At 43.4% G+C, this 257,877-nt stretch overlaps 4 protein-coding genes and 1 pseudogene across 7 annotated transcripts; 4 read left to right on the top strand and 1 right to left on the bottom strand.

Moving 5' to 3' along the window:
• The first annotated feature begins 12,411 nt into the window (after window positions 1-12,411).
• Window positions 12,412-14,721, top strand: LOC139557162 (zinc-binding protein A33-like). Its single transcript, XM_071371597.1, has one exon. It carries the CDS (start codon window positions 12,708-12,710, stop codon window positions 14,136-14,138), a length of 1,431 nt encoding a protein of 476 aa, XP_071227698.1. The 5' UTR covers window positions 12,412-12,707; the 3' UTR covers window positions 14,139-14,721.
• A 9,758-nt stretch (window positions 14,722-24,479) lies between these two features.
• mtor (mechanistic target of rapamycin kinase) lies at window positions 24,480-159,316 on the top strand. Of its 2 annotated transcripts, none has more exons than XM_071371596.1 (58): window positions 24,480-24,608; window positions 25,258-25,399; window positions 25,600-25,708; window positions 25,881-26,113; window positions 26,458-26,658; window positions 26,823-26,957; window positions 27,265-27,540; window positions 28,001-28,109; window positions 28,508-28,691; window positions 28,912-29,040; window positions 29,295-29,539; window positions 30,082-30,297; window positions 30,889-31,094; window positions 31,834-31,956; window positions 32,257-32,340; window positions 34,459-34,551; window positions 34,834-34,968; window positions 35,225-35,354; window positions 39,671-39,921; window positions 40,378-40,464; window positions 42,214-42,381; window positions 44,027-44,139; window positions 44,563-44,725; window positions 45,230-45,322; window positions 46,164-46,307; window positions 46,769-46,911; window positions 47,362-47,524; window positions 47,797-47,942; window positions 95,058-95,133; window positions 100,833-100,972; window positions 107,013-107,113; window positions 108,693-108,808; window positions 118,032-118,109; window positions 118,659-118,766; window positions 130,537-130,662; window positions 132,008-132,139; window positions 133,044-133,159; window positions 137,092-137,209; window positions 137,705-137,902; window positions 138,177-138,277; window positions 139,037-139,133; window positions 139,373-139,471; window positions 139,593-139,715; window positions 141,160-141,342; window positions 141,640-141,774; window positions 142,607-142,781; window positions 151,993-152,128; window positions 152,283-152,430; window positions 152,761-152,883; window positions 153,205-153,287; window positions 153,625-153,697; window positions 154,964-155,038; window positions 155,279-155,414; window positions 155,542-155,607; window positions 155,708-155,788; window positions 157,018-157,098; window positions 157,191-157,296; window positions 157,739-159,316. In XM_071371596.1, exons 2-58 carry the CDS (start codon window positions 25,271-25,273, stop codon window positions 157,752-157,754), a joined length of 7,554 nt encoding a protein of 2,517 aa, XP_071227697.1. In that variant the 5' UTR covers window positions 24,480-24,608; window positions 25,258-25,270; the 3' UTR covers window positions 157,755-159,316. The 2 variants fall into 2 exon arrangements, with proteins under 2 accessions (XP_071227697.1, XP_071227696.1); XM_071371595.1 differs by having other exon boundaries at window positions 28,487-28,691.
• LOC139557161 (intelectin-like) lies at window positions 37,987-39,309 on the top strand (annotated as a pseudogene).
• LOC139557159 (angiopoietin-related protein 7-like) lies at window positions 52,021-56,058 on the bottom strand. Its single transcript, XM_071371594.1, has 5 exons — window positions 55,467-56,058; window positions 53,962-54,062; window positions 53,480-53,674; window positions 52,915-53,110; window positions 52,021-52,780 (listed from the first exon to the last, which is right to left on the bottom strand). Exons 1-5 carry the CDS (start codon window positions 55,828-55,830, stop codon window positions 52,611-52,613), a joined length of 1,026 nt encoding a protein of 341 aa, XP_071227695.1. The 5' UTR covers window positions 55,831-56,058; the 3' UTR covers window positions 52,021-52,610.
• A 39,126-nt stretch (window positions 159,317-198,442) lies between the features above and the next one.
• Window positions 198,443-240,282, top strand: tafa5l (TAFA chemokine like family member 5, like). Of its 3 annotated transcripts, none has more exons than XM_071371593.1 (5): window positions 198,462-199,138; window positions 209,755-209,904; window positions 216,378-216,505; window positions 235,018-235,060; window positions 238,082-240,282. In XM_071371593.1, exons 1-4 carry the CDS (start codon window positions 199,036-199,038, stop codon window positions 235,039-235,041), a joined length of 405 nt encoding a protein of 134 aa, XP_071227694.1. In that variant the 5' UTR covers window positions 198,462-199,035; the 3' UTR covers window positions 235,042-235,060; window positions 238,082-240,282. The 3 variants fall into 3 exon arrangements, with proteins under 3 accessions (XP_071227691.1, XP_071227694.1, XP_071227692.1); XM_071371591.1 differs by having other exon boundaries at window positions 198,465-199,138; window positions 235,018-235,064; XM_071371590.1 differs by lacking the exons at window positions 235,018-235,060; window positions 238,082-240,282 and adding an exon at window positions 230,616-230,759 and having other exon boundaries at window positions 198,443-199,138.
• Window positions 240,283-257,877: the final 17,595 nt, after the last annotated feature.

The raw sequence follows: 257,877 nt of genomic DNA, 5'->3' as shown, positions 1-257,877 counted from the left end.
CTCGGACACAGCCAGCTTCAATACCGGGCCAATACCTGCCAGTCTGCAAGCGCGATATCAACCCAGAGCATATAGGACTGCTTTTTCTCTACCACATCACCGGATTCCTGACGCAAGCTCTGGACAATTATACCGTATCATCACAGCTAGCTAGCTGCAACCGAGTGGCTACTACTGGCTAACACCTCTGTCCCGAAGCAAGCACCAGTTAGCCTTGAGCTAGCCTCGAGCTAGGCCCATCTGCCGGCTAGCTGAAGAGGTCTACCAGCGAATTCTTGGGCTACAATACCAGCTACAAGCTAATTTAGCCATTTTTTTGCCGCTGCTAGTAGCTTTCACCTTCTGCACAGACACCAGCCCTGTTATTAGCCTGGATATTACTCACCAATTTACCAGCATCGGACTGTCTCTCGACAACAACGCCGGATTCCTGCCGTAATCCCTGAGCCACTACTTCTGATCCTCACAGCTAGCTTGTAGCTAGCGCAGCTAGCGCCACTGCCACGAAGCTAGCAAACAGTTAGCAAACACAATTCTACAATTCACAACCTCTCTTTCGCCATCGCCATCTGGCTTGGATTCTCTGTCGACACGACCACGTCTGAGCAGACCCCCTCCGTCTGAGCAGACCACCCCCCGGGCTACTAACTTTAAACGCTGCGTGCTAGCTTAGTGGAGGCCTCCCTGCTCCATCTACGGCTGCCCCCTGGACACTATGATCACTTGGCTACATAGCTGATGCATGCTTGACTGTCGATTAATTCACGGTACTCCATTCTGTTTATTTGTGTTTTATCTGTCGGCTCTGTGCTTTAACTCAGGATCTGTGTGTAGTTAATCCGACCCTCTCTGCCTAGTCGTCGCCATTTTTACCTGTTGTTGCTGTGTTAGACTAGCACCCTGTTATTGCTGCTGTTATCTTACCTGTTGTTTTAGCTAGCTCTCCCAATCAAGACCTGCAATCACTTTATGCCTTATTGTATGTCTCTCTCAAATATCAATATGCCTTGCATACTGTTGTTCAGGCTAGTTATCATTATCATTGTTTTGGTTTGCAATGGACCCTGTAGTTCCACTCTCCGTACCTCTGATACCTCCTTGGTCCCACCCCCCACACATGCGGTGACCTCACCCATTGAGACCTGCATGTCCAGAGATACAACCTCTCTTATCATCACCCAGTGCCTGGGCTTGCCTCCGCTGTACCCACGCCCCACCATACCCCTGTCTGCACATTATGCCCAGAATCTATTCTACCACGCCCATAAATCTGCTCCTTTTATTCTTTGTCCCCAACGCTCTAGGCGACCAGTTTTGATAGCCTTTAGCCGCACCCTCATCCTACTACTCCTCTGTTCCTCGGGTGATGTGGAGGTAAACCCAGGCCCTGCATGTCCCCAGTCACCCTCATTTGTTGACTTCTGTGATCGAAAAAGCCTTGGCCTCATGCATGTCAACATCAGAAGCCTCCTCCCTAAGTTTGCCTTACTCACCGCTTTAGCACACTCTGCCAACCCTGATGTCCTTGCCGTGTCCGAATCCTGGCTTAGGAAGGCCACCAAAAATTCTGAGATTTCCATACCCAACTATAACACTTTCCGTCAAGATAGAACTGCCAAAGGGGGAGGAGTTGCAATCTACTGCAGAGATAGCCTGCAAAGTTCTGTCATACTTTCCAGATCTATGCCCAAACAGTTCGAACTTCTAATTTTAAAAATTAATCTCTCCAGAAATAAGTCTCTCACTGTTGCCGCCTGCTACCGACCCCCCTCAGCTCCCAGCTGTGCCCTGGACACCATCTGTGAATTGATCGCTCCCCATCTAGCTTCAGAGTTTGTTCTGTTAGGTGACCTAAACTGGGATATGCTTAACACCCCGGCAGTCCTACAATCCAAGCTTGATGCCCTCAATCTCACACAAATCATCAAGGAACCCACCAGGTACAACCCTAAATCCGTAAACATGGGCACCCTAATAGACATTATCCTGACCAACCTGCCCTCCAAATACACCTCTGCTGTCTTCAATCAAGATCTCAGCGATCACTGCCTCATTGCCTGTATCCGCCACGGGTCCGCGGTCAAACGACCACCCCTCATCACTGTCAAACGCTCCCTAAAACACTTCTGCGAGCAGGCCTTTCTAATCGACCTGGCCCGGGTACCCTGGAAGGATATTGACCTCATCCCGTCAGTTGAGGATGCCTGGTCATTCTTTAAATGTTACTTCCTCACCATATTAGACAAGCATGCTCCGTTCAAAAAATGCAGAACCAAGAACAGATATAGCCCTTGGTTCACTCCAGACCTGACTGCCCTCGACCAGCACAAAAACATCCTGTGGCGAACTGCAATAGCATCGAAGAGCCCCCGCGATATGCAACTGTTCAGGGAAGTCAGGAACCAATACACACAGTCAGTCAGGAAAGCAAAGGCCAGCTTTTTCAAGCAGAAATTTGCATCCTGTAGCTCTAACTCCAAAAAGTTCTGGGATACTGTAAAGTCCATGGAGAACAAGAGCACCTCCTCCCAGCTGCCCACTGCACTGAGGCTAGGTAACACGGTCACCATCGATAAATCCGTGATAATCGAAGACTTCAACAAGCATTTCTCAATGGCTGGCCATGCCTTCCTCCTGGCGACTCCAACCTTGGCCAACAGCCCCGCCCCCCCCGCTGCTACTCGCCCAAGCCTCCCCAGCTTCTCCTTTACCCAAATCCAGATAGCAGATGTTCTGAAAGAGCTGGAAAACCTTGACCCATACAAATCAGCTGGGCTTGACAATCTGGACCCCCTATTTCTGAAACTGTCCGCCGCCATTGTCGCACCCCCTATCACCAGCCTGTTCAACCTCTCCTTCGTATCATCTGAGATCCCCAAGGATTGGAAAGCTGCCGCGGTCATCCCCCTCTTCAAAGGGGGAGACACCCTGGACCCAAACTGTTACAGACCTATATCCATCCTGCCCTGCCTATCTAAGGTCTTCGAAAGCCAAGTCAACAAACAGATCACTGACCATCTCGAATCCCACCGTACCTTCTCCGCTGTGCAATCCGGTTTCCGAGCCGGTCATGGGTGCACCTCAGCCACGCTCAAGGTACTAAACGATATCATAACCGCCATCGATAAAAGACATTACTGTGCAGCCGTCTTCATCGACCTGGCCAAGGCTTTCGACTCTGTCAATCACCATATTCTTATCGGCAGACTCAGTAGCCTCGGTTTTTCTAATGACTGCCTTGCCTGGTTCACCAACTACTTTGCAGACAGAGTTCAGTGTGTCAAATCGGAGGGCATGTTGTCCGGTCCTCTGGCAGTCTCTATGGGGGTACCACAGGGTTCAATTCTCGGGCTGACTCTTTTCTCTGTATACATCAATGATGTTGCTCTTGCTGCGGGCGATTCCCTGATCCACCTCTACGCAGACGACACCATTCTATATACTTCCGGCCCTTCCTTGGACACTGTGCTATCTAACCTCCAAACGAGCTTCAATGCCATACAACACTCCTTCCGTGGCCTCCAACTGCTCTTAAACGCTAGTAAAACCAAATGCATGCTTTTCAACCGTTCGCTGCCTGCACCCGCACGCCCGACTAGCATCACCACCCTGGACGGTTCCGACCTAGAATATGTGGACATCTATAAGTACCTAGGTGTCTGGCTAGACTGCAAACTCTCCTTCCAGACTCATATCAAACATCTCCAATCCAAAATCAAAGCAAGAATCGGCTTTCTATTCCGCATTAAAGCCTCCTTCACTCACGTCGCCAAACTTACCCTAGTAAAACTGACTATCCTACCGATCCTCGACTTCGGCGATGTCATCTACAAAATAGCTTCCAATACTCTACTCAGCAAACTGGATGCAGTTTATCACAGTGCCATTCGTTTTGTTACTAAAGCACCTTATACGACCCACCACTGCGACCTGTATGCCCTAGTCGGCTGGCCCTCGCTACATGTTCGTCGTCAGACCCACTGGCTCCAGGTCATCTACAAGGCTATGCTAGGTAAAGTGCCGCCTTATCTCAGTTCACTGGTCACGATGGCTACACCCACCCGCAACACGCGCTCCAGCAGGTGTATCTCACTGATCATCCCTAAAGCCAAAACCTCATTTGGACGCCTTTCCTTCCAGTTCTCTGCTGCCTGCGACTGGAACGAATTGCAAAAATCTCTGAAGTTGGAGACTTTTATCTCCCTCAACAACTTTAAAAATCTGCTATCCGAGCAGCTAACCGATCGCTGCAGCTGTACATAGTCCATCTGTAAACTACCCACCCAATTTACCTACCTCATCCCCCATACTGCTTTTATTTATTTACTTTTCTGCTCTTTTGCACACCAGTATCTCTTCTTGCACATGATCATCTGATGATTTATCACTCCAGTGTTAATCTGCTAAATTGTAATTATTCGATTTATTGCCTACCTCATGCCTTTTGCACACATTGTATATAGATTCTCTTTTTTTCTACCATGTTATTGACTTGTTTATTGTTTACTCCATGTGTAACTCTGTGTTGTCTGTTCACACTGCTATGCTTTATCTTGGCCAGGTCGCAGTTGCAAATGAGAACTTGTATTCAAATAGCCTACCTGGTTAAATAAAGGTGAAATAAAAATAAAATAAATAAAAATATCAATAGATTAAAGGTATACTGTGCAACTTTCATAAGGTCTATCTGCATTGTCAGAAGAGATATCTATTTAGGCAATCCTAAACTGCTGGTCTAATCAGTCCTGGCCCTGGGGCTCTGCCATACTGTTGGTTGTCACTCTGGCCTTGACCTGACGCACCTGAAACCAATAATAAATGTTTCACTAAGATCCTAAAGCTGAGTGGGTTGTGTTGGGTTTGGGCGCTGCAGGGCCGTGGACCTCTAGGGACAGGACTGGTTGACCCAGTTATATTGTGTGCAAGTAAAAATAGCTCTACCGTACTATTAGTCCTATGCTATGAATTATATGTATGATGTACTGTTTCTGTGTGTTAATGTGGAGGTGTATGTGTGTCTATTTAACTTTTGTTTTCCAAACCTTTCCCTTGAGACATAAAACAAAATCTGGGAATGAAGTTGTGTTGGGGAGAAAGTTGAGTTATTGACAAGACTGGTGGGGGTCGGGCATGCAGGCGGCTCGGGTTGGCTGGGCGGTCTGGCTGAAATTTGATTTATAGGATGTCTTGATAAAGACCATCAAAAGTCTTTGTACTTTATTTATAAGAGTTGTTAATTTGTCAGGCTATTGGTCAAAGGTGCAACACAAAATTGATTATTGAATTATCTTTGATATAGTTCAGTCTTATCAATCACTTAAACATATTTAATAAGGATCTCTTATCTAGATCGATGACTGTGGGGACAACCAAAGAACCCTTTTAGCCAAGTGATGTCCCCCCCACCTCTAAAACCACTTCTAAACTTCACAGGATCAGTCACCATCACCACAATCTCCTTCACCATCACTTTTTCGGCCTCTTCCTAAACCAGGCACCAAACCTCCACCTAGTCCACAGACTAGTGGGGAACAAAACCCACCTCTTCCAAGGCCACGCCTGGCTTCAAAACCTCCTCAGCCTCTGCAGACCAATGGGGTCCAAACTCAAACCCCACCTCTACCTTCACCTCCCAGCAAGGTTACAAACCATCCTCAGCGTCTGCTGACCAGCCATGGGGTCCAAACCCAAGTCCCACCTCAGCATTCGCTGCCTGGCCAGGTTCTCAACCAACCTCAGCCTTCGCTGACCATCAGTGGGGTCTGCACTCAAGCCCCACCTCAGCCAGCGCCGCCTAACCAGGTTCCAAACCAGCCTCCACTGACCGCCAATGGGGTTTACACTCAAGGCCCACCTCAGCCGGTGCTTCCAAGCAAGGTTCTGAACTCACTTCAGCCTCCAATGATAACCAGTGGAGTCCAGATTGGTGACCTACCCTAGCCTTTCCTGCCTAGCTAGGTTCCAAACCCACCTGAACCTTCTGGGCAACGCCAACCAGAAGGACCTCTGGGTGCCCAGACTGGCCCTGGCTCTTAGCCTTCAACTCAGCAACTGGCAGGGGTGGAGCATCCTGACCCCTTTCTCTCACTATTGCTACCACAGCAAGACAATGGGGCCAACAGGAAGAAGCTCCTTGTTGCCTCCGCTCATAGTGTACCCAGACCTAAGATGCCTTACTTCGAAAGTGGCCATAGACAGCCTCCTAGGTAACCATGGTCACCTTTTGGAGAAGTACAAGTTTTAAGTGCTCCTGGATCATCTGAAACTGCCAAATGCACAGAAATTGGCCATTCACCTCAGCGCGCAATGCCCTGAATGCCAAGTATGTACAGCCCCGTCTGCTCGTGCAGAGTGAAATTGGCAACATCCTCAGTGTGCCACACAGCCTTCCAAGAATTCGCTCTCTCCATCCAATCCTTGATAGGCATGCTGCAGACACGCCAGTTACAGCTCTCCTTCTGGTAAGCAGCAACAATTGAACCAGAACAAGCCTAAGTTGAAAGTATATTGTCCTTACTGTGAAGGGTAAGAACATTTCCTTGGCTCAGGTCCTGAGTTCAAGCAGCTCTCGGGGGAAAAGGTCAGGGATTGGATCTCATTTAAAAGCCGCTGCTGGAGGTGTACTCCCCAAAGGAATTTAGCCTAAAAAAGCCATGCAACACCTGCAAGGAGTTACACCTCACTGTGCTACATTTTATTTTGTAATTTAGCAGATGCTCTTATCCAGCGTCATACCGGAAGACCACACTAGTGTCCTTATGGTGAGCATTGACAAAGCAGAGACCGTCATGATGAGGAGGTCTTTGTTGGTACTCTTATAGCTGAGATTCAGGAGCTAACCAACATGAAGGACTGGAGGTATGTTGACTGCCGAAACAACCCTGTAGACGACATCACTTGAGAGACAACTCTTGCAGAACTTGCCCAACCGCAGAGATGGAGTTCGCGGCCTGCCTTATTGAGTCACACAGAAGACCAATGGCCAACCTGGCCATCAACCCCCATGCTGGAAGGAGCAACAGAAGAGCTGAAGAAGGTTACCTTCTGCTTCAATGTTGCAGTAGGTCCCAGCATCACACGTCCTGATACCTCCCAATTCCAGACATGGCAGGAGCTCCTTAAAGCCACAGAAAAATCACTTCACTGGGCGGCTGGCACCAAGGCTGAAACCTTTCTCCTACAGCAGGTCCAGGCAGTCTTTCCCAGAAGAGCTGAATGCCCTCAAATCAGGGAAACCCACATCCAAACAGAGTTGACCTCTCGCTTTCTCACCTGAGTTTGACCCGGTTCTCTGGGGTGGGAGGACGGCTCTCCCTGGTTCAGAACGGATCTTAAGAGAGGTCAGAAGGAAATTCTGGGTGCTGAGAGATCGTGCAGCCATCCTCAAACAACAGCAAGCCTGTCACCAGTGCCGTATATGGCGATTTCCAGGATGGAGAAACGGTGGGGTGTTATCTTCAAATATATGACCATCCACTGTGCCCATCACGACCTGCTGGAGAGCATCGACACTGATGCTTTTTTGATGGCCTTCTGCTGGTTTATTTCCTAACTTGGGACGAATCACTAATTATTGGCAGACAGAGGCACAAACTTCAGAGGAGGTGCCCTCCAATAGAAACTGGTGGATCACCATTTTACCTTTCAGTTCCACCCCCTACCTTCGGGGGTGTGTGGGAGAAGGGAACCCGGTCTGTAAAGGTGGCACTGCAGGTGGCACTTGGCGACCAGACAGTGACGGAAACTGGACAATCATCTAATACTGCAGTGGATCTGGTGTGCCCTGGCTGGTCATACTAAGACTTCACCAACAGAAAATAGAGATTCCAAGAAGCATTTGAAGGCAGCATTTGACTGCCGCCGATGACTATATTACACACATTGTGATGTTCGTTTTTTTATGGTGTACCATAGATCATTTATTAGTGGTACCATTGTGTTCTGTAATTTAAATTGGAGCTTTGTAAGTTATTTGCCCAGTATTACGAGATGGCTGTCTTTCTACATTGATACATTGAGGTGGAGGGCATTCTGAATGCTAAGCCTTTGGGCTACTTGACGATTGATGTTGCTGACCCGGACCCAGTCACTTCCAAGTTGCTTTAAATGGGGCAGTGTGACAGCTCTCTGCTTCAAGCTATCTACGCTGACAGTGGTCTCGTCGGTCAACGGTACTGGCACCATAGCCAAATTCTGACCGACCACTTCTGGGCCAACTTCATCCGGCATTACCTTGCGAGCCTACAAAAGCTTCAGAAGTGGCAGAAGGAGTCCAAAGTACTGGATGTTGGCCAGGTACTCATGCTCCTTGATTCCCCAGTTGCCTCGTGCCTCATTGCCCATCGGTCGGGTCACCAAGGTCATCGCAGGGTCAGATGGACGGATCCGGACTGCTGATGTGCAGGTTGGCGGTGATCGAACTTACCTCAGACCGGTGGCCTGTCTGATTCCGTTTCCTGAGGTCTAGAATGACCCAGATTAAACCAGGCTGCTTGGAGAACCTTGAGGAGTAGGAGCAAAACCATCAGAGACTGCTTTTGGAGGTGGCTGGCTCTCATTTTTATCACACTTTTTAGTTAAATGTCCCTTTAAATTGCACTTTTTTGTTAACTGTCCTCTTAATTGCACTATTTGGTTAACGGAGTTTAGGCATTAATCCAGTGGTGAAAAAAGTACCCATACTTAAGTGAAGATACAGTGCATTCGGAAAGTATTCAGACCCCTTGACTTTTCTCACATTTTGTTACGTTACAGACTCATTCTAAAATGTATTAAATTGTTTTTGAAAAACAGGTTTTTAGAAATGTTTGCAAATGTAAAAAAAAAAAAAAACTGAAATAACACATTTACATAAGTATTCAGACCCTTTACTCAGTACTTTGTTGAAGCACCTTTGGCAGCGATTACAGCCTTGAGTCTTATTGGCTATGATGCTACAAGCTTGGCACACCTGTATTTGGGGAGTTTCTCCCATTCTTCTCTGCAGATCCTCTCAAGCTCTGTCAGGTTGGATGGGGAGCGTTGCTGCACAGCTATTGTCAGGTCTCTCCAAAGCTGTTCGATCGGGTTCAAGTCATTCAGAGACTTGTCCCGAAGCGACTCCTGTGTTGTTTTGGCTGTGTGCTTAGGTTCGTTGTCCTGTTGGAAGGTGAACCTTCGCCCCAGTCCAAGGTCCTGAGCGCTCTGGAGTAGGCTTTCATCAAGGATCTCTCTGTACTTTGCTCCGTTCATCTTTCCCTCGGTCTTGACTAGTCTCCCAGGCCTTCCCGCTGAAAAACATCCCCGCAGTATGATGCTGCCACCACCATGCTTTACCGTAGGGATGGTGCCAGGTTTGCTCCAGACGTGACTCTTGGCATTCAGGCCAAAGAGTTCAATCTTGGTTTCATCAGCCAAGAGAATCTTCTTTCTGAGAGTCCTTTAGGTGCATTTTGGCAAACTCCAAGCGGGCTGTCATGTGTATTTTACTGAGGAGCAGCTTCCGTCTGGCCACTTTACCATAAAGGCCTGATTGGTGGAGTGCTATAGAGATGGTTGTTCCCCGGGCCTCCCAAGTGGCGCAGTGGTCTAAGGCACTGCGTCGAGCGCCAGAGGTGGGAAGAAGGAGTAGATGTGACACATGCCACTTGAGATTTTGGGTTCGAGTCCAGGCTCTGCCGCAGCCGGTCGCACCTGGGAGACCCATGGGGCGGCGCACAATTGGTCCTGCCTTGTCCGGGTTAGGGTAGGGTTTGGCCGGCAGGGATGTCCTTGTCCCATCGCGCACTAGCGACTCCTGTGGCGGGTTGGGCGCAGTGCGCGCTGACACGGACGCCAGGTGTACGGTGTTTCCTCCGACACATTGGTGCGGCTGGCTTCCGGGTTAAGTGGGCATTGTGTCAAGAAGCAGTGCGGCTTGGTTGGGTTGTGTTTCGGAGGACGCACGGTTCTCGACCTTCGCCTCTCCCGAGTTGTAGTTGCAGCAATGAGACAAGACTGTAACTACCAATTGGATACCACGAAATTGGGGAGATTTTTTTAATTTTTTTATTAAAAAGAGATGGTTGTCCCTCTGGAAGGTTCTCCTATCTCCACAGAGGAACTCTGGAGCTCTGTCAGAGTGACCATTGGTTTCTTGGCCACCTCCCTGACCAAGGCCCTTCTCCCCCGATTGCTCAATTTGGCCGGGCGGCCAGCTCTAGGAAGAGTCTTGGTGGTTCCAAACTTCTTCCATTTAGGAATGATGGAGGCCACTGTGTTCTTGGGGACCTTCAATGCTGCAGACATTTTTTGGTACCCTTCCTCAGATCTGTGCCTCGACACAATCGTATCTAGGAGCTCCATGGACAATTCCTTTGACCTCATGGCTTGGTTTCTGCTCTGACATGTACTGTCAACTGTGAGACCTTATATAGACAGGTGTGTGCCTTTCCAAATCATGTCCAATCAATTGAATTTACCACAGGTGGACTCCAATCTGTAACGAAGACGGAGGGAGTTAGGAAGTAGTTGCAGTCGGTGAGTTTAATACGAACAAACATAGAGTGAATACACAAACAACAGTACCGTCTAAACTTGAACACAGAAACAATACTGCCTGATGGGTGATAACAAAGGAGTGCTAGATAAAGGGGAGTAATAGGTGTGCATAATGATATTTGCCAGGTGTGCATGATGATGGTTGCCAAGTGTGTTTAATGATGGGTTGCCAGGACCGGTGGTTAGTAGACCGGCAACGTCGAGCGCCAGAGGTGGGAAGAAGGAGTAGATGTGACACAATCAAGTTGTAGAAACATCTCAAGGAAGATCAATGGAAACCGGATGCACCTGAGCTCAATATTGAGTCTCATAGCAAAGGGTCTGAATACTTATGTAAGTAAGGTATTCATTTAAAAAAAAAAATTATACATTTGAAAAATGTTCTTAAAATGTTTTCGCTTTGTCATTTTGGGGTATTGTGTGTAGATTGATGAGTGGAAAAATTTATTTAATCCATTTTAGAATGAGTCTGTAACGTAACAAAACGTGGAAAAAGTCAAGTGGTCTGAATACTTTCCGAATGCACTGCACCTTAATAGAAATTTACTCAAGTAAAAGTCACCTTGTAAAAAAAAGTAAGTAGGGGCTCCCGAGTGGCGCAGCGGTCTAAGGCACTGCATCTCAGTGCTAGAGGCGTCACTACAGATGCTGGTTCAATTCCAGGCTGTATCACAAGTGATTGGGAGCCCCATAGGGCGGCGCACCATTGGCCCAGCGTCATCTGGGTTAGGGTTTGGCTGGGGTAGGCCCTCATTGTAAATAGGAATTTGTTCTTAACTGACTTTCATAGTTAAATAAAGGTTAAATAAAATAAACTAAAATGTTAAAGTCTAAAAGTATTTGGTTTTAAATATACTTAAGTTTCAAAAGTCAATTTAATTGCAAAAATATCAAAAGTATAAAAAAAAGTATCTAAAGTAAAAGTAGAAATAATTTCAAATTACTTCTATTAGGCAATCCAAACAACACACTTTTTAATTAACGGATATTCAAGGGCACACTCCAACACTCAGACGTAATTTACATATGAAGTATTTGTGTTTAGTGAATCCGCCACATCAGAGGCAGTAGGGATGACCAGGGATGTTCTCTTGATAAATATGTGAATTTAACCATTTTCTTGTCCTGTTAAACATTGAAAATGTAACGAGTACTTTTAGGTGTCAGGTAAAATGTATGGAGTAAAAAGTACATTATTTTCTTTAGGAATGTAGTGGAATAAAAGTAAAAGTTGTCAAAAATATAAATACTAAAGTAAAGTACAGATACCCCCAAAAATGACTTAAGTAGTAATTTAAAGTAGTTTTACTTAAATACTTTACCACACTGGATTAATTTGATTGGTTATTAAGGTAAGAGTGCATGTTTGGGATAGGGTTAAAACATTAAAAAAACTTGACGGTTAATGTTAGGCATTAATTCCGACTGATTAAGATAAGGGTTAAGGTTGGGGTTAAAACAGAAAAAATAAAAAGCAGTGGGCTAATAGGCATTCACGTTGCCCCTAGCGGACAGAATTGAAGGCATCTCCTGAAGCCCTGGGGACCTGGACAATCATCTAATACTGCAGTGGATCTGGTGTGCCCTGGCTGGTCATACTAAGACTTCACCAACAGAAAATAGAGATTCCAAGAAGCATTTGAAGGCAGCATTTGACTGCCGCCGATGACTATATTACACACATTGTGATGTTCGTTTTTTTATGGTGTACCATAGATCATTTATTAGTGGTACCATTGTGTTCTGTAATTTAAATTGGAGCTTTGTAAGTTATTTGCCCAGTATTACGAGATGGCTGTCTTTCTACATTGATAGTAATACAACTTTGAAGACAAACACACACACACACACACCTTGCATGTGACCTAGCAGCGCTCCACCCACATCTTACTAGTTAAACAGGAAGAAGTAGAATAACACAGCAGCACAGTAGCATGCAGCTATTCAGCGATACTCTCAGCGTTCATTGTTTACTGATTTGATTTATTTGCATTATCTATGGACTTTGTTCATTGGAATCGTTGGAAATAATCAACATTCAAACAACCATCGAAGACAAAGAGACAGCATAATCAAAACTGTGGTCTACTGACCTCGCTGCTGTAATTTTTCAAAAGTGAAAGTAAGCCTCGTGAAAGTAAACCTTAATTCCAGAAGCCATTACAAAAGAGAGACAGTGGTGGTGAAAAATGGCAACTAAACCTTCTCTACCAGAGGAGGATCTCTGCTGTCCTGTGTGTTGTAATATTTTCAGGGATCCAGTTTTCCTGCCGTGTACTCACAGCATCTGCAAAGCCTGTCTTCAGGAATTCTGGAAACAGAAGGGATCTCGGGAATGTCCAATGTGCCGGGAAAGATTGGCAATGGAAAACCCCCCATGTAACCTGGTTTTAAAGAACCTGTGTGAGGCCTTCTTACAGGAGCAAAGTCAGAGAGATTCAACAAGGTCAGAGGTGCTCTGCAGTCGGCACAGTGAGAAACTCAAACTATTCTGTCTGGATGATAAGCAGCCCATCTGTGTGGTGTGTCGGGATTCAAAAATACATAAAAAGCATGACTGTATCCCCACGGATGAAGCTGCACTGGATTATAAGGAGGAAGTTAAGATTTCACTGAAACCCTTAAAGGAGACGCTGGAGGACTATAAGGAAATTAAACTGATCTGTGATCAAACAGCAGAGCACATTAAGAGCCAGGCAGAGCACACAGAGAAGCAAATTAAGAAGGAGTTTAAGAAGCTTCACCAGTTTCTACAAGATGAAGAGGAGGCCAGGATTGCTGCACTGAGGAAGGAAGAGAAGCAGAAGAGTCAGATGATGAAGACGAAGATTGAAGAGATGACCAGAGAGATCTCTTCACTTTTAGACACAATCAGAGACATAGAGAAGGAGCTGGGAGGTGAAGACATCTCATTCCTGCAGAACTACAATGCCACAGTGAAAAGAGCCCAGTACACACTGCCAAATCCACAGAGGGTTTCAGGATCACTGATCCATGTGGCAAAGCACCTGGGAAACCTGCAGTTCAGAGTCTGGGAGAAGATGCAGGGGATAGTTAAATACACTAATTTGATTCTGGACCCCAACACTGCCCATCCACATCTCATCCTGTCTGAGGATCTGACTAGTATGATATACTGTGATGAGCCACAGCAGCTTCCTGACAACCTAGAGAGATTTGATGAATGCTTTGTGGTCCTGGGCTCTGAGGGCGTTAGCTCAGGGACAAATAGCTGGGACATTGATGTTGGAGGAAATAAAGCCTGGGTCCTGGGTGTGGCCCCAGACTCTGTCCAGAGGGAGGGCGAGTTCGGCTTCAGACATAGAACCTTGGGTGTGTGGTGTATTGATGAGAAATATTATACACATTCCTTATCAGAGGCACTTACTCCATCCACTCCATTCAAAGTGAGTAAGCCCCAGAAAATCAGAATGCAGCTGGACTGGGAAAAAGGACAGCTCTCATTTGTTGACCCAGTCAATAACACGCAACTTCATAAATTCATGCATACTTTCAAAGATAGAGTCTTTCCATACATCTCTAGCAAACACCCTCTTAGGATTTCTTTGTCAGGGGATTCCGCCTCTGTCCAAATCAGGTACAAACATGCTGTAAACTAGTCAGTAACACTCACTGATTTCCTTCAGTGCAAGATTCTCACAGAGGGAGAGCACAGACTGTGATGGCGTGAACAGGACCTTCCTCCATCAACAATACTCCTGCTGTAACTCTCACCTGTCGAACAACATGCTGTTTAGAACTATGTCCATTTGTATAACAGCATGTAAATACATGTTATGTTGCATTGCTTATTACTGTTATCAGTGGGGATTTCCATTTCCTGTGTGTTATAGAGCAGGATTCTTAAAGTGTTCTGTTCTGAGGCCCCGTTCCAAGGCCCCCAAAATGTGTGCTCAATATTCATTCTTGATGCTGACAATATGAAATTGAACAATGTTTTAGGCCTAATTCCTGTAAAACACTGTTTAACAGTTTGTTCGTGTGAGATGTTTTGCCTTTTCTATTGTTTTTTGTTGTTGTTATTTTCATTTTTCATTTTATATTTGCTTTTTCAGGAACCCCTGGGATGCATCAAACAGACACATGACATTGTGACTGTGACACATTGCTGAAGCCTTCTGTAATGTATTCTTAGTACTGTAATACCTATAGCATACTGGCATTAATATTTCCTTCATTGTTTTTTCTTTGAGTATTTCAGAATAATTCTTTATTCTGTCCATTCAATTAGTTTAATCCTGATTTTTGTGTTCCAATAACCAGTCCCACAGTAATGTCCAATTATTTTCTTGGGCAATGTCGACCCTTGGTGGTTAGAGTAGACTACTACGACTGAGACTGATCATAAAAAATGTTTTGATAAGCTTTATTGGTGACCATTTGTGATGGTCCGCAGTTTATTTCATAGAGTGCTCCGTAAGCTACCCCCTAGTGGGCAGAGCTAGGCATGTTGCACTAGGACACATTTTAGTTAGGTGAAAAGCCTCTCATTTTACAATGGGTCCGCGTGGTTCAGTGTAGCCTAGTTATGCTAATATATTTGAGACCAGTGTATTACAGTTAATTTCGTCTTTGACTTAATAAGTCAAACGTATTTGAATAGATAACAGGGAAACAACAATGAGTCCCAGACAGTTCGCAATAGAACATACCAGATGAGGGCATCGTTTACTACCTAAATTATTGGGATCATCAGGGGCCTGTTGCACAAAACTAGGATAAGGGATTAAGCCAGGATATCTTGGTGATCCTGGCTCAATTGATCCGTAATCCGGTTGCACTAAAGATGGATAGGGGGCAGGAGGATATGTTATGGTATAAATTACCATGGAGATTTATTCTGTGGAGCTAGCCTGCTCCAGACCAGGCTAAATTCCAGGATCTATTTAATCTCATCCCTAATGTCAGTCAGCAGTCACCACAAATGGAAACCAATAGTTATTTCACTGCTCACTATACATTGTTATCACATATAACTAGACCCACTGTTTCCAGGATTGGTTTCACCTGGCTTAATGAATCCGTGTCTGCTCATCCTGGCTTGGTCTTTGTGCAACCAATTAAGCCTGGACGCACATGTTTTGGCTTCATTGAGCTCAGCTGAGTCATTTATCCCGGATGTCTTAATTCTACTTTTGTGCAACAGGCCCCTGGTTATCACCAGTGTTTGGAATGCAGTGAGCTCATTGGCAAAACAGACCATGATCATTACGCAGATGCACCTTGTGCTGGGGACAATGAAAGGTCACTCTAAAATGTGCAGTTTTGTAACAGAACACAATGCCACAGATGTCTCAAGTTTTGAGGGAGCGTGCAATTGGCAAGCTGACTGCACAAATGTCCACAGTCATGTGAAATCCATAGATTAGGGCCTAGTGAATTTATTTTTTTACTGATTTCCTTATATGAACTGTAACTCGGTAAAATCGTTGAAATTTTTGCATGTTGCGTTTATATTTTTGTTCAGTATAATTAAATTGTGTTATGTTTGAAAAGATGGGTCTGGCTGAGAATAGAACATTCAGTTTTCTGCCTGAGTGTGGCGCTGTTTACTGCAATTGTCTAGATTATCTTGTGACCAGAACAAAACTACTTATTTTATTAAATTAGAGATTTAAATGAATTGTGTTTCTTTAAATAGAGGGCCTGGCTGACATGGACTGTTTCCTCACCTTATTCTCCTTGTGGTTATCCATGATTGTTGGTTATTTACCAGGGAACAAGAAGTGAAAACGAAACAAGGACTGAAGCGATAGACTCCTTATTTTCCTCAACTACAGATTGAAATAAATGGTGTGTCTTTGAAAAGAAAACACATCAAGGGGAAAGGATCCACAGACACAGAGGCTGAATATCTTTCTGCGCATATCTTTATTAACAATGCTGGCTGCCATGGTTAACGCAAACGCAATACATTGAATGCTTACTGAATTGACTCCGAAAAGTAACATAAGTAGGCCTACAGTATCACAGTGAGGTCAAACAGGTGTGTGTTAGTCCGATTATCCAGTGCATGTGGTGTACAATGGTTTTAGCCATGCTCTCACTCACCCTCCCCTTCTGGAGGGCCTGAGGCTCTTGGACCACAACTGAGAACAACCTGGTGTAACGCTTGTCTGAAGAAGAGGACCAAAGCGCAGCGTGGTACATGTTCATGCTTCTTTATTAAAACTGAACACCAAACAAAACAACAAAAGAACAACGAACGTCACGTCTTGAAGGCTACACAGAGCTAACAAAAACCAACATCCCACAACCTAAGGTGGCAAAACAGGCTGCCTAAGTATGATTCCCAATCAGAGACAACGATAGACAGCTGTCCCTGATTGAGAACCATACCCGGCCAAAACATAGAAACAAAAATCATAGAAATAAAGAACATAGAATGCCCACCCAAATCACACCCTGACCAAATCAAATAGAGACATAAAAAGGCTCTCTAAGGTCAGGGCGTGACACCTGGCCTGACACCTGGACGTGCTTGGCCCAATCCTACCTGGCCCGCCTCTACCTGCTACCTGCCTGTTGCTGCCTCCACTGGTTATTTCTCCCTCTCAAGTCACTGACTTCCCACACACCCAGAAACTTGGATTCCATTACTTTTCGTCCAACATCTTTATGAAAACTAGTCTGACCATAGGGTCTTGAAGTGTTAGTACTTTGTTTATATTCGTTATGGATATTGTCTGAATCTGCTGGCCATTAATACTGGTATTGCTCTTTCCTTATTGAAATGGTGAATAAAGGAAGACTATGCTTTTATTTTCAATTAGGACACAATGAAGACATTGTTAGATTGAATGTATGCCTTTATACGGTCTGTATCTCTGTATCCCAGCAAGTCAAATAAAGATTTGTGCCAACTGGAAGTGTGACTTCTTTCCCCATTGATTTCCTAAGGCGGAGGTATTTAGTCAGTCATTCCATACCAAGGCTAGATGAGGCGAAATAGGAAGCCGATTCTAGATTTCATTTTGGATTGGAGATGCTTGATGTGAGTCTGGAAGGAGAGTATACAGTCTAACCAGACACCTAGGTATTTGTAGTTGTTAACATATTCTAAGTCAGAACCGTCCAGAGTAGTGATGCTGGACGGGCGGGCAGGTGCGTGCAGCGATCGGTTGAAGAGCATGCATTTAGTTTTACTTGCATTTAAGAGCAGTTGGAGGCCACGGAAGGAGAGTTGTATGGCATTGAAGCTTGTCTGGAGGTTAGTTAACACAGTGTCCAAAGAAGGGCCAGAAGTATACAGAATGGTGTCGTCTGCGTAGAGGTGGATCAGAGAATCACAAGCAGCAAGAGCATCATTGATGTATACAGAGAAGAGAGTCGGCCCGAGAATTGAACCCTGTGGCACCCCCATAGAGACTGCCAGAAGTCCGGACAACAGGCCCTCCGATTTGACACACTGAACTCTATCAGAGAAGTAGTTGGTGAACCAGGCGAGGTAATCATTTGAGAAACCAAGGCTGTTGAGTCTGCCGATAAGAATGTGGTGATTGACAGAGTCGAAAGCCTTGGCCAGGTCGATGAATACAGCTGCACAGTATTGTCTCGTATCAATGGCGGTTATGATATTGTTTAGAACCTTGAGCGTGGCCGAGGTGCACCCATGACCAGCTCTGAAACCAGATTGCATAGCGGAGAAGGTACGGTGGGATTCGAAATGGTCGGTAATCTGTTTGTTAACTTGGCTTTCGAAGACCTTAGAAAGGCAGGGTAGGATAGATATAGGTATGTAGCAGTTTGGGTCTAGAGTGTCTCCCCTTCGAAGAGGGGGATGACCGCGGCTGCTTTCCAATCTTTGGGAATCTCAGACGATACGAAAGAGAGGTTGAACAGGATAGTAATAGGGGTTGCAACAATTTCGGCAGATTATTTTAGAAAGAAAGGGTCCAGATTGTCTAGCCCGGCTGATTTGTAGGGGCCCAGATTTCAGAACATCAGCTATCTGGATTTGGGTGAAGGAGAAATGGGGGAGGCTTGGGCGAGTTGCTGTGAGGGGTGCAGGGCTGTTGAACGGGGTAGGGGTAGCCAGGTGGAAAGCATGGCCAGGCGTAGAAAAATTCTTATTGCAATTCTCAATTATAGTGGATTTATCGGTGGTGACAGTGTTTCCTAGCCTCAGTGCAGTGGGCAGCTAGGAGGAGGTGCTCTTATTCTCCATGGACTTTATAGTGTCCCAGAACTTTTTTGAGTTTGTGCTACAGGATGCAAATTTCTGCTTGAAAAAGCTAGCCTTTCCTAACTGCCTGTGTATATTGGTTTCTAACTTCCCTGAAAAGTTGCATATCATGGGGGCTATTCGATGCTAATGCGGAACGCCACAGGATGCTTTTGTGCTGGTCAAGGGCAATCAGGTCTGGAGAGAACCATGGGCTATATCTGTTCCTGGTTCTACATTTTTTGAATGGGGCATGCTTATTTAAGATGGTGAGGAAGGCCCTTTTGAAAAATAACCAGGCATCCTCTACTGACGGGATGAGGTCAATATCCTTCCAGGATACACGGGCCAGGTTGATTAGAAAGGCCTGCTCGCTGAAGTGTTTTAGGGAGCGTTTGACAGTGATGAGGGGTGGTCGTTTGACCGCAGACCTATTACGGATGCAGGCAATGAGGCAGTGATCGCTGAGATCTTGGTTGAAAACAGCAGAGGTGTTGGTTAGGAGGGCAAGTTGGTTAGGATGACATCTATGAGGGTGCCCGTGTTTACGGCTTTGGGGTTGTACCTGGTAGGTTCATTGATAATTTGTGTGAGATTGAGGGCATCAAGCTTAGATTGTAGAATGTCCAGGGTGTTAAGCATGTCCCAGTTTAGGTCACCTAGCAGCAGGAGCTCTGAAGATAGATGGGGGGCAATCAGTTCACATATGGTGTCCAGAGCACAGCTGGGGGCAAAGGGTGGTCTATAGCAAGCGGCAACAGAGAGACTTGTTTCTGGAAAGGTGGATTTTTAAAAGTAGAATCTCAAATTGTTTAGGTACAAACCTGGATAGTAAGACAGAACTCTGCAGGCTATCTCTGCAGTTGATTGCAACACCGCCCCCTTTGGCAGTTCTATCTTGTCAGGAAATGTTATAGTTAGGGATGGAAATTTCAGTTTTTTTTGTGGTCTTCCGAAGCCAGGATTCAGACACGGCTAGGACATCCGGGTTGCAGAGTGTGCTAAAGCAGTGAATAAAACAAACTTTGGGAGGAGGCTTCTAATGTTAACATGCATGAAACCAAGGCTTTTACGATTACAGAAGTCAACAAATGAGAGCACCTAGGGAATAGGACTGGAGCTAGGCACTGCATGGCCTGGATTAACCTCTACATCACCAGAGGAACAGAGGAGGAGTAGGATAAGGGTACGCCTAAAGGCTGTAAGAACTGGTTGTCTAGTACGTCCGGAACAGAGAGTAAAAGGAGCAGGTTTCTGGGTGCGATAGAATAGATTCATGGCATAATGTACAGACAAAGGTATAGTTGGATGTGAATACCGTGGAGGTAGGCCTAGGCATTGAGTGATGATGAGAGAGATATTGTCTCTAGAGACATCATTTAAACCAGGTGATGTCATCACATGTGTGGGAGGTGGAACTAAAGGGTTGGCTAAGGCATATTGAACAGGGCTCGAGGCTCTACAGTGAAATAAGACAATAATCACTAACCAGAACAGCAATGGACAAGGCATAGTGACATTAATGCAACCGCTGTGTCAGATTAAAAGCACACCATGCAATAATCTGAGACGGCGCTCAAATATAATAATAATATTTCTCCGCCATGTTGGAGTCAACAGAAATACGAAATTACATCATAAATATTCCCTTACCTTTGAATATCTTCATCAGAATGCAATGCCAGGAATCCTAGTTCCACAATAAATCATTTTTTTTGTTCGACGTCCATTACTTATGTCATATTAGCAACTTTATCTAGCATGTGTAGTACACGTGTCCAAACACTGGCGCATTGAAGGCAAACGTCGGATGAAATCTTCAAAAAGTTATATTACTAGTCTAATAAACTTGTCGAAATTAGTAGAGAATCAATCGTTAGGATGTTGTTATCATATATATCCAATAACGTCCCAACCGGAGCATTTCTTCATGTCTATATAACTCATGGCAAACATGGACATCACATGCCTAGCGTGCGTGGCCAGGAACTGGCAATCTGCCAGACCAGTCACTCCAATAGCTCCCATCTGGCCCCACTTCACACTAGAGGCTTCATTCCACGTTCTACCGACTATTGACATCTAGTGGAAGGCGTATGAAGTGCATACAGATCCATAAATGACAGAGATTTGAATAGGCGATGACTTTCCCATCGATCCATTTCAGATTTTTCACTTCCTGTTTGGAAGTTTGCCTGCCAAATGAGTTCTGTTATACTCACAGACATAATTCAAACGGTTTTGGAAACTTCAGAGTGTTTTCTATCCAATAGTAATAATACTATGCATATATTATAATCTGGGACAGAGTAGGAGGCCGTTCAATTTGGGCACCAATTCATCCAAAAGTGAAAATGCTGCCCCCTATCCCAAAGAAGTTAAGGAGAGGCATGCGTTGCCGATTGATCATAAGGGTCCAGTGAGTAGTGAGGCTGGTTGGAGACATGGCGATTCAGACATCTAGCAGGCCGGGGCTAGCAAGCTAGCAGAATGGCCTCAGAAGGACATTGCGAAGGGGGAAGTCTGTTTATAGCCTCCTCGTACGTTTACGTCGGTAGACCAGTCGTGATGGATTAGTAGGGTTCCGTGTGGTAAAGGGGATAGGTATTGTAGCCCAGGAGTGGCTGATGGAACTCTTCAGCTAGCCGGGAGATGGGCCTAGCATGGGCTAGCTCCAGGCTAGTTGGTGCTTGCTTCGGGACAGAGATGTTAGCCAGGAGTAGACACTCGGATTGCAGCTAGCTAGCTAAGATGATCCAGGTGAAAAGGTTTAGAGCTTGCGGTGGGAGTCCGGTGATTTGGAGAGAAAATAGGTCCGGTATGCTCTGGTTTGAATCGCTTTGTGCAAACTGGAGAGAGTTTTCCGAGCTAAAGGTTAGTTGATGACCGCTAGCAGTGGTTAGCTGACTACTAGCTAGTAGCTAGTAAGCTCGCTAGCTTCTGTTGGGGTTCCGATTCAGGAGTAAAGAAAATACTTTAGAAAAAAGCAGATACACAAAGGCTAGGTGAGGCAGGAGGCAGGTTACATGATAGAATTTTGAAGTTGAGGTTTAGAAAAAATATAAAAAAGATTTGCGAAGAAAAAAGATATAAAAGATATATACATGGGACACGACAAAGACGAGGACAAAGACGTCTGACTGCTACGCCATCTTGGAAACATGTGCCTTGTCCATGTTCAGTCTCACCTTGATTGATGACAGGAATACATGCAATTATATTTCATATTACAAATACATTTCTTACATATCTCTTGGAGGGCCAGAAAATAAATTAACAGTGGACAATCATTTTTACCTGGTCAAAAATCTCCACATCATGTTGTTGTGTGCTAGCTAGCTAACATTAATAAAACTGTCTGGCTAGCTGACTAGGCAGGCTGAGGTATATAAGTACAGCTTAAATTAAATTATTTATTCCTATTTAACAATATTTACTTATATAAAGACAAAACATGGTAAAGAACGTGTTCTCTTTCCAGTCTTTTCGGTCCTCTGAAGCAGCAGGTAGCAGCAGGTAATTCTGAGGTAATTATTTTGCGTTGACTGAGCGAGCGTTTATGCGGTGAAATAGAACTAGAACTGCCTTCATCCTCCTTCTTTCGCGAACGCTACAAGGTAAAATTGAGCCAAATAACCCACATAGCAACAGACACTTTGGTTCATTGTGAAATCTGGTCAGAATGTTGCAAGTTCTAGCAACAGCCCTAGAAACAGAAGCTAGAACTCATCGAATCCCATTGTGATGAAGAGGAGGACACTATTTGGCCAGGATACACTATTTGGCATAACAGGCCCCCTGGTAAAAACAGTCAGAGGACACCGGTACATCTCGGGAATAGTAGATTATGCCACCCGATATCCCGAGGCCATTCCCCTAAGGACGGCAATGTGCAAGGTTATCGCCCGGGAGTAGTTCCACCTCTTCAGCTGGGTGGGCATCCCGAACGAGATCCTGACCGACCAAGGTACCGAGTTCATGTCCCGACTAATGAAAGATTTGTGTGCTCTCCTACAGATAAAGCAGATCCGGACCTCCGTCTTTCATCCGCAGACCGATGGGCTCATCGAACAGTTCAATAACACGCTCAAACAAATTCTGCGGAAGGTCATCGAGCGGGATGGGAAGAACTGGGACCAGCTACTGCCCCACCTAATGTTCTCGATCCGAGAAGTGCCACAAGGCTCCACTGGGTTTTTCCCCTTTGAAATCCTCTACGGGAGGAGACCACGCGGCCTACTGGATCTCGCCAAGGAGGTGTGGGAAGTCCAGCAGCGTGGTGGAACACGTAGAGACGATGAGGGAGTGGATGACAGCAATATGGCTAGTGGTAAGGGAACATATGAAGAAGGCCCAGCCAAGGTCTACAATTGGGGTACCTAGTCCCGATAGTTCCATGTGAGTGACAAGGTGCTGGTTTTAATCACAACCGCAGAAAGTAAGTTCCTGGCAACATGGCATGGGCCGTACGAGGTGACAGAGAGGCTGGGACCCGTAAATTACCGCGGACGGCAGCCGAGGAGACGGAAACCCCAAAATATTTACCATGTGAACCTATTGAAGAGGTGGCATGTGAGGACAGCCTTGGCCATGTTGTGATCAAACCTGGGACGTTGATGGGACCAGTGGTGGTCCCGAGCAATGAGGGCCTCGGACCGGCCCAGAAGTAAGCACTCTGGGAGCTCATCGATCGGAAACACCGGCGAGTTTTCGATGAGGCCGTGAAGCAGGAGGTGGAGGCTATGCTGAGGATGGAAGTCATCGAGGAGTCCCACAGTGCATGGTGCAGCCCCATCATGTAGTTTCCCAAACCGGATGGTAGTCTGCGTTTCTGCAATGATTCCGGGGGGTGAACGTCATCAGTTTGTTCGACGCCTACCTCATGCCGAGGATGGACGAGCTCATCGACCGGTTGGGAAAGGCCCGGTACATCAGCACCCTGGACCTGACCAAAGGATATTGGCAGGTACCCTTGGCAGCCTCCTCTCGGGAGAAGACTGCATTCTTGACACTGGACGGCTTATACCAATACCGGGTCCTCCCGTTCGGTCTCCATGGAGTCGTGCCCAAGGCCCAGCGCCTGATGGACCGAGTCCTCTGACCCCACCAACAGTAAGCAGCAGTCTATTTGGATGACATCATCATCCACAGCCAAGGTTGGGAAGAGCAGCTGATGCGCCTCCAGGCAGTGCTGGACGTGCTCAGGCAAGCCTGGTTGACAGGGAATGCCAGGGGGAGACTCCTCGAGGCCTGGTGACAGACTACATCACGCGGCGGTGGCTCCCTCTGCTGGACGTGACAGGTCTCGACGGGTCCTCCGGCCAGGACTAATTGGGGCTGATTTTGGCTGCTGAGTAATCAAGGGGGTGATTGCTCACTGGCCGTATGGGCCCATAAAGCTGCCAGGAGGGCAGCACACGGGAGGGTTGGAGGTAATGAGAGGTTGCTACCAGATAGACGTCCTCACGGTCTTCTAGAACTGAGGGGCTTGGTGTTCTACCCCAGAGGAGACAGCGTTCCTTGAAGCCCAGAAGAAGTCTCCTGGAGGAAACATGTTTATTTTCTTTTGTTTTAAATAAACACCCTTGAAACAGAGGTATCACACTTGTCTGAGCTGTGTAAACGTCTAGATCAAACCCCCTGGACTGCCACACAACATATATATATTTATACTTTGCTAAACAGGTGGGGCTGAATGACGGGTCGCCAAAACATACATATATTTATGTGGGTAGACCTACAACTGATCTTACAGTAGTCAATCGATTTGCCTCGGGCTGGAACGCACCCAAACACATTTCTGCGCAAAGGCTTCGCAAGTTGATGTTGGTGAAGAATTTATCTATCCAAAACAGACCCTCTGTTGACGGAAAACTAGCCAGCAGTTAGCCAGCAAGCTAGCTAGGTAAGCAATTATTTGTTTTGCTTGTGCTATACATAACATAGTCAAAACACCAAAATAAAAGCGCAAGTAAGATAGCTATGTGTAATGTTTGATGTGCTCTCATTCGTGCTGTCCTTCCACTTCAACCGGGCGCGTTAGCTTAGCATGCCTTTTCTAGCAGCTAGCTAGCTACTGTACAGTAGCTAACTTGCTAGCTAACGACATTTGTCCAGCTTGCAAAGCTATTGAATTGTCAATTGAATTCAAATACTTAGCAGTTTGGTATGTTGCAAATATTTTCAATAAATTACCTAGCCAAATAGTAGCTAACGTTTGCATTTTGAGCTAACGTTAACGGTAGGTAACGTTAGCTAGTTAACTTTAGTAGTAGCTGTTTAGCTAGCTACCCAAATGAAACCTTGCAAATGGAACCAACTTGACACGCTTTAGTTAGCGTGGTAGATGTCTAGCTCTGGCCTAGTTATCTAGACAGTAGCCAACTAAACTAAACTCTGCGATTTACGATGAGGTTGGGCGGCGATCGTATATCGTGGAATTGATTTTAATCGGCAAATTAGACCGTAAACTGACAATTGCAAGCTGCATGGTGGGTTATATAGACGACATCTGTTTGTGTATCTAGCTTGCTAAATTATTCTGCTATCTACAGGTCTGGTTCCCCAATGGTTATCATGTCTGGCACAGCCACTGTGCTGCAACAATTTGTCAGTGGCCTGAAGAGTCGAAATGAAGACACAAGAGCAAAATCTGCGAAAGATCTCCAGCACTATGTGACGACAGAGCTCAGAGAGGTACTACTAGCTAGCTACAGTCTGTACTGTAGCTGTAACACTTGCATTATAATACAACACTTTTACCAACTCTCCTTATTTAACTACACATTCTCTGGAATGTTTCCTACAACATTGTCATGAGCTATTACATGCAGTCAGTGGGGTTTATCCAGTATGGTTTTGTCTGATTGTGATGTGTACTTGCATTCTGTCCTAAGTTGAGCCAAGATGAAGCCACTACATTCTACGATGAATTGAATCATCACATTTTTGAGCTGGTTTCCAGCTCTGATGTGAATGAGAAAAAAGGAGGGATTCTTGCTATAGGTAAGTCAGATGATTTGCCTCAATGATGACACAACTTGGCACAAATGAATTGCAAGGTCTAAGACACTCAATAAAGTTTTGTTCAATTTGTTGGGAGTTTACATTACTACTCCTGTCTACACACAAGTGAAGCTGACACAATCCATGTCACTGACTCGTTTATTTGCTTCAGTGAGTCTGATTGGAGTAGAAGGAGGCAATGCCACCCGAATCAGCCGCTTCGCCAACTACCTCCGCAACCTGCTGCCCTCCAGTGACTCGGTGGTCATGGAGATGGCCTCCAAGGCCATGGGCCACCTGTCTATGGCAGGTGACACCTTCACCGCAGAGTATGTGGAGTTTGAGGTGAAGAGGGCACTGGAGTGGCTGGGCGCCGACAGGAACGAGGGCAGACGCCATGCTGCGGTTAGTGTGACACACACAGCTAGCCTGCTGTTTGTTTTGTCAACCACTATAGGATAAAACTGCAGGTGGTTGCATTTTCTGCCAATGTGGGCTAAAGCACTTATCAGGACAAGCCCACAGCCCTGCTCTGCTTTAGGGGCTGACTTAGTGGTTTCTAGCTAAACTACACTTTTCACCATCCCTAATAACTATTCATGATGGTGAAAGGGGTAGTAATAACACTGTTAGTACAGTTTTTTTTGTTGCTTTCCTTTCGGTAAAAAGCTTTTAATTTCATATGTAAACCAGCACAAGATGAGGACTATGAGTTTGAAAATGTCCCCTTTTATATTCTTACTTTACAGGTTCTTGTCCTAAGGGAGTTGGCCGTCAGCGCACCCACCTTTTTCTTCCAGCAAGTCCAGCCCTTTTTCGACAACATCTTCTATGCGGTTTGGGACCAGAAGCAGGCCATCCGCGAAGGGGCCGTGGCAGCTCTCAGGGCCTGCCTCATCCTCACTACCCAACGAGAGACCAAGGAGATGCAGAAACCACAGTGGTACAAAGTAGGTCCCTCGCAATCAATATCTAATTCGTTTAGCATTTTCTAAAACCTACGTCACTCACACACAATCAAAATTTGATTGATCATGAGCCATCATTTTAACATATTTCAACCAGTTGCAATGAAAGCGCTCACTATTTGTTTTATGTGTGTCCGTCACCACAGCAAACCTTTGACGAGGCTGAGAAAGGCTTCGATGAGACCTTGTCCAAAGAGAAGGGTATGAACCGTGACGATAGGGTCCATGGCGCCCTCCTCATCCTCAACGAACTGGTCCGCATCAGCAGCATGGAAGGAGAGGTCAGCCCCTCCCTGAACCATAAAGCACCACCACTACAGGTCACAGAGGACCACAACTTTGTCCAGTGCTTCCCATGGCCAAAAGAATGTGCAACTCATAGGCCCTAACCCTTTGGTCACAGAAGTGGATGGGTGTAAGTAATATGGTGATGGATTCACTCCATCGGGCTCAAGAGAGCTTCTGCCATGTTGCTAATACCTATCCAGTTTATTCAGATCTGCAAACTCTGAACAAACACTACCTAGGGGAAGCATAGGTCCTATGTATTGCTTTCAGACTGAATCTCAACGTCTTCTTCCTTGGCAGCGCATGCGGGAGGAGATGGAGGAGATCACCCAGCAGCAGCTGGTCCACGACAAGTACTGCAAGGAGCTGATGGGCTTCGGCACCAAGCCACGTCACATCACCCCCTTCACCAGCTTTCAGTCAGTGCAGCCGCAGCAGTCCAATGCCCTGCTGGGTCTCCTGGGCTACAGCACACCCCAGGGCTTCCTCAGCTTCGGGGCCACGCCGGTGCCCGCCAAGAGCTCCCTGGTGGAGAGCCGCTACTGTCGCGAGCTCATGGAGGAGTGCTTTGACCAGGTGCCATTATTTTGTTGTACTTGCTAGTGGAGGGTTGAAAACCCACTTTGAGGGTTGAGTCCTGACTTGAAATAAGGGTGTGAGGCATAATGGTTCTCAACCTGAGGTCTGTGAAGGGGAACTAGTCACTTGGATGTTGCTGACTGTTCCCTCAGATAGTTGTCGGACTCTGACATTTATTTAGTCAGTGTTCAAGTGTTTGCTTCAATATTCTGTAAGTGGTGAAGAACCATAGCTTGCCAGATGTTGATACAAAAAATAAACACTGGTGTAGCGCGTACTTTCATATGCCCGATGCTGCGTTTACACAGGAAACCCAATTATGGGCAAAAGATCTGATCTGATAGGTCAAAAGTCAAATTAGTGGCAAAAAAATCAGAATTGGGCTGCCTGTGTGACTGCAGCATGAGGTTTGAGTTGTGTCGGATGTAACGACAGCTGCTGTGTGTGTCTTCCTCAGGTGTGCCGCTGGGTGCTGAAGTACAGGACCAGTAAGAACCCTCTGATCCAGATGACCATTCTCAACCTTCTGCCGCGCCTCGCCGCTTTCCAGCCACACACCTTTACAGGTCAGAAAGGAGTCTCACATGCAATATCCCTACTAGATATTGATCCAATCGTTTTTCAATCACTTGATTTTCAAACTAGATTAGTAAGGCTAACAATGTTGAAATGAATCAATTTACCTGTATGAAAAATGTTGAGAGTTGCAAGGATGAATTCTGTTCTTAAGTCATGTTTCCTAATTTAGAAAAAGTATTGGTGTCCGCTCCAGTTAAAAATAGACTTTAATAGTTTGAAAGAAAGTTATGTTCATTCTTTAAAAAATAAATATTATGCCATTCACTGGTTTTATACCATTTGATAATTTTTTTTGACGATCTCAAGTGCTGTGTGTGGATGTTTGTAATTTCTCTCGATTCTAACTTTTCTCGACTTTGACCAGTTGAAGTTTGCCCCCTCCCAGACCAGTACCTGGCCGACACCATGGGCTACCTGCTTGGCTGTCTGAAGAAGGAGAAGGAGCGCACGGCGGCCTTCCAAGCCCTGGGGCTGCTGGTGGTGGCGGTACGCGCTGAGATCCAGCCCTACCTCACCAAGATCCTGGAGATCATCAAGGCTGCGCTGCCCCCCAAGGACTTCGCTCACAAGTAAATTACATTTACTTTATACAAGTGACTTTGTTTCTGAAGTGATGCTCATACTCAATGCACTGAAATGTCCCCCTGAAATCAGTGTTATAGTTTAGTTGATTCATACTTGAAAAATAGTTAAAGTTTGAAATTCACCATGTAAATATAATACTGATCAATATATTATATGTCCTGAACTTAATTTTTCTAACACGTGTGTCGATGTGTGTGTGTGTAGGAGACAGAAGACCATGCAGGTGGATGCCACAGTGTTCACCTGTATCAGTATGTTGTCCAGAGCCATGGGCCCCAGCATCCAGCAAGACATCAAGGAGCTGCTGGAGCCCATGCTGGCCGTGGGACTCAGGTAGGGTTTATGACAACACCTCTCATTCCTATCCATTGTTCCCCATGCTTTGTGTAGGCAGGACTGGCCTCCGTATCCCAAATATCCATCCAAAAGATGAAAGTGTCGCTGCCCGACAGATGCCAGGCAGATGTGGATGTGTGGTATTGAGGCCCCTTTTTGTGTATGCTTTGGATGTGTGTCTGCCTATGCGTGAGCACTTCATGGTATGACGAAATGGCTCCATAACAATCCACCATTGTCTCCTCCTGTAGCCCGGCCCTGACGGCGGTGCTGTACGACCTGAGTCGTCAGATCCCCCAGCTAAAGAAAGACATCCAGGACGGCCTGCTGAAGATGCTCTCCCTGGTGCTCATGCACAAGCCCTTACGCCACCCGGGCATGCCCAAGGGCCTGGCGCAACAGCTGGCATCGCCCAGCCTCACCAACATCCCCGAGGCCAGCGACGTGGGCAGCATCACCCTGGCACTCAGGACACTGGGCAGCTTTGAATTTGAAGGTGAGACGCTTTACGGCCACTACTTAGAAAAATGCATGTTGAATGTTAAAAGCTATTCTCTCTGTGCAATGTTAATCTAGCATTGGCTTGAAGTGGCTCCACAAGTGAATGTATGTTCAGGATCGAATTGTCCAATAATCAGTGAGTTTAACCGGAGGTTTGAAACATAACATTTTCCCTTTTGATGTCATTGGGCCAAGTGAGCAGCAACACTGAACGTCTCCCTCCTGAGTACAAGTACTGCCTGTGGTCAACTTGTCGCTGTAAGTTAGCTCGCTAGGCTAGCTAGCAAAGTTAGCTTACCTGGCTAGTTGGTTCAGCATATGCCGCTGAATTAGCTATCAAGCCATCGTTTCCCCTTCTGCAAATAAAATGTGTAGGTGTGGAGGCTGCAGCTAGCTACAATGCCACGTTCGCAAACAACGTCATCAGTGACAGCTGCTGTGCATTAGCGACCTCCCTCCGTTTACCACTCTGCTTTCTTCCATTTGGTGCCTCATGAATTAGACCCTGACTTTCTCACCTCTCCTTGCTGTCCACAGGCCACTCGCTGACCCAGTTTGTGCGCCACTGCGCCGACCACTTCCTCAACAGCGAGCACAAGGAGATCCGCATGGAGGCGGCGCGCACCTGCTCCCGCCTGCTGACGCCCTCCATCCATCTGATCAGCGGCCATGGCCATGTGGTCAGCCAGACGGCCGTGCAGGTGGTGGCCGACGTGCTCAGCAAGCTGCTGGTAGTCGGCATCACAGATCCAGGTTAGTATTTTGTCACTTTATTTAGACCGCTCGAAAGGAGTTATGATACAGAGAAAGGAAAACAGCATGAGTCTCACCCTCTCTCTCTCTCTCTCTCTCTCTCTACACCTACCTACCTCTCTCTCTCTCTCTCTCTCTCTCTCTCTCTCTCTACACCTACCTACCTCTCTCTCTCTCTCTCTCTCTCTCTCTCTCTAAACCTACCTAACTCTCTCTCTCTCTCTCTCTCTACACCTACCTCTCTCTCTCTCTCTCTCTCTCTCTCTCTCTACACCTACCTCTCTCTCTCTCTCTCTCTCTCTCTCTCTCTCTCTACACCTACCTCTCTCTCTCTCTCTCTCTCTCTCTCTCTACACCTACCTCTCTCTCTCTCTCTCTCTCTCTCTCTCTCTCTACACCTACCTCTCTCTCTCTCTCTCTCTCTCTCTCTCTCTCTACCTCCTCTCTCTCTCTCTCTCTCTCTCTCTCTCTCTCTCTCTCTACCTCTCTCTCTCTCTACACCTACCTCTCTCTCTCTCTCTCTCTCTCTCTCTCTCTCTCTCTACACCTACCTCTCTCTCTCTCTCTCTACACCTACCTCCCCCGTCTCAGACCCAGATATCCGGTACTGTGTGCTGGCCTCTCTGGACGAGCGCTTCGACGCCCACCTGGCGCAGGCGGAGAACCTGCAAGCTCTGTTCGTGGCGCTGAATGATGAGGTGTTTGAGATCAGGGAACTGGCCATCTGCACCATCGGACGCCTCAGCAGCATGAACCCTGCCTTCGTCATGCCCTTCCTGCGCAAGATGCTCATCCAGGTAACACGAGCAGTAGACTTGTCTTATTTGAGTAATTTTACCCATTTACCAGATAAGTTGAATGAGAACAGAATCTAATTTACAGAAATTACTTATTTTACCTGTAGGTTATTTTGTGTATTTCTGTGCAAGATGTATTGAAAGACAACAAAAGGCACTTCAGAAAACCCCACATAGGTTGTTATTAAAGGGGATACTTGGCAATGACTGGAAGTCTATGGGTATCTGCTACAATGTTAGACTTCCAGTCATTGTGCTAACGCTAGTTAGCATTGTCTAGCGACACTACCTCTAACTTCCTTCATACTGGACAGAGAGATAAGAGATAAAACATGGAATCCCCAAGTTCACCTGACTCTGGGGAAGTAGAAAAGGGCCGCATTGCCAAAATTCTGAACTATCCCTTCAAATAATCTGTTTTCATCTGTTGTTGATATACTGTAGCTCTGTGTGTTTTACCCAAGATGCTAATGATTCCTGAGTTAGTGTAAGTGGTGGACCTTCCCTTTCAATAACACAGCAAAAAATGGTAGCCAAGTTAATGTTTCACGATGTAGCTTGAATTACAAATGTCAGACTATGGTGAGCTATGCTGAACTATGGTGGCGTTTTTCTACCTTTTTAAAGGGCTTTTTGTCTTTAAATGGGATGTTTTATTAGTTCATTCAAGTTAAACCCATCTATCGCCTTCATCAGAATGGCTGCTAAACTATGGTGTGTGTGTTTCTGCTGGTTCCAGATTCTGACTGAGCTGGAGCACAGTGGCGTGGGCAGGAACAAGGAGCAGAGTGCCCGCATGCTGGGTCACCTGGTTTCCAACGCCCCCCGCCTCATACGCCCATACATGGAGCCCATCCTAAAGGTACCTACCATAATTGGTACTGCCCCATATGTTAACTACCCAGTAACATCTTTGTAACGTGTTACAACATATTTGTGACAACTATGTAACATATTTGTTTTGCTCACTGAAAGTAAGATGCTGTATATATAGATTCCATCCAACAGGTACTGCCTTTAGCCAACCTGTAACATCTAAAGAACGTTTTCCTCATTCAAATCAACGTACTTTTAAATGAACCATTTATTAGTATTAGAAATGTTGAAATAATTCAAATTATTCAATTGACTGTTGGCTCTAAGCTCATTTTCTCTGTTTCAGGCCCTGATCCTGAAGCTTAAAGACCCAGACCCCAACCCTGGAGTGGTCATCAGTGTCCTGGCCACTATTGGAGAGTTGGCTCAGGTAAGGAGTCCTTTTTTAACCCTGACAGTGAATGCTAGTGACGTTCAGTGTATAGATTTTCAATATTTAGTGTATTCTACTCTGTTCTATTCTATGTGCCCTGTATGCCTTTGTGTCTGCACTATGTACCTGTGTCTACCGATGGTGGCCAACTTAACTTTCTCCTGTGGGAATCAACCATGTATTTCCCATTCATATCAGTAGTGTTCACTGTGCCTGCTCACTCTCTCTGCTCAGGTGAACTGCTGGACTCCCCAGAAGGTTGAGGAAGTGAGAGTTGTTAGGGGCCGGCTGGCCCTGCAGCGCAGAGGGAGTGCAGGAGATGCCAGAGTAGGGTTGATGACAGTTTGTGCTGAGGCAGTGCCAGGACAGGTAGAGACCATCAGGTTCCCCCAAAGAGACAGTCTGAGGAAAAAGACTGAACAGGATTGTGTGAATTCTCAATATGTCAGGGTCGTGTTCAGTAGTGCACACCATTGCAAAATGTATTGAAACAGAAAAGAAAACCAAGTGTGTCTAATTGGACAAATTCAGATCAATTATGTATATAAACCCTGGGTGACTGACAGGGGGCGCTTTATTGAAGCCACCGCACAGCCTTCTTGGCACTCCTCCATTGTAAAACAATATTTTGGAAGCTATATAAATGTGTTTATTAATGTCGACATTGTTTTTTCACATGTTTATTATATTACAGTCACCTTAATGCATGCTTTTAAATTATACTGAACAAAAATATAAATGCAACATGCAACAATTTCATTGATTTTACTGAGTTACAGTTCATATGAGGAAATCAGGCAATTGAAATAAATAAATGAGGCTATAATCTATGGATTTCACATGACTGAGAATACAGATATGCATCTGTTGGTCACAGATATCTTAAAGGAAATGGGCCTCACAATGGGCCTCAAGATCTCATCACGGTATTTTTGTGCATTCAAATTGCCATCGATGATAAAATGCAATTGTGTTCGTTGTCCATAGTTTATGCCTGCCCATAACAACCCCACCATCATCATGGGGCACTCTGTTCACAACGTTACATCAGCAAACTGCTCGCCCACACACAGCCGTGGTCTGCGGCTGTGAGGCCACTTTAACGTCCTGCCAAATTCTCCAAAACGACAATGGCGCCGGCTTATGGTAGAGAAATTAACATTACATTCTCTGGCAACATCTCTGGTGGACATTCCTACAGTCAACATGCCAATTGCATGCTCCCTCAACTTGAGACATCTGTGGCATTGTGTTGTGTGACAAAACTGTACCTTTTTTAGAATGGGCCTTTTATTGCCCCCCAGCACAAGATGCACCTATGTAGTGATCATGCTGTTTAGTCAGCTTCTTGATATGTCACACCTGTCAGGTGGATGGATTATCATGGCAAAGGAGAAATGCTCACTAATAGGGATGTAAACACATTTGTACTCAATTTTAGCGAAATAAGGTTCTGGGATCTTTTATTCCGGCTGATGAAACATGGGACCAAAACATTTCATGTTGCCTTTATATTTTTGTTCGGTGTATATTATGTGAGCTAAACATACACATATTTTCTTTAGAGAGTACATACTAATCATACTGTCCCCACTACAACAAAAAATACTTAAATACATGTAATTTTGTCCTTGAAACATTTATTTTAAATACTGTAGAGTTCTATTCATTCCTATGGAGGACTGCTCCTACTGGGGAGTGCCAATATGGCCTACCGGTAGCTTCAAAGCCTCTCAATGGCCAATACATAGCATCAGCAATCCAGGGTTTATATACATCATTGGTTCAGATGGTGCCTCCCCGTTTCAAAATGTTTTCTCCCTACTGAACACAACCCATGACCAGGCTACAACAGTTGTAAACATCCAAGAGTACTGTGTATAAAATGTATTACATAAGGAATATGCAAGGGATTTGTGAATTTTGAATATTACAGGCTGAGTGGATCAAAACTGAAATACGAGACTGAATACAGTAATTTGTGAATCTGATAGGTGAAGTGAAATGCAGGGTTACTGAAGATTAGACATACAAGGATGGCTGGGAGACGTAACAGTAGGCCTCTTTGCACCAGAGAGGCGAGTTCTGATTGGTTGTTGTCACACGGCCCTCTAGGTGAGCGGGCTGGAGATGAGGAAGTGGATGGACGAGCTCTTCCCCATCATCATGGACATGCTCCAGGACTCCTCCTCATTGGCCAAGAGACAGGTACATATGCACGATTTTATAGGTACAACTTTGGGAGGTGACAGGCTTGTTCAACAATTGTGACACATAGTTTATCTTTTTTATTCTCATGATATCTTCAATTGCAAGCCTTTCCCCCAAGCATATCTGGTCATGTGTTAATATTAAATTTTCCTGATTTTTAAAAGGATGATTTTTTATTTTCCATACGATCCATGTCTTTATACATGTTACGGGACTATTTGGGATCAGATTTTTTGTGATTTGATGATGTTGTTGTAGTAACACCTTATTTTCCACCAGGTGGCGCTGTGGACTTTGGGCCAGCAGGTTGCTAGCACTGGATACGTGGTGGAGCCCTACCGCAAGTACCCCTCTCTTCTGGAGGTGCTGCTCAACTTTCTCAAGACAGAGCAGAACCAGGGGATCAGAAGAGAGGTACCAGTCATTATCCATTTGGGCTTTTCCCCCTCACAGTTTTATCGTTGCAATGAATCACATCTCAGAATTGCACTTCTTGTTAAGAATTATATGGAGTTACGCTTTATGAGGTTGGCTTTTCCAAAACCTCCAGCCCTGTTGTAAGTGCTGTGTCAACTTTTCTCCCCCGCCTCACGTTTCACTGTTCTGTCGCATGTTCTGTCTGTTGACATACACGATATGTTCCATTTAATTCTGTTGCTTTGTCTGCCAGGCTATCCGTGTGCTGGGCTTGCTGGGAGCCCTGGACCCCTACAAGCACAAGGTGAACATTGGCATGATCGACCAGTCACGAGACGCTTCTGCCGTCAGCCTCTCCGAATCCAAGTCCAGCCAGGACTCTGGTGAGCACCCACTGCCATCTTCAACATCTCTCTCTCTTTCACACACATACACACATACATACATACATACATACATACATTCATGGTTTTATCCAGCCCCAAAATAGGACGTTTTGATTGAGTTGACCAGGTAGAATGTGCAGCTCGCACCAGTGCGAACATGAAATACATTTACTCGCACGGCCAAGTTAACGGCCAAGTTAAATGGGTCGCAAATTGAGACTAAATTTGACTGAGACTAAATCCCAGTCTGGAGCCCTGCTCATCAACATTGACCCACATATTAGGCCCTAAGGCTTGGAGTCCACCAGGCATCAGCCTACAACAACAGACTTTACCATAAATCCCATAAATCCTGATGTATACGACTTTGTAATGATTTTAGAGGAATTTGGCAGATTTTTATATGACCCGCGCTGGCGAGAACAATGCCTTGACGTCATTTGGGTCACAGGAGTAGGCTACACTGTCCACTGGAGATTACGAGTGAAATTCTGTACGTTTGTACGTTATATCCATGCCATAAATCACAAATATTTCGCATGAATGCAGGTAGGGATTCGATTCCGTGTCTTAGACTGGGCCCCCGAGGCATATTCATGCTTTGACAGAGTTCTCAAAGATAGTTCCATGTCAATGTCACATTACGTCATTGAGCTCACACAAGGCTTCACATCTGATAATACAATGTGCAGTCTCCTGTGGCGCTATCTTTTTAGTCAGTTCAGAGAAAAACAGCTTGCAAAAATGACAGAAGTAATCACATTCAAATCCAACATTCAGCAACTTTTAAACAACTTTGTCATATGTGAATCAATTTACCAGAAGCATTGTAAGAAGAAAAAAAATAATGTCAATAAGGAGCTATGTGTCACTAACACACAGATGCGCTGTGACTGTGCTCTGTGAAAGGTAAAAGCTTTAGCAGTTTGGCCTGCTTAAGTGGCTCAGTCTGGAATTGAAGCTATCTCTCTCCAATGTAGGATATGGTTAAAGCCAAGGTCAGTGTCTGGAGCAGCTATAGGGCGTGTTCCACAGCTAAGGCGAGGCAACGCAATAACCAACGGTTGCGTGCCACGCCATCGACTGACAAATTGCTGCAACATTTAATGTGGTTAGCTGATACTTAAAATACCTATCCAGGCGTTGTAAGATCTGTCAAGCGTCAGCAACTTCTAAGTTCTGGCATGCAGCTATAGTCTTTGGCAGCTGGCTGCTGCTGTGTACTGGGGTCCTGCATTTCCTGCTTAAGTGCTAGAAAGTAATTGGCTATGTCTGGGGTCTGTAACTTGTGGTTCCGGAGCCGCATGTGGCACCTTAGCTGTCCCTTTGTGGCTCCAGTGGTTGGCTAGGTGCTCCAGACCTCTCTTGAGCACAACCACAACCCAGTGAATACAAGTCAGGCTAAGGGAGTTGGGCACCGGGGGCTCAAGAATGATAAAGGTATAATGTAGTAGCATGCTCAGGGTGAGATCTGATACAATGCTCCAGTCCCAACAGTACTCTGCACCCTCTGACGCACTGTAACAAACAAACCTAGATCTGTTTTGTTCGGGGGTGAAAGTTGCTGATGTAATTGGCGCCAAGTCTCCATTGTTCTCTTCATGTTGTCTTGGGCCTAGTAAAGGCCCGATGTACTGCGCGTGAGGTGATAGAGAAGCTGTCCTGTCCAAAGGAACACAGGCGTTCTGCCCAGGTGCTCGCCTATTGTGTCTGGCTCTAGACTAGAGCGTAAAGGGAGGGAAAAGGTATTAAGAAGTGTGGTACTTGCGTTAAGGGCTGAAACTCGACTCCTATGCTAGGCCAATGAAACGTTGAATATCAGATATATCGGTCTCCCTGACTCGACCATACAACCAAATCCTGCTCACGGCAGCAGACAGGGTTGGCCTTGGTCACCTAGGGTCTTGAGACCGTGATGCAAGAATCCTCGGCTTGGGAGGATACTTCAGTATTTTGGCAATGAACCCTTTATCTACTTCCCCGGAGTCAGAAGAACTCGTGGATACCATTTTTATGTCTCTTCGTGCAGTTTGAAGGAAGTTGCTAACTATCGTTAGCACAATGCCTGGAAGTCTATGGTAACTGCTAGCATGGTAGTATATACCATAGACTTCCAGTCATTGCCTAACGCTAGTTGGAATTGGCTCGCAAAACTACCTCTAACTTCCTTTTATACTGAATGCAGAGACATAAAAATGAGTTCAGACTCTGGGGAGGTAGATAAAGGGTTCATTGCTAGATGTCCGAATAAACCTTTTTAACATTATATGCATTATGAAATAGGACCTTGAAATGATTTTAGAACTTTTTCATTTAAATTTCATTGCCAAATATTGAGAACATTCAATTGTCCAACAACATAGAATACAGCAGTTATAATAAGAGCCCCATGATGGTAGTGACTGTCCTTTATTACGTGCTTATCGCCACGTTTTGTTTGTTGATAACTTGTGTTGCAACATTTTCGGGAACTTACAACCGGGTTTTCTTTTAAACCTGCAGATTTTGGGAAAGTTGCCGGAGTTTAGCAACCCTATTGACAACTTAATGAAATATTAACTTTATTTGGATGTTGGGTTGGTCACAGTTGACAAAAGAGACGTGGGCCCTAAAGGGTATAAATATAAGCATTGCCATGGGTTGACAACATATCTTGTCTTGGACACAGACTGAATAGATACTTCACTGAGAACTCACCACAGAAGACATGAAGTATTTTGTTCTCCTGATAATGATCCATCTATTGTTGGTGCAACTGCCTCAATATGCAGCAGCTCCAGTTGTTGCCGCAACCGATTTAAGGCTGAGGAACAGGTCTAGTTACATTGCCAGAAGCTGTAAGGAAATAAGGGACTGATATATTCAACATGAAGATGGGCTGTACTACCTGACCACAACCTGCGGGACAGTCTACCAGACCTTCTGCGACATGACCACCGCTGGCGGCGGCTGGACACTTGTGGCGAGCGTGCACGAGAACAACATGTATGGGAAGTGCACAATGGGCGACCGTTGGTCCAGCCAGCAAGGCAGCAACCCTAACCATCCAGATGGAGATGGGAACTGGGCCAACAGGGCCACTTTTGGAACCGCAGAGGGTGCCACCTCAGACGACTTCAAGAATCCTGGGTATTATGACATTTTGGCAGAAGACATTTCGGTGTGGCACGTTCCCAACAACTCCCCTATGGAACACTGGAACCTAGCCGCCATCCTCCGTTACCACACAGAGAAACGCTTCCTCTCCATTCAAGGGGGAAATCTGCATCAACTCTTTAAGCTCTACCCACTGAGATATAATGTTGAGGCAAGTCGGAACACAGGACCTGTCATTCCAATTGTGTACGACTTTGGGGACAAAGAAACCACAAGAAAATTTTACGGACCCAACTCAAGAAACCAGTTTGAACCTGGCTTCATCACTTTCAGGCCAATAAATAATGAACAGGCGGCCATGGCTATCTGCTCTGGGGTCAAACCAACAGCTGGCGGCGACACTGAACATTACTGTATTGGTGGTGGTGGACATTTCCCTGAGGGAGCCCCTCGTCAGTGTGGCGACTTCCCATCCTTTGACTGGAATGGCTATGGGACCAACACAGAATGGAGTGCATCAAAGCAGATTACTGAAGCAGCTGTGTTACTCTTCTACCGTTAAAATTCTTCCTATTGATTATCAATGCATTATATTACCGCAATTTTTTTAAATCAAATGTATCCATTGTTATCAAATGTATGTAAAGATACATTTTGTTTATACTGTTTGTATATAATATACATATCAGAACGAGGGTTTTCATTTGTTTAATCTATAAATGCCTTATCCCTGTAGTAAGATGGAATACTTGTATCATAGTTTCCTTGTTATAAAGTAGAAAGAGTGATGAGTATTATAACTGTGTGAATATGAATGACTGAAATAAAGACTACTCTAAAGGAGAAATTGACAGCAGTTGGTGTTTCGTTATGTTTCAATATGCTTTGTCTTGTAGGCATGAAAGGCATGCCACAGTTTTGAGTTTGTTACATTTAATGTGCATTGTTCAGTGAACTGCAGTACATTGTCAAATCACAACACTTCCCTGTGTAACATCAATATTGCAATAAATATAACATGTCAAGAAACAAAAAAACTAGAAAAGGTGGCTTGTATTTTTCTAATATAATGTTTATTTAAGTGGCTACAAACAAATAAATACAGGCACTGTGCCTTCACAAAAGGATGGTTTGTTTCTCTCAGTGGCCTGAAAATAATAAAAAAAGTTTAAAAAATTGTCATGTGTGCTAGATATTTTTTTCTCTCTCCCTCTCAGCTGACTACAGTACCAGTGAGATGCTGGTGAACATGGGCAACCTCCCCCTGGACGAGTTCTACCCGGCGGTGGCCATCGTGACACTGATGCGCATCCTGCGTGACCCCTCACTCTCTAACCACCACACCATGGTGGTGCAGGCGGTCACCTTCATTTTCAAGTCCCTGGGCCTGAAGTGTGTCCAGTTCCTGCCGCAGGTCATGCCCACCTTCCTCAACGTCATCCGCGTGTGCGACGCTAGCATCCGAGAGGTAACTAGCTAGCTACTGCTAGCTGGGAACTATGTCGTGTTTCATGATTTCTCCTTGTTGATTGGCACTTGTGGCTGTTTTAATTGTTGTGTATTTCTTTGTTTTAGCTGAAATTCAGTACTACCGCTAGTTTTTTTGTGAAAGAATGGATTTTTAGAGGTAGCTGGGTAGAAGTCAGGGTAGCTGTAAAGTTAAAAAGAATGTGCCATACATGTAAAGGTAGAACCTTTCCACTCCAATGATTTTACCTGCTTTTTTACGAAGTCGTTTTGCGCCAACCCATTATTATTACAACCGTACGCTTTCCGCTCCATAAATGGGGGTTTGAAATCGGGAGTCGAGATGCACGTAACTAAAGCATTGACCCACAACCAGATAGTTTCCCAAGTGAAGCCTGACTGGTGAGCAATCAATGTGTTTTGCTTACACCTGCTATTTTCTCTCCCTCTCTTTCAGTTTCTCTTCCAGCAGATGGGGATGGTCGTGTGTTTTGTAAAAATCCACATCCGCCCCTACATGGATGACATCTTCACACTCATCAGAGTGAGTTGCCTCTTCAAAAACAAGGCCCCCTTTCATTCTCTCTTTTTCCACTCGCTCAGAAAACAGCTGCGAACTCTTAATTGTGTACATTTCTCTCTTGACTTTCCTCTTTGGCTCTAATGCGCAAGGGGAAATGTGACTTGAGCGTGACTCTCTTGGTGGCACGAAGCCTGTTTGTCCATCTAGAATAAAAGAGTTGCTCCATTAAAAGCCGTTTGATATGGAGAAGTTATTTTGTTTGTATAAAAGTTGTTTTCAGAAATGACTATTTGGTCGTTTTCTCACAGTATCTATTATACGTTCAGTATTGAAATATTTTATTAAACTGCTCCACTCTACAGTGTCATTCCTTCCCAATTAACTAAAAAATGGCACTAGCGCAAAGAAAAAAAGACCTGTGAGAAGTCCTACTGTGAAAGCAACTGTTAAAACCTTCTACGAGCCCATTCAATCTTGCCCGCAGGAGGTTTGAGTAGGTTATTTTTGTAGGGGGGTGATTTATTATTATAATTTTTTTTTTTTAAACACTCCAGGCCACTCTTGAACGCCTAAAACTAGAGACAAAATAGGTAGAAATTATAATGCACCTTTTTTATATTTTCAAATAACTGGTCCTTTTTCTCTGTTGAATTTAGAGAATCCAGATGTGGCCCTCGCGCCAAAAAGTTTGGCCACCGCTGGTCTAGCAGTACATACTCATTTAGCAAGGAACAACATATCAAATGTCCATTATTTACTGTAATCAAAATAACATTGTGAATCAGCAGTCAGTAACTTTTCCGGGAAGCTGAGCCATTGCACATTTTAGCTGTAGTTAATAAATGGTGAGTAAAACAAAGGGCTCTATTCATTGTAGTAACTGTCTACCTCATGCGTCCAGATGAGGGGCTGGAATAGCCATTCGGGACTTCAGGAGGTGAAATCACATCATCTGTTGTAGGAATAGCAGCACTAATGTAGGCTAGTTCCAGTCAGAGCAGGAAAGCGGGGGTTGGAACACTGGCCACTCACAAAATACCTCTAAGAGCTTTCATAGCTGAAGGCTATTGGCAATTCAATGTATTGCGTGACTACATTCCTTTACACCCCCATTATCTCCCAATCACCAGTGGCTGTGACAGATCTTAAGCCCTGTTTTTCATAGTGGTGGCGGAGTCATTCTGAGAAAGTGTGCCGAGCTGATTGACAGGAAATTGGCATCCCACCACTGGCACGTGAGGACGTCGCATTGCATAGAGAAGGAATCTCCTTCTAAATCTGGCGTTTCTTGATGGAAACACCATTTGACCCAGTTACCCCAGTCCCAGACCCTCATCTCTCCTAATGAATGGCAATGGGACCGCATGAGGTAGTGCTTGGTCGCTAGCACCTTGGCTGTACCCTCCGAAGCTCTTAAACCTGTACAAACCATAAAAAGCCCAAAACATAAGGACCTGGACTTGTGTGAATTCAGGTCAAGTCATTATTTAGGAAAAACACATTTCTCAATACGGAGATAATGTCCCTCCATGGCTTAAGGGCGGGATCCTAACTTGAGAACCGTCTCCCATTGGCGTCAATGAAGGATTTACGAGGAATTTGTAAATCAAGTCAGATTAATGGTTTACGTTTGAGATGTTCGTCATTTAGCAGATACTCTTGTCCAGAGCAAGTTACAATCAGTGCATTCAACTAAGGGAGGTATAACCACCACATATACATATCACAGTCGTTGCAAGTAACTACATGTGTATTATTCTCATTCCATAGGAGTACTGGACACCTAACAACCCCATGCAGAACACCATCATCCTGCTGATTGAGCAGATCGTGGTGGCCCTGGGCGGCGAGTTCAAGCTCTACCTGCCGCAGCTCATCCCACACATGCTGCGCGTCTTCATGCACGATATGAGCATGGGCCGCGGCGTCACCATCAAGGTAAAGTCGTGAGGATAATGTCATCTTTTTTTATAAGGACTGACTTCGACACACTTCTGGGGGTTTGTTTGTACACATTTTGGTCAGAGTTTGACCTTGTTCAAGAGAGTGTCAGCAGGCAGAACTGGTCAAAATTACTTATTGGACTGACGTAGACATGCAGAGGTAATTTTGAGTGCGGGAGTCACTTTTATTATTTTGGACTATGTAGTGTGTTTTTATATTCTCAACACCACATAGAGTAAATGTGCTGATGCACTGAATACCACATCAACACACATTGTAATTGTGCACCGTAAGTCATGGTTAGTCAAATATATAAGGACTTGAGGAACCATTACATAAATGAAATCATTTATCGGTTCTTTAAAATCATAATCTACTGCCACGACATGGCCCCCCTCAAAGTCCAGTTTACTTCCTCTTTCATGTACCATTTGTTTGTGGTTGCAATCAAAACTCACCCCATAACCCTTTTAGTCTAGCCTCTAGCCAAAGCATACTCACTACAACTACCCAGCCAACCAAGCATAATTGGTACTCTCTCTTATTTCACCGATTTTAGCTACGACACTGATATGGGTTTTCCTCAAACATTAAATCTTGGGGGTGAAAATAAACCACAGGGTGACCATCGCACTCTAACTAACCCACTACAGTTATTCAACCTCTCTCTCCGGTGTAGCGGGTGTCTTGTTTCTCTAAGGCAACGATGGGATATTAGATAACCAGAAGCACACAGCTAGCTGCAACCTCCTACAGTACGTCTGGATATGGTCTATAGAACCCGAGTTCTAGGTTATGTCTCAAATTCCCTATATAGTGCACTACTTTTGACCAGAGCCAATAGGGGGGGCTCAGGTCAAAAGTAGTGCACTATGTAAGGAATAGGGTGCCATTTGTAAGGCATCCCTGGTCTAGCCTCCATATGTATTACCAGAGGTTCACAGTAGAGCCAGGATGAATCAGGTTACCTTCCAGTCCAAGTAGAGAAAAGAAAACAACTCCATCATTAACAGGAGCTGTTCAGTCAAGCTCCCTACTTCCTGTAGTCTCGCCAAGGCAATGAAGAAGAGGGGGTCTTACAGTCAATGGCATAGACTATACGTCATCCACACCTGACACGTACACACACACACACACACAGACATTCCCGCTGCCCCCTTACATTCAGTAATCATGTACAGGAAAATTGGTTAGTTGCACAGAAAACATCCAGCCACTTTACTGTGCTGAAATCCATGGCTTGAGGGTCGTGTTGGAACCAGTGTGCTCTTATGAAGCAAGTAGGAGGGCCAGGAGTATCAAAGGACACTGTTCTGTAGCCTTGGCTCACAATGACTAAGAAGCCCTTTTGAAAGACATAGATGTTGGCATTGCAACTCACTTTTCATGAACAATACCATACACATTGCATATGTAAAATGCAAACATAACAATTTACTTTGCTTGTGGCGAAAGTTCCTCTGAACCTCTTGTCTTGTTATACTTTTTGACCATCCAACCAGGATGCATACTATCTGCTCCTCCAGTTGGTGGTATACCAGTCTCTCCCATTAGGTGTACCATCAGGGCTGTACCTTGTCCTTGATTTATTTCTTACATTGCCCGTTTTAACTCCGTATTGTCTATATTGTATCTTCAGCTCCTCAATGCCATTCAGCTGTTTGGTGCTAACCTGGACGACTACCTCCACCTGTTGCTGCCTCCCATCGTCAAGCTGTTTGATGCCCCGGACGTACCGCTACAGGCCCGCAAGTGAGTTCAACACACATCCAGTTGGTTATAGAGCACATGCACTGTGAAGTACATTTTGACAGTTTATGAATTGACTCACAGGTCACTGAGTCCCATGAGTATGTTCACTCCCATGTTAAATGTCCTTCCCCATCTCCTCCCAATTGGTAATATTATATTAATGCGACTGTACTGAAGAAACTGGGCCCACTTTCCGAAATACTAAGTGCCAGGGTCTTACGTTTATTGTCTGGGCGTCATGAAGGGAAAGTGTTCATAAATACTTAGGGGCTTGGGGCGGAGAGGGCTTGACAAGTGCCTCCATTTCTATTTCCTAGCATTTGGCGCGAGACGTCCCTTTCTCGCCAAACGCTCTCCCAGTGAGCTTTGGTAGCTGAGCTTATTTTCTAGGTGTTGTTTATCAGTGTTTCCTTCACCCCTCAGGGTTGCCTTGGAGACGCTAGACCGGCTGACGGAGTCCCTGGACTTCACGGACTATGCGTCGCGCATCATTCACCCCATAGTACGCGCGCTGGACAACACCCCCGAGCTACGCAGCACAGCCATGGACACGTTGTCGTCGCTCGTTTTCCAGCTGGGCAAGAAGGTACCTCATTATTAGTTACCGTATCCACAGGGCCCTCGTAGAACCGCTAACAGGAGCTGACACGCACACACACACACACACACACCCCAGGACCATACGTTTCTCTTCAAGTTTCTCTCCTGTACCTGCTGTGGTTTTTACTACTTCCTGCGGGTCGGTGATGTCATCACATGGTGCCGCAGTTGGGACCGTTACTGTTACTGTTTACGAGAGTTGGTGAGGTCACCCCCTTAGCCCCAACCAAACCTTAGAAACCCAACCAGACCACATGCAGGGAAGTCTGGCTCCGACTTGAAAAGCAACAGCTTTTGATCAAACCATCAAACCATGAGCAACGGAGGTCATATACAGATGGCATCGCCAGTCTGTCATTAGTGTTATGGCCAGAGGGGACGGATGTGAACAGATTAAATGCATAAACAACCACATAGCCGACACTCTTTTATTTACTCTCTCTCTCTCTCTCTCTCTCTCTCTATCTCTTTCTACTTTTCCCGGCTTCAGTACCAGATCTTTATCCCCATGGTGAACAAAGTGATGTTGAAGCACAGGATCAATCACCAGCGCTATGACGTACTCATCTGTCGGATTGTCAAGGTCAGTTTTTGGTATCTTTTATTTATTTATATATATATAATTAGAAATACCTTATTTACATAAGTATTCAGACCCTTTGCTATGAGACTTGAAATTGAGCTCAGGTGCATCCTGTTTCCATTGATCATCCTTGAGATGTTTCTACAACTTGATTGGAGTCCACCTGTGGCAAATTCAATTGCTTGGACATGATTTGGAAAGGCACACACCTGTCTAAATAAGTTCCCACAGTTGACAGTGCATGTCAGAGCAAAAACCAAGCCATGAGGTGGAAGGAATTGTCCGTAGTGCTCCGTGACAGGATTGTGTCGAGGCACAGATCTGGGGAAGGGTACCAACACATTTCTGCAGCATTGAAGGTCCCCAAGAACACAGTGGCCTCAATCATTCTTAAATGGAAGAAGTTTGGAACCACCAAGACTCTTCCTAGAGCTAAAAAAATCTAAATGATCAAATATTAAAAAAATACAAAATAAACTGTTTTTCCTTTGTCATTATGGGGGTATTGTGTGTAGATTGATAAACAATTTAATCAATTTTAAATCTGAGAATACCAGAAAACAATGATGCTATCGTGTGGTAATAGTCCTGACTCCAACCCGCTCACATTGTCAGCATGTGCCATGAAATGTGTTGAGAATAGCGAGGAGGCAGTCTTTGTGAGGAACACACGAAGGCACGTTTCAATTTGAATTCCGAGCAGACGGTGTAATAGAAGAAGAATCATCGAGGGACGTTGCTTGTCAACAGTGTGCTTCTCTTCAGGAAGGAAATGCAACTTGTGTGTGAGCTCACTGTTTGTGTGTGTGTTTGTGTGTCATGGTAACTGTGTTTATCTCAGGGGTACACTTTGGCGGAGGAGGAAGAGGATCCTTTAATCTTCCAGCATCGCCAGCTGCGCAGTAACCAGGGCGATGTCGGTAGCGGCCCGGCGGAGGCGGGGCCAATGAAGAAGCTCCACGTCAGCACCACAGCCCTGCAGAAGGTCAGGATAAATAAAATGGGGTTTTACTTCCTGCACTGTGCCTTGTCTTATTTCAAGTAATACATTTTGTTTTTGTCCTCAAACGGGAAGTTGTTTTGATTTTAGAGACTCCTTATTAAATCACTTCATGGTCCATTGATTGTGATTTTTCATACAAAGGGTCTCATGGTGGATATTTAAAATGTTTTTTCCTTTGACAGAGTTCTCTGTTTTCATCCAACACACTTCACCAGGCAATAAGTCGTGTCTTACTGATATAATCGGCAATTTTCCCTTTCTACAAGATGCCAATGCCCAACGATTTGAAGCACCTTTGCCTCGGCGCGTCTAATCATTCTTAAACATAGTGCCATACACTGACAAGTCTGATCTGCTAATGGAAACTTCTTCCCTCCCCAACTGTTGCCATATGAAGTGCATTAACGTGATGTGATTTCATTACATTTTTCTGGTGGCCACAGGCCTGGGGCGCCGCTCGGAAGGTGTCCAAGGACGACTGGCTGGAGTGGCTGAGACGGCTGAGCGTGGTCCTGCTGAAGGAGTCGTCGTCCCCTGCCCTGCGCTCGTGCTGGTCTCTGGCCCAAACCTACATTCCCCTCGCCAGGTATAGCTGTCCCCTTTCCTTCTCTCCATCCCACTTCAGAGCCACCACACTTCAGAGCACCAGGCAGTCACCCTGTTTTTCCCCCCACAGAGGTCCTTAGTAAACCACAGAGGTCCTCTTAAGTGTCAAGTTGCAGTTTAGTTTGAACCAAAAGACCCCTCTTTTCCACTCTTAAACCAGATTATGTTTTGTTTTGCTGCGATAACTTGGGCACACCTTGGTGTGGCATCCATGGGCAATTTTTTTCTTCTGATGCCTAACCAATATAATTATTATGATGGACTAATGAACTTATGGTCCTTCAAACACACAACAAGACAAACAGGAGGCCTATATCTTGCCCTGAAGACTTAAATGAATTATATACAAAAAATATATGTAGAGGTTGAGCATATCAGCATGTTAAGTTACTGTTGTTAAGCTGTTGCTAACTTTCCCATCCGTTGTCAGGGACCTGTTCAACGCAGCCTTCCTGTCATGCTGGTCTGAGCTGAGTGAGGATCAGCAGGATGAGCTGATCCGCAGCATCGAACTGGCCCTCACCTCCCAGGACATCGCCGAGGTCACCCAGACCCTGCTAAACCTGGCTGAGTTCATGGAGCACAGCGATAAGGTGGGTTCATACTCGGAGCAGAGGTCTTCAGCTCCAGTCCTGGAGAGAACTACTTGGTGTGCAGGCTTTCGTTCCAGCTCTGCAGTGACAGATCGGATTCAAATAATCCACTCATCACTATCCTCTGTCTGGGTATTTATTAGCTGAATCATGTGTGGGCTGGAATAAAGGCGTACCCACCCCATCGTTGGATAACGCTGGTTCAGAGCAGTGCCACGGCATCCATCCTTCCATCAATCCACCCGTCTAATGAATGTCCTCTGTCTTTTCAGGGTCCTCTGCCTCTGAGAGACGACAATGGCATTGTTCTGCTGGGTGAGAGGGCTGCCAAATGTCGTGCCTACGCCAAGGCCCTCCACTACAAAGAGCTGGAGTTTCAGAAGGGCGCCTCTCCTCTCATCCTAGAGTCCCTCATCAGGTAGGAACCTCATTAAGAGAACACATTCATCTACACAACCCATTTAGAACGGGGGAGTATTTGGTGGTTGCACACTACATTTCCTGTGCTTTCCAGACTTGGCTATGGCCAGCATCAATCGTTCAGACATTCTACAGGTAGCTACTGAGGCAGTACGGCTACTGTATGGTTCCCCTTGGGTTATATAACTCTTGCTTGTGTTGGGTCATTTCAACTTGGTGAAGCCTAACCAAAAAATAGCTTGAATGGAAGACCCAGTGCTTTTAGCCATTTTCTTTGGCTCCCTCATGTCAGTTTTGGTGGAATGCGTGTGATTGTACATGGCTGGAGAGGACAGATGCCAGATGTCCAGTAGTTAAAAGTAGCTGTCACTTGCCTTGATGACAAAGTGTAAACCGAGCGAGAGCGCGCCGGTTACGTAAGTACAATGTCCGTCTGGTACATTTTGTCCATTTTGTGGATGACCCTTGAAAATATGCGTTTGGAATTTGTCCCGCATGGAAAAGGTGAGTGGATCATTTCTGGATGGGCAGCTATTTTGAAAAGAAGGCTGCTACGATTGATGCTGTGGGATGTTTTGATTAGTGTGCCATGAATGGAACAACCGACCGTAGCTAATGCTTAAGCGCTTTTTTTCCGTTTCTTTGCTTTAGGCCTAGTCACTGTAGCATTGGCAGACTTAACTTTACCCAAATCGGAGTCCGTTTTGAGTTGGGACACAGTGGAACAGGTGTTCACCTCACTACAACTATTCTTAGCTTACTCTTCGCTAGTTCTTCCATTGACCTATTATTTGGGTTTTGTTTAGTGTATTTGTGAACCACAAAGCCTCACTAGAGACAAGGCCGACCTCTGATAAAGGGGTTGTTAAACATCCTTTAGTCAATGATTCTAACTTATTACACCAGTCAGATAATGGTTGATACATCCCCCATCCGATAGCTCTTTCATATCTCCTGTCATCTTTTCCATCCCACCTCTCACCCTTGTTTTTTACGCTGGTATTGTATAAAGAGAACTGTTTTCCAGCCATTTAATTGGACGTTTGCCTCCTTTCATCCATCGAGTGGTCTGGAATAGCGTTCTCTCAGGGGCCTGTTTTCAATTTCTCCCAGCCTTGATGAATGATGGGAGCCAGCAGCTCAGTGTTTTCAATCTCCCCATCTGGTTCTCACCTCTCCAGGATTTCCCATAAAATAACCTAGTATTTTGCCCATGAGACTCCTGTGCACCACGCAGCCCGTTCTATTCCATCACTTTGGTTGGTGTATATAGAAGTAAGAGATTTCTTGGGCCATTGCATGATATTCTTCAGTTAGGACGTTTGGAAGATTGTCTTCCATTTCTTTCCCTATCCCCAAATATACATTTGGCCTTTGCAGTGGATTTGCAAATAAATGTTTTACTTAATAAAGAGAGAAAGCTGTGTGTATCAGGGACTCAGTTGCTGGTGGGCCTAGTAATGCACCTTAATTTTGGCATTTGTAAGCCAAAAAGTCATCTCAAAACGTAGTCTAGTCAGACCATATGGGTCTTCATTTATTTAGCATTTAGGCATTTCAAATCTGTGGAAGGCATTTACAGAAGCGGAAATGCACAGTTTTCCATTATCCACGCCGTCCTAGGAATTGAAAGCGACTTTGATGATGCTCCACAGCCGTCCAGATGCAGGGGTATACAGTATGAATAAGGCATGAGGGACTTTGAGGCAGCAAAAATGATTTAGGAGCTGCGACCTGGGGTTAATCCATTAGACCACTGCGGTAGGTGAGCCTAGGGCCCTGTTCGAATACTTAAAATCCTTCTTTCATTTCTTCCTTCATTGCTTGAAGTAATTACCAATCTGAATGGAAACCATCCTTTCCCTTTGCTATTTAATCACGTCGGCTTAGGTATTAAGATAAGGATGTTTTCTTAGCCTTTTCTAAAAGGCCTGTTCTTTTTCCTTGTCGCTTTTGCTGTCTGGTAGCTGGACACGCCGCTCAACAAATTCATACAATTAGAGGATCAAAGCAATATAATTTTTATAGAAATCAGTCGATGTCAATGGGTTCTCACATGACGTGTCATTCAAATTCCCTGTCATTTTATAACATTTTGTGTTGAATTGAAATGTTTTCTCGTTTGAATTGAATGATTGGAGGCTGGACGGAGTCCCCCTGGTGCTGTTGCTAATATAAAGGCCTCTTAAAGAAAGGGCTGATTTCATTTACAGTTTGATCGTGAGACTGGTAGCACGATCGCTTATTGCAGTGGCTGGAACCGAGTGTCATTGCATCTGGCCCATCTGTTTATAACAAATACGCGGCCATAATGTTTCCAGTGGAAATGAAATTTCAAATAAAGTTTGGTATGCTCAGATGTAAGGGGCTGCAACCTCTTAAGCAGAAGCTATCCTGTCAGACTGTGAGATGGGTACCCATCCAGTGCTGCTCGTCCTAACTCATATGCGTTATTTTAATTTTGTACATTCCTCCGACCAGGTTTCTATAAAACATTTTTTAAATAACTTTGGGGTTTAAACCGTAGCCCAATGCTTATGAAATGGTTTTCAAAAGGAACAAATATGTAATGGGATGGACTCGCCTCCAACTCCTGTTCTTAACCACTGAATGAAGCATAGCAATATAGAACCTAACAGAACGTTGAGATAGAGGTGTGTTAGTTCTATTAGTGCCACTCTAATCATTTTAAAACAGATGCAGTTTTGAGATGTGCTTCCCTCATCACAAGATAAAAATGTAATAATATTATATAATATATTTTTTTAATGTTGTATTTGCCTTTTGAAACAAGCTCTCCCTGCCATATACATGACATTGCTAACTACCTTTGCTAACTGCCATTGCTAACTACCATTTAATGCTAGTAATCATATAAGTGAAGTGCAATGCTTGACATCCATCAATCTGAAATGCACTCTGAAATGTTGTGTAGAAGGTAAGAGCTCTTACTAAAATTGATGGTTTCCGGCCGTCTACTGGAATGTTTGATAGTTTTATGAATACGTAGTTTCTTCTCAGCTGCATCTGAAAGACTATAAAAAATGATTGTATATCTCCTTGACGGCATATTGATTTAGTCATTTCCTTAATTTGACTTTTAAGATACTGCATATTTTACAGCGCCAGCAAAAGGACCAATAGCCAACGTCTCCTTCAGTACGATATCTTGATATAAATAGCTGAGGCTTTGGCAGTACCCTTTTAAGAAAGTTGGGCTTCCCTGTAAATGAACTGTAAAAGTCCCCCGTCAGGCCCTACAGTGGACGGGTCGAAGAAATGAAGTCTCAGCCATTAGCACAGGGGCATTCCACATACACAACCAAAAGGTTACACCTGGCCATAGGATTCCTTGATTAATGAGGAATTCGACGGGAACCTCCCAGTTCTCCTTGGGAGCCCAAGCTCCCCTCCGCAGCTGCCAGTGGAAACCTTTTTGGACTGGTGCACCCACAAGCTCCTCATACATTAGCATGGCTCTGTCATTTTTCGTCTATCTTAAATTATCCTCAGAATTTGTCACCGTCCCTAAGCTCCCAATGACTTACTTTTAAGAATGTCGCTCATCCGCCAGTCTTTCTTGGGAAGGTGAGGAATGGAAGCACCCACACTTTATTTGGAATGTCCTCCATCCTGACCTTCGCTCCTCTTTGAAGAGACTACACAGGCAGCGCATCTTGCTGAAGGCATTCCACTATATACTCTTACCATTTCAGTATTTAGTTGAAAAGCCCTTTTTCTTTTATTTTTTATGTGGTATTAACTGGGCGGGCAGTCGTGGGAAACGTGTGTGTTTGTGTGTGGTCTTGTTTCCTGGAGTTTGGCTATGTGACCTTTGACCTGTGGCATGAATGTCAGTGTGACCTGAGAGTCAGAGATCAGTGGTGGCTGAAGGCAAAGGCTTGGTCATTGTTGGTCAGAGACATGAGGGTGATCAACTGTCTGCTTCTCGAACCTACTGTTGCTCTTTCTCCGAACCAGCTAACCATTGGGGACTTGTGATAATTTGATGATATTGAACTGAGACAGACGGCTAGATGAATAAACTACATTGACTACCATCAGCAACACACTTCTTTTTTTAAAAATACACATTTATTTTCTATCCCACAAAACAACACAATATAGAGCTGTACACGTTTTACAAAAGACACAATTCCCCAAAAATCTACATGTTAGTTTCTCTCACAATAAAATATGTCGGGTACTTCTGATGAAAGTACATTATGTGGTCGTTCCCGTTCCAGTAGCTCACAAAGGCCCATTGCAAAACACTTGATGGATCTTCATATATTTTTTTGCATTGTCATACCTGCCCAATACATGTAATCAACTTAACCACAGGCTAGTAGACAGCTTGAGTTAGGACTGATAAATATACCCTATTGCTTTGAGACAATTGATGGAGGGAAGCAACATTCAGTTACCCTTACAGAACAGTGGTAAAGAGGCTTTTGTAAAGCTTTTAAGAAAATAAAGTATTTCAACGATAAATACAAAACTAACTACAATTTACAATCAAACATGTTAAATGCGTTACGCATTCAACCCATAGAAATATTCCAGGCAATAACAAAGGTCAATGGGAAAGACTTTGGTTTCTCAGAGGCTTTGTTAAATCTATCGGCAAGCATGCACATCATCCAGGGTTTGAAGTTCGAAGCGTTTATGGTTGAAAATTCTGTGGCCGGATCTTCATCTCCACCCTCTTCAGGGAGTAGTTGGGCCCGTGCCAGCCGTACCAAGTGATTCCATCTGAGTTCTTGATGTGGTCGCCATAGCGATAGAACACGCCATTCAGGTTGGAGTCAGTGCAACAGTTGTACCAGTAACCACCTGTAGGGGAAAATAGTAATTGGAAAGAAATTGAAAGGTGTTCAAGAAATTGATTCCAATTAATTCTTACATGGAATCAATCTTAATCTATTCATCTAAATTGTGATTTAAAGCCGAGTTTAAGTATTTTGTACCTTTGCGTAGTGAAGCACAGTCGTCCACACATTTGTCGTTGTCCTTGCCCTTGGTGCTGAAGTTGGTGTTGTTGTGGTAGCGCAGAGAGTCCCCGGCGTTTCCACTATAGTTGGCGATGAAGAGTTTGTAGCTGTTCAACTCGTTTTTCACTGTGAAGTAGCTGTACTCTGCAAAGCGGGTCTGGCCTTCCCAGTCCTTCATTGGAGAACAGAAAACACAAATAGTACCTGATTAACATATTTGCTGCACAGCTTGTGGTAAAACTACGCAACTGACAATATTGAACTTTGTAATTAAAATAGTAATGTTATCACTTTTGGCGACGCAAGAGGTTTACCACTTGCCCATGAGTTTTCTTTTTACTGTGTTTTGGGTGGTCTGTCTTCAGTCTCCTGGCTCTGAAGAAAACCTCCCACTTGCTAACATCAGTTTCCCAGGAGTGGTGTGTGTCAGAACCATGGAAAGCTTTACCAAGTTGTTATCTATTTACTACTCTCAATGTCTGGGGCCTGGTCTAAGCGGCTAGCCTGTTTTGGGTTTCCCACCCTCAGCCGTCCTTTGTACCTCCATCTCTATCCTCAGTGTGCTGGGCTGCCTTGTCATACGGAAGACGTTGTCATTGCCCAGCCAGAAGTCTCCGCGGATGGTGCCAAAGCCGTTCTTGTACTGTTTCCAGTCGCGGTTGAAGGAGGTCAGGCCCACCTTGCGTCTCTGGATGATCGTCCATCCACCGCCATTGCTTTCCATGTCACAGAATACCTGAAACCAACAGCACAGGTTAAACATGTGGATCAGTTGGTAGAGAATGGCGTTTACAACGCCAGGGTTGTGGGTTCGATTCCCATGGGGGACCAGTACAAAAATGTATGTACACACAACTGTAAGTTGCTCTGCATAAGAGCGTCTGCTAAATGACTAAAATGTCAATGTAAACAACTTACCCCAACAAGTCTGTGAAAAGTCTACAGAGTAGTCTACAGAGACTACAATGTAGCAGGGATGTGTGAACCTAAAACTTGTTTGCAGTTACAGAGTTCATCACTTACGTTGATCTCAGGGGTATTCAGGAAGTCATCTGCAGGCAGTTTGTACTCCCCAGAGATCTTGTAGTTCTTGGTGTACAGGGATGCACAGTCGTAGACGGCATCTAGAAAATAAAGGTTATGTCATTAGAGATGGCCAATACCAGATGCCGTTTCATGGTGGATTTAAAAAATGCTAATTGACTGAATCATGGGAATGGATGTCTGGCAGAGAAGTCAAAGACTGAGATAAAAGGATATTATACACGGCATGGTTCAGTTTCTTTGCATAGTTCTCTCAATTGTTCATGTGATGGTATGGTGATACGGTTAGTGGTGCTCAGATCACTGGGGAGAAATGGATCCAATGCATCAAAAGGGGGCTAAAGTGTTTTCGAGGCTGGAGTAGAATCACTCTAATCTTTACTTTTCTTCCTGCTCTGCTTCCCCGTCTGCACAGTGTCTCTGTAATTTACAGAGTCTTTTACAACGCTTCTCTCTGTTTACCGTGCCTGAATCATAAAAGTAACACTGCTAAGACTGGCTAATAGGGTATGAAAAGAATACACTTCGACATGCCTGGTTAAATCTCCCCACAGTGATGAATGGTTTGGTTAAGTTCAGATGACTGATGGAAACAATTTGGCTTTGATGGAGGTGGTCTTTATTGACAGACTTCGTGCAGACAGGACACTACGAGTTGAAATTATGGCTTTTGGCTGCCATGAGACACCCAGACAGGCTTGCACACTATAATCTCCATTATCACCAATTGATGGCAGCTGTTTGGTGCCCAAGATTCAGAGCGCCCACAGCTAATTATAGTTTGTCCAAAAATATGTTTCTAGTGTCCTGTAAATTAAAATGTTTGTATTTTTGACAAACAACAACACCCTACATACCAATGTAGTAGAACACATTTTGTTTGGTTGTTTAATGGTTTTGAAACTAATAGTCGTCTCTCTTTAAGGGGTATTTTTATGTGGATCGTTTTCTGACTGCAGACTGACTGATGTCATAAAGAGGAGGGAAACATACCTTTAAGACAACCAAATTTCCTGTGTGTCTGACATTAGGTGTGTGCTATGAATATATATATATGGCAGTGTGTAATGTATGGCAGCCAGTGATATGATTTTCACACCTGTGGAGAGCATCTGGCAGAAGATGCTGAGCAGGCAAGTGCGATAGAGAGGGAGAAAGAGAAGTATCGTCTGGGTCTAAACTTAACTGGGTCTGCCATGTGGAGCTGGACAGATTCCACTCTGGCCATTTGTCACAGTCACTACTGTAGTACTGCATTCACCTACTCAAAGGCTATTATTTTCACCAGAAAACCTTTTTGTGTTTTATTCCTACTAATTATTCAATTTCAAACACTTTTTGATGCCTTCATTTACCCTCTTTTTTTCCACTGAAGTAATGAAAACACTACATTTTAAATTTACACTAAAGTAGTGTTTAATTTCTCTTTTCTTCTTTGTTGCTGTGGCGCAATTAACAAATTAAAGGGGCTGGTAAGTTCTTACCTGACGAGGTCTGAATGGCAGACTCGACGGCTTGTAGCTGCATGATCTCCACCCGGTTGTTGATCTCGGAATACTTGCTCTCGGCCTCTGTGACGCGGGCCTCCTGCTGCCGGTTCTGCTTGTCCAGCTCCATCATCTTCCGAACTACGTTCATCAAGTCTGCCTCCTGCTTGCGGTTCAGCTCCTCCAGGAGGCTGGTTATGTTGGCCACCTGTACCTTCAGGGAGCGCACCTCATCGCAGCACTGCGCCTTTGGAGGCTTGGGTGGCGCCAGCCTCTTCCTTGGGTTCTGCGCCCACGCTTCTGTCAGCACCAGCAGCAGGGTGACAGTTAGAGCCACCGTCCGCAATGACATCTTAACCATTTTCTATGTTTCAAAAATGAGATACTTGCACCTATGTACTCTTTTCTCTTGTCTTGCTCTGCTGGAATACAAGCTGTCCTGGTCCAGTCTGATTCTTTAGCGGTGCTGGAGGTCCTGAAGAGGCTCAGTGAACAGGATTGGTTGGAGTGAGTTAGGAATCAAAGTGCTGACTGGTTGAAGTGAAGCTCCCTTTAGCCAACTGTTTGCTCAGGCTCTCTGCTCCTCAGTAAAGCACTGCTGTGGCTGGTGCATCTTAAATATTTTTGACATGTGTGCCCTCCCCTTTGTGGTTGTGCTCACAGTCACTGACCCCCCTCCAACCCTCTTGGCGGAGGGCCTTCCCCACCCCTGTTTCTCCCCCCCTCCACCTCTCCATCTCTCTCTCGCTCACTCTTGTTGGTTCTGCTCTGTGTCTCGTTTCTTTGTCAGGTGTTGAAAGTTTATTTTTCGCCCTGTCTGAAAGAGCAAAGGGAGTGGCTTTGTATCCAATAGCCTTTCATTCCCTATGACTCATCTTCATACAGAGGCACACCTTGCTAATTACTTTTGATACTTGTATCAAGCTTTGTGATTTTACTGCTAAAAGTAATGATATGTGTGCAACGTATCTTTGGCTTGCCTTCACACCTGAAGGTAGTCCTTTTTAATTGTAGTTGTGTTTCAGCAAAAAACGCTGCCTCTTTACATGCCAAAGGAATGTAAGGTGCTAAGTACTCTTAATTGAGGGTTAAGCACACGTATGTTATTGATGCCACTGTGTGTGGTCCTGTCCCTTTTCTAGCACAGAGGAGTGACAATATGAGTTACAATAAGTCAACATGAGTGACAATAATTCAACCAGTTACTGTACATCGAGGGAACAAGCAAGCCACAAAAGAGCTGAAAGAATGCCAAACCTCCACTAGAAAGGACTTGGCTTTTATAGTTTTGTTTATTGTGTTTGGGATGTAAGTGTGCGTGCGTGCTGTGCTCCTCAGTTTGATGTCCTTGTGATCTAAGGCCCGACACTGAGAACCAAATAGTTTCCTCAATCAATATGTCTTCAGAACTATCTACAATGCATTCAGAAAGTATTGATACCCCTTGACTTATTTCACATTTTGTTGTGTTACAGCCTGTATTCAAAATGGATTAAATATATTTTTTTCTCACTCTTCTACATATAATACCCCATAATTACAGTGAAAACATGTTTTTAGAAATTTTGTGAAAATTAAATGCAGAAATATCTAATTTTACATAAGTATTCACACCCCTGAGTCAATACATGCTAGAATTTTTCGCATTGATTACAGCTGTGAATGTTTCTGGGTAAGTCTAATAACTTTCCACACCTGGATTGTGTGACATTTGCCCATTTTATTATTTTCAAAATTCTTAAGTTCTGTCAAGTTGGTTTTTGATCATTGCTAGACAACCATTTTCAAGTCTTGCTGTAGATTTAAGTCAACTGGAACTCAGACACTCAAACATTCACTGTCTTCTTGGTAAGCAACTCCAGTGTAGATTTGGCCTTCTGTTTTAGGTTATTGTCCTGCTGAAAGGTGAATTCATCTACTAGTGTCTGGTGGAAAGTAGACTGAACCAGGTTTTCTTCTAGGATTTTCCTGTGCTTTAAAAAAAACTTCCATCCTTCGCGATTACAAGCATACCCATAACACGACGCAGCCACCACTATGCTTCAAAATATGGAGCGTGGTACTCAGTAATGTGTTGTATTGGATTTGCCACTAACATAACACCTTGTATTCAGGACACAAAGTGAATTGCTTTGCCCCATTTTTTGCGTTATTACTTTAGTGCCTTTTTACAAACAGGATGCATTTTTGGAGAGAATGCCAAGAGTGTGTAAAGCTGTCATCAAGGCAAAGGGTGTTTACTTTGAAGAATCTCAAATATAAAATATATTTTGATTTGTATAACACTTTTGGTTACTACATGATTCCATGTGTGTTATTTCATAGTTTTGATGTCTTCACTATTCTTCTACAATGTAGAAAATAGTAAAAAATAAAGGAAAACAATTTAATGAGTAGGTGTTCTAAAAAATTGGATCGTGTGTGTATAGATATATATATAACATTTATTAAATATTTTACGACCATACTGTGAAGTAGGAACCAGTGTCAAAGGACTTAGATCCTGTAACCGGTCACATATGGCATCAAAATGTTGGCCACATGCTATACCTTGCCACCTCTTTCACAAGAAACATATTTCTGCTGTGAATAAAGGCTTAGAGGAATACAAATCACAACATTTTCCCCGTGTCATGCCCATTGAGTATATTTTTTTTGTGTAGCGTTTGGTTTAGTCATAGACGTGAGTCAGTCTTAAAGAAATAAGTGGATAATATGCTTTCCTAGATATTTTGTGTAGCGTTTGGTTTAGTCATAGACGTGAGTCAGTCTTAAAGAAATAAGTGGATAATATGCTTTCCTAGATATTCTCGATGCCTAAAAACAGTGTTGTGAATCATATTTCACTCTCAAGCAATATGTCCCTGAGGCCTTGCTATTCATTGGGCCTGGAATCTGTCAAATAGCACTAGTGCTGGAACTTCCAGCTGGACGCTAGTTCATACTGTTAGCACCATGTTGCTTTTCCCCCCAGATTCACTGTTTTCTCAAAATATTCTCTTGCTTCGCACCATGCGGCATGTGAAGAATGCAGAGCACCCATTGACATTAGAGGTGTTAAGACCAATAAACCTCCGCGAAGGCCCCCTATTTGTGTGGCTCCCATGGATAGCCCTTATAGTTTTCTATGCAATTTAAAAAAAAAACACATTAAGAGCTCGCCCTGCTGCTCCCAACACAATGGTTCTCTACTTTTGATAAGCATGTAGTGTTTTCCACAAGCACATGGAGTAGCCAGCCAGGACCCCTCGGCTCGGGTTATGCATTTGTTTTGCGTTTTAGTGGCCTCTGTCACATTCTAATGTCTTGATTCCATCCTTAATATGCAGCAAAATGATGACATACTTTATTGGGTTTACCTCCCAGATTGGAAAAATAAGTTGTGGTATTGTGTTTACAATTTAAATGACTGAACATGTATGAATTCAGTGTATTGCTAGTTTTTGGGGATATCGTCTAGACCTATAGGCCTATATGATCAGGACATTACACCGTTTTTTTTACATTTAACCTGTCTTCTCTTGAGAGTCAAGTATTTTACTGCAAGATATAAATTGCCAAAATTATGATTGTTCTTCAAATGATATATTTTATTAAAACAGGAAAATGAAGTAAATTGCCAAAATTATCTTAAATAAATTAAAGTTTACATTTAAAATCAAACAAATTGTGTGATGGCCACTCAGTTAAATTAGTGAAAGAATTTCAACAATTGCAACTCTCTTTGTGAATTGCAGTATGTCATTTATTTATAAACAACTTGTGTATCTATTGACCAACAGATTTCTTCCTAAATAATCTTGTCTGCTGACTTCCGCAGGCTTCAAACTACCTTTTTTAGAGGCATTTTCTCAGGTATCTGTAATACAGGTATGATTGAAGAATGAAGCTGGTGTTAAACATGGGCTTTGCTACACAGAAAGCAGCAGTTGTCTACTCCATTGTCAGACTTTGATTAAATCAGTAGACCTACAGTGCCTTCAGAGTATTCAGACTCCTTGACTTGTTCCACATTTTGTTAGGTTACTGCCTTATTATGAAATTGATTTAATAGTCGTCCCCCCCCCCCCCCCCTCAATCTACACACAATACCTCATAATGACAAAGCAAAAACATTCTTAGAAATATTTGCTAATTTATTAAACATAAGGAGCTGAAATATCACATTTGCATAGGTATTCAGATCCTTTACGCAGTACTTTGTTGAAGCTGTAATCGCTGCCAAAGGTACTTCGAGTCTTCTTGGGTATGGTGCTACAAGCTTGGCACACCTGTATTTGGTGGTTTCTCCCATTCTTCTCTGCAGATCCTCTCAAGCTCTGTCAGGTAGGATGGGAAGCGTTGCTGCACAGCAATTTTCTGGTCTCCAGAGATGTTCGATCGGGTTCAAGTAGTCAGGGCTCTGGCTCGGCCACTCAAGGACAATTCAGAGACTTGTCCTGTACCAGTATACAAATTAGGGAGCCAAATGAACGGCTCTCTAACTGATGTGTTTCGGTAGGCTACTGACAAGTCACTCATTTTAACATCAGTGTCTGGCAAGTCCTGATGGACTATATATCAAAAATACAAATGAGATCTTTAGTTTACTTATCCAGATGTGATACTATGGACATTTAGGAATGGGAAAGGGATGTAGGAGATTGACTTTATTCAGTCAGTTCGACACCTTTTATAAACTAGTTAAGCTTGCTGTTCATCAATCAAAGCACAGTTAGCCTATGCGCCATCACTTTGTGGCTTCATATGAAACCCGCAAAATAAATTAAATGAATGTGCTAGATACAATAAACTATGTGGATTTCGCCTCATCATTACCACATTATATGCGATGTACAAATTGATTCACATAGACGATGAAGGAGCATCGTGCTCTCTCCCTCCGTGTAAAGACATTTGACTGCAACCACAGCGTACACCACACACACACAGACAGACAGACAGGATCCGGGACAGACAGACAGGATCCGGGACAGACAGACAGGATCCGGGACAGACAGACAGGATCCGGGACAGACAGACAGGATCCGGGACAGACAGACAAGATCCATGACAGACAAGATCCGAGACAGACAAGATCCGGGACAGACAAGATCCGGGACAGACAGACAGACAGACAGACAGACAGACAAGATCCGGGACAGACAGACAGACAGGATCCGGGACAGACAGACAGACAAGATCCGGGACAGACAGACAGACAAGATCCGGGACAGACAGACAGACAAGATCCGGGACAGACAGACAGATAGACAGACAAGATCCGGGACAGACAGACAGATAGACAGACAAGATCCGGGACAGACAGACAGACAAGATCCGGGACAGACAGACAGACAGACGAGATCCGGGAGAGACAGAGAGAGGAGATCCGGGACAGACAGACAAGATCCGGGACAGACAGACAGACAGACAGAGAGAGGAGATCCGGGACAGACAGACAGAGGAGATCCGGGACAGACAACTGTCAAACCCGCAGTGTTTCCCTGTCAACGCTCACGGTAGAAGATGCATATTGTTCATTCTAGTGGGGGAGAGTTTGGCAGACTTTTTTTTCTGAATTTAAAAGTAGCATAGTTTATTCATATCGTTCATTCCAGCGGGAGAGGGCTTGGTGGACTTTTTTTTCTGACTTGCAAATTGTAAAGAAGTAGGCCAGTTAATTTAAGTGAAAAAAGTACTGTATAGCCGACGCTAGTGGAAAACACTGAGTTTGAGCTGATGGAATGAATTGTGCCAAGTGTTTCTCATCAGAAGTTGCTCACCGCCAGACATCTTCTTTCGAAAAACCCCTGTAAAGCGTTTGAAATCAAACTGTCCGGTGACCAGAGGGCCAAGCTGTCCGTCTCAGTCAAAGCACTCATGGGTTCAATTAGAGAGAGGGACGTAACGGGAGCCAACAAATTCCAGGGCTCCTCTCTGAGCTAAAATTATATAACATTTATTAAAGTAAAGTCTTCCACCTGATGTCAAGTACCTCCGCACAGATTACCCTTTTTTTTTCTTTTATTTTAGAACAAGTTGCTTGAATCAAATGTACAAATGCAAACCTTGTTTTATCCTTTTACTTTTATGACCATAGACCTACATTGATGTATTTAGAGCTATTCTGTACTGCTATCATGATGTGTATTAAGTAAAACATTCCATTTCAAACAAAGATACAGTGCCTTCAGAAAGTATTGACTTATTCTACTTTTTGTTACAGCCTGAATTCAAAATTCATTTACAAAAAAATCTCGCCCATCTACACACAATACCCCATAATGACAAAGTGAAAACATGTTTTTAGAAATGTTTGCAACGTTATAGAAAATGAAATACAGAAATATCTCCCGTAGGTATTCACAGCCCTGAGTCAATAATTTGTAGAAGCACCTTTGGCAGGGATTACAGCTGTGAGCCCTTCTGGGTAAATCTCTAAGAGCTTTCCACACCTGGATTGTGCAACATTTGCCCATTTTATTTTCAAAATTCTTCAAGCTCTGTCAAATTGGTTGTTGATCATTGCTAGACAACCATTTTCAGGTCTTGCCATAGACTTTCAAGCAGATTTAAGATAATGCTAACTTGGCCACTGAGGAACATTCATTGCCTTCTTGGTAAGCAACTCCAGTATAGATTTGGTCTTGTGTTTTAGGTTATTGTCCTGCTGAAATGTGAATTAATCTCCCAGTGTCTCCCACTATTTTGCTTGTGCTTAGCTCCATTCAGTTTCTTTTTTTATCCTGAAACTCCCCAGTTCATAGCGATTTACAAGCATACCCATAACATGATTCAGCCACCACTATGCTTGAAAATACAGGGAGTGGTACTTAGTCATGTTGTTGTATTGGATTTACCCCAAACATAACACTCTCTATTCAGGACGAAAAGTTAGTTGCTTTGCCACATTACTTTAGTGCTTTATTGCAAATGGGATGCATGTCTTGGAACATTTGTATTCAATACAAGCTTCCTTCTTTTCACTCTTTCAATTAGGTTTGTATTGTGGAGTAACTACAATGTTGTTCATCCATCCTCAGTTTTCTTCTATCACAGCCATTAAACTCTGTAAATGTTTTAAAGTCAACATTGGCCTCATGGTGAAATCCCTGAGCGTGTTTCCTTCCTCGCCGGCAACTGAGTTAAGAAGGACACCTGTATTTTTGAAGTGACTGGGTGTATATATACACCATCAAAGTGTAATTAATAACTTCACCATGCTCAAAGGGATATTCAACGTCTGCTTTTTTTGGTCTACCAATAGGTGCCCTTCTTTGCGAGGCATTGGAAAACCTCCCTGGTCTTTATGGTTGATTCTGTGTTTGAAATTCACTGCTCGACTGAGGGACCTTACAATCTTCTGCATGTGTGGGTTACAGAGATGAGGTAGTCATTCAAAAAATCATGTTAACCACTATTATTGCACACAGAGTGAGTCCATGCAACTTATTATGTGACTTGTTTAGCACATTTTACTCCTGAACTTATTTAGGCTTGCCATAACAAAGGGGTTGAGTACTTATTGACTCAAGACAATTCAGCTTTTAATTCTTTATTAAATTGTGAACATTTCTAAAAACATATTTCCACTTTGACGTTATGGGGTATTGTGTGTGTGTGTGTGTGTTTTAATCCATTCAGGCTGTAACACAAAATATAAAAAGTCAAGTGGTGTGAATACTTTCTGAAGACATTCCAGGGTTGAAAATGTATGTAGATATTAAATTACCTTTCTGTTACCTTTTGGTCTTTGCTGTGATTTCCATCAAATTGGTAGTGATGTGAATGTTTCTGTCATTTACTGTGGTCTGTACTGAGTTAATGCCAAACAGATTTGTGGTCCATAACTACAGTAAGCTCTGAAACTATTGGGACAGTAGAAAATGTTTTGTTATTTTGGCTCTGTACTCCAGCACTTTGGATTTGAAATAATACATATGACTATGAAGTTAAAGTGCAGATTTTCAGCTTTAATTTGAGGGTGTTTTCATCCATATCGGGTGAACCGTTTAGATATCACAGCACTTTGTGTACGTAATCCCTTCATTTTAGGGACCAAAACTATTGGGACAAATTCACTTACAGTGCATTTGGAAAGTATTCAGACCCCTTGACTTTTTCCTAATTTTGTTACATTACAGCCTTATTCTAAAATTGATTAAATAGTTTTTCCCCCAGCATCAATCTACACACAATACTCCATAATGACAAAGCAAAAACAGGCTTTTAGACATTTTTGCAAATGTATTGAGAGTAAAAAACTAAAATATGACATTTGCTTAAGAATTCAGACCATTTCCTCAGTACTTTGTTGAAGCACCTTCGACAGCGATTACAGCTTCGAGTCTTCTTGGGTATGACGCTACATGCTTGGCACACCTGTATTTGGGGAGTTTCTCCCATTCTTCTTTGCAGATTCGCACAAGCTCTGTCAGGTTGGATGGGGAGCGTCGCTGCACAGCTATTTACAGGTCTCTCCAGAGATGTTCGATCGGGTTCAAGTCCGGGCTCTGGCTGGGCCACTCAATGACATTGAGACTTGTCCCGAAGCCAGTCCTGCGTTGTCTTGGCTGTGTGCTTAGGGTCGTTGTCCTGTTGGAAGGTGAACCTTCGCCCCTGTCTGAGGTCCTGAGCGCTCTGAGCAGGTTTTCATCAAGGGTCTCTCTGTACTTTGCTCCATTCATCTTTCCCTCGGTCCTGACTTCTCTCAGTCCCTGCCGCTGAAACCCCACAGCATGATGCTGCCACCACCATGCTTCATCGTAGGGATTGGGCCAGGTTTCCTCCAGACGTGACGCTTGGCATTTAGACCAAAGAGTTACATCAGACCAGAGAATCTTGTTTCTCATGGTCTGAGAGTCCTTTAGGTGCCTTTTGGCAAACTCCAAGCGGGCTGTCATGTGCCTTTTACTGAGGAGTGGCTTCCGTCTGGCCACTCTACCATAAAGGCCTGATTGGTGGAGTACTGCAGTGATGATGGTCCTCCTGGAAGGTTCTCTCATCTCCACAGAGGAACTATGGAGCTCTGTCAGAGTGACTATCGGGTTCTTGGTCCTTCTCCCCCGATTACTCAGTTAGGCCTAATGGCCAGCTCTAGGCAGAGTCTTAGTGGTTCCAAACTTCTTCCATTTAAGAATTATGGAGGCCACTGTGTTCTTGGGGACCTTCAATGCTGCAGAAATGTTTTGGTATCCTTCCCCAGATCTGTGCCTCGACACAATCCTGTCTCGGAGCTCTATGGACAAATTCTTCCACCTCATGGCTTGGTTTGTGTTCTGACATGCACTGTCAACTGTGAGACCTTATATAGACAGGTGTGTATCTTTTCAAATCATGTCCAGTCAATTGAATTTACCACAGGTGGACTCCAATCAATTTGTAGAAACATCTCAAGGACGATTAATGGAAACAAGATGCACCTGAGCATAATTTCGAGTCTCATACCAAAGGGTCTGAATACTTACGTACATAAGGTATACCTGTTTTCATTTTGTCATTATGGGGAATTGTGTGTAGATTGATGAGGAAAATGGCTTAATTTAATCAATTTTAGAACAAGGTGGATACGTAACAAAATGGAAAAAGTAAACGGGTCTGAATACTCTCCGAATGCAGTGTATGTATGTATTAAGTAGTCAAAAGTTATGTATTTGGTCCCATATTCACAGCACGCAATAACTACATCAAGCTTGTGACTCTTAGAAACCCGCAGTGCCCTTAGAATTTCATGGTAAAAAATGTATTGTGTCATTTTTGAGTCACTTTTATTGTAAATTTGTCCCAATACTTTTGGTCATTGTATGATTGAAAATCCAAAGTGTTGGAGTATAGAACCAAAACAACAAAGACTGTGCCACTGGCCTAATGCTTTTGGAGCTCACTGTATAAAGATGAAAGATTTCTGGATACTGGGATAACATCGGTCTCAGAGGGATTGCTATTTATTTTAATTTCAAACGGTTTAATTAGAAACAGTTTAAATTTAAACAGTTGCTCCTGCTCAAAATGTGCATAAGCGTTGATTTACTTGCATGTGATAGAATGCTACATTCTACCTGGTCCCATCAGATAATCTGGCACACGTTAGACCTATGCTAACCTCACCAGACAGACGGGGATTATTTCCTGAAACAAGTTCTGCATCAGCCAATTACAAATGTTGACGTAGATGGACGTGTACAAACACTTTTCCATAAGAGCGTCCTTAACAATGTAAAGCACTCTCATTATCCTACAGATGGCAGTATTGTGTTAGTTATTTTAAAGACGTTTACCGCGAGTCTGGACTCGAAACCACGTTGAAGAGCATCCACGCTAGAGGAAAGTTAATAATTTATAGTTCTACAGTGCACCTGTCAATCAACTGATCAACACTGTAGGTCACGCTGTAGATCTGATAATAAGATGGTAACAAAGACCATTCAGTGCTTTTAGGGTGTGTTCATTGTCATAGTGACAACGGCAAATAATACTTAAATGAAAAATAATATAAAGACTTGTATTTAAATGTAGATATTCAACAGCAAACACCAAAAATAAGAACAGAAAATATAGCTAGATATTAGGCAATTCATTAGCTAAATATTAGGGCTATATATGTGAAAGTGCTAAAAAACAAAAAAAGTTACCAAATTATGAAATGGCAGATCTGTGAGTTCCTCAAGGCTGTGCTCTGCGATCCCCGTATACTAGTGATGTCACAATACCAGAATTTTGACTTCGATACTGATTCCAGGTTTAGTATCACAATACTCGATACCATCCCAATACTCGATAACCAAACAATACCAAAACAATATCAAAGCGATTCCACGGCAGAAGAAGCAGGCCTATTAGCTAAAGTCACAGAATGGCACTTGATCCAGACAGATAAACTCAGCTACTGCTCTGTTCAATCGTTGGGCATCTTTTGAGGTAGATTACAATTTCGTTACATTAGACTCTTTTTTTGACGTAACATTTTTTTCCAGACAGCCATGTATGCAGTAATGAATCAATCTTACAATAAGGTTGACTGTTTTTATTACTAATTGAACTACATAATGGTAATAATTGATTTGAATTGTAAATCTCTATTGATAAATTGGGTAAATCAATATGTAGCCTAGGTCTATCCACAATACAGGTGAATGCATATTCAGTAGGAGTGTGTGCATGCATTGAGTTATTGAGCTTGTTTTGGCTGATTTCATGGCGCTACAGATGACAATCGATCTGTTTCCCTTCCATTTGGGACTTATTTTATTGTACTGATCAAAAACATTTGCATATACATTGCCGTTCAAAAAAAAAATGTGTCCTTTAAAATAACATCAAATTGATCAGAAATACATCGTAGACATTGTTAATGTTGTAAATGACTATTGTAGCTGGAAACGGGCAGATTTTTTATGGAATATCTACATAGGCGTACAGAGGCCCATTTATCAGCAACCATCACTCCTGTGTTCTAATGGCACGTTGTGTTAGCTAATCCAAGTTTATCAATTTAAAAGGCTGATTGATCATTAGAAAACCCTTTTGCAATTATGTTAGCACAACTGAAAACTGTTGTTCTGATTTAAAGAAGCAATAAAACTGTCCTTTAGACTAGTTGCGTATCTGGAGCATCAGCATTTGTGGGTTTGATTACAGGCTCAAAATGGTCAGAAACAAAGAACTTTCTTCTGAAACTCGTCAGTTTATTCTTGTTCTGAGAAATGAAGGCTATTCCATGCGAGAAATTGCCAAGAAACTGAAGATCTCGTACCACGCGGTGTACTTCTGCCTTCACAGAACAGCGCAAACACTCTCTAACCATAATAGAAAGAGGAGTGGGAGGCCCCGGTGCACAACTGAGAAAGAGGACAAGTACATTAGAGTGTCTAGGTTGAGAAACAGACGCCTCACAAGTCCTCAACTGGCAGCTTCATTAAATAATACCCGCAAAACACCAGTCTCATCGTCAACAGTGAAGAGGCGACTCTGGGATGCTGGCCTTCTAGGCAGTTTAGAAGGTCCAGAAAGGTACATTTGCAGACCACTAATATGGTGTATTTTGTCAGCATGCTAATATGCTAAAATACACTAATATGGTGTATTTTGTCAGGTGCTAAGATACCATAGAAAAATATGGTCTTCTGACACTGAGATGCGCTGTCTCTCTCATTTTCAACTCTCTGACAGTTGTTAATGCTGTAGCCTATTTTATTCAGCAAGCAAAAGCAACCATGCATCTCTCCTCCAATAGGCTATTAGTAAAGAAAATGTGTCTAAATAAGTGTCCATCAAACTACTGTAGTCTGACTTTTCCTGGGACTCTACAATATTTAAGAGTAATAGCCAAGGCAGCGGAGAGGCCAGGTGCATAATTGTGTAACAAAACAATGAAGACAGGCAGGCTTGAGATATGTAGTCTAAGTTAGAAGTGTATGCATATTAGCCCATCATTCATTAGTTCAATGTTAGGCTTAATACTGCAGTTAATATATCCAGTCAATTGACACAGCGAAAGAAAAACGTTCTCAGATAACGAAATCACAGGTAGCCTACAAAAATTATAGTAGCTGCTATAGGCTATATTACATAGATGTGTAGGCTACACTTACATATACAACGTCTTATATGCATTTTTATAATCAACTAGTTTGTCACACGTGTTATTTGACTCGAGGACCAACAGTGGAGCATTTTTCCCTCAAATTAAAAATCTTGCCCCAAGGTAGATTTGAACTCGTGGCGTCGTACCTTGTTGTCTCTGGGCCTACTGTTTTAGTTAATCACGGCAGCAATTAGTGATAGTGGTATTAGTAAATTATAACTATTTGTCAAGACCACGTGCGTCTTAGACTTTTTCCGATGTTTTACGACATAAGCATAATCCTCCTACGTATTTATTGATGTGAAAGCACACGAATGCGTGTAAAACATGGGATTTTCACATAATATACGAAAACCTTGTTTAACGTTAGTACTAGTAGCTAGAAGTCTAGTCAAGAACGCATCAATGCAATATCGGCACACAACATTTTCTTACAGACCAACGGAACAAAAGCAGACCTTGAATTTGTAGGTTTAAAATATCCCTCTGGTGGCCAGGTTTGACCTATTTTAAGAAATGCCATTGGTCTAAGATCTTTGATAGGCTGATGCGGAATTTTGTACCAGGAAATAATCGCTGTCATCTGGTGAGGTTAGCATAGGGCTAACGTGTGCCAGGTTATCTAAGGCTCCACAGTGTTTAGGTACTGTTTATTCTCTCTTCCAGATTGATATCAACCGAACTGCAGGATGGTAGTGGAGCCTGCATAGAAAATAGTCTATTGACAGTTAGTGAATGCATATACTGGAAGTGTATTGATATACTATACAGTGCATTTGGAAAGTATTCAAACCCCTTGACTTTTTACACATCTTGTTATGTTACAGCCTTATTCTAAAATGTATTAAATAAATCTAAATCCTCATCAATCTACACCCAAAACCCCATAATGACAAAGCGAAAGCAGTTATTAATATAAAATAAAAAACATACCTTATTTATAAAGTATTCAGACCCTTTGCTATGAGACTCGAAATTGAGATTGGGTGCATCCTGTTTCCATTGATCATCCTTGAGCTGTTTCTACAACTTGATTGGAGTCCACCTGTGGTAAATTCAATTGATTCGACATGATTTGGAAAGGCACACAACTGTCTATATAAGGTCCCACAGTTGCCAATGCATGTCAGAGCAAAAACCAAAGCATTGTCTGTAGAGCTCCGAGACAGGATTGTGTCGAGGCACAGATCTGGGGAAGGATACCAAAACATTTCTGCAGCATTTGAAGGTCCCCAAGAACACAGTGGCATCCATCATTCTTAAATGGAAGAAGTTTGGATCCACCGAGACTCTTCCTAGAGCTGGCCACCCAGCCAAACTGAGCAATCAGGGAAGAAGGGTCTTGGTCAGGGAGGTGACCAAGAACCCAATGGTCGAGATGGGAGAACCTTCCAGAAGGACAGCCGTCTATGCAGCACTCCACTAACCAGGCCTTTATGGCAGAGTGGTCAGATGGAAGCACATGACGGCCTTCTTGTTTTGCCAAAAGGTACCTAAAGGACTCTGACCATGAGAAACAAGATTCTCTGGTCTGATGAAACCTAGATTGAACTCTTTGGCCTGAATGCCAAGAGTCACATCTGGAGGAAACCTGTCACCATCCCTACGGAGAAGCATGGTAGTGGCAGCATCATGCTGTGAGAATGTTTTTCAGTGGCAGGGACTGGGAGACTAGTCAGGATCGAGGAAAATATGAACGAAGCAAGGTAGAGCGATCCTTAATGAAAACCTGCTCCAGTGCTCTCAGGACCTCTGACTGGGGCGAAGGTTCACCTTCCAACAGGGCAACGACCCTAAGCACACAGCCAAGACAACGCAGGAGTGGCTTTGGGACAAGTCTCTAAATGTCCTCGAGTGGCCCATCCAGAGCCCGGACTTGAACCTGATCAAACATCTCTGGAGAGACCTGAAAATAGCTGTGCAGCGACGCTCCCCATCCAGCCTGACAGAGCTTGAGAGGATCTGCAAAGAAGAATGGGAGAAACTCCCCAAATACAGGTGTGCCAAGCTTGTCGAAGCTGTAATCGCTGTCGAAGGTGCTTCAACAAAATACTGAGTAAGGGTATGAATACTTATGTAAATGTGTATTTGTGTAAATGTGTAAATATTTTTTTCATATGAATTTGCAAAAAGATTCTAAACCTGTTTTTGCTTTATCATTATGGGGTATTGTGTGTAGATTGATGCGGGGGAAAAACAGGCTGTAACGTAACAAAATGTGGAAAAAGTCAAGGGGTCTGAATACTTTCCAAATGCACTTTTAATGTATTGATCCATTTGAAAGTGTGTTGAATATTTATATAGTACATGTACTATACTTGTACTTCTCAAATGTGTTCTTTCTTATTTCATAGGGCTACTGATATTCTTTAATTGTGCTTTATATTACAATTAAACGGAATGTACACAAGGCCTCCATGTGAGGATGCTTTTCAATATTCAGCATAACAATTTGTTTTATTTTATTCAAATAACACGTGACCTAACCCACAAAAATGTTGATAGCCAGGCAAGCCTTCCAATGCAATAATTGGTTCTATATTCCGCTATAATGAGTACCTCTGTATGCGCCTTGGCATCCACCAAGCGTCTGAGCGGATGAGCTCAAGCCCAGCGGGTCTGGTGGCTCAGGCGGCCATGGCTACCAGGTGGTGTAGATTAGAGCTCGGTGGACAGGGGCCAGATACTCACCGCCCAGTCACTACCCTACTAAAACGTTAGCCGCAATGGAACAGAGGGTACAGCGAGTTCACCGTATTCTTATCCCAACGAAGCAGCCGTCTACTGCTCTTCTTCAAAGAGATGGTGCGTGACAATGTGCCGGGCAAACAGAAGTCATCCCGACTTTTGACTTCTGGTAGATCACAATTAAATCTGGTTCCATATTTGTGGGTTTGAGCGGATCTCCTTGTTTTTATTCAATTCTATTTGCAAAATATTTTGTGTGGATTTGCTAAAAGGCCATGTTGGCATGCATCTCTTCTTAAGTCATCTTTTCTCCAATCCATTTTGTATTTTGGAATACAAGGATGGAATTTCTGAATGAGCTTTTGGTTTACAGTGCCTTCAGAAAATATTCACACCCCTTGATTCTTTCCACATGTTGTTTTACAGCGTGAATTTAAAATTGATTAAAATCAGATGTTTTGTCACTGGCCTACTTACAGTAACCCATAATGTCAAAGTGGAATTATGTTTTTGTCTTTCGTCAATAAGTATTCAACCCCTTTGTTATGGCAAGCCTAATTAAATTCAGGAGTATAATTTTGTCACATAATAAATTGCATGGACTCGCTGTGTGAAATAATAAACTAGATGTTTGAATTACTACCTCATTTCTATACCCCACACTTACAATTATCTGTAAGATCCCTCAGTCAAGCAGTGCGTTTCAAACACAGATTCAACCCCAATGACCAGGAAGGTTTTCCAATACCTGGCAATGGCAGGCACCTATTGGTAGATGGTTAAAAATAAAAAAGCAGACATTTAATATCCCTTTGAACATGGTGAAGTTATTAATTACATTTTGGATGGTGTATCAATACACCGAGTCACTACAAAGATACAGGCGACCTTCCTAACTCAGTTGCCAGAGAGGAAGGAAACCGCTTCGGGATTTCACCATGAGGCCAATGGTGACTTTAAAACAGTTTATTGGCTGTGATAGGAGAGAGCTGAGGATGGATCACCGACATTGGAGTTACTCCACAATACTAACCTAAATGATGGATGAGAAAAAATAATCAATTGAATCTATTTTGAATTAAGGCTGTAACACAACAAAATGTGAAATAAGTCAAGGGGTATGAATACTTTCTGAAGGTACTGTACCTTTTTCAAAGTCAAAGGAAAACCTGTGACCAATTGGCAACATGCATTAAGGCAACAATACACTTGTTCCATTGTTTTAAGGTTAAGGGAAAACTTAATTATAACATAAGTTGGTTAATGAGAACAAAGGCAAAAATGTACCTGAATATTGTAAGGAGTGGAATCATTTGAACAGAAGCAGATGTCCAGTGTATAATGTTGACTGAATGCCGTCAATATGTATGGAAACCAAATCCCCCAACGTTGTCCATGGTTCCTTTGTCTGTGTCCAAATAGCAACGGCAACATTCCAATGAGGTCATAGTGTCTGACTCCAATGGCAGAAAATGGATCCTTTCTTCCCATGGCCTCTTGAACCTGAGGTGAGGGTCCCAGGAAAGCCATTCTGTGGAGGTGTCCCAATGTGTTAACAGCACAAAGTAAACAGAGATGGAATTGCTTCTCCAGCTGACGTCTCAGTGGCCCTTTAACACGCTAAATTAACGCTAGCTAAAACGTGCCGGAGAACGTTCTATTGGCCATCCTTGTGGTACTGGTATTCTAAATGTGTAGTTGGTTTTTGATTAATTTGTAGCCTGCATGAATAGATGTACTTAATGAGCCAAACAATCGTTGCTTTAATGCCCTGGTAAATGTACCGAATCGATGAAACAAATAGCTTCTTATAGACCTAATACACTTCGATGTGAACCGTGGCAAACAAAGTTGATCTTATGAGAATGCTGTGATGCTATCAGTCAGATATTTGGCCTTGCCTTCTTACTTTAAGCAATTTCCCTGAAATGCTTTCTTGTACATTTCTTGTACATCACCTGTCCTCGCAAACGTTTGAGAGGACAGGTGAGTCCGTGTTTGATCATTACTGCTAATGAGTGTCTGTCAGTTACTGCTAACATTGAGACCATGTTGTTTGACTGACTTTTTTTTCAAATTCCAGAGGGAATGTTTGACTGCTAGAGCTTATACTCTGTCTTAACATTTATGATCTTTGGTAGAGGGACACAAATTTGATAGTAAACCACCTTGTCATGTACAACAGGTTGTCTGACTAGACACTAGCCCTGCAGCTACTCCATTCTGCTAGTTTATACCTCATCACATTGCTGTAAATATAAGGTCATCTCTGAAGGATCTGATGTTTTCAAAGGGCTCTTTGTGCAAAGCACCCAAGTGGTTTTTGGAAGCAGTGGAGTGTGAGCTGTCAAGAAGACGGACCCCGCCCATTTCCCATCTGTAATCTTCTGGGAAATAGGAGTGCTCAATAAAAATGTTAAAAACATTAGTGTTCGATGGCTGGTCTCGTCTGACCGCCGAGGTGAGGGTCCCAGGAGAGACATTATGTGGAGGTGTCCCAAACAGTACAGCGTAAACAGAGATGGAATGGCATCTCCGGCTGACGTCTGTTGCCCTTTAAGACACCAAATTAACTGAAGCAAAAATGTGCAAGAGAACGTTATATTGGCCCTGATTGTGGCACTGGTGTTATAACTTTGTAGTTGCAGCCTGCGTGAATAGACGTACCTCATGAGACAAACAAACATTGCTTTTATGCTCTGTTAAATTTACTAAGTCGATAAAACAAATGGCTTCTTATAGACCTAATACACTTTCATGTGAACATTGGCAAACAAAGTTGATCTTGAGAATGCTGTGAGATTATCAGTCAGATATTGTAAGTGTTTTGACCAAGGCTGTGTCTTGTTCGATTGTGGGACTTGCTGTTGAAAATGAACATCTGCTCAGTGATAACACTCCCTTCCTTGGTGATCTGTGTAGTGGAATCCTCAGAAACAATGGTTGACTCTAGTGAGACAAGGTTGTCGGGGTTGAATGCAATCCCTTTTAGCCACCCACGTCCCAGCACCATCCGCTAGGAAATAGATGTGACTTAAGTGACTACTATGCCCAATGCTAACTAGCTGCAGAATGATGTTGCTCTCTTCGAAGATGACCTTTAATGGTCAACGGAAACCTTGATCATTGGAATTGAGTTGTCATTGAATCTGTCCATGCTTGGTGTAACTGACAGATGCACCATTGTAATGTTAACATAAATCTTCTAATGCTGTCATGTCATTCCTCAAGTCAGGATTAGGCCTTATTTAAAGTGCTTTAAGAAAAGTATTACCACCCCTTGACTTTTTCAAAGTGGGATTAAAATTGATTTAATTGTCATTTTTTGGTCAGCGATCTATGCAAAATACTCTGTCAAAGTGGAAGATGGAAAATTAAACACTAATATATATCTTGATTAGATAAGTATTCGACCCCCTGAGTCCATACAAGTTAGAATCACCTTTGCCAGCGAATACAGCTGTGAGTCTTCTGGGTAAGTCTCTGAGAGCTTTGCACACCTGGATTGTACAATATTTGTGCCCAATATTCTTTAAACAATTATTCAAGTTCTGTCAAGTTTCTACTTCTTCTTTCTGCTTCTACAAAGTATTGATTCAGGAGTGTGAATACTCATGTAAATGTGATTTCTGTATTTCATTTCCAATAAATTTGCAAACATTTCTATAAACATGTTTTTACTTTGTCGTTATGGGGTATTGTGGGTAGATGGGTGAGAAAACATCTTAACACACTGGAATAAGTCAAGGAGTATGAATACTTTCTGAAGGCACTGTAGCTACCTCAATTACCTCGTACCCCTGCACATCAACTCAGTACTGGTACTCCCTGTATATACCGTACCAGTCAAAAGTTTGGACACACCTACTCATTCCAGGGTTTTTCTATGTTGTGGAATAATAGTGAAGACATCAAAACTATGAAATAACACACATGGAATAATGTAGTAACCAAAAAAGTGTTAACTAAATCCAAATATATATATATATATATATATATATATATATATATATAAAAATGAGATTCTTCAAAGTAGCCACTCTTTGCCTAGATGACAGCTTTGCACACTCTTGGCATTCTTTCAACCAGCTTCATGAGATAGTCACCTGGAATGCATTTCAATTAACAGGTGTGCCTTGTTAAAAGTTAATTTGTGGAATTTCTTTCCTTCTTAACTTCTCTGCGCTACGGATCCCTTTAGCGGGATCATTTTCCTAAACAACCGCTGAATTGCAGGGTGCAAAATATTACTAAAAATATTTATAATCATGCAATCACAAGTGAAATATACCAAAACACAGCTTAGCTTGTTGTTAATCCACCTATCGTGTCAGATTTTGAAAATATGCTTTACAGCGAAAGCAATCCAAGCTTTTGTGAGTGTATCAATCAATGCTAGAACAGCTTACCTTTGATAATCTTCGGATGTTTGCACTCACGAGACTCCCAGTTACACAATAAATGTTATTTTTGTTCGATAAATATTACTTTTATAACAAAAAACGCCATTTGGGTTGCGCGTTATGTTCAGAAAACTACAGCCTCGTTCCGTTCGACGAAAATTCCCAAAAGTATCCGTAATGTTCGTAGAAACATGTTAAATGTTTTTTATAATCAATTCTCAGGTTGTTTTTAACATACATAATCGATAATATTTCAACCAGACCGTAACCTATTCAATAAAAGAGAGAAAGAAAATGGAGAGCTACCCCTCTCGCGCGCAGGAACTAATCAAAGGACACCTGACTAGTTTTGAAAAATCTCGCTAATTTTTCAAAATAAAAGCCTGAAACTATGTCTAAAGCCTGGTCACAGCCTGAGGAAGCCATTGGGAAATGAATCTGGTTGATACCCCTTTAAATGGAAGAAAGACGGGAAATGAAACACAGATTTAAATGTTTTATTTTTTTATACTCACAGACAATATTTTGACAGTTTTGGAAACTTTGGAGTGTTTTCTATCTGAATCTGTAAATTATATGCATATTCTACGATTTGGACCTGAGAAATAGTCCGTTTACCTTGGGAACGTTATTTTAAAAAAATAAAATAAAAAATCTGACCCCTAGCGTCAAGAGGTTAATGCGTTTGAGTCAATCAGTTGTGTTGTGACAAGGTAGTGGTATACAAAATATAACCCTATTTGGTAAAAGACCAAGTCCATATTATGGCAAGAACAAGTCAAATCCGGAAAATGTCAAGAACTTTGAAAGTTTCTTCAAGTGCAGTCGCAAAAACCATCAAGCACTATGATGAAACTAGCTCTCATGAGGACCACCTCATGAAAAGAAAACCCAGAGTTACCTCTGCTGCAGAGGATACGTTCATTAGAGTTAAAAGCCTCAGAAATTGCAGCCCAAATAAATGCATCACAGACTTCAAGTAACAGACACATCTCAACATCAACTGTTCAAAGGAGACTGCGTGAATCAGGCCTTCATGGTCGAATTGCTGCAAAGAAACCACTACTAAAGGACACCAATAAGAAGAAGAGACTTGTTTGGGCCAAGAAACATGAGAAATGGACATTAGACCGGTGGAAATCTGTCCTTTGGTCTTAGTCCAAATTTAGCCCAAACCGCCGTGTCTTTGTGATCTCTGCATGTCTGGCAGACATATCAGTGTGGATGACGGATCACCACCTCAAGCTGAACCTCGGCAAGACTGAGCTGCTCTTCCTCCCGGGGAAGGACTGCCCGTTCCATGATCTCGCCATCACGGTTGACAACTCCATTGTGTCCTCCTCCCAGAGTGCTAAGAACCTTGGCGTGATCCTGGACAACACCCTGTCGTTCTCAACTAACATCAAGGCGGTGACCCGTTCCTGTAGGTTCATGCTCTACAACATTCGCAGAGTACGACCCTGCCTCACGCAGGAAGCGGCGCAGGTCCTAATCCAGGCACTTGTCATCTCCCGTCTGGATTACTGCAACTCGCTGTTGGCTGGGCTCCCTGCCTGTGCCATTAAACCCCTACAACTCATCCAGAACGCCGCAGCCCGTCTGGTGTTCAACTTTCCCAAGTTCTCTCACGTCACCCCGCTCCTCCGCTCTCTCCACTGGCTTCCAGTTGAAGCTCGCATCCGCTACAAGACCATGGTGCTTGCCTACGGAGCTGTGAGGGGAACGGCACCTCCGTACCTTCAGGCTCTGATCAGGCCCTACACCCAAACAAGGGCACTGCGTTCATCCACCTCTGGCCTGCTCGCCTCCCTACCTCTGAGGAAGTACAGTTCCCGCTCAGCCCAGTCAAAACTGTTCGCTGCTCTGGCACCCCAATGGTGGAACAAACTCCCTCACGACGCCAGGTCAGCGGAGTCAATCACCACCTTCCGGAGACACCTGAAACCCCACCTCTTTAAGGAATACCTAGGATAGGATAAAGTAATCCTTCTAACCCCCCCCCCTTAAAAGAGTTAGATGCACTATTGTAAAGTGGTTGTTCCACTGGATATCATAAGGTGAATGCACCAATTTGTAAGTCGCTCTGGATAAGAGCGTCTGCTAAATGACTTAAATGTAAATGTAAAATGTGAGTTGCAAAGTAGATAAATTGATCATCTCCGCATTTGTATTTCCCACCGTGAAGCATGAGGAGGAGGTGTGGGGGTGCTTTGCTGGTGACACTGTCAGTGATTTATTTAGAATTCAAGGCACACTTAACCAGCATGGGTACCAAAGAATTCTGCAGCGAAACGCCGTCCCACCATCATTTGTTTTTCAACAGGGCAATGACCCAACACACTTCCAGGCTGTGTAAGGGCTATTTCACCAAGCAGAAGAGTGAGGCAGTGCTACATCAGATAACCTGGTTTACACAATCACCCTACCTCAACCCAATTGAGATGGTTTGGGATGAGTTGGACAGCAGAGTGAAAGAAAAGCAGCCAACTAGTGCTCAGCATATGTGGAAAAGCATTCCAGGTGAAGATGGTTGAGAGAATGCCAAGTATGTGCAAAGCTGTCATCAAGGCAAAGGGTGGCTACTTTGAAGAATGTAAAATATGAAATCTATTTTGACTTTTTCGGTTCCTGCATGATTCCATATGTTATTTCATAGTTTTGATATCTTTTCTATGATTCTACAATTTAGAAAATAGTAAAAATTAAGAAAAACCCTTGAATGAGTATGTGTGTCCAAACTTTTTACTGTATACATAGCCATATTTTTTGTACTTTTTATTCACTGTGTATTTATTCCTTGTGTCACTATTTCAGATTTAATTTTATTTAGTATCTTTATCTTTAACTCTGCGTTGTTGAAGAGGACCTGTAAGGAAGCATTTCACTGTTAGGTTCCTGCATGATTCCATATGTTATTTCATAGTTTTGATATCTTTTCTATGATTCTACAATTTAGAAAATAGTTGTTGTTTATGAAGCATGTGACAAATAACATATGATTTTTAAAAAATTATATCATTGCATGTAAAAAAAAAAAAAAAAAAATCTGGCAACATTTCTCCAATCAAATCCCCAAAAATGTGCGCCGAATACAACAGGTGTAGACACTACCGTGAAATGCTTATTTCCAGTTCAGAAAATATTTACTAAATAAACTAAAGTAAAAAAATAACCCAATAAAATAACTATAATGAGGCTATGCAGGGGGTTACCAGTACCGAGTCAATGTGCAGGGGGTACAGGTTAGTCGCGGTAATTTGTGAATGTAGGTAGGGGTAAAGTGTAGCATCAACATCATGTACAAAATAAGTTCCAAATAATGCTAAAAAACACACAAAATAGAACAATTGTTTAGGAGTCCGTAAAACAGCAACCACCCCCTCCGGCAGAGACAGCCATGTATACATTAATGAATCAATTATGCAATCATACAATCAATTTGACTTTGGTAAAACAATATAACTACATAACAACATAATGGTAATCATTTATTTGAATTGTAAATCTCTATTGATAAACTGGGTAAATCAAGATGTAGCCTAGGCCTATCCAAAATACAGGTGAATGCATATTCTGTAGGAGTGTGTGCATGCATTGAGTTATTGAGCTTGTTTTGGCTGATTTCATGGGGCAGATGGCAATCTGTTTCTCTTCCATTTGGGACTTACTTTATTGTACTGATCAACAACATTTGCATAGAATTAGCTTATTTTATAAAAAGGTATCTATAAGCAGTTATGACATCATACATGAGGCAAGAGGGGGGCGGCCCGTCAGTCAGATCACAGAGGCAATAGATCATCTTTAGGAGACACATGACAGAATAAGTGAATGAATAAAGTTTTTGGTTGCAGTCAGCATATTTTGTGTTATGTTTTGCAAAGTATCACAAACAAAGTACTAGGGTAGTGAATTGATGTTAGCTTTAGCTGTCAACAGGCAGGGCTGGAAGCTACCGTTTTTTTCTTGCATTGTAAAGTGTTGTTTTGCAAACAGTAATTTCTTCATGCCGGGTTGCATTATTCAAGTGTGTTAGCTTCCCTCTCATGCTGCACAGAAGTTAACATAATGCAGCCCAGACTCCCATTGCAGGCTAGCAATGAGTAAGTGGAGCAGGCTATAACAGACAGGCTTGATCCGTGAGACATATTTGATGGAAGTAATAAATTCTATTATCAAACCGTTTTTCATGTTCTAGTGTCAAAGTTTTGGTATACCGTGCAACACTATTTTATAGTAAAAAAATCATTAATGTCTACCCAATGTGGACCTGACTGAGACAATGGGATGCTTTCAATGTTTTGGCAATTAAATGTTCACTATTTTTGGCTTTTGAATTTCTATTAACTCCTTACACTCGTGGGAATTGGGCTATATGGATAGGGCCAAATTGAAATGTTTCAAACAGAAGAACTATTTTTTTTAAATATATATGCGTGACCACGTTTCCATTGATCGTCCTTGAGATGTTTCTACAACTTGATTGGAGTCCACCTGTGGTAAATTCAATTGATTGGACATGATTTGGAAAGGCACACATCTGTCTACAGTATATAAGGTCCCACAGTTGACAGTGCATGTCAGAGCAAAAACCAAGCCATGAGGTCAAAAGGAATTGTCCATTGTGTCGAAGGCACAGATCTAGGGAAGGGTACCAACACGTTTGTGCAGCATTGAAGGTCCCCAAGAACACACACGCTATTCTACCATTCCACACTCTGGTTCGATCCCGGGCCACTCTACCATAAAAGGCCTGATTGATGGAGTGCTGCAGAGATGGCTGTCTCCCATCTCCACAGAGGAACTCTGGAGCTCTGTCAGAGTGACCATTGGGTTCTTGGTCACCTCCCTGATCGTCTCCCACGATTGCTCAAGAGTCTGGATGGTTCCAAACGTATTCCATTTAAGAATGATAGAGGCCCCTGTGTTCTTGGGGACCTTCAATGCAGCAGAAATGTTTTGGTACCCATCCCCAGATCTGTGCCTTGACACAATCCTGTCTTGGAGCTCTACGAACAATTCGACCTCGTGGCTTGGTTTTTGCTCTGACATGCACTGTCGACTGTGAGACCTTATATAGACAGGTGTGTGCCTTTCCAAATCATGTCCAGTCAATTGAATTTACCACAGGTGGACTCCAATCAAGTTGTAGAAACATCTCAACGATGATCAATGGAAACAGGATGCACCTGAGCTCAATTTCAAGTCTTATAGCAAAGGTCTGAATACTTAAGTAATAAGATATGTTTTTTTATTTTTAATACATTTGCAAACATTGCTAAAAATCAGTTTTCATTTTTTCATTATGTGGTATTGTGTGTAGATCGATAATGTAACAAAATGTGGGAAGGGGTCTGAATACTTTCTGAATGCACTGTGTGTGTGTTCAACAACCAGCTGATCATACTTCAGGTATGCGACGTTGCCTTTCTTTGATCTTCAATTAATCGTGGACGCAGTTCCTTGCTTTTGGGGCGTACCTTTTCAGAGAAGTTTTCATTGATGAAGACTTTGGTTCCCTTCAGGCAGTTGGCTCTCCTGTGAATCTCCTCCTTGTATTTGAACCTGAGCAGTTTAACGACTACACACCTGGGCTGTCCATCTGGGAAGAAAGTGACATTCCTTTGCGCCCTCTCCATCTTGATGAGTTTAGGGTCCAGTTTGAGTTGATCTACCTGGAGTTTCTTGGCCTTGACTTCTGTGTCATGCTAAGTTTCAGTCTTTACGTCCTCAATTCCATCGATTTTAAATGTTATTGCACCTCGATTGATTTTCAACTTAGTCTCCTTTGGAAGAGTGCTTGTCAAGTGATGTTTTGAAAATTGTGAAATCCTCAGACATGGTTTTGAATGCGGTCTTGCTGGTGACATTGGCGGCCTTTAGCTCCCTCACCTCTGACTGCGTAAATTCCAAACTGTGCTTCAATTCCATTACATCCTAAAACAGATCGTCACCCCTTTTGTTGGTAGGATCCTTAAAGAGTTACAGGAAGGACTTACAGTTATTTTCCTGCGACTCTATTAAATCTTCATAAAAATATTTTTAGTTCATGGATAGTTCATGGATTGTAGTGCTTGATACGTATTCCTCTTCCACCTTGAGCTTCGCTATTGTTTTTCTGTCTAGTATTCGCCATGCTACAAGCTTATTGCGAGCTAAAATTAGTCCGCAAACACAACCCACACCCCGCCTCCCAAAAACAAGCTCTGCCAGTGAAATAATGGCAAAACATACAAGCAACACAGACTAGATCACACATGCACCAGTACGATAAACAGAGAGAAGGCAGAGGACTTACTCACTGTATGGACCCTGGCTACACTTTACAAAGCGAGCGGGAGATCACCAACTCGTGCGGGGCAGTAAGCCAAAACACCGGTCGAAGATGCTTCGGAGAGACGGTGGTATGAGCATTCGCTCACCCACGGAACGAGCAGTGTGAAATGGATTAAATAATAAATGGATTTATTAGACTATTTTAAAAGGCATGGAGGCCTGGAGATGCTAAACGTGTTTGTTAATTAACGGGTGTGTGGTTTTCTTAGGACATCAAACCGTTCTTTATTATAATCCTCAATGTCTCAACTTTCAGAACACGTCCAATCCAATCTCGATTTACAGCATTTCCCTCACTCAAGCAAAATATTGGCAATATTAGCGGGAGGGATGACGGAATCTTCGAGTCGCGCACGGTGCTGAAGTTTATAACGGCTGTCAGTCAATCCATACAGCGCTGTGAAGCCCAGAGCTCTGACATCATATATAGCACGTTACTGTACAGCCACTGCGTTCCAATTTAGGGGCTTATCAATTACAAAATCTCCCATTTTCAACCTGTATACGGGATGACGAGCTGTGAGTCGAAAGGGCTACAAAGCTTTAAAATAATTCTATAGTAATTATTTAATAATGCATTTCATGTTTAAAAAAATAGAAATCGAAAACCGTGATTATTATGTAATAACCGAAACCGACCACAAAACTCACTCATCGCTCAGCACTACCAGCTACACACCATTGAGAAGTGTCCGTCAATAATCCACAATATTATATCGTTTTCATTCTTCATTCAGAGCTCAGCCATGATCCTGTGGACTATCCAGCTGAAGAAACAAGAAGGTTCTGGGTCAAATTATGTCAATCACTTTCTAATTGCCCTCGCCTGAAATATGCTTGTTGGCACAGGATTTTATAGATGGAACAGGAAAACAAACTGGTCTTTGCCCTCCATCCAACATCCCTCAATATCATGTAGCTAACATGATATTGAGAATTCAGTACTGATATTTTCTCCAAATGAGTGTTGATGGAGAGACCAAAAAATAAATGGGTGATGGCAAGAGGTGCTTCCAAGGAACGACAGTCGTCTATCTCACCCCACTTGTGAGTCTAGAGCAAATGGTACGTGTATTGCCTCAACTTTGTTCACAGGAAGTGTTCTCAGGACACAGATAATCTTGGTTTTCAGCAGCTTAAATGCTCTCCTTGTAACAGCAGGAGCTGCCACCTGAGACTTCATTAGGCCCTTTCTCTCAGTGGGTGGTGTGATTCAGCCTCTCTTACCAATATTTCCCCACAACGTTGCAATGTCTTTGTTACCATTATTCTTTGTGATCGCCTTCTTACATTGAACAATTTCCCTGAAATGCTTTCTTGTACATTATACAACTGTATATTGATTCAGGATCCAAACGTTTGAGAGGGCAGGTGAGTCAGTGTTTTTGGAAGCAGTGGAGTGTGAGTTGCCAAGAAGACGGACCCCGCCCATTTCCCATCTGTAATCTCCTGGGAAATAGGAGTGTGCAATAAAAAATAAACAAAGAGTTCGATGGTTGGACTCGTCTGAATCCGTCATTGATTGGGATCTGGCCGACCTCACAAATGAACGGGTCCTCAGGCACTAAGGCCAGAGACATGTCAAACAGCTGTTGTCACTTTTCCACTTTCCATACTCCTGGAACATTTGAAAGCCTTAACAGAGTCAAGGAGTCTATCACCATTACATTCAAGTAACCTATGTTAGTGCGTGGCCTCGATTAGATCTATGGATTCAATCTGTCCTCTTTTAGCCTCCTTAGAGGGGTCCATCTCCAGCCCTATCCCCATCAACAAGTCCTTTCCAGACTTTACCCATATTTAAACTGGGGAGCAAAGGACACAGTGTCATCTGACTCAAATAACTTTCTCCAACAAACCATATCTCCATCACCATATAATTTCTTCAGCATATTTCGGAGGAGTGCATTGATGGCGCTTTGATCTCTCTGGCAGATGGATCAGGTGGGGCACCGGCCGCCTCGCTTCTCCCCCCAGCAGGGTAGCTGCCACTGCTTGAAGTCTCTTTAATGTCCACTTCCATAAATTTCCCTCCTCACATGCTAATGTCAATTACTAAAATGGCGCCTCGCCTCGAGCTCCTTCAAAACATTACTGGTTTCTACACCTGCACTGTTGGAGCTTAAGAATTTCACAGTACACTGCAACTACATCTGTGACACTGTAAATGTGACTAAAGAAAAGTGTCCACTGTGTGTTCGTACAGCTTACACACTCTGAAAAATGTGCAAGCAATACTCAGAGTGAAAGAATGCACCTTAATGCAATGGGATCGGATTCATACTTTCCGAAAACTATTTTTAAATATAACATTACCAAAAGCACAATGCTGTGCAACTTTCTTCGGGTTTTTATGTTAAACTTTAACACTTCTAGTCCTAAGAGCCAAACATTTGAAGCTGCTTTGCTCAACATCAAGGAATAGAGTCAACATTTGGCCAACTAGCTAGCTTAAAGGGCAGAAAAATCATTGAGGATCAAGAGCATACTTAGATGATTAGATTAGGTTCAGAAGTGAGACAGTTTTCCTCTCTCTCATTCCTTCACACATATGTTACGCTCTAAGGGGGAATTTATTACGTTTTCTTTAAGGATCGTATTCTGTCTTATTCACCCGAAAGCCAAGCCACTCAGTGTTATGGAAGACACAGGACGATTGCGTGAGAATAGTGTTTTGTTTCTCTCTATGAATGCTCCACCAGAGAGTTCAGCCTGTCTTTCGTTTGGAAAAGTTGAGTCTCTCAATACTTTTATGTATAAAACACTTAATAACCTAACACAGCAAATGTATAAATCAAAGCAATAACTGTCTCATTTACATGATTATTTCTCACACAGTATAGACTGACCCTTAAGATGATTCACCTATATTTTGTATCATGGTTTATGTAAAGTAATAAGCGGTTGGTGTCACTCTTAATAACACCCTTGAGAGTGATTTCCCTCCAGTGTTCAATTACAGGGCTTCTACCTCAGTTATATTCATCACGAGAGCCGAGAGGCAAAACTTAATCAACGTTTTTGATTAACCCAGGAAACTCAATACTTTTACCATGACTTGAAATATTGAATGGTTGCCAAAGCATAACACATAAGACATACTTCAGACTATACAGCCTTTTATCATTGGACACACCAGCCTGCCAACGGTGGTTGATTGGGTTTAATTTTAAACCCATGTTATGATTTTTTTATTGTCTGACAGGATGAATGACAACAGGACCGAAAACTGTTTTTGTAATAAAGGGGGCTGTAAAGGGGAACAGTCAATGAGCTCTGAAAGAAACTACAGAAAAAGAATCTGTGTATTTACACTGCATTTGGGTCCGGCTGGAAACGTGTGGTCAAATTAGGTGGGCTCTGTAGGTTTAGTAGAAAAAAGGTTTGAGTGAATTTAGTCTCTGCAGTGCGTTTCAATGTTATTTTCATTGTGCTTTCTACTAAGCCTAAGCCTCTCAAAGCTCTTACCAAAAGGCTAAGGCCCCTGGTCTCTTACAAACCAAAACTATGGCAACAGTGGCAGCCAGGGAAGAACCTCAAATTCAGAGTGGAAAAACCTCTAAGGGAATCAGACAATGACATAATGACAAAGTGAAAACAGGTTTTTATAAAAAAAACAAATACCTTATTTACATTAGTATTCAGACCCTTTTCTATGTGACTGGATATTGAGCTAAGGTGCATCCTGTTTCCATTGATCATCCTTGAGATGTTTCTACAATGTGATTGGAATCCACCTGTGGTAAATTCAATTGATTGGTCTTGATTTGGAAAGGCACACACCTGTCTATATAAGGTCCCACAGTTGACAGTGCATGTCAGAGCAAAAACCAAGCCATGAGGTCGAAGGAATTGTCCGTAGAGCTTTGAGACAGGATTGTGTCGAGGCACAGATCTGGCGAAGGGTACCAACAAGTTTGTGCAGCATTGACGGTCCCCAAGAACACAGTGGCCTCCATCATTCTTAAATGGAATACGTTTGGAAACACTATACTCTGCCTAGAGCTGGCTGCCACGCCAAACTGAGCAATCGGGGGAAAGAACCTTGGTCAGGGTGGTGACCAAGAACCTGATGGTCACTCTGACAGAGCTCCAGAGTTCCTCTGTGGAGATGGGAGAACCTTCCAGAAGAACAACCATCTCTACAGCACTCCACCAATCAGGCTTTTATGGTAGAGTGGCCAGACTGAAGCCACTCCTCAGTAAAAGGCACATGACAGTCCACTTGGATTTTGTGTAAAGGTAACTAAAGGACTCTCAGACCATGAGAAACAAGATTATCTGGTCTGATGAAACCAAGATTGAACTCTTTGGCCTGAATACCAAGCGTCACGTCTGGAGGAAACGTGGCACCATCCCTACGGTGAAGCATGGTGGTGGCACCATGCTGTGAGGATGTTTCTCAACAGCAGGGATTGGGAGACTAGTCAGGATCGAGGGAAACATGAACAGAGCAAAGTACAGCGAGATCCTTGATGAAAACCTGCTCCAGAGCTCTCAGGACTTCAGACTGGGGCGAAGGTTCACCTTCCAACAGTATAACAACCCTAAGCACACAGCCAAGACAAGGCTGGAGTGGCTTCAGGACAAGTCCCTGAATGTCCTTGAGTTGCCCGACAAGAGCCAGGACTTGAACCCAATCGAACATCTCTGGAGAGACCTGAAAATAGCTGTGCAGTGACGCTCCCCATCCAACCTGACAAAGCTTGAGAGTATCTGCAAAGGAGAATGGGAGAAATTCCCCAAATACAGGTGTGCCAAGCTTGTAGCGTCATACCCAAGAAGACTCGAAGCTGTAATCGCTGCCAAAGGTGCTTCAACAAAGTAATATGTAAAGGGTCTGAATTCTTATGTAAATGTGATATTTCAATTTTTATTTTCAATACATTTGCAAAAATGTCTAAGCCTGTTTTCCTTTGTCATTATGGAGTATTGTGTGTAGATCGATGTGGGGGGGAAACAATTTAATCAATTTTAGAATAAGGCTGTAACCTAGCAAAATGTGGAAAAAGTCAAGGGGTCTGAATACTTTCCGAATGCACTGTAAGTGAATGTGTCCCTGAACTTTTGGTCCCCTAAAATGAAGGGACTATGTACAAAAAGTACATTATATACATTTGCTAAAATTTCTAAACGTGTTTTTGCTTTGTCATTATGGGTGTTGGATTCTAGCTTGAAATATACTTGTTCACGTTACAAGACTAGAACTTATTGTTTACTTTACATGTAAAAGGAATGTATATGATGGGGTCAATGAAGGGTAGATAGGGACTTGGTATAAGTTACTAAGTGCAGAAAGTTTGTATTCTGCTCCGTGTTTCTAAGGAGGGAGCCGAAGGACAATAGTTAGTCTCTGATAAGGCAGGCCAGCTGCGGAACTAGGGAGGAGGGAGGAATGCGTCTCGAGGTCAAGTCAACAGATGAAGTGAGAAGAAACCTCTGGGAGGGGGGCCAGAGAGGCCCACCACAACGACTCTCCTACTATAGTCCTATCTCACTCATACACGTCCATGCCCACGAAGGTTTGAGTATCAGGCAAGGCTGTGACTATACCAGTGAGAGGAACCAATTAAGTTCCTGCCTAGCAACAGAGATATATTGGCTGTCTAGATGTGTAAGGAGTTTCTAAATATATTTGCTTTTGTAATCATACCTTGTCTTTTCAGCTGTGGGTGAATACACTTAGTTTGCGCTTTTTCTAGTTGTAGGTTTTTACTCTGTTGTTTTCAGAACCTACAGTAACATGGGATATTGTGTGTAGATATGAGGGACAAAATAACAATTGAATCAATTTTAGAATAAGGCTGTTACATAGGGGTCTGAATACTTCCTGAATGCACTGTATATGTTCTGATCCCTAACTTTCATTTATGTTTAAAGCATGGTGCACCTTTATTGTGTGTGCTATGGAAATACATTTATGTTTATAATATGAACAGGTGTGTATTGTAATGTTTGCTTTAAATGTGAAGTGATCAGGATGTGAATTGGCTTGTTCTCATTGGTCAGAAGCATCCTGGGTATTGGTATTTAAACCCTGTAATTTCTTTGTCTGCGGGTCAGAGACAGGACAAGGTGAAGTCTGCGTTCTGACGGGTACAGACATGATTGAAGTTTCTTTTGAGTTTATTTGGCCTACTTTTTGTTCATTGTCTTGTTTATTTGTTTTTGTAAATACTTGTACAGTTGCCAGATATAATTTATTCTCCTACCAAATAAAAACCCTCACTTTGGCAACACATCCGTCAAGTTCGTCAGCCTCCTCACTGTTAAAAACCTACTGCTGGGTCAACATTCACACCTGCTCTATACCGTAATTAGGAAGGTGATATTTTATCAAATAATGAGACGTGTAGGGGTTGAGGTAATATACAGCCTTGCTTCTCTCTAGCCCAACATTACTGTAGGTTGCTATATTATTTCCACTGACTGTCAACCCAATACCCTGTCATACTAGTGCCACATTGGGACAGTGATGTGCTTTATCTATGAAAGATGTCCTCTGTTCATGCTCCTGAAGAGTCTTAAAATGCCAAATTTGTGATTGGGATATGATGGTACACTGGTTCCCCCAGAATATTAATTATAACAGTCCTGACATTGATCCCTGTGGCACTCCATCTATCACATCATCACACCGTAGACTGGGAAGTGATATAAGCCTCTTTGATGTGTGAGTAGCCGGCAATCACATATTGCTGACATATCCTCTTCTTGCATAATGTTCCTCTTGAAGGCAGGAAATTAAACCACAAAAGTATGAAACCCTTCTTATTCACGTGTATTACATTTTGATTCCTTGATTTTCCAAGAGTTGTTTTAAGATTTTTGAGATAACACAAGTGATGCGTTTGATATTGTGTATTAACATTTGCGGATAAATAAATCCTATGTACTGTCAGCACTTACCTGTGACTGTAGAAAATGTGGACTCTGTTATACTTATTACATACCACATATTTAGTGTTTGATATGCCCAGTTTTGTAGTACATATGGTTAGCAACTGTTGTGTTTGCATGCAGATGACCTCTCGCTGGGTCCAGTCAACAAATTGGTCTGGCCCTGACCCTAGGGCACTCTGGGATTCCTGACATATAGGCTCCGATGTCATCAACTCTCTCGCCTGCTGTCCTCGCCTTCCAACTTCCTTAAAATGCTACATTTTTACAGATGTTTTGGAACAGGCCAAGCGTGGCTTTTCGTAGATGAGGAAATACTACAGACTTGCGTTTCAGATGAGTGCTTCCAGATGTATGGGTTCTTAAACATTAGATGCCCGGGGGATCATAGTCATGACAGAAAAGTGGATGACATTATCTCCCAAACAGGGCACCTTTGTTGGTTGAAAAGACCATGTTTAACATGCACATGCCACTGAGTGGATAGTCCAGTTGGCCATTGGCTTGCTCACAATCGCAAATTAGCACTGACCATTAGTTTTATGATTTGTGGGGATGGGGTCCGGAATTTGGCAACTCCGAATTAATGGTGACTTTATATCAAGTCTCCGCTATGTGTCGACAGGACCCCCGCTTTCTCAGCGTAAATTCAGTTGTACTTTTGGATTTATCACTTTTGCCAAAGCAGGGTTTGCAGTAGGTTAGAACACAGCACGTGTGACGACTTAGCAATGGGTTGCACCCATTTGATCAAACAAACATACATAGGTAGACTACTTTTCTGACAACATATTGTATTCTATTAGACCCATTCTGTATTATGCATTACTTGCAACTAGGGTTGCAAAGGGTCGGAAACTTTCCGGTAAATTTCCAGAATTTTCCCAGGAATGTTCCATGGGAAGTTAAGCCCTGGAATTTGGGGAATTTGCTTAAATTCATCAAAAAATATATCTTATAACAGGAACATTTTTTGTTGGATACACAAGGCAATTCTAGGTCTTGTGGCATATTTTGGTTAAACTATCCCCAATTCAATCGAATTTCAACCAACTGCATGCACAGTGCATTCTCCCATCACATGTTTTTTTTTTTTTTTTTTTTTTTTTCACCTTTATTTAACCAGGTAGGCTAGTTGAGAACAAGTTCTCATTTGCAACTGCGACCTGGCCAAGATAAAGCATAGCAGTGTGAACAGACAACACAGAGTTACACATGGAGTAAACAATAAACAAGTCAATAACATGGTAGAAAAAAAGAGAATCTATATACAATGTGTGCAAAAGGCATGAGGTAGGCAATAATAATAATGTGCAGTGCACTCTTACGTCACATGTACAGCTGATTCTCAAGAACTTGCACACTGAGATGCTATTGAGCCCGCACTACTACGCGGTCTGAGCCAAGGACTACATGCTTTCTGGTAAGTTTTGATTACAATACTGGGTGGGTGAATATATTTTATGACATACATGATTTTTTGTTAACTAGTAAATAGTAGCCTACAGCAAAGTGTTTTTGAATCATTTCTAAGTTGTTAACAATTTCTGCTAGTTTGTTTTTGCTACCCATGTGGGTTTTAGCTTGCTTGAGCCTGCTGAGTGTTAATTCACCCGTTTCCATACATGTTTCTTTTTTTTTTTTTCTTCTTACAAAGGAGTTGTTAATCTAACTGCTTAACTATTTATCTGTACATGGAATTGTATTTGTTTTTTAAAACTCATTTTTGTTCTAATCTTTACAGGAAAATGCCACGGGCACTATCTGATGTGTGGAGAAATTTCACTGCAGCTAATGTAGAAGGAAAAACTGTGTACATTTGCAAATACTGTGCCAAATCATATGTGAAGAATGCAACAAAGATGCAGAATCATCTAGCCAAGTGCATAAAGTTCCCACAGCGCTCACAACAAGCAACCTCTGACAGAAGTCCCTCTACTTTTATTCATGGTGAAAATGATGAATCAGACATCTCTAGCAACAGCTCATGGTCCACCTGGAATCAGAAGTGTTTTTGGACTCAATGGAGGAACGTAGTCAGGGAAATGCTGATGAATGTTTTGCTCGAGCTGTGTATGCAGCTGGTTCACCTCTGATGCTCAGAGGCAATGGGTATTAGAAGAGATTTCTGAATGCTCTTCGCCCAGCATACACCCCTCCAACCAGACATGCTTTATCTACTCATTTGCTGGATGCATAGTTCAACAGAGTTCAAGTGAAGGTCAAGCAAATCATAGAGAAAGCAGACTGTATTGCAATCATCTCTGATGGGTGGTCGAATGTTCGTGGTCAAGGAAAAATTAACTACATCTCCACCCCTGAACCAGTATTCTACAAGAGCACAGACACAAGGGACAACAGACACACCGGTCTCTACATTGCTGATGAGCTGAAGGCAGTCATCAATGACCTTCGACCACAGAAGGTATTTGCACTGGTGACAGACAATGCTGCGAACATGAAGGCTGCTTGGTCTAAAGTGGAGGAGTCCTACCCTCACATCACACCCATTGGCTGTGCTGCTCATGCATTGAATCTGCTCCTCAAGGACATCATGGCACATAAAACCATGGATACACTCTACAAGAGAGCCAATGAAATTGTTAGGTATGTGAAGTGTCAAGTTACAGCAGCAATCTACCTCACCAAGCAAAGTGAGAAGAATAAGAGCACCACATTGTAGCTGCCCAACAACACCCGTTGGGGTGGTGTTGTCATCATGTTTGACAGTCTCCTGGAGGGAAAGGAGTCTCTCCAAGAAATGGCCATATTACAGTCTGCCGATATGGACAGCCCCATCAAGAGGATCCTCCTGGGTTATGTATTTTGGGAGAGAGTGGTAAGCAGCCTGAAACGCCTGAAACCTATAACAGTAGCAATTGTGCGGATTGAGGGAGACAATGCCATCCTGTCTGACGTTCAGACTCTGCTTGCAGATGTAAGAGTAGAAATCCGTACTTCCCTGCCCACTTCACTGTTGCTGCAAGCAGAGGAAACTGCAGTTCTGAAATGCATCAAAAAGCATGAAGATTTCTGCCTGAAGCCCATACACGCCGCACCGTACATGTTGGACCCCAAATATGCTGGCAAGAGCATCCTGTCTGATACAGAGATCAACAAGGCCTATGGTGTCATCACTACCGTGTCTCGCCACCTTGGCCTAGATGAGGGCAAGGTTCTTGGAAGTCTGGCGAAGTACACTTCCAAGCAAGGGCTTTGGGATGGAGATGCAATGTGGCACTCGTGCCAACATATCTCATCAGCCACCTGGTGGAAGGGACTTTGTGGATCTAAGGCTCTTTCCCCTGTTGCCTCCATCCTCCTCCAAATCCCACCAACATCAGCCGCCTCAGAGCGCAACTGGTCCTAGTTTAGGAACACACACACCAAAGCACGCAACAGGCTGACCAATACAAGGGTTGAAAAATTGGTGGCCATCCGGGCAAATGTGAGGCTTTTTGAGCCTGACAACGAGCCATCCTCAACAAGTTTGGACAGTGACAGTGAAGATGAGACCTCAGAGTCTGATGTTCAAGAGGTGGACATTGAGGAGGTCCAGGGAGAAGACATGGAAGCCTGAGGGGAAGACAACCAAAGCTTTAGTGAAGACATTTTTGCGAGATGCGATGGATCATTTAATATTCCCTTTTGTTGTTCAGTGAAATCATCCCATGTGAAGAGTCAACTCATTTAAGTTAAATTCGTAACTAAATAGTTTATTTTATTTCTATTGGAAGGATTTAATCATTTGCAATTATGTCTACTTATGATAAGGTTAAAGGTTTGTTTCTGTCTCCATATTATATGGTAAATATATCCAATGCAAATAACATCTACATTTAAATGGTATTAATATTAATTTGCATATATTCCCGTTATTTCACATATATTCCCGTTAATTCCCACTGAAAGTTTCCACCTCTGAATATTCCCCAAAATGTGTAACCCTACTTGCAACACATGCTGGTCATGGGAAAACACTGTAAGCCTACTATATGCCCCCGTCTGTTACAGTATGTTGTTAATGTACCCTAGATAAGAAAAAGTAATCTATTTCCAAACATGTCTTCTCTCAGCAGGGTTGTGTTTTGTACACAGTGTATGTGATCAGTATGTTGATACGTTCATGTCAGTCAATCATTTGGAATTAAGAAGTCTAGGAAGCCTAGCCAGCCAGTGCATTTCTGGCACACCTCGTGTTGGCTATAGAGACTTAATTACCATCCTCATTCAGAATGAATGTATAAATGGTAACAGAATCAAGATACTGAAGCACATTTGATTGCTATGCTAGTAGTTATTGCAAATGTTGTGTGTGGGGTTCCCATAGTTTAATCAGTTAAAAGTATTTTATCTAATGCCTCTTTCAGCCATTATGATGCCTGTCACCCAGTTATTTATGATGCAGTTATATGACCTTGTTAGGCTACTCAATGTCTTTGTAGGCTTATCATTCAAACAAACTATTTGCAAACAAAAACTTTCAATCTATCATTCACTAGTGTGTATAATTTCCATTCCGACATTGCATGTATCCATCGCAGTGCCATTCTGTACCATTGAAGTACAGGTCTAGGTCATTGTACAAACCATATGTAGGTCATATGGACAAGGATTCAGACAATTCTGGAGCTGTATAGGACTGAAGCCAACACATCTCTCCCGGTCTTCCTCAACCATCTCTCCAGACTTCCGAAGACAAGGTCGGATGCACCATCCCATATAGCGTTCTTGTCTTCCTCCACAACCACCGCTCTGAGACCCAGGGCTGTTGCCTTGCAGATTTGGTCCTCCATCCACCACAGCCTTTAGCGGGGACACGACTGTCAGAATTGTAGGCTGTTTTCTTAGCTTCTTGAAGACTAGAACTAGTTGGCTGGTAAATTAGGCTTTTCCCAAAAGCCCGTTTGCAAAACCACCAATACATCCTCCTCTCGATTCTTCAAGTTACTCCTATTTTAATGAAGTCCCTAAGTTGGTCGTTACTATGTGGCAGTGTCGTTTCTCTGTCAACGTTTCAGAAAGCTCCATCAGAGTTTTTCTCCCAACAGTTTTGGCTAGCTAGGCCAGCTAGCTTATCTTTAGCTTGGCTTGTTTACCTATCTAGTGGGAGCGGAGGAAATTGACGAGGAAGCGTGGAGAGTGTTGCACATGCAAATATCATGTATATGAGAACCAATCCAAAAAGTTCACGCATTCTGTGTTCTCCAATCTCATAAAACCTTTTAGAATAAGTCTCAGTGTAGGGTCTCCACCCTCCCTGCCCAGATTGGGTGAAAACGCGCTTTATTGATGTAATTTCACTTCCTTATGTCATAAAATACAGTAAAACTTGAATTAATAGCCTGGGATTTTATTTGCTTAAATCACTGAACACAACAGGCTCTTGTTAGAGACAGTTATTTATTTGAACCAGGCATCTATTTCCTTAATGCCAACAGCTGCATAGTTTTTTGTTAATTGTTTAATTCCAGCATTCACTTCCAGCATTTTAATACATTTCTTCATTTCCTGCAGTAATGTGTTATAATTTACGTGTCACATTTCTTTTGTCTTAGGTTGCTCCAAAAAATGATACGTTACAGAATAGTTATTGTCCTCTTTGACTGCATTTATTAGCGGTTCTTTCGTTTCGCCACTAGCTGGCAATCTGCCGATTTCTAGGGCTCTGCACTCGTGAAGTTGTTTACTGTTTTTGTGCTTGCCTGTTAGCTAGCAGTTCTCAGCTATTAGCAGCCAATGGCTATCAGTTTCTTACTGGTGATAAAAACGTATTATTGCCATAATTGTTTTGTCATTACTGCATTATTTAATGTAACAATTCAAATATTAAACCTCATAAGCAATTCATGGTAATCTCGTAAACAATTCATTTAGACCTAGTGTTTATTTGAAGGAGGCGTTTATTTGCTGAAATGTGTGCCGTTGCCCGGCTATTAAAAGGGACAGACTCGTCATCAATTTGTAGACAAATATAATGAATTATGTTCTGAATCAGTGGGGTCTTGACACGAGCTGAATTAAATGTAAAAGGTTGAATAAAAAGTTTTGTATACGCTCAGTGCTCTGTTTACATTTTACAGAGAGACGCTTGTTTTTGTGAGAAATCTTCAAAAAAAGAACAGGAATTTCGAATGAATGTGTAAAGCGCTTACTCAAATATGAAAATACTGTATATGTCTCAAAATTGATATCCATCTTACCTCTATATTGTTTTATGTCCTGCGGATTCGAGAAGAAAGAGGAATATATACAATTAACGTATTATTTTACCCATTGGTCAAAATATGTGTTTTTGATTGTACACCCTACTCGGTGTCGTTGTCCTCGCGAGGGTAGAGTGCTGGAGTAGTGAAAACATTAAGACCCCTATGTTTATTTTTTTATTTTTTCAATAACTACTTAAACAAAATCTCTTTCTCTGAGCAATTGTGTTAGTATATAATGATATAATTTCCCCCTTTTATTTTGCGTACAATATAGCTCAGTATTGGAATTATTTATTTCATAGTCATTTTTGCTCATCTTTATCAAGGGTGTCCATAAATATCGGACCCCACTGTACTGTGTGTGAGACCTCAGCCGCTATCTCACCCAGAGCATGCTGTATGTGACACGGGAGAGCGCCTGAGTCGGTTGCCAGATTGGGTATGAATATTGACGTAAAGCTGTCTCTGCTTCTGTGTCTTGTTCCAGCATCAATAACAAACTGCAGCAGCCAGAGGCAGCATCCGGGGTCCTGGAGTACGCCATGAAGCACTTTGGCGAACTGGTAAGTGACTCTTGTCTACAGTCATCTCTACAGTACATGCACTTTAAATTGACACTAGTATCTCCTTACCTCACCTCCTCCCTCGAACTGCATCCTTAACAAGAGGATGAGCAGCTTTCAAACGGGTGCTCTACAACATCCTGTACTTTCCCACACATGCAGAGGACATCTACTTCCATGGTCAATAGCTTTGTATGCAGGAGTAGAGATATTGGGCTTTTTCTCCTCAAGTTAATAGTTAAAAAAAAAAAAAAAAAAAAAAAAAAAAATCACATACCTGATACTATTATTTCTACAATTTCTCCTGAGTCTGCTAAGATGGATTGGTGGAGGTTTTGTTCCAAATTGTGAAATGTATTTATGCACCATACCAAAGTCCCTAACTGTAATATTGACTTAACAGTGAAGTTTTAAGACACTTTTATGACTTTAAACACACTATTTGGTCATGTCCCTGTGGGATCGCTTCACATGCCAAGTGGAAAGCCGGCAATATGTGTCACTTTTTCACATGCGTGGCGTCTGTATTTCTATTAATATTCTCAAGTGGTTTTTATAAACCAGACACTATTCTTCATGTAACTTTAGAGTTTTTCTTTTTTTGTCTTGGCCAAGGTTCATTTATCTTCATTGCAGGTGATTTTCAGAGGCTCCTCTGTTATTTTAACTGTGATACGTAGTACTCCCTGCTGTTATTCCTCAAACCGTTTCATGTTCTCCAAAGGGACCAGCTCCAGATATGAAATAACTTTTTCTAAATAGAGTACATGCCTTGGGAGCGCTCACCCTGCTTTTTCCTGGAAGAGCTTTGGAAAAGGATCAAATCAGAAAACTAATGGAAATGAATTTAATGTATGTTAATTACATTTATTTAGGCACAGCTTTTAAATATTTTATCAATCAAATAAAAATCAACACATCAGAATGACACTTTAGCTCATCTCGGTATGCACACATCACCTGCTTGTGTGCAAGACAAGTGGGCTGTTGATCAAGGAGAGACATTGCAGCAGCAGGTAGGCCTATAAAATATGATAGAGAACAGACTAATAGCTAGGTAGCCAATTTAAACATATATTGTACCTTCTAGTTAACTGTTTATCTATTATTTGCATGTATTTGTTTTCATCATGTCGTCCCCAAAAACTTTCCACCAACAACTGCGAATGAGGCCATACATTTGCGAATGTCATACAAAAGTTGATTCATTTAAACAATTATTTTTGACAAAATGAACGATTCACCTCAGCATTGTATTACTTGAGATTTGGTTCAATCACGGTGATTCTTATTATGTGAATCAAAATAATTTTTGAATCGCGAACAGTAATTTTAGGAAAAAATATTAGATGTAGCCTTTCTTTTGGATAATGTGGCTTCAAAACTTTGTGTAGATACTTCCAATTTATTTGGGTATCCAATGTATGGGACATTGCAACTCAATAGATACTAGTCAGCCTTCAAAGTAAACACTTCTAAGGTAGCTAAGATAAATATGACTAAACTAGAAAAAGTACATTTCCTGAAGAAAATTTGTGGGCTTGCTTCAGCCGAATATTTTTTTTTTTAGCCGACCATAGCCATTTGATCTTTGATATATTGAATGAACTAATTATTTAAAAATGCATTAAAACATATTTGGTTGTAATGTAGCGATGTTATACATCAAAGGTTGACAACCATCCTCCAGGAGAGCTAATGGGTGTGCAGGCTTATGTTCCAGCCCCTCTTCAACCAAACACATTTTAGAAATGAGCTGCTCAACCGGACCTTGATAAACTGGCTGTGATGTGTTTGAGCAGGGCTTGATCAAAAGCCTGCACACCCAACTGAGGGTTGACCATGTGTTTTATACAGTTGCCTAATGGGTATAGCTACTTTGTGGGGGGGTTAAGTGCCTTGCACTATGACAGGAGATTGTACATGGGTTCAGAGAGCAGCCTCCCAGTGTCGATACCACGTTACTTACTTTTTTTATACGTACGTAGAGATGCCGCCAATTGTTGATCATGGAAATTTGGTTAAAACTCATGGAGAAGTCATGGAAAAGTAACACACACACAGAGAGAGAAAGGGCTTCTTTGTTAGACTTCTTGATTGTTTCCCCCTATGTGTAGCGTAATTGTACCACGCTGTATAATTCTGCCATTTTACATTTCCCCCTCATTTGATCAGCCCATTGATTTGTGTGTGAGCGCGACCAGTGAATTAAGACACATTTGTTAAGCTCTCCCCCGTTTAAAACTTAAACAGAATGAAATAAGTTTGTGGCACTGAACTTTGTCTACAAGTTCTACACAACCAGGCCGACAGATCCTGTTACAGTATGTGCCGTTGCATTTTATTTCGTGGCTACTTTTAGCCCAGAGTCCGGGTCTATGGCCGACTGTTTCACAGGTGGTTGCCTGACGAAAGTGCCCTACCGCCTGTCTTTTTCGAGCTGTATTTATGTTCTCCATAAAACATTTTCTGAAGTAAAAGTTTACAATAAAAGCACCTCGGAGAGCGTTTCCAGGAAACCTTGTTCATGAGGTAAACAGTGAGTAGCGTTTTACTGGGTGTGCGAGGCATCATACTGCGCCCGGTGGCACCTTCTTTGTTTGGCATCCCAGTCAGGCTTATCACCAGGTCGCCAGAGGTCGAGACAGTTCTGCGCATCACTTCCTCCCGAGGTCACAGATATACAGTAAGTCAACAGAAAGAGGTCATTTGACAACTCGGATGCCTATGTTGGGAATCTCCACTCATGTATTCAGTGTCGTAAAGAGGGTGGCTTGATGACCACTTGTTTTCCATGTATTTTTTTTATCTCATCATAAAAGTAATTCTGAAAAAAATGCATACATTAGTATACTTTGGAAAGTATATTACAAGTGTAGTATATACAGTCAGGTCCAAAATTATTTGCACCCTTGATAACAAATGAGCAAAAAATATTGTATATAAAAATAATACAAACACTGATCTACATTTTATGCTAAATCTTTCCAAATCCTTGATATCCTTCGTCTGTGCTTATTGACTACCTTCTACAATTCAAACCACAGGGGTTCAAGTCCAAAATCTTGAGCACAAAATCTTGATTTTTGTGCTCAATTAACACTAGAAAAGCCGAGAGTGACATGTGGACGGACGCAAAACAAATATACATCTTCAATTACTCTGCCATTTTTAAAGTAATTTCCCTCCCCCCTTCCTCAACTTTTCCTGAATAAGTCTATATAACACACTGTCGTTCTTAGAATCTTAATATCACTAACAGAATGTGTTATAAGCAGTTTTAAGCAGTTTTATAAGCAGTTATTTTCCCTGCCCCTCATTCACCGCCAGTCATTCACTGGCAGTCAACCTGCGCAGCTGATGATGGCCCATGCAAACTACATCTAAAACTATATCGATACGAATTTCACGCATATAACAATAGTTGGCCTAAAGACAAGATTAGATTGACAATAGTCTGATGGGTGACAATATCACTTGTTAAATTGTATATGAAGAATCTGATGAACGGCATAGCTTAGATTTGACAGGGGCAGGGAAATAGAGTGCCAAAAAGTCACAAGCAGGTAAGACGTTTTGATGTCTATATAGTAACAGAAAGAGCAGGTTCTGCAGTTTCCAAATCACCTATCCTTGCCAAACAACTCTTAAAGATGAACCCTTCAGCTCTATTTCAATATATAACTTCCTGTGATTCCATGCACTTTCCACATGCCCTCGCAACACTCAAAGCACAGTCATATATTTCAACTCAAAATATGCCATTCTGTTCTTTTGAAATGCCTTTATTTAGTCTCATAATGTTCCTTAAGACCTGCCCTTAACAAATTATTAATTAATTAACTTTGTAATTGTTTATTTAATGGATTTTAACACTTTAATTGTGTTGTTTTAGTGGTTTATAATTTGTACTTATAGCCTACAATTACATAAACTAATGAAAATGCTATTGTGTACTTTGAAATACATTTTCTTTCGTATTCTAATGTTACTTAAGAAATAAATAAATACAGCCAAATTATTATTTTAGCAAGAGCATATATGAAATGTATTTATGAGAATGTTAAAATGTCCAAAAGACTCGTCATTGGCTCGAAGTGGGGTCCTTCGAGTCCAGGCTTTTTTAGTGTTAACCATTTCTTTGTGTGTTTTGATGTGTAGGGTTGTGTGTTTGTCGACACAGCTAGGCCAATATATCATTTTACAGTATGTGCCGTTGCTTTTTATTAAGAGGCTACTTTTAGCCCCAAGTCCGGTTCTTAGGCCTCCGACTATTTCACACTTGGTTGCCTGACTGAAGTGCCCTACCGTCTGTCTTTTTTGAGCCGTAATTATGTTCTCCATAAAACATTTTCAGAAGTAAAAGCACCTTGGAGAGCGCTTCCAGGAAACCTTGTTTATAAGGTAAACAGTGAGTAGCGTTTATGGGGTGAGCGAAGCAGAGGATTGCGCCCGGTGGCACCTTCTTTGTTTGGCATCCCAGTCAGGCTTATCACCAGGTCGCCAGAGGTCGAGACATGCCTATGGTGGGAATCTCCACTCATGCGTTCAGTGTCATAAAGAGGGTGGCTTGATGACCATTTGTTTTCCATGTATTTTTTATCTCATAATTTGGGCAGTAGCGTTTAGTAGAAATAAAAGTAATTCTGAAAAAATAGTACTAGTATAGTAGTATTAGTAGTATACTTTGGAAAGTATAGGACAAGTATAGTATATATAGTCATGTCCATTAATAAAGATGAGCAAAAAGTTATACAAAAACTATATAAAAAAAATACAAATATTATATTTTTAACTAATACAATTGCTCAGAAAAATAGATTTAGTTAAAGAAGTAAAATTTTTTTTCTCTCAGTAAGATAAGGGTAAAAATGATTGGCACCCCTGTTTTCAATAAAATCAACATTGGCCATCTGTGTCTGGACTTCATCCCCATTGAAACCTGTGGTTTGAATTAAAGGGGGCAGTCCATAAGAGCAGATTAAGGATATCAAGGATCTGGAATGAGTCTGTATGGAGGAATGGGGAATTCCTATATTTCTGTATGGAGGAATTGGGAGTTCCTCCCAATGTGTTCTCCAATCTCATAAAACATTTACAAAAAGGCTCAGTCACATTATGCTCAGTCATGTTATCCTCGCAATGTGAGGTATTTAAAACAGGGGTGCCAATCATTTTGAACCCCTATCTTAAAAACTTGTTACTAATTAAACAATCACTTTCTCTGAGCAATTGTATTAGTATTAAATAATATAATTTCACCCTTTTTTTTGTTGCATACCATATATCTCAATATTTGTATAATTTATTTGTTTTTTTAGCCTCGTCTTTATCAAGGGTGCCAATCATTTTGGACCTGACTGTCCAGTGTAGGTCTTGCTTTAGCCCTGAGCAGATCGAAATCAGATGCAGTTTTTGTATCTTACCGCAAACGGAACAAAAACAATCACATCCTCATGTGTGCATTCAGATGGCCATACACTGCAAGCAAGAATCATCTTATAGTATAGTTAGTATAGTGGATAGATAATTATCAAAAGTAATTCGCACCACCTGGTTGTGTTGTTTAACAGGAAATCCAGTCTATAGAAAAGGGTGTGCTCTTACGTACATCTTTGTGGTCATACGATGGAAACGTTGTCAATGAAGCGGTGAATTGGGAGCTTTAACAGTGTTCGGGCCTTCTTGTTCCTGAACAGGAAATCCAGGCCACCTGGTACGAGAAGCTCCACGAGTGGGAGGACGCTCTGGTGGCGTACGACAAGAAGATCGACATCAACAAGGATGACCCTGAGCTGATCCTGGGGCGCATGCGCTGCTTGGAGGCCCTGGGAGAATGGTGAGTCACAACACTTTGGAGTCACGTTCGACAATCGTGTCTGTGTTCTGTCTCTCCTCACTATCAATCAAAGGGGAGTTTTTTGGAGGCAACTCCTTTTGTGTAGGCCTAGGTGTAGGCCTAAGTGTCTTTCCATTCACTGTTAGGTGCTGTGTTAAATACTATAGGGGGAAAGTCTGGTCTACTCTGGAACTTTAATGCTCTGTCATGATATAATGTAATCTCAGGTGACATTACAGCTGTCATATCGTGTTACGATTGTGAAGACAACCTTTTTGGAGCGAGTGTTGCTCACCGTATTGCTCACCTTATTCAAAAAGTTGCCTTCAATGGAGTAATAAATAGCCGTTTGAGATGTGTACTCCTTGTGAGTGTAATGGAGAAGGACAGGGTCTGTGACAGAGAAGATTGGCCGGGAGCAGACCCGTCCCCGACTCTTTGTACTTGCTCACGACCGCTCCTGCAGTATGTACTAATGGAATCTGACATTGGGCTTATTTGATGACTGGGCGTGAAGCGACGGAGGAAAAAGTCAATAGTTTCCTCTAACGAGAACCTGGTAGTATTACAGGAAAGTGTGCGAGGACAGTCAGTTCAGGCCAGTTCGTGACTGGGCCTGTTGGTTCGGTACACTGAAACCCTCAACCACAGCTCCAGGCAGCCAGCTCCAAGATTGAACTCAAGAACTCTCTCTCTCTTTCTGTCTGTCTCATGCTCTCTCTATCCCTCTCTTTGTTTCTTGTGCTCTCTCACTCGCTCTCCCCTCCTCCATCCTTCCTTCCTTCCCTCCCTCTCCACAGGTGATTCAACTTATTTTTTGTATAAATGCCTTCAAGGAGCAAAGCTGCTGGGAAGGAAATCACACAATGTTAGAACAGTTTGAAAAAATGTGGACCGTCCCGGAGTTTGTGAAGCTAACCAGACAACGATTAGCTTATGTAACCGTCTGTGCTGCGCCATCATTGTATACCCCTGATGATATTCTCTTTGTACAAGAACATGATTCAAGTGAGAGAAATGGGAAAACAGACAGAATTACATAACAATTGACTGTCATTCACATTACTTCAGGATAGCAGTCTGGGGGGAATACATTGTTTCCAGCTAAGGAAAAGAAGAGTATCTACAGTGAGTACACATAAATGACAGTGCAGCCCTTTGTTCTACAACCCCATGAGCGATGAGTCAGTCCATACGGTTGTATTTAACTCGTCTAATCCAACTTTATTTGTCACATGCGCCGAATACAACAAGTGTAGACTTTACCGTGAAATGCTTACTTACAAGCCCTTAACCAACAGTGCAGTTCAAGAAGAGTCAAGAAAATATTTATCAAATAAACTAATGTAAAAAATTATAAAAAGTAACACAGTAAAATAACAATAACGAGTCTATATACAAGGGGTACCGGTACCGAGTCAGTGTGCTGGGGTACAGGTTAGTTGAGGTAATTTGTACGTGTAGGTATGGGCGAAGTGACTATGCATAGATAATAAACAGCGAGTAGCAGCAGTGTACAAAACAAATGGAGGGGGGTCAATGTAAATTGTCCGGTGGCCATTTGATTAATTGTACAGCAGTCTTATTATAGCTTGGGGGTAGAAGCTGTTAAGGAGCCTTTTGGTCCTAGACTTGGCACTCCGGTACTGCTTGCCTTGCAGTAGCAAGGTGACTGAAGTCTGACGATTTTATGGGCTTTCGTCTGACACCGCCTATTATATTGGTCCTGAATGGCAGGAAGTTTGACCCCAGGGATGTACTGGGCCGTATGCACTACCCTCTGTATCACCTTAAGGTCAGATGCCGAGCAGTTGCCATACCAGGCGGTGATGCAACCGGTCAGGATGCTCTCGATGGTGCGGCTGTAGAACTTTTTGAAGATCTGGGACCCATGCCAAATCTTTTCAGTCTCCTGACGGGGAAAATGTTTTGTCGTGCCCTCTTCACGACTGTCTTGGTGTGTTTGGACCATGATAGTTTGTTGGTAATGTGGTCACCAAGGAACTTGAAACTCTCAAACCGCTCCACTACAGCCCCGTCGATGTTAATGGGGGCCTGTTCGGCCCTCCTTTTCCTGTTGTCCACGATCAGCTCCTTTGTCTTGCTCACATTGAGCGAGAGATTGTTGTCCTGGCACCACACTGCCAGTTCTCTGACCTCCTCCCTATAGGCTGTCTCATCGTTGTCAGTGATCAGGCCTACCACTGTTGTGTCATCAGCAAACTTAATGATAGTGTTGGAGTCGTGTTTGGCCACGCAGTTATGGGTGAACAGGGAGTACAGGAGGGGAATAAGTACACACCCCTGAGGGGTCCCATTGTTGAGGATCAGCGTGACAGACGTGTTGTTGCCTACCTTTACCACCTGGGGGCGGCCCGTCAGGAAGTCCAAGATCCAGTTGCAGAGGGAGGTGTTTAGTCCCAGGGTCCTTAGCTTAGTGATGAGCCTCGTGGGCACTATGGTGTTGAACGCTGAGCTGTCATCAATGAACAGCATTCTCACATAGGTGTTCCTTTTGTCCAGGTGGGAAAGGGCAGTGTGGAGTGCGATTGAGATTGCATCATCTGTGGATCTGTTGGGGCGGTATGCGAATTGGAGTGGGTATCCGGGAGGATGCTGTTGATGTGAGCCATGAACAGCCTTTCAAAGCACTTCATGGCTACCAATGTGAGTGCTACGGGGCGGTAATCATTTAGGAATGGTACCTTCGCTTCCTTGAGCACAGGGACTATGGTGGTCTGCTTGAAACATGTAGGTGTTACAGACTCGGTCAGGGAGAGGTTGAAAATGTCTGTGAAGATACTTGCCAGTTGGTCCGCGCATGCTTTGAGTACACATCCTGGTAATCTGTCTGGCCCCGCGGCTTTGTGAATGTTGACCTGTTTAAAGGTCTTGCTCACATCGGCTACTGGAGAGCGTTATCACACAGTCATCCAGAAAAGCTGGTGCTCTCGTAAATGCTTCAGTGTTGCTTGCCTCGAAGTGAGCATTAAAGGCATTCAGCTCGTCAGGTAGGCTTGCGTCACTGGGCAGCTCGCGTCTGTGTTTCCCTTTGTAGTCCGTAATAGTTTTCAAGCCCTGCCACATCCGACGAACATCAGAGCCGGTGTAGTAGAATTCAATTTTAATCCTGTATTGATGCTTTGCTTGTTTGATTGATCGTCTGAGGGCATAGCTGGATTTCTTATAAGCGTCTGGATTAGTGTCCCGCTCCCTGAAACCGGCAGCTCTAGCCTTTAGCTCGATGCGGATATTGCCTGTAATCCATGGCTTCTGGTTGGGATATGTACGTACGGTCACTGTGGGGACGACGTCATCGATGCACCTATTGATGAAGCCGATGACTGAGGTGGTATACTCCTCAATGCCATTGGATGAATCTTGGAACAGATTCCAGTCTGCGCTAGCAAAACAGTCCTGTAGAGTAGCGTCCGCGTCATCAGCTCATTCAAAGTAAATAAGTTATCCAAAAGTGCTCCAACCTACTTTTAAGATGATCACAATTGCCTATTCAATGCAAAGCATAGCCTGACTGTCTGTCTCAATACAGTGTTTAGTGTTTATTCCATTTTTTTTTTTTTAAAGGTAAACCCTGAAGAAGGCACTGTGTGCTGAAACGTTGGTGTATTATCCATCATTGGGAGTAGAGTGTGCGACGTTCTTTATTTTTTCATAAGTTTACTATTCCGTAAATCAGCACCTCTGCAGCTTTTTTGGGTGGACATCAATTCATGCTTTTTGCTAGTTTTATTCTAGTTCCATGTTCCTTTCATGTTTGGCAAGGTTACCACAGACTAAATGAATGATCAGGCATTTGTGCTCACACTCCGCTCTATACCAAAACAAAGTACCAAGAAATAATGTCTGTTTTCAATTTCCCTCTATTTATTTTTAGATTAATTTCAAGTGGAATTTACCTCCATTGAGTTGAGTAATGGGCTGCTGAGTCATCCGATAGCCGTAGCACTTTCCGTTATGCCCTTGACAACGGAGCGTTATGCTACGTGAGACATGCAGGGCTGTAGCACACTGGGGCTTTGTGGTGTTCTAACCCCCCTATTATTATGCATTAGCTGGGAAACACTTCATATCTACCAGACACAAACCTGTATGACTCACCCCATCTAATCTGTTGCCACACTCATCCAATGTTCTTCCCCCTGAAAACGTGTGCATGCGCTGAGGGTTCCACCCATATGGAGCCGGGTGAAGACACGCGGTCACACGCAGTACTGGTTGTACGTTTTGTCCCGGTTGAGTTCAAATCGAAGAGAACATTAGTATTAGTTTGTTTACAGTGATATCTGATATGATCAGGACCGTGGTCACAGGCTGGCTGGATCATGTTCACCAGGGAATAAAAAAGGTAGACTCAGCCAAGTTCTCAGTGAAGCTGAGCATCCATTATTCAGCTCTGTCCCCTTCTCTTTTCATTCCGTGCCAGTCCCGCGGGCTTTACTGGTCAATGAACAAATCAAATGGGGTTTGGTGGTGGAAATTGGAAACATTTTAGTGTAAAGATTACATTTCATTTGACACTCAGCCGAGCCTTGTCTTTCAGTGTTTCCCCTATATTAATTTAGTAGCGACGGACCACCGCTGCTAAATCGTTGCCGCCACTCCCAAAAATATGTAAAAAGAAAATAACCCGAAATCTGTGTAAAATTAAGCCACTAAAACCAGATATAAAGTATATAGAAAAGATAATGGAGCTACAGTGGGGAGAACAAGTATTTGATACACTGCCAATTTGACAGGTTTTCCTACTTACAAAGCATGTAGAGGTCTGTAATTTTTATCATAGATACACTTCAACTGTAAGAGACTGAATCTAAAACAAAAATCCAGAAAATCACATTGTATGATTTTTAAGTAATTCATTTGTATTTTATTGCATGACATAAGTATTTGATCACCTACCAACCAGTAAGAATTCCGGCTCTCACAGACATGTTAGTTTTTCTTTAAGAAGCCCTCCTGTTCTCCACTCATTACCTGTATTAACTGCACCTGTTTGAACTCGTTACCTGTATAAAAGACACCTGTCCACGCACTCAATCAAACAGACTCCAACCTCTCCACAATGGCCAAGACCAGAGAGCTGTGTAAGGACATCAGGGATAAAATTGTAGACCTGCACAAGGCTGGGATGGGCTACAGGACAATAGGCAAGCAGCTTGGTGAGAAGGCAACAACTGTTGGCACAATTATTAGAAAATGGAAGAAGTTCAAGATGACGGTCAATCACCCTCGGTCTGGGGCCCAGACCTGAACCCAATAGAAAATCTTTGGAGGGAGCTGAAAGTCCGTATTGCCCAGCGACAGCCCCGAAACCTGAAGGATCTGGATAAGGTCTGTATGGAGGAGTGGGCCAAAATCCCTGCTGCAGTGTGTGCAAACCTGGTCAAGAACTACAGGAAAAGTATGATCTCTGTAATTGCAAACAAAGGTTTCTGTACCAAATATTAAGTTCTGCTTTTCTGATGTATAAAATACTTATGTCATGCAATAAAATGCGAATGAATTACTTAAAAATCATACAATGTGATTTTCTGGATTTTTGTTTTAGATTCCGTCTCTCACAGTTGAAGTGTACCTATGATAAAAAATTACAGACCCCTACATGCTTTGTAAGTAGGAAAACCTGCAAAATCGTCAGTGTATCAAATACTTGTTCTCCCCACTGTATATCTTGTTTAATAAGATCATCTTTGAGAACGAACAACCACCATATCTAGAATCTAAAATTCTAAAAGTGTTATGGCATTGATTATGTTATAATATATTGCCTAAATTTGCTTTAAAACGTCACATTTTCTCTCAGCACCATGACAAAATGTGTACAATTGCAGGAAATTAGCAACATTTTGTGTCTGCCGCCAAGAGGATGGCCTCTAAAATGTTTTGTCCCTTAACTTTTCCTAAAGCGTGTTTGTGTGTGTATCAGGGTTCAGTCGCCCAAAAATATAGTAGGTCCGCAAACAAAAATATGTAGCAAAGAATTCACCATTTAAAAAAAAAAATGATTTTCATTGCACAGGGGACAGTTGCACCAGCAGTGCTGTGAGGAGTGGACTCTGGTCACTGAGGATACGCAGGCCAAGATGGCACGGATGGCAGCCGCTGCAGCCTGGGGTCTAGGTAAGAGCTCTCACTCAACCCTGCATCAGCCTTTTTACAAAATGCTTCAAATTACTATAGCAATCATATTGCTCTATGACTACTTTAATAATTCAATCCAATAACTATTATAAAATGGTTTGACCAAAGCAGACCCATTTTATAGATAATGGTGTATGAAGGTACCATGTACAGATTTGTATTTTCCTGTTTTTATTTATTTATTTCACCTTTATTTAACCAGGTAGGCAAGTTGAGAACAAGTTCTCATTTCTCACTGTATTTGATATACTATAGTCACAATAATGTAATTGATCAAATGCAATACAGCTAGCAAATCAGTCAATAGTTTTATTGTCCCAATTGGGAAATGTGTAGTGAAGTCGGGGTTACAACAATAAAAACAACATTAAAAACAGTGACAACCACAGTGACAACAGTGACAACCGGTTAGAGTATTGAAATACTAAAGTAAGAGCAGTTATTGTGCAAATGACCAGCAACGAATTGACATCATTTAATATGCAGATGCCTGTACATTCAAAAAGCAATTGGTACATAAGAACAGTGGACACATTTCAGAACGCAATGTTGTTCGCCAGACCTCTGCCACAGAGCTCTTCTGGGAGCGCTTTACAGTAAGCGGGCCTCCATTTTCTCTGACTGGCTGGAACTGAAGCCAAGCCGTAATGATAATAGTGACAGCTCAACCATCCAGATGGGAATGCATCCACCCATAAGTAACCATATCATAATGTTCTATGGTGGAGAAAAACACTACCTCAGCTTACACCAGTCTATTTTCTGATCAAGACCATGCGTGCTGTTTATGGAGCCCAGGAAGCCTATGGCTTCATTACGTTAGAACCTCATCCGTAACCCCAACACAGTACTCAGCCACTGGCCCCCATGCACCCCATAAATGCCCAAACACTGACTGCAGTCTGAGGAAACTTAAGCATTCATTTCCTGGTTGCTAAAATTCTAATAGTTCGCCTAATTTCAATTTGTGACAAAACAAGCAAGTTTAGTGTAGAGAATCATTTTACCGTCTATACCGCTGTGAAATATCTTTTCCATAACAAAAAATTGTGTTTTCAGCTGTTTGAACGTGGTGTACAAAACCGAAAGTAAAAGACGCAAAAACTAAACTTAAGTACGGGAAGCATAGAAATAGTGCACATAGAACAGATCTGCCGCTTCTTAGACTTACTTTCAATTAGAATGACATATCTATAACTCAAATGTCTGTGAATTTGGTCGGGGTCGCCCAAAAAGTTACATATTGCAGCCTTAAATAATAATAATTATGATTTATGGTTTTTCTTGAATCATTACATATCTGGCTGATATTAGGACTTATAAATAAGTCGCTATAATTGAACCCTTAGCACTGGGTTCAGACTTTTATTAGGGTCTTGAGGAAACAGACATTTTGATATTACACTACATTGGGCTTTCATGTCATGTGGTGGGGGTACAACCACACAGCTTATATGTGTGTGTGTGTGTGTGTGTGTGTGTGTGTGTGTGTGTGTGTGTGTGTGTGTGTGTGTGTGTGTGTGTGTGTGTGTGTGTGTGTGTGTGTGTGTGTGTGTAGGCCACTGGGACAGCATGGAGGAGTATACATGTATGATCCCCAGGGACACACACGATGGAGCCTTCTACAGGGCCGTGCTCGCTCTGCATCAGGACCTCTTCTCATTGGCTCAGCAGGTGAGAGACATCAGCATCCATTGTTTCCCCTAGACAGGGTGCAAAGAAAGTTATTAAAATCCTTGGCGAAGTAACATGAAAGTGATCAAACGGCAATATTATTAAATTGAACTCAATAGAGGCAACATTGCTTTAGGTGGGGGTAAGAGTAAGTGAAACACATACTTGACAAATGCGAACCCAGGATTACCCAACAGGTTAATAGTTTTTCATGTAGGTTTTACATTTTCCTAAATTATGCTGGCCAGGCACTTTTGCAGATTTCATAGCAAGGTGTGAAAGGTCAAAAAAAAATACAGCCTTTTCCATTAACGTACAAAATATAAATGCATTAATTTCAAAGATTTTACTGAGTAACAGTTCATATAAGGAAGTCAGTCAATTTAAGTAAATTCATATACAAATGTATTAGGTCCTAATCTATGGATTTCACATGACTGGGAATACAGATATCCATCTATTGGTCACAGATACCGTAAAAAAAAAAGGTAGGTGCATGGATCAGAGAACCAGTCAGTATCTGGTGTGACCACCATTTGCCTCATGCAGCGCGACACATCTCCTTCACATAGAGTTGATCAGGTTGTTGATTGTGGCCTTTGGAATGTTGTCCCACTCCTCTTCAGTGGCTGTGCAAAGTTGCTGGATATGGCAGGAACTGGAAAATGTTATCATACACGTCGATCCAGAACATCCCAAACATGCTCAATGGGTGACATGTCTGGTGAGTATGCAGGCCATGGAAGAACTGGGACATTTTCAGCTTCCAGAAATTGTGTACAGATCCTTGCGACATGGGGCAGCCCACACGACGCCATACACATGGTCTGCGTTTGTGAGGCCGGTTGGACATACTGCCAAATACTCTAAAACGACGTTGGATGCAGCTTATGGTAGAGAAATTAACATTAAATTCTCTGGCAACAGCTCTGGTGGAGATTCCAGCAGTCAGCTTGCCAATTGCACATCCCTCAAAACTTGAGACATCTGTGGCATTGTGTTGTGTGTCAAAACTGCACATTTTAGAGTGGCCCTTTTTTGTCCCCAGCACAAGGTGCACCTGTTTAATGATCATGCGGTTTAATCAGCTTCTTGATATGCCACACCTGTCAGGTGGATGGATTATCTTGGCAACGGAGAAATGAACAGGGATGTAAACACATTTGTGCACAAAATTGAGAGAAATAAGCTTTTCGTGAATATGGAAAATTTCCGGCATCTTTTATTTCATTGCATGAAACATGGGACCAACACTTTACATGTTGCGTTTATATTTTTGTTCAGTATACATGTATCAATGACCACACAAATGCTCCAACAAGAATTCCATTTGTTCAATTCTTCCTTAAATTGAAGGAATAAAACATCCAACAGCTTTTTATTTTAACATGTGGCACTTCCTTGGTGTGGAATCATTAGGTAACTCCCAATCGTAAATCATCGTAACTTAAACCGTGCAGCAAAATAAAGAAGTAAGGTATCAACAAAGTCTGTCCCATAAGATGAGCTTCCTTGTGGGATGAGCGATGGAGTCTGCAATGAGCTCATGGTCTCTGGGGGTCGATCCATCCAGGCTAGATGACAGTGGATGGTCTGGATCGACCGCTGACATCGGTGCACACCTGTGTTCCTCCTACCTCTGTAGACCCATCCAGCCAGTCACTCTTTTACCTTAACCCCCAGAGACATGCACCCTGCGTGCCCCCGATCCTTTGTCTCCCATCTAATTCTGATTAACTCCAGGTGTGGCCAATAGGTTTCCTGCCACTGAAAAGGGAAAAAGGTGATTATCTGACGATGAGCCAGTTCTCATTGAATGAGGCTGAATGAAAACCAGATGGGGAAAGGGTTAAAGCAAAAATGTCAACATGAGCTCAGTTGTCTTCCGGATATGCTTGGTAATCCTTGCTCTTAAGTCTTTCAATTCCAGACGGTTGTACTTTGCTACTTTCTTTGGGGTAGCAGTGATGTGTCCTGGGAGGTTGAGAGCATGCATCTGCATGAGAAGTCAATGTTGTAAATCAGCGGAAATTATTTATCTGTTCCTATAGTGTTCCCGTTAGACACAACAATATTGCTTTCCCTAACAACGACCATTTACAGCGCCAATATAGCCATGATATACACTATATATACAAAAGTATGTGGACACCCTTCATATTAGTGGATTCGGCTATTTCAGCCACACCCGTTGCTGACAAGTGAATAAAATTGAGCACACAGCCATGCAATCTCCAGAGATAAACATTGGCACCAGAATGGCCTTATTGAAGAGCTTAGTGACTTTCAACGTGGCACCGTCATAGGTTGCTAGAGCTGCAGGCTCAACTGTAAGGGCTGTTACTGTGAAGTGGAAACGTCTAGAAGCAATAGCGGCTCAGCCGCGAAGTGGTAGGCCACATAAGCTCACAGAACGGATCTGCCGAGTGCTGAAGCACATAGCGAGTAAAAAATCGCCTGTCCTCGGTTGCAACACTCACTACCGAGTTCCTAACTGCCTCTGGAAGCAACGTCAGGTGGAGATCATCCATTCAACTACTCTGCGTCTCACAAAGACTCTGCGGTTGGAACCAAAAATCTCAAATTTGGACTCATCAGACCAAAGGACAGATTTCCACCGGTGTAATGTCCATTGCTCGTGTTTCTTGGCCCAAGCAAGTCTCTTCTTATTATTGGTGTCCTTTAGTAGTGGTTTACATTCAATGACATTCTAGACGTTTCTGTGCTTCCAAATTTGTGGCAACAGTTTGAGGAAGGCCCTTTCCTGTTTCGGCATGACAAAGCCCCCGTGCACAAAGCGAGGTCCATACAGAAATTATTTGTCGAGATCAGTGTGGAAGAATTTGACTGGCCTGCACAGAGCCCTGACCTCAACCACATCGAACACCTTTGGGATGAATTGGAACGCCGACTGTAAAGCCAGGCCTAATCGCCCAACATCAGTGCCCAACCTCACTAATTCTCTTGTGGCTGAATGGAAGCAAGTCCCCGCAGCAATGTTCCAACATCTATTGGAAAGCCCTCCGAGAAGAGTGGCGGCTTTTATAGCAGTCAAGGGGGGACCAACTTCATATTAATGCCCAGGATTTTGGAATGAGATGTTCGACGAGCAGGTGTCCACATACTTTTGTAGAGTACCACAGACCATATTGCCGAAAGTCACATGATTTGGAAACCGCCTGGTGCACTCCTCTTAAAACAATGGTTTTCCTTATCCTTGTCTTCTGGCTTTCGTATGATAGATTTAACAGGTCCTGTTGATTTGTCATGGCACGGGCCCCTACCTGTTTTTCCAGAATACAGATAATGCTACAATGCTATAGCCACACTACCATTAAAATATCAGTACGTCTAAGGCAGCAGTATTCAAACTTTTTCAATGGGGACCCAATCTTTTCCCGCTAGAATTTCTGGGGACCCCAGTTTTTTGGCAATCATTTCTTGCAGCCCCACCCCAAATCTAAGGACCAAACCTTCAAATTGATCAATATAGATTTTTAGATCAACAAATAACCAATTCATTAAATGTTGATCTCTTCTCAAAATTAAAAAAGAAACTAATAAACAAATGTACTCAACATTTTTTTTCTCACAAATTATCTTTCACAAACACATTTGTATATTATCCCATTCAATAATCTGTACTCTTCATTTTTTTGTTGGTCATTTTTTATATATAGTCGTGGCCAAACGTTTTGAGAATGACACAAATATTCATTTTCACAAAGTTTGCTGCTTCAGAGTCTTTAGATATTTTTGTCAGATGTTACTATGGAATACTGAAGTATAATTACAAGCATTTCATAAGTGTCAAAGGCTTTTATTGACAATTACATGAAGTTGTTGCAAAGAGTCAATATTTGCAGTGTTGACCCTTCTTTTTCAAGACCTCTGCAATCCGCCCTGGCATGCTGTCAGTTAACTTCTGGGCCACATCCTGACTGATGGCAGCCCATTCTTACATAATCAATGCTTGGAGTTTGTCAGAATTTGTGTGTTTTTGTTTGTCCACCCGCCTCTTGAGAACTTGTGGTCAATCCTCAATGGGATTAAGGTCTGGGGAGTTTCCTGGCCATGGACCCAAAATATCGATGTTTTGTTCCCCGAGCCACTTAGTTATCACTTTTGCCTTATGGCAAGGTGCTCCGTCATGCTGGAAAGGCATTGTTCGTCACCAAACTGTTCCTGGATGGTTGGGAGAAGTTGCTCTCGGAGGATGTGTTGGTACCATTCTTTATTCATGGCTGTGTTCTTAGGCAAAATTGTGAGTGAGCCCACTCCCTTGGCTGAGAAGCAACCCCACACGTGAATGGCCTCAGGATGCTTTACTGTTGGCATGACACAGGACTGATGGTAGCGCTCACCTTGTCTTCTCCGGACAAGCTTTTTTTCGGATGCCCCAAACAATCGGAAAGGGGATTCGTCAGAGAAAATTACTTTACCCCAGTCCTCAGCACCAATCTATGTACCTTTGCAGATTATCAGTCTGTCCCTGATGTTTTTCCTGGAGAGAAGTGGCTTCTTGACACCAGGCCATCCTCCAAAAGTCTTCGTCTCACTGTGCAAGCAGATGCACTCACACCTGGCTGCTGCCATTCCTGAGCAAGCTCTGTACTGGTGGTGCCCCGATCCCGCAGTTGAATCAACTTTAGGAGACGGTCCTGGCGCTTGCTGGTCTTTCTTGGGCGCCCTGAAGCCTTCTTCACAACAATTGAACCGCTCTACTTGAAGTTCTTGATGATCCAATAAATGGTTGATTTAGGTGCAATCTTACTGGCAGCAATATCCTTGCCTGTGAAACCCTTTTTGTGCAAAGCAATGATGACGGCACGTGTTTCCTTGCAGGTAACCATGATTGACAGAGGAAGAACAATGATTCCAAGCACCACCCTCCTTTTGAAGCTTCCAATCTGTTATTCGAACTCAATCAGCATGACAGAGTGATCTCCAGCCTAGTCCTCGTCAACACTCACACCTGTGTTAACGAGAGAATCACTGACATGATGTCCTTTTGTGGCAGGGCTGAAATGCAGTGGAAATGTTTTTGGGGGATTCAGTTCATTTGCATGGCAAAGAGGGACTTTGCAATTCATCTGATCACTCTTCGTAACATTCTTGAGTATATGCAAACTACCATCATACAAACTGAAGCAGCAGACATTGTGAAAATTAATATTTGTGTCATTCTCAAAACTTTTGGCCACGACTGTATACTGTATCAGTCAAAAGTTTGGACACATTCCAGGGTTTTTCTTTATTTTTACTATTTTCTACGTTGTAGTAATAATAGTAAAGACATCAAAACTATGAAATAACACTTATGGAATCATGTAGTAACGAAAAAAGTGTTAAACAAATAAAAAATATATTTTATATTTCAGATTCCTCAAAGTAGCCACCCTTTGCCTTGATGACAGCTTTGCACACTCTTGGTATTCTCTCAACCAGCTTCACCTGGAATGCTTTTCCAACAGTCTTGAAGGAGTTCCCACATATGCTGAGCACTTGTTGGCTGCTTTCCCTTCCCCCTGCGGTCCAACTCATCTCAAACCATCTCAGTTGGGTTGAGGTTGGGTGATTGTTGAGGCCAGGTTATCTGATGCACCGTCACTCTCCTTGGCCAAGTAGCCCTTACAGCCTGGAGGTGTGTTGGGTCATTGTCCTGTTGAAAAACAAATGATAGTCCCACTAAGTGCAAACCAATGGGATGGCATATCACTGCAGAATGCTGTGGTAGCCATGCTGGTTAAGTGTGCCTTGAATTCAAAATAAATCACTGACAGTGTCACCAGCAAAGCACATTGGGAACCACACGTGAAGATCATCCGTTCACCTACTCTGCGTCTCACAAAAAAATAAATAAAATTGGACTCATCAGAAAGGACAGATTTCCACCAGTCTAATGTCCATTGCTCGCGTTTCTTGGCCCAAGCAAGTCTCTTCTTATTGGTGTCCTTGAGTGGTTTCTTTGCAGCATTTCGACCATGAAGGCCTGATTCACACAGTCTCCTCAGAACAGTTGATGTTGAGATGTGTCTGTTACTGCATTTATTTGGGCTGCAATTTCTGAGGCTGGTAACTAATAAACGTATCCTCTGCAGCAGAGGTAACTCTGGTTCTTCCTTTCCTGTGGCGGTCCTCATGAGAGCCAGTTTCATCATGGCGCTTGATGATTTTTGCGACTGCACTTGAAGAAACTTTCAAAGTTCTTGAAATGTTCTGTATTGACTGACCTTCATGTCTTAAAGTAATAATGGACCGTATTTTCTCTTTGCTTATTAATGCCAAGAGTGTGCAAAGCTGTCATCAAGGCAAAGGGTTTGCTTTGACGAATCTCAAATGTAAAATATATTTAGTTATGTTTAACACTTTTGGTTACTACATGATTCCATATGTGTTATTTCATAGTTGTGATGTCTTCAATATTATTCTACAATGTAGAAAATAGTACAAATAAAGAAAAACCCTTGAAAGAGTAGGTGTGTCCAAACTTTTGACTGGTATTGTATATATCTAAAAAGGACGTTGAATAACACTGGCTAAGGTAAAATTACTAATTGCTGACTCAAGTCGCTAAATAACCAGTCTCATTGTGGCCTGATCTCAGGGGCCCATCCATCCACCTCCTTATTGTGCATTTTTGCACGCAATAACCCCCCTCGCCCAAATCATAATTGCTTTTAGGCATGCTGCAACAGCTGTGTTGGAAAAGCCTCTTGTCCTCCCTCATCTGTCTCTAGCCCTGGGTAATGACAGTGTACAGAATACAGCCTTCACATGACAATAAGATAGGGGGGCTTTCCAAAAAGATCTCTTTGTTTTCTTTGTGACTCGTTCGATACAGCTCTCTCTCTTTCTCTTTCTCTTTCTCTCTCTCGCACTGAATGTTTTGTATGTTCACTTAATACCAAGTCAAAATGTAGCAGGGATGCTTTGTGGAAGAGTAATGAGATTGGCGACGACTATTACATAACTGTCAGAGAGTAGTTTCAAAGTGCAAGTCCTCAGCAGTTCATTTGCCTGCCCATAATTGCTTCATTTTGTGTTAACAAGCCGGGTGGCTGGCTGAATCAAAGTAACTCAATGTGTCTGTGTTGGTAAGGCAAAATAGGGTGTACTAATCCAGGACTCACTGGTGTACTATTCCAGGACTCACTGGTGTACTATTCCAGGACTCACTGGTGTACTATTCCAGGACTCACTGGTGTACTATTCCAGGACTCACTGGTGTACTATTCCAGGACTCACTGGTGTACTATTCCAGGGCTCACTGGTGTACTATTCCAGGGCTCACTGGTGTACTATTCCAGGGCTCACTGGTGTACTATTCCAGGGCTCACTGGTGTACTATTCCAGGACTCACTGGTGTACTATTCCAGGACTCACTGGTGTACTATTCCAGGACTCACTGGTGTACTATTCCAGGACTCACTGGTGTACTATTCCAGGGCTCACTGGTGTACTATTCCAGGGCTCACTGGTGTACTATTCCAGGACTCACTGGTGTACTATTCCAGGACTCACTGGTGTACTATTCCAGGACTCACTGGTGTACTATTCCAGGACTCACTGATGTACTATTCCAGGACTCACTGATGTACTATTCCAGGACTCACTGGTGTACTATTCCAGGACTCACTGGTGTACTATTCCAGGACTCACTGGTGTACTATTCCAGGACTGTACTATTCCAGTGCGTGAACCTAGGGTGTCAACACATATATTATACATTATTTCAATGGGTCTTTCTCCATCCGTTTTATACTGTTCAATTCAACTTTAACCTAAAATCATTTCCTGCACTTCCATCAATTTCTGCATTTCCTGCGCTCATTTGAGATCATTTCCACACTGCCAAGATATTGGTAAAAATACTAGGCCTTATTTTTAACCAAATGTTGATCAAAACACTTGGGTGAACTTTTAGAATCATGGAAATAGAATGTTTATTATAATTCTATAGTTAGAATATAAATAATAGTGGGCACTTTGAATACAGTGTTTGACATGACAACGAATGAAAATGCCATGAACGAGTTATTTTGACAGGGTAGGAATCAAAGTGATGGTCAGTGTTATTCATATAGCCAACATAATCATGCTTCACCTATTCGTCTTTGATTTAGAAGACCGTCACTGTTGCACAAACACCATGCTGATTTAAGCATCCACCATATTGGTATCAGGCTGTATTAGCTAGCTACGTTTGCTCTGACTCAGTACTTTTATTAGCTAGTTAAACTAGCGATTAGCATTTAGCTTAACTTGCTAAGAAAATACAAACAAGCTGTTTGCAGATGTAAGAAACACAAACTAATATTGTAATTATAGAACGCTTGTGGATTTATATTAAGATCAAAGTGGAAACAACATCGTTGTCATCAACATTGTTGCATGTGCTGCATTGACCATGCAGACTGAACGAAAGTGTCTCGTGGTCAACCAACAACAAATGCGCTCCTTGAGTGACAGGGGGTGGGACTAGGTCTGTGTGGAAAGCGGCGTGGAGAGAGAGAGCGGAGAGGGATGACTCAAGTAGCGGAGTAAACTATAAAAATGGACGTTACACACGGCGTATCACATTTAACAAACCAAACATTCAAATACCATTATAGAAGGTAAAGTAAAAACCCAAACCGGTCCGTGCATAAATGCCGGTGTATACAGTAAAACACGTTATACCGTCCAGCCCTAAGAGGATGGTTGTTGTATGAATGGGGTTAAGTCCAAACCCATTGGTTTTGTCTGGGTAGAGGTGCCCAGAGTTGACACAAGTATGGGTTGGAGTGATTTGGGGAACTAGAGTCTATTCTAAGTCTGAAGCTCAAATTGCACCCTATTTTCTATATGCTGCACATTGGGGTTCTGCTCACAAATAGTGCACCATGAAGGGAATAGGGTGCCATTTGGGGATGCATCCTTTGCTTCCCTCACGGGATGTTCTGAGTTCGAGTCCCGTGTCTTTACTATGGAAATGGTCCCATTTGACTCCTTATTCTTACTGTAGGGTGGGAGTGATGGAGAGGGAGAGAGAGAGAGACTGAGAAGCAGACATGTGGATGACATATGTTCACCTATCAACCTCACCGATTGATCCTTCACTTTTATTTGCTTTAAGTTTAATGCTGTCTGACTTTACTTTGCTTTCTGTATGAAGCTCTCCATTTCCCAGTTGGTAACCAAAAAGTCATTTTTGTGTGTGTTTGTGTGCGTGTTATTCCAGTGTATCGACAAGGCCAGAGATCTATTGGATGCGGAGCTGACAGCCATGGCTGGAGAGAGTTACAGCAGAGCGTATGGGGTAAGAACACCACTCTCCTAATGAGGACAAATATTAGCACCCACCAAATTATTATCATCAGTATTATGTTTCACAAGAACATTTGCCCATATAACTTTATAGTCAATTTGTGTCCATTTTGACTGCCGGTAATAAATCTAAGTAATATTTGATTTGAGAGTGCTAGCGGTCTTTTCCATATTTAGTGAAAATGGTCAAAGGAGATCATACAGCTATCCACCACATACAGATAAAAGTCTAAACGTTTGTTTAGTCAGGTAGCCCTACAATTATGCATTTACTGGAAACAATGTATTTACTGTAAATACACTTTGAGCACCTGGTGGGAAAAGTACTACATATACACTCAAATCCATTAAGTAATACTTACTGAAACTGCCATTATGACATCATTCATGTTCCTGTATCACCTCACACCAACCTGTGGTTCTCCATTAAATATGAGCAGCTTATGAATGAGTGATGTTGTCCTTATGTAGTGCCTTGAAAGGAAGTGCTACCAGAGGAGGGGGTGCTGTACAGTGATTGAGTGTTGCTGTTCTTGTGCAGGCCATGGTGTCGTGTCAGATGCTGTCGGAGCTGGAAGAGGTCATCCAGTACAAGCTGGTCCCGGAGAGGAGGGACATCATCCGAGACACCTGGTGGGAAAGGCTACAGGTACACACTGGAGAGGGGCGCTGACACACACACACACTCATATACACACACACACACATACACACACGGGCACACCCACGGACGCACGCACACACATTCAAAGACAAAAAAATATATGCATGTATACATTCATACGTACACACACACACACACACACACACACACACACACACACACACACACACACACACACACACACACACACACACACACACACACACACACACACACACACGTGAGAGAGGGTGGTTAAGGGAGCATGTGGAAAAGGATATAGGTGATAGGAATGGATGATACACACACCTTAAACATAAACTTGAGGGATGACAGTGCATAGGAGACCACTTCAGTCTGAATAATGTTCCATACGTCTTGAGGAGTTTGACATGCGTTTCCTGTTCACTTGATATTACCTGCCCCCTGCAGACATCTGGACAAACTAGGACACTGTCCATTCACTTTGAAGGAACCTAGTGAGGTTGGTATATGAAATCACCCTCTGCTTTGGTATATGAAGTCAAATGAAATGGAGCAATTGTTGTTGGGGGTTAACTGCTTTGCTGAAGGGCAGAAAGACAGAATTTTACCTTGTCGGCTCAGGGAATTGATCTTGCTGGCCCAACATTCCGACAGGCTAGACTTTGAGGAACGATTTTTTTCTGTGGGAATTTCAATTGTATTCATCGCATGAGCCCAATACAAATGGAGTAGGCTTTACAGTGAAATGATTAATTGAAAGCTCTTTCGCAACGATGCAGTTAGATAAATAAAACATCTCATTCAGAAATCATGGGCATTAATATGGAATTGCTCCCTCCTTTGCTGATATAACAGCCTCCACTCTTCTGGGAAGGCTTTCCACTAGATGTAGGAACATTGCTGCAGGGACTTGATTCCATTCAGCCGAAAGAGCATTAGTGAGGTCGGGCACTGATGTCGGGCGATTACACCTGGCTCGCAGTCTGCGTTCCAATTCATCCCAAAGGTGTTCGATGGGGTTGAGACCACGGCTCTGTTCAGTCAAGTTCTTCTACATCGATCTCGACAAACCAATTCTGTATGGACCACGCTTTGTGCACGGGGGCATTGTCATGCTGAAACAGGAAAGGGCCTTACCCAAACTGTTACCACGAAGTTGGAAGCACAGAATCGTCTAGAATGTCTTTGTATGCTGTAGCGTTAAGATTTGCCTTCACTGGAACTAAGGAGCCTGAACCATGAAAAGCATCCCCAGACCATTATTTTTCCTCCACCAAACTATACAGTTGGCACTATGCATTGGGATAGGTAGCATTCTCCTGACATCCGCCAAACCCAGATTCGTCAATCAAACTGCCAGATGGTGAAGCGTGTTTCATCACGCCAGACAACGCGTTTCCACTACTCTAGAGTCCAATGTCGGCGAGCTTTACACCACTCCAGCCGAGGCTTGGCATTACGCATGGTGATCTTCGGCTTGTGTGTGTTTGCTCGGCAATGGAAACCCATTTCATGAAGCACCTAATGAACAGTTCTTGTGCTGACGTTGCTTCCAGAGGCAGTTTGGAACTCGGTAGTGAGTGTTGCAACCCGAGGACAGATGATTCTTACGCGCTACACGCTTCAGCACTTGCCAGTCCCATTCTGTGAGCCTGTGTGGTCTACCATTTCGCAGCTGAGCTGTTGTTGCTCCTACTAGACGTTTCCACATCACAATAACAGCACTTACAGTTGACCAGGGCAGCTGTAGCAGGGCAGAAATTTGACAAACTGACTTGTTGGAAAGATGGCATCCTATGACGGTGCCACATTGAATGTCACTGAACTTTTCAGTAAGGCTATTCTACTGGCAATGTTTGTCTATGGGGATTGCATGGCTGTGTTTTCAATTTTCTACACCAGTCAACAACGGGTGTGGCTGAAATTGCCGAATCCACTCATTTGAAGGGGTGTCCACATACTTTTGTATAAACCCAGAAAACCCCCAGAAACTGCCCTTTTTTCAGGACCCTGTCTTTCAAAGATAATTCATAAAAATTCAAATAACTTCACAGATCTTCATTGTAAAGGGTTTAAACACTGTTTCCCATGCTTGTTCAATGATCCATAAACAATGATTTAACATGCACCTGTGGAACGGTCGTTAAGACACTAACAGCTTACAGACGGTAGGCAATTAAGGTCACAAATATGAAAACTTAGGACACTAAAGAGGCCTTTCTACCAACTCTGAAAAACACCAAAAGAAAGATGCCCAGGGTCCCTGCTCATCTGCGTGAACGTGCCTTAGGCATGCTGCAAGGAGGCATGAGGACTGCAGATGTGGCCAGGGCAATAAATTGCAATGTCCGTACTGTGAGACGCCTAAGAATGCGCTACAGGGAGACAGGACGGACAGCTGATCGTCCTCGCAGTGGCAGACCACGTGTAACAACACCTGCACAGGATCGGTACATCCGAACATCACACCTGCGGGACAGGTACAGGATGGCAACAACAACTGCCCGAGTTACACCAGGAACGTACAATCCCTCCATCAGTGTTCAGACTGTCCGCAATAGGCTGAGAGAAGCTTGTAGGCCTGTTGTAAGGCAGGTCCTCACCAGACATCACCGGCAACAACGTCGCCTATGGGCACAAACCAACTGTCGCTGTACCAGACAGGACTGGCAAAAAGTGCTCTTCACTGACGAGTCACGGTTTTGTCTCACCAGGGGTGATGCCTGACAGTAGCACAGAGAACATGCCATGGCTTGGGTAGCTGAATTCTTTGTCAATTTTCTGGGCCTGGTATAAAGGTCCTGGATGGCAGGGAGCTCGGTCCCAGTAATGTAATGGGTCGTCTGCACCACCCCTCTGTTGAGGGTGGTGCAGGTTTCCATACCAGGCGGTGATGCAGCCAGTCAAGATGCTCTCAATGTTGCAGTTATAGAACTTCTGGAGGATCTGAGGGCCCATGCCAAATCTCTTCAGCCTCCTGAGCGAGAAAAGGCGCTGCTGTGCTCTCTTCAGGACTGTGCTGGTGTGTGTGGACCACGTTAAGTCCTCAGTGATGTGGACACCGGAAACTTGAAGCTCTCCACCCGCTCCACTACAGCCCCTTCGATATGGATGGGGGTATGCTCCCCCTGCTGTTTCCTGTAGTCCACGATCAGCACCTTTCGATGCATGGCGTCTTGCTGATTTTGAGGGAGAGATTATTGTCCTGGCACCATGTGGTCCAGAGTCGGATGCACTACTGCTCGGCCAGACTCCTGTGCAGTTGAAACCATTGTTGTTGGTATTGAGGTAACACAGACAGTTCAGTTGTATTCCCTTATTGAGTTGTTCATTTACCCGAGAGTATGAACTTGAGGAATTACAACTATGTGGGAAGCATCCTTAACTTTCCTTATTTCAATTGTAATCCTTGTCAAACCTGTTCCAAACGTATGCTTCCTGACAGGCGGATTTTGATTACAATGATTATCATTTTTTTTATTGATAATTAGAATTATATCCTGTACAGTTTGATAAAAGACAAAATTAGAGGCCACAAAACCACCGCTCTGAAGGAAAATGAGGTCGCCGGCCAAGACTGTGCAACTCAATACGCACACCAGTCTATCCAGAAAATTACCCAAACAAAAAATGTACTGGATCCATGTGCTGTGTGTAGTTAAATCCATTACCACCGACTCTAATTGGGAATCAAAACAATCTTTGGAGGTCTCTTAAGGCCACTGTCGGGTTGGTACACGCTCAGACTGAACGCCAGATTGAAAACCTAAAAGTAGGTGTGGTGAGTTACAGTGCACTGAATGCAGTTCATATCTCTCTCTTCTCTTCCTTTTCCGGTTATCTTCTATCGCTTCTCTCTGTCTCGCTCTCCTCTGTCTCTTCTCTTCTCTGTCTCTTCTCTGTCTCTTCTCTGTCTCTTCTCGCTCTCTTCTCTCTCTCTTCTCTCTCTCTCTTCTCTGGTCTGTCTCTCTCTTCTCTGGTCTGTCTCTCTCTTCTCTGGTCTGTCTCTCTCTCTTCTCTGGTCTGTCTCTCTCTCTTCTCTGGTCTGTCTCTCTCTCTTCTCTGGTCTGTCTCTCTCTCTTCTCTGGTCTGTCTCTCTCTCTTCTCTGGTCTGTCTCTGGTCTGTCTCTGTCTCTTCTCTGGTCTGTCTCTTCTCTAGTCTATCTCTTCTCTGGTCTGTCTCTCTCTTCTCTGGTCTGTCTCTCTCTCTTCTCTGGTCTGTCTCTCTCTTCTCTAGTCTGTCTCTTCTCTGGTCTGTCTCTGTCTCTTCTCTGGTCTGTCTCTGTCTCTTCTCTGGTCTGTCTCTGTCTCTTCTCTGGTCTGTCTCTGTCTCTTCTCTGGTCTGTCTCTCTCTTCTCTGGTCTGTCTCTCTCTTCTCTGGTCTGTCTCTTCTCTCTGTCTCTTCTGTCTTCTCTTCTCTCTGTCTCTGTGAGCTCAAGTGTTCCTGACATTTGGAGGCTTCACCCAAGATAGGCACGTACGTGTGTGCTCACTCACACACAACACACACCTTCAATCTCTCTCACACACACACACACACACACACACACACACAAACATCTGGGTAAATCCATTTGAATTCAATCACTTTGTGACAGTACACTTTTTGATTTGAACAAAACATTCCATACATATAGTGAACAAAAATATAAACGCAACATGCAACAATTTCTAATATTTTACTGAGTTACAGTTCATATAAAGAAATCAGTCAATTGAAAAACATTCATGAGGCCCTAATCTATGGATTTCACATGACTGGGAATACAGATAGGCATCTGTTGGTCACAGATATCTTAAAAAGAAAGTAGGGGTGTGAATCAGAAAACCATTCAGTACCTGGTGTGACCACCATTTGCCTCAGGCAGCGAAATTGCAGGATATTGGCCAGAACTGGAACATGCTGTCATACACCTCGATCTAGAGCATCCCAAACATGCTCAATGGGTGACATCTCTGGTGAGTATGCAGGCCATGGAAAAACTGGGACATTTTCAGCTTCCAGAAATAATTTACAGATCCTTGTGATGCATTATCATGCTGAAATAAGAGCTGATGGTGGTGGACGAATGACATGACAATGGGCCTCAGGATCTCTTCACGGTATCTCTGTGCATTCATATTGCCATCGATAAAATGCAATTGTGTTCGTTGTCCATAGTTTACGCCTGCCCATACCATAACCCTCAGCGCCACCATGGAGCACTCTGTTTACAATGTTGACATCAGCAAACCTTCCCTCACACAGGGCCATACACGTGGTCTGCGGTTGTGAGGCCCGGTTGGACGTACTGCCAAATCTAAAACTACGTCTTATGGAAGAAGCATTGACATTCAATCCTCTGGCAACAACTCTGGTGGACTTTCCTGCAGTCAGCATGCCAATTGCATGCTACCTCAAAACTTGAGACATCTGTGGCGTTGTGTTGTGCGACAAAACTGCACATTTTAGAGTGGCCTTTTATTGTCCCCAGCACAAAGTGTACCTCTAATGATCATGCTGTTTAATCAGCTTCTTGATATGTCACACCTGTCAGGTGGATGGATTGTCTTGGCAAAGGAGAAAAGTTCACTAACAGGAATTTAAACAAATTTGTGCACAGCATTTGAGAGAAATACGATTTTTGTGCGTATGAAACACTTCTGGAATCTTTGAAACATGGCACCAACACTTTGCATGTTGCGTTTATATTTTTGTTCAGTGTATTTTCCCATTGTAGAAGTGCTCACTCAGAGAGTGTCAAAATATTCAAGAGATAAAGGTGCTCAAAGTTGAAACATTTTGCATCCCCCACCATACCATGAGACATCCATGTCTTCATCACTGGAAAGGAATACAGGTTGGGTGTCATGCTTTTGCTGATAAATGGACTAAAATGGGAATAACATTTACATTTTCACCTTCAAATGGTACCACAAGGATGTTTGGAGGTCCACACATCAGAGAATGTTAACTTGAATGGGAATATCAGTTTTAATTATACTGTCAAACCTCCATAGGAAACCTATTGAAATAATCGAAAGATTGATAGTAGATGATAGTAGAATAGACATGAACATTTAAGTTGATATTGGATGGTGGGTGGACCGGCATGCATCTTTGTGGTAGTAATTAAAGTTAAAATTACAATTCATTTTAAATGTCAATGGTGTACCAGCTAAATTACAGTGGTCTGAAGGGATAGGTCCAATTCTATGATTGAAGCGATGCCCACCCTGTATTCAAGAGTATGTGTCGCAACCAATGGCGGGCACAACAAAAAAGCCTCAGAATAAGTAGGGTCTAAGCTACAACATACAGTGTGTTCAGACCCCTTGACTTTTTCTACATTTTGTTGTTACACCATAATGCTAAAATGGATTCAATAGTTTTTTTCTCATCAATCTACACACAATACCCTATAATAACAAAGCAAAAACTAGTTTTTAGAAATGCTTCAACAGTACTTTGTTGACGCAGTGATTACGGCTTCGAGTGTTCTTGGGTATGACACTACAAGCTTGGCACACCTGTATTTGGGGAGTTTCTCCTGTTCCTCTCTGCAGATTCTCTCAAGCTCTGTCAGGTTGGATGGGGAGAGTCGCTGCACAGCTATTTTCAGGTCTCTAGAGATGTTCGATCAGGTTCAAGTTCGGGCTCTGGCTGGGCCACTCGAGGACATTGAGACTTGTCCCGAAGCCATTCCTGCGTTGTCTTGGCTGTGTGCTTAGGGTTGTTGTCCTGTTGGAAGGTGAACCTTCGCCTCAGTCTGAGGTCCTGAGCGCTTTGGAGCAGGTTTTCATCAAGGATCTCTCTGTACTTTGCTCCGTTCATCTTTCCCTCGATCCTAACTAGTCTCCCAGTCCCTGCTACTGAAAAACATCCCCACAGCATGATTCTGCCATCACGCTTCACCTTAGCGATGGTGCCAGGTTTCCTCCAGGTGTGATGCTTGGCACTCATGCCAAAGAATTCAATCTTGGTTTCATTGGACCAGAGAATTTTGTTTCTCATAGTCTGAGAGTCTTTTCATGCCTTTTGGCAAACTGCTGTGGTGGGGTATGCAAAATGGTTAAATTTGAGCCCCTCTATCTCCTGAATGTTTTGTCATTCCGGTCCAAAAAGTGACTTATTCCATGGGCAAACATGTATGGGAAGTTTTGTTTAAATCAAAAGAGATGTTGTCAAAAAGTGATTGAATTCGTTGCATAGACACCAACAAGGCTATTATTTACTTCTCCATAAGACCTTAAGGCCTGTCACGTCTTCCAGGGGAATATATAAACCCCTAAACCCTCCTCATGTCTTTGTGTAGTGAAAGGGCTTGACGGTTCCACTCTTTCCATTCATAAAAGAAGAGGAGGTGGGGGGGTTGTATTGCGAGGCTCCAGCAGACAAAACAGGGCTAGTTTAATGGCAGCACCAGAGTCTCAGGGTGAAATGTTGACAGGCTCTTCTTCTCCTGTGATTTACTGGCGACTAACTTGACACATCTGTCAAGAGAGTCGCACACTCCTCCGTCAAACGACCTGGGATGTGTCCTAAATGGCACCCTATTCCCTTTCTGGTCAAAAGTTGTGCACTATATAGGGAATTGGGTGCCATTTGGGATGCACCCCTGGAATGAAGTGGAAAGCATTTATGTGAACTGAGAACCAACCACCTGAGACGAGAACCATGTGTCCTCACATAAAAGTCTGGGGCCTCTTAAAAAGTTATTTAAGATTGTTATAGGTTTTGGGGTTTTGCTCTATTCATTTTTCTCCCCAATTTCGTGGTATCCAATTGTTAGTAGTTACTGTCTTGTCTCATCGCTACAACTCCCGTACGGGCTCGGGAGAGACGAAGGTCGAGAGCCATGCGTCCTCCGAAACACAACCCAACTAAGCCTCACTGCTTCTTAACACAGAGCGCATCCAACCCGGAAGCCAGCCGCACCAATGTGTCGGAGGAAACACCGTACACCTAGCGACCTGGTTAGCACGCACTGCGCCCGGCCCGCCACAAGAGTCGCTAGTGCGCGATGAGACAAGGATATCCCTACCGGCCAAACCCTCCCTAACCCGGACGACACTAGGCCAATTGTGCGTCGCCCTCATGGACCTCCCGGTCGCGGCCGGCTGCGACAGAGCCTGGGCTCGAACCCAGAGTCTCTGCGATGCAGTGCCTTAGAACACTGCGCCACCCGGGAGGCCCTGCTCTATTTCATTTTTGACTTGAGTTTGGTTCTGTTTGCATGTGGTTTGCCCTAATTGAAATCATCCTTATTGGTCAGGATGTGTTGCACCTGTCGCCTCGATAGTCAGTAGTTAGTTTCACCAGTGTTGGCACAGGTGCTATTTAAGAGCGGCTAGCAATACTTGGTGATTTGAAAAGTCATAGTCAATCGATTAATAATATAATAATACTTTTATCAAACATGTTTCTTTAATTTACAATCTGTAGAAACTATGAGAATAGAAATGTTCCAAACTTTTGTGAAGCATCGCAGCACAGTTGAAAAATATATGGCAAACAGATAGATTGCAGTGGTTGAATGGAGCTGAAGGGTGGGACTAATAACAACAAGATAAAAAATGTTAAATATTCTGTCTCTGTAAAATGTATATAGGTTCAGAACTTTTGTGAAATAGCACAGTTAAAAATAGATGGCAAATAGAAATAAAGCTGGATGGACATCAGAAATAGATGGGAAAGGTGGAGGTTAGAGGAAGGCCAGGACTAAAAACGAACAAAATATAACTATTGTAAAATAGATTGTGTCCGTATAATGTACCTAGTGTGTATAAGCTGGAAGTAGAAGCCTAAGTGTTGTTGTTTATTAGTTGACTCCAATTAGGAGAGGGGTGGTAGGGTTTGTGGGAAATAATACATGAAAATATATTTTTATTTGTATGTATTTATATATATATATATATATATATATATATATATATGTGTGTGTATGAAAAGCATCCATGGGGGGGTGCCTACTGACTTGGTTCTGGCTAAGAAAACGTGAGTAGGGTCTTAAACACCCACCATGGAAGCCCACTAGACTTGCCTGATAACATACAAATCAAAAGAAAAGAAACCCCACACCAACTTAGGTTAGGGAGTGAAAATAAATGTGGAGCAAACCACAAAGGGGAACACAAAATAAAAAGAGGTCTAGCTCTTCCAACATATATTTATGTTAACTCAGCAAAAAAAAGAAACTTCCCTTTTTCAGGACCCTGAAAAAGGGACGTTGTCTAATTCGTAAAAAGCTAAATAACTTCACGGATCTTCGTTGTAAAGGGTTTTAACACTGTTACTCATGCTTACAATGTTACAATTAATAAACATGCACCTGTGGAACTATCGTTAAGACACTAATAGCTTACAGACAGTAGGCAATTAAGGTCACAGTTATGAAAACTTAGGACACTAAAGAGGCCTTTCTACCGACTCTGAAAAACACCAAAAGAAAGATGCCCTGGGTCCCTGCTCAACTGCGTGAACGTGCCTTTGGCATGCTGCAAGGAGGCATGAGGACTGCAGATGTGGCCAGGGCAATAAATTGCAATGTCTGTACTGTGAGACGCCTAAGACAGGGCTACAGGGAGACAGGATGGACAGCTGATCGTCCTCGCAGTGGCAGACCACGTGTAACAACACCTGCACAGGATCGGTACATCCGAACATCACACCTGCGGGACAGGTACAGGATGGCAACAACAACTGCCCGAGTTACACCAGGAACGCACAATCCCTCCATCAGTGCTCAGACTGTCCGCAATAGGCTGAGAGAGGCTGGACTGAGAGCTTGTAGGCCTGTTGTAAGGCAGGTCCTCACCAGACATCACCGGCAACAACGTTGCTGGACCAGACAGGACTGGCAAAAAGTGCTCTTCACTGACGAGTCGCGGTTTTGTCTCACCAGGGGTGATGGTCGGATTATCGTCGAAGGAATGAGCGTTACACCGAGGCCTGTACTCTGGAGCGGGATCGATTTGGAGGTGGAGGGTCCGTCATGGTCTGGGGCGGTGTCACAGCATTATCAGACTGAGCTTGTTGTCATTGCAGGCAATCTCAACACTGTGTGTTACAGGGAAGACATCCTCCTCCCTCATGTGGTACCCTTCCTGCAGGCTCATCCTGACATGACCCTCCAGCATGACAATCCCACCAGCCATACTGCTCGTTCTATGCGTGATTTCCTGCAAGACAGGAATGTCAATGTTCTGCCATGGCCAGCGAAGAGCCCGGATCTCAATCCATTTGAACACGTCTGGGACCTGTTGGATCGGAGGGTGAGGGCTAGGGCCATTCCCCCCAGAAATGTCTGTGAACTTGCAGGTGCCTTGGTGGAAGAGTGAGGCAACATCTCACAGCAAGAACTGGCAAATCTGGTGCAGTCCATGAGGAGGAGATGCACTGCAGTACTTAATGCAGCTGGTGGCCACACCAGATACTGACTGTTACTTTTGATTTTGACCCCCCCCCTTTGTTCAGGGACACATTATTCCATTTATGTTAGTCACATGTCTGTGGAACTTGTTCAGTTTGTGTCTCAGTTGTTGAATCTTATGTTCATACAAATATTTACACATTAAGTTTGCTGAAAATAAACGCAGTTGACAGTGAGAGGACGTTTCTTTTTTTGCTTAGTTTATATATATGAACTACTGTTCAAAAGTTTGGGTCACTCAGAAATGTATTTGTTTTTGAAAGAAAAGCACATTTTTTCCCCATTAAAATAACATCAAATTGATTAGAAATACAGTGTAGACATTGTTAATGTTGTAAATGACTATTGTAGCTGGAAATGGCAGATTGTCTTTTATGGAATATCTACATAGTTGGATAGAGGCCCATTATCAGCAACCATCACTCCTGTGTTCCAATGGCACGTTGTGTTAGCTAATCCAAGTTATCATTTTAAAAGGCTAATTGAGCATTATAAAACCCTTTTGCAGTTATGTTAGCACAGCTGAAAACTGTTGTGGTGATTAAATAAGCAATAAAACTGGCCTTCTTTAGACTAGTTGAGTATCTGGAGCATCAGCATTTGTAGGATGCTAACAGGCCAGAAACAAAGGCTTTCTTCTGAAACTTGTCAGTCTATTCTTGTTCTGAGAAATGAAGGCTATTCCATGCAAGGAATTGCCAAGAAACTGAAAATCTCGTACAACGCTGTGTACTACTCCCTTCACAGAACAGCGCAAACTGTCTCTAACCAGAATAGAAAGAGGAGTGGGAGGCCCTGGTGCACAACTGAGCAAGAGGACAAGTACATTAGAATGTCTAGTTTGAGAAACAGACACCTCACAAATCCTTAACTGGCAGCTTCATTAAATAGTACCCGCAAAACAGCAAAACACCAGTCTCAATGTCAACAGTGAAAAGGCGACTCCGGGATGCTGGCCTTCTAGGCAGAGTTCCTCTGTCCTGTGTGTGTTCTTTTGCACATCTTAATCTTTTATTTTTATTGGCCAGTCTGAGATATGGCTTTTTCTTTGCAACTCTGCTTAGCAGTACAGCATCCCGGAGTCACTTCTTCACTGTTGACGTTGAGACGTTTTTATATATATTATATATATATATATAAATTGTTGTCGGGACCTGTGGTCCGTATTGTCCCCGTTTTGGGTCCGGATCTGCTCCACCAGTTGAGTATGAGGACTCTAGAGAATAGAATGGGGGAGGAAAGACTACCCTACCTGGTCATTGTGTGTGGTTGTCTCTCCTGTAAAGCACTTTGTGACAACTGCTGATGTAAAAAGGGCTTTTTGTGATTGATTAATAATAATTATATCATTGATTGATTGCTTGTTTCTCCATCTTTAGGGTTGCCAGCGGATCGTGGAGGACTGGCAGAGGATCCTAATGGTTCGCTCGCTGGTCATCAACCCCCACGAGGACATGCGGACCTGGCTCAAGTACGCCAGTCTCTGTGGCAAGAGTGGACGTCTGGTGAGTTCACTAGCACAGGAACAGCTAATGGGTCATTTGCCAAATGCATCAAAATAGGAATGTCAGTAAGGGTTATTTTTTTCAACCGGTTAGTCTCCACCATCAACCAGTTATCCTTGAAAAAACATGTATGAAAGCATGATTTGATGCACTCCGTTGTTTAGCTCACGTTTTATGAAGTGTAACATTTCGACCAGGCCTGGACAAAACGTTGCACTCAATAAAACAAAGGGAACATTCACCGGTATCTGGGTATTGATTTCTTTGTCATAAATGGCAACAACAACAAAAAATACACGATTTGTGGTGTTTAGTGACCAACTTGTTTGGCACTTTAACTAATGCATTTCCCTTCAGATACAGCTATAAGCTGTTGTATCAGGTTGAGTTCAAGTGATGTCATTGTCACTTGACATTAGTACAACCAGAATGGAAGGAATTTGCTAAAACAATTCTTTAAATTGTTTGTGTCAATCCAAGGGGGAATCTATTCTACTGGATTTGGATTCTTACTGACATCCCTATTTTTCCAGTGAACTCAGCTCTCACTGGAACGACTGCAAATGTAACGCACCTCTCAGAAATGGCACTGTTTAGAAACCGTACCTCAAACCCGTTTAATGAAAGTGTCACCGTTTTCCCTCCCTGGTGCCAGTTTTATTGCCAGTGATTGTGGGGATTGCAGGCACCCGACCAGCTTTCCAATTGTGACGCAATCCTTTCAGAACGTTCCGGTATGATGTCAGAGAATTGTGGAGGTTTTCACTCAAAGGAGCGAACATCAATCGACGAGCGAAGAACGTGATTATGGGCAAACGAGCAACATCTAAAAGAATGCCTGCACTGTTTTAAAAGGCCCTTCCACAGGGGTCAATGGTTAGTTACTCCCTCCACAGTAGTGTGGTATACTTAAGCTGTTTATTTAGCAAGAGGTTCAAATGAGCCTGGGGAAATCTGGGGGTCTACGTCCATGGGAGTTGGAAGCTAGGGCGGTGGTTCTCAAACATTTCCTCGGGACTTTCACAATATTGTTGGAGCCGTTAACTAGCAAACCTGATTCAGCTAATCAAGGGCTTGATTATTAGTTGAATTAGGCGTGCTAGCTCTGGAAAATATCAACTATGTGAACTGGCTGGGGGTCCCTGACTAGAGGTCTGAGTGGGCAATAGGAGACTGACCTTCAGGTTTTCACCGTTGAGCCCCTTTCTTCCACTTTGGTATTGCTCTGCGGCTGACACTATGCTGCACCTAGCCTCGTTGTGTACAGTTTGGGTTTGTGCGTGTGTGAGGTTGAGTATTATGATCAATTATGATTATGGATCAATGTGGATCTCTTTTCTCCCAGGCGTTGGCCCACAAGACCCTGGTCCTTCTCCTGGGGGTGGACCCCTCGAAGCAGCTGGACCACCCGCTGCCCACCGCCCACCCCCACGTTACCTATGCCTACATGAAGTACATGTGGAAGAGCCAACACAAGGTATAGTAGCTATACCGTTGTTACAGGCTTTCTCTGTAGCTGAAAAAAAAAAAAAAGTTTTCTCATTGTTGTGCAACGTAAGGAAATGCAGGGCTGTAATGTGTAGGTTCATGAAATATTGTGGACTGTTATGTGTTAGGGAATCAACTGAAGAGCATAAATAACCCAGCAGGGAAAAATGTCACGTCATTCCAACCACACCATTAGAGCAACAGGGGGACCGGTCGATATATAAATTCTCCCACACACACACACACAAACTTCCACCCACCCCCAGACCACACACACCTTTACACACACACCTCCTCCCCCCCTCACACACACCATTCTACCACGTGTTCCAAAGTTCCTGGCTCTCCCAGTGTGGGTCTCATTAGGGAAGTGTTGGGGATGCTGGGGCTTGGGCTTACGTAAGTGTGAGCGTGCCGCTCCTGGTGCCTGCCACAGGGCTATACTAAGTCCCAGCTGCAGGAGCCGCTCACAAGGCAGGAATCTTAATGACACATGCACCCCAGTCCCTGCCAGAGAGGAGCCATCCATCCCCCCTCTGGACTCTTTGGACTGGGACTGGAACAACGGGGTCCTGTCCAGTATGGGGGGGGAAACGTTTTGAAACGGTGAGGCGTTAGGTTCTATAAGAAAGCAGATTTTAGTTTTCGGTTGCTTAAGGTTTTGCGACACCCTGCCCTACTGAACTCTTCAGAAACCCTCCCCAACGGAAGGCAAAAGATAAACGCAGTTAAATATAAAGAGAAACACAGTCAAATATAACTCTTGTCAGATGTGAGGAGGTGATGTCATAGAGCGTTGGCGACAGCATTCACAGGAGTTGAGTTAAATCCCCGTTTTGAATGAGAGTCCCTTGCCCCCCCCCCCCCCCTGTTGTTCCTCTGTCCCCCATCAGATCGAAGCCTTCCAGCACATGCAGCACTTTGTCCAGGGGATGCAGCAGCAGGCCCAGCATGCCATCGCCGCCGAGGACCAGCAACACAAGCAGGAGCTCCACAAGCTTATGGCCAGGTCAGGACTCCTACCACAACTACATTAGGGGGGAAAAAACTAATGTTTTTATTGCAGTGTGTGCTTGAATTCATTTATATACACACACCTTTTCCCAGCCCTCATGTTCTCTCTCACCTAAAAGGGTCACGTACAGAGAGCTGTGCTCTTTCTCCATGACCGTGACCCAACCCTGGTCGTAATACTCCTCCACTCCCTCCCTCGCTCCTTGTACTGGCATTTAGTTTTGCAAACCCGGACAAGTTTAGTCTCTTTTCATTCTACGCAATCACTCACCCCTCAGCCAACGGGCATCCAGGAATCCAGCTACTTATCTTCAACCAAATGTGGCATTGTGTCCACGGGTACTGGAAACCAGGTGTGTCTCTGGCAAGCGAGAACTGTCAGCACCTGGCTGGGCCTACACCCACACCACAGCCCAGCATGTCCCATACTGGCCGGGTGTTGCCCTCTGCCTCTTCACCCTGTCTCCTGTCACATTCTACCATCTTCACCTCTTCTCTCTGTAAGAATAGTTGGTGTTTTGACACAAAATGGCTGCCCAACTACACCTTCAGCGTACGAATGCTGAGCAATGGCAGTGGACGAGTAACATGAGCAGCTGGTCCTGGATCTGTGCTGTGGTTTAGCCTGACGGCCAAGGTTAGAACTGGGGATGGACAAGCTGAATTGAGATCAGTTATGGGCAGAAAGGGACTTTCTCTATTCCTGTTGGAAGCTCTTCCCATTTGCAACAACACCCTTTTTTGCAATGCTCCCAATCACCATTGCTCGTCGCATGTATTTTTGTTTTGTGCTTGTGTATACCGTCAACGGATGAAATATAGAAAGACTCACGTTTTCAGAATGCCTCTACAAGACATGATAGCCTAAGGAAATTGTTTGTATGCTTGACGGGCCCATGAAAATACTTCCAGCACGATTCCCCAAACCCCATTCCCCAAAGCGCTCTCCTTCATGGAGCGGACTTCAAATGTAGCGCCCGAGGGAATCTCAGAGGCCAGCTATTTTGGGGAAAGTTTACTTCTGACACACCAGGTTTTGTGTGTGTTTATGTGTGAGGTTTTACTCAGTAAAATACTGTGTTTCACGTTAGCCTCCAAATGAACACAAGCAGGGGTAAAAAAACAGTGCTTGAGCTTTATGGGTTGAATGTATTGAAACTTAGGTCAGCAGACGAGCCTACTTACAGTAAAAGGTACGGTTAAAAGGCTTCTCTTAGACACGCACACACACACAGGAGACGAGCCTTCTTACAGTAAAACACTCATCTTAGAGGCACACACACAATGCACACAATATACATACCTCATCATTCTTATAAGGCAACAAGCTAACAGGAAACCAGGAAAGGAGTGTTTCATACCTGCTGTTGCACTTCCAGATTCTAGTTGTCTGTGGAATGGTCGTCTCCACTGTTTTCTTCCAGACGTGCTGACACACTTTCCTGCAAATGGGTTGGCACTGTGGAATGGCGTACACCTGGTCTGTACACCCACACACACACATACACACACCACCATTTTCCATCCCCGAAAGAATTCATTGTAATTTCAGCGATATGTATTTGCATGTTACGACGCAATGATCATGATAAGACCTGCAATCTCCGGTCTGAGGTTCTGTGGTAACAGAGAAGCACTTCTGGCACTAGTGGTTCTCCCATGCAGATGGTTTTCCTGTGTTTTTCCCTGAAGCATTTTGTCAGAGGTGACCTGAACCAGTACTGTATTTTCACATGGAAAAAGCACTCCACAGCGTTACGCAATACTAATGGATCATTTATTAGAAGTGCTCTCTGGAAACGGGTGCAGCGTACAGTTAGGAGCTGAGGGACGGATGGCTGCGAATTCTTCGCCAGTTCCTGGTCAGACGTGTTATAAACCAATCACGAGCTTGGCCCATGTAAATCAAACACGACTCGATTATTTGGCAGTTTGCCTCGCGTGTCTGCGTTTTTTTTATGATGATTGATATAGCAAGCACAACCACTGGGAAGACCGACCACGAGGCAATGTTCCCTCACACTCACCACCAATATAAAACATCGAAAATCACTTAATTGATGCCAAAACCTTTCAGTAGCTAATGCGCCACTGCTTTTAGTAATGACGCCTAAGTATGATAAATGTCTTTGCGCAATTTCCAAGTTTTCCCATCATTCTCTTCTATTTTAAGGGGCTGCACTAGTACTGCGTTGAACATCCATTGCCAACTCCCCCAGACAACTTGTGATGACAGCGAGCACAGTGTATAAGATAACTTCCCCAACAATCTTTTAAAATTGTTACCACAGAACAAAAAGTTAAAGTTAAAGGTGGATTCAGTTAATATCCATTTTCTCCAGAAGTGTCCCACAGATCTTGGCCTTAGGCCTAGGTAAGCATGTCAGTGGCCATACAAGGCAATAGAGGGTAGAGAGGTGTGTGTGGACGAGCCTGGCATTAGAGAGGGGAGATGGACTGCCAGGAAACACCACCTGGAAAGCGTTCATCACACTAACTAACTAGTGTAACAGACTTGGTGTAAGAGCTTCATCTCACATACCAGCCCTTATAGCTGTTGACATGATTGTGTGTTGCTAAGGAAATTTATCGGACTCTGATGCAGCCCTGGGCCCGTATTCACAAACGTCTCAGAAAAGGAGCGCTGATCTAGGACCAGGGGGCTCATTTATCAACCGTGTGTAAATTCCGTACTAAATTCTGACATGCGTGGAGATCCTAGGATTTGCATGCGTCACAAATGATATGCGTTTATCAAACTGTCGCAGGCAACATATACTGTCGCACATGTTTTCATTGATAAATCAGAGCCATATTACATTTGTGCAGTGATGAACAAGCGCTATAATCTCGCCTGGAAAACTTCCTCCGTTCAGCTTTTATGGTAATAAAAACGCCCTCATTTGCTGTATGATTTGGAGGAGATGTTGGAACTGGGCCATGATCATTCCTAAAAGAAAGCGCAATGGCAAATGTTATCACATTTCTGTAGAGGAGTGGACAGAATGTTGCAGTGACTTTTCCAAACAAAAAATGCATGCTGCCTAGCGAGTGCCACAACACTGGCCGCACATTCTGCAAGATTGATTGTCCTTTAAGTAAATGCTACAGCCCACACTTCTCACTTCTATGCACTTCTATGCAAAAGATACATTGTTTATCAATACATGATTGTGTGTCTCCTACCTTTGGTATAGGATCTGAAATTAAATAGGCTAGGATATGATGTCGTGCTCCTAATCCTATCACGCAGCAATACTGTAGCCTACCCATACTGTCACATACTGTCAAGGCTACCGGTCTATTTACTTTCGAGCGTGCTTGGCTATTGTATTAGTGATTGATAAATGGTAGCCTACTTTCTGTTGTGTAGTGGAAATAATACAATTTAAAATACCAACGGCAAATGCATATTTTATCATTAGGCCTACGTTTTAATGTTTTTATTAGCCTACCATTATTAGTATTCCTGTGCATCAAACACCACCTATTTCCCCCAAAGGAACAGTAAGCCCATTTGCTTGCTATACAGTTGATCAACCTTCTGGTGATTTGCGTGGAGATACGCACACTTTCCTGTCAAGTTCAACATTTTATAAATACCAACCTTTGCGGGAAAACTGCACGCATGGTTTTGAGTATTTTTTGTGCTCATGCAACTTCATAAATGAGGCCCCAGGTACTAAGTGTCCATATAAAGGGTCTCAAGAGTAGGAGTGCTGATTTAGGATCAGTTTTGCCTTTCAGATCACAAACAAATAAAATTACATGGATAGGAGGGAACCTGATTCTCGAACAGCACTCCTACTCTGAGACACTTCACGAGCGTGGGCCGTATTCTGCTGACGATCTATATAGTGACCAAGACTGTCTCTCCCTATCCCTCTCTCTCTCTCCCCCTCAATCCCTGCTTCCCTCCTTTCCTAGGTGCTTCCTGAAGCTGGGTGAGTGGCAGCTCAGTCTTCAGGGAATTAACGAGAGCACCATCCCCAAAGTGCTGCAGTACTACAACCACTCCACGGAGCACGACCGCAACTGGTACAAGGTCAGTGACCCTCTCACGTTTAACCACTCCCCTCCAACCCCTGTCACTCCCATCAGCATTCACGCTGTGGACCTCGTGCTGACTCCTCCATTTACTTAACATACGGTTTGTATGTTATTAGAGACATGAGTTGATTTGAAAGGAACCACGGGCACCTTTGAGCTTGTATAGGCCCATGCCCACACTGCAGGAAAGCCACGCTCTTCCTCTATTGAGAGCTCCCCCCTCACATCTCTCAGTAGCTTCTTACATAACAACTGAGAACATGATCGACATCTGTTTAGACCCAGAACATTCCCCAGAGGGCCGGACTCCTCCAGGACATCTCACGCATCCATCAGTAAACCGGAAACGAATTGGCTAACGGACTGGAAGTTGATGTGATAAGTGCGATAACATTAGTTCAAACATATGTTTCGACGTGTAGACTTTATGTCTTATAATATATATTTTTAAATATATATATTTCTTCACCTGGCATACCTTTTTCCGCAGGCCTGGCACGCATGGGCGGTGATGAACTTTGAGGCAGTGCTGCACTACAAGCACCAGAACCAGGGCCGGGACGAAAAGAAGAAGAAGCGCCACGTCAGCGGCACCAGCGCAAATAGCGAGGCCAGCAACAGCGACAGCGAAGTAGACAGCACCGAGCACAGCCCTGTGCCCTCGCCGGGCCAGAAGAAGGCCAACGAGGTGAGGGCGGCGGCCATCTTAGATTCTCCTTCACCATACTCGTCCACTAACGCTAACCAGCCCTTTCGCTATTCACTCCCGGACAAATTTTGAACTAACTTGACAGACCTGTGCTTCAAATGTTGCATAAATCACAAGTTTATGTCAATGGGAGACATTGAGAGAATGTTTGAGTTAGGACTATGACTGAATGCCTTGCTTGCTGAAATCAAGGTACAATCATTTGCAATTCTTCCTCTTCCTCATTCTCCCTCTTGTTGTTTGGCGAGTTCAGGACCTCTCCAAGACATTACTCCTCTACACGGTTCCTGCTGTCCAGGGCTTCTTCCGCTCCATCTCCCTCTCCAGAGGGAACAACCTCCAGGACACCCTCAGGTGAGTCTTCACATGGGGCCAGGGCCTATATTCACAAAGAGTCTTAAAAGGACACTCTTACTGACAGTTATGGCTGCTTGGCGTGATGTATTGTTGTCTCTACCTTTTTGCGCTGTTGTCTGTGCCCAATAATGTTTGTACCATGTTTTGTGCTGCTACTATGTTGTGCTGCTGCCATGTTGTTGTCATGTTGTGTTGCTACAATGCTGTGTTTTAATGTGTTGTTGCCTTGCTATGTTGTTGTCTTAGGTCTCTCTTTATGTAGTGTTCTGTTCTCTCTTGTTGTGATGTGTGTTTTGTCCTATATTTTTATTTTATTTATTTTTAATCCCAGCCCCTGTCGCCGTAGGAGGCCTTTTGGTAGGCCGTCATTGTAAATAAGAATTTGTTCTTAACTGACTTGCCTTGTTAAATAAATCCCTTTTTCTAAATCCATTTTAGATCATAATGAATAAGATTAGATGGACAGGGAGCACCTGATCCTAGATCAGCACTCCTACTCTGAGATGGCCAGTAGTCTGAAAGCCCAAACCGATAGACGCTGAGTTGAAATATGTGGAGAGGAAGCCCTCTGGTGGCAGAGAGAAGAGCTCCAATTCCAATTTGTGTCGTTGCACGCATTTTATTGCTTGGTGTCAATTTGTTTTGCTTCGAATGCGGTTTGAAATTATTTTTATTTTATTTTCGTCTGAACCTGTCAATAAAGATGCAATGGATACAAGAGACTGTTTTTGACATGATGCTGTTTTCTTTCTCCAGGGTCCTGACCCTCTGGTTTGACTATGGACACTGGCCTGAGGTCAACGAGGCACTGGTGGAGGGTATCAAAACCATTCAGATAGACACCTGGCTACAGGTACGCATCTCACATGCATGTTTTTGGTTTGCTTTTATTGTTCTGTCCATTGTGATAAGGGTACTAGAAAACTGAATTATTCCCAAGGGCCATGTTGGTTTTGGGCCATGAATCATCCATGAGATAGTCATTCAAGAAAGTCTCTTACAGGACGATAGTAACTGAATAGTAATTCCGCATTGCATTGCTCCGGGGTGTTAACAAAATGAAGTCTCCCTCTCTTGCCCCCTCGTCTGCAGGTGATCCCCCAGCTGATTGCCCGCATCGACACTCCGCGTGCTCTGGTTGGCCGCCTCATCCACCAGCTGCTCACCGACATTGGGCGCTACCACCCCCAGGTAATGACATACTGCTGGCACCCAGGCTAGGAGCGATGGCCTAGGACGCATATCTCTGAACTGGTATTGCGTTGATTAACTCTCCCTCCCTCTCGACCTCTCCCCCGCTACCCTCTTCTAGGCTTTGATCTATCCGTTGACCGTGGCCTCCAAGTCAACCACCACTGCCCGCCACAATGCTGCTAACAAGATCCTCAAGAACATGTGTGAGCACTGCAATACACTGGTCCAGCAGGCGATCATGGTACGTGATTCCTGTCGGTGTACGCACTCTACCTCACGGTACAGCTAGCAACAAGTGGTTACAGTCTGTTTTACCATTTAGACATACAGAGCCTTCAGAAAGTATCCCCTTGACTTATTCTACAATTTGTTGTGTTACAGCCTGAATTTAACATTTGGATAAGTTCAGGAGTAAAACATTTACTTAATAAGTTGCAAGGACTTAATATTGTTTAACATTGGTAGATGGGTAATAAAAAAAGCAGGCTTTGAATATCCCTTTGAGCGTGGTGAAGTTGTTACGGTAATTACTCTTTGGATGGACAATGTCTACACTGTATTTCTGATAAATTTGATGTTATTTTAATGGACAAAAAAATTGCTTTTCTTTCAAAAACAAGGAAAATTCTGAGTGACCCCAAATTTTTAGACGGTAGTGTGTGTATATATATTTGCAAAAAAAGATATGGGGGTTGGAAGTGATGCAGACAATTACACTGATGGAAGCTACAATCTATCTGCAATATTAAAGCTGATCTACCCCCTAAAAAAAATATATATAATACAGGTGTCTTTCCTAACTCGGTAGCAAGAGAGGACGGAAACCGCTCAGGGATTTCACCATGCCAATAGTGACTTTAAACAGTTAGAGTTTAACGGCTGTTATAGGAGAAATCTGAGGATGGATCAACATTGTAGTTACTCCGCAGTACTAACCTAATTGACAAAGAAGGAAGCCTGTACGGAATAAAAAATATCCAAAACATGCATCCTATTTGCAACAAGGCACTAAAGTAATACTGCAAAAAATGTGGCAAAGCAATTAAACTTTTTGTCCTGAATACAAAGTGTTATGTTTTGGGCATATACAATACAGTACATTACTGAGTACCACTCTCCATATTTTAAAGCATAGTGGTGGCTGCTTCATGTAATGGGTATGCTTGTAATCGTTAAGGACTGGGGAGTGTTTCAGGATAGAAAATAAACTGAATGGAACCTAGCACAGGCAAAATCCTAGAGGAAAACCTGGTTCAATCTACTTTCCACCAGACACTGGGAGATTAATTCACCTTTCGGGAAAATAACCAATAACGCAAGGCCAAATCAACACTGCAGTTGCTTACCAAGAAGACGGTGAATGTTCCTGAGTGGCCGAGTTACAGTTTTGACCTAATCTACTCGAAAACCTATTGCAAGACCTGAAAATTGTTGTCTAGCTATGATTAACAACACATTTGACAGAGCTTGAAAATTTTTGAAAAGAATAATGGGCAAATGTTGCACAATCCAGGTGTGGAAAGCTCTTAGAGACTTACCCAGAAAGACTCACAGCTGATTCTACAGAGTATTGACTCAGGGGTGTGAATACTTATGTAAATGATATATTTCTGTATTTCATTTTCAATAAATCTGAAGAAAATGTACCTGTTTCCGAAGGCATGAGTCACTTCCTGTCTCCCCAGGTGAGCGAGGAGCTGATCCGGGTGGCCATTCTGTGGCACGAGATGTGGCACGAGGGCCTGGAGGAGGCCTCCCGCCTCTACTTTGGCGAGCGCAACGTGAAGGGTATGTTCGCTGTGCTGGAGCCCCTTCACGCCATGATGGAGAGGGGCCCGCAGACCCTCAAAGAGACCTCCTTCAACCAGGTCCGTCTTTTGTTTTCTTTTGTCTTTTTTAAAGACATGTTTATAGTCTTTATTTTGTAATGTATTTTTTCTTCTTTTTAACATTTCATTTACCAAGTTACAATGATTGACAAATGTGCAGAAATCCCATGTAGATGTCAATTGGAGACATTGAGGAAGTGTATGAGTTGAAAGTTAGGATTAGTCCCGCAGTCAAATGACCAATTGACAATGCTGTGTAGTGCTCTTTGACCTGGATTATTGGTAAATGGCTGGACAGGTGAAGTGAATTGGCTGCGGTTCTGTGTGTTATGACAGGCCTACGGGAGGGACCTCATGGAGGCCCAGGATTGGTGCAGGAAGTACATGCGCTCGGGCAACGTGAAGGACCTGACCCAAGCATGGGACCTGTACTACCACGTCTTCAGACGGATCTCCAAGCAGCTACCACAGGTGAGAGAATCACACCAACCTACTCACACTCTGCTCAAGTCAGTTTGGGCTGTCTCCTAACGTAAATCCTACACTGAGGCCAATTGGAGACCTGCCAGTCTTTGTCTGAATTCAAGAATCTCTCTCCTCTTCGGAATCAGCCCTTTGTTGGTTGTGCCAGTTTAAAAACTAAAGCATTCAGTGAAAGGAGTCAAGTTGGCTCACAACCAGTTATGTGTGGGTAGTGTACATTGCTACATTCACATCTTTCTTCAGAGCTATGAGATTTTATTTTGCTACTCTTGTTAAGGCCCACGTTCATTTATCCCTTGACACTGTAAGCTGATATATCTAGGTCATGTCAGCATCCTGAAACAATGCAACCCATTCAGCGATGATACTGAAGTGGCTGCTAGTGGAAAATAAATAGCGCTTCCTAGGTGTTGCGTCTGTCTCAGTTGTTGTTCCAGGTTAAGCCAAATGCATTCTCATCGCTACAGTATTTCACTGTAATAGGCCAACAATAGCAAAACTCCTTCAGAGTCAAGTGAAAAGAGTACACCAGTGGGTAGTTTTGTATCCTTTATTTATACAGGTGAACCCATTGAGATGAGACGCCTTTCCTATGAGGACCTGTCTAGACAGTGCACGAGCAAAAGAGACAGACGGTTAAAGTGGTGACAGTGAAAGACGGAGTGAGAGACTGAAAGAGGCAGATTGACGGTTGGAACACGGCACAATGAACCCTTTCATCTGCCAGTAATCTGATCTCCCTCCTCTCTCTCTCTCCCCTCATCTATCCATTATTTTATCCATTGATCCCTCCCCCATCCATTCCTTCCTGTGTCCCAAGCTGACCTCCTTGGAGCTGCAGTACGTGTCCCCCAAGCTGCTGATGTGCAGGGACCTGGAGCTGGCCGTGCCGGGGACCTACGACCCCAACCAGCCCATCATCCGAATCCAGTCCATCGCCCCCTCGCTGCAGGTCATCACCTCCAAGCAGCGGCCGCGTAAACTCACCATCATGGGTAAGACAACCACATAGTCTCCGAACAATGCCCCCCCAGATTCACCTACATGGGTAAGACAACCACATAGCCTCCGAACAATGCCCCCGCAGATTCACCTACATGGGTAAGACAACCACATAGTCTCCGAACAATGCCCCCGCAGATTCACCTACATGGGTAAGACAACCACATAGTCTCCGAACAATGCCCCCGCAGATTCACCTACATGGGTAAGACAACCACATAGCCTCCGAACAATGCCCCCGCAGATTCACCTACATGGGTAAGAGAACCACATAGTCTCCGAACAATGCCCCCGCAGATTCACCTACATGGGTAAGACAACCACATAGCCTCCGAACAATGCCCCCGCAGATTCACCTAGATGGGTAAGACAACCACATAGCCTCCGAACAATGCCCCCGCAGATTCACCTACATGGGTAAGACCACATAGCCTCCGAACAATGCCCCCGCAGATTCACTTACATGGATAAGACAACCACATAGCCTCCGAACAATGCCCCTGCAGATTCACTTACATGGGTAAGACAACCACATAGCCTCCGAACAATGCCCCCACAGATTCACCTACATGGGTAAGACAACCACATAGTCTCCGAACAATGCCCCCGCAGATTCACCTACATGGGTAAGACAACCACATAGCCTCCGAACAATGCCCCCGCAGATTCACCTACATGGGTAAGACAACCACATAGTCTCCGAACAATGCCCCCGCAGATTCACCTACATGGGTAAGAGACAACCACATAGTCTCCGAACAATGCCCCCGCAGATTCACCTACATGGGTAAGAGACAACCACATAGTCTCCGAACAATGCCCCCGCAGATTCACTTACATGGGTAAGAGAACCACATAGTCTCCGAACAATGCCCCCGCAGATTCACTTACATGGGTAAGACAACCACATAGTCTCCGAACAATGCCCCCGCAGATTCACTTACATGGGTAAGACAACCACATAGTCTCCGAATAATGCCCCCGCAGATTCACTTACATGGGTAAGACAACCACATAGTCTCCGAACAATGCCCCCGCAGATTCACTTACATGGGTAAGACAACCACATAGTCTCCGAACAATGCCCCCGCAGATTCACCATCATGGGTAAGACAACCACATAGTCTCCGAACAATGCCCCCGCAGATTCACCATCATGGGTAAGACAACCACATAGTCTCCGAACAATGCCCCCGCAGATTCACCTACATGGGTAAGACCACATAGCCTCCGAACAATGCCCCCGCAGATTCACCTACATGGGTAAGACAACCACATAGCCTCCGAACAATGCCCCCGCAGATTCACCTACATGGGTAAGACAACCACATAGCCTCCGAACAATGCCCCCGCAGATTCACCTACATGGGTAAGACAACCACATAGTCTCCGAACAATGCCCCCGCAGATTCACCTACATGGGTAAGACAACCACATAGTCTCCGAACAATGCCCCCGCAGATTCACCTACATGGGTAAGACAACCACATAGCCTCCGAACAATGCCCCCGCAGATTCACCTACATGGGTAAGAGAACCACATAGTCTCCGAACAATGCCCCCGCAGATTCACCTACATGGGTAAGACAACCACATAGCCTCCGAACAATGCCCCCGCAGATTCACCTACATGGGTAAGACAACCACATAGCCTCCGAACAATGCCCCCGCAGATTCACCTACATGGGTAAGACCACATAGCCTCCGAACAATGCCCCCGCAGATTCACTTACATGGATAAGACAACCACATAGCCTCCGAACAATGCCCCTGCAGATTCACTTACATGGGTAAGACAACCACATAGCCTCCGAACAATGCCCCCACAGATTCACCGACATGGGTAAGACAACCACATAGTCTCCGAACAATGCCCCCGCAGATTCACCTACATGGGTAAGAGACAACCACATAGTCTCCGAACAATGCCCCCGCAGATTCACCTACATGGGTAAGAGACAACCACATAGTCTCCGAACAATGCCCCCGCAGATTCACTTACATGGGTAAGAGAACCACATAGTCTCCGAACAATGCCCCCGCAGATTCACTTACATGGGTAAGACAACCACATAGTCTCCGAACAATGCCCCCGCAGATTCACTTACATGGGTAAGACAACCACATAGTCTCCGAATAATGCCCCCGCAGATTCACCTACATGGGTAAGACAACCACATAGTCTCCGAACAATGCCCCCGCAGATTCACTTACATGGGTAAGACAACCACATAGTCTCCGAACAATGCCCCCGCAGATTCACCATCATGGGTAAGACAACCACATAGTCTCCGAACAATGCCCCCGCAGATTCACCATCATGGGTAAGACAACCACATAGTCTCCGAACAATGCCCCCGCAGATTCACCTACATGGGTAAGACCACATAGCCTCCGAACAATGCCCCCGCAGATTCACCTACATGGGTAAGACAATCACATAGTCTCCGAACAATGCCCCCGCAGATTCACTTACATGGGTAAGACAACCACATAGTCTCCGAACAATGCCCCCGCAGATTCACTTACATGGGTAAGACAACCACATAGTCTCCGAACAATGCCCCCGCAGATTCACTTACATGGGTAAGACAACCACATAGTCTCCGAACAATGCCCCCGCAGATTCACCTACATGGGTAAGACCACATAGCCTCCGAACAATGCCCCCGCAGATTCACTTACATGGGTAAGACAACCACATAGTCTCCGAACAATGCCCCCGCAGATTCACTTACATGGGTAAGACAACCACATAGTCTCCGAACAATGCCCCCGCAGATTCACTTACATGGGTAAGACAACCACATAGTCTCCGAACAATGCCCCCGCAGATTCACTTACATGGGTAAGACAACCACATAGTCTCCGAACAATGCCCCCGCAGATTCACTTACATGGGTAAGACAACCACATAGCCTCCGAACAATGCCCCCGCAGATTCACCTACATGGGTAAGACAACCACATAGTCTCCGAACAATGCCCCCGCAGATTCACCTACATGGGTAAGACCACATAGCCTCCGAACAATGCCCCCGCAGATTCACCTACATGGGTAAGACAACCACATAGTCTCCGAACAATGCCCCCGCAGATTCACCTACATGGGTAAGACCACATAGCCTCCGAACAATGCCCCCGCAGATTCACCTACATGGGTAAGACCACATAGCCTCCGAACAATGCCCCCGCAGATTCACCTACATGGGTAAGACAATCACATAGTCTCCGAACAATGCCCCCGCAGATTCACTTACATGGGTAAGACAACCACATAGTCTCCGAACAATGCCCCCGCAGATTCACCTACATGGGTAAGACAACCACATAGTCTCCGAACAATGCCCCCGCAGATTCACTTACATGGGTAAGACAACCACATAGTCTCCGAACAATGCCCCCGCAGATTCACTTACATGGGTAAGACAACCACATAGTCTCCGAACAATGACCCCGCAGATTCACTTACATGGGTAAGACAACCACATAGCCTCCGAACAATGCCCCCGCAGATTCACCTACATGGGTAAGACAACCACATAGTCTCCGAACAATGCCCCCGCAGATTCACCTACATGGGTAAGACCACATAGCCTCCGAACAATGCCCCCGCAGATTCACCTACATGGGTAAGACAATCACATAGTCTCCGAACAATGCCCCCGCAGATTCACTTACATGGGTAAGACAACCACATAGTCTCCGAACAATGCCCCCGCAGATTCACTTACATGGGTAAGACAACCACATAGTCTCCGAACAATGCCCCCGCAGATTCACTTACATGGGTAAGACAACCACATAGTCTCCGAACAATGCCCCCGCAGATTCACTTACATGGGTAAGACAACCACATAGTCTCCGAACAATGCCCCCGCAGATTCACTTACATGGGTAAGACAACCACATAGTCTCCGAACAATGCCCCCGCAGATTCACTTACATGGGTAAGACAACCACATAGTCTCCGAACAATGCCCCCGCAGATTCACTTACATGGGTAAGACAACCACATAGTCTCCGAACAATGCCCCCGCAGATTCACTTACATGGGTAAGACAACCACATAGTCTCCGAACAATGCCCCCGCAGATTCACCTACATGGGTAAGACAACCACATAGTCTCCGAACAATGCCCCCGCAGATTCACCTACATGGGTAAGACCACATAGCCTCCGAACAATGCCCCCGCAGATTCACCTACATGGGTAAGACAACCACATAGTCTCCGAACAATGCCCCCGCAGATTCACCTACATGGGTAAGACCACATAGCCTCCGAACAATGCCCCCGCAGATTCACCTACATGGGTAAGACCACATAGCCTCCGAACAATGCCCCCGCAGATTCACCTACATGGGTAAGACAATCACATAGTCTCCGAACAATGCCCCCGCAGATTCACTTACATGGGTAAGACAACCACATAGTCTCCGAACAATGCCCCCGCAGATTCACCTACATGGGTAAGACAACCACATAGTCTCCGAACAATGCCCCCGCAGATTCACTTACATGGGTAAGACAACCACATAGTCTCCGAACAATGCCCCCGCAGATTCACTTACATGGGTAAGACAACCACATAGTCTCCGAACAATGCCCCCGCAGATTCACTTACATGGGTAAGACAACCACATAGCCTCCGAACAATGCCCCCGCAGATTCACCTACATGGGTAAGACCACATAGCCTCCGAACAATGCCCCCGCAGATTCACCTACATGGGTAAGACAATCACATAGTCTCCGAACAATGCCCCCGCAGATTCACTTACATGGGTAAGACAACCACATAGTCTCCGAACAATGCCCCCGCAGATTCACCTACATGGGTAAGACAACCACATAGTCTCCGAACAATGCCCCCGCAGATTCACCTACATGGGTAAGACAACCACATAGTCTCCGAACAATGCCCCCGCAGATTCACTTACATGGGTAAGACAACCACATATTCTCCGAACAATGCCCCCGCAGATTCACCATCATGGGTAAGACAACCACATAGTCTCCGAACAATGCCCCCGCAGATTCACCTACATGGGTAAGACAACCACATAGTCTCCGAACAATGCCCCCGCAGATTCACCTACATGGGTAAGACAACCACATAGTCTCCGAACAATGCCCCCGCAGATTCACCTACATGGGTAAGACAACCACATAGTCTCCGAACAATGCCCCCGCAGATTCACTTACATGGGTAAGACAACCACATATTCTCCGAACAATGCCTCCGCAGATTCACCATCATGGGTAAGACAACCACATAGTCTCCGAACAATGCCCCCGCAGATTCACCATCATGGGTAAGACAACCACATAGTCTCCAAACAATGCCCCCGCAGATTCACCTACATGGGTAAGACCACATAGCCTCCGAACAATGCCCCCGCAGATTCACTTACATGGGTAAGACAACCACATAGCCTCCGAACAATGCCCCCGCAGATTCACCTACATGGGTAAGACAACCACATAGTCTCCGAACAATGCCCCCGCAGATTCACCTACATGGGTAAGACCACATAGCCTCCGAACAATGCCCCCGCAGATTCACCTACATGGGTAAGACAATCACATAGTCTCCGAACAATGCCCCCGCAGATTCACTTACATGGGTAAGACAACCACATAGTCTCCGAACAATGCCCCCGCAGATTCACTTACATGGGTAAGACAACCACATAGTCTCCGAACAATGCCCCCGCAGATTCACTTACATGGGTAAGACAACCACATAGTCTCCGAACAATGCCCCCGCAGATTCACCTACATGGGTAAGACCACATAGCCTCCGAACAATGCCCCCGCAGATTCACTTACATGGGTAAGACAACCACATAGTCTCCGAACAATGCCCCCGCAGATTCACTTACATGGGTAAGACAACCACATAGTCTCCGAACAATGCCCCCGCAGATTCACTTACATGGGTAAGAGAACCACATAGTCTCCGAACAATGCCCCCGCAGATTCACTTACATGGGTAAGACAACCACATAGTCTCCGAACAATGCCCCCGCAGATTCACTTACATGGGTAAGACAACCACATAGTCTCCGAATAATGCCCCCGCAGATTCACTTACATGGGTAAGACAACCACATAGTCTCCGAACAATGCCCCCGCAGATTCACTTACATGGGTAAGACAACCACATAGTCTCCGAACAATGCCCCCGCAGATTCACCATCATGGGTAAGACAACCACATAGTCTCCGAACAATGCCCCCGCAGATTCACCATCATGGGTAAGACAACCACATAGTCTCCGAACAATGCCCCCGCAGATTCACCTACATGGGTAAGACCACATAGCCTCCGAACAATGCCCCCGCAGATTCACCTACATGGGTAAGACAACCACATAGCCTCCGAACAATGCCCCCGCAGATTCACCTACATGGGTAAGACAACCACATAGTCTCCGAACAATGCCCCCGCAGATTCACCTACATGGGTAAGACAACCACATAGTCTCCGAACAATGCCCCCGCAGATTCACTTACATGGGTAAGACAACCACATAGTCTCCGAACAATGCCCCCGCAGATTCACTTACATGGGTAAGACAACCACATAGTCTCCGAACAATGCCCCCGCAGATTCACTACATGGGTAAGAAACCACATAGTCTCCGAACAATGCCCCCGGCAGGAATTCACCTACATGGGTAAGACAACCACATAGTCTCCGAACAATGCCCCCGCAGATTCACCTACATGGGTAAGACAACCACATAGCCTCCGAACAATGCCCCCGCAGATTCACCTACATGGGTAAGACCACATAGCCTCCGAACAATGCCCCTGCAGATTCACTTACATGGATAAGACAACCACATAGCCTCCGAACAATGCCCCCGCAGATTCACTTACATGGGTAAGACAACCACATAGTCTCCGAACAATGCCCCCGCAGATTCACCTACATGGGTAAGACAACCACATAGTCTCCGAACAATGCCCCCGCAGATTCACCTACATGGGTAAGACCACATAGCCTCCGAACAATGCCCCCGCAGATTCACCTACATGGGTAAGACCACATAGCCTCCGAACAATGCCCCCGCAGATTCACCTACATGGGTAAGACAATCACATAGTCTCCGAACAATGCCCCCGCAGATTCACTTACATGGGTAAGACCACATAGCCTCCGAACAATGCCCCCGCAGATTCACCTACATGGGTAAGACAATCACATAGTCTCCGAACAATGCCCCCGCAGATTCACCTACATGGGTAAGACCACATAGCCTCCGAACAATGCCCCCGCAGATTCACCTACATGGGTAAGACAATCACATAGTCTCCGAACAATGCCCCCGCAGATTCACTTACATGGGTAAGACCACATAGTCTCCGAACAATGCCCCCGCAGATTCACCTACATGGGTAAGACAATCACATAGTCTCCGAACAATGCCCCCGCAGATTCACCTACATGGGTAAGACAATCACATAGTCTCCGAACAATGCCCCCGCAGATTCACCTACATGGGTAAGACAACCACATAGTCTCCGAACAATGCCCCCGCAGATTCACTTACATGGGTAAGACAACCACATAGTCTCCGAACAATGCCCCCGCAGATTCACTTACATGGGTAAGACAACCACATAGTCTCCGAACAATGCCCCCGCAGATTCACTTACATGGGTAAGACAAACAACCACGAGGCCAATAAGAATAAATAGAAAGGGCATCTCCATTCAAATCAATGATGATGACACAAGGGGTGGACTGGCAGCCATTTTGAGTGTACCCATGTAAGGAAGTAAAAACAGGAAGTGTACCATTTAATGAAATACGGAAGACACATTTCAGTTGAATGCATTCAGTTGTACAACTAACTAGGTATCCCCCTTTCCCGTTCCCTTAATCTGTGCTGTGATTTGTTGAGTCATCTCGACTGGCATTACAAAAAATGGATTCCATTGTCATGAGCCACATCAGTTAGCGTCTTTTGAATGAACATTCTACATTACCATGGCAATCCAGCATCAGTTGATGGAATATTCAAAAATACAAAGGAATTTATTGGGTCACAATACCAGGCAGCCATTGCGATGGTACACATGAGTTTGGCAGTCAATTGCCAGGGTTTGAGCTTCCAAGCCCATTCTATTCATTTTTATTTCTATGATCAGACCCACCATTTACCATTGATGGAAATGAATCGAGAGGGAATAGGATTAGTGGGGACAGTGGACTACAGGCCCATTGTCCTACTGCGTCCACTGGGAGTATTGGCTAACTACACAAGGAGTTAGCTAACTAAGTATGTATGACCATCATAGTAGTAGGGGTATTAGATTTTTTTTTTTAATCCCATTGTTTTAAAAATGAGTGTCTAGGGCTATTAAACGATAACATTTAATCGTTAATCGCAGGATTTGCTGTGATTATTCTCACATTTTGAATTTGCTCAAATGAAGCTGTAATTTTAAGATTTTCATACAAAACAATTGTACAGGAACATTGACATCTTGATTTTGTCTAAAGTAACAGTTAGAAAAATTGGGTAAATTGAGAAAGCACACTTTCTTTAACCTCAATTGTAACTTGTTTTCACAGTCCATTGTTTTCAGCTGTAGAGATGATGTATTTAGGATGTTTTCAGTGATTTTTAACACTTTCAGACAATGCAATTCATCGCAAAAGAAATAACTTGTGCACTAAAATTACTAAAAGTGATTAACTGATTAACTCTGACCGCCCTAAAGATGACAAGTCAGGTCATCTATAGATCAATGAGAAATGCAAACATGCTGTCTTTTGGAGCAATTTACTGAGTCAGAAGTATAATCAATATGTGGTATGTGTCATGCCATCTACCTGTGTATAATGCCATTATTGTCCTCTGCAGTTTAGCAATGTGATGACAAAAGATTATCCTGCAACAGAATTTTTCATCCCACTGTCATTGTAAAGTGATAAACAGAATTTTACACTAATTCGCATGCATAGGAGTTCAGGGGCTATATGTATCAACAAGTGTCTCAGAGCAGGAGTGATCAAGTGTCTCAGAGCAGGAGTGCTGTTCTACAATCAGGCCCCCCTATCCATGCAGTCTAATTCATTACGATCTTAAAAGCAAAACTGATCCTAGATCAGCACTCCTACTCTCAGACGCCAGTTGAATGAAAGCCACTGTCTGAGAGTTGACCTGTGTTGTGGTTCCCCCTGCAGGCAGCAATGGCCATGAGTTCATGTTCCTCCTGAAGGGCCATGAGGACCTGCGGCAGGACGAGAGGGTCATGCAACTCTTTGGCCTGGTCAACACACTGCTGGCCAATGACCCAGCCTCTCTACGCAAAAACCTCAGGTAGACAGTACACACACATTTCAAGATGAATGGCTGGATTATTGCCATCGGGGGGTGAGAGTGTGTGTGAGAGATTTTCGGTGTCTGCTGCGCTTCTGTAAAAAAATATATAATTTCCCAGTTACCATTTTTGTGTATTGTGTCCCTCTCTCAGCATCCAGCGCTACGCAGTGATTCCCCTGTCCACCAACTCTGGTCTAATTGGCTGGGTGCCTCACTGCGACACCCTCCACGCCCTCATCAGAGACTATCGGGAGAAGAAGAAGATCCTGCTCAACATCGAGCACCGCATTATGCTCAGGGTAAGAACCAGTAACTATCACATTAGCAGTTCACACACACCCTGTTCAGAATGGTGCTTTTTAGACATGGTGTTTACTGAGCAGAGCACTTGCTATTACTAACCATCTGTTGATTAGCCATGAAGTTAAAGGGAATTTACACTTTTATACACAATATAATATGAATGTTGTTACTTGTCCACTACTCTTAAATGTCAAGTCTCAAGAAAAAAAAAGACAAATAAAGTATTTATCCGTGAATTGAAAAAACGTTAAACAAATGGACAATGAGGTTCTATTTTACGACCAAAGGTTGTGCCATCTTGATGTTGTGGTGTGTATGTTTGTTAGATGGCTCCAGACTATGATCACCTGACCCTGATGGAGAAGGTGGAGGTGTTTGAGCACGCCGTCAACAACACGGCCGGAGACGACCTGGCCAAGCTGCTGTGGCTGAAGAGCCCCAGCTCTGAGGTAAAACCCTGTTTCAACCTTACAGACAGTTGTCATAAGTCTGACATACCCCTGTTTACCACCCGTCATACGGCTGGCTGTAAGCAGTCTGACATAGCACGTCATTAGGTGTTATAGCTAACAACTGACCACTCAACTGACCACTCACATAAGGCTGCTGAAGACTAATTAAAGGTGGTATCTGTAACAATTTAGTGATCATTTCAATTTCCTCATGGTTTTTTGAAGAATGTGGCTCAGAAATACCTGAAATATCTTGGTTCTGCTTTCTGTTGCAGGGACGTAAAGTAGTGTTATGTTTACTCCTGTTCTTCTTCTCAGGTTTGGTTTGACAGGAGGACCAATTACACACGCTCCCTGGCTGTGATGTCAATGGTGGGCTACATCCTGGGCCTCGGAGACAGGTGAGGCTCTCCACCAATAAAAGTTCAGCAGTGGTAGCAGATGTTTAAAAAGTGAAATCATCTTGCTTTGCAGGTGTATTGGAGCAGATTTATTGAACAGTTAATATACACAACATACAAAGTATCAAATAGTTATGTTCGTGCATGGGGCCGAAACATTAGCATGAAAATAAATATTTATTTATTTTATTTTATCGTTATTTTACCAGGTAAGTTGACTGAGAACACGTTCTCATTTGCAGCAACGACCTGGGGAATAGTTACAGGGGAGAGGAGGGGGATATGTGGTCCAGTGTGTAGACTACCCTCACTCAGTTTCTCTCCTTTTCCTCTACAGGCATCCATCCAACTTGATGTTGGACAGACTAAGTGGCAAGATCCTCCACATTGATTTTGGGGATTGCTTTGAGGTGAGCAGGGGCCTCCAAAATCGGAAACCCTGACTGAATGTACACTATTTATACAAAGTATGTGGACACCCCTTCAAATTAGTGGATTTGGCTATTTCAGCCACCCGTTGTTGACAGGTGTATAAAATCGAGCACACAGCCATGCAATCGCCATAGACAAACATTGGCAGTAGGATGTCCTTGAAGAGCTCAGTGACTTTCAATATGGCATCGTCATAGGATGCCACCTTTCCAACAAGTCAGTTCATCAAATTTCTGTCCTCCTAGATCTGCCCTTGTCAACTGTAAGTGCTGTTATTGTGAATTGGAAACGTCTAGGAGCAACAACGGTTCAGCCGCAAAGTGGTAGGCCACACAAGCTTACAGAATGGGATCGCCGAGTGCTGAAGCTCGTAGCCCGTAAAAAATCTTCTGTCCTCGGTTGCTACCGAGTTCCAAACGGCCTCTGTAAGCAACGTCAGCACAAGAACTGTTCATTAGGTGATTCATGAAATGAGTTTCCATGGCCGAGCAGCCGCGCGCCTAAGATCAACATGCGCAATGCCAAGCCTCAGCTGGAGTGGTGTAAAGCTCGCCGCCATTGGAAGCACGTTCTCTGGAGTGATGAATCACACTTCACCATCCGGCAGTCTGACGGACGAATCTGGGTTTGGCGGATGCCAGGAGAACGCTACCTGCCCGAATGCATAGTGCCAACTGTAAAGTTTGTTGGAGGAATAATGGTCTGGGGCTGTTTTTCATGGTTCAGGCCCCTTAGTTCCAGTGAAGGGAAATCTTAACTCTACAGCATACAATTACATTCTAGATGATTCTGTGCTTCCAACTTTGAGGCAACAGTTTTGGGAAGGCCCTTTCCTGTTTCAGCATGGCAAGAACCCCGTGCACAAAGTGAGGTCTATACAGAAATGGTTTGTTGAGATCAGTGTGGAAGAACTTGACTGGCCTGACCTCAACCACATCGAACACCTTTTAGATTAATTGGAATGCCGACTGCGAAGCCAGGCCTAATCGCTCAACATCAGTTCCCAACCTCACTAATGATCTTGTGGCTGCATGGAAGCAATCCCTGCAGCAATGTTCCAACATCTAGTGGAAAGCCTTCCCAGAAGAGTGGAGGCTGTTATAACAGCAAAGGAGGGACCAACTCCATATTAATGCCCATGATTTTGGAATGAGATGTTCACATAGCAGGTGTCCACATACCTTTGGTCATGTAGTGTATCTGTGAACGTTGTCAATGTTTTATAAATGTTTTTCCCACTACAGGTTGCCATGACCAGGGAGAAGTTCCCGGAGAAGATTCCTTTCAGACTGACAAGAATGTTGACGAATGCCATGGAGGTAGAAGGAATAACTCTCAGTGGTTTTATTTGACATACTCTTGTCAATAGTTCACATTTGCCTCTGTCATAGAAGGCACTTAATCCTGCAACTCAATTGAGGGTTTGCACTGCAGACTTGAGGAGCGAAGCAAAGATTTCCGGCTGGCACCCAGGCTACAATTACCTATCAGAACAGACAATAAAACTCCCCTCTCTGTTCTGTCAATCAATGTGTCCCTCCCCTGTGTGTGTTGGTCAGGTGACAGGGCTGGATGGGAACTACAGGATCACATGTCACACGGTGATGGAGGTGCTGAGGGAGCACAGGGACAGTGTCATGGCCGTACTGGAGGCCTTCGTCTACGACCCACTGCTCAACTGGAGACTGATGGACAGTAAGGAAACCACTCCGAAACGCCTCAAAACATCTTGAAAGCATCTTAAACACTTAAATACCTTTAAACCATCTGAAAACAACGACCCGGCAAACAATTGAGCCCTCTCTTTCTTTGTGGTCCACAGCGAACACCAAGGGAAACAAGCGATCCAGGACCAGAACTGACTCCTACACTGCTGGACAATCAGTCGGTGAGTGTGAAACAAGACGTCCATTTTGTGTCACTAACAACATCTGGAATGTTTCCAGACTGAATGCATCTTTCTGTGCTGTGTCTGTTGTCCAATGCAGAAGCACTGGAGGGGATCGACCTTGGTGAGACCACACACAAGAAACCAGGAACTACCGTGCCTGAATCCATTCATTCCTTCCGTGAGTCTTTGGCTCAAGCCAATACTGTAAAAATGCATGAGGCTAACATTCCTAGTAGTTTCTATGGTGGCTATGTTTGTTAACGCTAGAAATGGTGGGCCTCGAGGGACCCCACTTCGAGCCAATGACTTGTCTTTTGGACTTCAACATTCTAACAGTCTAATAAATACATTTCATATATGCTATTGGAAAAATTATCATTTGGTTATGTTTATGAAGGTCTTAGGTAACATTAGAATATGAAGAACATAATATTTTTCAATACAATAAGAATATATAATTTTCAATACTTTATTTTGCTGTAAGCTATATATAAAAACATTAAAAACACAAAAAAATGTTTCCCATCACAAAGAAATCTATTATAATTTTGTTTTGGCGGGTCTTAAGAAACATTATGGAAATAAGAAAATGTATTTCAAAGAACAGAATAGCATATTTTAAGTTGTTTTATGTTACTAGTCTTTGCTTAGGCATGTTCACGTGTGGAGCGCCTAAAACAAGGGTCATTCTTAGAAAAAGTGGTATTTTGAAATAGAGCTCACCTCTTACATTTTTTGGTTATTTGGCAAAGCTACGTGTTCTAGAAACTGCTCTTTCTGCTCTGTCTGATGCTATATAGAAATCAAAATGTCTTACCTGAATCTAATCTAACTAACTGTAAGAGGATTTGAAAAAGTGTAATTTTGGAGCTCCGTTTTCCTGCCTCTGTGTCAGTTCCAAGCTGCCCATCTCTTCATATACAATTTGACATTTGATAATATTTTCACCCATCAGACTATTGTCAATTTAATCTTGTCTTTTGGCTAATGTGTGAAATTAGTTTCGATATAGTTTAGGTGTAATTTCGACGGGCCATCAGCTGCGCAGGCTGACTGGCGGTGAATGAGGGTCAAATTCTCTTTGTGATATCTAAATTTGAACAACATACGTGTGTTAAATATACTTATTTAGGATAAGTCAAGGACGGGGGTGGGGAGACATGACTAAAAATGTAAATGTGTTTTGTCAACATGATGCTCTCGGCGCTTCCTGTGTTTAAACACAGCTATGAATAGTTGCTGAGTGGCAAGTAGCTTCTATTGGTTTTTCTTTCCTCAACAATCCTTGTGGAGGATATTGGTATGTGGAAGTACTATCTTTGCTTGTTGTTGGCCCAAATATTTCCTCAAATGGCTGCTGGTACACATGTTAGTGTATCAGTCATCACTGTGTTCCTCTCCCATCAGTTGGAGATGGCACTGTCCAGCCTGAGGCCCTGAATAAAAAGGCTATCCAGATTATCAACAGAGTACGAGACAAGCTGACTGGTAAGTCTTTCCCTACACATGTAACTAAAAATGCTAGGATATGCTAGCATATTAGCATTCATTGACTAATATGTGTTGCTTTTCCCCATCAGGGCGTGATTTCTCACACGATGAGACTCTGGATGTGCCAACCCAAGTGGAGCTCCTCATCAAGCAGGCGACGTCGCACGAGAACCTGTGCCAGTGTTATATTGGATGGTCAGTATGATCTGTTTGTTCTTAGTTAGCATCAGACTAATACTGTAAGTTGGCATCAGTTAGCCTAGTACTCTTAGTGAGTATCTACTAGCAAAGTACTGTTAGTTAGCGTCAGTTAGACTAGCGCTGTTAGTTAGCATCAGTTAGCCTAGTACTATTAGTTAGCATTAGTTAGCCTAGCCTGTGCTACATTGGCTCGTTACCATCATCAGTAACTGTTAGTTCGCATCAATTAGCCTAGCCTGGGTGCCGGACTGTTTCAGCATTCAACAATGCTATGGCACTGCCATGCTGTTTGACAAGACAACTATAAGTTGCCTAAAGCAGGATCAGAGAGGTACCCAAACTACAAAAAAGTGTCTTGGTTGGGAAAACATTTGTGGCTTATGTTGGGAAAAATTTAACAATGGTCACTGAACTTGTATTGTTTTTCATCCCCCAGGTGTCCATTTTGGTAGAAGAGCTACACTTGAAGAGTTACACAGCCTGTTTTCATCAAGTAACCATGAACTTACTTGGTAACTATGTACTTAAATGGTTAAGTCGTGAGAGATGGTCCATGGCAAGGAATTACATTTCCGAAGCTCTTTATCAAATGATGCCATGCTGACAGTGGTTTCAAGCATTTTACATTCACTTAGCTAATTACTTCCAATTTGGTTCCCTCATTTGTGTATTTTCAAAGAAGAAGAAATCGGGGGACTCGAGGAGCGCTGATTTAAAACAGAAAAAAGTAAAGAAGAAGCCTCCGATAATCAAATTGGCGCCAAATCCTTAGTTTTAAGTAATGACTCATTAAACATTTAATCCCAGGATGTAATACCATGTAAAGGTAACAGCTACAATTATGTACTGTACAAGGTAACAACCTGGGCCTCGTTTCCCAGTTGCGATGTAACTTAAGCATTACAATGATCGTGTCAGATGCCTCGTTATTTATGAGCCACATTTTAAAGTATTTCCCAAACAAGCATGTAGAGAGAATGTTCACTAAGTGCGTCGTTAGACCATGTGTCGATACTGATCGGATCGAAAGAAAAGCATCTCTGCTCTCGAATCAGCTTTCTCCATTCAAGTCTTACCTTAGCATTAAAATTATTACACAATACTGATGACAGATCAGCTGCTAGATATTACCACCTATGGCTGCAAATATTGAGGCGGCTTATTCTAAATGCTTACCCTATAATAACCCACAAAATCTAGATTTGGCACATGAGCACATGTTGTTACACATTTTTAAAATATATTGTAGCAAAAATTATAGACAATTAGCTGTCTAGAATTAGCTAAATATAATTAAATTGATTGAACATTACATTTATTTCGATGTAGCCTATAATGTATTTCTCTTTTGCAGTCATCTCAGTTTTCATTTGAAACAATGTTTTATTCTTCGCTTGTTTGTAACAATTACAAAGACATTGGCAACTTTGTATTTGTAGTCAACTTTGTTCTGAAGTTGACTACAACGGAGATCTTCTGTGTATAAAGTGACGTGGAATGGCAAAGAAGCATCTAACAACGCACTTAGCTGTTCTACCAGTGGTCTGAGGTAATCCGTAAATAACACGCGTTTTCAAGTGTAACTTTAGTGACAATGTTTTGGGGAAACAGCTACTAAAGATACATTGTACGAAGGTTCTGACGATGGCTTTGGGAAACGAGGCCCTGGTTATTTGCTAGTGCTTATTGCTCAAGGCACTGGCTGTAAGAGGAAGTGCTGCCCAGTGTTTAATTATGTCATTGTCATCATGCTAATGCTTTCTACTGTGGCCATATTTGTAACAAGTTTTTTTGTTTTTTTGTTTAACTTGTTGCATCTGCTTCATAGTCCTTCATAGACCACTAGTCCATTGTATTATTGTGTGTTTATGTGACTATTTGAGTAACATACTGTATGCCTTTTGCTAATTTAAATATTATTGAAGGGTGCCCCATAATAGAATATGAATGGGAGTATTTGATTTAAGATGGTTGCATGCATAATTCTATGCCAATAAATAAAGATATATTGATACTTGTCTTGTGCTCTTTGCCATTGTCCAAATATTTATGATAATGCTGATCATGTTTGTATGCTTAAATGTTCCCTGCCTTTGCGTATCATCACCATATTTTCCTATAAACGAACATACAATTATGAAACTTCAGAAGCTATTTTAAATACATTTTCTTGGTCCTAAGGTCATGAAATGTTCATATTACATTGCAGGGAGTTTCTGTAAATACAATTTTGAAAATGTAGTTTTCATCCACCAGCGTATGGAGTTACTTTTTCTGCTATAAATTTTAAGTAAAACTTCTGAAGTTGAGAACAAATCAATATATATTGCAAGCAAAATATAAACCCCAAATATTCAACAAAGAAATCATAATTGCAAGAAAAACATTTTTAAATGTGCGAACAAATGAGTTAATTAAAAATTATAGTTTTCACTGAAACATTTTCAATTGTGATTAAACACCTTCTTTGCATTAAATTGTTTTGGGGGCAGTTGTAAGTTTTGGCACATTCATTCCATCAGCATAGCACCCTGCATCCCACTGCTGGTTTGCCCCTGAAGCTAAGCAGGGTCGGTCCCTGGATGGGAGACCAGATGTAGCTGGAAGTGTGTTAGAGGATCAGTAGGGGGCACCCTTTACTCTCATCTTTCTCAGCAGTCACATGAAGTTGAACTATCACTCCTAAACTGGTTGGCCACTGGGGATGCATCATCTACACAGCCCTCTAAACCCCGCCTACACAGAATGGATTGATTGATAGGATTTATATAGCGCCTTTCTACTTACTGAACTGTTTTACATGAACTCAGCAAAAAAAGAAACGTCCTCACTGTCAACTGTGTTTGATTTCAGCAAACTTAACATGTGTTAATATTTGTATGAATGTAAGATTCAACAACTGAGACATAAACTGAACAAGTTCCACAGACATGTGACTAACAGAAATGGAGTAATGTGTCCCTGAACAAAGGGGGGGTCAAAATCAAAAGTAACAGTCAGTATCTGGTGTGGCCACCAGCTGCATTAAGTACTGCAGTGCATCTCCTCATGGACTGCACCAGATTTGTGTTATTGGCTGTACGTGTGTTTATCCCATGTGTAACTCTGTTTGTGTCGCACTGCTTTGCTTTATCTTGGCCAGGTCGCAGTTATAAATGAGAACGTGTTCTCAACTGGCCTACCTGGTTAAATAAAGGTGAAATATATATATAAAAAAATTGGCAGTTCTTGCTGTGAGATGTTACCCCACTATTGCACCAAGGCATCTGCAAGTTCCCGGACATTTCTGGGGGGAATGGCCCTAGCCCTCACCCTCCGATCCAACAGGTCCCAGACGTGCTCAATGGGATTGAGATCTGGGCTCTTCGCTGGCCATGGCAGAACACTGACATTCCTGTCTTGCAGGAAATCACGCACAGAACGAGCAGTATGGCTGGTGGCATTGTCATGCTAGATGGTCATGTCAGGATGAGCCTGCAGGAAGGGTACCACATGAGGGAGGAGGATGTCTTTCCTTGTAAAGCACAGCGTTGAGATTGCCTGCAATGACAACAAGCTCAGTCCGATGATGCTGTGACATACCGCCCCAGACCATGACGGACCATCCACCTCCAAATCGATCCCGCTCCAGAGTACTGGCCTCAGTGTAATGCTCATTCCTTCAACGATAAACGCGAATCCGACCATCACCCCTGGTGAGACAAAACCGCGACTCATCAGCGAAGAGCACTTTTTGCCAGTCTTGTCTGGTCCAGCGACGGTGGGTTTGTGCCCATAGGCGACGTTGTTGCCAGTGATGTCTGGTGAGGACCTGCCTTACAACAGGCCTACAAGCCCTCTCTCAGGCCCCCATCCAGCCTCTCTCAGCCTATTGCGGACAGTCTGAGCACTGATGGAGGGATTGTACGTTCCTGGTGTAACTCGGACAGTTGTTGTTGCCATCCTGTACCTGTCCCGCAAGTGTGATGTTCGGATGTACCGATCCTGTGCAGGTGTTGTTACACGTGGTCTGCCACTGCAAGGACGATCAGCTGTCCGTCCTGTCTCCCTGTAGCGCTGTCTTAGGCATCTCACAGTACGAACATTGCAATTTATTGCCCTGGTCACATCTGCAGTCCTCATGCCTCCTTGCGGCGCGTTCACGCAGATGAGCAGGGACACTGGGCATCTTTCTTTTGGTGTTTTTCAGAGTCGGTAGAAAGGCCTCTTTAGTGTCCTAACTGACCTTAATTGCCTAACGTCTGTAAGCTGTTAGTGTCTTAACGACCGTTCCACAGGTGCATGTTCATTAACTGTTTATGGTTCATTGAACAAGCATGGGAAACAGTGTTAAAACCCTTTACAATGAAGATCTGTGAAGTTATTTGGATTTTTACGAATTATCTTTGAAAGACAGGGTCCTGGAAAAGGGACGTTTTTTTGCTGAGTTTAGTAAGGGGGAAACTCACCTCATCCACCACCAATGTGTGGAACCCGCTTGGGTAATGCACAGCAAACACATGGTGGAGAGGTGAGGAGTGATCTATGCCAATTATGACCATATGCCAGTTAACACCCCTGGTCTTTCAAGTGCCAAGAATCAGGACATCCGTTTAACGTCCCATCCCAAAAATGTCACCCTACACAGGGTATTGTCGCCGTCACTGCCCTGGAGCAATGGGATTTGATATTGAGGGAAGTGTGACCCCCTTCTTGCATTTCAAATATATTTCCTTGCATAATCTTTTTCACTCAATATTATCATTTTTGCTCTCAATAATATTGTGTTTAGGTTTTGCTTTCAATATCATTATTTTTGTTTGCATTACTGAAGAATGTTGATCTCTACTTCAGAAGTTTTGCATGATATTAATGGCACAAAAGTAGCATACCACCAGATACAGTGCATTCAGAAAGTAGTCAGACCCCTTCCCTTTTTCCACATTTTGTTACGTTACAGCGTTATTTTAAAAAGGATTAAAAAAAAACATTTTATCATCAATCTATACACAATACCCCATAATGACAAAGTGAAAACAGGTTTTTATAAATTTTGCCAATTTATTAAAAACAACAGAAATACCTCATTTACATAAGTATTCAGACCCTTTGCTATTAGACTCGAAATTGAGCTCAGGTGCATCCTGTTTCCATTGATCATCCTTGAGATGTTTCTAGAACTTTATTGGAGTCCACCTGTGGTAAATTCAATTGATTGGACATGATTTGGAAAGGCACACACCTGTCTATATAAGGTCCCATAGTTGACACTGCATGTCAGAGCAAAACCAGGCCATGAGGTCGAAGGAATTGTCCGTAGAGCTCCGAGACAGGATTGTGTCGAAGCACAGATCTGGGCAAGGGTACCAAGAAATGTCTGCAGCATTGAAGGTCCCCAAGAACACAGTGGCCACCATCATTCTTAAATGGAATACGTTTGGAACCAACAAGGCTCTTCCTAGAGCTGGCCGCCTGGCCAAACTGAGCAATCGAGGGAGAAGGCCTGGGCCAGGGAGATGACCAAGACAGAAACCAAAGTTGAACTCTTTGGCCTGAATGCTAAGCGTCACATCTGGAGGAAACCTGGCACCATCCCTACGGTGAAGCATGGTGGTGGCAACATCATGCTGTGGGCATGTTTTTCAGGGACTGGGAGACTAGTCAGGATCGAGAGAATGATGAACGAAGCAAAGTACAGAGAGATCCTTAATGAAAACCTGCTCCAGAGCGCTCAGGAACTCAGACTGGGGCTAAGGTTCACCTTACAACAGGACAACGACCCCTAAGCACACAGCCAAGACAAGGCTGGAGTGGCTTCGGGACAAGTCTCTGAATGTCCTTGAGTTGCCCGACAAGAGCCAGGACTTGAACCCAATCGAACATCTCTGGAGAGACCTGAAAATAGCTGTGCAGCGACGCTCCCCATCCAACCTGACAGAGCTTGAGAGGATCTGCAGAGAAAAGTGGGAGAAACTCCCCAAATACAGGTGTGTCAAGCTTGTAGCGTCATACCCAAGAAGACTCGAGGCTGTAATCGCTACCGAAGGTGCTTCAACAATGTACTGAGTAAAGGGTCTGAATACTAATGTAAATGTGATATTTTTTACACATTTGCAAAAATGTATAAAAAAATGTTTTTGCTTTGTCGTTATGGGGTATTGTGTGTAGAAAAAACGTGGGGGAAAACAAATTAGGCCATTTTAGAATAAGGCTGTAACATAACAAAATCTGGAAAAAGTCATGTTCAACTACAGTATGCATGTGCAGAATCTTCTGGAAAGCAGTGAAGCAAACCTACCCACAGGCACTCCAGCTCTGTCCATGTGAGGAGCAACTCTGCAGAAACTGGCCTCATAACAGTTTTAGAGATGAGGTGAGAAGGGATTCTAATACTAAAAGGTATCCTAGTAACCCTGAAAAGAAGCTTCTTGGCCCATACTGTAGTCGCTCGATCATTTGAACTCTTATCCTTCACTGATGATAGAAGTCTAGTGATCGTGGAACCCATAACCAAATTTTGCGCTATGTATGTTTGTCACCAGAGATCTGGGTCTGTATACAATTCATGGCTGATATAATTGGTTAAAGGGAGGTTGTAGATACTGCATTCTTCAGCAGTCACCTTGATATCTATTTAAAATAATCGGAAAGTGTCTTTATTCAAAGGAGATGCCTACCTACCCACCCGTAGACTACATCCAAGGAGAGGTCATAGAAAAACAAATATGAAACAGATGATATGGAAGTACTTAGACTAAGAATGTACAGTGCCTTCAGACAGTATTCACACCCCTTGACTTTTTCCACATTTTGTTGTGTAACAGCCTGAATTTAAAATTGATTAAATCAAGATTTTTTTTGTCACTGTCCTACACATACCCCATAATGTTAAAGTGGAATTATGTTTTTTGACATTTTTACCAATTAATTAAAAATGAAAATCTGGAGTGTCTACTCAATAAATATTCAACCCCTTTGTTATGGCAAGGCTAAATAAATTCAGAAGTAAACATTTGCTTAACACTGGGAGACTCCCAGATACTGGGAGATGAATTCACCTTTCAGCAGGACAATAACCTAAAACACAAGACCAAATCTACACTGGAGATGCTTACCAAGAAGACAGTAAATGTTAGTTTTGACTTAAATCTACTTGAAAATATATTCCAAGACCTGAAAATGGTTGTCTAGCAATGATCAAAAAATCTATATGACAGAGCTTGAATAATTTTAAAAGAATAATGGGCAACTGTTGCACAATCCAGGTGTGGAAAGCTCTTATAAAGACTGACAGCTGTAATCACTGCTAAATGTGCTTCTACAAAGTATTCACTCAGGGGTGTGAATCCTTATGTAAGTGAGATATTTCTGTGTTTCATTTTTAATACATTTCTATAAACATGTTTTCGCTGTCGTTATGGGGGAAAAGTATAAATGTAATCCATTTTGAATTCAGGCGGTAACACAACAAAATATGGAATAAGTCAAGGGGTGAGAATACTTTCTGAAGGCTCTGTAAATAAATGATAAACCATTTAAATTGCCACAATTGCAGTTCCCAAGTTTTAGTCAGCAAAAGAGTTCCAGCACCTAGTGCATCAGCGCTGCCTACTTATTGTGTTTGCTCTACAGCGGCTCCTCTCTTTCCTTCTAATTTTATTCCCTCTTTCTCCTCTGAAGGTTAATTACTTATAGATAGTTAAGGATTACAGAGCAAAAAAAAGCAGCCAATTGATCTCTTCCCTGGTGTGCCCACCCCTGCAATGTCACCAATTTACACATTGGGACAGAGCCCTAGATTATCTGCTTGCATCGATCGATTCCTCCTCTGTGTTCTCTCTTTCTCTTTCCCCCTACCTCCTTTTTTCTTTCTCTCTCCAAATCTCATTAGGCCTAGTGAAAAGCAGCGTTTTCATACCCGCCCTTTTGTTCTTTTTTCACCTCCATCTAATTTCTTTGTATTTTTTCAGCCTCTGTCTGTTGAGGGTCTGTGAGTCAATAGCTCAAGTTAAATGGGCTTCATCGATCGTTGTTGACGAATGATAGTCATCGGGAGACAATGCCTCCTAAACGATGGAAGGTGAAGAGCCTGACCATGGAGGCTGCCCACTGGACACACTACGTCATTTAAACGTGGATAATTGGCTAATATTTGGTTTAGACGTAGATCAATGAGATTACAACCTATTTTCACCTACTCAAAAAGACAGCCAGAAGTTAGTTGAATTTCCAATGTGTTATCAATGCTGTTCGAGATTCTGCGCAGATTATTACAGCAATTGTGAAGATCTCCACAGACCTATGATGGCCTATGCATACCAGATCTATTGTGTTATTCTCCTACATTCCTTTCGCATTTCCACAAACTTCAAAGTGTTTCCTTTCAAATGTTACCAAGAATATGCATATCATTGCTTTAGGGCCTGAGTTACAGGCAGTTAGATTTGGGTATGTCATTTTAGGTGAATTTAAAAAAAGGGTGCAATCCTGATGAGGTTTTAAGGAGATCACAAAGATCATGGATACATTAGAACTAGTGGATATATGTAGGCTGAAAACCCCTGACCTAGTGAGATATACACGGAGGAGGCTTAATCAAGCTAGCCGTCTTGATTACTTCCTAGTCTCACTCAAGTAAAAACAAGTATTAATCAGTGACCGAATGCGATCGGACCACCATCTAATTGGCCTCCATATAACTCTTACAGAATTTCCACGTGGACGGGGATATTGGAAATTTAATCAAAGCCTATTGGATGACAATTTGTTCTTAACTAAGACAAAATAACTCATAATTGACTCTTTTTTTTTTTTACAACATACGTACAGCACATCCCCTTATTGTATGGGGCAATTTTAAATGTACTTTTAGAGGCCATTCAATACAATACTCATCATTAAAACAAAAGCAGTTTAGGTCAAAAGAGATTAGACTAATAAAGGAAATAGAGGAAGTAACAGTGCAGGTAGATGGTAATGGAAACTGTACTATAAAGGCACAAAATAAGTTAGAGGAAAAACAAAAAGAAGTGGAGGTACTTATTCAAGAACGATCGAGTGTAATGTATTACAAAAATAAAGCGAATTAGATGGAAAATGGTGAAAAATTCAGATTTTTTTTCTGGAATCTTCAACATAGAAATGCTACCAAAAATAATTTACAGAAACTTGTTACAATCAATGGAGTCATCCATGATTCACCAAATTATATTTTGAAAGAGAAAGGAAAATACTTTCAGCATATGTTTTCTTTTCAGTCGCCTCCATTTCCACTGAATGATGTTAACTGTAAGGATTTCTTTCCTAATAATAATAATAATAACAAATTCAAATGAACAAATTCACAGAAAGACCTGTGTGAAGGCCAACTTACAGAAGAGGAAGTTTGAGGCAATAAAATAATTTTAGTCTGTAAAAACACCAGGGCTTGATGGTATACCACTAGAGGTATATCTTTTTTGATGTACTCAGAGATCCATTATTAGCATGTTTTAATTACTCCTGTAAAAATGGTAGACTTTTAGGTACTCAAAACAAGGTCTGATTTCATTACTACTTAAACAGGTGGTAAGTATAAAGATTCAGTCCATTTATAAAACTGGAGGCCTCTTACACTTCAATGGTGTGATGTGAAAATCTTGGCCAAATGCATAGCACATAGAACAAAAAAGGTTTTACCAGATATTGTTCATCCTGATCAGACAGGTTTTTTACATGGACGATATATTGGAGATAGGAACATTTCTTGAAACAATTTAACATTATGAAACATCAAAGATACCAGGCTTGGTCTTCATAGGAGATTTTGAAATTGCATTTGATAAAGTACGACTAGAATTTATAGGTAAATGCCTGGATTGCTTTAATTTCCGGGAATCTCTTATACAATGGGTTAAAGATATGGACAGCGACCCCAGGTGTAAAATAGTAAATAATGGTTACTTCTCAGAAAGTATTGAGCTATTAAGAGGAGTAAAACAAGGCGGTCCATTGTCTCCATATTTATTTATTATGGTAATTGAAATGCTAGCTATTAAAATTCGATCCAACAAGGACATCAAGGGGTTATAAATCCAGGGGATAAAAACAAAAATGGCAATGCATGCCAATGACTCAAGTTTTTTCTTAAGTCCAAAATCTGGATCCCTGCACAGTCTCATTGAAGATCTTGATCACTTTTCTAGCTTCTCTGGACTAAAACCTAACCATATTACGTATTGGATCATTAAAAAACACAGTGTTTACACTACCTTGTAGTTCACCAATAAAATGGGTGGATGGTGAAGTAGACATACTTGGTTATTCACTTCTCAAAAAATATAAATTAACTTAACACAATTTCAATAGAAAGTTAGCAAAAATAGATAAGATTCTGCAACCACGGAGAGGTAAATACTTGTCTATTTATGGAAAAATCACATTGATTAACTATTTGGTCCTATCACAGTTTACTTACAGTACTTACTAATGGCACTGTCTACTCCAGACAACTCTATTTTAAATTATATGAGCAAACAATATTTTATTTAATTTGGAACGCTAAGCCAGACAAAATTAAATGTGCCTATTTATATAATGAATATGAGGGGGCCAAAATTATTAAATATTGAAGCTTTAAACTTCTCACTAAAAGCTTGTCATACATGTTATACTTAAACCCAAAATGGTTCTCCTGTAGATTATTAAGAAAGGCTCATCCTTTGTTCAAAAACTGCCTTTTGCTTTTATACAGATTACAACTTCTCATTTCCGACTAATTGAAAATGACATTTTGTTTCAAGTATCACCCTTTCTTAAACAAGCCATACAAAGCTGGTTACAATTTCAGTTTTATCCTCCAGAAAAGATAGAGCAAATATTACAACAAATGGTTATGGTTAAACTACAATATACTGATTAATTTAAAAAACATTCTTTATGGAAAAAAATTCTAAAAATGGTATTATATATATGAATGATATTATGAATAGAAACAGGAATTATATAGGAATATCTGCTCAATCCAAATCTACAACCAACTGATTGCAGCACTACCACAAAAATGCAGGAGGCAAGTGGAAAAGGGAGAAGGTAGGGAACTTGTTTACCTACCAAATATTAAAGATACAAATTTGCCTGAAAGGAATTGGCATAAATAGAAAAATATGCCAGTTTCATTTGAGGACCAAAAAGGTTGACCACTGCGCCATACAGGTTGCAAAATAAATGGGAAGAGATTTTCGATGTACCGATTCCATGGCACATCATTTATGAACTGATACAAAACACAACACTTGATTCAACACTTAGAGTTTTTCATTTTAAATTATTATATAAAATTCTTGCCACCAACAGAATGCTATATATATGGGGCATACAACATTCTCAGCTCTGTAGATTTTGCTGCGAAGAGACAGAATCAATAGATAATTTATTCTGGTATTGCCCCTATGTAGCTTGTTTCTGGTCACAGGTTCAGGAATGGTTAAAAAATCACAACATGCACTTAAAATTCACCTTACCAAAAGCAGTGTTGGGCGATATGGAAAGCCATAGTCAGTCAATAAATAGTATAATAATACTCGTAGGATAGGTTTTCATCTTTAGCTCACAATCTGTGGATACATTACGATTAGAAAGGTTAAACAAATATTTAAAACATCACAGCACAAAAATATATGGCACATGGAAACCAAAAATTGGTGGTCTATGGTGATAGGTGGGAGGGGCTGAGGGTTGGGATTAAAGAGTTTATGTTTGGTAATGTATTATTGTTATGTGACTGCTTTATATAAAACTACTAAGTATGCAAAATGTGTGTGTAAAAATGGATATGTAAAATGTATGTATATCTTGCAGAAAAGCTGTAAAAAACAAAACAAATATTTGTCCTCTGAAATGTCCTTGTTTTTGGAAGAAAAAAGAATTGTCCATTAAAATATCATGAAATTGATCAGAAATACAATGTAGACATTGTTAATGTTGTAAATGACTATTGTAGCTGCAAACAGGCAGATTTTTTATGGAATATCTACATAGGCGTATAGAGGCCCATTATCAGCAACCTTTGCTCCTGTGTTCCAATGGCACATTGTGTTAGCTAATCCAAGTTTATCACTTTAAAATGCTAATTGATCATTAGAAAACCCTTTTGCAATTATGTTAGCACAGCTGAAAAATGTTGTGCTGATTAAAGAAGCAATAAAACTGGTCTTCTTTAGACTATTTGAGTATCTGGAGCATCAGCATTTGTGGGTTCAATTACAGGCTCAAAACGGCCAGAAACAAATAACTTTCTTCTGAAACTCGTCAGTCTATTCTTGTTCTGAGAAATGAAGGCTATTCCATGCGAGAAATTGCAGAGAAACTGAAGATCTCGTACAACGCTGTGTTCTACTCCCGTCACAGAACAGCGTAAACTGGCCCTAACCAGAATAGAAAGAGGAGCGGGAGGCCCCGGTGCACAACTGAGCAAGAGGACAAGTACATTACAGTGTCTAGTTTGAGAAAGAGTCCTCAACTGGCTCTTCATTAAATAGTGCCCGCAAAACACCAGTCTCAACATCAACAGTGAAGAGGCAACTCCGGGATGCTGGCCTTCTAGGCAGAGTTGCAAAGAAAAAGCCATATCTCAGACTGGCCAATAAAAAGAAAAGATTAAGATGGGCAAAAGAACACAGACACTGGACAGAGGAACTGCCAAGAAGGCCAGAATTCCGGAGTCGCCTCTTCACTGTTGACGGTGAGACTGTTGTTCTGCGGGTACTATTTAATGAAGCTGCCAGCTGAGGACTTTTAATATGTTACGCCATCGCACTGCACACTGCACACTGCCCTATCCCATCTGGACGAAAAGAATACCTATGTAAGAATGCTGTTCGTTGACTACAGCTCAGCATTCAACACCATAGTACCCTCCAAGCTCATCATCAAGCTGGAGGCCCTGGGTCTCAACCCCTCCCTGTGCAACTGGGTCCTGGACTTTCTGACAGGTCGCCCCCAGGTGGTGAAGGTAGGAAACAACATCTCCCCTTCACTGACCCTCAACACTGGGGCCCCACAAGGGTGTGTGCTCAGCCCTCTCCTGTACTCCCTGTTCACCGTACACGCCTCCAACTCAATAATCAAGTTTGCAGACGACACAACAGTAGTGGGCTTGATCACCAACAACGATGAGACTGCCTACAGGGAGGAGGTGAGGGCACTTGGAGTGTGGTGTCAGGAAAATAACCTCTCACTCAACGTCAACAAAACAAAGCAGATGATCGTGGACTTCAGGAAACAGTAGAGGGAGCACCCCCCATCCACATCGAAGGGTCAGCAGTGGAGAAGGTGGAAAGTTTTAAGTTCCTGGGCGTACACATCACAGAAAAATTGAAATGGTCCACCCACACAGACAGTGTGGTGAAGAAGGCGCAACAGCGCCTCTTCAACCTCAGGAGGCTGAAGAAATTTGGCTTGTCACCCAAAACCCTGACAAACTTTTACAGATGCACAATCGAGAGCATCCTATCGGGCTGTATCACAGCCTGGTACGGCAACTGCATCGCCCTCAACCACAAGGCTCTCCAGAGAGTGGTGCGGTCTGCTCAACGCATCACTGGGGGAAACTACCTGCCCTCCATGACACCTACAGCACCCGATGTCACAGGAAGGCTAAAAAGATCAAGGACAACAACCACCCAATCCACTACCTGTTCACACCGCTATCATCCAGAAGGCGAGGTCAGTACAGGTGCATCAAAGCTGGGACCGAGCGATTGAGAAACATCTTCTATCTCAAGGCAATCAGACTGCTAAACAGCAATCACTAACTCAGAGAAGCTGCTGCCCACATTGAGACCCAGTCACTGGACACTTTAATAAATGGATCACTAGTCACTTTAAACAATGTCACTTTAATAATGTCTATATATTTTACATTACTCATATCACATGTACAGTTGAAGTCGGAAGTTCACGTACACCTTAGCCAAATATATTTAAACTCAGTTTTTCACAATTCCTGACATTTAATCCTAGTAAAAACCCCTTGTCTTAGGTCACTTAGGATCACCACTTTATTTTAAGAATGTGAAATGTCAGAATAATAGTAGAGAGAATGATTTATTTCAGCTTTTATTTCTTTCATCACATTCCCAGTGGGTCAGAAGTTTACATACACTCAATTAGTATTTGGTAGCATTGCCTTTAAATTGTTTAACTTGGGTCAAACATTTCGGGTAGCCTTCCACAAGCTTCCCATAATAAGTTGGGTGAATTTTGGCCCATTCCTCCTGACAAAGCTGGTGTAACTCAGTCAGGTTTGTAGACCTCCTTGTTTGCACACGCTTTTTCAGTTCTGCCCACAATTTTCTATAGGATTGAGGTCAGGGCTTTGTGCTGGTCATTCCAATACCTTGACTTTGTTGTCCTTAAGCAATTTTACCACAACTTTGGAAGTATGCTTGGGGTCATTGTCCGTTTGGAAGATCCATTTGCGACCAAACTTCCTGACTGATGTTTTGAGATGTTGCTTCAATATATCCACATAATTTTCCTACCTCATGATGCCATCTATTTTGTGAAGTGCACCAGGCCCTCCTGCAGCAAAGCGCCCCCACAACATGATGATGCCACCCCCGTGCATCACGGTTGGGATGGAGTTTTTTGACTTGCAAGCCTCCCCCTTTTTCCTCCAAAAATAACGATGGTCATTATGGCCAAACAGTTCTATTTTTGTTTCATCAGACCAGAGGACATTTCTCTAAAAAAAGTACGATCTTTGTCCCCATGTGCAGTTGCAAACTGTAGTCTGGCTTTTTTATGGCGTTAGTTTTGGAGCAGTGGCTCATTCCTTGCTGAGCGGCCTTTCAGGTTATGTCGATATAGGACTCGTTTTACTGTGGATATAGATACTTTTGTACCTGTTTCCTCCAGCATCTTCACAAGGTCCTTTGCTGTTGTTCTGGGATTGATTTGCACTTTTCTGCACCAAAGTACATTAACCTCTAGGAGACAGAACGCGTCTTCTTCCTCAGCGGTATGACGGCTGCGTGGTCCCATGGTGTTAATACTTGCGTACTATGGTACCTTCAGGCGTTTGGAAATTGCTCCCAAGGATGAACCAGACTTGTGGAGGTCTATCATTTTTTTCTGTGGTCTTGGCTGAGTTCTTTTCATTTTCCCATGATGTCAAGCAAAGAGGCACTGAGTTTGAAAGTCGACCTTGAAATACATCCACAGGTACACCTCCAATTGACTCAAATTATGTCAAATAGCCTATCAGAAGCTTCTAAAGCCATGACATAATTTTCTGGAATTTTCCAAGATGTTTAAAGGCACAGTCAACTTAGTGTATGTAAATTCTGACCCGCTGGAATTGTGATACAGTGAATTATAAGTGAAATAATCTGTCTGTAAACAATTGTTGGAAAAATGACTTGTCTCGTGCACAAAGTAGGTGTCCTAACCGACTTGCCAAAACTATAGTTTGTTAACAAGAAATTTGTGGAGTGGTTGAAAAACGAGTTTTAATGACTCCAACCTAAGTGTATGTAAACTTCCAACTTCACCTGTATATACTCTATTTTATACCATCTACTGTATCTTGCCTATGCCACTCAGCCATCGCTCATCCTTATATTTATATGTACACATTCTCATTCACCCCTTTCGATTTGTGTGTATTAGGTCGTTGTTGGGGAATTGTTAGATTACTTGTTAGATTTGTGTGTATTAGGTAGTTGTTGGTATTGTTAGATTATTTGTTAGATATTGCTGCACTGTTGGAACTAGAAGCACAAGCATTTCACTACACTCGCATTAACATCTGCTAACCATGTGTATGTGACCAATAACATTTGATTTGATTTAATATTAATACAGAATCGTAAGCAGTATTCGAATGATTCACGTGAATGGGATTGTGCTTCATTGATGTCTGTTTGTGCAGAGCTTGATTAGTGATGCTTAGGAATACAGATGTGAAAGCTATTTCAGTTGATGATTTCATGCAATTCATCATTACAACTGATTGAACGCAGATGCTAATCATTTCTCATATTTCCCCCCTTTCAGGGGTATAACATTACAATTGAATAGTTAGTAGGTGTTTGTAGATGGACTAAGGTGAATGAACCTACATCCGCCAAGGTGATAATGACTCGGTGTCAGAGTCGTGTGTATAGGTGGCAGGGGAGTCAGGCGCAGGAGAATCAAACTGAGTGTAATGGAGTTATTTAATAACAATGAACGAAACATACTCCAAACACTAAAATTAACAAATAACAAAAATGGGTACGAGGACCCGTCGCGCACCAACACAAAAATATATACAACACTGAAATACAAACAATCTCTGATAAAGACATGAGGGGAAACAGAGGGTTAAATACACAACAGGTAATGAATGGGATTGAAACCAGGTGTGTAGGAAGACAAGACAAAACCAATGGAAAATGAAAAATGGATCAATGATGGCTAAAAGACCGGTGAAGTCGACCGCGGAGCACCGCCCGAACAAGGAGAGGCTTTAATTTTTGTTTGTTTTTGCTGGTTATGGCCCTGGATGTGTTGCCCAGCCTATTGTTTTTTTTTCTTCTGATAGTGGATATATAACTTTGAAACTCTGACGTTGTTTTAAAGATACATATTTTGTGCAAGGTTAGCCTATGTTGAAATTTGGTGACCATGATGACATAATCCTGTGGTTTAAATTTCACACTCAAAACAACAGTTTACGTTTATAACTTTTTTTCAAATCTAATGTATTTTCCAGGTAGATTCCAAGTCACAAATGACATTGACATGACGTATTCAACCAGTTTCTGCCCAGTGGGTGGAGAATGCTACCGCGCTTTATCAAGTCACTGGCTGTCATATTATGGCCTGCACCTTGAGAGTTCCCTGAGGAGTGATGGTGGAGAAAGAGGTTCAGGCCTATGGACTCCCTCTGGGCTATAATATAGTAATATATATTATATACTCCAAGCACTTATAATATAGCATTCCTCCCATCAAGTTTTTTTTCTTTCATCTCCACTATAAATTACTCGTATATCCTGCCTTCTCTGAATCCTCTTGTAGGCCTAAATATTATATTGTGTGTATAATATATTGTATATACACTGAGTGTGCAAAACATTATGAACATGACATTTCACCAGGTGAATCCTGGTGAAACCTATGATCCCTTATTGATTTCACTTGTTAATTAAATTCACTTCATTCAATGTAGATAAAGGGAGGAGACAGGTTAAAGAAGGATTTTTAAGCCTTGAGACAACTGAGACATGGATTGTGTATGTGTGTGTGCCATTCAGAGGGTGAATGGGCAAGACAAAGGATTTAAGTGCCTTTGAACTGCAGCGCTGCTGGGTTTTCCACGCTCAACAGTTTCCCCTGTGTATCAAGAATGGTCCACCACCCAAAGGGCATCCAGCCAACTTGACACAACTGTGGGAAGCATTGGAGTCAACATGGACCAGAATCAGTGTGGAACGCTTTCGACACTTTGAGTAGTCCATGCCCCGACGAATTGAGGTTGTTCTGAGGGCAAAAGGGGAGCAACTCAATATTAGGAAGATGTTTCTAGTGTTTTGTACACTCAGTGTATAATATTAATACCTTTATATATAATCCTCTATTTTGTGCCATAAGTAATTCTCTCCTAAGCAGCTTACCTATTTTCTCCCTTGTAATTCCCTATGAAGTAACCTTTGGTAAACTGCATTTTTCCCAAGCACATGCTTTAAAGACTTGTCACATGATATGAGTGGGAACATTACACCAGGGATGAATTTCAATTGTATTTCCTTCATTCCTCGCGTCCTCTCTCCTCGCTTCCTTCTCTAAGCTCATTGGAAGAGAAGGTCAGAGGGGGAGTGCCTTTTGGATCTTCTCCTCCAATGCGTTTTGAGAAGGTGGCAAGGATAGAGGACATGAGGAATCAAGGAAATGCTATTTAGATTCACCCCTGCCCCATGCTGGTTAAATCAAAAAGTGGGCTGGCCGATATGGCCACGATCCAACGATCTCCTCCTTGCTGTTCTCTTAACAACTCTCACATTATAGTTGCTTCCTGTAGGTTTCCTTTCCCCTCTTCTTTTCTCTTTTAAGTGGTTGACTGTGAAGGCAGAGGGGTGGTTTTGACGCATTGGGGAGTTCAGTATCTGTCCGTGGCCTAAGCAAGGCTAGCAGGAAAGTAGCAGGCTGTTTTTGTGCACTCTGTTATAGAAGCAAGCCAGTATCGATGAACTTGACAAAAGTTTAGCCATGTGGAGAGCTGCTCCCTAAGGAGGCAATCTTGACATGCCCTTTTTACCCTGGTTGCTAATGTGAGTTGGAGGGACGTCAGGCATGGGGAGTTTTATCATTTCCTTTTTCCTAGTTACTTACACTCTATATATTCCCAGCCATAACCTTGGTCTTTGGCTGTTTTGGGACTTTTCACACAGAAAGTTGGTACTTCTGATCTGGAGTGAATGTTTTCTTTTTCTACATGTTGTCTGTATATCCTGTTCATCATCTGTCTGTATTTTCTGTTTATTGTGGCAGCACAATTTCACCAAGTCAAATTCCTGTACATCAGAATCACTTTTATTTACCAAGTACATTTACACATACCCAGAATGTTCCTTAGTGAGAAGGTGCTGCCAGCAATAGACAATATGCAAACAGAATACAGACACAAGTCCACATAGACATGCAAATGTTTTTAGCGAATAGCGAATATCACCCTTAGTGATCCTGAAAAGTAAGATTTTCTGACCCATCTGATTTAAATACAGTTAATAGCTAGTACATTTTCTGTTTGAATTGTCCAGACACAGCAAAATCATGCACAGCATCGTTAGATGGGCCTAACACATTGACTCTTTGCTAGGGTTGCAAAACTACGGTAATCTATGGTAACCTTGGTAAATTATACTTGAATTACTTTTAACAATGTATTCATATATAGTATAAAAAATATATATATCTGTTGTCCATATTGTCCACGTGTTTCTAGTGGATATACCATATTGTTCAAGAGAAATTATAAACTGGGTGGTTCGAGCCCTGAATGTTGATTGGCTGAAAGCTGTGGTATATCAGACCGTATACCACGGGTATGACAAAACATTTATTTTTACTACTCTAATTATGTTGGTAACCAGTTTATAATATCAATAAGGCATCTCGGGGGTTTGTGATATATGGCCAATATACCATGGCTAATGGCTGTGTCCTAGCACTCTGCGATGCGTCGTACATAAGAACAGCCCTTAGCCGTGGTATATTGGCCATATATCCCACCCCCCCGGGCCTTATTGCTTAAATAGCCTAATTAATGTTAAAACGCATCTAATCAACAATGGCATTATTTTCAATTAACTCTGCAACTCCTCCAACCATTTACTTTTTTCACAACTGCCACCAGTTTGGTGCCAAAACATTTACAAAGACATTGACATAGTAAAAATACATGTAAAGGATATTTCATCCTGAAACCCTCATATTAAACGGCAATGATATTGACTAAGTTGATGGTTTATACTTAGGATAATGTTTAACAGCTTTGTAATATTTTTATTTTATTTTAAAATCATCTTATTTGAAGATTTTATATATTTTACATGTGATGTGGTCACACAGAGGCCACAGATAATTACAGGCACCTGTGATAATCTGATGTACCCAAAAAGGACACTAGCTGTCGTGATAAAATTCCATGAAATCCTTGAAGGTTACCAATATTCTGGTAGTTTACTGGTAAACTTAAAAAGTTACCAGTAATATACCCTCCCTTTGCAACGCTACTCTCGGCCGTCCCCAGCTTGTCTTCATTGACTAGACCACCACTTTCTCTGAGCTTTGATTTACCACATGGGCCCGCCATTACGTCTCCTGTTATTATTTGTGATAAAAAGCAGCTGAATGGCGATCAACAGTGGGCCTATAAAAGGCATCAGACTGTGAGATGATGTCGGCACGTCATCAATCAGACACAGTGGTGAAAACACAGGAATCGATTTTTTTCTCAAAAGTCAAATATTAGGGTGTGTGATAGAGAGGGGGGAGGGAAGGGATGGAATGAAGAGTTGGAGGGGAGGAGAACGGTTTGATGATAGAATACTGTGAGAGAAGGGAAGGAGAAAAGCCCGTGAGAGAATAATGTTGAAACACTTCAAAGACATCAAGTTTTCGAGTGGCACTACAGCTACCTTAGTCGTTACGTTGCTTTCGATTCTTCAAAAGTCTTGATTTAACAATAAGTGGTTACTACGGTGTTATGCAATGCAACACTCTGCAATCAAATGATTGGATGGTCTTTACAGCGAGGCCTGATAAAATGATGTTACAGTAGCTACAAGACTACTTGTACCAAATAAATATCTCTATCAATCTTTCCCTCACATACGTAAGCTGATGGCTTTAAATGAGCTTTCCAACTCTCTAACACTTAATACAGCTCCATGGCCACTAAAGAAAGGAGGCCAGGAAACAAGGAGACAAGCAAAGGCAGCCACTGTTGAATTAGCATGAGTCATCCAATGGCAGTGAGTCAATAATTCAGCTGTGAAGAGTCTGACTTGTGCTTGGATGGATTTATGCTGCACTTGCTACTCATCTACAGAACATGCCCTATCCATTCATACAACATAGACCCATACACAGTACAGTACATTCAGATCTGAGTCAGAGTTGTATTCTTATCATAGCCCTGGTGTAGTGGTATATTATTGTAATACCCACGTTGGTGCACTGACCCCTGCCTGTGTCTCATAATCATAACCGTGTCTGACAGCCAGGGGTGTTGGGAGGCAAGACACTCATCCTCCTTTCTTCCTCTTCCTGGTAGGTTCTCTCCAGTTTTGTTTCTCTTGTCGCTCTCCTGGTTTCTTTGTCCTCGGGCTCCATTGCGGAGGATGTCAGGAAAAGGTCAGCCAGATGCGCTCACAATAACTCCTTTTGTTTTAGAGGAGATGGGATGTGGAGGAAGCCAATTTAGATGAAAGAGTAGGATATCTGTGATGTTTGGGGTTATTTGATGGGTCACAGCTCAGCTGTAAGCCCTCAGTTTTTCGTTCGATATTAGTACGAGTGTATACGGACGAGTGCAGGTTTAGGCCTTGATATAACACGAGGTGCACAAGTAAAAATAAATTCCATCTTTTTGTGCGCAAATTAATTGGAATGTGAGTAGTCGGCTTTTGCCCAGGACAATAGGGTAGTGGAACCATTATAGCCCTGCTATCAGGCAGTTACTACATTATCCACATCCAGGCTCCCAGATATTGTACTTCCACGTGTTTTTTTCCTTTCTCTCATTGTTCAGCAGTGCAAGCAGGGACAAAAAGGCATGTCTCCAAGGATCAATTTGTCACTTACAGCGAGTTTGGAACCGAAGACAGAGGGAGCAGGAGAGACAAAGGCCCAGGCCATGTTAGACCCTGAGTGTGGTGATAAAGTGACTATATCTTACTTCCGCATCATTACCGTGACAACCGGCCACTGAGGGGGATGACACCAACGTGCACATCAGACCTTCTCACACGAGCAGCAGTCCCTTTAATTCAACTCACCTCCAATCTCTCCATCTTTTTGCCTTTCTTCTCCTCCTCTTCTTCCGTAGTCTCTTCCTCAAATTGCTTTCCTCTGTTTCTCAGCTTACTCTTATAGAATGTGACTCTCCACCAAAGCAAAAGAGTGGGTTGTTCACAGCAGGACACAGGCACAACACAAAGGGGTAAACAAGGTTATTTATAGGGGCTTGTTTTCCCTTCAGATTCTAAATGCACTGCACTTTCTGCATAGAGCGAGAAAGAGGGATGACAGTAGTTGTCTGGTGTGTTAGAAGTGGTGAGAACCAGAGAGAGGTGTGTCTGGTAAGGTGGCTTTCACAGTGTGACACCATAGGCGAAGGCTCTTGGTTGTGTGTTATTACAGAATGAAGTAAAAGAACGCGATCATATTATGTCCGTATGTTACTGGTGGGATGTGAACCTGGGTCTCCTGCTCGGGAACCCAACAACGTCTTAACCATTCGACCAAATGTCCTCTTCGGATGAGGTTGACATTGGGCTTAAGGCAGTGATCTGCTTCATGTAACAGATGACACATTGGTTGGACAAAGAGACACGGCGATCTGTAATGATGATAACGATGAAAGTTCTTCTGTCCGCATCGTTTGTGATCATCGGCACTTCTGTTCAAAGAAGTGTGATCCTGGGTGTTGATGTGTTTGTTTCTCCATGACTTAAGCTTGGTCGTGTATCTCTGCTCCTTTTTTTTGCGTGGCTGCATTGCTCTGAGATTCTCTCGCTATTCAGGTACCGCGATTCAATGGCAAGTACTGTATATGCGTGCTTGAGAGAGAGAGAGAAATGTGTGAAGAGTGTGTGTGTGTGTTTGAGAGTGTGAAATGACTGTGGGTGTGAAGTGTGTGTGTACACATTGCTATCATTTCAATGGTCTGTCAGACATTTGGTCACAATTGGAATAATTGGTTGAACCGTGACCAAATTTCACAATTCATTGATTCTGTATACCTCAGTGAATAGAACACAATAACTATGTAATTACTTATTTTACCGGATGTATTTGCTCTATCGGCATGCCATGTCTGTTGGGTCTATCTTTACGATGCGTTAAGTAAGGGATAGACACAAGACGTCAAAATCGTTCCCAGCGTACCCTTTGAATGACTGTGTTACAGAAGTTCTAAAGTCACGTTTCTAACCAACAATTGTCTCGACCATTTTGTAACTCACCACACCGATAAATATATTTCAAGAAAGACTCCCAGTTCCAAAATATCCTAGGTGCTTTCTGGGAAAGGCATTACACCATGACCACACAGTAGGAAATACCCAGGCCTGTGTCAGCAACCGCAGGTTAGTATGACACAGGCCTGGGTATTTCCTACCTGTTGAATCTGCAGACGTGTTGCTGTGCGTTTTGTTGCTGTGCGTTTTGCTGCCAACTTTACTTTGCTAGCTGACAACTTTACGTTTTTTTGTTTTGTTTATGTTTTTAATTACCGTTTATATTTTTAGTTTTTTCCATCGCAACTTTTTTCCCTCATTCAACTTTTTCACTCCGGACGCTTGGTTCGTCAACACCTTCAACAGCCGAAGCTAAGTAGTAACATTAACATGATGTCTTCTAATTGCAGTCGCTGTACTCATAATATACAGGAGAACGATCGCCTTACGGCGAGAATAGCTGTGCTACAAGCCCAGCTTCAGACGCAATCGTTAGGCAAGGGTAATTTCAGTGTAGGAAAGGAAGAAACAGCGTCTGTGCCACCAGTAAGTACAGATAGTAACGTTAGTATAAATCCCCCCGCACAGTCTCCGCAGCCGGACAACTTTCTCATGGCTTCTGGAGGGAAATGCTGTTGGAATGCTCAACCGGTGTCGCTCATTCAGCCGACAGAAACTTTCAACCGGTTCTCCCCATTATGTAGCGAGTCGGAGTCTGAGTCTGAGTCTTCTCTTGTCTCTACTCCTCCCGTTACGGGGTCTGAGACGCCGAAGGCTCCCACCATTAGCTCTGACAAATTGAAAACCCTAGTCATTGGCGACTCCATTACCCGCAGTATTAGACTTAAAGCGAATCACCCAGCGATCATACACTGTTTACCAGGGGGCAGGGCTACCGACGTTAAGGCTAATCTAAAGATGGTGCTGGCTAAAGCTAAATCTGGCGAGTGTAGAGAGTATAGAGATATTGTTATCCACGTCGGCACCAACGATGTTAGGATGAAACAGTCAGAGGTCACCAAGTGCAACATAGCTTCAGCGTGTAAATCAGCTAGAAAGATGTGTCGGCATCGAGTAATTGTCTCTGGCCCCCTCCCAGTTAGGGGGAGTGACGAGCTCTACAGCAGAGTCTCAGCACTCAATCGCTGGTTGAAAACTGTTTTCTGCCCCTCCCAAAAGATAGAATTTGTAGATAATTGGCCCTCTTTCTGGGACTCACCCACAAACAGGACCAAGCCTGACCTGCTGAGGAGTGACGGACTCCATCCTAGCTGGAGGGGTGCTCTCATCTTATCTACCAACATAGATAGGGCTCTAACTCCTCTAGCCCCACAATGAAATAGGGTGCAGGCCAGGCAGCAGGCTGTTAGCCAACCTGCCAGCTTAGTGGAGTCTGCCAATAGCACAGTCAGTGTAGTCAGCTCAGCCATACCCATTGAGACTGTGTCTGTGCCTCGACCTAGGTTGGGCAAAACTAAACATGGCGGTGTTCGCCTTAGCAATCTTATTAGGATAAAGACCTCCTCCATTCCTGCCATTATTGAAAGAGATCGTGATACCTCACATCTCAAAATAGGGTTACTTAATGTTAGATCCCTCACTTCAAAGGCAGTCATAGTCAATGAACTAATCACTGATCATAATCTTGATGTGATTGGCCTGACTGAAACATGGCTTAAGCCTGATGAATTTACTGTGTTAAATGAGGCCTCACCTCCTGGTTACACTAGTGACCATATCCCCCGTGCATCCCGCAAAGGCGGAGGTGTTGCTAACATTTACGATAGCAAATTTCAATTTACAAAAAAAAAAATGGCGTTTTCGTCTTTTGAGCTTCTAGTCATGAAATCTATGCAGCCTACTCAATCACTTTTTATAGCTACTGTTTACAGGCCTCCTGGGCCATATACAGCGTTCCTCTCTGAGTTTCCTGAATTCCTATCAGACCTTGTAGTCATAGCAGATCATATTCTAATTTTTGGTGATTTTAATATTCACATGGAGAAGTCCACAGACCCACTCCAAAAGTCTTTCGGAGCCATTATCGACTCAGTGGGTTTTGTCCAACATGTCTCTGGACCTACTCACTGCCACAGTCATACTCTGGACCTAGTTTTGTCCCATGGAATAAATGTTGTAGATCTTAATGTTTTTCCACATAATCCTGGACTATCGGACCACCATTTTATTACGTTTGCAATTGCAACAAATAATCTGCTCAGACCCCAACCAAGGAGCATCAAAAGTCGTGCTATAAATTCTCAGACAACACAAAAATTCCTTGATGCCCTTCCAGACTCCTTCTGCCTACCCAAGGACGTCAGAGGACAAAAATCAGTTAACCACCTAACTGAGGAACTCAATTTAACCTTGCGCAATACCCTAGATGCAGTTGCACCCCTAAAAACGAAAAACATTTGTCATAAGAAACTAGCTCCCTGGTATACAGAAAATACCCGAGCTTTGAAGCAAGCTTCCAGGAAATTGGAACGGAAATGGCGCCACACCAAACTGGAAGTCTTCCGACTAGCTTGGAAAGACAGTACCGTGCAGTACCGAAGAGCCCTCACTGCTGCTCGATCATCCTACTTTTCCAACTTAATCGAGGAAAATAAGAACAATCCAAAATTTCTTTTTGATACTGTTGCGAAACTAACTAAAAAGCAGCATTCCCCAAGAGAGGATGGCTTTCACTTCAGCAGTAATAAATTCATGAACTTCTTTGAGGAAAAGATCATGACCATTAGAAAGCAAATTACGGACTCCTCTTTGAATCTGCGTATTCCTCCAGGGCTTAGCTGTCCTGGATCTGCACAGCTCTGCGAGGGCCTGGGATCGGGAGAGACACTTAAGTGTTTTAGTACTATATCTCTTGACACAATGATGAAAATAATCATGGCCTCTAAACCTTCAAGCTGCATACTGGATCCTATTCCTACTAAACTGCTGAAGGAGCTGCTTCCTGTGCTTGGCCCTCCTATGTTGAACATAATAAACAGCTCTCTATCCACCGGATGTGTACCAAACTCACTAAAAGTGGCAGTGATAAAGCCTCTCTTGAAAAAGCCAAACCTTGACCCGGAAAATATAAAAAACTATCGGCCTATATCGAATCTTCCATTCCTCTCAAAGATTTTAGAAAAAGCTGTTGCGCAGCAACTCACTGCCTTTCTGAAGACAAATAATGTATACGAAATGCTTCAGTCTGGTTTTAGACCCCATCATAGCACTGAGACTGCACTTGTGAAGGTGGTAAATGACCTTTTAATGGCGTCAGACCGAGGCTCTGCATCTGTCCTCGTGCTACTAGACCTTAGTGCTGCCTTTGACACCATCGATCACCACATTCTTTTGGAGAGACTGGAAACCCAAATTGGTCTACACGGACAAGTTCTGGCCTGGTTTAGATCTTACCTGTCGGAAAGATATCAGTTTGTCTCTGTGAATGGTCTGTCCTCTGACAAATCAACTGTACATTTCGGTGTTCCTCAAGGTTCCGTTTTAGGACCACTATTGTTTTCACTATATATTTTACCTCTTGGGGATGTTATTCGAAAACATAATGTTAACTTTCACTGCTATGCGGATGACACACAGCTGTACATTTCAATGAAACATGGTGAAGCCCCAAAATTGCCCTCGCTAGAAGCCTGTGTTTCAGACATAAGGAAGTGGATGGCTGAAAACTTTCTACTTTTAAACTCGGACAAAACAGAGATGCTTGTTCTAGGTCCCAAGAAACAAAGAGATCTTCTGTTAAATCTGACAATTCATCTTGATGGTTGTAAAGTCGTCTCAAATAAAACTGTGAAGGACCTCGGCGTTACTCTTGACCCTGATCTCTCTTTTGACGAACATATCAAGACTGTTTCAAGGACAGCTTTTTTCCATCTACGTAACATTGCAAAAATCAGACATTTTCTGTCCAAAAAAAATGCAGAAAAATTAATCCATGCATTTGTTACTTCTAGGTTAGACTACTGCAATGCTCTACTTTCCGGCTACCCGGATAAAGCACTAAATAAACTTCAGTTAGTGCTAAATACGGCTGCTAGAATCCTGACTAGAACCAAGAAATTTGATCATATTACTCCAGTGCTAGCTTCCCTACACTGGCTTCCTGTTAAGGCAAGGGCTGATTTCAAGGTTTTACTGTTAACCTATAAAGCGTTACATGGGCTTGCTCCTACCTATCTTTCCGAGTTGGTCCTGCCGTACATACCAATACGTACGCTACGGTCACAAGACGCAGGCCTCCTAATTGTCCCTAGAATTTCTAAGCAAACAGCGGGAGGCAGGGCTTTCTCCTATAGATCTCCATTTTTATGGAACAGTCTGCCTACCCATGTGAGAGACGCAGACTCGGTCTCAACCTTTAAGTCTTTACTGAAGACTTATCTCTTCAGTAGGTCATATGATTGAGTGTAGTCTGGCCCAGGAGTGTGAAGGTGAACGGAAAGGCTCTGGAGCAATGAACCGCCCTTGCTGTCTCTGCCAGGCCGGTTCCCCTCTCTCCACTGGGATTCTCTGCCTCTAACCCTGTTACAGGGGCTGAGTCACTGGCTTGCTGGTGCTCTTTCATGCCGTCCCTAGGAGGGGTGCGTCACTTGAGTGGGTTGAGTTACTGACGTGATCTTCCTGTCTGGGTTGGCGCCCCCCCTTGGTTTGTGCTGTGGTGGAGACCTTTGTGGGCTATACTCGGCCTTGTCTCAGGATTGTAAGTTGGTGGTTGAGGAATTCCCTCTAGTGGTGCGGGGGCTGTGCTTTGGCAAAGTGGGTGGGGTTATATCCTTCCTATTTGGCCCTGTCCGGGGGTTTCTTCGGATGGGGCCACAGTGTCTCCTGACCGCTCCTGTCTCAGCCTCCAGTATTTATGCTGCAGTAGTTTGTGTCGGGGGGCTAGGGTCAGTTGGTTACCTGGAGTACTTCTCCTGTCTTATCCAGTGTCCTGTGTGAATTTAAGTATGCTCTCTCTAATTCTCTCGTTCTCTCTTTCTCTCTGAGAACCTGAGCCCTAGGACCATACGTCAGGACTACCGGGCATGATGACACCTTGCTGTCCCCAGTCCGCCTGGCCTTGCTGCTATTCCAGTTTCAACTGTTCTGCCTGCGGTTACGGAACCCCTACCTGTCCCAGACCTGCTGTTTTCAACTCTTAATGATCGGCTATGAAAAGCCAACTGAGATTTATTCCTGATTATTATTTGACCATGCTTGTCATTTATGAACATTTTGAAAATCTTGGCTCTCTCTAATTTTCTCCTTCTCTCTTTCTTTCTCTCGGAGGACCTGAGCCCTAGGACCATACGTCGGGACTACCGGCCGTGGTGACTCCTTGCTCTCCCCAGTCCGCCTGGCCTTGCTGCTATTCCAGTTTCAACTGTTCTGCCTGCGGTTATGGAACCCCTACATGTCCCAGACCTGCTGTTTTCAACTCTTAATGATCGGCTATGAAAAGCCAACTGAGATTTATTCCTGATTATTATTTGACCATGCTTGTCATTTATGAAAATTTTGAAAATCTTGGCTCTCTCTAATTTTCTCCTCTCTTTCTTTCTCTCGGAGGACCTGGGCCCTAGGACCATGCGTCGGGACTGCCGCCCGTGGTGACTCCTTGCTGTCCCCAGTCCGCCTGGCCTTGCTGCTATTCCAGTTTCAGCTGTTCTGCCTGCGGTTATGGAACCGCCACCTGTCCCAGACCTGTTGTTTTTCAACTCTTGATGATCGGCTATGAAAAGCCAACTGAAAATTATTCATGATTATTATTTGACCATGCTTGTCACTTATGAACATTTTTGAACATCTTGGCATAGTTCTGTTATAATCTCCACCCGGCACAGCCAGAAGAGGACTGGCCACCCCTCATAGCCTGGTTCCTCTCTAGGTTTCTTCCTAGGTTTTGGCCTTTCTAGGGAGTTTTTCCTAGCCACCGTGCTTCTACACCTGCATTACTAGCTGTTTGGGGTTTTAGGCTGGGTGTCTGTACAGCACTTCGAGATATTAGCTGATGTACGAAGGGCTATATAAAATAAAATTGATTGATTGATTGATTATGGCACTTTATACCCTATGTCAGTCAGTGGCTCTCGACATAAGCTGACGTTGGCGTTTATAAATGTTCGTGAAAGGCTGATCTGTGTTTTTTGTAGAGCCTGTCTATGTAGGTGTTATGAAGTCTGTAGGTAGTATGGCCTTTACACTATGTAAAACATATTTTCACAGTACTATGTGCTTTATGGTGGCCACAAGCATACATCTACAACTCCGCACCAACAGCAAATTATTCTATAGCCCCTACATACTCTGTCCCCTCCGCCCCCTTACGCTGGCGTGACAGTTTGGTCACAAAGATGAATTCATCGTCAGCACTGCAGCCAAAACAGGTAATTTGATTGCCCCGACCACAAATTAAGTTAGTGTGATTCAATTTTCAATCTGGGCTTCTCTCACAACCATACATCACGGCCGACATATTTCATTACACAGCGAAACAGCGGGCACCCAGCAGTGACTCTCCTCCATATGAAGACATCATAGGAGCATTATGACATTTACTCAATAGTGCTGGTGCTGCTGGCCCCACAACAACAGCCTGCGTTCCCCCGGCGACCACAGCACAGCACAATACAGCAGCACAGCTATTTACAGCCACAGAGGAAATACCGATCCGCTGCCTGTCGGTTAGCTGCCGATCTTCTGGCTGTAAGATACACACACGTCTAACCACACACATAATTTAATCAACGATTAATAGTTGCTCATTCCATCCTTCTATGTTAGCTTGGAGATTTGGGCTTTAAGACACAAACAAACAGTACAAGCATGACATGCTCATTCCTTTCGATCAAAACTGAGCGCCCATTAACTTGTCTTATGACTTGTTTCTGTAGATTTTGAAGCAAATGGCCATCAGTCTCTCAGTCAGAGAGCATCATGGAGCCATGTTTGCTTGTTGTCTGGTTAAGAACAAATGACGAGTGAGTGCTCAATCCCCCTGACTTCCCCCTCAGTACCATCCAGCACAATGGAGCAAGCAGCTTTCTAATCAAACTACAGGCTGTTCGTCAAGGTAACCATACAATGGGTGAGCAGCTAGTGAACTCACACTAGGCACAGAAGTATTTTTTACTGTGTGTTTAATTGCCTTGAGAGGAGTTGACCGGAACAAATATGTGTGTCTTGTTGCCGATCCTGCAACACACATTCACAAAACCCTACTCTGCTATTAGAGATGGTGAGCTCTCAAAGTGGTCAGGGACAGTATTGATTGTGTCTCAGAGAAGGAGTGCGGATCTAGGATCAGTTTTGTTTAAGATTACAATGAATGGACAAGGGGACACCTGGTTCTAGATCAGCACTCCTACTCTGAGACACTTTCTGAATATGGGCCCAGAACTCAATTTAAACCTTAGATTGACATTGTTGGTGGTCACTAATTTTGTCATTTTTGATCTAGTTTATCTATTTAGCTCTCCTTATGAAAATATGGAAATAAGGTTGTCTTTTTCTGTCCTGGTTCACAGTATTTTCAGCTCTTCTTCCTGCAGAGCAATAATCCCGTTGGCATTGTGCCTTCTGTTGTGAGGTGTTACAGTATTTTCACAGTATGTGGTCTCTGTGCTCTGTCGCAGGTTTCTTTTGAACTGTGCCGGGTTGTAACTGTTCTACTCTGTGTCCGTGCCTTGAGCTGTTGGAGAGAGGCAGAAAGCCCACCAAGCAGAGACATTTCTGGCAAATGAGAATGTGCCGTGCCTCTCCATCCAGACAGGAGCCCTGGAATACCAAATTACAGCTGTAAATTCTGCACAATGGGCGCACGCTTGATTACATCTTATGAGTTTTCACTTTCCCTTGCTCTCCCCCTTTTCATCTCCATCCCGTGAGCTTCGTTTGCCTCTGTCTGTTTTGCTTCCTTTCTCTCTCCATCTCTCTTTCTCTTTCACACGCACATACACACTCACACACTCACTCACACACTAAAACACTATCCCTCTATCTACACTCATAGCATAAAGAGAGGTTACCGTTTCAGAGCAACTATCAACAAGCGATTTCAAAGATGTGTTGGGAGAGACATGGGAAATTGGGTCTCTTTGAATATCTACCCATGCAATGTTAACGTGGAGTTGCTTGCTACCTGTGGTTTGGGGAGGAGAGGGAAGAGTTGGGATGTGACAGGGAGGCAGCAGTGGTTGAAGTGGCAGAGACAAGCAAGCTGCTATCAGGCCTTGGAGTCACTTTAACAGCCGATAGTTTGACAACTGAACTCCAACTCCTTCCTGCAGCTTTGACGAAGATTATTTTGGGTCCATTCTCTGAAATGAGATGGCAGTAGATTGGTGTGGTTCGCACAAGGAAGGAAACAGCAGAGTGTATACAACTCCCTTTAACTGAACACTCAACATGGAGTCCTGTATTTGAGTCACAATATGTTTTCACAGTAACATTACAAATTGAAAACGGTGGCCAAACTGCACCAGGATAAGTCTCATCCCTCCACTGATTCAATAGCGTACTATTTGCTGCCTTATTCTCATTTCCCTCTGGTTGTGTTCTAAATAGCACCCTATTCCCTATGTACTGCCCTACTTTTGACCAGGGCCCATTGAGCTCTGGTCAAAAGCAGTGCACTATATAAGGAATAGGGTGCCATTTGGGACACTGCCTGTCTGTAGGGAAGTGTGAGCGGCTCCAGGCCAGAGCTGCAAGATGAATAGGATTGCATGGCACCACTTTGTCATGGTGTCTTAGGAAGCGCTAATAGCATTGCGAGACTGCCTGGTTCTTTCAAAAGGATCTCAGTCTGCACTCCAATGTAACCTCTCATACTGTATACACGGTCAACTTCTGCAGTCCTCTGAGAATGCGAAAAATGTTCTCAAAGACCTTAGCCAATCTGCTGTTTTTTTAAATCTGAGAATGTGTGGATGGAAACCTACCATCTAGCAATTCAGTGTGATTTGTTACTATTGATACAGTACATGAAGAGAGGTGTTTGGATGGTCTTAAAATCATGAGTAATAGCAACAGCACATCTTCAGCCTGGCTGTGGGACCACCGCTCCAGTGAATTACTGGATCGTCTTCACCACCCGCTGGAGAACCTTGTGGTTGTGAATGAAGCAGTTTCCAGGCCTTGATCCAGCTGGTCAGGACGCTAGATGGTGCAGCGGTAGAGGGGCATGTTGTTTTGAAGCATGTGGGACTACAGCCGATAAGACTCCTGCCAGCTTAGTTGATGTTGCTGATGTGGAGCGACAGCCAAGCCAATTACCTTTGCTCAGATTGCGCATGATTGGACAGTGAGTCTTACTCATTGACATATCCTTCGAATGCAACCGTGAATCAAAAATACACAAGCACGCACGCACGCACGCACGCACACACACACATGCCCCCCCCCCCCCCCCCCCACACACACAGACCTCTCCAATTACTTCTGGTGGGAATGTTTGTGCCAAGGGGTATGAAAAAAACAGTAGGATAGGCAGGTCTGTATGCCTGTGTGAGCCTGCACACGAGAGCTCTACTTTGCACTGATGCTGTGCCTCCAAATAGGGCTCTAGTAGAGCAGTATTTCAGCAGTTATCGGACTGAGACAGATGAATGTAGAATAAATAAATTACTGTTGCAGCTACCTCCGTGGCTGTATCCATGTGTCTCCACATATAGGCATGTATAATTGGAGCACTTTTAACCACAGCCACTTGTAAAGTATAGATACTATTGATTTGAGTCAGAATCAGAATCACCTTTATTCGCCAGGTAGGCCTACATTTACATATACCCAGAATTTTGACTTGGTGAAATGGTGCTGCCGGCAATAGACAGAATAACCAGACAGAATGTAGAAGAGGAATTTACACATAGTCTACATAGATACAGAAAACATGGAACAATTACACTTGAGAGTGTAAGCAAATGTACAGCTGAGGAATTATCCTTTGAACTTATCTGCTTTGCATTGTTCTAGCCTTTTAACCAGTCTGAGAGTTTAAAGCAAATTGATCAGGCTGACATGCAGGTTAGTAATTCTGTACTGTGAACCAAATATATATATTTTTTACCCCCTTTTCTCCCCAATTTCGTTGTATCCAATTGTTAGTAGTTACTATCTTGTCTCATCGCTACAACTCCCATATGGGCTCGGGAGAGACGAAGGTCGAAAGCCATGCGTCCTCCGAAACACAACCCAACCAAGCCGCACTGCTTCTTAACACAGCGCGCATCCAACCCGGAAGCCAGCCGGGTTGGATGTGTCGGAGGAATGTGTCGGAGGAAACACTGTGCACCTGGTGAGTGCGCACTGCGCCCGGCCGCTAGAGCGCGATGTGTGGCTAGAGCGCGATGAGACAAGGATATCCCTACCGGCCAAACCCTCCCTAACCCGGACAACGCTAGGCCAATTGTGCGTCGCCCCACGGACCTCCCGGTCGCGGCCGTCTGCGACAGAGCCTGGGCGCAAACCCAGAGTCTCTGGTGGCACAGCTAGCACTGCGATGCAGTGCCCTAGACCACTGCGCCACCCGGGAGACCCCATGAACCAAATATTCAGTGGTTTTCTTATTTATCCTGGATCAAATACTGGTATCCCTTTGATATTAAACATCCCTTTTACAACAGAGACCTGTCACAAGAAGGCACCAATGCTAACACATACAGTACCCATTTTTTATTACAAAGACTACTGGGGTGGCATTCAACTGCAAACTTGCTCAGGTTTGAAATTCCCACCTTCCTCTAAGTGGATTTAATCAATTAGTGGTTTTAAATTAATCACATTTCACTCCTCCTCTCCTTGGTAATCAGTTCTGGGCCATTAATGAGCGAATGACTATCGACTGCCAAAGAGGCTGATAATTGAATGTGTAGAGACCATTAAACACTGCTAATAAAAAACAAACACTCCAAGGCTACTCAAGTTCCCGTCTCACAATGATGAAGAAGATCAACAGTGGATTCATGTTTGCTATTGGCAATTTGAAGAGAGAACTCAACAATTCCTCTCTTTGTGTGCTTGCCTCCATCTGCACTGACATTAAAGAACTGGACAGGTGAAAGCAAATGCCCGGTAGTCAGTAAACATCCTTCATATTGCTTTAACCTAGCTTGTGTTTTCAGATCAGTGAAGATAAAGGGACGGAGACATGGAGAGGATGAGATGGACCCTGTCAGTATGATGTACATGTATGTGTCCTCCATTCAGGCAGTGAACATCCTGGCCTGCAAGCTAGAGCAAAAGCTTTCCAGTAAGAGGGTTGGCCAATCCTGTATTGAGAGGTACTGTACACTTCCACTAACACCATTTGACCCTACCCTCCCCCTACATAGTCCTGTCCCCACAGACACTCATGTTTTACCCTCTGTTGTCCCCCCATATTTCAAATCAAAGTTAGGCCCTTGACTTTCACATTCACCTTTCATTAAGGAAAAACCACTATTTGTTATTGCAACCATTCGACATTGTGCCACTCAATTTGAGACTACCAATGAAGGAAGTAAATCAAAAGCAATGCATATTTGACGACTGTCTCTGTCCCATTGATAAGTTTCATTATCACAATATGTCAAGTAAGGAACTTAACAGTTACTGCTTATTCACTATGGGCTGAAGTTGAACAACCAATGCCAAGGTTACAGACAGAAACGCTAGGTATGTGCTAGCTAATGTTTTTCATATAAATAAATGATTGCATATCCTAACAAACTTAGGATTTCTGACTGCTAGATAGCAACTAGGACTGGGATCTTTTGTATATTTATGCATTGTTGTAGGCCTTTCAAAATATCCTTTAAGGATCCTTCTCTAAGGGAGCATTTCATCCAGCCTGGTCTCAGACTAAACGTAACATAGTAAATGTACATCTGAGATACTCAAATTAGTATCAAATGTTACGTATAGTTACATAACACAGATGATTTCTTAAGGCAAAAAGGTTAAGGCAAAAAGGAGTTTGAATCTCATCACAGACAACTTCAGCATCTTAGCTAATTAGCAACTTTTCAACTACTTGCTACTTTGCAACTACTTAGCATGTTAGCTAACCCTTCCCCTAACCCTAACCCTTTTAGATAACCCTCCCTGTAACCTTAACATTTTTAGCTAACCCTAACCTTCATCACGGACAACTTTAGCATTTTAGCTAATTATCAACTTTTCAACTACTTACTACTTTTTAGCACTTTGTAACTACATAACATGTTAGCTAACCCTTCCCCTAATCTTTTTAGATAACCCTTCCTGTATCCTTAACCTTTAACCTAAATCCTAAACTTAACCCTTACCCCTAACCTAGATAACGTTAGCCAGCTAACATTAGCCACCTAGCTAGAATTTGTAACATATCATACTTTTTTGTAAATTTGTAGCATATTGTATATTTTTCAAATCTGTAACATATTATACATTTTGATATTTGCAACATATCATACGAAATGGGTGATGGACATCCACAAATGAATACATACCATATGAAACGTAACATATCATATTAAGTGGAGTGTCTTGGTTTCATCATCCCTGTAATGCTTTATACATCTAATTGGGGGGGGGAACAAAAAAGTGCAAATTAGAGTACATTTTTCTTCACCAGACTGCTTAGTCCAACATACCTCCTAGGCTATGGACTCTGAGAGCTACCCAGCAGCTACCCAGTGACAATTCTGTCCACAATTATTTTTGAGGCGAGCCACAGAAATAAAACCCAGTTCAAAGAGAACTAAACTCCTTAGAACCCCACTTTGTTATGAGGGGCACGTGTGTCCGCTTTGTAATTGCGGAAGGGCCTTCTTGCCGCTTGCGGATTTGTTTATGTTTTCCTTTCAAGGTCCGCTGCATCTCAGAAGGACAGATGTTCCCGTCCCTTTGCAGAGAGATTGTCAACACGGCTATCACTCCAGCGGAGCAGAAAGAGGACCACTCTGTGTCAGTCCGTTTGCTGCCTTGCCCATAGAAGAAAAGAGCAGAAGGAAAGGATTCATAGTAGTTGCCAAATAAGAATTGGTGTGGATCATGGGTGTTGGAGTTGTTGTGAGGTTGAGCAGAGTGCTGGTGCTGTAACCAGGGAAGAGACTGGGCTATGTAGGGTTGTTGTATAAACAAGAGCATTAGAGCATGAGAGCTTTCACGCTATTGAAATATTGATTTTAGTGCCTTGCTGAAATATTCATTTTATTGCCTTGCTCAAGGACACAATGGCAGTGGGTGGTACAGGCATAAGACTATTGGTCCGCATGTGGGTTTGGGCCTATTTCATCAATAACAATCCATATCTGTCTTATTTTAGTGTCTTTCAACGGCCTCATGAGTCTGGTACACAAGATAACACATGAGTCTGGTACACAAGATAACACATGAGTCTGGTACACAAGATAACACATGAGTCTGGTACACAAGATAACACATGAGTCTGGTACACAAGATAACACATGAGTCTGGTACACAAGATAACACATGAGTCTGGTACACAAGATAACACATGAGTCTGGTACACAAGATAACACATGAGTCTGGTACACAAGATAACACATGAGTCTGGTACACAAGATAACACATGAGTCTGGTACACAAGATAACACTCTAAAAATTGGGGGTTCAACAAGGGTTCTTCTAAGGTCCTCAAAGTTCTTTGAATAACCTTAGGGTTCTAGGAACTGAAACTGTCCCCCAAAAGGTTATTCCAAGAACCCCATAGGATGTGGGGTTCATCGAGGAAACTTCCTTAGTTGGTGGGGTTCTTGCAGGAACCTAACTGCCCAAATGAAACATTTGGATTTGATTTTGAAAGGACAGCAGGTGCAGGCACTTAACTGAAAAATGTAAAGAGCTCCTCAATTTAAGGTAAGGTTTGTCCCTCGTATGAACTAACTTGATATTGTTTTACGATGATACCATTTATCTTTTCATATTTGTGCAAATCTTTCTAAAACAGAAAATGGACACAATTCAATGGATATCAATCAAAGAGGTAAGAATATGTAGGCTATAAGAATATGTTAGAGGCTAGCTGTTTTGTGTGCAGATTACTGAACTGGTCTCTTTTGTGTCTGTATCTGCAGGTATACAGACAAGGAGGCATACAAATGTATGTCAATTGGTATTGGTATGTTGTGCAGATCCCTTACCTCTTCAATGAATATCCCATAGGCCTCTACATTGTGGACAAGGTATGTGTATGAAAACCATTATCAAAAGTTTTTTTCATTCACATTCACCACAAAAACCAAGGTAGGAATACTGTTGTGTGCATGTTTTGTTAATCATCTGTATAATTATTATTCCTTGGATTGAGACTTCACCCTCCCTACACCTCATTTAACAGGAAACCTGTTCAATCACCATGCACTGTAAAATCATCCTGGCTTTGGATAAGGAGAACATCAACACATTAACATCAACACGCCAGATATACCCATTGGACATGGGGCTATGCTGGGAGTTTACCTCATATTTGATTTTTATTCTGCTTTAACACTAAAATCATAATGAGAACTAAAATACTGTGCTATTGTAATGCGTATTAATAATAATAATAACAGTGGAGGGGGGTAGCTCAAAAATGAACCCCAAAATGTTCTTTGAGGATCCATTAAAACGGGTTCTTTGAATAAACCAAGTGTCCTTTACCTTACGGTTGTCACAGTATAGTTCATCCTAAGATCCATCCCTGTAAAAGTGGATGAATATATCTGAACTGAGACCACCTTTCCATCGGCTAATACAGACCAGACTGACTGACTGGTCGTATAGCGGAGGACTGAATTATAGGTCTGGTACTCAACAGCCAGGGAGTTTTAATGGTGGTCATTTAGAAGATAGAGTGGCATCTGCAGAGCTCTAAATCTGACCGGGTAACACACACACCACACCACATACACACAAACACACACAAAGGTTATTTCTGTACATTCTGTTCAGAATGTTCCAAAACAATATAATCAGTTATCTAGAGATGTTGCTATGACCACATTCTTGATCTACTGACTCCACTGTGGAGGGATAACAATTCAGGCCCACTGTCTTCAGAGACATTGTGTTCTTCCATGTGCTCTACCTCAGTGGTTCTCAGATCTCTCAGATCCCTCAGATGTTTCACAATTGTATTCCAGCCCTGATCTATAGCACGCCTGATTCATTCATCAAGGGCTTGATGATTATTTGACAAGTTGAATCAGGTGTGCTAGCTCTGGAATAGATCAAATACATGGAACAGCTGTGGTCCCCGAAGGAGAGGTTCAAGAAGCTCTCCAATGCCCAATGCATTGTACTGTTGTCCCATCTCATCTCTCATCCACCTTATGTCTGAATAGGAAAATTCCCAACATGGCCAATATTCTTTGTTTTCTTTATCTCCCTGCTCCTCTGAGCAATGGAGTTTTGGCATAAAATTGTCTTAATTAGACAATTTTATCCAAAGAATGTGATTCATCGCCTGTTCTCACAAAGGAATTCGGGAAGACATTTGGCTGTGTGTCTGTGTGTGCATGTGTTGAGTGTGCGTCTCTCTGTGTGTTGAGAGAAAGTGTTCCAAAAAAGGTCCAGTTGCCAGGACCACAAATACCAATTCCATCTAGACACCGTTGCCCTAGAGCACACAAAAACTATACACACCGCAGCCTAAACATCAGCACCACAGGTTACTTCCGGCAAGAAGGGCCTTGAATCGGTTATAGAACCCATTGCCCTTTATGGTTGTGTGGTCTGGGGTCCGCTCACCAACCAAGAATTCACAAAATGGGACAAACACCAAATTTAGACTCTGCATGCAGAATTCTGGAAAAATATCCTAGATGAACAACGTAAAACAAAAATAATGCATGCAGAGCAGAATTAGGCCGATACCCGCTAATTATCAAAATCCAGAAAAGAGCCACTAAATTATACAACCACCTAAAAGGAAGTGATTCCCAATCCTTCCATAACAAAGCCATCACCTACAGAGAGATGAACCTGGAGAAGAGTCCCTGGGGCTCTGTTCACAAACACAAACAGACCCCACAGAGCACCAGGACAGCAATACAATTAGACCCAACCAAATCAGGAGAAAACAGCAAGATAATTACTTGACACATTAGAAAGAATTAACTAAAAAACTGAGCAAACTAGAATGCTATTTGGCCCTAAACAGAGAGTACACCGTGGCAGAATACCTGACCACTGTGACTGACCCAAACTTAAGGAAAGCTTTGACTATGTACAGACTCAGTGAGCATAGCCTTACTATTGAAAAAGGCCGCTGTAGGCAGACCTGGCTCTCAAGAGAAGACAGGCTATGTGCACACTGCCCACAAAATGAGGTGGAAACTGAGCTGCACTTCCTAACCTCCTGCCAAATGTATGATGTTATTAGAGACACATATGTCCCTCAGATTACACAGATCCACAAAGAATTCGAAAACAAACACAATTTTGACAAACTCCCATATCTACTGGGTGAAATACCACAGTGTACCATCACAGCAGCAACATTTGTGACTTGTTGCCACAAGAAAAGGGCAACCAGTGAAGAACAAACACCATTGTAAATACAACCCATATTTCTGTTTATTTATTTTCCCTTTTGTACTTTAACTATTTGCACATAATATGAAACTTTTGTGAGTGTAATGTTAACTGCTGAGAGAGAGCAAGTCAGATAGATGGGATGGGAACATTCTAACTCAAGGCTACTCGTGTACACGCTTTCCGATGGAAATCCTAGCTGACATGTAGCCTAAATGCTGCATAGCCTGTACGAATGGACTCCTTGGAGGGGAAGCGATTCTCTTGGGATCTATTCTTTTCTCGCTGTCCCGTCAAAACAGGTTAGACATTGCCTATTTATTTAGCGATATAGTCGGTGGATGACCGAGAGTTGAATTCGGTGGACTTGGCAATATGATTGAATCACAATAGACTACAGACATTTGTAGAGCTGCTGTTACTGGATCATAGCAAAAATGCATGAGATAAAATCTAGCTCATTCAGGCGACAAGACTTCGACAGAGATTGATATACCGATAGCCTATTTTTAATCCTCAATCTTGGCCAAATAATTACAATAACTGACAAATGCAATAGCATATAGCCTTGGACATTGCACTTTTGTGAGTGTAGCCTAATATAAAACAAATCTGACAAAACAGCACTTTTGTTTAAGCAGCCTTTATTTGCAGTGTTGGGGAAGCTACAGTACTCTGAAATGAGTTAACCAAGCTACCAATTATTTCACAATGGAAGAAGTTAAGCTACACTAAAGCTGCACTTAAGAAAAATATAGTTTACTGAACTAAAGTTACTTTGAAGTAATTCACTACATCCAAACTATGTGAAACATATCTCTGAAATGTCATAGACTACAAATTGCAAGAACAGCTCACTCTGGAGTCAGATATTGACAAAATGTGTAATTTAGTCTACTAAACACAAAAACTATGTTTCGAGTGAGATTTAGGCAGTTCTGATGCCGTAAAAAGAAAGGAAATGCATGCCTACTTCACCCATATTATATTTTATTTTTGCAAAAAAAGTAGTGTGTAGTTCCAGTAGTTACCACTGCAGAAAAGTAATTAACTACTGAAAACACTACCAAGATATGAATTTAGTTAAAAGTTCAATGCACCCATTCTTATTTCAATATCAAATAATTAATGGGTAAAAATGAAGTACCTTATTGTGATTGTTTTCTATTAAAATGGTCAAAAAAATAAACAAAAATAGCTTCTTGGCAAAGAGCAATTTCTCAAGCAAGTATTTTGCTAGGACTGTCTGGGGGTGGTCTGAGTGACAGAGATAACCAGCTGTAATTGGCAGAGAGGTTTGGAACTCTCTTTCCCGGGGGCAACTTTGGTTTTAGAAGTGGGGGGGACATCATTATCCATTTTTTTATCCAGATGGATTAACACTCCAAACAGCCTAACCGACCGCTCGGAGGCGTCCGCATGGTCCTAAAGCACACCGTTGCCTCGTTATGTTTCACATTCCAATTGTAAAACTGGGGGGACAAAAATGCAATTTCAGAATGTGGGGGGGACATGCCCCCCGTCCCCAGTGAAAGTTGCACCCCTGCTCATTCTTATTGGTCTAATAACTGAAGGCAGGCCAAAACTCCATCCCACCAAAATTGAAATTTCAGGTGGTCTTTTCAAACAGCTTTTACACTAAAATGGCATTATCATAATTTTCACAATTTCACAGTAGGCAATTATTCCAACCTCATAGTGTGGAAATATGCAACACAGAAAATCAAGTTTTTGACTTCAGTGGGCCTTTAAACTACCACCAAGCTACTGCAAAAATGTAGTTAAATTAGGCCTAGGCTACTAGTTGAACTATGCTAAATGTAGTCCACTACTCCCAACACGGTGTATTTGTGACCTTTAGGATGTATGTTGATGTTTATTGCAGTCGATTGCACAGCCACCGTGCATAACTAGACTATATCCTGTTTTGTTTTGCAGTTGCCGAACTTCTATTTTTCTTGGCCTTTCAACTTAAGAAACAGTGAATATGAGCTAGTGCGTCGTCGTAGGAAATTCACGCTCAAGCGCAAAGAAGCTGACGATGCTTGCGGAGGTCTTGGCGTTCGCCTCCGCGTCTTGCAGTAGTAGGCTGCTTGAACTGTGAGTCTTTCGATCTGCAATCCGTGAATGGATAAACCATACGGTATATGGAATAAACCTGGAACTTCCACCGGGGATTATGAAGAGTATTAACTTCATATCATATAGTGATGTTTCGTGAGAATCCTCCTGACTCCTGTATGTCGTTTGAAACTTGCCAAATGGACATCTCATTTAGATTCAACTTGGGCTGCTATGAAGCTTCGATCGGCGTTGCACTCGCTGCAAATCATTGACAGTCACAGAAAAAGATCAGAAGGGAATTTGCTAATAAGGGATCGTGTCAATCATAGGCTACTCTATTGAATTGTCCTCCACTCATTTACCGCGGAAAATAGATGCCAACTGCGGGCTATCGAAACACCATAGGAATAAGTCTTCAACCATTTGAACATCACCTTAAAAGTGGGAAAAACGAGAGATACGACGAGACGCGGGAGAAAGGATGCAGTCGGGAAAGGGAATGAAGAAGCTCTCGGCAGGTGGAGGAGCGTCGCTCTGCTGTCTGTTGCTCTTGTGGGTCATCTACTCCCATCTCCTGAGAGAGGGTAAGTGCATCTACATGATGCGATGCAATGCATGCCACGGTTAGGCTACTCTACTTACTGGAATTTCTAATGCAAGGAGACAGGACAGCTACACATGGATCCTTCATTGTCTTGATACTGCTTGATCTCTGTGTATAATTGTTGTTACAAAATGTTGTTGTTTTGCTTTGTTTTATTGCTTTTTACATAAAAATGACCCTCTCTTGGGTTGGTATTCTAGACCAGGGATCATCCACTAGATTCAGCCTCGGGACGATATTTTCTTGAGCAGATGGTATGGGACTGAACATAATTACAAATCATTTGTAAACTGCAAATTTACCGCAAGAAGCCCCAACAGATATAATATTTGACTCAAACATAATCATTTCAAACCTTGCTTACATTTTAATATAAGATCACACGTCTCTCTATATATGCGTGGGAATACTGTACTTGGAAACAGATTTTTATAAAATGTAAACCACTCGGAGCTGATTTCCTGGTGTTTTTACAGTCTTTTATGTCCAACAATGAAAAAAATATGTAATAATAATTATACTTTTCAAAAATTGCTTAGAAAACTTGGGAGGCTAAATAAAACCACCCCTGAGCCTGCCGGCAGCCATCAGTTGTCGAGTGTGTTATGGGATTATTTGTTGTTAGGCTACTCAAAAGATGAATGCTGGAAGCAATGCTCCTGTCATGTATTCTGTGGAAGATCCCTGACTGTGGAAGGTCCCTGGCTGTGGAAAATCCCTGGCTGTGGAGGATCCCTGGCTGTGGAAGATCCCTGGCTGTGGAAGATCCCTGGCTGTGGAAGATCCCTGGCTGTGGAGGATCCCTGGCTGTGGAAGATCCCTGGCTGTGGAAGATCCCTGGCTGTGGAGGATCCCTGGCTGTGGAAGATCCCTGGCTGTGGAGGATCCCTGGCTGTGGAAGATCCCTGGCTGTGGAAGATCCCTGGCTGTGAAAGATCCCTGGCTGTGGAGGATCCCTGTCTGTGGAAGATCCCTGGCTGTGGAAGATCCCTGGCTGTGGAGGATCCCTGGCTGTGGAGGATCCCTGGCTGTGGAAGATCGCTGGCTGTGGAAGATCCCTGGCTGTGAAAGATCCCTGGCTGGGGAGGATCCCTGTATGTGGAAGATCCCTGGTTGTGGAAGATCCCTGGCTGTGAAAGATCCCTGGCTGTGGAAGATCCCTGGCTGTGGAAGATCCCTGGCTGTGGAAGATCCCTGGCTGTGGAAGATCCCTGGCTGTGGAGGATCCCTGGCTGTGGAGGATCCCTGGCTGTGGAGGATCCCTGGCTGTGGAAGATCCCTGGCTGTGGAGGATCCCTGGCTGTGGAGGATCCCTGGCTGTGGAAGATCCCTGGCTGTGGAGGATCCCTGGCTGTGGAAGATCCCTGGCTGTGGAGGATCCCTGGCTGTGGAAGATCCCTGGCTGTGGAAGATCCCTGGCTGTGGAAGATCCCTGGCTGTGGAGGATCCCTGGCTGTGGAGGATCCCTGGCTGTGGAAGATCCCTGGCTGTGGAGGATCCCTGGCTGTGGAAGATCCCTGGCTGTGGAAGATCCCTGGCTGTGGAAGATCCCTGGCTGTGAAAGATCCCTGGCTGTGGAGGATCCCTGGCTGTGGAGGATCCCTGACTGTGGAGGATCCCTGGCTGTGGAAGATCCCTGGCTGTGGAAGATCCCTGGCTGTGGAGGATCCCTGGCTGTGGAGGATCCCTGGCTGTGGAGGATCCCTGGCTGTGGAGGATCCCTGGCTGTGGAAGATCCCTGGCTGTGGAAGATCCCTGGCTGTGGAGGATCCCTGGCTGTGGAGGATCCCTGGCTGTGGAGGATCCCTGGCTGTGGAGGATCCCTGGCTGTGGAAGATCCCTGGCTGTGGAAGATCCCTGGCTGTGGAGGATCCCTGGCTGTGGAGGATCCCTGGCTGTGGAGGATCCCTGACTGTGGAATATCCCTGGCTGTGGAAGATCCCTGGCTGTGGAAGATCCCTGGCTGTGGAAGATCCCTGGCTGTGGAGGATCCCTGGCTGTGGAGGATCCCTGGCTGTGGAAGATCCCTGGCTGTGGAAGATCCCTGGCTGTGGAAGATCCCTGGCTGTGGAGGATCCCTGGCTGTGGAGGATCCCTGGCTGTGATGAAGCCTATTTATTTTACCATTAGCCCAAGTCTATTATTCTTCATCATGTGCCTTATGATTTCATACGGGTTTATATTAATTCCTTGCCGTGCAATGACAGTAGTAGTCTACCCTGTTGAATTATGTATGCACTAGTAGTGCAATTACACATTCACTCATCCACAGAATGGAAAGCAAAAACACGTTTCCCTCTGCTACATAGGCTACTGCCCTGAACTAAACCAATTTGGAACTCTGTAGTCCTGTCTAACAGAGAAGGACACCAGAGCTTAGAACATGGTTATTCATTTATTACTACCATGCTCATGTTCTTCTCTGGTTCACAAGGCAAATGTCTATGTTTTCCTCAGCTCCTCCTCTCTCAAACCAATGATATCAAAATGATTGACAAAAGGATGCTGTCTATGAGTCTATTACAATAATAATGTTTTTAACATTATCCATGAATAACCTTGTTATGGAGGTGTAGAAACTAAGCAATAAATGTAGTTTCATTTGTCACAACCCACTCCCATTCAGTAAATAATTGAAGCTACAGAAAAAGCCCCCAGGGTATGTCTAAAGGCTTTGTATAGCATGGGCCTACATAACATCTTCATATGAACTACATAGATTCTTCACAGATAATGTATACACTAGACTCTACAGTATACACCCCTGAACTATGGAATACTATGGCCTGCCCTCAGGATACTGATCAAACCTGCACTTTGACCTTCTCTCTATGTACAGTAGTTTGGCTTTGGGATAAATTACTAGGTTGTTATTCTCCACCAACCAAGAAAGATTCAGTTACAAAGATCAGGATGTCCTTTGGCAGCCATGTTGATTATCTGGATACATTTAGACTTCTCTTTGTGTCGATACCAAATCAACCACTTGTCCCTACCCGCTATGGACTTGTGGAGATTTGAGAGGGATAGATATGGTATGATATGGTGGTAGCTTCACCTTACCGTCTGATTGCCTAGATGGAAATGATATCCATATCGCTTACATCTGTCCAGTCCTCTCAAATCTCCACACCTTCATAGGGGTAAGTATAGGGGTCTATTTGATTTGGGCGCTCCTCCAGCATTTGAAGTCTTCTCAAGTTTCCCATCACTCAAGTCAGATACATGTATACCTCTGCTTCCCTATTGTACAACGGTGCACATATCTCAATCACACCTGACCATACACAGATACTCACTCAGTGCTCCTAGGTCCGATCTCCACCTCCCTGGGTGGCCCCTGGTAGCCTAACAAAGAGAGGTCTTGGGGCAGGGGCGGTCGTGAATCCTGCCATGACTGGCTGCATCGCCTCCCTTCCATAGCGGCACCATCTGTCACAGCGACAGGAAATCAAAGTACAGTAGCCTGGCCTTCTCATGCCATTGGGCCCCGGACCCACACAGATGGATGGCCTGTCAAGCTCCTCTCCATGCTCGCCAGTTTATTCAGCGCTAAATTTGGAAATGTCTGGATTTCCCTCACCAGAGCCAATTCCACCAGTAGTTCAGTGGACCAGCATCTCTCCTCCCTCTTCGCTTTGTCAACCTCACCACCTTTGTTGTGTATATGGGTCAGAAGAGAGAGAGATGTTCTCTGAGATTTTTGAGGTGGACTGTATCTGCATCAAATGTGTTGATGATGGAAAGGTACGTTTGTCACTTTAGCCAGTGGCGTATTTAGGAATAGGTGACATGGGCAGCCGCCAAGGGTGACATCGTGCCGGGGGCGGCACGGGGCATCCGCACAAAAAAAATCGGAATGGTGACATTTGCACATCGGTTTTCTATCGCTCATTTGCACGTCACGTCAATGATATCTTGCCACCGTGTGGGACTGTGGGTCAATTAACCTTGTCGGAGTGGGCGCCCTGATTCTAGTTTGTGAGCTAGGCAGGCTACTGCCTGAAAGGTCTCCCACTCAGAAGTACAAGATGGAGAGGGGGGCGGGGGTAGGTTGACCTCAGGTCTCCCCACTGGAAGACAGAGGTAGAGGAAGCGGTGGAATCTATCAAATAGCACACGTCTTACTTTGTACAGTACTAATGCAATTAGTAAAATCAGTCACACTACGAAATGCTACCAAATAAACCACAATTCATTCATAATACTGTGAATATGTAGGTTCACAGACATATTGTTGCATTTTTTTCTGTTTGTGCAAAATCATTAAGAATAATATAAAACCAGTCTGCACATCCCCAAGGTGAATTGGTTTAGTCTTGACTCTTGGTTGACAGTTTTGGGGGATGGTTAATGTATTGATGCTCCAGTGCCAAATCAACACTAATTTGTTTCTATTTGTCTTTGTTACTTCTTTTTGATATTTATGGGTCTTATTTTTGTATATATTTTAATATTTATATAGTTTTAAATGTTATGATTATTTATTTGTGTTGTTCCAAATGTCTGAATAAAAAATAGTTTTTTTTGTTTGTTGGCGTGGGGGCTGAAGGGGGGGGGGGGGGGGGTCGCCCAGGGAGCCATACAAGCTAGAACCGCCACTGACTTTAGCTGTGAGGTTACAACAGCATATTGTGCTATAGCCTACTAAGTCCATTGTATTTGTCCATTTGAAGCTCAATGGAGAAGGCTTTGTGAAATTGACAGGAAGATTTCAGTCTCCTCCAGAAGTTCTGTTCAGTGGTTCAAGTTACAGGGGGGACGGTTTTGCTCCATAAATTGTGAGTAAACCACTACTCCTGTTTTGATAGGTAATGAAGTCATAAAACTATGGGGATGTTTATGGAAAAATGAAAAGGGTTTTACTGCAAAATCAATGTTGCTGCACGCCAAGGCCCATATTTCACAGGTCCCTGAATAGCATCAGCTGTTTGCCTTCCTCTGGGTTGAGCGTTGAGTTATTTTGTCTGTGGATTGCATTGGAGGTTAAAATTGTAAAGAAAAGTATGATCCAGGAGAGATTTAAATCCACAATCTGGGTTCGGGACTACTTTTTGGTTAAAAGCATTGATGACCAAAAACCAAAGAGAATGATTGGCCCCTACACACTCTTGAGTATTATGGGTAGGTTATGAGCTTACTCTTATTTTTATTCACAAATCATCCCAAAGTCATTTGGAAATCAAGTGACTCAGCTTCACGGTCCTCTTTGAAGTGGGGGTATGTATACAGTAGGGCTGCTGGTTGTGGGTGTGTGCTTTCCATTGCTGAATCACGTGATCCCAACGTACAAGGTATGAGACCAAGATATTGTCACACGTGCAGAGGAAGTTACATAGTGGTAGTTTGAACTGCAGCCAGCCATGTCATCATGACTAAAAGATGTGCATTAATATGTTGTAGCGCTGCTGCGCTCCTCTGGCCTACTTGTTTATAACAGGAACTCGTAGTGGGTGACAGTAGGTTGAACAGTACAGTCACAGACACACACACACACGCACGGTCACATGCACGCGGTCACACACACTCTCACATACACACACCAGCTGGTGTCCTTTAAAATATGTGTTAATCTACTGTAGGGAATTCAGTAATTAAATGTATTGTCAAATTTCCATGTTTTTTTTCTTAGAATGCACTCATACATTTTCTAATGGTATCAGGTATATATTTTATATTTTGTGTTAAAAGAAAGAAAATGATATGTGCCTAATTTGCATAAATACACTGGGTGTATTTGTATGTTTACATAAAGAGGTGGAACAGGGCTAGGCCTACCTGAAATCACCTGCCCTGTCTACCCTACCTGAACTCACCTGCTCTGTCTACCCTACCTGAACTCTCCTGCTCTGTCTACCCTACCTGAACTCACCTGCTCTGTCTAGACCTACCTGAACTCAACTGCTCTGTCTACCCTACCTGAACTCTCCTGCTCTGTCTAGGCCTACCTGAACTCACCTGCTCTGTCTACCCTACCTGAACTCACCTGCTCTGTCTTGGCCTACCTGAACTCTCCTGCTCTGTCTAGGCCTACCTGAACTCACCTGCTCTGTCTAGGCCTACCTGAACTCACCTGCTCTGTCTAGGCCTACCTGAACTCACCTGCTCTGTCTAGGCCTACCTGAACTCACCTGCTCTGTCTAGCCCTACCTGAACTCACCTGCTCTGTCTAGCCCTACCTGAACTCACCTGCTCTGTCTACCCTACCTGAACTCACCTGCTCTGTCTACCCTACCTGAACTCACCTGCTCTGTCTAGGCCTACCTGAACTCTCCTGCTCTGTCTAGGCCTACCTGAACTCACCTGCTCTGTCTAGCCCTACCTGAACTCACCTGCTCTGTCTAGGCCTACCTGAACTCACCTGCTCTGTCTAGACTGCCTAAATAATTACTGTTATTGTCATGTTCTCTTGCATAATTCAACAAGTGTGTCAATAGCAGGATACTGTTGGATTAAAACATCAACACGCTTGGCTCTAGATTACACCTATCCAAACATACTTCACATTGTTTGCGAGATCAAACATGATCACTATAATCCGAGTGTTCATTTTTGTAAGTTGCTTTCATTTCAGCGCATCTAATTTGTAAACATTTAAACTGAAGCAAATTATTACTTCTTGCAATTCCACAAAAAATGAACAATCACCAAAATAAAGTTATTCTCTTTCTTGTGATGTGTCGAGACGGTGTGTTAAATCCCAGACCAAGCTTTAGCATTCTTATAAATGCAACGGAATGACAATGTATTCCATTGAACCCATTTCAGCCATTACCGGGGTGTGTTTGACAGGTCATTACAAACTTTTCCGCAGTCGTAAGGTTAACGGGGGGGGGGGGGGGGGGGGGGGAGGAACAGGCACAAGCAAGAGTATGAAAAAGTCGCAGGAGTAAAATGAAAGCAATCAATCGAGCGAGATTTAAGTGACAAGTGGATTCTGCACTCCTCAAACACAGGAAATAAATAGCTGAAGAAGACAGATCCTCAGGTGGGCGGGGCATGTGCATTGTTATTCAAATACGGAGCTATATTATATGCAAAAACATTTTGGGGAAATTCTTTTATACTAATACAGTTGCTCAAAGAAAGAGATTTTGTTGAACTAGTTCTCTTTTTTTTCTCAAAAAGGTTGGAGTCATAATTGATTACGGATAATCCTGAATGAGTCATGAATAATGATGAGTGAGAAAGTTACAGAAGGGTACCCTACCAAACATTTGACCCTTTGTAACTTTCTCACTCATCATTATTCACGATTCATTCCAATCATGGTAGCATCCACATTAATGTAGAAGTGTTTAGAAACATATCTATTCTTATTTACAATAAAAGTGACTCCAAAATGACACAATACATTATTTACCATTAATTTCTATTGGGCACAAAATAATCAGAAACACAACCAAAACTAATTGCTAATACATCCAATACGTTTGTAGAGTCACAGGCACGATGTAGTTATTGCATGCTAGGAACATGGGAACAAATACTAAACTTTTGACTACTTTATTTATAAGAATCTTTAAGGGTGTCAATAATTTTGACCTCTACCTTTTTGAGAGAAAACAATGATTACTTAAACAAAATCTCTTTCTCTGAGCAATCGTATTAGTATAAAATAACTTAATTTCCCATTTTTTTGGGAGCATACAATATAGCTCAGTATTTAAATGTTTTATTTTCTACAGTCATAATTGCACATCTGTATCAAGGGTGTCAATAATTTCGGACCCTCACTGTATGTACAGTATATCATACACAAACACACAAGCTGTGCAGAGTCAAAATACCACTGCTCACTATACATTTGCTTTGCGGTTTGTGTATGCATACTTTTGTGTCTGTGTGTACTCTCCATGCATGTGTGTGTGTGTGTATGTGTGTATTTATCCATGCATCTCTGTATGTCAGCGTGTGTGTGTGGGCTTGTGTGGATCCATGCATTTCTTTTTCTCTATGTGTGTGAGTGTGAGTGTGAGTGAGAGAGTGAGTGTGGGTGTGTGTGTGAGAGAGAGTCAGTGAAGGTCATTTGTGCCAGCGCCTGTACAGATGTAGAATCTTAATTTGAGCCGGCTTTCTACTGCAGGAAAATAATCCTGCAGCAACATGAAATGTAAATTATTATGTGAATGATCATTTTTTTGTAGGGGTTGATCATTTTTTTTAGGGAGAATCAAGGCTGACATTTTAAAGTGGGAATTAAAAACTATAGAAGCCTTTAAAAAAATGATCAACAAAAGTGTAATCAAATTATGATCCTACATATGTAGGTGTCATGTGTGATGGAAACCAGAGCGTGGGCGACCCCCCCCCCCCCCCCCCCCCCCCCGCCATACCTCACTCTGTGCCCCCACAGTATGTGCATTTCATCATCTGAAATAGAGACGAGGCCATGCGCCTTCACATCACCAAGTGACAGAAACCCCCTGTCATTTGAATGAACTCCTGCTCGGCGTGATGGAATGGGCTGCAGTGGCTTAGGGCACATTAAGAAGCCTGTAATGCTCTGTACTGTCTCCCTCTCTCCATCTCTCTCTTTCTCTCTCTCCCTTCTCTCCCTCCCTATCCTCTAGGCTTATTGCACATGGTCCAATTTATCTGGTAGCTGTTGAAACACAGGGACCGGAGCCCTGTGTACGTCCAGCATATTAGTACAGAACAATTAGTGCTTTTTGAGGTCGGTTTGAATATTTTATTACTTAACTTTAATAAAATATTTGTTTTATTTGATGACTTTATTATTTAATTCCAAGTCATCATCTCATCTCTATAGAGCTGCTGCCCTATGCTGTCTGACAAAATCACTATTTTTGTAGTTCTTCAAAGTAAATATGGTATACTTTTATGACTGCAGAATGCCAACTATCAATCACTTAGATCATGTATTTTCAGGTAGCGATACCTCGCAAAGCAACTGCTTTCTATCCCTCTTGATTGCACGTTCTCTCTTCTCTCTGTCTCCATGTCTGCTCCACACAGACTGGACAAGTAGGCAGGCGCACAATGGATTATGGTCATTGTAGTTAATTACCACGTTTTCTGCGCTAAGCTATGTAGAATATTGGCCATGATTTATCTCTACAAAAACTGTGCATCCAGCTCACAGAAGAAAGAAAAAAACGACATGGAATTAAAATAATTGAACTGACGTCAGTCAATTAGTTGTTTAAAAACCTAAAAATAACCGAAATGTTGGTTAATCGCTCAGCACTAATATCTGATGGCACAGCCATTAACTCCCCAGAGTGTGGGGGAGGGACGGGGATGTGCTGGATGTGGGGGTGGTGGTGGGGTGTGTGTGTGTGTGTGTGTGTGTGTGTGTGTGTGTGTGTGTGTGTGTGTGTGTGTGTGTGTGTGTGTGTGTGTGTGTGTGTGTGTGTGTGTGTGTGTGTGTGTGTGTGTGTGTGTGTGTGTGTGTGTGTGTGTGTGTGTGTGTGTGTGTGTGTACGTGTGCGCGTGCGCGGGTGCGTGCGTGCGTGAGTGAGAGAGTGAGCCCGTGTGTGAGAGTGGGCCCGTGTGTGAGAGTGAGCCCGTGTGTGACAGTGAGCCCGTGTGTGACAGTGAGCCCGCGTGTGTGTATTTTTGTGAATGCGTGCCTGTGTGTCAGTGTATGAAATTAAATTACACATAGCCTGTGCGAATCCTCACTTGAATCTGATTGTGTTGTAATGCTCCTATCTAAATTCAGTGGTTGACTGGTAGAGATAAGTGTGTAGCGCGTTATGAGGGATGGAAGTGGAAGGCTACTGCTTTAAGTGGCCATGGGAGTGAATGGATTGGGAGATAGGACCTTAAGGGGACCACCTGGGTCCTCATCAGGCTTCATCACCAGACTGATAATAACTATAGTACTACCAGGTAGAAGCAGAATACACTGCAAGAGATGACTTACTCTCTGGGCTTTGTGGATGTTCCTCCCAAACCTAAACAACAGCAGTTCAAAACGAACTATAATTGTAGAAGGCCGTGCAGGGATTCTTTCCTAGTATGTACCATAATTGACTTTAACAAGGCAGCTTGATGTTCAAACTCTTCTGCTACATTTGCATTGTTCACTAATCGTTGTATCGGACGTTCAGCAGGGAAGGCTGCACAGGAGAGTCTGTCTGACTCAGCTGTGTGTGAGGTTATTGACCAGATACCCACAGTGTTGTTCCTGTTGGAATTGCATTGTGGGGATGAGGTGAAATATAGTGCCTCAAGCCAGGAAGTAGAGCTAAAAGTTCACCTTCATGGAGCAACCTTGTTCATCTTAGTATTTATTTTCTGGGAAAGATGTAAAGAACCACCTATGATCTAAAGTTGATTGAGCCGGCCTGGAATTCCAGATGAGCAGGGGACTATTCCATTGATTCCAATGCGCCAGGGAAGCTCAATCAAGTGCAGCTGAAGTATTGGAATGAAAGCAAATACTATCTGAATCCAGGTCTGGATGAGAGCTTCTGCTGAATGATTGTAATGTTACGTAGACCATGTCTGAATTGGCCCCTTATTCCCTATATAGTGCAGACTCTGGTCAAAAGTAGTGCACTACACAATAGGGTGCAATTTGAGACGCACACAATGTAATGGACTCTCCCCTTGTTGTCTCTGCAGGCCAGTTGGCGGTGGGCACGTGTGAGATCGTGACGCTCAACAGAGACAGCAGCGTGCCCAGGCGCACCATCGACCGCCAGACTGCCCGCTGTGCCTGCAGGAGAGGCCAGATCGCTGGCACCACGCGAGCCAGGCCTGCCTGCGTCGACGGTGAGTGTGAACAACCGTAGTTTAATTAAGCTGTCTCTAGGGTGGCAAAATTCAGGTAACATCCCCAGATTTACCAATAATCCTGGTTGGAGGAGTTTAGGAATTCCTGCTTATTCCCTCCTAATTGTAGGAATCTTCCAGTTGGTACAGTATATCTGGAAATGTGGGAATTTTTGCAACTCTAGCAGTTATCTCTCTATGATCATCTTCATGTAACATAGAGGTCAACCACATGACTCTTCCCCCGTCCCCAGCCTGCACTGCTCAACAGTACATAAACAACAGGCCATATCGTGTGCCTATCTGGTACCATGCTGTCTTTGTAATACGGTCTCTTCAGACAGCTCCACATAACGCTCCCGCAACGCTGCTTAACTAAAAGAGAACTATGATTACAGCAGCAGGAAATTGATTATTACTGGCTGCCCATCGCAGCTCTCGCTGACGTTAATAGCCAGTCCATTAAATACAGACCTGTTACGCACTGGCTGCCACTATGGAGAACGGGAACGCTTTCTGTCGTCACAGAGATGTAGTGAAGACTACTAGTTGATTTGTGTCGAGGCGGGGTTGGGGAACTTTGCCTGTAAATGTTTTTTCGGGATGTGGTTGGTATAGTGTTGGAAATGTAGACGATTTAGAGATGATGGAACGCTGGCGTATTTGACGGTTATTTGGGGTCAGGTCTGCAGACACATTTGTGTCAGTTTCTCTTTCTATATATTTCTACGACACACTCTCTCTCTCTATTTCTCCTATACAATCCAGACCTGTCTCTCTCTCCTGCCCCCTCCCCCCTCCCTCCCTCCCCACTCTCTCTCTTCCCTCTCTCTCAGTGGTCCTGGCTGGCAGGGTCTGCTAGGGGACAGATGGCCACATGAGCTCTTAGGCAGGAACAGTTGCAGGAGAGAGCTGGCCCATAGGACCTTCAGAAGCTGATAACCCTGGGCCAGCATCCAGCCTGTCTGGGGGGTGGGGGGGCCGTGAAAACAGAGAGAATGACAGGAAGGCCACCCAGGTGTCAGTCACAGCTCTCCACTCTGTAGTGCCCTATGGGCCGTGTTCTGTAGGGCACAGCGTTCTGGAACGTTTTGCAACTGAAAAAGAAAATGAATGTGTCCTATTTAGACGAGTTCAGGTAGCGCCTACCCGTTTCACTGTGTTTCAAAAAGTTTTCTCCCTTATTGGACACAAGCCAGCAGTTTCAGTCTGTCTTTCAGCCAGGCTGGGCTTTAGTGCTCTGTTGGTCTCTCTGCACAAATCAGCCAGCTTTGCAAACTCAGCTTTATTTCTTTAGCCCCTCAGCAATTGGGTTTAGCTGTTACATGATATACTCACAACTATGTTTACGAATGACTGATCAATCTATGCTTTGTTACGGCTGATGGCGCTGACGATCCAATTCGCAGAGGGAAATTGCAGCGTCAGGGGCAGGATAGCTAGACTTTTGCAGCTGTTGAATGAATCACGGAGGAATTGAAAGGGAATTTGAAATGTTTTTCTCCTTAAAGCTTTTTTGACCCGTTCCCATTCACAATATGATATTGGAAAACAGTTGGTGTTCAGGCAGTGCGTGCGTGCGTGCGTGCGTGCGTGCGTGCGTGCGTGCGTGCGTGTGTGTGCCTACATAGTACCATGGAAAGACAGACCTATACAGGGCAGCGATATCCGACTCGAAGGAACAACATGATACAAGCAATTATTGAAAACAGGGGTTATCCTTTAGAGTCACAATGTCACAATCAGGAGGGACACAAGCTCCTTTACTCTCATTGTGGACATTTGCCACTGCAGCCCCTCTGTCTCTCACTCTCTTTCAATTCACCCCCCACCACCGTAAACCCTGAGGGACCAGAAAGGGACGACAGCTCATGCCAGGTCCTGAGAGGACCAATAACCTTTGAGAGAGCTTGAACAAACACACACACGCACGCACACACACACACACACACGCACACACACTGTGAGGAACAATCAGTGTTGATCAGCGTCAACAAAGCCTAATGCTAATTCAATGTCGTCCGGACAGATTATATAGAGAACACAAGAGAGTGACCGTCATTATGGTGACACCATCTAGTGTCTAGACAGATGACTTTCAAAGAATCTAATCAAGAGCCACTGATTGTGAAGAAGCTATTTCTCTCTCTCTCGCTCCCTCGCTCTCTCTCCCTCTCTCTCCCTCTCTCTCTCGCTTTCTCTCTATCTCGCTCCCTCTCTCACTCTCTCCCTCCCTCTCGCTCTCTCAATTAAAATCAATTCAATTTAAGGGCTTTATTGGCATATGTTAACATTGCCAAAGCAAGTGAAAATAAACAAAAGTGAAACAAACAATAAAAAATGAACAGTATATATTACACTCACAAAAGTTCCCAAAGAATAAAGACATTTCAAATGTCATATTATGTGCAAATAGTTGAAGTACAAAAGCAAAGATAAATCTCTCTCTCAATTCAATAAACTTAATTGACATGGCAAGTTAAATGACTTAATTGTCTAAGTACAAATATAACAACGACCTAGTAGTAGTGGCTTTGTTATTAACATTAAGAGCAACTACAACAGCAGTAGTAATGAGAATAATAATAAGTAGAATGAATTGTAGTAGGCTTTTATAGATACAAATTGTTTGCAATGAATGATAATTTGGGGAAATAAATATTATCTTACGTATGAGTATCTGTCACAGTGTAAAAGGAAAGGCAGCTCTGTCTCCACCTCTCCCTGGGAGCAGAGTGAGCACAAAGTGGCCAGCCAGGTTTGCTTGTGACAACCGGTCTCTATGGCCAGGCTGTGTTCACTGAGTCTGTACATAGTCAGTGTTTTCCTCAGTTTTCTATCAGTCACAGTGGTCTCTGTGTGCTGTCTGTTTAGAGCCAAATAGGCTTGAAGTTTATTTAGATTTTTTTGTGGTGTCTTTCCAATCAGCCTCTTCTCTTGTTTCATCTCTTGACATTGTAGGGCTGTGTGATGAAATGTTTTGGGGTCGCTTGTTTTTAGATGGATGTCAAATTGTATGGCTATTTTTTTTATTTGAATAGGGAAGGGAGTATTGGCCCAATTCTGCTCTACATACGTTATTTTGATTTTATTGGGACAAACATCAATTTGTTGTTTGTCCCATTTGGTAAATTCATTATTGGAATATTTTGAGCCAGATCCTAATTGGAATTTCAATTTTAATGAGACTCAAAATTGAGCTCAGATGCATCCTGTTTCCATTGATCATCCTTCAGATGTTTCTACAACTTGATTGGAGTACACCTGTGGTAAATTCAATTGATTGGACATGATTTGGAAAGGCACACACCTGTCTATATAAGGTCCCACATTTGACACTGCATGTCAGATCAAAAACCAAGCCATGAGGTCGAAAGGAATTATCCGTAGTGCTCCGAGACAGGATTGTGTCGAGGCACAGATCTGGGGAAGGGTACCAAAACATTTATACAGCATTTAAGATCCCCAAGAAAACAGTGACCTCCATCATTCTTAAATGGAAGAAATTTAGAACCACCAAGACTCTTCCCAGAGCTGGCCGCCTGGCCAAACTGAGCAATCGAGGGAGAAGGGCCTTGGTCAGGGAGGTGACCAAGAACCCGATGGTCACTCTGACAGAGCTCAAGAGTTCCTCTGTGGAGATGAGAGACCCTTCCAGAAGGACAACCATTTCTGCAGCATTCCACCAATCAGGCCATTAGGGTATAATGGCCAGACGGAAGCCACTCCTCGGTAAAGGCACATGACAGCCCACTTGGAGTTTGCCAAAAGGCACCTAAAGACTCTCAGACCATGAGAAACAAGATTCTCTGGTCTGATGTAACCAAGATTGAACTCTTTTGCCTGAATACCAAGCATCATATCTGGAGGAAACCTGGCACCATCCCTACGGTGAAGCATGGTGGTGGCAGAATCATGCTGTGGGGATGTTTTTCAGCAGCAGGGACTGGGAGACTATTAAGGATCGAGGGAAAGATGAACTGCGCAAAGTACAGAGAGATCCTTGGTGGAAAACCTGCTCCAGAGCGCTCAGGACCTCAGACTGGGGTGAAGGTTCACTTTCCAACAGGACAACGACCCTAAGCACACAGCTAAGACAACGCAGGAGAAGCTTGGGGACAAGTCTCTGAATGTCCTTGAGTGGCCCAGTCAGGGCCCTGACTTGAACCCGATCGAACATCTCTGGAGAGACCTAAAAATAGCTGTGCAGCGACGCTCCCCATCCAACCTGACAGAGCTTGAGAGGATCTGCAGAGAAGAATGGAACAAACTCCCCAAATACAGGTGTGCCAAGCTTGTCGTGTCATACCCAAGAAGACTCAAGGCTCAAATTGCTGCCAAAGGTGCTTCAGCAAAGTACTGAGTAAAGGGTCTGAATACTTATGTAAATATGATATTTCAACGTTTTTGTTTGTTATAAATTTGCCAAAAAATGTAAACTGTTTTTGCTTTTCATTATGAGGTATTGTGTGTAGATTTATGAGGAAAATGTAATCAATTTTAGAATAAGGCTGTAACTTAACAAAATGTGGAAAAAGTCGAGGGCTCTGAACATTTTCTGAATGCACTGTATCTATCTCTCACTCTCTTTCTCTCTCTCATTGAAGACCATTTTGGTATGGCTTGTCATTGGTTGTTGAAACATAGTCAGTGACAAAGCACTAGCATCTACAGTGGGGAGAACAAGTATTTGATACACTGCCGATTTTGCAGGTTTTCCTACTTACAAAGCATGTAGAGGTCTGTAATTTTTATCATAGGTACACTTCAACTGTGAGAGACGGAATCTAAAACAAAAATCCAAAAAATCACATTGTATGATTTTTAAGTAATTAATTTGCATTTTATTGCATGACATAAGTATTTGATCACCTACCAACCAGTAAGAATTCCGGCTCTCACAGACCTGTTAGTTTTTCTTTAAGAAGCCCTCCTGTTCTCCACTCATTACCTGTATTAACTGCACCTGTTTGAACTCGTTACCTGTATAAAAGACACCTGTCCACACACTCAATCAAACAGACTCCAACCTCTCCACAATGGCCAAGACCAGAGAGCTGTGTAAGGACATCAGGGATAAAATTGTAGACCTGCACAAGGCTGGGATGGGCTACAGGACAATAGGCAAGCAGCTTGGTGAGAAGGCAACAACTGTTGGCGCGATTATTAGAAAATAGAAGAAGTTCAAGATGATGGTCAATCACCCTCGGTCTGGGGCTCCATGCAAGATCTCACCTCGTGGGGCATCAATGATCATGAGGAAGGTGAGGGATCAGCCCAGAACTACACGGCAGGACCTGGTCAATGACCTGAAGAGAGCTGGGACCACAGTCTCAAAGAAAACCATTAGTAACACACTACGCCGTCATGGATTAAAATCCTGCAGCGCACACAAGGTCCCCCTGCTCAAGCAGGCGCATGTCCAGGCCCGTCTGAAGTTTGCCAATGACCATCTGGATGATCCAGAGGAGGAATGGGAGAAAGTCATGTGGTCTGATGATTCAAAAATAGAGCTTTTTGGTCTAAACTCCACTCGCCGTGTTTGGAGGAAGAAGAAGGATGAGTACAACCCCAAGAACACCATCCCAAACGTGAAGCATGGAGGTGGAAACATAATTCTTTGGGGATGCTTTTCTGCAAAGGGGACAGGACGACTGCACCGTATTGAGGGGAGGATGGATGGGGCCATGTATTGCGAGATCTTAGCCAACAACCTCCTTCCCTCAGTAAGAGCATTGATGATGGGTCGTGGCTGGGTCTTCCAGCATGACAACGACCCGAAACACACAGCCAGGGCAACTAAGGAGTGGCTCCGTAAGAAGTATCTCAAGGTCCTGGAGTGGCCTAGCCAGTCTCCAGACCTGAACCCAATAGAAAATCTTTGGAGGGAGCTGAAAGTCCGTATTGCCCAGCGACAGCCCCGAAACCTGAAGGATCTGGAGAAGGTCTGTATGGAGGAGTGGGCCAAAATCCCTGCTGCAGTGTGTGCAAACCTGGTCAAGAACTACAGGAAACGTATGATCTCTGTAATTGCAAACAAAGGATTCTGTACCAAATATTAAGTTCTGCTTTTCTGATGTATCAAATACTTATGTCATGCAATAAAATGCTAATTAATTACTTAAAAATCATACAATGTGATTTTCTGGATTTTTGTTTTAGATTCCGTCTCTCACAGTTGAAGTGTACCTATGATAAAAATTACAGACCTCTACATGCTTTGTAAGTAGGAATATATGCAAAATCAGCAGTGTATCAAATACTTGTTCTCCCCACTGTACCAATTAGCATAGTGAGCTAATATACAGTGAACTCTATATCTGTATAGCACGTTTGACAGTGTCACTACCCATCAAGCCATTTGTGTTCAAATGCACTTGAAATAAAGTGTGACTTTAAAAGATTGATGACAGTAGCTAATTCAACCTACGTTCTAACTCTCTCTCTCTCTTTCTATTCTCTTTTCCCCTCAGCGCGTATCGTGAGGGGCAGACAGTGGTGTGAGATGGCGCCCTGCTTGGAGGGGGAGGTGTGTGGCCTCCTCTTCAACCGCTCTGGCTGGACCTGTACCAAAGGCAGTGGCCGTATCAAGACAGTCACGGTAATATGTAGCCTCACAGAGTCATGTATGGAGTCATATTGAAACATACAACTGCCATTAGCTTTGGAACAGGGATGGAGAGAGGGGGCATTTAAAAGCTTTTTAAATTGTGCTGTCAACATCCTTTATAAATGTCTTTGATTCACAAGTATGATACACCAAGTGAGAGAGTTTGTGTGTGCCTGCCTGCCTGCCTGCCTGCCTGCCTGCTTGCCTGCTTGCCTGCTTGCATGCCTGTGTTCATGGAGAGATCCAGTGCTGTCCTCATTGTCAGGTACGTAGGGTGAAAGGTCATCCAGTGACTGCATCATGTCCGCTAGGTTTCAGTGTGTGTATTATTGTCTGTCTGGGAGGTGCAGGCAGCTGCTACACATTTCACTCTCATCGCTACATCATCTGGGTTTGACAGTTTGCTGTTTGTCATTGGCTGAAAATGCAGATTATACATACAGTATGTTTTGTCCATTAGCTGTTGAAGGACCCGATTTGTGAATGTAATAATATTGTGTATTGATGATGATGCCTTGGATGAAGAGCAGAGCCATTGACTGGCAGACCACAATACGGAGGAAGAATGCTCAAGATGGATGCAAATGAGAAATGCACGTAACGAGGGTTGAACAGACTAGGAGGGAGAGAGGGACGAGAGAGCTAGGCAGAGAGCAGGAGTGACACAGACTACAGTTGGGCGTGCAGCTAAGCAAAGTGTGTGTGTGTGTGGCAGGTGGGCGTGTCGGCTGTCACATACACTCCCCCCTGCACCTGCAACCCTTTCTAAATGTAGCCATTGGACAAGTTGTTATTGGACAAGCTCTTGGTGTATTGTATAATATTTGAGGACACTAATTAGAATTATGCTAACTATACATATTTTATTTGAGACTTTTATTATTACTGTAAGTAGTGTTATTTAATTTAAGGGAGAACATAAGAATAGATGCTGTAGGAAATGTGTTTTGGGATGTCGTAAGGGCTAGAGGAAGTTGCAGTCATGCATTTTGGATGAAATTGCTAGCACTCTACAAACGAAACAGCACACACAGGATGACCCAACGGGTCACAGAGACTTGCATCACATTTAGCACATTTTTGTTCTTCTGCCAACCGTTCCCTCTCCCTCATGTTGTTAGCTAGCACTAAATGCTTGTCGACCCATTTCCCGGAACCTGGACTGATAAGCACTCTCAATGAAGATTCTCCATTGAGCTTGTTTTTTCGTTAAGCAGTAGACTTCATTCGGGTCCAGGGAACTAGCCATATTTTGACAAGCCTATGCATTAAAAAGTGTTGCTGTTGAATCTTGGACTTTGATTAATCTGATTAATCTGACCAACTAAAATACGTCAAACCATTTCGTAAAACATGGTTTAATGGCGCTGACTACGTAAACCAGCATGCCTCGTTTCTTAATGCCCAAAGTTGCTTTGATATCCCCTGCTCAAAATTGGAGCAGACAGACTTCAGATGAGCTCAAAGGCAAAAGCTCCTGGATTTCATACAGGCTGTTGTTGATACTCTAGTACATTGATTGTAATGTATTGATTTCCTCTCCAGTTGTATAAGGAGTAACTAATCATTATCTGTAAATATATGCTTGAATCAGCACACGGAGAGGAATAGTGTGTGGAAACAGGAAAGAGAAGTGGAAGTATGGATAGATTGAAGAAAAAAATGTCGAAAGAAAGATTACGAAGAATGAAAGATGACTGTTGAAATCATTTCAATATGATTCCGCTATTGTTCCCTCTTCTCATTGACATTACAATGGCCTTTTAAGTGTTGGCTCCATTTTAAGAGCCAGTGCTGTGGATTTCATGACTCTATCCACAGTAACTGATGTGTCCCTGGGCACAGCCCCCTTAAGGATAAATAAAGTGACTTCTCTGGTGCTGCCACACTCTATAAATTCATACATTTGTTCCTTTTCTTTTCTCCTCGGCGTATGTTTACCCCTCTCTTGTTCCTGTCAGAGACCCTCTCTTGTTCCTGTCAGAGACCCTCTCTGAACACACTCTTTTCCCTTGTCACTTAAAGCACTTTCAGTCCGTTTCCCATTTCAACTTCTGTCATTGCCTACTCTTTGAACTGTCATTTCTGTTTTAATCAGCTCCGTTTTCCTCTGCAGAGTATCTGCTGTAAAAGTAGCAGACCTGGGATGTATTGTGTACTGTTGAGGCGTAACATCTAGGTAGAATGTCTATGGATGCTCTCGAAAATGGGGTTTGATCATTTCTATCTGCAATGGTCTGGATTGTGTTGAGTGTAGGAAAGGATTGCTCACCTCGAACTGGACAAAGATTTTTGCTTCAACAAGTCGGACTTGAAGGTCCAAATCCCTGTCGTTCGCATGAAGAAGAGATGCTGATACAGGGGATGTAATCATTTGTCGGCGAGTGGGTAACCCGCCTCTACCATCCGTCTTATTAGCCAACGTGCAATCATTGGAGAAAAAAATGGATGCGCTCCGTTCAAGACTATCCTACAAACAGGACATTAAACTGTAATGTCTTATGTTTCACCGAGTCGTGGCTGAACGACGACATGGATAATATAGCTGGCTGGGTTTCCCGTGCATCAGCCAGACAGAACAGCTGTCTCCGGTAAGACAAGGGGTGGCGATCTGTGTATCTTTGTCAATAACAGCTGGTGAGTGAAATCTAATATTTAGGAAGTCTTGATGTTACGCTCGCCTGAGGTAGAGTATCTCATGATAAGCTGTAGACCACACGATTTACCGAGAGAATTTTAATCTATATTTTTCGTAGCTGTCTATTTACCACCACAAACCAATGCTGGCATTAAGACCGCACTCAAAGAGCTGTATAAGGCCATAAGCAAACAAGAAAATGCTCATCCAGAGGCGGTGCTCCTAGTGGCCAGGGACTTTAATGCAGGGAAACTTAAATCCCTTTTACCTAATTTCTACCAGCATGTCACATGTGCAACCAGAGGAAAAAAAACTCTAGACCACCTTTACTTCTACTACACCAGATCCGACGCTCGTCGGTTGTGGCAGGGCCTGCAAACTATTACAGACTACAAAGGCAAGCCCAGCCGTGAGCTGCCCAGTGGCACGAGCCTTCCAAACAAGCTAAATTACTTATGTGCGCTTTGAGGCAAGCAACACTGAAGCATGCATGAGAGTGCCAGCTATTCCGGACGACTGTTTGATCACGCTCTCCATAGCCGATGTGTGTAAAACCTTTAAACAGGTCAACATTCACAAAGCTGCAGGGCCAGATGGATTACCAGGATGTGTACTCAGAGCATGCGCTGACCAACTGGCAAGTGTCTTCACTGACATTTTCAAACTCCTTGACCGAGTGTGTAATACCTACATGTTTCAAACAGACCACCATAGTCCCTGTTCCCAAGAACACCAAGGTAACCTGCCTAAATGACTACTGACCCGTAGCACTCACGTCTGTAGCCATGAAGTGCTTTGAAAGGCTGGTCTTGGCTCACATCAACATCCCAGAAACCCTAGACCCAGGCGACAACACATCTGTCACGCTGATTCTCAACATGGGGGCCCCTCAGGGGTGCGTGCCTTGTCCCCTCCTGTACTTCCTGTTCACCCATGACTCCATCGCCAAGCACAACTCCAACACCATCATTAAGTTTGCTGACGACACAATGATGAGACAGCCTATAGGGAGGACATCAGAGACCTGGCAGTGTGGTGCCAGGACAACAACCTCTCCCTCAACGTGATCAAGACAAAGGAGATGTGGCATTGGTCCTTTGATCTTCAAAAGGTTTTTACAGCTGCACCATCGAGAGCATCCTGACTGGTTGCATCACCGCCTGGTATGATAACTGCTCGGCCTCCGACCGCCAGGCGCTACAGAGGGTATGGCGTTCGACCAAGTACATCACTGGGGCCAAGCTTCCTGCCATCCAGGACCTCTATATCAGGCAGTGTCAGAGGAAGGCCCTAAAAATTGGCAAAGACCCCAGCCACCATAGTCATAGACTGTTCTCTCTGCTACTGCATGGCAAGTGGTATCAGAGCACCATGTTTTTGACCAAAAAACAGCTAATCAAATGACTAGACAGACTATTTGCTTTGACCCCCCTTACACTGCTGCTACTCGCTGTTTATTATCGATGCATAGTCACTTTACCCCTATCTACATGTACATATTACCTCAATTAACTTGACTAACCTGTACCCCCCACATTGACTCGGTACCGGTACCCCTGTATATACTGTAACCTCGTTATTGTTGTTTTATTGTTACTCTTTTATTTTTTTACTTTAGTTTATTTAGTCAATATTTCCTGAACCCCTATTTTTTTTTTAACTGCGTTGATGGTTAAGGGCTCGTTAGTAAGCATTTCACGGTTGTATTCGGCGCATGTGACAAATAAAATGTTATTTGACTACACATCAATTAGTCACAGTTGGTACCCCCAATAGTATGTCCAGTGGCATGATCATTCTAGGTTATGACGATACATATTCAGTCTCCATTGCTATCAGTGGTGTAAAGTACTTAAATAGAAAATACTTTAAAGTACTACTTTAAAGTAGTAGAGTGGAGTTCCAGGTCTCAGGCAGCCTCTGGAACTGCCGATCTGCGGCCAACAAGGCAGAGTTCATCTCAGCCTATGCTTCCCTCCAGTCCCTCGACTTCTTGGCACTGACGGAAACATGGATTACCACTGATAACACTGCTACTCCTACTGCTCTCTCCTCGTCTGCCCACGTGTTCTCGCACACCCCGAGAGCTTCTGGTCAGCGGGGTGGTGGCACTGGGATCCTCATCTCTCCCAAGTGGACATTCTCTCTTTCTCCCCTGACCCATCTGTCTATCGCCTCCTTTGAATTCCATGCTGTCACAGTTACCAGCCCTTTCAAGCTTAACATCCTTATCATTTATCGCCCTCCAGGTTCCCTTGGAGAGTTCATCAATGAGCTTGACGCCCTGATAAGTTCCTTTCCTGAGGATGGCTCACCTCTCACAGTTCTGGGTGACTTTAACCTCCCCACGTCTACCTTTGACTCATTCCTCTCTGCCTCCTTCTTTCCACTCCTCTCCTCTTTTGACCTCACCCTCTCACCTTCCCCCCCTACTCACAAGGCAGGCAATACGCTTGACCTCATCTTTACTAGATGCTGTTCTTCCACTAATCTCATTGCAACTCCCCTCCAAGTCTCCGACCACTACCTTGTATCCTTTTCCCTCTCGCTCTCATCCAACACTTCCCACACTGCCCCTACTCGGATGGTATCGCGCCGTCCCAACCTTCGCTCTCTCTCCCCCGCTACTCTCTCCTCTTCCATCCTATCATCTCTTCCCTCTGCTCAAACCTTCTCCAACCTATCTCCTGATTCTGCCTCCTCAACCCTCCTCTCCTCCCTTTCTGCATCCTTTGACTCTCTATGTCCCCTATCCTCCAGGCCGGCTCGGTCCTCCCCTCCTGCTCCGTGGCTCGACGACTCATTGCGAGCTCACAGAACAGGGCTCCGGGCAGCCGAGCGGAAATGGAGGAAAACTCGCCTCCCTGCGGACCTGGCATCCTTTCACTCCCTCCTCTCTACATTCTCCTCTTCTGTCTCTGCTGCTAAAGCCAATTTCTACCACTCTAAATTCCAAGCATCTGCCTCTAACCCTAGGAAGCTCTTTGCCACCTTCTCCTCCCTCCTGAATCCTCCTCCCCCTCCTCCCCCCTCCTCCCTCTCTGCTGATGACTTCGTCAACCATTTTGAAAAGAAGGTCGACGACATCCGATCCTCGTTTGCTAAGTCAAACGACACCGCTGGTTCTGCTCACACTGCCCTACCCTGTGCTTTGACCTCTTTCTCCCCTCTCTCTCCAGATGAAATCTCGCGTCTTGTGACGGCCGGCCGCCCAACAACCTGCCCGCTTGACCCTATCCCCTCCTCTCTTCTCCAGACCATTTCCGGAGACCTTCTCCCTTACCTCACCTCGCTCATCAACTCATCCTTGACCGCTGGCTACGTCCCTTCCGTCTTCAAGAGAGCGAGAGTTGCACCCCTTCTGAAAAAACCTACACTCGATCCCTCCGATGTCAACAACTACAGACCAGTATCCCTTCTTTCTTTTCTCTCCAAAACTCTTGAACGTGCCGTCCTTGGCCAGCTCTCCTGCTATCTCTCTCAGAATGACCTTCTTGATCCAAATCAGTCAGGTTTCAAGACTAGTCATTCAACTGAGACTGCTCTTCTCTGTGTCACGGAGGCCCTCCGCACTGCTAAAGCTAACTCTCTCTCCTCTGCTCTCATCCTTCTAGACCTATCGGCTGCCTTTGATACTGTGAACCATCAGATCCTCCTCTCCACCCTCTCCGAGCTGGGCATCTCCGGCGCGGCCCACGCTTGGATTGCGTCCTACCTGACAGGTCGCTCCTACCAGGTGGCGTGGCGAGAATCTGTCTCCGCACCACGTGCTCTCACCACTGGTGTCCCCCAGGGCTCTGTTCTAGGCCCTCTCCTATTCTCGCTATACACCAAGTCACTTGGCTCTGTCATATCCTCACATGGTCTCTCCTATCATTGCTATGCAGACGACACACAATTAATCTTCTCCTTTCCCCCCTCGGATAACCAGGTGGTGAATCGCATCTCTGCATGTCTGGCAGACATATCAGTGTGGATGACGGATCACCACCTCAAGCTGAACCTCGGCAAGACGGAGCTGCTCTTCCTCCCGGGGAAGGACTGCCCGTTCCATGATCTCGCCATCACGGTTGACAACTCCATTGTGTCCTCCTCCCAGAGTGCTAAGAACCTTGGCGTGATCCTGGACAACACCCTGTCGTTCTCAACTAACATCAAGGCGGTGACCCGTTCCTGTAGGTTCATGCTCTACAACATTCGCAGAGTACGACCCTGCCTCACGCAGGAAGCGGCGCAGGTCCTAATCCAGGCACTTGTCATCTCCCGTCTGGATTACTGCAACTCGCTGTTGGCTGGGCTCCCTGCCTGTGCCATTAAACCCCTACAACTCATCCAGAACGCCGCAGCCCGTCTGGTGTTCAACTTTCCCAAGTTCTCTCACGTCACCCCGCTCCTCCGCTCTCTCCACTGGCTTCCAGTTGAAGCTCGCATCCGCTACAAGACCATGGTGCTTGCCTACGGAGCTGTGAGGGGAACGGCACCTCCGTACCTTCAGGCTCTGATCAGGCCCTACACCCAAACAAGGGCACTGCGTTCATCCACCTCTGGCCTGCTCGCCTCCCTACCTCTGAGGAAGTACAGTTCCCGCTCAGCCCAGTCAAAACTGTTCGCTGCTCTGGCACCCCAATGGTGGAACAAACTCCCTCACGACGCCAGGTCAGCGGAGTCAATCACCACCTTCCGGAGACACCTGAAACCCCACCTCTTTAAGGAATACCTAGGATAGGATAAAGTAATCCTTCTAACCCCCCCCCCCCTTAAAAGAGTTAGATGCACTATTGTAAAGTGGTTGTTCCACTGGATATCATAAGGTGAATGCACCAATTTGTAAGTCGCTCTGGATAAGAGCGTCTGCTAAATGACTTAAATGTAAATGTAAATGTACTTAAGTCATTTTTTTTGTATCTTTACTTTACACCCCTTTACTATTTATATTTTTGACAACTTGTTCTAATAATGTTATTTTTACTCCATACATTTTCCCTGACACCCATACGTACTCGTTACATTTTGAATGCTTATCAGGACAGGAAAATGGTCAAATTCACACACCTATCAAGAGAACATCCGTGGTCATCTCTACTGCCTCTGATCTGCCGGACTCACTAAACACAAATGCTTTATTTGTGAATGGCACTGGAGTGTTGGAGAGTGCCCCTGGCTATCCATAAATTAAAAACAAGAAAATTGTGCCATCTGGTTTGCTTAATATAAGGAAGTTGTAGCGAATTATACTTTTACTTTTGATACTTAAGTATACTTAAGCAATTACATTTACTTTTGATACTTAAGTATATTTAAAACCAAATACTTTTAATCAAGTAGTATTTTACTGGGTGACTTTTACTTGTGTCATTTTCTATTAACGTATCTTTACTTATACTCAATTGAGTATTTTTTCCACCACTGACCGCTATGCATACACTCCCCTACGTATTTATTTGGACAGTGAAGCTAAAACGTTTAATTGATATACTCCAGCATTTTGGATTTGAGATCAAATGTGCGTGCGGGCGTGCGTTTTCCACGGCTTGGTCTGATAGCATGCTCTCTGGCATGTTGTGTATTTGGGGGCTGAATAATAGTAGCTGTACTGGTTGTAAGTTGCTCAGAGCTGGATGAGTCTTTAAATGAATAATCCAACCCGCTGAAGGCCACCCTAGGACGCTAGCACATCACTGTGCAGTGCAGTCCACTTTTGATGGGGGAAGAGGGGGGTTGGTGAAGGAAAAGGGGTTTTTAGTCATCGCTGTGATGGCAAAGTGCCTGCAGTGTCTACAATGGCTGGGGGAACTGTGAGGGTGAGAATGATGTCCTCGTCTGAACTTCCGCTAGTGTTAATCAGTGGCAATTTTAGCATGTAAATCTTGGTGGGACAAACTGAACCAAAAAATGTATGCATGCCAGCAAAGCCACTACACAACACAACACTAAACAACACTATAACGGTGACAAACGGTGCCCATAAACTGTTAGGACCTACATAAAGCTGTTCCAACAGCAGGGATTTATTTTCAGCACCATGGAGTGAATCCTTACCACTGCTACACCTGGCTATCAGCGGAGCCTTGTCTGGCAGCATAATAGATCATTCAGCCTCATTTACTGCCATTTAAAAAAAACATAGCTGATATGGCTGACATGCTGAAATAAATATGGTTTCTACTGACTCCTTGTGGATTTGTGGAACTCGATAAGAATAATGAATAATGCCGACATGAGTTATGACTTTTTGAACCATACACAAACATGATTTAGTTTTATGTTCAGTAAATTCATAATGTTTGTTTGTTGCATCATTAACACTTCGCTCTAAGTATAAGCAAGTGCAAGCAAACGATCTGCGACGAGGTAGGCCTATTCATTCAGCACTTTCAAAATGGACACCGACAGAAGTTCAGATAAATGTTAGTTCAGATAAGGCCTCAACATCTTGCGGAATTTAACTTTACTCTTCTTTAAGTCACCACACACACAGAGGGAGAGAGAGAGAGATGTGGTTAGCCTACAATGTCAAGTATTTTATTAGGCCTATGTGGTCTAAGGAAAACTAAGGAAAATACAATCATGAGGATCCACTTTTATAGACAATATACCAACACAAACAAAACAACTGTCGCAATATCAACTGGAATTACATGGTTCTATTACTGTACTTTTTGTTTTAAAAAATTATAATAATTGGAATGGGAAGAGACTGTTACTGGCAAAAATGGTTACAGACCCAACAACATTATATAGTATCCCCTCCTCATGGTTACAGACCCAACAACATTATATAGTATCCCCTCCTCATGGTTACAGACCCAACAACATTATATAGTATCCCCTCCTCATGGTTACAGACCCAACAACATTATATAGTATCCCCTCCTCATGGTTACAGACCCAACAACATTATATAGTATCCCCTCCTCATGGTTACAGACCCAACAACATTATATAGTATCCCCTCCTCATGGTTACAGACCCAACAACATTATATAGTATCCCCTCCTCATGGTTACAGACCCAACAACATTATATAGTATCCCCTCCTCATGGTTACAGACCCAACAACATTATATAGTATCCCCTCTTCATGGTTACAGACCCAAGATCATTATATAGTATCCCCTCCTCATGGTTACAGACCCAACAACATTATATAGTATCCCCTCCTCATGGTTACAGACCCAACAACATTATATAGTATCCCCTCTTCATGGTTACAGACCCAACAACATTATATAGTATCCCTTCCTCGTGTGGAAAAGCACGAGCTAAATTATAATACACAAAGTAAGCAAAACCAATTAAATGCATCATTCCAACATTGCCTAAAATGATTAATAAGATACTAATGAGATATATACCTATATAAGATATATATATATATATATATATAACAATTGAGATGTACAAACTATGGCATAAGGGAACGATGAGCGTATAAGAGGCGTGCTGTAATTTCTAATAAGACATTTGAGCGAGGTAGTCGCTATCTGTTCAGGACTTTTGAAATGGACAGCGACAGAAGTCAGAACATAGGATGTTCTTACAGTATTCTATAACGGGGGCATATCAGCAGACAATGAAAGCTCCCTAAAAACAGGCTATAGGCTACATGTGCACCACCAAGTCAGAACAGTAGGCTATGTTCTGAGGGGGAGAGGGACCAAAATCTTAAGGTGAGACACATGGGCTACTAAAAGCTTACTACACAATATACACTTAGTATTACTTTCTTAGCTACAGTATACATACAGTATATCCCTTTTGGGACTCACCGTTGTTGTGCTGTGCTCACTTGAACAGGAAGGTCCTTCATGTGTCATCAAAGTCTGGCATTCTCTGGATGAAGTCATGCTAGATTGACAGCATGGCCATTGTATTCAACCTTTTCTGGCCCGTGGTGTTGCGTGTGAATGTTTATCATTTTAAGCTTGGAAAATAGACCCTTTCTGACAGATGTTTTAAACCCTTAAACCCAGACTTGGACCACACACCCTCTCCACTGAATAGCAGGCAGGGGGAAGCAAAATAGTGATTGTTTTGCAATGCATGCAGTTAGCCACTGATTCCTTCCAAACCACTCATTGTTGAAAATTTGCCAGTAGATTGTCGACGTGATTCATGATGTCGACTGCTTGTCTAGCTAGCTAAGGTTTTGAAAATGTGATGTCCAATCAAAGCTAGATATACCGTGATTTGACATAATTTTATCTGTGGCCAATGACCTTGAGTCTTCTTGGACCAGCACTTATACTGTAAATTTATGGCAGCACCCAAGGGGGCTTGAACTGCCTAGTTCTCCCTGTAGATTCTGCGGTGACGTAATGTCCCCATGAGTAGCAGAAGACTGAACCAATCACTGCGCAACTAGAGAAGATTACCAACGCCTACGCTCTGTGCTTTTGCTGGCTGCCCCTCCACCACAGAAAGCACTGAGCTAGGCTGAAACACCTGCATTTTGAAACTGAAACTCAAGAAAGAGATCATGTTTGTATGCGGCTTTATTATCTCAGAACTAAACAGGTGGGGCTCAAAACAGCTGTGGCTCTGCCCTGAATGACAGGTCGCCACTGGTGTTAATATAGTGCTGCCCCAACTCTGGCGCAGTATACCCCTACGCAGTATGCAACCATGCTGTTAGGGGTACCTCAAATCAAAGTGTATTGGTCACGTACACAGACTTGCTGACGTTATCGCCGGGGCAGCGAAATGCTTGTGTTTCTAGCTCCAACAGTGTAGTAATACCTAGCAATACAAAACAATACACACATAATACAAAAAGTTAAAAGAAAGAAATTAAGAGATGTCAGAACGAATCCAATTAACAACCCAAATAGCACTGTAACAGTAATCCATATGCAATCTATACATGTATACAACGGATTAATTTAGAGCAGATATACTAAGAATGATATGTTCAGCAGTAGATATACTAAGAATGATATGTTCAGCAGTAGATATACTAAGAATGATATGTTCAGCAGTAGATATACTAAGAATGATATGTTCAGCAGTAGATATACTAAGAATGATATGTTCAGCAGTAGATATACTAAGAATGATATGTTCAGCAGTAGATATACTAAGAATGATATGTTCAGCAGTAGATATACTAAGAATGATATGTTCAGCAGTAGATATACTAAGAATGATATGTTCAGCAGTAGATATACTAAGAATGATATGTTCAGCAGTAGATATACTAAGAATGATATGTTCAGCAGTAGATATACTAAGAATGATATGTTCAGCAGTAGATATACTAAGAATGATATGTTCAGCAGTAGATATACTAAGAATGATATGTTCAGCAGTAGATATACTAAGAATGATATGTTCAGCAGTAGATATACTACGAATGATATGTTCAGCAGTAGATATACTAAGAATGATATGTTCAGCAGTAGATATACTAAGAATGATATGTTCAGCAGTAGATATACTAAGAATGATATGTTCAGCAGCAGATATACTAAGAATGATATGTTCAGCAGCAGATATACTAAGAATGATATGTTCAGCAGTAGATATACTAAGAATGATATGTTCAGCAGTAGATATACTAAGAATGATATGTTCAGCAGCAGATATACTAAGAATGATATGTTCAGCAGTAGATATACTAAGAATGATATGTTCAGCAGTAGATATACTAAGAATGATATGTTCAGCAGCAGATATACTAAGAATGATATGTTCAGCAGTAGATATACTAAGAACGATATGTTCAGCAGCAGATATACTAAGAATGATATGTTCAGCAGTAGATATATTAGAGTCAGCTATGTCAAGAATCCGGTATACAGTATACATAAATGAACAGTGTAAATACAATGCAATGTTCAATAGTATAAATATTAGAATGAGCTATCTCGAGAACATAGTATGTACTGTAAATACACAGTACAAAATCGCATGGCAAAAGGGATAGAAATGTAGGAAATTTGCTTCCGGACCTGAGTCCGGAATATAAATAATATACTGTGCATTCATAAAGTATTCAGACCCCCTTTCCCTTTTTCCACATTTTGTTACGTTACAGCCTTATTCTAAAATTGATTCAATTATTTGTTTTCCTCGTCAATCTACACACAATACCCCATAATGACAAAGTGAAAACAGTTTTTTTGACATTTTTCCAAGTGTATAACTATTCAGACCTTTTGCCATAAGACTCAAAATTGAGCTCAGGTGCATCCTGTTTCCATTGATCATCCTTGAGATGTTTCTACAACTTGATTGGAGTCCACCTGTAAAAAATTCAATTGATTGGACATGATTTGGAAAGGTACACACCTGTCTATAAGGTCCCACAGTTGACACTACATAACAGTGCAAAAACCACGCCATGAGGTCGAAGGATTTGTCTGTAGAGCTCTGAGACAGGATTGGGTCGAGGCACAGATCTGGGGAAGGGTACAAAAAAAATTCTGCAGCATTGAAGGTCCCTAAGAACACCATGGCCTCCATTCTTAAATGGAAGAAGTTTGGAACCACCAAGACTCTTCCTAGCTGGCCGCCCGACCAAACTGAGCAATCGGGGGAGAAGGACCTTGGTCAGGGAGGTTACCAAGAACCCCATCTCTGCAGCACTCCATGAATCAGGCCTTTATAGTAGAGTGGCCAGACGGAAGCCACTCCTCAGTAAAAGGCACATAACAGCCCGCTCGGAGTTTGCCAAAAGGCACCTAAAGACTCTCAGACCATGAGAAACAAGATTCTCTGGTCTGATGAAACCAAAATTGAACTCTTTGGCCTGAATGCCAAGCGTCATATCTGGAGGAAACCTGTCACCAGCTGTGGGGATGTTATCAGTTGCAGGGACTGGGAGACTAGTCAGGAAAGAGGGAAAGATGAACGGAGCATGGTACAGAGGTCCATGATGAAAACCTGCTCCAGAGCACTCAGGACCTCAGACTGGGGTGAAGGCTCACCTTCCAACAGGACAACAACCCTACGTGCACAGCTAAGACAACACAGGAGTGGCTTCAGGATAAGTCTCTGAATGTCCTTGAGTGGCCCAGCCAGAGCCTGGACTTGAGCCCAATTGAACATCTCTGGAGAGACCTGAAAATAGCTGTGCAGTGAAGCTCCCCATCCAACCTGGCAGAGCTTGAGAAGATCTGCAGAGAAGAATGGGAGAAACTCCCCAAATACAGGTGTGCCAAGCTCGTAGCTGTCATGGTTCCACCTGTCACCAGAGGGCGGCAGAGACCGTCCTAGAGACATTAACGACACTCCGGTGTGTCCAATTTACTCATTATGATTTACCTGTTAAAAGAGGGGTGTTTTCTGTTGTCCTTTTGCAGAAGCTTGAATTGTTTACCGTGTGCGGTTGTTTCCTGAGTGAGTTTTCGAGACTTAGTGTTTTTTTTTTTTCAAGTGTACTAATCCTGCGATTACCATTTCTCAGTAAAGTATTATGTTTATCCTTAACCACTGATTCCTCGTCTGGTCTCTTCTCTACAGCTGGGTCCAACCTTACCACATCACAGGTGCTTCATACCCAAGAAGACTCAAGGCTGTAATCGCTGCCAAAAGTGCTTCAACAAAGCACTGAGTAAAGGGTCTGAATACTTATGTTAATGAAATATTACGTTTTTTTATTTGTAATAAATTTGCAAACATTTCTAAAAACGTGTTTTTGCTTTGTCATTATGGGGTATTGTGTGTAGATTGATTGGGGGGGGGGAAATTTAATCCATTGTAGAGTAGGACTATAATGTCATAAAATGGGTATGAATACTTTCCCAATGCACTGCATATATGTGAATGATGTTTATGGGCAGTATGTGAACAGAAAAGGTGTGTGTATAGCACTAGTTATATAGGATGAGCCATGACTAGAATACTGTATAGTGAACAAAAATATGAACGCAACAATTTCTACGATTTTACTGAGTTACAGTTCATAGGAAATCAGTCAATTGAAATAAATGAATTAGGCCCTAATCTATGGATTTCACATGACTGGCAATACATGCATGCATCTGTTGGTCAGACTTTTTTTTAAGGTAGGGGTGTCGAGCAGAAAACCAGTCAATATCGGGTGTGACCACCATTTGCCTCATGCAGCGTGACACATATCCTTCGCATCAGGCTGTTGATTGTGGCCGGTGGAATGTTGTCCCACTCCTCTTCGATGGCTGTGCAAAGTTGCTGGATAATGGTGGGAACTGAAACACGCTTTTGTACACATCGATCCAGAGCATCCCAAACATGCTCAATGGGTGACATGTCTGCGAATATGCATGCCATGGAAGAAGTGGGACATTTTTAGATTGCAGGAATTGTGTACAGTTCCTTGCGACATGGGGCTGTGCGTTATGCTGAAACAGGAGGTGATGGCTGCGTAGGAATGGTACGACAATGAGTATGAGGATCTCTGTGCATTCAAATTGCCATCGATAAAATGCAATTGTTTGTTGTCCGTTGCTTATGCCTGCCCATACCATATCCCCACCGCCACCATGGGGCACTATGTTCACAACGTTGACATCAGCAAACTGCTCGCCCACACAACGCCATACACGTGGTCTGCGGTTGGACGTACTGCCAAATACTCTAAAACGACCTTGGAGGCCAGCTTATGGTACAGCTCTGGTGGACATTCCTGCAGGATGCCAATTACACGCTCCCTCAAACCATGTGTGACAAAACTGCCCATTTTAGAGTGGCCTTTCATTGTCCCCAGCACAAGGTGCACCTGTGTAATGATCATGCTGTTTAATCATCTTCTTGATATTCCAGCCAGACCTGTCAGGTGGATGGATTATCTTGGCAAAGGAGAAATGCTCACTAGCAAGGATGTAAACTAATTTGTGCACAAAATTTGAGAGAAATAAGCTTTTCGTGTGTATGAAAAATGTCTGGGATATTTTATTTCAGCTCATGAAACATGAGACCAACACTTTAGATGTTGTGTTTATATTTTTGTTCAGTGTAGATATAAAGTTGGTAAAACAGTATGTAAACATTATTAAAGTGACCAGTGTTGAATGACTCAATGTACATTGGGCAGCAGTCTCTAAGGTGCAGTGTAGAGTACTGGGTGGTAGCCGTCAAGTAACAGGTTTTGAGGTTCAGGTCAGGATACTGGGTGGAGACAGCTGGTGGTGAAGCTGTTTAATCACAAACCTTTGACCTTCTCCACTACGGCCCCGTCGATGTGGATGGGGGTGTGCTTTCTCTGCTGTCTCCTGTAGTTCTCGATCAGCTCCTTTATTTTGTTGACGTTGAGGCGCTGTCGGCTGTCTCGTCTTTGTTGGTAATCAGGCCTTCCACTATTGTGTCGAGTTGGAGACGTGCGTAGCCACGCAGTCATGGGTAAACAAGGAGTGCAGGAGGGGGCTGAGCACGCACCCTTGTGGGGACCCCGTGTTGAGGTGTTGTTGACTACCTTCACCACTTGGGGTCGGCCTGTCAGGAAGTCCAGGACCCAGTTGCACAGGGAGTGGTTCAGACCCAGGGCCAGAGCTTAATGATGAGATTGGAGGGCACTATGGTGTTGAAGGCTGAGCTGTAGTTGATGAACAGAAATCTAACTTGAGTAAACAGATAGTAATACTGAATTTTATGTAGCAGTATTTGTAGATGTAACGGAGTGAGATCGTACCAGATAAAATCACCCCAGAGCTTGAAATGTCACCAATGGTGCTGAATCAGATTATTTTGTAAATTGTCAAGTGGGTGGTCACGTGTGTTAGCGATCAGAGGATCATTGGGTCGAGCCTGGTAAGGGGACAGTTGAAGAAGCAAAGCTGTTAGCGGCACAGTGAAGCCGTTTTTTTAAGGTTCTGATTTTTTAAAATGTATTTCTGTGATCCAACTCCCCAGAGAGTGCTAGCATCAGTATACTTTTTCAACAACAGCTGAGCCATGGATACAGCTAATGGCCTATATTCACAAAGTGTCTCAGTGTATGAGTACAGATCTAGGATCAGTTTTATTTTTTAGATCATAATGAATAAGATGACATGGATCAGCCCTTTCTTGGACGCTTGACACATACAGCCCCTGGAGCTCAGGGGTTTATGCCGTTAAATAAAACAAAATCATAGCTAATTAGTGAAAAAACTCATTAGTACATTTGTTGTATCTTTATCTTTGTCTGTCCCTCTCCCAATCTTTCTTTGTATCTCTTTGTAGCCTAAGGAGAGGACTTTGTCTGTGATATCCATGGGTTTCTTGTCCTGTGAACAGTAGCCATTGCTAACCTGTTTGTTTGGCTGGCGGTAGTGCCATCCACTGTCTCTCCCACACCTCCTCCTCTTCTGGGCCCAACTAGCCTTTTAATTAGTGTGAGCAGTTAGTAGTGCCAAGCTAGCACCACTGCCACTTCAGCACTTTAGCCTGAGTTAGTATCCCCACAATCGATTTCTAAGAGCGGCAGCAAGAGAAGGCCACTCTATTGTTGAAGTAGCAGGGCAATCATGATTCGCCTTTTGGACGCGGGGGGGGGGGGGGGGGGGGGGGTTGCTTCTTTCACAGCAAATTATGGAAAAGTGCCAAAGTCAGGTATATCAATACTTCGCTTTCTCCTCGATTCTTGTACTTTTATAATAGATAGCAAGGTCTTGGAATTCTTCTCACACACCACCAGTAGAGAATGTTCTAGGCATTCAGCCTTCAACTGAAGAAAAATAAATAAAATCAAGAAACTTTGTGCTCAATAGATACTATAAGCTCTTTTCCCCTCTCGCCCCTTTTTTTGTTTGGATTCAAAGATGCAGTAGAAGTATTTAGCATTTAGATGACATTGTCAGAAAGGTGCGATGGATCAGCACCACTCGGAGGAGAGTTTCTCTGATAACATAGGTAGGGCACCCGGACAGACACAACAGACGACAGACACGCCAGCCGGACGGACGGACAGACTAGACTGACAAGACAGACATGCAGGTGGACAGACACGACAGAGAACATTGACAGACAGAGAGACATGGCCGACCAACCAGCCGACAGACGGGTGGGCAGTGGAATACCAGCTGTACCCGTTGTTGCTGCAGGAGCTCAGAACAGTAGAGCAGAGAGGCTCCGGGGAATGCCATGGCAACTGGCGTAGCACACCCCCCGCAGGGTGCCCCACAGAGACATGGGGGGTGACCTTGCTCGGACCTTGCGGGGGGGGGCATTTACCACTGCCCACTGCACCACGGCCTCGACTGGCTGCACAGCCCATTAGCTTCCTGATTATGCTCAGCTTAGCCATTAGCTCCTCAGAAGTATCTCACCCCCCCGGCCCCTCTACCAGTTTAGATGCTGTCGCGAGTTTCTTCGAAAATAGGAAGGAAACAACAGCAAGTGCTTTCTAGCTGTGGGGAATGAATGAGACACACAAAAATACTAGAGTAAAATGGAAAGAAAAAGTGATCTTTTACTATTAAACAACCTGCAGCAAGCATATCGTTTTCTAGATATAGATTGTTTTTCGTAGTTGTATGATTGTATTTTTATATATATATATGATTCTTTTTGTTTTGCTACAGATTTATAATATAGACTTATAGTATAGATTTTCACTGGACATACAGTATATTGTAATTGTTCTATTATGACACTGGAAGGACGTTCCCCAGGAACCCATGGCTCAGAGACCCATATGGACCTACCTTACCTGCTAGTACTTCCTGGTAGTGTATAGTTTAAAGGTCAGAAGAAGTACAACGTTTGATAAGTTCTTAAGTTTCTGTCATCTAGCCTCAGATATAATTTAGTCTTGCCATCTTTGCTTCAAAATGGACATGTTGTATGCTCCCGGCCATTTTACTGGCAAGAAAAGCATGATAGTTTATACTTTGATAAAGGAGAGCTGTCTGTCCTGATGTTTCTTTGCCTTTCAACCTCTTCTTTTCTGTTATCTTCTTTCTAGCCCTTGCCTAAGGAGCCATCGTAAGGAGTTAAGAACTCAGTGGGTAGGTGAGTCTGGATCCATCCATTTTCTCAAAGTGTATGTTGTTTCTGTTTTGCACTGCCAGCTGTCTAGTCTGTGGGGCGAGCAGAATTGCACATCTGAGACTGTTACCGTCTCCCAATACTAACTAATCACTGGAGTTCAAAAGGTAAAACTCCCATGTTGCTTATAGTAAAGGACAACTCCCACCTACTCATGGTTTACATTTTTCTCTTTTACATAGAAAATACACAATTGGTGGCTGCATTTTCCTGTGAGAAAATGGCTTTGATGCAACAAAAAAAAAAGACCAAAAGAAAGATCAAAGGGAGCTATAGTGGTACAAAGTAACCTAATGCAGAGGGTTACAAATTAACAAAGCCCAAAGAGGCTACTTCAAAGGATGATGTTACTTCAAATGGCTGCGTTGTTTAAGAGGACTAGGGAAATACAAGGTGGAGTTGAGAGATTTAGTTATTTTTGGACTGAGAAGGAAAGAAAACTAAAGAGCCGTATTAAGTCAAACAAGCACCCCATAACAAGCACCCCATAACAAGCACCCCATAACAAGCACCCCACCGCAGAAACATATTGTATCTGAACTCTTGTTTTGTTTCACGGTAAACATTGGCTACTGCAATTTATCCGATTGCTTATTTTGTTAATTTATTCCATGAAAATACCTTTTATGTGTAACAATAACAATGTTGTTTGTCCATAGTGCAGGGTTGTGTGAATACCAGCCTAGAAAAAGACAATGGTCAGAAAAGTGGGTGATATTGCCGAATCTCCATGCCTATGTGTCACAGTCTATATTCTAAGATGGATTTACCTTCTTCCACAGAGAAAACAAAATGAATCACAGACAATTACCAGAGACAGGGAGAGAATGAGAATTGGGAGCATCATAAATATTAATTTTCCGGGTGGCTTTAAATTCATGAAATTCTTTGCAGACTCATATTAAAGATTCATATGGACAATCTAGGGTGTAAAAGTTTACCATTGCCACGGTGAATTGGCACTCGGACAGACAGACACGACAGACAGACACAACAGACGGACGGACAGAGAGACAGACCATGCAGATATACCAGAAATACAAACCAAACAGACAGACAGACATATGAGTGGGCAGACACGACAGATAATTTATTACGTGGAATTGTACATTTAAATGTATGGCATATTTACAATTGAAGACGGAGGTTTACATACACCTTAGCCAAATATATTTAAACTCAGTTTTTCACAATTCCTGACATTTAATCCTAGTAAAAATTCCCTGTCAGTTAGGATCACCACTTTATTTTAAGAATGTGAAATGTCAGAATAATAGTAGAGAGAATGATTTATTTCAGCTTGTATTTCTTTAATCACATTCCCAGTGGGTCAGACGTTTACATACACTCAATTTGGTAGCATTGCCTTTAAATTGGTTAACTTGAGTCAAATGTTTCGGGTAGCCTTCCACAAGCTTCCCACAATAAGTTGGGTGAATTTTGGCCCATTCCTCCTGACAGAGCTGGTGTAACGGAGTCAGGTTTGTAGACCTTGCTCGCACAAGCTTTTTCAGTTCTGCCTTGACTTTGTTGTCCTTTTTGCCACAACTTTGGAAGTATGCTTGGTGTCATTGTCCATTTGGAAGACCCATTTGCGACCAAGCTTTAACTTCCTGACTGATGTCTTGAGATGTTGCTTCAATATATCCACATAATTTTCCTGCCTCATGATGCCATCTATTTTGTGAAGTGCACGAGTCCCTCCTGCAGCAAAGCACCCCTCCAACATGATGCTGTCACCCCCGTGCTTCACGGTTGGGATGATGTTCTACGGCTTGCAAGCCTCCCCTTTTTTCCTCCAAACATAACGATGGTCATTATGGCCAAACAGTTCTATTTTTGTTTCATCAGACCAGAGGACATTTCTCCAAAAGGTACGATCTTTGTCCCCATGTGCAGTTGCAAACCGTAGTCTGGCTTTTTTATGGTAGTTTTGGAGCAGTGGCTTCTTCCTTGCTGAGCGGCCTTTCAGGTTATGTCGATATAGGACTCGTTTTACTGTGGATATAGATACTTTTGTACTTGTTTCCTCCAGCATATTCACTAGGTCCTTTGCTGTTGTTCTGGGATTGATTGGCACTTTTCGCACCAAAGTACGTTCATCTCTAGGAGACAGAACGCGTCTCCTTCCTGAGCGGTATGACGGCTGCTTGATGCCATGGTGTTTATACTTGCATACTATTGTTTGTACAGATGAACGTGGTACCTTCAGGCATTTGGAAATTGCTCCCAAGGATGAACCAGACTTGTGGAGGTCTACAATTTTGGCTTCATGGCTTTTAAAGCCATGAAATACATCCACAGGTACACCTTCAATTGACTCAAATGATGTCAATTAGCCTATCAGAAGCTTTTAAAGCCATGACATCATTTTCTGGAATTTTCCAAGCTGTTTAAAGGCACAGTCAACTAACTGTATGTAAACTTCTGACCCACTGGAATTGTGATACAGTGAAATAATCTGTCTGTAAACAATTGTTGGAAAAATGACTTGTCATGCACAAAGTAGATGTCCTAAACGACTTCCAAAACTATAGTTTGTTAACAAAGAAATTTGTGGAGTGGTTGAAAAACAAGTTTTAATGACTCCAACCTAAGTGTATGTAAACTTCCGACTTCAACTGTATATGGTTTGAACTCAATGTAATTATTTTAGCATACAAAAATAGATATGGATGACTAAAACAAGATATTTGATTTAACCTTTATTTTGACAGGTTATTCTCGTTGAGGTAAAGTCTATTTTAATAGAGAGACCTGTTCAAAGTTATTCTACATAAACTCTGCTAGCCTTCATTATACACCACTTGTATTAATATGAGTGTTTATATGTGCATCTTCCTTATTATGAAGTCCATAGTGCGCTCAAGATTCAAAGTAATCCTGAAATGACAGGGAACAACCATGAGTGCCTTGTTTACTCAACTCCATTTTTACCCCCCTTCCTCTCTCTCTCTCTAACCCCCCTACCCCCATCCCAGGTTTATTGCCAGTCATGGCAGAAGGGGAACAGAGGCCAATGACCAGGCAAGCACAGTTTGTGTCCATTCGCCAATTTTGTGCTCAAACCACTACTACCCCCCCCTCCCCCACACCACCAATCAGAGGAGCCCTACTATGTGACAGTGACACTCCTCTGCTCCCTCATTGGTCCAAAAGTCCGTACCTGCCCATGAAAGCAACTCACCACAGCATCGTTATTGGAACCATATCACAAACTGAATGACAAATCCTACTGTATATAACCTGTGTTGTTTCAGCACGGCAAGCAGGAGAGGACTGGGAGTCTAAACATGTGTAAGGAAACCATTTCGCCACCTACCCCTATGGAACACAATGTGAAGGAATTTTTGGTAACTTGGTTTAAACTAGTCTACAGTTATTTTATGAGTACTGATACGAGAACCATTCAGGGTCTTTTCACTCACGTAAATAGTCTGTTTGGTGAAGGCGTTGGTTTGTCCTATTGAAGAGCCATGATAGGTTTGGTGGACACAGGAGGTTAGTGAAACCAGGATATGATGCCAATAGGTGCCAGTCTTTAGCCATATTTCTCCATCCTCTAAGAAACACCACCATCTGTCTTGGCTATCTGAGGGATTCGGTTCCAAGAGGTTTTGGGATGAAAATATATAGAGAAAAGGAGGAAATCCCATGTGAGTATCATGCTCTTCTCTTGTCGTCAATCTCTACAGTGAAAGAAGGATCAAATATATGATATACATTTACACTTCTGGAGGAGAAACTTTTGGATGGATTGTCAGTGACTATCTAACTTGACATTGACAAAGCTTTGTTTATCTGGTGCCTACGACTGATGGGACCGTTGCAAGTAAGGATTCCCTAATACTGTCTGTGGAGAAACCACCCACGTGACATCACTCTACTATAGGAGATCTTTATGAGACACTTACACACTTACTGACAGACTACACCTGCCTGGCTCTTTATCCTGTGTTCTAATTATTTTGTGTGTGTGTGTGTGTGTGTGTGCATCTGGGTGTCTGTGCCTCCTGATATACACTGTGAAATGGGAAATAGTTGACACAATCTTGTTCTTAAGTTTGACACATCCAGTACTGTACTTCTGTCAGAACTGTACCTGAAGCTCACTATCTTGCAAACTGGTATAATCATGTTTTAGGGGATGCTCATTGATTTAAAGCTGGAATCCGTACTTGGTGGAGCTGCCTGGTCCGTTTGCGTTAATTAAAGAAAGTTACTTCAAACAATGAGCACTGTTTTTTCCCTCGGACATCACTGCACATCATTGCACGCCCGATAGAACAGCAGAGTATTTACTGCAATCTTCTTTTACCACAATGCCAGATGCTCAGCTCCTCCGTTTCACCAACAAAACAAAAAACGATAACAAAAGCTCTGTGTCGAGATGGCGCTGTTTCACCTTATGCGGATTTCAGCTTTAAAGCATCATACAGAGGAGTCATATGTTTTTAATACAAAAAGTGTATTTATATTGAAAGATCTATGTCACATAAGTTAAAAGCAGTAATAATAGTCAATGTGTAGTACTGATTCATTATTTCAAAGTTATGTTTTAAATTGCTTATCTTTTTATATGAAATAGATGTATGGAGGTATGCTACTTGCAAAGTGCTGCTGTTTATATTGTGTGTAATGTATACATTCACTGTATAATGTCCCATGGATATTCCCAACTTAATTTATGTTTACGAGATTACGAGAGAGAGTGAGTGTCACAGAATGAATGAGACCATAAGGACATTGTATATCACTGAAATTGAGTTATTATTTTTCACCAGAAAGATATACTTACTGTATGTTAATTTTCTGTATGTTAATTTACTGTATGTTAATATACTGGATGCTCCTTTGAGTGACATGGGGATGAAAAGGGCCTTCCATCCCTGGGGCTAATGTAATTGCCTTTAAGTGTGTGTGCATATATGTGTGTAGGTGTGCATGAGTGTGTGTGTGTGCTTGCGTGTATGTGTGTGTGCATGTCTATGAGCGCAGGTGTGGGTGTGCGCGCACATGTTCACTGTGTCCATTTGTGTGTGCTTGATTGGTGTGTGAAGAGAGCATTTTCATCTAATTACACTTAACTTTAATTACTCCCAGCTGTACCCATGTCCTTTCTTTCACTATTTTGTCTTAGTTTTTTTTTAACCAACACAAATAAAATGTCCCCTTGATTTGATCTGATTCCATGGATGAATCTCTGAATCCACATCAGATGCATGACACAATGAAAGTTCTATGATTTTATTTGGCCCCAAAAGTTTAATGAGCGTTACAGAGTGATGTATGTGATCATATACAAATATAAGCAAGATTTGAATTTATTATGTTTCAGTCAAATACTATCTATTTAGACTTCTTGCAGTCAGTTTGCAGTCTACAAATTATTTGTAATTATGTTCCAGCCCCCTGACCATCACTCAAGAACAAGTCAGCCCTCTGCTGAATCTAGTGGAAGATCCCCATTCTATGTAGTCTTGAAGAGAAGATATGGTAGCAATCAAAGTTAGAGAACAAAGTATTTTGTTTCACTTTTCTCTGAGGTACCTCCTTTTCCTATGAGGGGTGCAACATCCACGTCACTTCAATCTCGCTTGATTGATTGTTTTGATTTCATTCCTGCAACTCTTCATACTCGTGTGCCTGTTTTTGTCCCGTTAACATTACGACCGCGGAAACATTTGTAATGACCTGTCAAACACACTCTGGTAATAGCTGAAATGGGCGCAATGGAATTGTCTTTCCGTTGACTCGATAAGAACACTAAAGCTTCGTCGGGCATTTAATTAACCGTCTCTACACTTACATTGCAAGAAAGAGAAGAAATAACTTTATTTTGGTGGTTGTTCATTTTTTGGTGGAATTGAAAAAAGTTTTTGCTACACTTGAAATGTTTACAAATTAGAAGCGCTGAAATGAAAGCAATTTTCGAAAATGAACACTCAGATTATAGTGATCATGTTTGATCTCGCAAACAATGTGAAGTATGTTTGGATAGGTGTAATCTAGAGCCAAGCGTGTTGATGTTTTAATCCAACAGTATCCTGCTATTGACACACTTGTTGAATTATGCAAGAGAACATGAAAATAACAGTAATTATTTAGGCAGTCTAGACAGAGCAGGTGAGTTCAGGTAGGCCTAGACAGAGCAGGTGAGTTCAGGTAGGGCTAGACAGAGCAGGTGAGTTCAGGTAGGCCTAGACAGAGCAGGTGAGTTCAGGTAGGCCTAGACAGAGCAGGTGAGTTCAGGTAGGGCTAGACAGAGCAGGTGAGTTCAGGTAGGCCTAGACAGAGCAGGTGAGTTCAGGTAGGCCTAGACAGAGCAGGTGAGTTCAGGTAGGCCTAGACAGAGCAGGTGAGTTCAGGTAGGCCTAGACAGAGCAGGTGAGTTCAGGTAGGCCTAGACAGAGCAGGTGAGTTCAGGTAGGGTAGACAGAGCAGGTGAGTTCAGGTAGGGTAGACAGAGCAGGTGAGTTCAGGTAGGCCTAGACAGAGCAGGAGAGTTCAGGTAGGCCTAGACAGAGCAGGTGAGTTCAGGTAGGCCTAGACAGAGCAGGTGAGTTCAGGTAGGGTAGACAGAGCAGGTGAGTTCAGGTAGGGTAGACAGAGCAGGTGAGTTCAGGTAGGGTAGACAGAGCAGGTGAGTTCAGGTAGGGTAGACAGAGCAGGTGAGTTCAGGTAGGGTAGACAGAGCAGATGAGTTCAGAAACATCTTCTATTCTTATCTACAATAAAGGTGACTCCAAAAATAAATTTTTCACCATTCAATTCACAATTCAATTCCTGTTGGACAAAACAAATTCACTTATAGTGTAAGTAGACAAAAGTAATATATTTGGTCACATATTCCTAGCACACAATGACCACATCAAGCTTCTGACTCTATAAACTTGTTGGATGCATTTGCAGTTTGTTTTGGTTTGTGTTTTAGATCATCTAAATAAAATATTTGTAAGTCGCTCTGGATAAGAGCGTCTGCTAAATGACTTAAATGTAAATGTAAATAAAAACTCAAATGGGGGGACTAGACACATAAAGTACTTTAATTTCTAAACAGTGAAACGTGACATTAAAGGTGACATTCTGTGCTGTCGCCTCAAATCCAAAATGCTGGAGTATAGTGTGTATAGGGGCCTTTTCCGTGTGCAGTGAGACTGGGAAGAATAGAAAGAAGATAGCGGTGTAAAATGGTCGTTTTGCACAAGCAACACGGCTAATTTATCATTCTCAAGGGGTCAGGCGACGCTCCCTGGGTTGTGAATTTTAATGGTATTTTTTTATGGGTCTCTATAAAGTCTGTTTAGCTGCAAGCGTTTATGCAGAGCACAACATCCTCCACTCCCCTCACTTAGTGAGTCAAGGAGAGGCTGGGCTGAATTTAGCCTGTGTACTGCAGCATCGCTGTCCTTTTGGGCATGACACACACAGAGTACTTAGGTGTGGATTCAAAAACATGACCACACACACACACAATTTAATGATATGAGAATGGTATTCAAAAATGTTCTCAACCAAAAGCACTGGTCTAAAATCCCACACCAGTCATTTCAATAATTTTAAAACCATATGAGCTGTTTCTGTTTGTAAGTTACTCACCATGCCATCCCAGTTCTGTTGGTATGCATGCTTCTGCCATTCCAGTTCTGTTGGTATACATGCCATTGCAATCCCAGTTCCTCATAAAGTGTCTCCTAATTGGTCTCATGCCATAAGGATCCCCACCCCAGTGGGGATTCAAGCTGTAATATTTGGATGTTGACAGTGTGCCATGATGTGCTCATTCAACCCGTTGGCTGATTCTCTTGTATTGGTTGCGTTTGGGAGCCTGAAAGGGGCAATCCTGTATTGGTACATCCCGTTTTAGACCAAAACAAGTGGACAATCCGGGTTTAAGAAAGTGGGGTGTACATAACCTGGCGAGGGGTCTGGGGGAGGACTTTTTTTTGGCAATCTAAAGTTCATTTCCCGCATTTCTACATTTCCCGCGTGCCCACAGTCATCAAGCTAGGTAAGAAATTCAAGATTGATTTCATGAAATTCATTATTCAATATGTTTAAGTGACTGATAAGACTAAACTAGATCCAAAAATAATTAATAATCAATATTGTGTTGCACCTCGAACCAATAGCCTAACAAATGAACAACTCGTAAAAAAAATACTAAGACTTTTCATTGTCTTTATTAAGACATCCTCTATATCAAATTTCAGCCAGACCGCACACCCGACCCCCACCAGTCTAGTACATAACTCAACTCTCTCCAAACACAATTTCCTTCCCACCTTCCCAAGGGAAAGGTTTGGAAACAAAAGTTTTTTTTAAATAACCAAAAAATATACATAAACCTCAAATATACATTAACACACAGAAACAGCAAATCCTCCACAAACACGAAAACATATATAACTGCAACATGTAAAGTGTTGGTCCTATGTTTGATGAGCTGAAATAAAAGATCCCAGAAATGTTCCACATGCACAAAAAGCTTATTTCTCTCTCTCAAATGTTGTGCACTGTTAGTGAGCATTTTATCCTTTGTCAAGATAATCCATCCACCTGACAGGTGTGGCATATCAAGAAGCTGATTAAACAGCATAGGGTGGAGTGCTGAGGAGTATTTCTGTCTGTAATAAAGCCCTTTTGTGGGGAAAAACGTATTCTGATTGGCTGGGCCTGGATCCCCAGTGGGTGGGCCTGGCTCCCAAATTGGTGGGCCTATGCCCTCCCAGACCCATGGCTGCGCCGCTGCCTATTCATGTATCTCCCCTGACGTGGGAATGTTTTAAATACAGACTCCTTTTGTCATACTGTATTCCATAAAAGGCATCCAGAACTTATGAAAGTTGCACAGTAAACCTTTAATCGTGTAATAAATCAAATCTAGTGATACATAACTTGACATTTCTGCCATCCATTATGACATTGTGGGAGGATTAACAACCTTCCAATTGAATGGCAATGCATTTCTTAGCCACTATAAATGTTAGGTTACACAGTTTCTTCTGATAACAGTCTCTAGTATCAACATTTCCAAGCAACAAAAACAGGGAGAGGAGATAATCTGTAGACATGCTGAGATAAAAGAACATACTCTTTGACAGAATTCAGCCAGCCTTCACAAGAACATAACACATGCAAATATGTCCCCTTTTGTGTTTTACACCTCCAGCAGGGGAATTACATTTCTGAGTGCATGTAATTCAGTTTCACTGGCGTATACTACGTTCTCTGGATGATCTTAAACTGTAGTAATTTATGTCTGAGGTTATATGAACATGACTGGGCATTCAAACACATCTGTATCCACTCATCAGCATCATAAAATAGCTTCTACGAGGTCCTCCTCACATTTTTGTTTTACATGTATTGTGTCATCGGTATCAATCAACCATTGATACAGTTTGGAAATCAACTATAGAAGTCTGTCAGACTGCCTTAAAATGTTTTCAATATTTGAAGCATCTGGCTTGTCCATTGTTTGCTGCACAGAGATAATAAAGTATTGTATCTGCAAAAATTCCCCTCAGCTCTGTCACAGACTGGTCTTCCCTGGCTGCCTGACCCTTCTGACACCCCTGTCACCATCTGATCCTTTTAAGATGAGGCATGACAAAGTAATACCTTGGTGTACAGATATACATTATGTTATCCAAGAATACAATCAATGGTTCAACCATTGAAATGACCATTATTCCCAGATCCCAGACTGTAACTTTAAGCTTAAGCTGCTGTCCTGAAGCTACTGTAGGTCTACCCATCAACTCAAGATTGAACTTTGTATCATTCACTGATATTACTAATATAACGCAAAATTCACCTGAGCTCCGTAGACTGGTCTTCCCTCTGACCCTGCTGGGACACCTGTCACCATCTGATCCTGCTAAGGCATGATGAGCATAGTGTTGTGTACCGACTGCACCATGACTGAAAGATTAGTGGAATCTGTGTGGGTAGCTGGACAGGTAGGATGACTGACAGTGAAGGTGAACAGGTGGTCACAGGTCAGGTGACAGAGGAATGGATGAGACTGAGGCAGGAATTCCTTTAACCATAAAGTGGCATATTTACTGAGTAGTCTGTGGTGGATTCATGGAAACACAGAACTTCTGGATTAGACGGAGTTAAGGAAGAGAAAGCAGCGAGATCGGGCGATGGCAAATTCCTACTTTTATGGAGTTGAGATCTGTCTGACATTTCCACCTGACCTAATTAAAGTGCCCCTGGCCCAGCTGAGCAAGTGGCCATGAATTAAAGGATTCTTCCACCAACTCCATGGGCCTTTTCTACAGCCACCCCAGAAATGTGTTAAATTCCACACTCCTCAAAAAGGCTCATCGCTCCTCGTCCTCTGTCATCTCAGGGAGAGGAATTATCAAATCAATTAGTCGGGTGACTGGCCGGATATATGTCCGGTTCTTTACCTGGATCTCCACTGATCTAACACGACCATCGGTCCCAGGCATGGTCTTAGTGATACGGCCCACCGGCCAGGTGGCTCGAGGCAGCTGAGGGTCCACCATCATTACGACTTGGCCAGTTTCCAGGCTGACCATTTCTCTCCGCCATTTCTCTCTGTGCTGTAGGCTTGGTAAGTAATCCCGAATGAATCGGGCCCAGAAATGGTCGGCCAAGATCTGGCTGTGTCGCCACCGGCGTCTGCCAATGAGGTTGGTATCAGCATACATGACTTGACATGACGCATCTCGGCGTCCCATCAAGAGCATATTCAGTGTAACCGGATCGGGGTCAGCGATGTCTGCAGAGAGATATCCCAAAGGTTTTGAGTTCAGTATCCCTTCCACCTCTATCAGGACAGTCCGCAAGACAGTTTCAGTGACAGTTTGGTACCCCAGGACGACTCGTAAGGCCGTCTTTACAGATTTGATCTCTCGCTCCCATGTTCCTCCAAAATGAGGAGCTCCTGGAGGGTTAAATTTGAATGAGATTTGTTGGCCCATCAGCTGATCCTGGAGGCTGGGTTCCATGGCTTGGAAGGCTTCCTCCAACCTGGCTTCTCCTGCCTTGAAGTTTGTGCCCCTGTCAGCCAGGATCTCGTAGGGTTTCCCCCATTGGGAGATAAACCGCTGCAGGGCCATGAGGAAGGCTTCAGTATCCAAACTCTCCAGTAGGTCCAGGTGAACACATCTAGTTGTTAAACACTTGAATAGAATGCCCCAGAGCTTTACCACTCGACGACCTAGTTTGATCGTCAAGGGGCCAAAGCAATCTACTCCTGTTGACCAGAAGGGTGGTTTGAGGAGGCGCAAACGAGCAGGGGGTAAATCTGCATATTTTGGGCACAGTGGCTCCGGCCCGCCATCTCTGACATTCCACGCAGGTGTATTGGTGCTTACAAATGGCTCCTCGTCCTCCAAGTATCCAGTACTTCCGCCTCATCTCCCCATATACTATCTCTGGCCCTGGGGGGAGAAGCCTCTCATCATAACTCTTGATGAGGAAGCTGGTAATAGGGTGTCTGGAGTCAAGAATAATTGGGTGGATAGCATCAGGATCCAAGACTTCTGCTTGGCACAGCCTCCCTCCGACTCTGATCACTCCGAGGATTTGGTCATGTTCTGGGGCAAGAGAGAGAAAACGGCTGTCCTTAGCCACTTCCCTACCGGCTTTCAGAGCTTTTAGCTCCTCAGGGCAGCTAACTGCTTGTGCATGCTGGAGGAGTAGTGTCTCTGCCGCGAGGGAGGTGGGTATAGAAGCCACCACATCTGAGGTCTGGTTTGTGGCAGCGATCAGATCCGGCAGTGTTTTGAATTGTGCTAGGTCAGGGAGAGCTGTTGTTGGTTCCGTAGAGATGCTGTAACATTGTGCGGACTTCCTTAACTCATGAGCTTCAGTTGGTTGCGGAGGGGCCACACGCCCGGGGGTTGTCGGCCACTCGTTCTCTGGTTGGGACAAGAATGGTGATCCCAAGCTCCAGCGGTGGTGTTGAGCCAGTTCCTTAAGGGTTTTAACACGAGTAATGTCATCAGCAGGATTGTTTACGCTGTCAACATACCTCCAGTCCTGGACTTCTGTTAGGTCTTGGATTTCCACAATGCGAGTTCATACGAACACCTTATACCTACAGGACTCCGACTTGAGCCAGGTCAATACAGTGGTCGAAACACTCCAGTAGATGACCCTTTGAATTGACAAGGTGAGCTCGGCTCACAAGGCAGAGGCCAACTGGGCTCCGGAAAGGGCAGCACTGAGTTCCAGCCTAGGCATTGACAACTGCTTCTTGGGTGCGACCCTGGACCTGGCCATGACAAAGGAGACATGGGTGTGGCCTGCCTTATCCTCCACTCTTAGATAGGAAACCGCACCAAAAGCTCGCTCAGAAGCGTCACAGAACACAGGCCGTTCCAGGCATGATCCCAGTTGATCAGCACAGGGTGGTACATAACATCTTGACATTTGGACTTCAGAGAGCTCCGATAACTGTTTCCCAACAGATTCATCGTTCTACTTGGTCAGCCGGTTGGATCAGTTCATCCCAGTCCCTCTTGGTCTGCCACAGGTCCTGGACTAAGACTTTGGCCCGGGTTGTGTATGGCAGGATATACCCAAGGGGGTCGTATTGATTGGCCAGGGTCCGATAGATGGTGCGCAGAGTGGGGGTTTTGGTACTCAGGGCTGAGCAGTGCTTGTACCCCAGGGTATCCGGTATGCAGCTCCATCTCAGTCCTAGAGTGGGCTCTTGTCCTTTTCTGTCCCTCCTGGCATTCAAACTCCTTCCTTCCCCTGGAAGCTATGGCTGAGATTGTGGCCTGGTGAGCGATGCACTTCGCCCTCGCCTTCACCTGCAACCATGCGGCCAGGTCTCTGAGAGCATAGGTGCTTCTCGAGCCCTCTTTCAGGATGCTCTTGTTCAAACAATGTTCAATGAAACTGTCTCTGAGGTACGCTGGAAGCTTGCTAAGAAGCCTGTCCACGTGGGAGCCACATTTCAGCTCGTTCCCGTCTTCTCCTTCAACGGACAGCCAGGGATTGGACAGCCAGGGAGAACTCTTGGAAGGCAGCATGATCTCCCATTTTAATTGGAGACGTGTTCAGGATGTTGATTAGTTCATTCTGGACTAGCTGGCGTGGCTCACCATATCTCGCTTTCAGGGCCTGGAGAGTGGCAGTGTATGGTGTTGCGGAGTGCATAAAGGATTGGGCCAGCTTGTATGCACTGGGAAACCGCAAGTGATCCATCAGTACTTGGTACTTGTAGCGTTCTGACAGATGACTGTGAATACCCAGTAGGCTCTCCAATGCCATTTCCAAAAGGACAAATTCACTCTCCTTTTCGCTCTCAAAGTATGGCAGTTTGGGTCTGGGAATTACATAGGCTGAGGCTACTAGCAGTTTCATAATGTTGGCTCCCTCTTCTGGTTGCGCGAAGGATAAACCCGAGACTGCTGATGAGCTCACTGTGGCCTCATTGGGCTTGTCCCTTACTGTCCCAGACCCTCCATTGGTGGCAGCCGGAATTGGGTGAGAGCCCTCCCACCTGATGTTTGATGACTGGCCTGGCTCAGGCCCTGAACAAGAGGAACGATTTGCTGTGGTTGGTAATTTGCGGAAAGGCGAAGGAGTGATGCTTTGTCTAGATGAAGGAGGAATGCTAACTTGTGTCACTGGCATAGAGGGCGTTGGCGGAGTGGCCTGTCCCCCATGCTCCGTGTTGGCTGTTGACCTCGGAGCCTCCGGGGACTGTGTGCCATGCTGTACCAGAGGGGCAGATTGAGAAAGAAAGGCAGACAGGTCAGGTCCATGTGGAGGGGTGGTCAGGTCAACTCCCTGTTCGTTCCTCTCCAGGAAGTATGAGACCATCCGTGCCTCCTTCAGTTCCCTTCTTGCTTGACAGTGCCATCGCTGCTGTGCCAGGTCCTTGGCAATGAATTCCCATTCCTGTAGAGCTCTACGGGCCTGCACATCCAATAGGTGACATCATTCGTCAGCCTGTCGTTCCTCCTCAATCTGACGCTCAATTTCCTCCAATTCTAGTCGTTTCATCCTCTCTCGTAGGACAGCGGTCTGTGAATCGCTGAGGGATAGTGAATGATGGCTGTCATAGCCACTTCCAAAGGGGTATCCACTGGTCGAACTCTCACTCTGTCTAGAGTGCCTCGACAATTTCCCATTAGTTAAGGGGTGAGCGGAGCCTGCCGTGGGAGTCACCTCCTCCATGGGTTCTTCCTGTAGACTACTTTCCCGTCCCAAAGCAGTTTCCGGTCCTTGGCTCAGAGGGGATGGTTGATGGCTGAAACGTACAGTTGGTCCATCACCACTTTGAGCTCTGGTGGGCTTGCACTTTGATGTGGGTAACTCGACCACATAATCCTTAAGATAACCAGGTGCTTGCCTGGTTCTTCTGGTGCTGCTGGTGATTGAGGATGAAGCCTTCTTTGTTGCTTTAGGCTTAGCTCCTGGATCTTTTCTTTGTTCCAAGACCTTTCCCTCAGCTGCTCTCTCCTCCTCTCTTCTTCCTTCCAGTTGAGACAATTGTTCCTTCTCCTCCATTTCCTTTTCACCTGTCTTTGGTTCAGTCATCATCTGGCTCGAAGGACCATTCAAAGATTAGTGGAATCTGTGTGGGTAGCTGGATAGGTAGGATGACTGACAGTAAAGGTGAACAGATGGTCACAGGTCAGGTGACAGAGGAATGGATGAGACTGAGGCAGGAATTCCATTAACCATAAAGTGGTATATTTACTGAGTAGTCTGTGGTGGATTCATGGAAACACAGAACTTCCGGATTAGACGGAGTTAAGGAAGAGAACGCAGCGAGATCGGGCGATGGCAAATTCCTACTTTTATGAAGTTGAGATCTGTCTGTCCATTTCCACCTGACCTAATTAAAGTGCCCCTGGCCCAGCTGAGCAAGTGGCCATGAATTAAAGAATTCTTCCACCAACTCCATGGGCCTTTTCTACAATGACAGTGACGCCTGTTGAGCTGTTTATTACTGTGTTTGTGTGAAAAGTAGGAAATTAGCTAGGGAAATTGACAGATCAATAACGTTATATTGCTATACTGACTAATAAAAACTCACATTGCACTAAAAAACATCAGAATATTGTTCCTCAATCCTTTGGCCGCTGGATTCATCTTTTGATTCAGGTCTAGTGTGAGGCAAAAATAAAGCTAACGTTAGCCAACTTTTAGCCAGCTCTCTCTCTAACTATAAGGACAGATGCTGGGAAACAAGAAGCAAGTACAGGGAGTGAACATTTTATAAATAACCTACATGAAACAAACAAGGACAGCATCTGGACAGGGGAAACATAAGGACAATAATGCTGACACGGGGATCAAACTGAGGAACAGACAGATATAGAGTGGGCAATCAACAAAGTGAAGGAGTCCAGGTGAGTCCAATGACGCGCTAATGCACGTAATGACAGTGACAGGTGTGAGTAATGATGGGCAGCCTGGCGCCCTCGAGCGCCAGAGAGGGGGAGCGGGGGCAGGCGTGACACTAACGGTACATCACCTGGCGAAAGCTAGCCAAGTTAATTTACTTACGTTGAAACAGTACAAAACAAAGGCTACAAAAAATGTCCATACCAACAGCTGTTAGATAGTAATAAAAGCCACCTATCTGACAGATGGCTAGAGGTTAGATTTGAACTGGCTGTGGTACGTTAGCTTCTAGCTAGCTAATTCATTCACCTCAGTCGAGAGGGGATAAAACATTAGCTAACGTTACATGTCAGTTGCACTAGCTAATAGCTCAGCACTGGGAATAAACAGTACAGTAGTTTAGTTTTTTTTCTCTTAAGTTAAACAGCAGTTACCTTGCCAGCTACATCAGTCAACTAAAGAGTAGCCAGTTTCTGCTTGCTTTTACAACTCAAAGAAATAGCGCAACACACTGACAGCAGCTGCCTCTGTTCAACAAGCAGCCTGGTGACCTAGAGGCCGGAGAGGCAACACACGAGTCCAGCCGCAGGACGTCGGCCAAAATGACGATCCCGGGGATCAGGAGCGGACCGGTCACCTCTGCTGAGGAGCGGGAAACCTGTCGATCCAGCTGAGGCGTGGGAGCATGGCAACCTAGAGCGCCGGAGAGAGAGCATACGTGACAGTACCCCCTCCCCAGTGCATTCGGCTCCAGCTGTAGGACGCCAACCACAGGGACGATCCCGGGGATCCGGAGAAGACCTGTCGCCTCCGCTGAGGCGCAGAAACATGATGGACCGGATGAGGCGTGAGAGCCTGATGAGCCGGCTGAGACCTCCCCAGATGCCTCGCTCAAGGCACGGGAACCTGTTCACCCAGCTGAGGCATGGGAGCCTATCGAGCCAGCTGAGGCATGGGAGCTTATCGAGCCAGCTGAGGCATGGGAGCCTATCGATCCCGCTGAGGTATGGAAACCCATCAAGCCAGCTGAGGCAGGGGAACCCGTCGAACCCACCGAGGCATGGGAATCCGACAAACCGGCTGAGGCCTCCCAGGTAGCTCCGGTTTTGACACCCGGACCTGACAACACCTCCAAAACAAAAACAACAACAACAAAATAACACTCCATGATGCTTGTGCGCTGGGAGTCAGGAAGCAAGTTCAGGGAGATTGAATCATTTAATAAATAAATGAAAACATAATACAAAACAAGAAACACGAACGCACAGACATGAAACAGAAACAGTGACTACAGGGGAAGAAACCGAAGGGAGTGACATATAAAGGGCAGGTAATCAAGGAGGTGATGGTGTCCAGGTGAGTGTCATAATGCGCTGTTGCGTGTAACGATGGTGACAGGTGTGCGCCATAACGAGCAGCCTGGTGACCTAAAGGCCAGAGAGGGAGCACAGGGAGCACACGTGACAATGAACCCCCTCATCCACAGTGAAAGTTGCACCCCTGCGAGGTACATAAGAGTCTTTCGTGTAAAACCACAAAGTTCCTATCTGAAAGTGGCCTGATTTTCAAAGAGACCCGGCTAATAGACCTATGCTAAAGAAAAGGACACATGTTAAAAATAAAGATAATATATAACAAATTAAATGTATTATAAGCGAAACAACAGTGACCTAGAAGACGTTGCATTTAATGCACACATTCTGTAGTACTCTCCAATGCCACCTCTTCGAAGGGCTGCTAAAAAGCATGCTCAATGGAAAATCTGTATTGCAAGTGTTTTTTGGGGTCAAGGACTAGACATTCCTATACTGGCCCTGTGGCCCATAGGACCGCACTGACTTTTGACCTGGTTATGGAGTATGGAAGTGATGATGTCTAAATCACTGTGTGACTATTGACTTTTGTATTGGATTTTAAAGGTTGAGTGGCACCATTTAACTCTTGGGTCAATTAATGATGGTTGTTCACCTGTGTGTCTATCCATCTGAAATCTGTCAATCTCTCTCTCACAGATCGACTAAACTATTGTGATAGGCTGCTGCTTAAAACCAGGTGACAGGAAGTACCCTCTAACTGTGTTGACAATTAGGTTCAGAGAGTAAATTGCAATGAATAGGAATGTAATTGAGGTTGATCTCTTGTTCTTTTTGGCTAAACATAGTCTGCAATGTTCACTTGTCCATATGAGCTAATTTCTGGTGTAAGCTTATGTGATAGCTGTAAGTAGTATGCAACACAAATACCAGAAGAGCCAAAACACTGTCTCTCCTTTCCATCTCCCTTTATCTCTTTCTGTTCACTAACATCATATGGGTGATTGAACACATCACATGCTTCCCTCTGGGACAAACTTTCTTTCAGTGCTTCAAAACCCAAACAAAATAGATATTCTCCGCTGTAAAATGTCTGAAAAGTAAACAAAGTCGGCATTCCAGGAGATTTGTCATGCCAATCTCGATTAGCTCAACTCTCAGCTCCATGCATTGTCCAAGCCGTCCCATTTTGAGGCACAGGTCCCTTGGGTTTCAACTGTGACAGATTGAGGGTGTCAGGAGTGCTTAAAGAGTGTGGAGGGGAGGGGGGGGGTTGAGGCTCACTGAATACCGAGGCGGGAGCCTGTCTGCGAATCACAAGTCTCCCACCGCTCATATCAATACCCTAAGGGCCCCAACAGCCCCACAACTGACCGAGAGGGAGAGAGAGTGACAGAGAGATGGAGAGTGATAAAGAGAGATAGACATGGGGGATAAAACATCAAACAGATACTGTCAACGACTTGTTGCCAGTGAGTGGGAGATGCTTCCCAGATAGGCTTTTTCTCTGTCTCACATGGTGAGTGTTATGTGATGCAGCCTACCAGAGAGAGGGACAGAGAAAGAGAGAGAGAGCGAGAGCGGTGGGGGGACGGACGGACGGACGGACGAGAGAGAAAAAGAAGTAGAAGGAGAGATCCAAAATGCGTTGCCCTCTGTCCCCAGGGTGGGCTCTGTCCAGATGGCTCACTGGAAAGCTGTTCTTGTCTCATCCAGCAGAACACTGCTCCCTATGCACCATTGAGGACTTTATGACAGAGCTGTCTGCTAATTGGTCTGGAGATGTATGACACAGTCATTGGTCTCTAAGTGGTTCTAATGGTGGTTATGTGTTAGATGGCCAGGACAATATGGTTTGGAATGGGGTTTTCCCCTACTTGTGGTAGAATGAAGATTATATTGGGATGACAAAAACATTATTTTTCTTCTCAACTTTGATTTATTTCTTATAATGCAACAAAAGGCTGTGCAATTGAATGAATTTGAATGTTATGTCTCCAACTCGTAATAATATATTTTTATCACCTTATAGAGAGAAAACTATTCAGATCAATACATTATCAAGAAACAAAAAGTGCAGGTGCAAAATGACTAGTTGAAGAAATCAGAGCTAGACTTTTTAGATCATGATTATATTTTTCCTTGGAATATTTCCTCCCTGAGGTAGGCTTAAGTGTCAGAGAGAGATATACAGTTGAAGTCGGAAGTTTACATACACTTTAGCCAAATATATTTAAACTCAGTTTTTCACAATTCCTGACATTTAATCCTAGTAAAAATTCCCTTTGCAAAAATTCAGTTAGGATCACCAGTTTATTTTAAGAATGTGAAATGTCAGAAAAATAGCAGAGAAAATTATTTATTTCAGCTTTTATTTCTTTCATCACATTCCCAATGGGTCAGAAGTTTACATACACTCAATTAGTATTTGGTAGCATTGCCTTTAAATTGTTTAACTTGGGTCAAACATTTTGGGTAGCCTTCCACAAAATAAGTTGTGTGAATTTTGGCCCATTCCTCCTGACAGAGCTGGTGTAACTGAGTCAGGTTTGTAGGCCTCTGTCACGGTTTTCTTCCATAGGTGAAGGAGAGGACCAAAATGCAGCGCGGCTAGTGTTCAACATGTTTAATTAGACGAATAAACGGTAACACTAATACAAATAACAAAATAACAAATGTGGAAACCGAGACAGCCCTATCTGGTGCAGACAAAACACAGAGACAGGAAACAATCACCCACAAAATCCCAACACAAAACAAGCCTCCTATATATGATTCTCAATCAGGGACAACGATTGACAGCTGCCTCTGATTGAGAACCATATTAGGCTGGACACAGAAACAGACAAACTAGACACACAACATAGAATTCCCACCCAGCTCACGTCCTGACCAACACTAAACAAGCAAAACACATAAGAACTCTGGTCAGGACGTTACAGCCTCCTTGCTCGCACACACTTTTTCAGTTCTGCCCACACATTTTCTATAGGATTGAGGTCAGGGCTTTGTGATGGCCACTCCAATACCTTGACTTTGTTGTCCTTAAGCCAATTTGCCACAACTTTGGAAGTATGCTTGGGGTCATTGTCCATTTGGAAGACCCATTTGCGACCAAGCTTTAACTTCCTGACTGATGTCTTGAGATGTTGCTTCAATATATCCACATCATGATGCCATCTATTTTGTGAAGTGCACCAGTCCCTCCTGCAGCAAAGCACCCCTCCAACATGATGCTGCCACCCCCGTGCTTCATGGTTGGGATGGTGTTCTTCGGCTTGCAAGCCTCCCCCTTTCTCCTCCAAACATAACGATGGTTATTATTGCCAAACAGTTCTATTTTTGTTTCATCAGACCAGAGGACATTTTTCCAAAAAGCACGATCTTTGTCCCCATGTGCAGTTGCAATCCGTAGTCTGGCTTTTTTATGGCAGTTTTGGAGCAGTGGCTTCTTCCTTGCTGAGCGGCCTTTCAGGTTATGTCGATATAGGACACGTTTTACTGTGGATATAGATACTTTTGTACCTGTTTCCTCCAGCATCTTCACAAGGTCCTTTGCTGTTCTGGGATTGATTTGCACTTTTTGCACCAAAGTACGTTCTTCTCTAGGAGACAGAATGCGTCTTCTTCTTCAGCGGTATGACGGCTGCGTGGTCCCATGGTGTTAATACTTGCGTACCTTCAGGCGTTTGGAAATTGCTCCCAAGGATGAACCAGACTTGTGGAGGTCTACAATTATTTGTCTGAGGTCTTGGCTGATTTCTTTTGATTTTCCCATGATGTCAAGCAAAGAGGCACTGAGTTTGAAGGTAGGCCTTGAAATACATCCACAGGTACACCTCCAATTGACTCAAATGAAGCTTCTAAAGCCATGACATCATTTTCTGGAGTTTTCCAATCTGTTTAAAGGCACAGTCAACTTAGTGTATGTAAACTTCTGACCCACTGGAATTGTGATACAGTGAATTATAAGTGAAATAATCTGTCTGTAAACAATTGTTGGAAGAATTACTTGTGTCATGCACAAAGTAGATGTTCTAACCGACTTGCCAAAACTATAGTTTGTTAACAAGAAATTTGTGGAGTGGTTGAAAAACAAGTTTTAATGACTCCAACCTAAGTGTATGTTAACTTCCGACTTGTAGAGTGTCCATACTTGTTACAGCATCATTTCATATTTTTTTCACTGAGAAAGTTAATTCAACATTACAGCCTTCTCGGAGTTCTCATGGGGCAATTATTCAACATCCAAATTAATGCTACAAAAAAATATGGTTCGCAATTTCCCATGTGTGAATCTTTGATCAGAAATGCACAAAGATCCATGCCACAAGTCGATCAGGCTAATTCACTATGAAATATCCCCTTTACGCCTCAGTGGTCGCATCTGGCCCAGTGATTCATTTTGTTTAGCCACTCCAATGTAGCAATCAAAATGAATTAGCATGACAATTTTATCTCTGAAAAGCCTCACAGACCAAAGTTGTATAAATGATTTTCAATAAGGACTAGACGGTGGTCTTTTTAAAATGGCTTCCCCACACTCTCACTTGACCTTCAAGTGTTCTCAGTGTAAGTACTCCTTTGAAAGTCCATACCTGCATTTATTTTATATCACATGGAGTTGGAGTAGAAAATAACCACTAAGCAGCATAAAGAGATCATGAGAAATTCTAGTGTAGCAGATAATGTGTCATGGCTTGCACGTTAGCTGTGTGTGCAGTAGCAGCGTCCAATCGGAGACATCACCAGCTCTGAGACTAAGAAGTAGTTGTTTCCCTTGCTCTGCAAAGGCCAAGTCTTTTGTGGTATGACAAGTAACGTTGATTAGAGTGCTGAGTTATTGTTGGGAACAGGAGATTTCTGGTTCGAGCCCAGTGAGGAATGGACAGAATCTACCCTGTTACACAAGTCGGTTGATTTATCTAAACCCCAGTGTTGTCCAAAGCTATTAAAAACCCTGATGTGTTGTTGGTCGTGTATGTTCTGTCGAAAAAACATCAAAACATTACTTTGATGGTATCTTCCTTCCAGGTTCTGGATAATTGTGACCAGTTGTTGCTTCTGATGCACCTCGGATCAGTCGAATTTATCTGGGCTGAGCAGTGAGACGATGATGAGCAGCAGTATTAGTCATCACCAATTCCTTCAGGAGATCCACTATCATGAAATACCGAGTGTGTTTGATCTCTGTGGTATAGAGGCGGAGTCAATGAGTGAGCCTGAGCAGTCCTGGTGTTGCTGTAGCACGGTGGAGAGGAGAGGCAGTCATAATATCAATGGATTGCTGGGTAATTGAGACCGCAGGGAGTCCATTTTGTGTCCGAGGAGATCCCACCATCCTCCCACACTATGGGATCAAAGCGTCTGCAGTACCTGGCACTCTCTTTTGTCAGCTCACCCTCTCCCCAGTTGAATCTAGACACCGACAGGGTCAGATCATTGCCATAGAGCTAGAAGAGATAGCAGATTTGGAATTTTGACATGGCGGTGACAACTCATAAAACGGTATAGCTTCCGCTTCAATTGAACATCCGCTCTCACCCATGCGGACAAACTTTTCTGCTGATTATCATGCGTGTTGATTGTTTCATCAAAGGGTTCTAAAAGGGTTCCGCGTTGGGTGAAAAGGTTCTAGCTGGAACCAAAAAAGGTTTTCCAAAAGTGGTACCTTTTCAGTTCATCATCATCCATCTGTCCATCACTCTTGACTCAATTTCCAATGAGTCGTGATCATTGCAAGGTGGTGCACATAAAGGCCCCTGATCTTAATCTGTTCCATTGTCTTAGCTTTGTGTTTCATCACTTACAGCAGCCTGCCTCAAGCTGTTGACAGAAACATTCAGTTTAATCCCAACTACATTAGAATCCACCTATACTCTGTCAAAATCTAGCTGAAGCCCTTGGCATTTCCCTCTCTCCCTCTCTCTTGCGTTCTCTCTCTCTCTCTCTGATGATAGCACAATGTGCAGAGGAAAGAGGGAAAGGATAGCACCATATGGTTTTCCTGGTCTACAGCAGTCACCGATTAAGAGGTGCATGCATGTGTCTGTGTGTGCGTGCATGTGTCTGTGCGTGCGTGCATGTGTCTGTGTGTGCGTGCAAGCGTG

The sequence above is a fragment of the Salvelinus alpinus genome, chromosome 28, assembly GCF_045679555.1.
Source record: "Salvelinus alpinus chromosome 28, SLU_Salpinus.1, whole genome shotgun sequence".
NCBI classification, from domain to species: Eukaryota; Metazoa; Chordata; class Actinopteri; order Salmoniformes; family Salmonidae; genus Salvelinus; species Salvelinus alpinus.
This window is presented reverse-complemented; position numbering and strand designations above follow the sequence as displayed.

Coding starts and splice junctions, on each gene's coding strand:
- LOC139557162 (XM_071371597.1), top strand. CDS start 12,708: ATGGCAACTAAACCTTCTCTACCAGAGGAGGATCTCTGCTGTCCTGTG.
- mtor (XM_071371595.1), top strand. CDS start 25,271: ATGGTTATCATGTCTGGCACAGCCACTGTGCTGCAACAATTTGTCAGT. Junction 107,114..108,692: donor CGCTGCAGCCTGGGGTCTAG/GTAAGAGCTCTC, acceptor GTGTGTGTGTAG/GCCACTGGGACAGCATGGAG. Junction 153,698..154,963: donor ATTTTGGGGATTGCTTTGAG/GTGAGCAGGGGC, acceptor TTCCCACTACAG/GTTGCCATGACCAGGGAGAA.
- LOC139557159 (XM_071371594.1), bottom strand. CDS start 55,830: ATGGTTAAGATGTCATTGCGGACGGTGGCTCTAACTGTCACCCTGCTG. Junction 54,063..55,466: donor TGCCATTCAGACCTCGTCAG/GTAAGAACTTAC, acceptor TTTATTTTCTAG/ATGCCGTCTACGACTGTGCA. Junction 52,781..52,914: donor CTGTGCTTCACTACGCAAAG/GTACAAAATACT, acceptor TTTCCCCTACAG/GTGGTTACTGGTACAACTGT.
- tafa5l (XM_071371590.1), top strand. CDS start 199,036: ATGCAGTCGGGAAAGGGAATGAAGAAGCTCTCGGCAGGTGGAGGAGCG. Junction 199,139..209,754: donor CTCCCATCTCCTGAGAGAGG/GTAAGTGCATCT, acceptor TTGTCTCTGCAG/GCCAGTTGGCGGTGGGCACG. Junction 216,506..230,615: donor GCCGTATCAAGACAGTCACG/GTAATATGTAGC, acceptor TCTTCTCTACAG/CTGGGTCCAACCTTACCACA.